Source organism: Grampus griseus (assembly GCF_964374135.1).
Source record: "Grampus griseus genome assembly, chromosome: 6".
NCBI lineage: Eukaryota > Metazoa > Chordata > Mammalia > Artiodactyla > Delphinidae > Grampus > Grampus griseus.
This window is the reverse complement of record NC_139000.1, coordinates 113,408,858-113,697,215: the sequence shown is the minus strand read 5'-3', so window position 1 is coordinate 113,697,215 and position 288,358 is coordinate 113,408,858. Positions and strand designations below refer to the sequence as shown.

The 288,358-nt window shown below is 39.7% G+C and overlaps 1 protein-coding gene across 1 annotated transcript; it reads left to right on the top strand.

Annotated features, from left to right (window-relative positions):
- Positions 1-119,987: 119,987 nt before the first annotated feature.
- On the top strand, positions 119,988-253,866 carry ANXA10 (annexin A10; the record flags this gene model as incomplete). Its single annotated transcript, XM_082656941.1, has 12 exons — positions 119,988-120,251; positions 215,083-215,164; positions 221,417-221,511; positions 237,437-237,550; positions 239,192-239,282; positions 240,514-240,593; positions 247,421-247,474; positions 247,562-247,655; positions 248,533-248,628; positions 249,142-249,200; positions 251,706-251,828; positions 253,798-253,866. 12 exons carry the CDS (start codon positions 119,988-119,990, stop codon positions 253,864-253,866), a joined length of 1,221 nt encoding a protein of 406 aa, XP_082513067.1.
- Between the last annotated feature and the right edge of the window lie 34,492 nt (positions 253,867-288,358).

Sequence of the window (288,358 nt, the reverse complement as noted above, 5' to 3'; positions counted from 1 at the left end):
TACACCTACCTAAGGAGACAAAAGACCTGTATGCAGAAAATTATAAGACACTGAGGAAAGAAATTAAAGATGATACAAATAGATGAAGAGATATACCATGTTCTTGATTGGAAGAATCAACATTGTGAAAATGACTATACTACCCAAAGCAGTCTACAGATTCAATGCAATCCCTATAAAACTACCACTGGCATTTTTCACAGAACTAGAACAAAAAATTTCACAATTTCTATGGAAACACAAAAGACCCTGAATAGCCAAAGCAATCTTGAGAAAGAAAAATGGAGCTGGAAGAATCAGGCTCCTGAACTTCAGACTATACTACAAAGCTACAGTTATCAAGACAATATGGTACTGGCACAAAAACAGAAATATAGATCAATGGAACAGGATAGAAAGCCCAGAGATAAACCCACGCACATATGGTCACCTTATCTTTGATAAAGGAGGCAAGAATATACAGTGGAGAAAAGAAAGCCTCTTTAATAAGTGGTGCTGGGAAAACTGGACAGTTATATGTAAAAGTATGAAATTAGAACACTCCATAACACCATACACAAAAATAAACTCAAAATGGATTAAAGATCTAAATGTAAGGCCAGACACTATCAAACTCTGAGAGGAAAACATAGGCACAACACTCTATGATACACACCACAGCAAGATCCTTTTTGACCCACCTCCTAGAGAAATGGAAATAAAACCAAAAATAAACAAATGGGACCTAATGAAACTTAAAAGCTTTTGCACAGCAAAGGAAACCATAAACAAGACGAAAAGACAACCCTCAGAAGGGGAGAAAATATTTGCAAATGAAGCAACTGACAAAGGATTAATCTACAAAATTTACAAGCAGCTCATGCAGCTCAGTATCAAAAAAACAAACAACCCAGCCCCAAAATGGGCAGAAGATCTAAAGACATTTCTCCAAAGAAGATATACAGGTTGCCAACAAACACATGCTCAACATCACTAATCATTAGAGAAATGTAAATCAAAACTACAATGAGGTATCATCTCACACCAGTCAGACTGGCCATCATCAAAAAATCTACAACAATAAATGCTGGGGAGGGTGTGGAGAAAAGGGAACCCTCTTGCACTGCTGGTGGGAGTGTAAATTGATACAGCCACTATGGAGAACAGTATGGAGGTTCCTTAAAAATCTAAAAATAGAACTACCATACGACCCAGCAATCCCACTACTGGGCATATACCCTGAGAAATCCATAATTCAAAAACAGTCATGTACCAAAATGTTCACTGCAGCTCTATTTACAATAGCCAGGAGATGGAAGCAACCTAAGCGTCCATCATTGGATGAATAGATAAAGAAGATGTGGCACATATATACAATGGAATATTACTCAGCCATAAAAAGAAACGAAATTGAGTTATTTGTAGTGAGGTGGATAGACCTAGAGTCTGTCATACAGAATGAAATAAGTCAGAAAGAGAAAAACAAATACCGTACACTAACACATATATATGGAATCTAAGAAAAAACAAATGGTTATGAAGAACGTAGGGGCAAGACGGGAATAAAGACACAGACCAACTAGAGAATGGACTTGAGGATATGGGGTGGGGGAAGGGTAAGCTGTGACAAAGTGAGAGAGTGGCATGGGCATATATACATTACCAAATGTAAACTAGATAGGTATTGGGAAGCAGCCGCATAGCACAGTGAGATCAGCTCAGTGCTTTGTGACCACCTAGAGGGGTGGGATAAGAAGGGTGGGAGCGAGGGAGACGCAAGAGGGAAGAGATATGGGAACATATGTATATGTATAGCTGATTCACTTTGTTATAAAGCAGAAAGTAACACACCATTGTAAAGCAATTATACTCCAATAAAGATGTTAAAAAAAAAACAACTCACGCGTGATCTACCATATAGGCTAAATGGTGACATAAATTCCAGGACACATTTTCTGTGTTTCAGTCTGCAATTCATTTGGCCTATATTTGCAAGATTGGAAACAAGTGATTATCTGGACAAATTCAAGCTGCTAAACTCTGTTTGATCTTTCCCGAAAAGTCAATTGTTTTTTTTTCTAAGAGAGCTAATTACCTAATTATGTACCTGTCATGGGTAGAAACTACCAGAAAAGAGAGTACATAATTAATAAATTTCTCAGTATGATTTCATAAACTCACAAGTGTCACGGGTTCCGTCTGCGCGCGAGGCGGGGTGGTGGCACGTAGAGATAAATAAGGAAGATGGGGACTTGTGTGGTCTGTCAGGCTTTACACTTCTTGATAAATGAATCTACTTATACATTATGTTCCCATTTACACTGGAATTACCCTGAGACTGAATTATAGGCTAAAGCTATCCGCATTAACCCTCCAAAGAATAGCTTATAAAATAATGTGGCTCACCATAATATTACTAACAACATCAATTATAAGATGTGAATGTTTATTTTACAAATTTTCTAAATACAGATGGCACTGAATTATAAATACTCAACGTGCAGGCACACTCTAAGATATATATACATATACATGTGTGTATGTATATATGTGTGTGTGTATATATATGTATGTATTGGTCTAGATGTTGATACAACTAAAACCTTTACTTACAGAGATCTTCTATCCGATGGACCACTTGTTGGTACAAAAATTGAGTGAGACTGTAAATGCATTCTGATTTACAGAATTCATATCCTGCTACCCATGAACACTAAGTTTTTGAAGTCAAGTCACCAGGATACACAATCTCTTCTCCAGGATGTACCCGCGGACCAGTTACTTAACCTCTCCTTCCTTTATTTACCTCATGTAAAATAAAGGTCATCCTGGCATCAACCTCCCAGCATTGTTGCCAGTGGTAAATGAAGGAATATATGTCAGGAGCTGAGAGCAAAGCCTGGTATATAGCAAGCATTCAATTACAGATGCTTTCATTCTTATGTATCATGCATGGTTTTTTTTTTTATCACTTTGTCACATGTGCTTTACCGTTAACGTTTATTACTTCTGAACTATTTGAGAGTAGGTTGGACATATCATACGTTTCCCTAAATATTTCAGTGTGTGTTTCCTAAACACAAGGACAGTCTCTTCTATAACCACAGAACAATTATCAAATTCAGGAAATTGTATATTTAGTCTTTTTACGGACTCCTCTGCAGATCCATGTGTACTTGTGTGTGTACACAAGCAAAGTCCAGCACTGATTTTTGCTGCGCCTGTGACTATATAAGGACCTTGTGGATTGCTTTTGCAAATAAGATAGAAACCCAGAGACTGAGGCCGGGGAGGCCCTGAGGGTCGGTAGCAAATCTCCACTGAAGCTATAAATGGAAGCAGATTCTATCTTCCAGTCTAGAACTCAGACTAACAGGAGAGACTTTACTTCCTCTTACATAGGAGCGTTCGGGCTTTCTGGAAAGCGTATGTATTATTCACTAGGCTTAGGAACGCCTGGAATTATTCACCTGGGGACTCAGCAAAAACGTGATAAAGATTTCAGCTGTATGGCCTCATTTTAAGGGCCTAAAGCTACATACCTCTTCAGAAACAGAGCTGCCAAGGACTATTTCTCTTCCCGTATCCTTTGTAAAATTGCATTCCGCCTTCTTTTTGGTTACTCTCAAAAAATTATAAAATCTCATTAGTTTCTCTTTTGGAGAATGAAACTGCAGGAGCTGCTCTGAGAACACTTTGTTAATAGAAATAAGTTGCTCAGACGACACACGTGATGCCTAGCGATAATGCCAAACCCGTCCTGAGCCCTGTGCTCTGGGAAAACGTGATGGTGAGGAAATCCCTGCGACTGCCGAGAACCATCCTTCCCCTTGTAACTCAGGCGAGATTCAGGGACGCCCCTCTTGTCTACCTGGGACACCAGATCCTCCAGATTCCCCTACTTTGTACCCACTGACCAGGCTGGACGAAATGCCTGCCGACTTGCCCTGTTAACTCTAGCTCAGCTTCTTTCTCTCCTGAAGGCGCCTGGGCGTCACTGATTCTCAGCATTGCCCAGAATCAACATCTGAAAAGGAACTGGCCTGGCTTCCCAGACCCTCCCTCCCCCCACCAGAGAGCATCTTCTGCTCAAATCTCCCGTCAAGCCCCCCTCCTAACGTACTCCCCATACCCGGATCTTTCTCCGGCAGAGAAAAGAGGATGTTTCTTTCTGCCTGAACTTTGTGAAGCTTGCAGACTTTATGGTCAGGGCATCCTCCCCTTATTCCAGCAATCCTTTTGAATAAAGTCTCTCCTTACCTAAGTCCAGATTTCTTTTATTTGACCATGGGGCACATATGAAAATATGGACGTTAACATTATAATGAGTTTTTCCCACAACAAAGAAGTGAAAGCAGTGCCCTTCCAGCCTCAGTTCTCATAAGAGCATTAAGACTACAGAATCCATATTTATGTAAGTTACACTAATGTCCAGGACTTCCAAAGCAGAGAGCAAAAAGATTTGCAACCCGGAGACCCTCAGCTCCAGGTGGTAAAAAGGCTTGCATAAGTCAGGGACGGGGGAGTGAAGACTGGCAGACCTTTTTGGGGGGGAGGGGAATGGTTGATGTTCTGTGAGTCTCACTCACCCGCTCCCCATCCCGAGACACAGACAGACACAGACACACACACACTCAGTCTGGGAAGCAGGACGTAAATAGGAGTGTGTGATGACCTTCTCATGGGACCCTGCAGCGTGGACAGGTGCATGCCTGGGTCTCATTTGAGTAATATAAAGGGCGAAGAACTGGATGTCCAGCTACTTATACAGGCACTGAAAATAAAGGGGTTTCACTGGGAGGACGGCAGTCCCAGGGTTTCCTAAAGCAAGAGTCTTGTCTCCCATGAGTTAGACGTGAGCCTCAGGGAGAGAGAGGCCCGGAGTTGCTTCCATACCTGTTCAAGAGACATGGTGGGGACGAGTCCCAGCAAAGAGAAGTGGGTACCTCCCACGTGCTAGAGCGAGGAGAAGGTCACGATCCAGGGAGAAGTAGGTCATCCCACTGAAGGAGTCGCTCTGACACGTCTCAGCAATTAGGGGCTAGGGAGCGTTCGCAAAGGCGCTCCCACAGGGGTGTTGAACACGTCTCTGGATTATGGAACACACCCTCAACTAAGAACAGTGTCAGTCGGCTAATGAGTCCACACTTCCCCCCATGCCGCTCTCCTTTCCATACAAAGCACCTGAAGAGTGAGCTGGATGGGGAGGGCGGTGAAGATAAATTGCAATTCGGGGGGGTTCCTGGCTAGCTCATTCCTTCAGGCGATTCCCACTTTTTCTTCATCTTTGACTAGGCTATTTTCAACTCCATAGAGGTAAAAGCTGCACAAAAATGATAGTGATTCAAACAATTTTTGTCCACAGAAGCACGTCTTGTATCTCGTAGAATGTAACTGGTATGGATAATGGCCTTTGGCCAGGTTTGCCAGTTTTTCATTGCGTGGTACATTTATTTAAACATTTCTACAAGAATATAAGTAAGTATTTCTGTGGAGGCAGAGGTATTTCATATAGAAATCACTGAAATTTCAGTCATCTTGTGTCACGTCTCTTCATTTTTGAATGCTGCTGCTTGAATCCAACATCATAGGTAAAAATGAAGATAATGTATATTTCAGTGATGTGGAAGGATGCACAGTAACTTCACTCTGGATACTTTTTGTTCTCTAAACAGAATAGAGATGACTCACCTTTGCGGGGCGGGGGCGGGTTACCTCCCACTTAAAAAGAAAAGCGACTCTCATTCCTCACACTCACTGCACATACTCTTTGTATCCTTGTGAAATGATGGGAACAAGACACATTCAACATACATGTTATTCTCTAACAAGTTCCAGCTTGAATGAAACCTTAGCAAATATATTCACTAATAACCAACAGCTAAGAATTCAGACCCCACTCTCTTGAAAGAACCAACTCAGGCTGGATCCCACATGTAACATTTGATTGGAAATTTGAGGAGAGAAAAGAGAATAAAATAGCATCTATGTCTAAGGAAACTGAGAAGTCATTTAATATGCTGAACTGCTTTCCAATAAGAATTTTACTTTTTAATATACATTAAGGCTTCTTTCCTCACACACAATCTTTCTCTGCCCCTTTAATATTTTAGGGGGCAAAACTTAATTTGTGCCACGTCCTACACACAGAGAAACAGCACATTACAGAGAGCAGCTTGCTACAAGCTTTTGTGAAGAAGAGTTTGTCTTACTGTCATATTCAGGATGATAACGTTTGGTATAAGAACAAAGAAATCTTAAAAACCTAAATGAAGGACTCACTAGGAAAACGTTTTAAAATTTTAATAAATATCTAGTAGAGTATATGTGCTGTGAAATTTAAAATTACAGCACATTACACACTTTAGCAAAGTCTAGCCTGGTGAAGATAAACTGAGGGAGGAACTCACATATTTTTGTTCGTAAATAGGAGAAGTAACAAAAGTCCAAACGTAAATTAATATAATCAGAAGAAAGTAATCTTTTACATGTAACATGTTGATATCCTATATAACTTCAAGCAGAAAGAGAACAAAATAGAATATTTTTGACAATATTTTGCAACTTCAGACAGAAGATTCACAGAATAATAGCACAGAACAAAAAGTAAACACACAGATTAACTTGGTGTTTAGTGAAAACTTGACTTATTTCATCCTCACATATGTGTTGAATTCTCTGAAGGCACCAGGGAGCCGGCAGTGAATAAAATCGATTACAAATCCCATGGAGTTTACATTATATTGGGAAGGGGGACAGTCAATAGACAGATAAAACAGTGTGTGTGTATATATGTGTGTGTACACATACACACATATATATGATATAACACAGATGCAATTATATATATTACATATTGTATATTACAAATAGCGTTAAGTAAAATGAAAAGACATTACAGTGGGGGTGGGAGGTCAGCAGTCTGTTAGAAGAGTTGCTGTCTGAAATAGATTCAGGAAGAGACACCTCACTGGGAAGAAAAGATTTGTGTAGAAATCTGGAAGTTGAGAACTGTGCATGTGTGAAGGAGCACACTTGAGATAGGGGAGGACTTTAGGTGCAAAACCTAACACAGGAGCCTAAAGTAAGGGTGGGCAGAAAGTGAGAAGTGATGGACTTAGACAAAGTGGAGGAACTCGAGTATTTAAGTCTCTATCCGTTATTTAAGCGATTCTATCTTATTTGTATAAGGTGAGAGACATTGCACAGTTTTGTTGTTTTTTAATATTTTAGTGATCGTGTTTGTGCCTACAATTTTAAAACTTCTCTTATCATGGAACAATTCAACTATATAAGAAACAAGAAGGGATAATCTAATCAACTCCAGTACTCCTCACGTGGCTATAGCAATCAACTCAAGGCCATTCTTGTTTTATTCATAACCTTATTCAATTTCTAAATTAGTAATTTTGAAACAAATCCCAGATGTAATATAATTACATCCATAAATACTTCAATATGCATCTCTGAAATATAAGGGTTTCTTTTAAAAAAACCACAATATCATTATTGATAACTTTGGAATTCCTTAAAAATAATCACTTAAATATCTGACACGTATTAAAATGTTCTTTAAAAAAAACTTTGTCATCTATTTCTTGGATAAGGATCCCAACAAGTTCCACATATCTTCATTTGCTGACATGTAGTTTAGGTTTCTATGCACATGCGCGCGCGCACACACACACACACACACACACACACACACACACACATTCTACCTCCTTTATCCTTTTATAATTTCATTGTTGAATCCTGAATTCTGCATATAAGATGCGCAAATTCTTATGAGAGAGTAAGAATTCCAAAGTCCCTCTGCTCACCAAGTTGCTCCCTCCCACCCACAGTGGGTGAAAAAGCCGGAGCAGTAAGCAGTCAGATGCCTCACCTTTCTATTTCTGAATCTGGAAGTAAAGTATTGAGCAATGCAAGGAGGACTTTAGTAGCACCAAACAAAGTGTCTTATGCAGTTACCTCACAGGAAACTCTTTGAACTTGTGGCAAGTTAAAGTAATAATTAATGGAAGCCATGAAGTTCTGTACCATGATACAGCAGAATTCTGACAAAGTGTTCTAATGCTACATAAAGAAACAAAAATTGAGTGAAAAAAGCATGTTAGTATTTTACTAGCTTCCCTAAACTCACTCCACTGATTTGGAAGAGAAAGTCACAAATGAAGAAGAAAATTAAAGCCAAGGGGGAAAACCAAAGCTAGAGACTTCCCTTCTGTAGGCAGAGATTCCAGAGTTTAGGAGGAAGTAGAATCAGCATGCCCACTGCTGATTTCCAAAGACATTGTAAAGTAGGTGTAATTTTTAGAACTTTGATGTTAAAAAAAAAAAACCCTAACTTTCTTGTTTCAGAATACTGCATTCCTCAATCATTAAATGTCATCGAGTTTTTACAATGCAGTTTATACGGTGGATATTAAATTTTCCGCTGGAAAGTATCTCAAAGGCTGGCTACGTGTAAAGGGTGAAGAAGGGTCAGATAAAGTGATGAGTGAGGGGATGTTAATCAGGAAACAAAGGTGACAGAAAAACAGATGTACACTACCTGTAAGTGCCGTAATTGTGGAATTGCTGAGTAAAGATCCTTTACAGATACCAGTGCCTGAGAACCAGAAAATGAAATGAAATGAAATGAAATGAAATATGAAATACAACAGATACACGTGAAGAACTTAAGTGTAAGGTTTTAAAAAGTCAACCACATAAAAGGAGGAAGGAAAAGAGGGAGCTGATGGCAGCAAGCCCCCTCCCACCCCACTGCTCACCTGTGGCTTCACCTACAGGTGGGCTCAAAGGTTCAGTGGAGCCCAGTCAGGGGCCAGGGGTAGCCTCTCAGAGGCTGCAGGAGAGAGTCCCTGTCCTGTGTCTAGAACAGGACAGCCTATCATCACCTATCAGCATGTCCTCTTTCCTGTCTCTGTTCTGTCTTCCCTGCTCCCTGGATCGCACTCTAGATGAGCTACCTGCACCCACATGGCTGTGCCCTGCTCTACCTCCAGAGGAACACACGCTGAAGTACTGATTCACGTGAAAAATACCAGACTTCAGCTGAACAGAGACAGAATTAGCGCATGCTAACAACATTCCCTTAAGCCAAAGCCTAATCCAGAGCAAGGCTCTACTCTCTCCAATTCTATGAAGGCTGAGAGAGGTGAGGAAGCTGCAGAAGAGAAGTCTGAAGCAAGCAGAGGTTGATTCATGAGGTTTAAGAAAAAGAAGCTGTCTGTCTCCATAGCATAAGAGTACAAGGTGAAGCAGTGAGGTCTGATGTAGGAGCTGCAGCAAGTTACCCAGAAGATCTAGCTGAGATAATTAATGAAGGTGGCTACACTAAACAACAGATTTTCAATGTAGACGAAATAGCCTTCAATTGGAAGAAGATGCCATCTAGGACTTTCATAGCTAGAGAGGAGAAGTCAATGCCTGGCTTCAAAGCTTCAAAGCACTGGCCTCTTGTTAGGGGCTAACGCAGCTGGTGAGTTTATGTTGAAGCCAATGCTCACTCACCATTCCGAAAATCCCGTAATTAAGAATTATGCTAAATATACTCTGCCTACAAATGGGACAACAAAGCCTGGTTTACAGTTTACAACATGGTGTACTGAATATTTTAAGCCCACTGTTGAGACCTATTGCTCAGAAATTTAAAAAAAAAAAGATTTCTTTCAAAACGTTACTGTTCACTGACAGGCACCTGGTCACCCAAGAGTTCTGATGGAGATGTACAACGAGATCAATATTGTTTTCATGCCTGTTTCACACACAACATCCATTCTGCAGTCCATGGATCAAGGAGGGATTTCAAGTCTTACTATTTAAGAAATATATTTCATAAGATATAGCTTCCATAGATAGTGATTCTTCTGACGGATCAGGGCAAAGTCAATTGAAAACCTTTCGGAAAGGATTCATCATTCTAGATGCCTTTAAGAATATTCATAATTCATGGGAAGAGCTCAAAATATCCACATTAACAGGAGTTTGGAGAAGTTGATGCCAACCCTTGTGGATGACCCAGAGGGGTTCAAGGTTACAGTGGAGGAAGGAACTGCAGATGTGGTGGAAACAGCAGGAGAACTAGAGTTAGGAGTGGAGGCTGAGGATGTGCCTGAACTGTTACAGTCTCAGGATCAAACTTTAATGGATGAGGAGTTGCTTCTTATGGGAGAGCAAAGAAAGTGGTTTCTTGAGATGGAATCTACTCCTGCTGAAGCTTCTGTGAAGACTGCTGAAATGACAGCATTTAGACGGTTTAGAATATGACAAAAACTCAGTCGTAGAGCAGCAGGGTTTGAGAGGATTCCCTCCAATTGTGAAAGAAGTTCTTCTCGGGTAAAATGCTATCAAACAGCATCTCATGCTACAGATAAACCGTTGGTAAAAGGAAGAGCCAATTCGATGCTGCAAATCTCATGGCTGTCTTATTTTAAGAAACTGCCCCAACCGCCCCAACCTTCGCAGCCATCACCCTGGTCAGTCAGCAGCCACCAACATCAAGGCAAGACCTTCTGCCAGCAAGAAGATTACAACTTGCTGAAGGCTCAGATGATGGTTAGCATCTTTTAGCAATAAAGTATTTTAAATTAAGGTACGTTCATTGTTTTACTTAAGACATAATGCTATTGCGCAATTAATATAATACAGTACATTGTCAATATATGCACTGAGAAGCCAAAAAAATTCATGTGACATTTTTATTAAAATAGTCACTCTATGGCAGTGGTCTGGAACTAAACACACAGTGTCTTTGAGGTATGTTTGTTCCCAACTCCAGTCTAATCTAGCCATCCTATCTCACCTGAGGAGGGAGGGAAAAAAAAAACTCGGAAATACTCGTGAAGTTCACAGTCCAGAGGCATAAGCTCACTAAAGGCTGAGACCGAATCACAGGACTGCAGAACGCTTCCCTCCCCCACAGCTCCCACCACATCACTAAAGGCCTATTTCCACTTTTATCCAGTGCATTACGTCCAGCTATCAAGAAAAAAATTACAAGTTGCGCCAAAAGGCAAAAAATATAATTTGAAGAGACAGAGCATGCATCACATGACCAGAACAAGACGTGGCAGGGATGTTGGAATGATCAGACTGGGAATTTTAAAGAGTGATTAATATGCTAAGAGCTCTCATGGATAAAGTAGACAGCATGCAAGAACAGATGGGCAACCTAAGTAGAGAGATGGAAATCCTAAGAAAGAACAAAAAAAGGAGAAGTGCTAGATATATACATATTAAAAAAAACCACTGTAACAGAAATAATTTTAATGGGCTTATGAGTAGACTGGACACAGCTGAGAAAAAAAAAATCTCTGAGCTAGAAGATGGATCAAAAGAATACTTGAAAACTGAAAATCAAAGAGAACCAAGATTGAAAATACTTACCAGAATTTCCAAAGTCTGTGAGACAACTACAAAAGGTGTAATATATGTATAATTGGATACCAGAAGGAGAAGAAAGAGAGAAAGGAAGAGAAGAAATATTTGAAACCATAGTGACTGAGAATTTTCCCAAACTAATCTGTGACATCCAAACGAGTTCCAGGAAGCTCAGAAAACACCAAGCAAAATAAATGCCAAATACACCTACACTAGGCATAACATCTCAAGCTATAGAAAGTCAAAAATAAAGTAAAAAGTCCTCAAGAAGCCGAAGGAAAAAAATCTTACCTGCTCCACTAGGCCTCTTTTTAATGGTTGATTTTAACAGTATAATTGATTTGCCAATGACATGATATTATACATAGAAAATCCTTAACACCCTACCAGAAAACTACTAGAGCTCATCAATGAATTTGGTAAAGTTTCAGGATACAAAATAAATACACAGAAATCTGTTGCATTTCTATACACTGAAAATGAAAGATCAGAAAGACAAATTAAAGGAACAATCCCATTTACCATCACATCAAAAAGAATAAAATATCTAGAAATAAACCTACCTAAGGAGGTCAAAGACCTGTACTCAGAAGACTATAAGATGCTGATGAAAGAAATCAAATATGACACAAAGAGATGGAAAGATATACCATGTTCTTGGATTGGAAGCATCAATAGTGTGAAAATGACTATACTAACCAAGGCAATCTATGGATTCAATGAAATCCCTATCAAACTATCAATGGCATTTTTCACAGAACTAGAACAAAAAGTTTTTAAATGTATACGGAAAAACAAAAGACCCCAAACAGCCAAAGCAATCTTGAGAAAGAAAAACAGAGCTGGAGGAATCACACTCCCTGACTTCAGACTATACTACAAAGCTATAGTCATCAAAACAGTATGGTACTGGCACAAAAACAGGAACATAGATCAATGGAACAGGATAGAAAGCCCAGAAATAAACCCATGCACTTATGGCCAATTAAACTATGACAAAGAAGACTATACAATGGAGAAAGACAGTCTCTTCAATAAATGGTGCTGGGAAAACTGGACAGCTACACATAAAAAAATTAACTTAGAAAATTCTTTAACACCATATGCAAAAATAAGCTCAAAATGGATTAAAGACCTAAATGTAAGACTGGATACTACAAAACTCTCAGAGGAACACACAGGCAGAACACTCTTTGACAAAAATCGCAGCAATCTTTTTAGACATGTCTCCTAGAGTAATGGAAATAAAAACAAAGCAAATGGGACCTAATTAAACTCAAAAGCTTTTGCACAGCAAAGGAAACCATAAACAAAAAGACAACCCACAGAATGGGGAAAATATTTGCAAATGATGTGAGAAACAAGGGATTAAACTCCAAAATTTACAAATAGCTCATCCAGCTCAATAACAAAAAAGCAAACAACCCAATCAAAAAATGGGCAGAAGATCTAACCAAAGATTTCTCCAAAGAAGACATACAGATGGCCAAGTGGCACATGAAAAGATGCTCAACATCACTAATTATTAGAGAAATGCAGATTAAAAGTACAATGAGGTACCACCTCACACTGGTCCAAATGGCTATTATCAAAACATCTACAAACAATAAATGCTGGAGAGTGTGTGGAAAAAAGGGAACCCTCCTACCTTGTTGGTGGGAATGTAAATTGGTGCAGCCACTACGGTGAAGAGTGTGCAGGTTCCTCAAGAAACTAAAAATACAGGTACCATATAATCCAGTAATCCCACCACTGGGCATATATCCCGAGAAAAACATGATTCGAAAGGATATGTGCACCACAATGTTCACTGCGGCGCTGTTTACAATAGCCAGGACATGGAAGCCACCTAAGTGTCCATCGACAGATGAATGGATAAAGAAGATGTGGTACATATATAGAGTGGAATGTTATTCGGCCATAAAAATGAATGAAATAATGTTATTTGCAGCAGCACAGGTGGACCTGGAGATCATCTTACTAAGGGAAGTAAGTCAGACAGAGGAAGACAAATATCATATGATATCGCATATATGCTGAATCTAACAAAAAAATGATACAAATGCACTTCTTTACAAAACAGAAACACACAGACTTAGAGAAAGAACTTATGGTTACCACGGGGGAAAGGTGGGGGGTAGGGATAATTAGGGAGTTTGGGATTGACAGACACACACTGCTATATATACAATAGATAACCAACAAGGACCTACTGTACAGCAAAGGGAACTCTGCTCATTATTCTGTAATAAACTAAAAGGGAAAAGAATTTGAAAAAGAATAGATACTTATATATGTACATCTGAATCACTTTGCTGTACATGAGAAAGTAACACAATGATGTTAATCAATGATACTCCAATATAAAATTTTAAAATAGTATAATTGATATACAAAACCTGCACCTATTTAATGTATTCAATTTGATGAGTTTGGACATATGCAAACACCCATGACACCATCACCACAATCAAGATAACAGCTATATCCAACACCTCCCAGGGGTTCCTGTGTCCCTGTTTTTGCTTGTTTGATTTTTTGTGGTAAGAACACTTAACGTGAGATATTCCCTCTTAAAATATTTTGAAGTGTATAATACAGTATTGTTAACAATAGACCTAAGATATTACCTAAGATGGCTGTTATTAAAAATACAACAAGTGTTGGCAAGGACGTGGAGAAACTGGAATGCTTACACATCGTGGGAATGTAGAATGGTGCAGCCACTATGGAAAACAGTATGAAGAGTCGTCAAAAAATTAAAAATAGAACTACCATATGATCCAGCAATTCCACTTCTGGTTATATATCTAAAAAATTGAAATCAGGATCTTAAAAAGATATCTTCACCTCCATGTTCATTTCAGCACTATTCACAATAGCCAAGATATAGAAACAACTCCAGCGCCCATCAACAAATGTCAGACAAATGGATAAACAAAATGTGGTACAAACATGCCATGGAATATTGTTCAGCCTTAAAAAAGAAGGAAATCTTGCCATTTGCAACAACATGAATAAACCTGTAAGACATCATGCTAAGTGAAATAAGGCAGCCACTGAAGGACCAATGCTGCATGATTCCACTTACATGAGGCATCTAACATGCTCAGACTCACAGCAGCAGAGAATATAATCGTGGTTACCAGGGGCCAAAAGGTGGGGGAGATGGGGAGTTATTATTCAATAGTCATAAAGTTTCAGTTATACTGGATGAGTAAGTTGTAGAGATCTGCTCCACTGCACCTCTGCTGACACCACCTCAGGGGGTTGGGACAGAGGTACCTCACTCCTGCCAGGTGGAGGTCTGGGCTTCTGGGTGGTCTCCAAGGATACCACTGGGTTGTTGGTGGGAGTTCCCTTTCTACCTGGTGAGAATGAAGGCCTCAACTTTCGACATGGCTCTGACACTGTCCTGGAGGAGGGGCTGAAGCACCCCTATACACAGCCTGATGAGGATGAAGGTCTGGGTTCCCTACTTTGCCTTTACTGGAGTGGACAGAAGTGGGGCCATAGTTTTCTGTGCTGTTTAGCTGGAGGGGGGTGATAACTGTCTACAAGATTTCTGTTTTGCTAGGGTGCCCATTTCCTGGATATTTGGCTAAAGAAAGTGGGATTTTTGGAGGTAGAGGTGTGTGTGTGTGTGTGAGTGTGTGTGTGTGTGTGTGAGAGAGAGAGAAACCATTGGCATTTCTGGGCTGCCAGCTTCTTTAGCAATGAGTCTGGCATATATAAGGCAAAATGAAAACACAAAACTCACTGCCATGTCTTTCTTGGGTTCCAAGGACTCTGGCCAATTCTTCCTCTCTCTGCCTTTCGGAGTCTTCATGTTTCTTCTGTATATAATGTCCAAGATTTTCAGTGGTACTTCACGTGAAGAATGGGGAAAGTACACGTACTCCATCATCCCAGAACCAGGATTCCTTTTATTCACTTTTAAAAATCTATTACGAGGGCTTCCCTGGTGGCGCAGTGGTTGAGATTCTGCCTGCCGATGCAGACGACACGGGTTCGTGCCCTGGTCCGGGAAGATCCCACATGCCGCAGAGCATTAGAAATTAGACAAATACCATTCACTCATGTGGAATTTAAACAAAATAAGTAAATGAATTAAACAAAAACACCTAGATAGAGACAACAGAGTAGTGATTACTAGGCGAAGCAGGGGAGGGCAAAATGGGTAAAGGGGATCAACTCTATGGTGACAGTGGAAAAACTTTTGGTAATGAGCACACTGTAGAGTATATAGAACTAGAAATATGTTGCACGCAAGAAACATGTAATATAAACCAATGTCACTTCAATTAAAAATACTCGGGGGCTTCCCTGGTGGCTCAGTGATTGAGAGTCCGCCTGCCGATGCAGGGGACGTGGGTTCGTGCCCCGGTCCGGGAGGGTCCCAAGTGCCGCGGAGTGGCTGGGCTCGTGAGCCGTGGCCGCTGGGCCTGCGCGTCCAGAGCCTGTGCTCCGCAACGGGAGAAGCCGCGGCGGTGAGGGGCCCGCGTACCGCAAAAAAAAAAAAAAAAAAAAAAACTCGGAAAAAAAACAAGCTTATATGATTTATCCTTCCTTGTTAAAGAAATGATAGCTTATAATACACATATTTCTTCACTTTATTTAAAACATATATTGTAGAAATCCACCCTCTATCAATACTTGAAAAAGTAGCTTAATTTATTTTCATCTCTGTATGGAATTTAACTGTATGGATTTACCAAAATTTATTTAACATTTTATTATTATAAGAGGACCATGTATTTCTTCCACCCTATAACTGTACGCATACCCCTTGATTACGATTCTGCCACCTCCCATCGGGCGGTGGAGACCACTTCTCCAACCCATAATTTCAGTTCTCCCTGTGAATTTCTTTGCACTGGGGCCTTGAGAAGCCTTTCAGTTTCTGCTCTCACATTTGTGGAATTCTCAGACTGTCATGCGTAAAAGACCAAACTAGCCTCTCTCATTCTTTTTTTAATGGTTCTTTATACCTGTCTTCTGGTTCCCTAATTCTCTCTTCTCTGTCTAATCAGCTATTAAATCCATCCATTATCTCTCAATTTTAATTCTGTACATTTAGTTTTTATTATCTTTCTTTGATTTTTTTCTTATGTGCCAGTTTTATGCTAAAATTCTCAATTTCCTTTATAATATCTTTAAATATATTAGACACAGTTATACTTTGGTATGCATGTTACAGTTTATTTGTATCCTCTAGGAGTGCGTTTCTATAATCTGTTTCTTCTCTTGCTTTTTTGATCATTTTTGCTTTCTTGTCTCCTTGTGTGTTGGTTATTTTATTACTGAAAGTCAGAAATTGTGTAGAAACAAGTTAAAATTAATACAAAGAGAAGCTTTTTTCAGAGAGGATTTACTTTACATGTATTTGTATGTGCATGTCTGTGTGTGTATTTTTGTGTGTGTGTGTGTATGATGAGTGGATGTTTTGAATTTTTGTTTTAGGACACACATTTGTGATTATAAATTTATATATCAATCCACTGTTTCTTTAGACAATACTGATTTCCTACTTTACACAATGCTAAGTATAATATATTTACTTCCTCACCTCTCCCACTGCTTTCCAATATTTGATTTCTTTAAATTATAAATTTTCATTATTTTGTGGTTTTCATATATATATGTTTACTTAATTGAGCTTAAATGATAAATTTGCTCAAACGATACATTTTTACATGTGACCTTTAAAAATGAAAACAAGAGGGAGGGGATATGGGGATATATGTATAGGTATAGCTGATTCACTTTGTTATACAGCAGAAACTAACACACCATTGTAAAGCAATTACACTCCAATAAAGATGTTAAATAAATAAATAAAAATGAAAACGAACCCACAAAATTGTGTTCTATGTTGTGCTTATACGTTCTATGATTTTTTTCAACCTTCCCTCACAATTTTTTTTTTTCTTCCCCATTGCACAGCACGTTGGGACCTTAGTTCCCGGATCAGGGAACGAACCCACATCCCCTGCAGTGGAAGCACAGTCTTAACCACTGGACCGCCAGGGAAGTCCCCTCATAACTTTTCTTAGATAAAATTTCTGTATTATCAGAGCCTCTGATATCTAAGGTATAAACTGCCCACAATTCTGACAACAATTCCAAGTTCAGGGGTCCCAGACAACCACCCTTAGTATCAATCATTCACTAGAAAGATTCATGGGACTCTCTGAAAGCTGTCACACTCATTGTTGTAATTTATTACAAGTAAAGGATGCGGATTAAAACCAGCCAAGAGAGGGGTGTTAGCCACAGTGCAGAAAGTTCCCAAGAAGCCCCTGGCTGTCCCCTCCTCAGAGAGTCACTCTCACATGTATGTGCGACAACGTCCTTGGAGAATTACCTAACATGGAGCCTGCCCAGCCTTCAGTGTCCAGAGTCGGTACTAGTGCTCAGTCACAAAACCTATTTGGCCACCCAGGCGCTGCCTCAGCTTCCATCCCCTCTGGCCCAGCCCAATCACTGGTGTGGCCCAAAGCCCCCATTTTTGTCACACATGACATTCCAAGAGTTTAGGAATAAACTTCCCCCCAGGGAGAAAGCAAAAGGCAGACTCCTTTGGGGGCAGAGTTAAATTCTTTCACCACACAATTCTTCTCGAAGCATAATCTCAAGATGTCTTTTTGTTTTTGTACCAAAGTTCATTAATTTTTATCACCAGTCATTTCACTACAGATGTTCCACCCATAGCTTATCTGGCTCCATGTCATCATCTAAACATTTCTTTAAGAAAATATAATTTGCACTATTTTTCCTGAGTCTATACTATACCATTTTTCCTGCGACCTTACACTCAAATGACACTCTGGTTACATATATACTTATTGCTTCAGTTTCTTGTGGATGTCATAAAAAATACTTCTTGCCTTCTAGTGTTAAATGCTGCTGTGGAAAAAGTCTATTTCCCCTTTTAGATTACTTGATCTCTTTTCCTAATTTATAAATTGATTTCTTCTTTAAATTTTAAATCTAGTAAATTTTTACTAAGACATATAGGAGAGTTAGTAGTACTTTGTCAGTGTTCCCCTTGGATAGAATTTAACCTTTTAATTTGTAGATTCAAGTTTTCTTTTATTATTGGACTATTTTTCTTAATGATATCCAATATTTAAATTTCCTGATTGCAGATACCAACTATGCATATATTGACTTTATTTTGATCATCTTTGTCAATTATAATCTCAAAATCCCTTTTCACCTTTTGTTCATTTCTACTGTATTCTGTTCAATTACCTCATTCTTACTCTCACTGTGTCTTAATGAGTTCATAAACTTGACATTCATTTTTGTGATGCTTTTTTCGTTTTAGCATTTCTTATTTTGCAAGATCTTCAACTCAAGATTCTTCTCTTCCTAATTTTCTGATAAACCATCTCCCAGTTTGTGTTCTTGTTTGATAAAGAAAATTCCTATACTACATTTTGTAAGAATACATTTAAATAAATATATTTGATCACTCATCTGTTCCATAGAAATTTTTGTTGCCAATTTTTCTTCTACTGTCGCTCGTTTCTCGTATGCAGTTATACATTTGTCAGTATCTTTCTTGGAAATATTTGAATATTGTCTATTATTAAATAAAGTATTTTCTTGCTTGACCAGCTATCTTCAGGAGGTTCCTGTCAGTTCAGGATGGGGACCCTAGTCCAGACTAGTTAGAATTCTCTTCATATCATCATGTTTATGTGCACACACACACGTGTGCACAATAAATATTTTCGGTTTTTCTCTCTTCACAGAAATCCCAGACCAGCCCTGCAAGGATGCTGCTCACATGGAGCCCGCTTTCCACCTTCTGGCACCAACTCTTCATTTCAAATAAAGGATTTTCTGTCAATTTCACATTAAACCCTGCCTTCCAGCTTCCTTTTTGACTTTGTGTTAAACCAAATCCACAAAGGTTCCTGGTACCAGCCCCCCTTTCATGTTCTTGATGTTGTAAAAAACGGACTTTTGGTTTTATTTATCAGAAGTTCCACTGGCAGTTCTCTGCCATGTCTCCTCGTCAGTATTGCCTCAAATCTTCCCACTACTGTGGGATGTATGCCCATAACCCCAGTAGTAAATGGTTCTCATTTTAATTTTATACTTTGATGAGTTTTGAGAAACGTATACAGCCACTTAACCATCAAAATAAAGAACATGCCCAGAACTCCCACCAGTTTCCCCAAATCCTTTGTGGACCATCCAGCCATCTTCCCCCAAATCCTGATTCAGGGCAACTTCTAATTTCCTTTCTACTACTACAGGTTCATAGGGACCATTCTAGAATTTCACATAAATGGAATCCTACATTGTTCCCTTGTCTCTGGCTTCTTTCAGAAGAGCTTTGAAATACTTCCGTGTTATTATGTTTATCATTTGTTTATTACTTTTCATTACTGAGTAGCATTCATTGTGTGAACACATTACAATCAGTTTATTCATTCATCTTTTGACAGACACTTGCATTAATTACTATTTTCTGGACATTGTGAATAAAGTTACATTGTATAAACCTTTATGGCTATTTACTCTGATTTATCATAGATAAATATCTAGGAGTGCAATGTCTCTGTAAGAAGCTTTCAGATTTCCAAAAACATTGCTATTTTCAATTCTTGTCAGTTGCTCTGCATCTTTGTAAATATTCGGTATTATCTGTCTTCTTAATTAGAATCTTTCTGATACTACACGGTGGTGTCTCCTTTTGTTTTGCTTTATATTTCCTTGAAGACCAGAGGTGTTGAGCATCTTTTTGTGCTCACTGAACTATCATATACACTCTATTATGTGTGAATAAAAAGTTGTGTATTTTCCTTGTTAAATTGTATTCATTTTATTTATTTTCTTTGCCTCACTGTTCTACCTAAGACCTCCATGAAAATCAAAATAGCACTAAAGAGAATGGATATCATTGTTTTTCTCCAATTTTAGGGAAGACTTCTTTTAGCCTTTCACCCTTAAACATGAGAACATTAGGTTCTTATTAGACGACTTTTATCAGGATGAGGAAGGGGTATCCCTTTCCTTAAAAATGAATGAGTATTGAATTTAATCGAATGTGATTTCTGCAACTACTGAGATGGTCCTTTGTTAATGTGCTGAACTGTAGTTTTTGATTTTTGAATATTGTCAGCCCAGCATTTCTGGAATAAAACCTATTTTTGCATAATGTGTTATCTTTTTAATATATCATTGGATTCAATTTGCCAACATTTTAGTAAGTATTTTTTTCATCTATGTTCATAAGGGACATTATTCTTCAGTTTTCTTCTCTTGTAATATATTTGTATAACTTTTGGATCAGTAAAATCCTGTTCTCATAATTGCATTGTGAGTTGTTCTCCCTTCTACATTTTTCTACGTGAGTTTGTGTAGGATTAGCATTCATTTCTCCTTGAATATTTGAGGGAACTCACCAGTGAGGCCATCTGAGCCTAGAGATTCCATTGTTGGGTGATTTTTAATTATGAATCTATTATTTAAGTTGATATACGTCTATTCAAATTGTCTGCCAGAAAAATATTCTCTTACACTTGTTATACTGCAGTGTCAAAATTCTGTGGCTTTTGTTTGGCTGAAAAACTCTTCATGTCCAGTTTTCAAAGATATTTTTAAGAGATAAGGAACTCTAACTTCACATTTTTTTCCTGCCAGAATTATAAAGCATCACTCCTTTCCTTCTGGCTTGCATTGTTTCCAACTGGAAATGTTTGGTTATTCCTTGTTGCTGTTGTCCCCTTATACTGATGTGTCTTTTTCCATGGTTACCTTTAAAATTCTTCTCTTTAAAACTCACTTTCATGAATATGATTACAATGTGCCTTGAGGTAGTTCTCAGTTGGATTCTATTAAACTTCTTCAAGCTGTGGCTTTACAGTTTTCATCAAGTTAAAAAAAAAAATTCTCTTTTCAACTTTTTCAGCAGCTCTTTTTTTTTTTTCTATTTTTGAAACTGTGATGACACATATGTAAGATTAATATTGTTCCACAGGTCACTATAGCTTTATTTATTTTTGTCATTAAAAAAAATCATTTCGGGGCTTCCCTGGTGGCGCAGTGGTTGAGAGTCCGCCTGCCGATGCAGGGGACACGGGTTCGTGCCCCGGTCTGGGAGGATCCCACATGCCGCGGAGCGGCTGGGCCCGTGAGCCATGGCCGCTGAGCCTGCGCGTCTGGAGCCTGTGCTCCGCAACGGGAGAGGCCACAACAGTGAGAGGCCCGCGTACCAGAAAAAAAAAAAAATCATTTCTTCATGTGACTCAATTTGGGTAATTTATATTGCTATATCTTCAAGTTCATTTATCAATGATTAAGCCACTATTAAGTCAACTCAGCAGATTTCATGTCAGACACTATATTTTTCAGCTCTTAAAATTCCACTTGTTTTTTAAAATATCTTTAATTTTTCTCCATAATGTTCATGTTTTTCTTTATATCTATGAGTACATTTACATAGCTGTTTTAAAGTCCTTCTCTGCTAATTCCATCATCTTTCTCATTGATACATTTCTCTCTATTGGCTGATTTTTATTTTCTCTTGGTTTATGTTTCCTTGCTTTGATTGTCTAGCAATATTTGATTAGATACTGAACACATTTGGGGTATCATGATCTTAAGTAACTTGATTTTTGCTTACATTAAGGCGTGTTGAAATTTGATCTTGCAAATGGTTAGGTTACTGGGAAATTAGCTTTACATTCTGAGGCTTTTTTTCCCTAAGACTTCTTAGAATCTGTCAAGAGTGGACTCTATTCTAAGGTGTCCTAGCTGTACTAAGAAGGTGAAAACATGTGGAGTCCCTACCACATGCATTCTTGTTGGTCTGCTCGCAGAATGTCCCCACAGTGAACTGGCATTAGGATTATACAGGCTGCAGTCCCCTCGTCTTTGTTCTTTTCTCAGTCTATTGGATTTTCGCCCTGTGTTTGCAGTGTCCTCTTCTGTAGAGATTTTTTTTTTTAACATCTTTATTGGAGTATAGTTGCGTTACAGTGGTGTGTTAGTTTCTGCTGTATAACAAAGTGAATCAGCTATACATATACATACATCCCCATACCCCCTCCCTCTTAAGCCTCCCTCCCACCCTCCCTATCCCACCCCTCTAGGTGGTCACAAAGCACCGAGCTGATCTCCCTGTGCTATGCAGCTGCTTCCCACTAGCTAGCTATTTTACATTTGGTAGTGTGTATATGTCAGTGCTACTCTCTCACTTCGTCCCAGCTTATCCTCTTGCTCTCATTCACTAAGTACCTCCCTTATTCTCAGGTACACTGCTTAACTCCTCTGCTCAGCTTCCTTAAACCCTGATCTCTGCCTTTCAACTCAGAAAACTCTCATACTCTGCTTGGGTTTTCTCCCTGTTGGAGCCTAACAGATGTTCCCCTTGGGCAGAACGGGGTCAATGACAGAACTCAACCCATTTGTTTCTCTTCTCTCAGGGAGCACAGTTATACCCAATGGTTGTCAAAAGTCTGTCAACAGTTGTTTCACGTATTTCACACTCAGCTTTCTAGTTGTCTTTGCACTAAGGAAGTTATTTGACAAGTTATCCATGCCCCCCACATGCTTCAGCACTCTGCTCCTCTGGGGCAAAGGTCCTGGTGTGGGGAGAGCGAAAAGTACACATAACAGGAACAGAGTCAGCTCAGAGCATCTGCTCCAGCAAGTTGGCATCAGACCCACCCCCAATAGGGCAGTGACAGACACTAAGCAGAGGGGAATGGCTGCCTCATACCCTGCACTGGCTCCAGCCACTCCATCTCCAGCCCCACCTTCTACCAAAGTCATAGCTGCCAGCACACCCTGAGGAAAGATGCAACTGGTGTCCACATCAAACCCAGCCCTCCCACCTCAGGCATTAGGCACATGTAGTCTGCAGAGGGATGCTCCCACATAAGATCGCCACTTCAAGACCACAGTAGGTAACTATTTAATTAAATTCATAAAAGCAGAGAGAGTTAAGTAAAATGAAAAGGGGGAGGAACTACTCTCATTTGAAACAGCAAGAGAAAATCCCTGAAAAAATAAATAATAAAGCAAAAATATACAGTTCACCAGATTAAGAATTCAAAACATTGGTAACGAAAATGTTAACTGAATTCAGAAAAAGAATTTAACTAAACACTGAAGATTTGAACAAAGAATTAGAAAATATCCAAGCAAAAATAAATAATTCAATAGCTGAAATAAGACACACACTAGAAGGAGTAATAGCAGACTAAGTGATACAGTGATTTGGAAGATAGAATAATGGAAATCATGCAATCAGGACAGCAGAAAGTAAAACATTTTAAAAAATGAAAGTGATCTAAGAGATCTCTAGGATAACATTAAGCATTCCAACAATTGCATTATAGGGGCTCCAGGAGGAGAAGAGAGGGAGAGAGAAGGGAGTCAAAAATGTATTTGGGGCTTCCCTGGTGGCGCCGTGGTTGAGAGTCTGCCTGCCGATGCAGGGGACACGGGTTCGTGCCCCGGTCTGGGAAGATCCCACATGCCGCGGAGCGGCTGGGCCCGTGAGCCATGGCCGCTGAGCCTGCGCGTCCGGAGCCTGTGCTCCACAATGGGAGAGGCCACAGCAGTGAGAGGCCCGTGTACCACAAAAAAAAAAAAAAAAAAAAAAATTATTTGAAGAAATTACAGCTTAAAACTTCCCAAACATGATAAAAGAAACAGATATCCAGGTACAGAAAACAGAGAGGGTCCCAAACAAAGTGAACCCCAAAAGAGTCACACCAAGGCATATCATAATTAAAATGGCAAAAGTTAAAGATAAAGAGTTAATTCTAGGGGCTGCCCTGGTGGCGCAGTGGTTAAGAGTCTGCCTGCCGATGCAGGGGACATGGGTTCGTGCCCCGGTCCAGGAATACCCCACATGCTGCGGGGCGGCTGGGCCCGTGAGCCATGGCCGCTGAGCCTGCGTGTCCGGAGCCTGTGCTCCACAACGGGAGAGGCCACAACAGTGAGAGGCCCGTGTACCACACACACAAAAAAGAGTTAATTCTAAAGGCAGCAAGATAAAAACAGTCATATACAAAGGAATCTCCAACTATCAGCTGATTTCTCTGCAGAAACTTGCAGGCCAGAAGAGAGTGGCATGATATATTCAAAGTGCTAAAAGGGAGAAACCTACAGCCTAGGATACTCTACCCAGCAAGACCATCATTTAGAATAGAAGGAGAGAGAAAGAACTTTCCTGACAAGCAAAAATTAAAAGAATTCATAAACTAAACTGACTCTAAAAGAAATGTTGAAGGATCTCCTCTAAATGGAAAAGAAGAAAGAATCTATAGGACAGAGAAAATCCCACTAGAAAAGGCAAATATACAGTAAGGATTTAAGATCACTTAAATAAGCCAGTATGTAGATTAAAAAAACTAAAAAAAAATAAAAGTGTAAAAGCAACTGTAAGTACAATAGTTAAGGGATAAGCCTGAAGATGTAAAATATGACATTGAAAACATGAAATGCAGGTGAGGGGAGTAAAAAAATATAGGTCTTTTAGATTGTCTCTGAACTTAAATGACTATCAATTTAAAATAAATAGCTATAATTCTGGATCAACATATATGAACCTCATGGTAAACACAAGAAAAAAATCTACAACAGAAATACACACACACAAAAAGAAAGGAACACAATCATACTACTAAAGAAAACGGTTAAACCACAAGGGAAGAAACAAAAAATAAATAAATGATCAGAGAAGAATTACCAAAAAAACCCAAACAAACCAAAAACAAGTAATAATATATCACCAAGTACACACCTATCAATAATTACTTTAAATGCTCTAATTAAAAGTCAGGGTAGATGGTTGGATTAAAAAAACCCCACAAGACTCATCTATATGCTGCTTACAAGACACACCCCTTCAACCTAAAGACACACAGACTTAAAGTGAGGTGATGGAAAAAGATATTTCATGCAAATGGAAATGACAAGAAAGTGGAATTAGCAACACTCGTATCTGACAAATAGATTTTAAAACAAAGGCTATAACAAAAGACAAAGACGGGCATTATATAATAATAAAGGGATCAATACAAGAAGAGGATATTATACTTGTTGATTTGTATTCAATATAGGAGCAGCAAGATACACAAAGCAAATACTAAGAGACACAAAGGGAGAAACTGACCATATTACAATAATAATGGGGGACTTTAGCACCCCACTTATATCAATGGACAGATCATCCAGACAGAAAATCAGTAAGGTGACAATGGTCTTAAATGACAGAGTAAACCAGCTGGACTTAATAGATATCTACAGGACGTTGCATCCAAAAACAGCAGAATATGCACTATTTTTAAGTGCACATAAAATGTTCTCTGGGATAGATCACACACTAGGCCACAAAACAACTCTCAATAAATTTAAGAGGATAGAAACTGTATCAAGCATTTTTTCTGACCACAAGGGTATGAAAATAGAAGTCAATTACTGGACAAAATGGGAAAAACATAAACATGTGGAGACTAAAAAACATGCTATTAATAAATGAATGGGTCAATGAAGAAATCAAAAGGAAAATCAGAAAATACCTCAAGACAAATGAAAATGGAAACACAACACTCCAAAATCTATGAGATGCAGCAAAGGCAGTTCTAAGACGAAACTGTATTGTGATATAGGCCTTCCTCAAGAAACAGGAAGAATAAACAGCCTAACCTACAGCCTAAAAGAACTAGAAAAAGAACAAACAAAGCCCAAAATAGGCAGAAGAAAGGAAATAATAAAGATCAGAAAGGAAATAAATTAAAAAAGAGACCAAAAAATAAGCAAGATCTATGAAACCAAAGATGTCTTTTTTTCTTAAAGATAAACAAAATTGATAAACCTCTAGCCAGGCTCTCCATGAAGAAGAGAAAGAAGACTCAAATTCTAAAAAATAAGAAATAGATTGCATTCAATCTGTAGAGTGACTTGGGGAGTATGGTCATTTTAACAATACTGATTCTTCCAATCCAAGAACATGGTATACCTTTCCATCTGTTTGTGTCATCTTCAATTTCTTTCATCAGCATCTTACAGTTTTCATACCTATCAAATTACCAGTGGCAAAGAAGAAATACAGGTGGCCAAGAGACACATGAAAAGATGCTCAATATCGCTAATTATTAGAGAGAAATGCAAATCAAAACTACAAATGAAGTATTACCTCACATCAGTCAGAATGGCCCTCATTAAAAAGTCTACAAATGATAAATGCTGGAGTGGATGTGGAGAAAAAGGAACCCTCCTACACTGTTGGTGGGAATGTAAATTGGTGCAGTCACTATGGAGAACAGCATGGAGGTTCTTTAAAAATCTAAAAATAGAGTTACCATATGATCCTGCAATCTGCCTCTTGAGCTTACAACTGGAGAAAACTATAATTTGAAAAGATACATGCACCCTAATATTCATAGCAGCACTATTTACAATAGCCAAGACATGGAAGCAACTTATATGTCCATCGACAGATGAATGGATAAAGAAGATGTGGTATATGTATATATACACAATGGAATATTACTCAGACATAAAAAGGAATGAAATAATGCCATTTGCAGTGACATGAATGGACCTAGAGATTATCATATTAAAGAAAAATTAATACCTATTCCTCTTTTCAAAATATTCCTGAAAACTGAGGAGGATGGAACACTCATAACTTCATTCTATGGGGCCACTCTTACCCTGATGCCTAGAAGACACAAAGACCCTACCAAAAGAGAAAATTATAGGCCAATATCTTTGATGAACATAAGCATGAAAATCCTCAAGAAAATTTTAGCAAACAGAATCTAACAACATATAAAAAGGATTATACACCATGATCAAGTTGGACTTATTCCAGGGTCACAAACATGGTTCAACATTCACAAATCAATCAAATGTGATCCACCACATTAACAAAAGGAAGGATAAAAATCACATGATCATCTCAATAGATGTAGAAAAAGCATTTGACAAAATTCAACATCCATTTAAAAACAAAAACTCTCATCAAAGCTGGTATAAGGGGACCATAACTCAAAATAATAAAGGCCATTTATGACACACAGCCAACATTACGGTCAATGGTGAAAAGCTGAAAGCCTTTCCTCTAAATTCAGGAATAAGACAAGGATGCCCACTCTCACCACTTCTATTTAACACAGTATTGGAAACCCTAGCCACAGCAATCAGACAAGAAAAATAAATAAGTAAAAGGATTCCAAATCGGAAGGGAAGAGGTAAAACTGTCACAATTTGCAGGTGACATGATACTTTACAGAAAACCCTGAAGTCTCCACCCAAAAACTATTAGAACTAATAAATGAATTCAATTAAATTTTAGGGTACAGATTAATATACAGAAATCTGTTGCATCTCTATACACTAATAATGAACTATCAGAAAGAGAAAGTAAAAAATACCCCATTTAAAATTGCATCAAAAAGAATAAAATAACTAGGAATAAAACTAGGGAAGTGAAAGGTCTATATTCTTAAAACTATAAAACACTGATGAAGGAAATTGGAGATGATACAAAGAAATGGAAAGGTATCCCAATGGCCATACTAGCCAAAGCAATCTACAGATTTAATGTGATCCCTATCAAAATATCCACGACATTTTTCACAAAACTAGAATAATCCTAAAATTCATATGGAACCACAAAAGACCCTGAATTGCCAAAGCAATCTTCAGAAAAAAGAACAGAGCTGGAAGTATAATGCTCCCAGACTTCAGACTATACTACAAAGCTAGAGTGATCAAAATAATGTGATACTGGCACAAAAAGAAAGACATATATCAATAGGACATAATAGAGAGCCCAGAAATAAACTCATGCACCTATGGGCAATTTAAGACAAAGGAGACAAGAATATACAATGAAGAAAACACAGTTTTGTCAATAAGTGCTGCTGGGAAAACTGGACAACTACATGTAAAAGAATGAAATTAAAACACTACCTTGCACCATATACAAAAATAAATTCAAAATGGATTAAAGACCTAAATGTAAGATCAGAAACCATAAAACTCCTAGAGGAAAACTCAGGCAGAACACTCTTTAACATAAATCATAGCAGTATTTTTTTTTTAGGAACTGTCTCCTAAGGCAAAAGAAATAAAAGAAAAAGTAAACAAATGTGGCCTAATTAAACTTAAAATTTTTTTCACAGCAAAGTAAACCGTTGACAAAAAGACAATCTGTGGAATGGGAGAAAATATTTGCAAATGATATGACTGATAAGAGGTTAATATCCAAGATACATAAATAGCTCATATAGCTCAGTATCAAAACACAAACAACCCAATAAAAAATGGACCAAGGGGCCACAAAAACATTTTTCCAAAGAAGATATACAGATGTCCAACAGGCACATGAAAAGATGCTTAGCATTGTTAATCATCAGAGAAATGCAAACTCAAACCACAAGGAGATATCACCTCACCTGTCAGAATGGCCATCATCAAAAAGCACACAAATAGCAAATGTTGGTGAGAATGTGGAGAAAAGGGAACCCTTGTACATTACTGGTGGGAGTATAAATTGGTGCAGCCACTGTGGAAAACAGTATGGAGGTTCCCTCAAAAAATAAAAATAGAACTACCATACGATCTAGCAATTTCACTCCTGAGTATGTATGTGGAAAAAAACAAAAACACTAATTTGAAAAGATACGTGCACCCCAATATTCGTAACAGCATTATTTTCAATAGCCAAGATATGGAAGCAACCTAAGTGTCCATCAACAGACAAACGGATGAAGAAGATGTGGTATATATATACAACGGAATACTACTCAGCTATTAAAAGAATGAAATAATGCCATTCACAGCAATGTGGATGGACCTAGAGAATATCACACTTAGTGAAATACGTCAGACAGGGAACAAGAAATACTGTATGATTACACTTACATTTGGAATCTTAAAAATAATATAAATGAATGTATATGTAAAACATACTCATAAAAATAAGAAACAAACTAGTCGTTACCAAAGTGGAGAGAGAAGAGGGGAGGGGCAAATTATGGGTATAGGATTAAGACGTAAAAACTACTATGTATTAAATATAAAAGGAACAAGGATATATGGTGTAGCACAGGGACTTATAGCCATTATCGTGTAATAACTTTTAAAAGAGTATAATCTGTAAAAATACTGAATCACTATGCCATAACCTGAAACTAATTTAATATCATTAATCAACTATAGTTCAATAAAAAGGCAAAAATATCCACAATTATAAAATTAAAATTAAATGAGAAAAAAGTTAAATATGAATATTCAATTACTTCTTAACTCCCTGACAAATCTCTTTTACTGTTTACTCTCTTATGAAATGTTTTATATGGAGAATTGTCAATAAATACTTATTGAAAGACTATAAAACATACTAGGCATTTGAGTACAACATAAGCCAAATGGATTTTTATATTTCTCTTACCAACGTGAAAGTGCACTGAATCTTGGTGTGCTGAAATTAGTGTCTTTTGTTTCCCAAATTAATTACATCTTTAAAGATTTCTTTTTAATTTTCTGGAAATAATTAGGATACTTTTGCACAGCTTTGCTGCTACACAAACAAAAGTTTCACTAATATTTTACCTCAAATTCCCTCGTTTCCACATACTCTTTTCTGATATCAATATTTTAAACGTAGATTACTTACTTCATTCACTGTGTTTTATAATAGATAGTGTTTGCTGCAACTCCTATAGGTGATTCTATGACATTAACTCAGTGGAAACAGTATTACTGTGGTTCAATTTAGTTCATAGCTGTTGATCAGAAGTCATTGCAACTGAGTTGTATTGGGGAAAAAACTTTACAAAGAACTAATAGGCCTTAAAAGAAAAAGCATTACCTTTTGATTTTGAGGTAGTCAAAAGCAAACATTAGATTGGGTATTTTTGTTGTGAAGTTAATTTTATGCAAAAAGCCATCATGAAACAAAAGATGTACTTAAATAGAACATTTTTAAAACCCAAACGCTGATACAACACTCTGAGATGTCTTTTTTCCGCGGTGTAAACACTAATTTATCCGAACTGATAAAATGAATTAAATGGAACTTTACATGATAAATGAATAAATGAAATGCTAAATTGATAGAAATGCCAAATTGCTTAAATGTGAACAGCTGTTGTTGAATTCAATATCCTTATGCTGCTTTGTATCTCACTCTAATAGAATTGTGTTTGCTGGGATAATACTCAGATTTATGGAAAGCTTCAAAATGTCAAATTATCAAAAAAAATGCATTCGAATCCCCAGAATACTGTCCTGCCAATGCAAATATTTCAGCTCAGAGCTACGCACTGAAACTTCTCATATAATGAAAGGTCTTAGTCTTAGAAATTCAGTTCACAGATGTCAATTTTTACTTAACTGAGATTTTTATTTATGTAGTTAACTAAGAAGTAACACAGGGTCTGTCATACAGAGTGAAGTAAGTCAGAAGGAGAAAAACAAATACCGTATGCTAACACATATATATAGAATCTAAGAAAAAAAATGTCATGAAGAACCTAGGGGTAAGACAGGAATAAAGACACAGACCTACTAGAGCACGGACTTGAGGATATGGGGAGGGGGAAGGGTAAGCTGGGACAAAGTGAGACAGCGGCATGGACATATATACACTACAAACGTAAAATAGATAGCTAGTGGGAAGCAGCAGCATAGCACAGGGAGATCAGCTCGGTGCTGTGTGACCACCTAGATGGGTGGGATAGGGAGGGTAGGAGGGAGGGAGACACAAGAGGGAGGAGATATGGGAACATATGTATATGTATAACTGATTCACTTTGTTATAAGGCAGAAAATAACACACTATTGTAAAGCAATTACATTCCAATAAAGATGTTAAAAAAAAAAAAAGAAGTAACACACGGGAGTCAATCTTTGCCCCCTAGCTCCAAAGCTCACCCAATTACATCAGTGCTACTAAGAACTGGCTTACAATTCTTTAATTAAAATAGCTACTTATTAGTCTAGGCACATTAACATTACATTTTAACAATCCTGTAATAGACATAAAATATGCAGGTCCTGCATATTAGGTTCTATAACCCAAGTCACTCAGAGAGAGGACATAAACCATAAGTCTTACAAGAATCAAGATTTATTCCCAAAAGTAAAAATTTGTGGAACAAAAAAGTTATAAAAGGATTTGAGATTCTATTTCTACAAAATAGCAGTTTTATAAGGAAAAAATGTTTCAGAGTTAAGAATAATAATTTATACAAAAGAAAATTACTGAGCTAATAGCTTATGCTTTAAAGCACATGGTTATTTTATAGTCAGAAATTTGAAGATTTGACAAAAACAAAATAAAATATAGCTTTTGTAAAGAGGTAATCTGAGAATTTGGCACATAAAAGTATAAAATATCTCTACTTCCAGTCTCACATTTCTATATCCTCAGCCACTTGGATTCTTCTGTTACTGGTGTTATGGGAAAGGAGAGGTGCCCTATGGCTCGTTTCATGTGACTGGGCATCCTGTGGTACCGCCCTCATCCTCCTTTCTCCTCACTGCCTCCTCCCTGAAGATGAGGCCAGTGTCCCAGTCTGAGGATGTTCAGAGGAGCTGAGCAGGTGGGACCCATTGTCCCCTTTCACCTGCTCCTGCATCCCTCCACCATCTCCCCTCTGGGACCTGCCCGTCTACAGAGGCCACAGGCTCTGGGGTCTTCTTGGCCAGGCAAGGAAACATGCTGATGAAGGCCTTGCCCCGCAAAACTGATCTAACTCTGGTGCTGCGGCCAGTGTGTGTGTGAATCCCTGGGTGGTTTGAAATGGGGCACGTCAGAGGCTGAACTCAACTCATGAAATACATTTTTACTGCACAAGAATGTCAACACTTCCCAGCATCTGGAACTCTTCAAACTGAGATGCAGTGATACACAAAACCGAGTGGAGTGCATTTGGATTTTAATTTCTTTGAATATTATATTAAAAGAGCAAAAGAACTAAAATTTGAACTTAATGCCTGTGAATTCGGAATTGCAACATGATCTAGAATTTGGATGTCCTCTCCCCCCAGGAAGCTGGTAGTGGGAGAAGACAGGTAAATCAAATGTGGAGCATCTTATGATGGTGACTTATTATAAAGGTAGCTTGATCCCACTTAACCTTACTTCAGAACCTCAAACACGCCATGTTGTACACTGAGACTGCTGATAATGTGAGATAAGGACTCTATCCCTTGGGGAGGGATAGATTGGGAGCTCGGGATTGACATGTACACACTGCTGGATTTAAAATAGAGAAACAACAAGGACCTACTGTACAGCACAGGGAACTCTGCTCAATATTTTGTGACAAGCTAAATGGGAAAAGAATTTGAAAAATAGTAGATACATGTGTGTGTATAACTGTATCACTCTGCTGTACACCTGAAACTAACAGAACATTGTTAACTATACTGCAATATAAAGTAAAAATCAAAAACTAAAATAAATTTAAGGAAAAAAATTATAATTTAGATATATAAGGAGAACCACCTATGTTCACTTGCAGAAGCGTTCATCTAACAAAATTAAAAGATACTAGAAATTTTTAAAAAGGAAGTTCCTCTTTTATAAAGGAATCCATCCTCCCCTTTACAACTCCCATGTCTGCTTTCAAAAGGAGAAACCTAGCATTCAAACTTCCAATGCCATAACCTTAATATATAATAATAATGCAATTATATGATGGCATTTATAGATATAGTAGCTTTAGGTACAGTATGTTCTAACTAGTTAGCTATTTACAACAGTGGGTATTCAGAACACAACTTTTGTTTCAAATTTTAGATTAAAAGGAGTGGATAAAAAGTAAAACTACAATTCCCTCAAGGGAGAAAAATTAACCCTTACTATTCATTTGGCTCTCTGTGGGAAGAAAATCAACATTTTCCAATCTATCAAGAAGTAAAAAGCACAGCAATAACTTCAATGTGCATGCTTAAAATTAAGAAAAGTCATGCTCACACAAATCCTCTGAGAGACTCCCATACTTCTACAAACAGCTATAATAATTCAGATTGCCAACAAACACAAGAATGCTCAACATCATTAACCATTAGAGAAATGCAAATCAAAACTACAATGAGATATCATCCCACACCGGTCAGAATGGCCGTCATCAAAAAATCTACAAACAATAAATGCTGGAGAGGGTGTGGAGAAAAGGGAACATTCTTGCACGGCTGGTGGGAATGTAAATTGATACAGCCACTATGGAGAACAGTGTGGAGGTTCCATAAAAAACTAAAAATAGAACTACCATACGACCCAGCAATCCCACTACTGGGCATATACCCTGAGAAAACCATAATTCAAAAAGAGTCATGTACCAATATGTTCATTGCAGCTCTATTTACAATAGCCAGGACATGGAAGCAACCTAAGTGTCCATCAACAGATGAACGGTTAAAGAAGATGTGGCGCATATATACAATGGAATATTACTCAGCCATAAAAAGGAACGAAACTGAGTTATTTGTAGTGAGGTGGACGGAGCTAGAGACTGTCATAGACTGTCATAGAGTGAAGTAAGTCAGAAAGAGAAAAACAAATGCCATATGCTAACACATATATATGGAATCTAAAAAAAAAAAAGATCAGAAGAACCTAGGGGCAAGACAGGAATAAAGACACAGACCTACTAGAGAATGGACTTGAGGATATGGGCAGGGGGAAGGGTAAGCTGGGACAAAGTGAGAGAGTGGCATGGACATATATACACTACCAAATGTAAAATAGATAGCTAGTGGGAAGCAGCAGCATAGCACAGGGAGATCAGCTCGGTGCTTTGTGACCACCTAGATGGGTGGGATAGGGAGGGTGGGAGGGAGGGACATGCAAGAGGGAAGAGACATGGGAACATATGTATATGTATAACTGATTCACTTTGTTATAAAGCAGAAACTAACACACCTTTGTAAAGCAATTATACTCCAATACAAATGTTAAAAAAAAAAGGAAAAAGAAAAAAAATAGTTACAATAATCCTTATTGTTACATTTCTATGAAACAAATATTATAGTTATTGCCCTTTGCAATGTAATCAGAAAAATGTTTGTACATACATTAATATTTTTAAAAATTATAAACACAACTAGTTTGAGTGGAAGAAAAACTGCCAAACATAAACCTATAGTCTAACAATGGATTGATTTAATTAGAAGGATCTTGATTTAAACCTGTTTTTTAGGTTTAAATCAAAGACAAGTTAGAAATCTACAGTAAAGAATATATCAATATACCATATTTTAGTTAAAGAGAACTAAAGAGAAACATTTCAGAATAATTGGGAAAAACTAACTGCTTTCAACTTCATGTCATATATAAATGTAAACAAAATAGATAATATTGATAAATAAAAAAATATATACATACAATTACAATTTTACCATGGTTATCTCTGTGCAGTAATACTAAGCTAGAATTTTATTTGGAATTTTCTGTCATTTAAAAATATTCTAGAATTAATGTCTTATTTAATAATCTAAAAAGTATAATAGAGGCAAATTAATTTTTCTTGATATCTCTGGCAACACCCTCACACTATTCAAGAAGAAAAGCATCCCCCCAAAAAAGTGTAACAGGATGGCAACTCCTAAGTGAAAGGCTTTGTCATCGCTGTGATATTTATTCCCTCTTCTGTGTGGGTCTCTGTCGGGTCCTCCACCATCTCCCCCCACCCCTCCCCACCCAGAGGCAGTAACTCCCTGGACAGAGCATTTGGGGAAGACTCAGAGCACAGGGTTCAGCCCATTCCTTCCTGGCACTCTGTGATGACACTGCTTCCAGGACTGTGTGACACGCAACACAAGCATCATCCCCACTTCCAGGACCATCACAGTGATGACCGTGCACATCTGTCCAATCCTGGGGTTCCCTATGGGGAAACTCACTGACTCTGTGTCATTAAGCTACCACCACACTCAGTCAAGAGTTTGTCGGTAAAAAAACTGATATCTCCACCTCTGCCTAATTTGCCTTAGTTAGTTTTGACTAAGAAAAAAGAAAAACACTGCACCCCTAAAGCACCAGTAAATAATAGTATCACTAGGCGCCAGAAGAGACATTATATAATTTAAATTTCACACAAATGTACACAACAGTCAGAGCGGCCTCTATCTGCAAATGAGAAAATAAGGTTCCAAAAAAGTGAGTGATTAGTCTAAGGTTTTGCATCTGCTAAGTTCTTTTCTGAATCCAAAGACCACGATCTTTTCAAAGTCTTTGTTATTTTAACCATCTTTCAAGGAATGTTTCATTAATTACTTCCTAATATCTCTTCAACAGGTTGGATTCTCTTTCTTTCTCTTTAGAAAACGTATGGTTCTTAGTTTACCTTTTAATGCTATTGTCAAAGAGAACAAGAGCCAGACACTAGTTAAAACAATAAAGATAGATTTTATTCAGAAACTATTGCAATGAGAGAAGAGAGACTTCGGTGTAGGACTGAGATCAATTCCAAATACAGCAAGGACAGTGGAAATTTATAGCCAAGGAGAGTGAGGGGATCTGTTGATGGACAACCACCCTAGAGGAAACATCAAGCATCGGGAGATTCCTGCTGTACTGACTTCGCAGGTGCCGGGCACTAATATTTGTGTTCCCCAAATTCTTATGTTGAAACCTAATCCCCAATGTGATGGTCTTAGGAGGTAGGGTCTTCAGAAGGTGATTAGGCCATGAGGATGGTGCCCTCAGGGATGGATTAGTGCCCTCTTACAAGAGACCCTGGAAGGTCCCTCCATTATTCCACTGTATGAGGATGCAGTGAGAATGACCATCTGTGAACCAGGAGGGGTTCTCACAAGACACCAAATCTACCAGCACCTTGATCTTGTACCTCCCTGCCTCTAGAACTGTGAGATATAATTTTCTGTTGTTTAGTAGCTACCCAGTCAAGGGCACTTTCTTATAGCATCCTGAATGGACCAAGACAGAAAGATTCTTGCTAGAACTGGGTCACACAGACTTGAAGACAAGGCCCAAGAATGAGGCCTGATAGAAAAGAGGGCTCCCAGAAACCTGTCTAAAATTCAGGCAAGGTCACTCTCCACATCATTCTCTTACTTAAGTAACTTATTCAACTACCAGTTATTCCAAATCCCTTCCTGCAATCCCAATAGCAGAAAATAATCATCACTTGCACAATGCTGTATCCATGGTTGATAGTCAAAGGATGATCACAAAATTAAATTGTCCAAAGCCAACACTAAGCCAGAGAGAATGCACAGAACATGGCTATCAGCCTAGGGTTGGACAAGCTTCCTTAAAAGGCATCAAATTGCTTGAAGCAAAACCTCCCCCAGGGTGACCTACAGCCGGCCTATCTAGTAAGACACTTAACAGTGCCACACACACACAGCTTATCAATTTGAAACTATTTATTCCAACAAGTCACATATGGAAGCACATGCTGAGATCTGAAATGTTGTCAGCAAATCACGTATGATCTAAAATGTTATCACTGGATGAAAATCGTTTGATAGAAATAAAATAGATAATCAGTGAAACTGAGAGAATTAGTAAGATTTCTGAAATATTACCTGGAACAAAAAAACAGCACTCCCTTCCCCTGGGGACCACTGACCATCTGAACAGTTCTGATACAATGGAAGCCGGCATATTCACTGGAAAGAAAAGGGAAAATCACTCTCGTGCATCTATTTCATCCCAAACATCATGGTGGGCTTTTAACATATTTAGTTACCTCAACAGATTTCAGAGATAAATGCTATCTCATTTACAGCTGAGGAAACTAAAAGACAAAGAAATGTAGTACAGTTTCAAATGCTATATTCTATTGAATAGCAGAGCCCAAATTAAATTCAGGTCTGATTAAATCCTAATTGTTTTTCACCGGAGATAATATCAAAGGAATTGTATTCATTTATTCATCCTGTGAATAAGACAGGCTTGGGCATTTTCTCATGGAGCTCACAGTCTAGATATGTTTAAAATAAATATATAATTAAAAATAGTTTCACAAGCAACCGTACACTTGGAATTATTATAAGTGCTTAAAAATCGGTAATTATGAGAGCACACAACCCACTGCATTAAGGAAGATCTCACTTACGCTGATACTGGGAAGAAGATAGAGTTAATGAGGTGAGGTTGCATGGTCAGGAAGGAAATGGGGAGTGCATTACTGTCAGAGGGAAAACATGTGATTGTCCAGATAGAGAAAGGGGTTTGGTGTGTCCTTTGAATGGAGGATTGGTCACACTAGAGAGACGAGCGAGCAAGCCCTGGATCTCTGTGTAACGGTGAATACTTATTTCCCACACTCCCTACCTGCATGCATCCTCCATCAGCGAGATCATTAGTGATGCGATAATGATAAAGTCCATGCTGTCTTCAAAGACTGTTGCCTGAAAGTCACAACTATCACTCATGATCACATGTCATAGTCCAGAGCAGGTCACGTGACCATATCTACCTTGATAGGGATGAGGACGTGTGATCTTCAGGTGAGGATCTCCAGCAGGAGAAGGGGCACCAGTTGATTAACAGACTGAAGGCTACGATGGAGGGAAAGGAGACATGGGGTGAGGCTGGACCATCAGCCGGGGAGCAGACTGCTCTGTGCGCTGCAGGTACCACTTCAGGGACACAGTGTAACAAAGTTTCATCTTAGAAGATGAATCTGGTTGTTGTGGTGCCGATAGACTGGAAGGGAGCAGAAATAGAGCCAGAAAGACCAGTGAGGAAGGTACAGGAGTAACAACCTGGAGAGGTGATCTTGGTGAACAGTGGAAATGAGAAAGGCGGCCGATTAGTGATCTTTTCAGAAATCCAGCAGTGTACCATGACGTAGCGAGCGTGCGTGGGAAATGATCAAGTGATGTCAGAGCTCATCTAAGTCTCCATCGTGGGCTATGGATTGAGTGGCCGCGAAAACTACTTAGGTGGACAGTGTGAAAGTCTGCAGGGAGTCATCAAGGTTTGAGAACCAGACGTGTTTAATGTGCTCTCCTAGGAGACACCCAAGTTGAGTGTCAAGTGGGCAGGCAGATCTGTGTGTCCAAAATAGAGCTTGGGAGAGAGATCGAGGTTGAGTATATGGACTGGGGAGCCGTTTGCATAGAGATGGTATTTCAAGCCATAAATAAATGACCATTTAGATAATACATATAGGGAAGGGAAAATGCTGAAAGCAAACACCTTAGGAAATCTAACACAGAATGTTCAGTCTGAGAAGCATGACCCAGCAAAGCATTCTAAGCGGCAACAATCAGAGAAGGAGGGGCTGAAGCTGAAGAAAACTGTTCCCCAATTCTCCACCCGGGTCACCAGACTTGAGAAGTCTCATGTTAACCCATAAAATGATACCTGTGCATTTATCTAAGGAAGAATGAGACTGTAACCATCTCGTGTATGCTCTCCTTTGTGGTACTTTAAAAATAGTCCTGGAGGGGTGGAGACAGCCAGGCAGAGGGGAAGCTAAGAAGCCTGGATACTCTTTCTTCTCCTGGTCTCTTGTCCACCACATCACATGTTCACACACCTACACACATATTCAAATTATGTCTATGAATCTTCTGCAGGCAGTCACTGAAATGGACGAGTTAAACATATTCTATGTCCTGCATGCTGCTCTCAGGGCTTAGAAACAGCACTGTTTACAACTTTAACTGAAAGACAGAGAGGTAGGCAAATGTGAAATGCTCTAACAGTTGTCTTCCCAAGGCTTTGACGGTGAGTTGACAAGACAACACAGGATGAATGGCGGGTAAGGGTGATATGTGAAATTCTGTACAAATGTCCAGGGTGTGGTATTAAAAACTGCTTCAGTGATCACTGGAGTTATTTCGATGTAGAACTAAAACTACACCAAGAAGTGGACTTGATGTTATTTATTATTCTCTTTCCCAGACGTAGAATGACGAGGGCTGGCATTGAGTTTAGTCTCCCCAGTGGACAGCTGGCCGTGGGTCCATATCTGGTGGCAGCCCTGTGCCCCCGGACTTCATGGGCTTCTTCATCTCCTGCATAAAAACCACAGCAATGCACCGTGCACTCAAAGAGTAACACCAACAGCACTGAGTTAGAAACCCATAACCCAGAGCGCGGATGCACATGGACTGAGGAAGGGTCGTCTTCTGTGTTATCGGTCACCTCGTGTCCCAAACTATTCCCAGCATGTACAGAAAAGGAAGGTTGTACTGTTAGTTCCGAAACACTGGCCAGGAAGAAGCAGTACCTAAGATTCCACCTTTGTCATGTGCCAAATATCTTGAAAATGTTTAGGACGAGTAGAACAGCTTGCTGAATTTTTTCTTGCTTTAAGTTATCAGAAATTAAATGGTTCCTTGGTCCACAGTATTACACACTGTGTAATCACTTCTGCTAAATATCTAGGTTCATTACTCGCAGAGAAACTAGAACACAATTTGGGCAAGTTCTTTGCCACTTTATAACAAGGGTCACCTTCCCTCTGGTTTCCAGGCCCCTCAATTTCACCCGAAGCCTTATCAGAATCACCTTTAAATTTTAGACTCCTACCAACCATCTCTGGAACACGATCTAAGCTCTTTCTAACACGTACTTTAAAACTCTCCCAGCCTCTGCCCATCACAGCTCTCACATCTTAGGTCTGGCGACAATCCAGCAGAAAAATGGGCGAAGGTCATGAACAAACATTTCACACAAGATTTATAACATATGGAAAGATGCTTAACCTAACTCAGGATAAGGTAAACGAAAAAGCAACTACACTAAAATGCCATGTTTCATCCAGGATATTGGGAGACACCCAAAAATGTGATAAAGTCCTTACTTCATGAGCCTATGGGGAAGCAGTCTTTCTCACACACTGCTGGTGAGGGTTCAAAATGGCACAAGTCCACATGGAGGGCACTCTTGCAAGATCTAACAAAATTACAAAAGCATTTACACATTTGCTCAGCAACCCCGCCTCTGGCAATCTAGTCCGCAGATATAGCTGCGCACCTGCAAAATAATGTCTGTAAAAGCTAATTGATGTACCACTTTTTAAAATAGCCCCAAATGAAAACAACTGGAGTGTTCTTCAATTAAAGACGGTTAAATAATAGCACATCCTCTTACTTCTAGCCAGTCACTCATCTTGACTTTCCTTTTCCCGAAACAGTTTCTCAAGTCCAGACCTGCATGTCCAATTACCAATTTGGCGTCTTCACTTAATTAAAAGTGGCAGCGCAAGCTCATGTGTCCCAGACTGACCTCACTGTCACCCTAAACCCCATACCCTATTCAGACACCTGTTCTTTCCCCTCTGCCCCAGTCTCTTCAATCCACAGGGATCCTCCTTAACTCCTGTCTTTCCCCCCATCTCTACTAATGCAATTATGAAATTGTACTCATCCAATACCCTCATCATCTCTAAACTGATTTTCTTTCCAAACTACCATCATCCTAGGCTTAGATACCATCATTTTTCACTTGGATGACTTCAAATGCTCATAACTGTTACCTTTGTATCCTCTCTTGGTCACTTATGAGTGTTTTTTTTTGACTGCAACACACAGCATGTGGGACCTTAGTTCCCCGACCAGGGATCAAACCCGTACCACCTGCACTGGGAGCACGTTTTCTTAACCACAGGACTGCCAGGGAAGTGCCATGAAACCTTTATTTTTTTAACGTAATTGTCAAAATATTACTGAGTAATATATAATCTATATACTCGATAATCTATTTATACAATAACGTACATGATATATGCAATACACATCATTTACAATAATATATGCCACATAAATAATATATAATAATATCCAAATCTATGGTTAAAATTTTCCTGATTGAAAGCCTTCTATCACTCCCTATTATTATTATTATTATTATTGCAGTACGCGGGCCTCTCACTGTTGTGGCCTCTCCTGTTGCGGAGCACAGGCTCCGGACGCGCAGGCTCAGCGGCCATGGCTCACGTGCCCAGCCGCTCCGCGGCATCTGGGATCTTCCCGGACCGGGGCACGAACCCGCGTCCCCTGCATCAGCAGGCGGACTCTCAACCACTGCGCCACCAGGGAAGCCCACTCCCTATTCTTAAAGCCCCCCATAGTGCTTCGCTATGCATGATTTGAGCTTATTATTACTATAGCATCATCTCAGACTTTTTTTTTTACATCTTTATTGGAGTATAATTGCTTTACAATGGTGTGTTAGTTTCTGCTTTATAACAAAGTGAATCAGCTATACATATACATATGTTCCCATATCTCTTCCCTCTTGCATCTCCCTCCCTCCCACCCTCCCTATCCCACCCCTCTAGGTGGTCACAAAGCACCGCGCTGATCTCCCTGTGCTATGCGGCTGCTTCCCACTAGCTATCTATTTTACATTTGGTAGTGTATATATGTCCATGCCTCTCTCCCACTTTGTCACAGTTTACCCTTCCCCCTCCCCATATCCTCAAGTCCATTCTCTAGTAGGTCTGTGTCTTTATTCCTGTCTTACCCCTAGGTTCTTCATGACATTTTTTTTTCTTTAATTTAAATCAGACTTGTTTTTTCTATATCAGTCTTTCCTACTTTTTATCTTTGTCTCAAATATACTGGTCTCTTTCTCATTTTAGGTCCTTATACATGTAGTTGCCTCTACCTAGAATACCCCTTTTTGTAAAACTTTCCCCTTTTTGTAAAACTACTTTTATTTCGTGGCTATACCAGGTGATCCAGGTTTCCTGTATCTTCACCATCATTTAGTACTATAGTTATTTTCCATTTTGGCCGTTCTGATAGTGGTATTTCATTCTGGTTTTAATTTGCATTTCCTTAAGGGCTAAAGATGTTGAACTTCTCTTTGGGCAATGGTTATGAACCTGATATATTTGAAAAGTTATAAGAAATGGATCAATTCTTCAAAACCCACAAACTACCAGTCACCAAACTCAACCAAGATAAAATACGTTATCTGAATATTTCTAAAACCATCAAAGAAATTAGATTTATAATTGAAAAGTTCCCACAAAAGAAATCTCCAAGCCCTGATGGTTTGACTGAAGAATTCTGCCAAATACTTAAAGAATAATCAACACCAATTTCACATACTGTCTTGGAAATGGAAGAGGCTGGAATACTACCTAAATCTTTTTTATGAAGCTAATATTACCTTAGTACCAAAATCAGACAAAGAGTAGAGAAAAAAAGAAAACTACAGATCAATATCTTTCATTAACTGAGATGCAAAAATTCTCAAAATATTAGTTGATATCTTTTTATTGCTGAGTAATATTTCTTAGTATGAATGTACTGCAACTGAATTATCCCTTCCTCTGTTAGTGGATGTCTGGGTTGTTTCTGGATTTTAACTATTATAAATAAGGCAATTATGTTTATTCACATACATGTCTTTCTACTGGCATAGTTTTCATTTCTCTTGGGTAAATGTTGAGGAGTGGAGGGGTTCAGGTACCTGTTGGGGGGTATATTTAACTTTTAAAGAGAAAGTCAAGCAGTTTCTCTAAGTATTTGTACCATTTCAAACATCCACCAGTGCGTTTTCCTGTTCCTTCACATTGTTACCAACACATGATACAGCCAACTTTTTAAATTTTAGACATCCCAATAAGTGTGTAGCAGAATCTTATTGAGGTTTTAAATTGTATTTCCATAACGACTAATGAGTTTGATCATCTTTTCAAGTTCTTGTTATCTTAAGATTTAGATTGTAAGACTTAGTTCTTGCTTTTTGTCCAATCTACCTCTACCTTTAAGTAGGGGTGTTGCGATCACGTTTTCTAAGTCTTCCAACAGTACTTTGTTCCTTTTGTCTTTGTTTCTGACTCTTTTTGGATTAAGAATTTCTTACTGTTCCATTTTAGCCTCAGTATTGGTCTATTAGCCTTTATTTGTTTGCTTGTTTATGTTTTATCTGTTGTTGTTGGGTTTGTAGTCTATGTCTTTACCTTAGCAGTCTTCCTTAAAGTGACCTGATAGCACTTCATGGAGATAAGTGCTTTACAATAATACACCCAATATTTTTACCTCCAGTTTTATGCTCTGGTTGTCATACCTTTGACTTATGCATGTCACAAATTCCACAGTTTATTATTAATGTTTTGTCAATGGTCAGATATCTCTTGCAGAAATTTATATAATAAGAAAAAATCCACATTCAGTCTTTACTCTTATTTTTAGATTCACATTTCTATTTGGTATCATTTTTCTTTCAACATTTCAATATTCCACACACTGTAGGCCTGCTCATTATGAATTATTTCAATTTCTATATGTCCAAAGTATTGAAAATTACCTTTGTTTATAAAAGGTATTTATTCCACATATATAAATTCTACATTGTGTTTCTGGTTTGTTTGTATGTTGTGTTTTAAAGATTTTACTCCATTGTCCTCTCATTTCAATTATTTTTGGAGCAATCTCTGCTGACTTCCTCATCTTCCTTTCCATGTACCAGTTGTGTCTTTTTTCTCTTGCTGAGAAAAAAGTTTTTCTCTTTATTACTATTTCTGAGCAACTTTATGATGATATTCCTTGCTGCAGTTGTCTTTATTTTTGTGTGTGTTTGACATTTTTTGAGATTCTTGGGTCTCTAGGTTCATAGTTTTTATCTAATTTGAAAAATAAAAAAGGACCAATATTTCTTCAAATGTTTCTTGTGCTTTGCTTCTCCCCAAGAGAGACTTCAATTACCCCACAGTTCACCAATGCCCTTTCAAATTTTCAGAAGTCTTTATCTTCATCTGTGTTTCATTTTGGATAGACTTCCTTGCTTCAACTTCACTAATGTGTTCTTTTGCAATATCTAATCTACCGATATCTAATTCCACCCAGTGTACTTTTCATGTAACAAATACATTATAGGTTTCATCTCCAGAAGTTCAACTTGGAATTTTGACATATTCAACGTCTCTACTTAACTTTTTGAACCTATGAAGTACAGTGATAACAACAGTTTTAATATAACTGTCAGATAATTCTGACATATATTTCAGTTCTGTGTTGGTTTTGCCTGATCGACTCTTCTCATAATTTTGGGTGATATTTATTGTGTTTGTCCATGCCTGGTAAACTTTGACTTTATGCCACATATCATGTACTTACCTTGTTGAAGTACTAAATATTTTTATTCTCCTGTAAAACTGCTGCTATGTTTTGGGACCCAGTTTAGTTACTTGAGAATAGTTTGATCCTTTTGTGTCATTTTAAAGATATGTTAGACAAAACCAAAACTAAAAACTGTCCATTTTTAATAGCTAAAATAGAACATGACACCAAGTTGATATTAGAAACTTCTGAAAATTTTTCTTCATCAAGTTATACTTTAAACCAGAAAATATTTGGTTAATCTAACTCCTACATGGAAAAAGAGACACTAAGGAGTAATAATTACAAATTAATTAATAAATATAATTGCATTTAATAGATTTGTATTATATTATTCATTCTACAAAAGGAATAATTGGTTGGATTTTAATACAAAATCTGTGTGAGAAAATAAAATGCTAAGCTGATATTTATTGCTAAGAAAATAAATGTATGTGTTGTGTATATTAGGCTTTGTTCCATTAAGAGAAAAATCCTACTATACCTGAAAATTGTAGATAAGACCTTTCTTATACCTTTTCACCCGAGTTCCGCACTTTTCTCCTTCTTGGAGTCAAAAAAGAGATGCAGATTCCTTCACTGCCATCTCTACACAAACTTTCATCTCTCTAGTCATCTACGTTTTCCCTGGATGTTACAATATTTTGTATCTCAATGTAAGAGTAAAAATAATTTTATATATTTATTTCCTGACTGTTGTGACTTCCAATGCATACATTATATCTTTCAAGGGATAATATATACAACAGAACAAAACAAAATGAAAAATAGACTTGAGATTAAAAATAAGGCAACAGAAGCCTCGTAAATGATAAAGAACAACTACATATTTAAAGATTTCAGGCACATTGAGATTTTGATTTTGTTTACAAATTTGGGGATATAGTTCTATAAACCCGGGAAATCTACCTAGTGAAGAATCCTGCTTTTAAGCACATGGTCAGCATGGCATCTGGAGGCTCCTAACTCACTCCCAGCCAGGTTGGTACTGAATTACTCAGACAAAAGCAAGAGTTTTATTTATCCCTCAGTGGCCATGCTTATGTTTCTATTTCCAAACCCAAAGAGCAAAGTAAGATATTACAAAGCACAGGAATTCCCAAGTCCCTAGCACCTCTGCTGAATGCAACAGGAAACCAAGTTTCTCACTAGTTCTTAGTTTTCTACTAGATCCTAGCTGACATTTCTTGTGATTTGTGGGGTTCCGAATCTACTGAGATAATCTATGACACCCACTTATCTTAGTGAAGCTAAATCTGTGTACTGCCATAGATAAATCCTGATATTTCACTGGTGTAATACAGTGGTTCGTCTCTTACTTCCATAGAGTATAATGTGTAATAACCCTTTCATCCACATTCCACTAACCAGAACTCAATCAGAGGACCACACCTCATGTAGACTAGTCTGTGCTCAGGAGATGCAAGCAGCTTGCTGAACAGCTAGCAGTACCGGCTGCTACATTTAAGTGAGATGAGGTGTCACGGTACCCGAGGCCCAGAACTTAAATATCCCCACAGGATGAAGCACCATCTAGATGCTTTGGCGTAGAGATGGTAAGAAAGCACTTAAGCTTCGAAAACAGAGGCACCAGATTTGAATGCCGGTTCTTCAGTTCACTTGCCAAGTGATTCTGAGAAATGATACCGTCTCTGTGAGTAATGTTCTCATTCATAAAATGGAAATTACAGCATCTATTAGAGGCTAAGCTGTGTCCTCCCCAAATCCATACGTTGAAGTCCCACCTCAGAATGGCACTGTATTTGCAGGGAAGGCCTTTAAAGAGGTGATTAAAGTAAAATGTGGTCATGTGGGTGGGCCTTCATCTAAGCAACTAGTGTTCTTATAAGAAGAGATTAGGACACAGACACACACAGAGGAAAACCATGCAAAGACACGGAGAAGACGGTCCTCTAAAGCCAGGGAGAGAGTCTACAGAAGAAACCAAACCTGCCAACACCTTGAACTTTGGACTTCCAGCCTCTAGACCCCTGAGAAAATAAATTTCTGTTGTTTAAGCCACCAGTCTGTGGTGCTTTGTTATGGCAGCCCCAGCGAACTAACACAGTACCCAACTCCAAATACAGTTTTGATGACAAAGTTGAATATTTAGGCTGCCAACTAAACTGCTTCCTATATAGAAATCCCTCAATAAATGACAAGTGTTTCTACTTCGATTGAGACATGAATGTTTAATTGAAGTTTAGTAATTTGCTTTAAAAATCTCTGACTGTGAAAACCATTTTAAAAACGGATTAGAATCTCGGAACGAAAGACCAAAATCTCTGATGGCGTTTGATTTGAAAGAAAGATAATAATAATCATTGTTTTAATTATAGTATCAACAGTAAAACTTACTGACTGTCTATAAATGCCAGGGCCTCATTCATGTTGACTCTCTAAGTGCCTGGTTACTAGTCAGAGCTCAGACCAAGTCCAACCACGGCCCAGAATCCCAGAATCAAAGAGTTTTGTTACATTCAGGCTCTAAAAATACAAAGGATCCTAAGAGACTACTACAAGCAACTCTATGCCAATAAAATGGACAACCTGGAAGAAATGGACAAATTTTTAGAAAAGTACAACCTTCCAAGACTAAACCAGAAGAAATAGAAAATAGGAACAGACCAATCTCTAGTACTGAAATTGAAACCATGATTTAAAAACTCCTAACAAACAAAAGTCCAGGACCAGATAGTTTCACAGGCAAATTCTATTAAATATTTAGAGGGGATTTAACACCTTCCTTCTGAAACTGTTCCAAAAAATTGCAGAGGATGGAACACTTCCAAACTCATGCCATGAGGCCACCATCATCCTGATACCAAAACCAGACAAAGATACCACAATAAAAGAAAATAACAGGCCAAGATCACTGATGAACATAGATGCAAAAATCCTCAACAAAACAGTAGCAATCTGAATCCAACAATACAATTAAAGGATCACACCATGATCAAGTGGAATTTATCCCAGTGATGCAAGGATTTTTCAGTATCCATAAGTCAATCAGTGTGATACACCACATCAACAGATTGAAGAATAAAAATCATCACAATAGATGCAGAAAAAGCTTCTGACAAAATTCAACACCCATTTATGATAAAAACAAACAACAAAAAAGAACTCTCAGAATGGGCATAGAGGGAACATACCTCAACATAATAAAGGCCATATACAATAAACCTACAGCCAACATCATTCTCAATGTTGAAAAGGTGAAAGCATTTCCTCTAAGATCAGGAACAAGACAAGGATGTCTACTCTTGCCAATTTTATTCAATGCAGCTTTGGAAGTCCTAGCCATGGAAATCAGAGAAGAAAAAGAAATAAAAGGAATTGGAAAAGAAGAAGTACAACTGTCACTGTTTTCAGGTGACATGATACTATTTATAGAAAATCCTAAAGACACTACCAAAAAACTACTAGAGCTCATCAATGAATTTGGTAAAGTTGCAGGATACGAAATTAATACACAGAAATCTGTTGCACTTCTATACACTAACAATGAAAGAGCAGAAAGAGAAATTAAAGACACAATGCCATTTACCATCGCATCAAAAAGAATAAAATACCTAGGAATAAACCCACCTAAGGAGAAAAAGACCTGTACTCTGAAAACTATAAGACCCTGATGAAAGAAATCAAAGATGACACAAACAGATGGAAAGATATGCCATGTTCTTGGATTGGAAGAAGCAATACCATCAAAATGACTATACTAATCAAGGCAATCTACAGATTCAATGCAGTCCCTACCAAATTACCAATGGCATTTTTCACAGAACTGGAACAAAGAATTTTCAAAATTTAGTGGGTCATAAAAGATCCCAAATAGACAAAGCAATACTGAGAAGGAAAAACAGAGCTGGATTAATCAGGCTCCCTGACTTCAGACTGTACTACAGTCATCAAAACAGTATGGTGCTGACACAAAAACAGAAATATAGATCAACAGAACAGGATAGAAAGCCCAGAAATAAACCCTAGGACCTATGGTCAATTAATCTATGACAAAGGTGGCAAGACTATACACTAGAGGAAAGACAGTGTCTTCAATAAGTGGTGCTCAAAAAACTGGACAGCTACATGGAAAAGAATGAAATTGGAACATTCTTTAACACCATACACAAAAATAAACTCAAAATGGATTAAAGAGCTAAGCGTTAAGACCAGATACTATAAAACTCTTAGAGGAAAACATAGAACACTCTTTGACATAAATCACAGCAAGATCTCTTTCAAACTGTCTTCTAGAGAAATGGAAATAAAAACAAAAATAAACAAATGGGACCTAATTAAACTCAAACGCTTTTACACAGCACAGGAAACCATAGACAAAAAGACAACCCACAGAATAGGAGAAAATACTTGCAAACAATGTGACCGACAAGAGATTACTCTCCAAAATTTACAAACAGCTCATGTGGCTCAATATCAAAAAAACAAACAATCCAATCCAAAAATGGCAGAAGACCTAAATAGACATTCTTCCCAAGAAAACATGCAGATGGCCAACAGGCACATGGAAGATGCTCGATATCGCTAATTATTAGAGAAATGCAAATGAAAACTGCAATGATGTACCACCTCACACTGGTCAGAATGGCCATCAGTAAAAAGTGTACAAATAACAAATGCAGGGAAGGGTGTGGAGAAAAGGGAGCCCTCCTACACTGTTGGTGGGAATGTAAATTGGTGAAGCCACTATGGAGAACAGTATGGAGGTTCCTTAAAAAACTAAAAATAGAGTTACCATATGATCCAGCAATCCCACTGCTGGGCATGTATCTGGAGAAAACAATAATCTGAAAAGATACATGCACCCTAATGTTCACTGCAGCACTATTTACAATGGAAGCAACCTAAATGTCCATCAACAGATGAATGGATAAAGAAGATGTGGTATGTATATACAATGGAATGTTACTCAACCATAAAAGAATGAAATAGTGCCATTTGCACCAACATGGATGGACCTGGAGAGTATCACAGTAAGTGAAGTAAGCCAGACAAAAACATATGTTATCACTTATACATGGAATCTAAAAAAAAAAGATACAAATAAACTTATTTACAAAACAGAAACAGACTCACAGGGTTACCAGGGGACAAGGGTGTGGAGGGAGGGATAGATTGGGACTTTGGGACTGACATACACACACTGCTATATATAAAACAGATAACCAACAAGGACCTACTGTACAGCACAGGGAACTGTACTCAATATTCTGCAGTAAGCTAAATGGGAAAAAGATTTGAATTCTTTTCAAAAGAACAGAAACATGTATCACTGAATCACTTTGCTGTACACCTGAAACTAACACAACATTGTTAATCAACTATATTCCAATATAAAATAAAAATTTTTAAAAAGTATAAGGACAGCACTGATGTTTTATACCAGTTACGTGCAAATGGCGAGAAGACAGGCACAAGTCCAGTAAATAAAGCAATTAAGAGTGGCCAGGACTATGTAAATCTTCCTGGAGAACAAGAGTGAGATGTCTGAAACATCTAACACGATCCAGACCACGTCAGGCTTTATCACAGAAGCCGCTACTGCCTTTGTGCCGTGAGAGCCAGGGAACCTGGTCCTCTCAATGAGACATGCTATTTGATGTCCTCTGCTTTATTCAGCTGTCTGTGAACAGGCATTTTCTTGAATTATTTAATTACCATAAAAGAAAATGTATCATCTGCCAGTAACTCTTTTTTTTTTTTTTTTTTTTTTTTTGCAGTACGCGGGCCTCTCACTGCTGTGGCCTCTCCTGCCATTGTGGAGCACAGGCTCCGGACGCGCAGGCTCAGCGGCCATGGCTCACGGGCCCAGCTGCTCCGCGGCATGTGGGATCTTCCCGGACCGGGGCACGAACCCGTGTCCCCTGCATCGGCAGGTGGACTCTCAACCACTGCGCCACCAGGGAAGCCCAGTAACTCTTGCTTTCTGTCAACCATTGTCACACTTATGACACCTACACAATCCTTACCTTCATTTTACAAATGAGACAACAGTCAGACAAGGCTTAAATGGCTTGGCCAGGGTCACACAGATGGTAGGTGGTGTAGTCAAGGCTTGAATTCAAACAGTCAAGACTGTGTTTCTTTAACTACTGTGCAATGCTGGTGTTCAAGGCAGGCGGTGGTATAACAACAGAGCCAGAGCGAGTGTGAAAATGTCAGAGAGAGAGAGAAATATCATATGTCTATCATACATACATAAAAATACATGTAAGTATTTGAAAAGACTATTAGAAGGCTATAATGGTCTAAGATTATCACTAGTTATGAAGCACAATTAAGGAAGAAAACCTAAGGGATCAAATTGAAGAACAGTCCTTGGGAAATTTATGAAAAATTAATGATTCCTGACCTAGCACTATACATTTTGTATCTAAATTGTATAAGCAAACTGTTTAGCTTGATTCTCACAGAAATGGTGACTTTGGACCTAAGTAGGATGCTCAGCACAAGGTAATTTGGGGAAAGGCAATTCCTTCTCCTTTCAGGTCTTCCCTGTGATATAAATCAAGGCCTCCAATACACCTACAGAAACATTTGGGAAACACGCCTATTTACACAGAATGCTAATTTTTGCTCATACCTCTTTTTTTTTTTTTTTTTTTGCAGTACGCGGGCCTCTCACTGTTGTGGCCTCTCCCGTTGCGGAGCACAGGCTCCGGATGCGCAGGCTCAGCAGCCATGGCTCACGGGCCCAGCCGCTCCACGGCACGTGGGATCCTCCCAGACCGGGGCACGAACCCGTGTCCCCTGCATTGGCAGGCGGACTCTCAACCACTGCGCCACCAGGGAAGCCCTGCTCATACCTTTTTTGTGAGTCTATATGCAGTACCCGATTCCTTATATTTAGAACATCTTTCGTTTGTTCATTTCTTTTCATTTATCAGCTGCTGGGGATCTGAAAACATGATAAAGCTGATGTTTATAGGACGCACTGAATGTCATCAGATATAAGTATTTCTATTTAGAGAATATGAGAGTTATAGAGAAAAATATATTTGCTGCTACCACTGAAATCCTAGTCCCTATGTTTCCTATACTTTCAAGAGTATTTGAGATTCATAGATTTAAGTACTTTAGAAAGTCTCTTTTATGTGTTCATCAATAGTTCAGCCCATTTTTCCTGAGGCTTTAGGTTAGTCAACAACAATATTAGTACCCACTTACTTAGCCAGATCATGCTATAATATTTTAGCCAGATAGTTTTCATTCTTATAAGTAAAAATCCCATTACGAACGTGGGCTGGAAAAAGATTTCAAAAAGGAAAACATTTGAGAGAAAATTTGCTGCACAGATATAACAAAGGCAGCGTGTTTTAAATACCTTTATTTTCTGTCCTGCGTATAAAAATGTTTTCCTCTAACATAAATGCAGAACTGGCTCATGTCCTTTGTAAACTGGGTGTGTATATGTGCACATTCGTAAGCCTGCATGCATGAGTGCGGTGTGTTTGTGGGTTTTCTGATGCTATCTCATAAGCTGGAGTCGCTGGGGTTCTCCCCACGCTCAGGATAATGTGTTTAAGCAGCCGCTGCCTCTTTAACATCTTCACATACAGGCTGTGTGATTTCCTTCCCCTGACGCACTGACAAAACAGCAAGAGTTGGAGAGCAGCAGCATATTTCTCAATCTTTCAAATAAGATTAAGTAAAAAGAAAACATCTAAAGCTACGGAAAGCCATCGACCTAACCAGGGACTTACCAGATGTGCGCTTGAATACCTTTCATCCTTTTTAAAAAAATTATCAGCTTAAAAGTTTTTTGCTTACAATTTAAAGTCTCAGTCAAGTCGATCCCCACTTAATACAAATCATCTTTTGGCGTTTTAGTATAACACTGCCCCTATTGCTGAGTCATCAAAAAATCCTACTGAATAGTTTTTACGTTTATTTTTTTATTTTATATTGAAGCATAGTTGATTTACAATGTTGTGTAAGTTTCCGGTGTACAGCAGAATGACTCAGTTACACTGAGTATCTTCAGTAGTAACGTTAATTGTCCCTTTGACTCATCAAGACTCTTTCACCTTCCATTGGTTTTCTCCATCTGGTTCTCATACTATTACGACCAGATTTTTATTAGTGACTTTTTATTTTCACTGGTGCTGGGGAATTGAAATTCAGCTGCAGCCTATCCTAGCAAACTTTTAAAAAATATTAACTAAAGTTAATCTTTTGTTCAGGTTTCATGAGCTTTGCCTACTGTCCTTTTTCTGTCCCAGGATCCAATCCAGGGCATCACGTTATATTCAATTGTCATGTCTCTGTAGGTTCCTCTTGGTTGTAACAGTTTCTCAGACATTCCTAGCTTCTGATGAGCTCAAAATATTTAAGAAGTACCAACTGAGTATTTTTAGCATGCCTTTCAATTAAGATTTTTCTGATTTTTTTCATGATTATACTGGGATTATCGAGTTGGGGGAAAGACCACAGAGGTGAAGTGTCATTCTCACTACATTATACTGATATCAAGGCTACGTAATCCCAACATCACATCACTGTTGGTTTGACTGATCCTCTCACTGAAGTTCAGTTTATCAGGTTTCTCCACGGTAAATTTACTCTTTCCCCTCCTTTCCACATTAGACTCTGTGGAGAGAAGTTGCTGTGTGCAGCCAGAGAGGAGTCTTTCTTCTTCCTGTTGGGCTGGGCTATGTCACAGGGCGTGAGGGCTCCCCCTGCTGGTCTCCTGACCCTATTTACTGGTTTCTGCTTATTATTATTTTTTACAATATATTTATATCAGTGTAGATTCATGGATATTTATTTTACACTTTAGCTATAATCCAATACTCATTTTTTAAAATTTTGTTACTCAAATCACTGTTCCAACTTTGTCCTTTGGGAGCTCTTTCTATTGGCTTCTGTGTCCCTTTAACTCAGCCACTTAAATGTGTTTTTTTTTTTTTATTGCTTTGCTTTTTTGATTTTTGGAGTACTTTCTCTTTGGCACTACAGATGCTCCGAGGAAGGTTATATATTCTCTGCCCAATCCCAGAATCAGCTCGTGCTCCAAGCAGCCTGGTCTCTTGCTAATGAAGAACAGTTTGAGAAGCCAAGATGTAGCTGCTAGATTTGCTTGTTGCTACTGGATGTCATTGCTTCTAGACGCTCTTAGAATCGGCATGGTTTTAAAATAGTGAATCCCTGGAGTCACCAAAAGGCACTCCCAACCCGAAGAAATCTTGCCGATGAGGTGTACTTGTTGTGGTATTTTTTCTCCAGGCAGAAGTTCACTTGGTCAAACGGCACCAACTATAAGTGGCATTCCCCCGTTTGCAAATAATTACTGGTGAAAATTTGTTTAGCCCTGATGATGAAGGCTTACCATGTCCTTAATGAAAAAATGCTATGTTCGGCAGTTTTCCCTTAACAATTTAAAACTTGGAAAGTATAAGGTGACCTATAAACACAATGTGCTTTATCCTGAGAATCCAAAAGAGAGAGTACTATTATGTCATTTCTATAATTGAATTCAGCAAGACTCAGGAAGGTGAATGGATTTCTCCAAGTTCTGACACGTAGGCAGAATCTAGTATTTTAACGTATTTTTCATTACAGCACGCTGCTTTATAAAAAGTAGATTTTATTCATGACTACATTATTTTCAATAAAACAAGATAAAATTTTGCACCTCTGATTATAAAAATGTAAAAAAACAATGTGAACTATATACTCCTCCTTTATACATCCCAGATAAAATATGGTTTAAAAACAATGTGTCTAAAGTTTAGTCTTAGCTAAAGCGTTAAAATCAGGTGTTCTGCCGAATTCGACAAACTGTAATGTAAATCACTCAGAAAAAAAGAAGCACCTGCTCTCACGCTTCTACACCTCCCCCCCTCCCCGCCTTAACTAGCTTCCTTGCAAGAGATATTTAATGGCTATTTTTGCCAGTGCCTTCAAGCTAGAAAACATTGCCCACTGGAATCATGGAGTTTTGTGAAATTCAGCTGCAGCTTATTAAGGCACTTTTTTTTTTTACATTCTTATTAACCATCCTCGTGACTAACTGCCATTACTCGGCAAATATTCTTTGTACTGTTTAAATACGCATGCTGGTGAGGCATCTTTTATCTGTTAACCTAATGAGTTTGCTGGCATGCTATGTTCCACACTTGTCATTTTTCCTGTAGACCATTTGTTTTCTTTCTAGCTGCTTTCCAAAACAAAAATGTTCACATTTCTTCTACATGCACAAAATTTTCCCTTTGCATCCCTAAATTTTGTAACAAGATAATAAGGAATAATTTTTTTTTTCCCTGCGGTACACGGGCCTCTCACCGTTGTGGCCTCTCCCGTTGTGGAGCACAGGCTCCGGACGCGCAGGCTCAGCGGCCATGGCTCATGGGCCCAGCCGCTCCGTGGCATGCGGTATCTTCCCGGACCGGGGCACGAACCCGTGTCCCCCGCATCGGCAGGCGGACTCTCAACCACTGCACCACCAGGGAAGCCCCAATAAGGAATAATTTTAAATTATTACTGATAAATATCCCCACCTCCTTCCTAAAGTATCTTCATCTTTGTTTTGCAATCTCAAATTTTCTATTACTTTTACTCGACTCTCCCCTCCATGAAGGCATGAGGGTTATTAAGGCATAAAGGTCACCTTTCCTGTCATATGTGTTCTCCATAGTAATGCAGGATTTAGAGACATCCAATTAAAACTGTATTATCTGCTAATACAATTTAGTGAAAAATTGACACAGGGACTCTTTTCCACATACATCACCCACCATTTTGCACACTTAAAAAAAATCTGTGAGCATTTTAATGCATGTTTTTTCATCCAGGTAACACATGAATTTTGAAAACCTGGCTTGCCATGTACCTGTGTTACCACGTGCAAGCTTCCTCATGAAAATCCATTATTTCATCCTTTGCTTATCATGTTCTCTGCCTGATGGGTGTTTTTCTGACCTCTAACTTTCTAGTCAACAAGAACTTCTTCCAGTAATGTCTCAGAATATTTGGCTTCTCTAGTATGTTGTCATTTATTTTAGGTTAGTTTGTATTTTTACTAGTGTAGTTTACGTAAGTCTAAACTTTTTTGCTATCTTAGTCAGCACCAAAACTTACACACAGAAGGTGTCCAGACAAAGTTAACACATGATGTTCGCACACTTCATTAGCAAACCCACTATAACCCCACTTTTTAAAAATATAATGTAAAATGTTCATTCACAATGGAAGTTGTCTTGATTTCGGCAAAAGCAGTTAGGATTTTTTTAAGTTGTTTTTCCTCCCTAAATTTTAGATTTCTCAAGAAATCAACTTGGATATTGCATGCCCACCTTAAAAACAGTTTCAACCTATTTTTAAAATAAAAATGTATCTTCTATGTTTATTCTTTAGCTCATATATTTATTCAAGGAAATTTACCATAAACTAGCTGATGCCTTCTCTGCCGGATGTAATTCACTCTTTTATAAAATGTATATTTCAATAGTGCGATGCAGCTTAGACTGACATTTTAATGGCACATTCTTAGTTGCTGGATTCATTTGCATTTACATCCAATATAATATCTACAGTCATCATCTGTTTAGGCTTTATTATGCTTGCCTCTCGCATCTTCGCCTCTGAACTACGCTTTTTCTGTCATTAGCAGTAGCCACCAGGGAGTGGTTCCAATTGCAGAGTAACCCTAGGTTACTTAAAGTGATGGAGTGGTCTCCTGATGAGGGTCCCAAGTGTAAGACGTAAGAAGATAGAAAGTTGAGAAGTTTAAGTGTCAGGCAAAATGCAGGGAGCCTATCTTTGTCATGGAAGCAGAAGACTAACATAGACTCCAACCAAGTCCCACTCAGCCAGTACTAAGATTCACCATGGTTCGCAATGATATTATGAGGGAATTTCTTGTTTTTATGAAGGATAATATTCTATTAGAAAACAACGCAATAGGCTTTATTATTAATATAAAGATGTCGAACAATTCATGGCTGGTTGGATCACTGGTGAAAGCCATTGGTAAAGAGTGAATCTCAGTTTCATACCAAACTACTATATTCTCTGTTCTCTAGAGCTAAGAGCGTAAATTAGAAATATTTATTATTCATATAATATTTTAGAAATATTGCTTGGTCTGTATGTATGACTCCCAAAGCTATAAGGACATATTTCTTACTGTTGCAAAATGGTAGCTTTAGATTAAAAAAGCATATTTTTAGTTCACAAAATTGATAAGCAACTCATACCATGTATGAAATAGATAAATGACGTCACAAACATGAGAAAATAAATGCAAAATTAACAATACCAGAAAGTGTGGGTTTCTATTAATATATATGCTCATTTAATGAGATAATCAATATTTAAACAGTGTCAAATTCATGAGAGTAGAAGAGTACTTAGAAGTATAAATAAATATTGCTTCTTTAATAGACACCTTTTTAATAAATCACTGTCATAGAGCAAGATAAACTATTAACTAATGATAAATATGTTGACGGAGAACTGGATGGTCCTGATGGTAAAATAATCAGACAGTCTCAACTCTAAGGTCCCACAGAGATTCTTTCTATAATTTCTAAAGGTCGCAATACATTATTTCTATTCTACGTTAATCAAGGAGCAAAGCCTCATAAATAGCAACTGAAGTATAAGGAAGACACCAAATATTAATACATTAAATGGTGAACTAAAATAAACCACTTATATTCAGATTCTCTAAGACCTGCATACTTTAATGTAAGGGTGAAGCAGGATTGATTATGTAGCTTCATTTATTTTGTGGACCTTATGGCAGACAATTCTGTTTCAGAGAGGGAAGACATCATCTACTAAGGATATGATAACTGTGCATTAGCTTTGTGATTCTAACCTATGGAATTCTTTATTTGCAATAAACCACTTAATGAAGGCAATAAACCACTGTTGTCCAAAGGCAGAGCGGCCAGTATACTTCCGTTGAGATTCATTTATCTCCTACTATGGACGTCATCCAAACCATCTAAAAATGGTGCTTTGTGAAACGTTTTTTAAAAATTGAGTAGAAAGAAGCAAACTATCAAAGGTTTCAACAAGCTTTTTTCAATATGCTGATTGGACAGGTACTCAGCTATGAACACGGTTACCTAACTCAGCAGTCTGGTTTTATGGTACTCTTTTATGATTCACATATCTCCAAATTACGCTCACATTAAAAGCAAACATCTGGTATACATCATTTTATGAAATATGCAAATAAATCTACTTACTGCAATATGGTAAAATATATTGATCTATAAACCACAACACTGAACAACAAATCAGCCATAAACTAAACCCCAAGCATCCCTTCAACACTAAAACTCTGTTCCAGGCTTCCTCCCGGGAAGTGTGAGCTGTCACTGGGTCCCAGCCCCGAGGTGTGACAATGACCACAAGTGAGTCCTCCCTGACAGTACAGCCAACTTCACAGCTTAGACAGCCTTTTGGGAGGACACATACAGGATATATACACATACTGAGCTCATACAGGCTATGTGACCCTATGTGTTGAATATTCTATTTCCTAGAGTTACAGCTGAATGTTTTCCAAAATTTGCTTTGAGGAAAAAATTACAGTTTGGGGAAATCACTGTTAGCTGAGTAATTAGATTTCTTTGTGTCATGTAGCCCCTTCCAAATTTTATGTAAAAAAGTCACTTAGCTTAGCAGATGGATAATTCAAAGACATGCGATATTAATTCTACCTCTAGTTTCAATACATTTTGAGAATTTATACAATTATAATGAATTTTTTAAATATTGGTAAGTAAAAAGAAGCAAATTAAAATCTCCCATAAAACTGTCAGCAATTTAAAAATTCTTGTATATGTTGGTACATGGTCAGCTAGATAACTAAATGCATATTATATGAAGGCATTATAAACTATGATCTCATCTAGAGCATCTTCCCTTTCACCTCCCTTTATTCCATGGCTCTCTGTTTGGCGTAATATAAGGTTGTGTTTTTACATATATGAAATTTACCTGTACACATTTTCATGACTACAGACACGTTTGGACTTATGTTACATATTATTACATATTACTGAACATATTATATGTTCAAGTTATAGTGACTTCTAGATATATTTTTATTAGCTTTAATTGTCTATTAGTCAGGGTTCTTAGTGTCAATATGATTGATCCATCCATCCACCCTCTTTAAGGAACTGGCTCACAAAATTATGGTGACTGACAGTCCCCAAGATCTGCAGTGTGTAAGCTGGAGACCAGGGAGAGCCAATAATATAGACCTAGTCCCAAAGCTGGCAGGCTCAAGAAGCAAATACCATACGACATTCCTTACATATGGAATCTAAGACTACAAGGAGGCACCAGCTCACACCTCTTGAGTCTGAAGGCAGGAAAAAGCCCATGTCCAGCTCAAAGGCAGCCAGGGAGGAGGAATACCCTCTTACAAGGGGAGGTCCAGTCATCTTTTTCTATGCAGAAGCTCAGCTGATTGGATGAGGCCCACCCATAAGAGAGTGCGATCTGCTTTACTTAGGCTATCAGTTTAAATGTTATACACGCATCCAAAAATGCCCTGACACAGACAGCCGGGATAATATCTGACCAAATATCTGGGGACAGCATGTCCTAGTCAAGTTGACAAAATCATAACCATCATAACTTGGATTGGTTGAGATTTCTGTTAAAGTTTTGTTTTCCAGTTCATACGACTCAACAACAAAAAACCAAACAACCCTATAGAAAAATGTGCAGAAGACCTAAACAGCCATTTTTTTCAAAGAAGACATACAGATGGCCAAAAGGCACATGAAAAGATGCTCAACATTGCTATTAGAGAAATGCAAATCAAAATTACAATGAGGTACCAACTCACACCAGTCAGAATGGCCATCATCAAAAACTCCACAAACAATAAATGCTGGAGAGGGTGTAGAGAAAAGGGAACCCTCCTATACTGTTTGTGAGAATGTAAACTGGTGCAGCCACTACGGAGAACAGTATGGTGGTTCCTCAGAAAACTAAAAATAGAAATACCATATGATCCAACAATCCCACTCCTGGGCATATATCCAGACAAGACTATAATTCAAAAGATACATGCATCCTTATGTTTACAGCAGCACTACTCACAATAGACAAGAATGGAAGCAACCTAAATGTCCACTGACAGACGAATGGATGAAGAAGATGCAGTACATATATATAATGGAATATTACTTGGCCATAGAAAAGAATGAAATAATGCCATTTGCAGCAACATGGATGGTTCTAGAGATTATCATACTAAGTGAAGTTAGTCAGAAAGAGAAAGACAAATACCATATGATATCGCTTATAAGTGGAATCGAAAATATGACACAAATGAACTTATCTGTGAAACAGAAACAGACTCACAGACATAGAGAACAGACTTGTGGTTGCTAAGGGGGAAAGAGAGTGGGGGAGGGATGGACTGGCAGAGTGACATTAGCAGATGCAAACTATTATATATAGGATGGATAAACAATAAGTTCCTATTGTATAGCACAGGAAACTATATTCAAAATCCTGTGACAAACCATAATTGAAAATATAAAAAAGAATATGTATAAGTGAATCACTTTGCTGTACACAGAAATTAACATTTTAAATCAACAATACTTCAACTAAAAAATAAAATTTGGGGGCTTCCCTGGGGGCACAGTGGTTGAGAATCTGCCTGCCAATGCAGGGGACACGGGTTCAAGCCCTGGTCTGGGAAGATCCCACATGCCACGGAGCAACTAGGCCCGTGAGCCACAACTACTGAGCCTGCGCATCTGGAGCCTGTGCTCCGCAACAAGAGAGGCCCCGACAGTGAGAGGCCCACACACCACAATGAAGAGTGGTCCCAGCTCGCCGCAACTAGAGAAAGCCCACGCACAGAAACGAAGACCCAACACAGCCAAAAATAAATAATAAATAAAAATTAAAAAATAATAAAAATAAAATAAAATTTTGTTTTCCCCCGAAATAGATTGGAAATTATTAATATTACTTTCTTTTCTTCTATTTCTGGGACTTTATTCATTTTATTCATCTTGATTTTTTGCTTGTTTGTTCTTACCTACCATACCTTGAATTTTGTGTTCCTCCAAATAATCATTTTAGTAATATTATAGAAGTCTCTTATTCTAAGAAGCCTTATTTTATTATTCTCCCCTCCACTGAAGGCCAAGTTAAGTGTTTCTCCTGTGCTTCCACCACCATCTTGAAAAAAGATGCATTTACTATTTATCACAAAATAATACAATTGCTGGAAGACATATCTGCACATGACTACAAATGCTTCAGAGGCAGGCAGGATGTCTCTTATAGCATTTTGTGTCCAGTATAACACAGTGTCTGGCAAATAGTAGTCTTCATTACATGAAGGAAGGCATGAATGATGCTAGCCATGTCTGTCTTCTGGAAATCAAGAATAACCCTGTAGAAAATAGATACTGAGCCCAACAAATTATGCTATGTTCCTTCAGTTCTCTGCATTTGCAGTTGTTTTCAGATAATTTCAGGCTCATTTTTCTTAGTGTTATTGATAGTGGTAACTTCTGAATATGACATTTTCACACAGCTTTTTAAAAATTTCCCCATGTCTTATTTTGCTTCTTTGTGGTGAATAGAAGCAAGACCTGAAATAAAGTGCATCAGCAGATAATAATTTCTTAGAAATTTCAGCTTAGCTTTATAAGCTCTAAATTACATGCTTTCTCTTTATTATAATAAAATACTTATAGTTTCTTTTGCCTACTCAAAAACATGACTTTAAAATTTGACTCTCTACTGCAGAATTCCCCAAGTCACTGAAAATATAAAGCAGTGAGACAATTTATTCCACTTTCCAGGATACGATTTCCACGAGTGGCATCTCTTATGACCTCAACACGTGAGCATGAAAACTGCCACATTCTCAACTCCCTCAGGCTTCACACAGCTGTTTATGTTTTTGGGTTTTTTTAGAGGTTCCTTTTTATTATTGGGGTGTAGTTGATTTACAATGTTGTGTTAGTTTCAGGTGTACAGCAAAGTGAATCAGTTATACATATACACGTATCCACTCTTTTTTAGATTCTTTTCCCATATAGGCCATTACAGAGTATTGAGTAGAGTTCCCTGTGCTAGACAGTAGGTCCTTATTAGTCATCTATTTTATATATAGTAGCGTGTATCATATGGCTGTTTAAAGTGAACATATCCCCTGGAAAACCCTGTGGTGTCTGTTGTTGCTGTACTTCAAGGGAAGTCTGCAGTTGAAATTTCATCATAACTATTTCTTTGCATTTTCAAGACGCTTTTCTAAAAAGTGAAGCCCCCTCCCCCCTTTATTTAACCACTAAGCACAGGCCACAGTGTTTCTCTGGGAATTCATCCACAAAGCCATCCAGCATATGTGTTGCAGAGCAACATGAATCGTTCCTAAATGGGCTATAACCACCATTCCCACATAGAGTAGAAGGTGACGCTTCCTAATATCCAAAGAGACACACGGTCCAGACTCCCTGATGGGCTAAGATTCACTACAGCAAGAGAGAGATGTGCGCTGTCACTAGACTTAGCCTGGCCTGGCCTGAAGCCACATATGCCCGTGATTAGGGGCTGAAGCAGAGAAAACTGGTTAAGACTGAAACCAGAGAATTGTCCTGGAAGGAAAAAAGCCATAATTGAAAAAAAAAGAAAAAAAAAGAGTTACTTGGAAGTAGGAAAGGAAACAGAGGTGCAGGTTCCCAGGAATCATGCACATTCATACTCCGGTTTAGGGCACCTAGGTTCACGCTTCAACAACACAGAAATGTATGTGTCACAGCCTATTAAGCCGAACTAACTTCAGGCAAAGTTGTGCAAAGATAATTTTATCTTTTTTCTTCTAATCTTTCAGGATCTGCCCTCCTCAGACAGGATTTTGCTCTCCTCGCGTCTCTTTCTGACTCCATGTGTTCCTATGGTGCCACTTCGTCTCTTGACAGGGACCCTGTTTCAACATCTGTCTGATTATTACCATTTATCCTTCGAAAGGCTTAGACTGCAGGAAGCTCTGTCAGCGTGCTCTCACACAGGTGGTCAGAAACTACTACGAAATAAGATGTTGCATATTTGCACAAGGTCATTTCTAAGTAGCACTGGAGAGATAACTGCCTATTTAACGTTTCTGACATTTTAAAACAGTTATCATCTACTGTAACAGTCTAATCACTGAATTGCACTGAAATACAACTTCACCTATAATACAGTAGCTTTTACAGAATGTATAGATATTACCGACGTTTAGAACTGCAGCAGTGTTTTTGAGGTCACTAGGTAAGGAACAGGGTTTATAGAGGTGGAAAGGCTGGAGAGAACTGCTCAGTAAAACAAAGTCATCAGGTAGCAACATTTTAACTTGAACCAAGAAATAAACCTAGAGAATAAAGCAGGTCACAAAGTCAGAAGCAGCTATGAATTAGATCAGCTCAGCTGTTTAACCTTGTCATTAAAAAGTGGGCTGCCGCTAATATAAAATCATGGTCAGACTGGCTACAAATTATCTTCAGCTGGCATGACTGCCTCCTAGAAAAGGTGGAGTTGGGAAGCACTAAGGTTATGTGTCTTCAAGATGAAAGGGAAGAGAGGAAAAACCATGGAGAATGGAGAATCTGACACTCCAGTTAGAGTTAGGTTGTGAGAAAGGGGTTGCCAGTGTTAGAGTCGAGATAGGAGGGTATGACACTGGTGAAGCTGACCCCTCACTGGGTCTTGTTCCCAGAAACGGGGTAGCATTTCACAGGGATGGCGTGTGCACAGAGAGAGTGTCCATTAATAAAGGGAGATTCATGGGGAGAGGGTGGGGGAGGGAAGAGAATCAGACGACTGTCTTGGATTCATTATGATATACAAGCAAATCTATTTTAGATCCCACATCAAACCTTTGACTCCATTTATTATGGGTTATAGCACCACATCGTTGAATGTTATACACACAAATTTTCTCTTAAAACTGTTTTGCTCTGGACTATCAGTTTCTGCTTGAAGATATAGAGAACTAAAAGGAGAATCACTCCTACCCCTACGGTAAGAATAAATGCTCTCTTTAGTCCATCTGATAAATAAGTTCATTCACCAAGCAAGTAACGCAAAATTTGGAGACAGGCACGTGCAGAGAGAAAAGACCTAAGCACTTGCTCACCTGGGGCAGATGTCACCAAATGCCATGTAAGCTGGTAAGGAGAGTTCTACAATATTTACAACAAATTGTCCAAGCAAAGTGTAGGATAGCTTAAGAGTGTGAATCCTGGGTCCACAGAAAGAGGAGACTATTCCACAGTCTTGTAGGCCTTTCCCCCAGGAACCCACCAAGCAATCCCCTGACAAGCCCACAGGGAAGTCGGGTTGAAAAAGCTTCCCGAGTGGAGCCACCTGGGGAAGGAGAGAGCAGCCACTGTTTAGAAAAACAGCATTTTGGCTGAATACTCCAAGGCTAAAGACACACACACACACAAAACTATGCACAAACTGTATGTTCTCATTAGGAAAAGTATTTTTCATAAAGGGGTGGGTCAGGAATTCTGAGACTAAGTTGTAAGACTGTATGTGTACTGTAGGATTGAGCAAATAAATACATTGGACACTAAGAGCAGGGTTTTCATGTTTGTAGAAAGATGCTACAAAAAAGGAAGGGGGAGGATAGAGTTAACCCATCGTGTTGGGACTTTAAGGTATCAGGACAATGCATGGTTTTCATTATGCAAATATACAAGTAGATGGGTACCGACAGACACAGACGCATGTACTCATACACCAAATTCTCCCACCTCTTCCACTGGAGGATCTAGAAGCAATAATAACAAATTAGCAATTAACACACCTGGTACTGTATCTTGGTTCCTAAATACCATTCTCCAATAAAAGGTCCAAGACTTATAAAAATGGCAGAGTTCAGGACAGGAGAACAGAAAGACCAAGATGTTCTTGGCACATCTCGTGGTACCAGAAAGTAAAGCGCTAAAAAGGTGGGGTGGAGGGTCTTATCAAAGATACTGGAGCCAGCTTGAAGGAGCTCCATATTGGGACAACTTGAACATCTATATAAATAATATTATTGAACTGTAACCCATAGAAAAAATATATACCAATGAGCAATAGCAGGAAAACATACAAACAAATAAATAGGGACAAAGGTATATCACTCTTCCTTACTGTAAGATTCTAAATAGTAAGTGTGGAATGCCTGAGGAATGTAGAAAGTCACCATTTGCCAGATATCAGAGTAATCATTATCACGCACAAGAATCATCGATACTAAAATCTGATGCTGAGTTAGATAAGAAACAGGATAATGTGCAGACTTGAAGTTTTATTTTAAAGGCAAAAATTAGTAACTTCACGGATGAAATATCTGTCAAGCATCACCTTCACCAAGTGATCAAAGGTAACATCGCTCGTACTGAGACACATCAACATCACATACTTCCTGATGTGACGCACTGAGAAGGATGCATCACATTTGTGGAATTCTTGCTAAAAATTAATAACATGAATTTAATACAGAAGAAATATCAGATGAACCCCAAACAAGAAACATTCTATAAAGCAACTCTTTGAAAATATCAAGTCATGACACTTAAAAAGATTGAGGAACTGTCCTGGATTGGAGGACACTAAGGAGATATGACAAATAAATGCAATGTGGGTTAGTGGACCAGTAAAAGGACATTGATGGGACAATTGGTAAAATTTGAATAAGATATGTGGATCAGTTAACGGTATTTTTCAAGTTATTTTCTTGTTTTTGATAACTGTGCTTTGGTTATTTAAAATATTAACATTCAGAGAAACTGGGTGAAGGGTATGTAAGAACTAGTTGCAGCACTTTGGGAACTTTTTTCTATGTCAGGAAGTATTTCAAAATAAAAATTTATAGGAGATTGAAACAAGATAGCCGAGTAGGAAGATCCTGAGCTCACCTCCTCCCGTGGACACACTAGAACTACAACTACACATAGAGCAACTATCTCTGAAGACCAGCAGAACAGATTTTCTACAACTAAGAATATAAAGAAAAGGTCACATCATGAGGAGGAGGGTGGGCAGAGATGTGGTCTAGTCAGAACCCACACCCCAAGGTAGGCAACCCACAAGCAGGAGAGATAACACAACTGTGAGTGATATCACCCCAGACTCCCCAGCTCAGGGGACTTCACTGGGAAGGTGAGCCCCCATAATATGTGGCTTTGGAAATTGGAGGGGTTTACATCCAGGAGAGCTGGGGGGCTGTGGGAAACCAAGACTCTACTCTTAATGGGCATGTACACAAACTCACTCACCCCCAAGTCCCATCACAGAGGCAGCAGCTTGAAAAGCACCTGGGTCATACGGGAATGAGATTCACTGAAAATTTTAGGGTGTGTGTTGGAGGGTCAAATATCTAGCGGGACTTTCTCCAGGGATGGAAGTGATGGTGGGCACCACTTTTTGGTTAACTCTCCTTCCACCTACCTGACTCAGCGCTGGTGGATACCACTCCTTTCACTCTCCATCAACTTACCTAACACCATGTGCCTCACCCTGGCTTTCCCTGAGCACAAGCTCCACGCAACCCACCCACCCCTTGCTGGCCCCTCCAATGCAGTTCCCACTCCAGGAGTCCAGCCCTGCACACCAGCACACCTGCAGTGCTCATGGCCCAACCACAACAGGAGGGTGCATGCAGCCCACACATGAGACACCCCTGGAGCACCTGGCTCTGGTGACCGGGGGGATTACACCACTGGACCTCAAAGGATACCTTCTACATAAGGAGGCCACTCTTTCGAGACTGGGAGATGTAGTTTATATACCTACTAGAGAACTAAACATGGTAAGTTAGGCAAAATGAGAAGACAAAAAAAAAAAAAAAACCTTCCAAATGAAAGAACAAGAAGAAACCTCAGGAAAAGAACTCAACAAAACAGAGATAAGCATTTTCCAGATAAAAATGTCAAGGTAATAGTCACAAAGTTGCTCACTGAACTCAGGAGAAGAATGAATGAACTCAGTGAGAACTTCAACAAAGATAGAAAATATAAAAAAGAACCAGTCAGAACTGAAGAATACAATAACTTAAATGAAAAACTACATTAGTAGAAATCAATAGCAGATTAGAGGAAGGAGAACAGTTCAGTGACTTGGAAGGCAGGGTAGTGGAAATCACCCAACCAGAAACGCCAAAGGAAAAAATAATTTAAAAAATGAGAATAGCATGAAGGACCTCTGTGACAACGTCAAGCATACTAACGTGCATTACAGGGGTCCCAGAACAACAGAGAAAGGGACAGAAAACCTACTGGAAGAAACAGTGACTGAAAACTTCCCTAACCTGGGGAAGGAAATGGACATCCAGACCCATGAGGCCCAAAGGACTTCCAATCAACTGAACCCAAATAGGGCTACACTGAGATCAGTTATAATTAAAATATCAAAAGTTAAGGATAAAGAGAGAATCTTAAAAGTAGCAAGAGAAGCGCATCTAGTTATACAAGGGCCCTTCCCCATAAGACTACTAGTTGATTTTTTTTTAGCATAAAGTTTACAGGTCAGAAGGGACTGGCACAATATACTCAACATACTAAAATGAAATAAATAACTTACAACCAAGAATACTCTATCTAGCAAGGTCGTCATTCAGAATTATATGAGATAAAAAGAATTTCCCAGACAAGCAAAAGCTAAAGGACTTCATAACCACTATACAAACCTTACTAGACATGTTAATGGAACGTCTTAAATGGAAAAGAAAATAATGACAATTAGAAACAAGAAAATTATGAAAGACAAAATCTCACTGGTAAAGGCAAACATATGAAAGGTAGTTCAACCACCAATGATAAAGCCAGTAAGAAGGTTAAAAAGACCAAAGGTGTAAAATCGCCTATATATAAAATAATTAGTTAAGTGGCACACAAAACTAAAAACATAAAATATGACACCAAAAATGTAAAATGGCCGGGGAAACTGTAGCGCTTTCAGAATGAACAGAAACGTAAGTGACCACCAATGTAAAACAGACATCTGTATGGTACACACAGGTGGTTATATGTGAACTTCATAGTAACCACAAACCAAAAACCTAGAAAAGGCACACACAAAATATATAAAGAATACAAACCTAACACTAAAGAAAATCAGCAAATCACAAGGAAAGAGACAGAACCAAAAACAAAAACAACCATAAAACAATTAACAAAATGGTAATACGTACATGCCTATAATAATTACTTTAAATGCTAATGGACTAAATCCTCCAATCAAAAGACCCAGGGTGGCTGAATAGATAAAAGAAACAAGACTCAGGTTTCCCTGGTGGCACAGTGGTTGGGAGTCTGCCTGCCGATGCAGGGGACACGGGTTCGTGCCCCAGTCTGGCAAGATCCCCCATGCCGCGGAGTGGCTGGGCCCATAAGCCATGGCTGCTGGGTCTGCGCATCCAGAGCCTGTGCTCCGCAACGGGAGAGGCCACAACAGTGAGAGGCACACGTACCACAAAAAAAAAAAAAAAAAAAAAGAAACAAGACTCATTTAAATACTTCCTACAACCGGCTCACCTCAGAGCCAAAGATGCACAGACTGAAGCTGACGGGATTGAAAAAGATATTCTGTACAAATGGGAACATAAAGAAAGCTGGGGTAGTAATACTCATAGTAGACAAAATAGACTTTAAAACAAAGACTATAACAAGTGACAAAGGACACTACATAATGATAAAGGGATCAATCCAACAAGAAGATATAATAATTATAAATATATATGCGCCCAACATAGGAGCATGTCAATATATAAAGCAAATATTAACAGACACAAAGGGAAAACTTAACAGTAATGCAATAATAGTAGGGGATTTTAACAACCCACTATATCAATGGATGACAGATCATCCAGACAGAAAATCAATAAGGAAACACTGGCCTTAAATGATGCATTAGACCAGACAAACTTAATATATCTGCAGGACATTTCTTCTAATAACAGCAGAATACACATTATTTTCAAGTGCACATGGAAAATTCTCCATAGTAGGTCACATGTTAGGCCACAAAACAAGTCTCAATAAATTTAAGGAGGTTGAAATCATATAAAGCATGTTTTCCAACCACAAGTTATGAGACTTAATTACAATGACAAGAAGAAAACTGTAAAAAAATATACAAACACATGGAGGCTAAACAACATGCTACTAAAGAACCAGTGAATCACTGAAGAAATCAAAGAGGAGACAAAAAATAATACCTGGCTACACATGAAAACAGAAACACAATGATCCAAAATCTATGGGACACAGTAAAAGCAGTTCCACGAGGGAAGTTCACAGCAATACAGGCCTACTTCTGGAAACGAGAATCTCAAACAACATAAACTTACACGTAAAGGAACTAGATAAAGAAGAACAAACAAAGCCCAAAGAAAGGAAATAATAAAGATCACAGTAGAATAAATGAAATAGAGAACTAAAAGACAGTAGAAAAGATCACTGAAACTAAGAGTTCATTCTTCGAAAAGATAAACAAAACTGATAAATTTTCAGCCAGATTCATCAACAAAAAAAAGAAATAGGGCCCAAATAAATAAAGTCAGAAATGAAAGAGAAGTTACAAGCAACACCACAGAAGTACAAAGATTTATAAGAGATTACCATGAACAATTATACACCAACTAATTGAGCCACCTAGAAGAAATGGGTAAGTTCCTAGGAACATACGTGCTCCCAACACTGAGCCAGAAAGAAATAGAAAGTCTGAACAGACTGATCACTAGTAATGAAATTGAATCAGTAATCAAAATACTCTCAAGGAAAACGTTCAGGACCAGATGGCTTCATTGGTGAATTACACAAAACACATAAAGAAAAATTAACACCTATTGTTCAAGTGATTCCAAAAAACTGAGGAGGAAGGAATGCTTCCAAACCCATTCTACAAGGCCAACATTACCCTGATACCAAATCCAGATAAAGGCACTACAAAGAAAAGAAAATTACAGGCCAATACCCTTAATGAACATAGATGCAAAGATACTCAAAAAATATTAGCAAATTCAATTCAACATTACATTAAAAGAATCATACACAGTGATCAATTGGGATTTATCTCAGGGACGCAAGGAAGGTCAATATCCACACAATCAATGTGGTACACCATATTAACAAAATGAAGGATAAAAATCCCATCAATAGAAGCAGAAAATGCATTTGACAAATCTGATATCCATTTACAATAAAAACTCTCAACAAAGTGGATATAGAGGGAACATGCCTCAACACAATATGTCATATTATTATGATAAACCCACAGCTAACATTATACACTTTAACCAAAAAGAATGAAATACCTAGGAATAACTTTAATAAGGAGGTGAAAAGCCTATACTCTAAAAACTATAAGACGTTAAGAAAATAAACTGAAAATGACACAAAGAAATGGAAAGATATCTTGAGTTAATGGATTGGAAGAATTAATATTGTTAAAATGTGTATACTACCAAAGCAATCTACAGGTTCAATCCAAGCCCTATTAAAACACCAATGGTATTTTTCACACAACTGAAACAAATTATCCTAAAATTTGTTTGGAACCACGAAAGACCCCACACAGTCAAAGCAATCTTCAGAAAGAAGAACAAAGAGGGAGGTATCATGCTCCATATCTTCAAACTATACTACAAAGTTACAGCAATCAAAACAGCATGGTACTGGAACAAAAACAGAAACACAGGTCAATGCAACAGAACAGAGAGCACAGAAATAAACCCATACTTATATGGTCAATTAATTTAGAACAAGTGAACCAAGAATACACAGCAGGGAAAAGACAGTCTCTTCAATAAATTGTGTTGGGAAAACTGGACAGCTACATGTAAAAGAATGAAACTGTAACATTTTTTTACACCATATACAAAAACAAATTTAAAATGGAGTAAAGACTTAAATGTAAAAGCTGAAACCATAAAAGTCCCAAAAGAAAGCATAGGCAATACACTCTTTGACATCAGCCTTAGCAATATTTTTTGAAGCAATCTCCTCAGGCAAGGGAAACAAAAACAAAAATAAACAAATGGGACTACATCAAACTAACAAGCTTTTGCACAGCTAAGGAAACTATCAATAAAACAAAAATGCCACATACTGAATGGGAGAAGATATTTGCAAACAATGTATCAGATAAATGGTTAACATCCACAATACACGAAGAACCCATACAATTCAGTATCCAAAAGAAAAAAAATCAATCTGATAAAAGATATCAACAGAGGACCTGAAGAGACATTTTTCCAAGGAAGACATACAGATGGCCAACCGACACATGAAAAGATGCTCAATATCCCTAATCATCCATGGAAATGCAAATCAAAGCCACAATGAGATGTCACCTCACACCAGTCAGAATGTCTACTAACAAAAAGACAACAAAAAGCTAATGTTGTGGAAGCAGCCTAAGTGTCCATCGGCAGATGAATGGATAAAGAAGATGTGGCACATATATACAATGGAATATTACTCAGCCATAAAAAGAAACGAAATTGAGTTATTTGCAGTGAGGTGGATGGACCTAGAGTCTGTCATACAGAGTGAAGTAAGTCAGAAAGAGAAAAACAAATACCGTATGCTAACGCATACATATGGAATCTAAGAAAAAAAAAAAGGTTCTGAAAAACCTAGGGGCAGGACAGATATAAAGATGCAGACGTAGAGAATGGACTTGAGGACATGGGGAGGGGGAAGGGTAAGCTGGGAAGAAGTGAGAGAGTGGCATGGACATATATACACTACCAAATGTAAAATAGATAGCTAGTGGGAAGCAGCCACATAGCACAGGGAGATCAGCTCGGTGTTTTGTGACCACTAGAGGGGTGGGATAGGGAGGGTGCGAGGGAGATGAAAGAGGGAGGGGATATGGGGATATATGTATATGTATAGCTGATTCACCTTGTTATAAAGCAGAAACTAACACACCATTGTAAAGCAATTATACTCCAACAACAACGTTAAAAAAAAGCTAATGTTGGCAAGGATGAAGAGAAAAAGGAACCTTCATGCACTATTGGTAGGAATGTAAATCGGTACAGCCACTATGGAAACTGGTGTGGTGGTAACTCTAAAAATTAAATATAACTACCAGATGATCCAGCAATTCCACTTTTGCGTATTCACCTGAAGAAAACAAAAACACTAATTCAAAAAGATATATGCACCCTATGTTTACTGCAGCACTATTTACAATAGCCAAGACATGGAAGCAACCTAAGTGTCCACTGACAGATGAATGGATAATCAAGAGTGGTGTGTGTGTGTATGTATATGTGTATATATATATATATATATATATATATATAAAATTACAATGGAATATTACTCAGCCATAAAGAGAATGAAATCTTGCCATTTCTGACAACATGTATGGATCTAGAGGGTATTACACTAAGCAAATTAAGTCAGACAGAAGACAAATACTGTTTGACTTCACTTATATGTGGAATATAAAAAACAAAATGCAAAGAGACTCACAGACAGGAAACACAGGCGGTTGCCAGAAGGGAGGGGGTTGGGCGATTGGGTGAAAAAGGTGAAGGGGATTAAGAGATACTTATTTTATAACTGAAAGTTTGCAAGTCACAAGGATGCAATGTACAACATAGAGAATAGAGTCAATAACATTACAATAATTTGGTGTTATAGTTACTAGACTTATCCTGACAATTCATAATGTATACAAGTATCGAATCACTATGTTGTATATCTGCCACTAACATTGTATGTCAACTATTCTTCAATAAAAAAAGAAAAAAATCAATATATTGCCAAATAAGTAACAGTTAAAATTATGATAAAAAATAAAGGTATATTCTTTATATAAAAACAAAATGTAATGTGAAAATCTGCATACATTATTAAATGGCTATTTCTACCTAGGATTAAGCAGAAGACATTAATGGCACAGCTAGAAAGGTAAAATACATTTTCTACTCATTTGCTTTCTACTACACAAGCAAAGCAGAATCTCAAATAATTCTGGAAGAGCTGGCCAGGTCAGTTATGCAGACATCAAAGGCATTGTGTCGAGCGCTATACTTTTCCTTGTCCCTTTTTGTGAACACATACAATGAAGGTGTTTCATTCAGGCCACTCATTTTAAATAAATTAAATATGTGGACTTTTGATTTATTTCACCTTTAATGCTAAACATCCAAGATTATGTTAGAATGGTAGAGACGAGATCTCAGATCTCTTTCCACACGCATTCCCCCTCTTCATTGCCAGTGGAGGATAAATAGTTAATTAACTGAGCTAGCATTTAGAACAGTGCCAGTATTCGCTATTTTTGTTGTCACTGCTGTTACTATTATCATTAATGTCAGTGCCCTGACCTTTAATAAAAATACCTCAGCAGTCTAGTATTAGCTTTCCTTTAAGCTCTTCAACACTGAAACACTTATATTTTGAGGTGTTAAGTGATTTAACACAAGCAAGTAGAAGGAGCACCACTGAATTATTCAGAAGTTAAATTGTACAGCCCCCAAGCATCAAGGTGGACCGGCTGAAACTGGCAGGTCTCAGTCTCCCCAGCTCTCCTGCTTGGTGACCTTTGCGAAGGCAACGATCTTTACGTCATCTTCTTCTGCTTCGCGTTCTGCTCTGCGTCTGGCACGTAAAATCATCTAAAATTATCACCACCCATGAATGTCAGTGGAATATGCTCTTTTATTGACTTGGTCTGCGTCACGGAATACAAAAAATGTGCAGAGAGGGGGTATGAACACTTCCCTCAAGTGTGAGAGATGCTCATATTAAAAGCAGATTAGGCTGGTCTTCAGCTATATCAGGGTAAACCGTGGAGGAGGCCTTGTGAGAGCTCTGGAGGCAGAGCTGAGAAACGTACACTGGCATGCTTAGAAAGGAGCACGGTTTCCCTAGACGTAATGCATAACATTTGTTTGCAATCCTGGGCATGAATTAGTTTGGACTTATTCCTGCGTAGAAATAACACAGAAGTTGGAGGGAGGGAGGGGTCAGTTATGAAAGGCCTTTGGGAAGATTCCTTCAGACACAGTCTCAACAAGACAGTAATTCCTTAACAAAAAGTATAATAATAAACATAACATACAGGGCCTTAGTGCAATCCAGTTCATTGAATAAGTGTATTTTTAAATCTCTCTGTTTTAGGGTTATATTTCAAATACTTAACATTTATAATCAGTGATCAGGTTTTGAATTTATTTTGTGTTTTTTCCCCAGCACATTCTTTTGTGTTATAAAAAATGTAAAGGGAGAAACTAAGTTATGAAAGTGTCATCTCAAAGAAGAGCTTTGGGAACAATGCAATAAATGTAAGAACTATTTCAATATTCTGATCTGCTTTTTCTCATTTTGAGTCATGAAATGTTCTCAGTCTGAACTGAACAGGACCTCTAGGGAGAGCTGATCACATACCTTTGTTCTGGTGAAGAGAAAGTCTAGTAAGTAGGACTCGTGCGTTTAGCTTACTGATAAGACAGGAAAACGGGGCTTTAATTCACCCATTATTTAAGCAAGCATTTATTATCATCCTGTACTGTGGAAGTGGTGGGGAAAATATGAAAAGGGAATAAAATCCGTCTTCACAAAGTTTACTACATGAAAGTCACGGAATACTTATACGTGCAACTACAACGCAGCACAATTACCACAAACTTCGTGCCTTACAACAACGCGACACACGTGTTACCTGGAGGTCAGAAGTCAGATGCGGGTGTCCCTGGACTAAAGGCGCGGTGATATCAGTGCTGTGCTCCTTCTGGCGGCTCTAGGGTGGGATCTGTAGAATCCTGGTCTTCCCCAGTTCTGAGAGGCTGCTTGCGGGTTCTTGGAGACGTGACCCCTCCCCGCCTCTTCTGTCTGGTTCTTCCCTCCCTCCCTCCTCGGCTTATAAAGGCCCTGGTGGTTATTGGGCCCACCTGACAACGCAGGGTCATCACCCCACCCCAAAGCCAGCTGATTAACAGACTTCATCCCATCAACAGCCTGGCTCCCTCGTTGCCGGGTAATGGAGCACGGGCACAGGTGTTGACGAGGAGGGCGTGGCTCCACCTCAGGGGCGGCAGGATGCTGCCCATCACCTCTGTGAAATCCGTGTTTTCTACAACAGGGAGAGCTGTCTTCTAACTTGCGCCGCACAGTTTGTGTTAGTTTTCTTAGCAAGTCCTTTTAACTTGAGTGAAAAAGGCAGTATTCGTTAAGGACATTTTACTTTTTTGATTCTGCGGCCCCTCTCCTGGACTCAGTAAAAACATAATGACGTTGGATGATTTTGTTTCCCTCCCAGGAAGCAGCGTCCTTAGTCTTACAGCAAAGACATTCCATGGGCAGTTTGAATTTAGCCCTTTTCTCCTCTCCTCCTAAGTGTTAACCTTTCTGCTTTTCCTCTCTGAGTTTCTCCCAGACACGCTCTTATAACTGTTTTTCTCTTATATTTCAGCTCTACTCCAGCTGCCCACTCTCATCTTCTTTATCTGTTCTACTGCATTACTTCCACGCTAGGGCAGTAAGATGTGTTCCCTTTGTTTTGTAGATTTTAAGATGTGATGATGACTCCCCAGCTGAATCTCCCTTTTCCGGTAAAAATCATCATCTGGAAGTCTCCCTGAAGAACAGAAAAGCTCAGAAGGACCTATATAAACTAAAGCAAAAATATTCACCCTCAAAGTATATTTTGGGGAAACCACTTGTTGGTTCAAATGTTTAGAATCTTTGTTTTTTAATTAAAAACCACCAATAAGTACCAAAAAATGATAACGAACAAGTTCATACAACATGTGGATTCCAGAAGACACTTCATGATGATCAGTCATTTTTTTCTTTACTTGAAACTGTCTTGGGAGCTTATATACAGAATCTATATTTAATTATTCCAAGTTTTTAAGGACATTTTCTTTTAAAAATAATCTCCGCAAGGGTTCAATGTCCTTGTCAAAATGTCATCAGCTTGATTATTTTATTGTCAGATTTTTTGCAGGGATGGATTCAGGATTTGGGATATTTCCATAATTTTTGGAGAACATTTTAAGAAAAAGAATGCAAACATTAGAAATACTATGTATATATAATATTTGTTCAATGTTTTTAGAATGAGAAATCACACTTAGAGTTATTTTAAAAAGCTGAAAACATCAGAAATGTAACAAAATTCTGAACTAATTAAATATATTTAATAAGTAACTCACACCTCAACAATCCTTTCTTTTCCAGTTGCATTCAACATGAAAATTCTGAAAATTTTTCATTTCTCCCCTTTCAAAATAAATGTGCATTTACGAGAAATTAATGGTAACCTTACAATTATCCAACTGATGAACAGAATAGGTTTGAGTGGCTTCCGGGTCTATAGGTTTCCTCTAATGTTTCCCTCCACCACCCGAGACCATAGGACACATGTAAACCACAAGGTGACCTTTGGCTTAAGACCTTCAACTCATGACCCAAGGGGGTCAGCAAGGGGGACTCAGGAGGGGGACATCGGACAGGAACTGTGTGCACACAGGGCTGTGTCATTTTCCTCTCAGCTCCAAAATCACCGTTCATTGCTGTTCTGTCAAAATTGATCTGAACCTTTTTTTAATTAGTTGCTGTACAATATTACATAAGTTACAGGTGTACAATATAGTGGTTCACAATTTTCAAAGTTTATGCTCCAGTTATAGTTTAAAAATATTGGCTATATTCCCTGTGTTGTAGAATGTATCCTTGTAGCTTATTTTAGACATAATATTTTGCATCTAAACCTTTTAAATATGATTTTTGCCAGCTGGCACAATGTTAAGCTATCTAAGTAGAGGGTCCAAGCAAGACATTAAAAAGGGGAAGGTGTTTCATTTTCTGATTTCAGCTGCTATGCTTTTGCCTTTTCCCCCTTTCTTTCCTGCATGCTTGGGCCTGGTGGCTAACGGTCCACAGCCCTTCCAGCAAGAGCACAACAAGCTCCAGGCCTTTGACACATTCCTGCGCCCTGAACACACACCCACCAGCTGACACCTGAAGGGATCCCTCCCTGCCTGCCTGGTGCTGCAAACTGACTCTGCATGAGACACGCAGAGAAATTCTCCACATTCTGTGAGCTGCAACCACACTTCCTCCAGATATATCCAAACTCAACTCGAGAACTCTCCCTCAGCCCTGGGACACTGCTGGGTTTCCATTAACATTTTCATGTTTACTCTCCTATTTTATAACTTAAAATGTCTTTACAATAAATTTCCCCCTTTAAACTGCAGGGTGGAATCTGTCTCCTGACTCCACTCAGACTGAGACAGAGGAATTACTGAAAACCATATAAACATATCCCATTAAGTCCATACTCATTTCTCCTTAGCTTGGACCCCAAAATGTCATAGCCTTTGTCATAGGTGGCCATTGAAACACCAGCCAATGTTATGAGATGGTGACGTCAACTCATAGTTGAAAAAGATACTTTTAATTAGTACATTTAATTCTCTCTTATCTATATGGGGGGGAGGGAGAGGAGGAGGGGAAGAGAGACAGAGATATACACACACACACACACACACACACACACACACACACCACACGGCCATGAGAATTAACTAAATGAAAAATTCTCCTCAGCCCTGGGAAGTCTAGTTTCTGTCTGGACAGTCATTTCCCAATGAAAACTCTATCCCAGGATTGGCAAACTACTGCAAGCAGGACAAATCCAGTTTGCATGTGCTTTTGTAAATAAAGTTTTATTAAAACACAATAGGTCTTTATTAAAACACAATTTAAGTATTGCCTATACTATGCTATAATTTCATGCTCTACTAGCGCCGTTGAGTAGTTGCAACAGAGATACTATGGCTCACAAAACCTCAAGTATTTGCTACTTGGTCCTTTACAGATAAATCAGCTGATGGCTGCTCTGTACTACTGACACTGGAAGTTTTAGGAGGCTGCTCGCCATTTAGGTCACATACACACAAGGAGACGTGAGTCCTTTGAAGTCAGCCGTGAGTTTCTGATCTAAGAACCAAGAACAGCTCTATGTGTTTCTACGCCAAGTCAACAGGTTGATGGCCACTATTTCCTTACCACTCAGAAACCTTTACGTTTTACATTCGGTTCCTCTACTATGCTATGAAATAGTGTTAATGTCAGAAGTGTGAGCAGTAGATTATATGTTACCTGTTAAAAGTGCTTATAAAAGACCAATATATTTAGAGAATTCTGTAGTGGAAGCAAAGAGAAATGGACTTGAGAACCACTACAGATAAAAAAAGAAAGCTATTATCAAAGGACAAAGGGCAGGATTTGGGGAAGCATATTGGACAAGTGGAGTAGAAATTTAAGATGAGACTGGAAAAGTGGATTAATCAGGCACTTTTAAGACTTCAGTCTACAGTGTCTCTCCTTTTAAACGATTAGCATATATAAATGACAGTATTAAGGAAGGTTTACATAAGAATTGGAACATAATAGAAAGGTCACTTATTTAGTGAGATCTGGGAGAATATCTTCCCTTCGAAGACCATAACATCCAGATGGTTCCGAAAATAAATGAGAAGCTTAGTAAGATGGAAATGAATGCAGGGGCTAGAATCAAATTTAGTCTTACTTTGTTTCTAGAACAATATGGGAGAAATAAATCTGAGATGCCAGATGCTTCCTAAATAGAGAAGAAGAAAAATGTGAAAAAGACACGTCTTTCTCAAATAATGGAAATTAGAATAAAAGATGCTAATTATTTGGCATCCTTCTTTCTGTTCCTAAATATGTCTTGGAGAAATATTTAAATACATAATATATATAAATATTTAGGCTCAATCCTTTCTTTATCCATTAATTTGAATATAATCAGATTTAAAAGCAAATGTCCTTACTGTGGCCGCCTAGAGGAAAACAGATGTACTTAATTTAACAGCGAAATGTCTTTAACTGTGGGGTGTGATCACAGAGGCAGCTAGTTTTCATGCTGCATTATTTTATCCACACACTGATTTACACACTGAATCTGTTTGCCATAAAGCATGACTCACTACATCAGGAAAGAAGAGTGGCCTAAGCTGATGAGTGTTTGAAATGTCACGGGAGGATAACAAATGCCTGATACTTAGAATAAAAAAGTTAGCTCACATATAGTGTAGCAGGCACTGCATCTGGTGTGAATAACCTTTCTTCTGAGCTTGTATTTAGATGCAAAACAGATGGTGAAAGTCTGTTTTAAGTCATCTGTCCATTAAAGTACTTAATCCAAGCAGTTCTGTTACTCCTCAGTACACAGAAGTTTTGTTCATCACAGATTTCACTACTAATATATAAGTAACCATGATAACATTAGTATCTCAGAATTATCATAGGTCTCACAATAAGACATACTGGGAATCAACTTATTCATATGGGCATTTATCATAACCCCTATTACTACGGTGTCAGTCTACTGCTTTTCTAAAGGAGGAAACAGCTCAAGGAAGAAAGTTAGTGATAGACTCCAAGAGACGCATTTTCCTGGTGAGGTTCTCTAAAGCCAGGATATAACTTGACTCTATAGGTTAAGAAACTTATTTTTGTCAGTTTAGGCCCACCATAAGATATAGGGAAAAAAAAGAGAGAGAGAGAGAGAGAGAGAATGCTAACTAATTAATGGTAAACTGAAGCTCTATCATTTGTTGGCGAACAAACTCAAGTCTCTCTTTTACGACCCCTCTTCCTAGTGTCAAGGCACCCAAAAAAACACAAAAGAATCACACGACATTTACTTAGCATGTGAGATGCACAAAGAAAACAATATCTATTCCTTACAGGTTCTCCGTCTCATAAGAGAATATACTCTTTTAAGGACTGGGGTTCTCTTTCTCACTATCCTTCAGACAGTGCTAAACGCTGACCAATTCTAATGTTTTCTTTTTCTTTTTCTCCACATTTAGCCCACCACTCTCCTGCTAAGACACACTACCTTCACATGGCTTCAAGGAAGAGAACGTTTTTCATCCTTCTTTGGTTCTATTTCATACATGAGTCCTTTCCATTTCAAATAACCACCATGATTTAGCATCGATTTTGGTCATAGCCATTCATCTCATTCACGGGGCTTTAGTTTATGGTCTTTTGCCTCAGAGAAGGTAAATTCAGTGTCTGCTCCAGCAGGAGGAAGAAGAGAATCCCCTGGAGGCATGCGAAAGCATCCCTGTGGAGAAATTGTTCGCAAAACCCAACAACTAAGAGTCCCAAGTCAGCACAGTCAGGGCACGGCCCGAGTTGGAAAGTTAGAGAACGTTTTCTTAGTATAGTGGTATACAGACTTTCTATGAAAATACTTTTCAGTAATATCGCCCTTTTGCTTGTTAGTTTATCAATAAACTTGCAGTGCAGGCCTGCTCTGTGCAAGGATGGTTCGAGGCACTGAGAACACGTAGTTGGACGAGAAAGTAAGGAGGCTACTCTTAGGGAATTTGCCTCATTGTCAGGGGAAATGAGAGGAAGGGGTCAACTGTAAGTCATTCTTATCCACTTCAAGTTCTTCCAGCTGAAGAAAAACAACCTTGCAGAGTGCTAGGATCTGTGGGTAACTCTGTTTATATTCTCCTTTACCAATAACGTTAGAAGCACGTGACACTATAGAAAAATGAGTCCCCTGCTTTGGAGGTAGGACCATTAAGAGTCAGTCAGTCAGTAGAAACGTCTATTTCGATTACATATTTAGGAGAACTTTGTAATTTCTTTAAGGTTGCTAGGACTTAAACAACAACAACAACAAAACCTACCTGAAATGTTCCACCGGTTGAGATCAGTCACACCTTTTCACATCGTTTTGGGAACTGTTAGCATCCTGCCTTCAAGTACGGGCCTCAGCAAGCTTGCTCTGTAAAGGAGCAGACAGTAAATATTTTGGGCTTTGGAGGCCCAGAGACAAAACTGAAGATATTATGTAGGTAATCATATCGCTGAAGAAAAATAACTCTTCAAATTTGAATTGAGGAAATGAAAAATATAATAATGGAGCATATATTTTGTAATACAGGTCTACTTAGGAGAAGAGAATTTTGGAGGGAGGGTGATATTTCACTTAGTTGGGGTTCCTTCCCTTTCATCAAAATACGTTGCCAATGATCGTTGGTGAATGCTAATTTGTAACGATATTTACATACAACGTCTTTGAAAATGCCTTCTCCCGTAGATCCTCCCAAATACTGCCAGACCACAGGCAAACGCTCTTCATGGAGCGAACCCAGGTCTCAGAAGGTGCTTATACGATTCTGTTAGGCTCTGTTCCTCACATTCTCCTTCAGCCCATCATCACACTGCAGACCACCACTTCCAGCTGAAAGCCAGGTGGACCTCCTCAATTACATAATTATATGGAGCTTGAAGTATGAAAATTTCCTTTGCGCTTCCTTGGGCTTTGAAATACACTGCTGGAGGTGTCGCCTGAGTTTGGAAAATCTATGAGGTGCAACTTTGTGAGTGAATAAGGATCCTGCTTCGTGTTTTAACTTTTGATACAACACGAAACATATAAAGTAGCTTGACTGTACTTGTGATTCCAATGACGGTCGTTATCACCAAAATGGCTTCACCAAAGAGTAAATTTAACATTTGTACTACTTCGCCTTCTAATTTTAGGCTGAACTCATCAGGAAACATTATCAAATGCAGCAGAAGCTAATTCAATGCTATTTCGCGTCTGACAACAGTGGTTGAAGGCAATTCTTCTGTTCTGGAAAATTTCAGTATCAACTCTGAGTTCAAAATATCCTAACGACAGGTTACCGATGCTCAGTTATGGAGGTGCTGCGAGGCAGGGCAAATCAGGATATTCAGCCTCTATTTCAGACAAAAATTCATGGAACTGAGCATGCTGGGTCCACGAAAGGGAGTGGGGTTCACAGTTGACCCTACTGATTCAGTAAAACGTGAGAGAGTCAAGTATTTTCCTCAAAGTACCTGCTGGTGAATTTATGGAAAATCATAGTCTTTAAACAACTCACACTTTCATAAGCCCTGCAAATTTGCCCACATAAGCATTTTCCTGCTCGATACACACATTTATCACTATCATTGCACACACAGATCCCGCACCAAACTGTGCTGAATTAGGGCTTTCTCCACGTCTTTAAAGACACCCTTACCTCTCCGTCCCAGGCACCTTTTCATAGACGTTCACTCTTCATCGCTTAGAACTCCGTGTCGACACCTCAAATCAACTGAGGCGTGTCAGCAACACCCATCGACTCACCAAGCGCAAAGAGAAACAGCTGGGAGGCGTTTGCCATGCAAATAAGAAGCCACTTTGTTTCCTGAGGCTGCTTCCAAGGGCCTTGCTCTTCACGCAGCCGCTCCTGCTGAAGGAGATCAGCTAAACAAGCTCCTTTCCTGAAAGTGCCCCTCTTCAGCTGCTGCAATCGAGTATGATTGAACGAACCCAGCACTGGTGAATGGCTTTTCCTGCTGGGCTAATAAATGAGACAACTGGAAATTTATTTCGGTGGGAGCCTCATTTCAATTTGTATTTTTGTGAAGAAATTCTGCTGTGATGAGGTACGCTGTTTTAAAGTTTCTAGTGTTTCCGAACATGGCTGGCTGTGAGCAGGGCCACGCGATGAGTGCTTACTCATGTCAACACGTATTCTTCAGCACAGGTCGTTGCATGATAAACGATGATTTGCTGTCTAATCTGGGACGCAATAATGCACACTCCACTATGCCTGAAGAATGCAACATTTGAGCCTCAGTAAGTTTAAGAAAATTGAAATCATACCAAGCATCTTTTCCAACCGCAACTCTATGAGGCTAGAAATCAACTACAAGAAAAATGCTGTAAAAAAACACAAACACGTGGAGGCTAAACAATATGCTACTAAACAACCAATGGTTCACTGAAGAAATCAAAACTTACCTAGAGACAAATGACAACGAAAACACGACGACCCAAAACCTATGGGATTCAGCAAAAGCGCTTCTAACAGGGAAGTTTATAGCAATACAATCCTACCTCAGGAAACAAGAAAAATCTCAAATAAACCACCTAGCCTCACACTTAAAGCAACTAGAGAAAGGAGAGCAAACAAAACCCAAAGTTAGTAGAAGGAAAGAAATCATAAAGATCAGAGCAGAAATAAGTGAAACAGAAACAAAGAAAAGAGTAGCAAAGATCAATGAGACTAAAAGCTGGTTCTTTCAAAAGATAAACAAAATTGATAGACCTCTAGCCAGACTCCTCAAGGAAAAAAGGGAAGGGGCTCAAATCAATAAAATTAGAAATGAAAAAGGAGAAGTTACAACAGAAATGCAAAGGACCATAAGAGACTGCTACATGCAACTCTATGCCAGTAAGATGGACAACCTGGAAGAAATGGACAAATTCTTAGGAAGGTGCAACGTTCCAAGACTGAACCAGGAATAGAAAATATGAACAGACCAATCACAGCATTTGATGTCCACTCTGCTTTTTTTAACATTATGAGTGTGCCCTGGTATAAAAAAATAAATAAAATGTGTTAAGGTGACACGTGGTATTTGGAACGCTGCCCACCTATAGCTGTGTCCCCACAATGTGTAAGTGCCGAGAAGCAGGATGGAAAACAGAGAGTCACAGGCACATGCTCTCCACACCTACAGGAGGTTCCTGTACTTCTGCTGCAAAGCAGCGGGATGGCCCAAGATGACCGAGTGTGGCTGCCTTCCAACAACCCGTATTCGTGGTTTCATATAATTTTCATGTGTCATAAAATGTTATTCTTTTGATACTTTCAACCATTAAAATATGTAAAGCCATCCAAGGCTCACAGGCCACAAGAAATAGGTGATGGGCCATGGGTGGTCCACAGGCTGTAATGGTGATTTGCCGAAGTATTGCTTGTGATTTAGAAAACAAAGTACAGGTGTTTGATGTTTATAAGACAATTAAAACCCAATAGCGAAAGGTGTATAGTAAAGTATAAAATAAGTCAATCACCAATCTATTACAAAAGAAAGCTGGTAGCAGTATGTTGTTAGTTTTCCACTATTTGATGTGTCGTTTTTAGTTTATCCTCAATGGGATTTCTGAAGCTTCTAGAGTCAGTAGTTTGATATCTTTCTTCGGTTTTGGAAAAGTCTCAGGCATCAGCTCTTTTTTCTTTCTTTCCTTTTGTGACCACAATAAGAGGTATTGTGTAATATCATTATATGTATTATGACTTGATGTCAAATAATCACACCCAATGTATTTTTATTTATATTTCATTTTTCATTTCTAACATTTCCATTTCGTCACTTTTATCATGTTCATATCTGTGTTGAAATTCCCCCACGTGTTCATGCATACTTTCATGTTTTATTTAATAGGATATTGTAGTTATTTTAAAGTCCTTGTCTGATTATTCCACTATCTGGGAAATATCTGGACTTGATTCCCTTATTGAATATGGGTCTCATGGTTTCCTCATGTGTCTTTTAATTTTTGGTTTTATGTTGGACCAGTATAAAGAAAAATAGAGACTGAATAAAATAATATTTATGTTGGACCAATATAAAGAAAAATAGAGACTGAATAAAATAATATTTAAACCCAGGAAAAAGCATAGTAATTCTATTGCTGCATTACTAGTGTAGGGGATTGAGTCAATCTAATCTGCAATTTAGCTGAGCAGGGATTTGTGGAAGTATTAGACACAATTCATCACTTGTTTCTAGTATTTGGAGCGTAGAGTCAGAATCAACTTTTCATTGAGTCTTAGGCTCTGAGCTCTGGTGAGAAGGAAGTGTGCTCACTGCATTTAAAGCCAAGTCAACAGCTTTTTTTTTTTTTTTTACATCTTTATTGGAGTATAATTCCTTTACAATGGTGTGTTAGTTTCTGCTTTATAACAAAGTGAATCAGTTATACATATACATATGTTCCCATATCTCTTCCCTCTTGTGTCTCACAAATCAACAGCTTTTTAAATCTTGGGATCTCTGTCTCTAGCTCTCTGTCTCTATCTCTGTGTCTGTCTCTCTCCCTTTCCCCTCCATCCCCTTCCTCCTCCCCCTTCTCACTCTTTAAAGCACATCTGTCAGTTTTTCAGGTTTCACAGAGCTCTGTTCATCACCTTGGGCCCAGATTTCTGAGCACCTCTGCATTGTTACCCAACTTCTAGCCTTTGCCCCTGATCAAAGTTTGCGGTACCTAGAAAAGATTTCTCTCAGCCCTTCTGCCCTCCTTAATTTTCTAATAGCCTGCTATGCACTCCACTCATAATCTCAGAAGAAGTTCTCTGAATTCTCTCGCCCTGGCCCCAGACTTTGGAACACTACCGCGGACACTCAGCAGAAGGCTGCTAGGAGGTGCAGGTGTGTTTTATTGCTGGGACTTCTTTCCATTCTAATCAGTCCTGCCAGCCTGCACGTGGCAGCTGGTTTGTCCTTACTTCTGTCTATAATAAAGCGATCCTTGTCCTATTGTTCTATTCAACATAAGAGCAACTATGGACCTCTCTTCGGATATTTCAATCTTTGGATCTCCTCTCTTTGGATCTCTTCAGGAAAGGCTTGTTACTTTCTGGAATTTAGTTCATTTTGATTTCCTCCTGACGCCAGCTCTCTGATGGATTTTTAAGAGGAAACCACAATTTTTTGTTTATCCAGCTTGTCCTCACTGTTAAGGTATATTAGTTGAAATAAGTGAATGTTGCAAAAGGTCTTCTTTCACCATAGTTCCTACCTTCACTAAGTTCGTGCCTTCCTTAATCACTTACGTATCTATGTGTATTTTATAAGCTCTCATAGAATGCCACTATATTTATTGACTACTTATGCTGCAAACATTGATGTTATCTGTGTATTGTTTCTTTTTCTCATCACAATAACCTCAAGAGCAAAGTACTCTTACTGTTCTCATTTTGCAGATGAGGAAATAGAGCCACCGGGATGTCAAGTCATACAAACAAGGTTATTATGTTAATAGTTGCTGGAGATCATATTTGAACCACAAACTGTGATTATAGAACCCATTTTATTAAGCACTACACCACACCACTAAACAAATATTTGTAAAGCAAATGGTAAATATAATCCAAATGCATCAGAAGTTTTTAAAAACTCCTCCTTTGGTCTAACACATTGTACTGAATTCTGCCGTTATCCGTAATTAATTGTATGACTCCATTGGCATCATTATTGAAAGAATTCCTCACTTCGGCTTGATCTCTGGAACTGTGAGACGAATTGATGCTGAACTAATACAGTATTGTTTGTACAGCTTCACATCTTTGTCTTGTTTCTTTTTTGCCTTACGAATTCTGTTGCAAATTTATTTCTGTTCCCATTCATATTTTTAAATTCTTACTATCAAAATCTAGTCATACAAAAAATCTGAAAATTGTTTTGTATTATTCTGTTGACTGCCCATATATAGTCTTTCTTTTCTTTCCACTTCATGAATTTTCAGAATAGAAACTTCTCAAATTTTTCTTTTACTATAAGATGAAATAGTAGTGAATATTAATGGGATGTGTTTTATGGTGACTCATGTATTAACTATATATGAGTGAGGTGATTCTCGAGTCTAGAAATTATAGTATGTGAGTGAGACATTTATTTATATTTAACCTAACAGTACTCATTAGGAAACAATTATTTTACCACTGTAAAATCATTCCCTATATACCAGGTTGTGAAGCAAATTCTAACTTTTATCCAAATTCATTCCATCTCAGGCATCTGTAGCTAGAATCACAAACTAGAAGCCAGAGAGTTAGTGTTCTAATATTTATACTTCCAGGGAAATTCTTCCAAGTCAACACAGTGTGAGAAGCCCGGAAGATAAACTTACATAAAAAGATCATGGATCATTTTACCAAGAGACTCCTAGATTAAATACTAACCAAAAAAAACTCGTAAAAAGTGAGATGTTTTACCTAATTATACAAAGGATATGCTACAGAGTATTAAGTATATTTATTAAAGATCTGAAGATAAAAACGTAAAAAATTCTGCTAATTTCTTACTTTTATACTAAATTCCTACCTTAAATTGACTCGTGATACAAATTTACATGTATCTGGCATGCAGAGGTGGCTTATATAGTGAATTCTCTAACCATTGTTAAACACAGAAATCTTAGCATCACTATTAACTTCAATATTTTATAACACGAATGTTTAAAAGAATCACCTTGAATTTCACATGTACTTTTCTTTTTCCTAGTTGACGTCAATAAATTTTATGTTAACATCGTTATTGGAGTATAATTGCTTTACAATGGTGTGTTAGTTTCTGCTTTGTAACAAAGTGAATCAGCTATACATATACATATATCCCCATATCTCCTCCCTCTTGCGTCTCCCTCCCACCCTCCCTATCCCACCCCTCTAGTGGTCACAAAGCACGGAGCAGATCTCCCTGTGCTATGCGGCTGCTTCCCACTAGCTATCTATTTTACATTTGGTAGTATATATAAGTCCGTACCACTCTCTCACTTCGTCCCAGCTTACCCTTCTCCCTCCCCATGTCCTCAAGTCCATTCTCTACGTCTGCATCTTTATATCTGTCCTGCCCCTAGGTTCCTCAGAACCATTTTTTATTTTATTAGATTCTATATATATGTGTTAGCATACGGTATTTGTTTTTCTCTTTCTGACTTACTTCACTCTGTATGACAGTCTCTAGGTCCATCCACCTCACTACAAATAACTCAATTTCGCTTCCTTTTATGGCTGAGTAATATTCCATTATATATATGCGCCACATCTTCTTTATCCATTCATCGGTCGATGGACACTTAGGTTGCTTCCATGTCCTGGCTATTGTAAAGAGAGTTTCAATGAACATTGTGGTACGTGACTCTTCTTCGATTATGATTTTCTCAGGGTATATGCCCAGTAGTGGGATTGCTGGGTCATATGGTAGTTCTATTTTTAGTTTTTAAGGAACCTCCATACTGTTCTCCATAGTGGCTGTAACAAATCACATTCCCACCAACAGTGCAAGAGGGTTCCCTTTTCTCCACACCCTCTCCAACATTTATTGTTTATAGAGTTTTTGATGACGGCCATTCTGACTGGTGTGAGATGATACCTCATTGTAGTTTTGATTTGCATTTCTCTAATGATGAGTGATGTTGAGCATCCTTTCACGTGTTTGTTGGCCATCTGTATATCTTCTTTGGAGAAATGTCTATTTAGGTCTTCTGCCCATTTTTGGATTGGGTTGTTTGTTTTTTTGATATTGAGCTGCATGAGCTGCTTGCAAATTTTGGAGACTAATCCTTTGTCAGTTGCTTCATTTGCAAATATTTTCTCCCTTTTTGAGGGTTGTCTATTCATCTTGTTTATGGTCTCCTTTGCGGTGGAAAAACTTTTAAGTTTCATTAGGTCTCATTTGTTTATTTTTATTTCCATTTCTCTAGGAGGTGGGTCAAAAAGGATCTTGCTGTGATTTATGTCAAAGAGTGTTCTGCCTATGTTTTCCTCTAAGAGTTTTATAGTGTCTGGCCTTGCATTTAGGTCTTTAATCCATTTTGAGTTTATTTTTGTGTATGGTCTTAGGGAGTGTTCTAATTTCATTCTTTTGTGTGTAGTTGTCCAGTTTTCCCAGCACCAGTTATTGAAGAAGCTGTCTTTTCTCCATTGTATATTTTTGCCTCTTTATCAAAAATAAGGTGACCAAAAATAAAGCCTCGGTAAATTTAAGAAAACTGAAATCATATCAAGTATCTTTTCTAACCGCAACACTATGAGAGTAGATATCAATTACAGGAAAAAATCTGTAAAAATTACAAGCACATGGAAGTTAAACAATACACCACTAATAAACAAGAGATCACTGAAGAAATCAAAGAGGAAATCAAAAAATACCTAGAAACAAATGACAATGAAAACACGATGACCCAAAACTTATGGGATGCAGCAAAAGCAGTTCTAAGAGGGAAGTTTATACCAATACAAGCCTACCTCAAGAAACAGGAAACATCTCAAATAAACAACCTAACCTTACACCTAAAGCAATTAGAGAAAGAATAACAACAACAACAAAACCCAACACAAAGTTAGCAGAAGGAAAGAAATCATAAAGATCAAATCAGAAATAAATGAAAAAGATATGAAAGAAACAATAGCAAAGATCAATAAAACCAAAAGCTAGTTCTTTGAGAAGATAAACAAAATTGATAAACCATTAGCCAGACTCATCAAGGAAATAAGGGAGAAGACTCAAATCAATAGAATTAGAAAAGAGAAAGGAAAAGTAACAACTGACACTGTAGAAATACAAAGGATCATGAGAGATTACAACAAGCAACTCTATACCAATATAATGGACAACCTGGAAGAAATGGACAAATCGTAGAAAAGCACAACCTTCCAAGACTGAACGAGGAAGAAACAGAAAATATAAACAGACCAATCACAAGCACTGAAATTGAGACTGTGATTAAAAGTCTTCCAACAAACAAAAGCCATGACCAGATGGTTTCACAGGCGAATTCTATAAAACGTTTAGAGAAGAGCTAATACCTGTCTTTCTCAAACCCTTCCAAATACAGCAGAGGGAGGAACACTCCCAAACTCATTCTATGAGACTACCATCACCCTGATACCAAAACCAGATAAAGATGTCACAAAGAAAGAAAACTATTGGTCAATATCACTGATGAACATTGATGCAAAAATCCTCAACAAAATACTAGCAAACAGAATCCAACAGCACATTAAAAGGATCATACACCATGATCAACTGGGATTTATCCCAGGAATGCAAGGATTCTTCAATATACGCAAATCAATCAATGTGATAGACCATATTAACAAACTGAAGGAAAAAAACCATATGATCATCTCAATAGATGCAGAAAAAGCTTTTGACAAAATTCAACACCCATTTATGATAAAAACCCTCCAGAAAGTAGGCATAGAGGGAACTTACCTCAACATAATAAAGGCCATATATGACAAACTGACAGCCACCATCGTTCTCAATGGTGAAAAACTGAAACCATTTCCACTAAGATCAGGAATAAGACAAGGTTGCCCACTCTCACCACTCTTATTCAACATAGTTTTGGAACTTCTAGCCACAACATTCAGAGAAGAAAAAGAAAGAAAAGGAATCCAAATCGGAAAGAAGAAGTAAAGCTGTCGCTGTTTGCAGATGACATGATACTATACATAGAGAATCCTACAGATGCTACCAGAAAACTACTAGAGATAATCAATGAATTTGGTAAAGTTGCAGGATACAAAATTAATGCACAGAAATCACTTGCATTCCTATACACTAATGATAAAAAATCTGAAAGAGAAATTAAGGAAACACTCCCATTTACCACTGCAACAAAAAGAATAAAATACCTAGGATTAAACCTAGCTAAGGAGACAAAAGACCTGTGTGCAGAAAACTATAAGACATTGATGAAAGAAATTAAAGATGATACAAACAGATGGAGAGATATACCATGTTCTTGGATTGGAAGAATGAACATTGTGAAAATGACTATACTACCCAAAATAATCTACAGATTCAATGTGATCCCTATCAAACTACCAATGACATTTTTCACAGAACTAGAACAAAAAATTTCACAATTTGCATGGAAACAAAAAAGACCCGAATAGCCAAAGCAATCTTGAGAAAGAAAACGGAGCTGGAGGAATCAGGCTCCTGGACTGCAGACTATACTACAAAGCTACACTGATCAAGACAGTATGGTACTGGCACAGAAACAGAAATATAGATCAATGGAACAGGATAGAAAGCTCAGCAATAAACCCATGCAAATATGGTCACCTTATTTTTGATAAAGGAGGCAAGAATATACAATGGAGAAAAGACAGCCTCTTCAATAAGTGGTACTAGGAAAACTAGACAGCTACATGGAAAACAATGAAATTAGAACACTTGCTAAAACCATACACAGAAATAAACTCAAAATGGATTAAAGACCTAAATGTAAGGCCAGACACTATAAAACTCTTAGAGGAAAACATAGTCAGAACACTCTTTGACATAAATCACAGCACGATCTTTTTTGACCCACCTCTGAGAGAAATGGAAATAAAAACAAAAATAAACAAATGGGATGTAATGAAACTTAAAAGCTTTTTGCACAGCTAAGGAAACCATAAACAAGACGAAAAGACAACTCTCAAAATGGGAGAAAATATTTGCAAATGAAACAACTGACAAAGAATTAATATCCAAAATATACAAGCAACTCATGCAGCTCAATATCAAAAAAACAAACTACTCAATCCAAAAATGGGCAGAAGACCTAATAAGACATTTCTCCAAAGAAGATATACAGAGTGCCAACAAATATGTGAAAGGATGCTCAACATCACTCATCATTAGAGAAATGCAAATCAAAACTACAATGAGGTATCACCTCACACCAGTCAGAATGGCCATCGTGAAAAAATCTACAAACAATAAATGCTGGAGAGGGTGTGGAGAAAAGGCAACCCTCTTGCACGGCTGGTGGGAATGTAAATTGATACAGCCACTATGGAGAACAGTATGGAGCTTCTTTAAAAAACTAAAAATAGAACTACCATATGACCCAGCAATCCCACTACTGGGCATATACCCTGAGAAAATCATAATTCAAAAAGAGTCATGTACCAAAATGTTCACTGAAGCTCTATTTACAATAGCCAGGACATGGAAGCAACCTACATGTCCATCAACACATGAATGGATAAAGAAGATGTGGCACATATATACAATGGAATATTACTCAGCCATAAAAAGAAATGAAATTGAGTTATTTGTAGTGAGGTGGATGGACCTAGAGACTGTCATACAGAGTGAAGTAAGTCAGAAAGAGAAAAACAAATACCATATACGAACACATATATATGGAATCTAAGAAAAAAGGTTATGAAGAACCTAGGGGCAGGACAGGAATAAAGACACAGACGTAGAGAATGGGCTTGAGGATACCAGGGGGTGGGGAGGGGAAGCTGGGATGAAGTGAGAGAGTGGCATGGACTTATATATATGCTACCAAATGTAAAATAGATAGCTAGTGGGAAGCAGCCGCATAGCACAGGGAGATCAGCTCAGTGCTTTGTGACCACCTAGAGTGGCGGGATAGGGAGGGTGGGAGGGAGATGCAAGAGGGAGGAGATATGGGGATATATGTATATGTATAGCTGATTCACTTTGTTATAAAGCACAGAGTAACACACCATTGTAAAGCAATTATACTCCAATAACGATGTTTAAAAAAAAAATAAGGTGACCATATATGCGTGGGTTTATCTCTGGGCTTTGTACCCTGTTCCCTTGATCTATATTTCTGTTTTTGTGCCAGTACCACACTGTCTTGATTACTATAGCTTTGTAGTATCGTCTGAGGTCTGGGAGCCTGACTCCTCCAGCTCCGTTTTTCTTTCTCAAGATTGCTTTGGCTATTCATGTTCTTCTGTTTCCATACAAATTCACATGTACTTTTAAAATTGTTATTTCTTATATTATCATCCAGTAAAATTGTTTTTTCTTCCATTGTTGGATAGTTCTATGAAGTTTAATACATGTATTGATTTATTTTACCCCCATATCAATCAGAATACAGGGCAGTTTAGTTACCAAAAAACTCCCTCTTTGCCACCTCTGTCCCACCTCCCTGCAACCATGGTATTTTTCTCCATCACTTTGTCTCCATTTTGTCTTTTTGAGAATGTCGTATAAATGGGATCATCTTGTATGTAACTTTTTGAGGCCAGCTTCTTTCACTCACAAAATGTCTTTGAAATTCATCCATGTTATAAGTGTATCAATATTCCTTTAATTTCTTTTCATTTCTGAATAGTATTTTATTGTGTGGCTATACCAGTGTATAATATTTGCCTATAGAATTTTAGTGAAGATACATTTGTATTCCTCTAAAGTAAATACCCAGGAGTGGGACTGCTGAGTCCTAAGACAAGTGTGTTTTTAACTTGATGATGCACTACCACTTTGCATTCTCTACCACTGTGCATTCTCTCCACCCACTTGTGAGCATTCCAGGTGCTCCACATCCTCATCAGCACTTGGTATCATCGATATTTCTTATGTCAACCATTTTAATAAGTGTGCATTGGTAGCTCATCATGGCTTTCATATTAATTTCCCCAATGGATAATGATGTTGAGCAGATTTTCATGTGCTTCTTTGCCATTCTTTTGGTGAAATATCCATTGACATTCTTTGCTCAATATTTCCTTTTATTCTCTATTGAAAGTTCTTAATATATTCTGGATACAAGCCAGTACAACATGTGTTTTGCAAATATCCCCCACCCCTTTCATCCTGATACCGTGTCTTCAGAACAATTTTGAAATTTTCAATTTATCTTTTGTTTCTTTTATGAATATTTTTTCCAGTATCATGACTAAGAACACTTCACTTATCCTTAGGTCACAATTGTTTTTCTATGTTTACTACTAGAAGGTGTATAACTTTACAATAGGTGACTCATTTGAAGTTAATTTTTGTATGAGGTTTATGTCAAGGTTCATTTTTTCGTATATGGACAATAACAAATACTGAGGTATGAAAGAATCTGAATGAATCTCAAACACATTATGCGAACTGAAGGACTATATACTGTAAAATCTATGATTCCATGTATAAGAAATTCTAAAAAGAGGCAAAACTATAAAAGCGGAAGTCTTCTCAGTGTTGCCACAGGCCAGGATAGCAGGAGGGGGTTGACTGAGAATGTTTTACATTATGATTATGGGGCATGGAGTGGGGAGTACATAACTGTGCAGACTTATTAAAACCCATTGAATTGTACACTTATAATTAGTGAATTTCATTTTATGTAAATGAACACAGCTGTTAACAAAGATAAAAGACATACAAGTTTTTGACTCTGTCCTAGATAAAAATATATAATCTGTTTAGAAAAGCAATATACAATTTTTAAAATATCATAATGTAAACCAGTAGGGATATGTGATGTTTCCAATATAGGTTCATAGTATGGGGTGACTCCTTTAAGGTGACCAGGAGAGTTGGGTGAACGTGAATGCGCCTTGCAAAGGATATTTTAAAATACATGGAATTCAAAACAGCAGATAACGTCTCTGCAGTGGAAACATAACTGGCACACACCTGAAGCCATGCTTGCTCACTGTGTCTGGTGCCTCAGTGAATTTAACTGCAATAAATGTTTTCATACTATGAGTAAAAAAAAAAGCAAAGGGCTCTGTTTCCAAGCTGTTGGGTTTATCCTGAGCAGTGGACGATGGAAGAATATTGCTAAAAAACTGGTTATTATAAAATGAATTCCATGACTCATCCTCTGTAATCCTAAAAATCACAACTTTTAAGGAACACGCTCATTGGGTATACGCTTTATTGTTACTACTTACGACAACCTTACGGTACTTTGTTTTTTTTTTGTGAATGTGACTTTTCTTAGTTACTACAGAATTAAAGAGAACCCATCTTTGTTCACAGAATAAAGCGTTCCAACACCTGTAGTAACAGCCTGGGCTCCTTTACAGTTGGAACGGTCTATAGTCTATAAAGTTGACTACAGTTTCTTTTTGAATTCCTCGTTCAACAGGAAGAGTTTCAAGACACCCAGACAAGTATCTGAATGTTAGCCCACACCTCTTCCTATTTTTCATTTAATCCCATTACTAGGTCTGTCACCTTAATCTTTTTCCTTATAACTCAAGTTCAAGTACCTGGGAACCTACGTGCCAGAGGCTTTGCCTCGATACGCTGGCTGTTCCTCCCAGATGCTGGGGTTTTCTTGAACCTCGGTTCCCTGTGACTGAGATCTGAAAGCTCACTGCCAGATCTCTTTGACGTCTTCCCAGATCTGGCGTTTGCTTGACCCCTTGTGTACTTCTGCCAGCCCAGAAGCCCACTTGCCTTCCTCCCTTGAATTTATTTCATGTACCTCCTACTTCTGTCTATCCTTGCTTCTTTACCAACCTGGCCCATCATAGCTCTCCATTTCTGCTCAGGGATGAAGGTCTTCTATCCAAGTAGAAATACTCTTATGGCCACTGAGTGAAGCCTTCCGGATCCAGCAGTACTCTCTGATGAACAATAGCCCATGTGCACATACAAGGCTACCAATCAAATTGCTCCACGATACATTTTCAACCTGTCTTTCCAACATCACCTCTTCCTAAATCTTAAATCTTATTCTACACTGGACAGTCTATTTACCAAACACACCCTGTTCTTTCCTGCGTGATCACCTTGAAGGGATGTGCTTCTCACCCCTTAACATAGTTTAGTAAGTTCCCTCTTACCCTTGGAGTCCTGTCTCATCTGCCAAATCTCCACGAAACTATTCTCATCTCCCCACGTGGAGACGACCTCCCCTTACACTGAACTTACCTAACACTTTGTTTGAAATTTTGTGATAGCACATTTATTCTCCATGGTGTTAAAATTACATGTCCCCGGGGCTTCCCTGGTGGCACAGTGGTTGAGAGTCCGCCTGCCGATACAGGGGACACGGGTTCGTGCCCCCGTCTGGGAAGATCCCACATGCCGCAGAGCGGCTGGGCCCGTGAGCCATGGCTGCTGAGCCTGCGCGTCCGGAGCCTGTGCTCCGCAATGGGAGAGGCCACAACAGTGAGAGGCCCGCATACCGCAAAAAAAAAAAAAAAAAAAAAAAAAAAAAAAATTACATGTCCCTACTTTCCCCAACCTTCAATAGATCAGATACTTCTTGAAGACAGGGAGTTTCACGGTACTCATCTCTCTAACACTTGAAGGATCTAGCATAATATAACGCTTATTTTTTAACATATTTTACTCTAAATAACAGAGAAATAAACATTAAATGCCCATTTTGTGATGCACTAAATACTGGATTAGGCAGCAGATGTGAAGACATAAAAGATAACTAAAGGTAAGATGTTTGAAAGAATTTGCGCTCTGATTGGAAATATAAACAAATAAGCACAGTTATTATGCAGGGTTAGAGGAATACCAGTGGTGTTTAAGAGCAGAGAAGAAGCTGGGTGATAATAGTGATATTCGGGAAAGATTCCAAGAGAAAGTGTATCTGACCAAAGTTTTGAATGGCACTTATTCCAAAAAACAGGATGGGGAGAGGTGAGGAAGGTTTTCTAAGAAGAGTGAGCAGGGTATGCAAAGTGACTGGTATGTGGGAAACATTTCATTGTTGCTGAAGCACAGTGGGGAGAGAATCACGGCAGGAAAAGGTCTGTACACATTAAAGGGCATTAGTTCCACTGGCACGGATCTGAATTCCAGATCAAAGAGTTTTGAGTAGGGCATTAGCGTGACCAGATGGACCTCCTAGAAATGAACTGAGAGCAGAACACCTGGAGGAAAGAACACCAACTTCAACGTCATTTCATATGAATATATAAAACGATAAGGCCATGAACTAATGTGAAACAGTTGCATATTGTGAAAGAAAGGTGATATTCCAGATTTAGGAATATATAACTTTTCTTTTGGAAAATAATTGGAAAATAGGAATAAAGAGCAGGGAATAATATGATGTGACCCTCAGATTTCTGTACTTGGTGAGTAGAATAGGAAATACAAATTTTTTTTTAAATGTGGGGAGAAGATGAGTTCTGCTTTGAACGCATAGAATTTGCAGAGAAAAACTAGTCCATACTTTCCTGCAGACAGCTGAATTTATTACACTGGATCTTGGGCGGGGCATCACAAGTGTCCAGATAGTTGCTCAGCCTTGATCCCAGGTTGTCATTTTCCCCGGCAAATGAAGCAGAAAAATAGGACAAAGAATTTAGAGGGTCTTGGCCAAATGGTAGTTGAATGCATAAAATATACGGTCCAGGTTACTGTCTCTCAAACTTGTATCACATCTCCACAGATACGGTAAAATGCCCCATTATCTCTATACTCCATCTACTCTCATATTCCGGTGGGAAAATACCTTTAGTAATAAAGAGAGTAATACAAAGTACTTAATCATTTTGTAAGAGAAGATACATGATATATTTAATTACAAACTAATAAAAAACCTAATAGGTACCCAATTTTTTTATTAAACTAAATGTTATCATATGCTACAAAAAAGATCACAGAACTCTTAGGCAGCATAATGCTTATAAAATGTCACTTTGATGATAAGTTGGGGGGGGATTCTTGAGACGTGAGTCCATATCTTAAAGTGAGTTTTCATAGAAATATGAAAATGTGCATATACTTACGGCACGAATTTCATGGTTAGAAACAACGAAGAACAAAATAAATTTATCAGTGAGTGCCAAACCAACAGTGTATTTTTTCATCAAAAGTGAGTATGGCTTACAAAATACAATATAGTTCCTTTCACATTGTGTTTTTAAAATACACAATGCAGGCGAGAGAGAAATTCTGGATGTTGGAGTCATTTGAGGGCATGAGGAAGAACTAAGCCCCACATGAAAGTCCAACGCGCCTGCCGGCTTCTACCCGCCCTTCTCCTCGCCCTCCTGTTGGCACAGCGGGTGCCGCTGCCTCTAGCCCTCTAGGGAGACTCCGCGGGGCATGCATCTGACCCACACTCGTTATCACTGTGTAAAATCAAACACAGACCTTCGGTGCCCAGATTTGCGTCAGCACAAGGGGAGCAGAAAACCAGGGCCATAGAAAACTCAAGGAAGGAGGAAATCAGAGCAAGAGATGGTTAGTAGAAGTATAAACCCTTGAGGGCGTTCACACAGGCAGTGGGGGAAATGACTCGAAAGAAATTTGGGGGACACGCAGACAGATGGCCACTTGACTACATTAATATAAGAAGATATCATTCTCAGACATGAATGTTCCACCGATGTTGTGGTGGCGATTTTGCTCCATTTGCTAGTCTTATGTTAGTAAATTCTAGAAAACTGTTGTAGGCAAAATTAGTTATATTTCGCTGTTATCTACTCTGATTACTCTAACTTGCTTTTTTTTTAGTCCTATTTCAAAGCCCAGTGGTGTTTCAGAATCCCCCTAAGTTCCTCGTTGAAGTGAGCACATATATGCGTGTGGAGGATGGGCTCAGCTGGAATCAGGTTGATGTTTTCCTTGAAGTCTCACAACGTATCCTTTTTTTTAATATATAATTGACAAAAACTATATATTTAAAGTGTTACTGTGTGATGACTCGATACACATTTACATTATTAATGATTACCACAATCAAGAGTATTAACACATCTGTCACCTCATATAGCTACCTTTATTTGTGTGTATGTGGTAAGAACACAATCACAATATCTTAGCAAATTTCAAGTATTCAATACAGCATTATTAACTATAGTCACCATACTGTACATTAGGTCTCCAGAACTTATTTATCTTATAACTGAAAGTTTCTACCCTGTGACCAACATCTCCCCATTTTCTCCTAGCCCCTGGCAACCATCATTCTACTCTCTGCTTTTGTGAGTTCAACTTTTTTTGGATTCCACATCTAAGTGAGATCACACAGTATTTACATTTCTGTGTTTGGCTTATTTCGCATAGTATAATATCCTCCAGGTTCATTCATGTTGTTGTAAGTACCAAAACTTCCTCCTTTTTTATGGCTAAATAATATTCCATTGGGTGTATATATATATATATATATATATATATATATATATAAATGTGTGTATACATATGTATATAAAATCTCCCACGTTTTCTTTATTCATTCATCAGTTAATGGATGCTTAGATTGTTTCCATGTCTTGACTATTATGAATAATGCTGCAATGAACACAGGAGTGCAGATATCTTTTTGACATACTGATTTCACTTCCTTTGGATACATGTCCAAAAGTAGTGCAAACACGTCGCTGGTGTCCACGGCCTAAGAGCAGCAGTAACTCTAAGTAACTCTAAGTAACACGCGGCTGGTGCAGAAATCATCAGTATGGATCTCTCATTGTGCTCTTTGGTTTGTGCGGGGCTGATCTACCTGTCAGTGGTAGGGTTTTGTGGATAAACACTAGTTCCAACAAAACAGTCCTGAGAGTCAGCAAAGCCCAGTAATCTGCACACCTGCAGTGGGGCTGTGCAGAGGAGCAGATTGGCCTGCTGACTGTTTGCAGATGTGATCGCCGGCGTGGAACCATGGCCGCTTTCTCAAAAGAGTAATAAGCCTCACTGTGATCTATACTGAATGGATGTGACTTTACGTTATTCCGCTTATACAATGCAGGCCAATTTCAGCAACACAAGACCCACTTTAAAAAAGAAAGAAAGAAACGCCAGCATGCCACTCTCCTGCAGGCTCCCTGTTCAATGAAACCCTGGTTTACACTGATTCTGAAGAGAGACCGCAAGGGGTAGAGAATGTTAAAATGCACACCGTCTTAGTGTAGGTGAGCCCGTTTGGCGTCTCAGCATGCTACAGCTGAGTTATTTATTTGATGGACAGCACAGCGCAGGAAACCGAGGTGTGAAAGAGCACATGCGGACTTTACCCTTTCGATTATTTCAAAAGGGCTGAATACGTCACCTAGCTTTTGTCTTCCTGGGGTTGCTTTAGCCGTTTTATCTTTTGCTGTCCCCACCACACACACGCGCACACACACGCGCATGCACACATATTCTGAGAGGCAGTAACAGAGAACTAAGATGAAAAGCACTGAATTTGGAAGCAAGCAAATACCAATTTGGGCCCTTTTTGCTCTTTGGCCTGTGCTCATAACCTCTGTATACTAATTTTCTTAAGTACAAAAAAAGCACCTTAAAGCACCTTATCGTCTTCATTTATGTAGTCAATGTTTCTTAAGAAACATTGAGCAATGTGTCCCAGGCATTGGAAATATCTAGAGAAGTAAGCAGACTGAAAGTCATGGGGTGTGTGTCGCCAATGTCCAAATATTTGGACCACACTCCCAGGCAACTGGGGACGAATGACCACTCATCAGGGCTGTCTTCCTGACCCTCTTCCGACAATAAGACGTGGTGGGCATTAAAAGCACCTTTCTCACAGGTTCTTAAGAGACAACATAGGTGAAAGTAACCTTCAAGTTCTAAAACATAAACACAAGACACAGAAAACTGCACACAAATTACCAGAATCTCTGTGCCTGTAATAAAGTTTACTAAAGAAAAAGGAATTGAGCTTTGAGTTTTCATCCAGAAATTATTTACCAGCTGATCTTTCAACACCTCTAAGTCCTTAATTTTGTTATTTCAGTAAATAACACCATTTTTCCTTTATCAGGAACTCTTGGTTTGAATTCAAATGAAATTTGTTGTTTCTATTCCTCTTTTTTCTTTCTTTAAATTGAAGTATAGTTGATTTACAATGCTGTGTTAGTTTCAGGTGTGCAGCACAGTGATTCAGTTATACATACATATATAAGTATGTGTATACACACACACACACACACACACACACACACACATTTTTCTATTTTACTGTATTTTGCAATTCACATGTGTGTTGGAATAAAACTCCAGTCTTCCTGAACAGGAAAAACCCAGTTTTCCGCCACCTGTAGTTTTCCTCTGCTGTGTGTCTCCCGTCACAAAATGCTTACACAGAACACTTCTGGTCACCAAATGTATGGGGATTTCTCCCACATGAAAGAATTCTCCAGAACACCAGCCAGGTGCCCTACAATTTACCTCAACTGTAACACCATCTACCTGGAGACAGGGTCAGACCCCACAGGTTACGGGCTCAGTCCCACAAGACTGCTCCCACCCCACTTCAGATGCCAGTGGGAATAGCAGGTCCCCAGGTGACCCCCAACTCTGTCCCACTGGGCTACAAATGGGAGGGTCCCATACCTTCTCCTTGGATTCAGTTATTTGCTGCAGTAGCTCACGGAACTCAGGGAAACACGTTCACCAGGTTATGAAAGGATATAATAAAGGGTACAGATGAAGACCCACATGAGGTGGATCCTGAGTGCGAAAGCCTCTGTCCCCGGGTAGTTGGGGGGCACGACCCTCCCTGTGTGGATGTGTTCATTCATCTGGAAACTCTGCAAAGCCCGTGCTTTGGGGATTTTTGGAGGCTTCCTCTCGTCGGCATGACCGGTTCTTAACTCCACTGCCAGCCTCTCCCACGTCTGTGGCTGAAAACGCCTAAGGTTCCAATCGTGGCTTGGCCTTCCTGGACCACCACCATTCACGAGCCCCCAGAGTCACCGCATTAGGACAGAAGATGCTCCTAAAGCTCTTATCCCTAAGGAATCTATGAGAGTTTCAGGAGGCCTGTGCCTGGAACCAGGGGCAGAGATCAATATATTGATATATTTTCTAGAATCTCACGCAGGGGCTCCAGAAAATTAATATTTTTGAGGAAATTAAGCTCAATGAAGGTAATGCTGTTTTATATTTCCCTTTTTATATTTTAAGTAAAAAGTAGGGACCACTGTATGAATATTTTCCCTGATTATAAATTAATTCATACAGGGAAGGAGTTGTCAGCAGTAACTCTATTTTTTTACTTTAGGACTCCGTCTTCTGTACTGGGAACTGTGCCGACCCTGATGACAAAAAAAGAAAAAAAGAAAAAAGAAAGCAAGCCGTTTTCTCAGGAAGGAATCCCTGATAACCTTGCAGAAATGTGCCTTTACTGAGAACATGCAGGACATCCTTGACCAGCCAATACATTGTAACCAAAAACACCACCCTCCAATCACAGCTCTTGGCAAACAACTTATGTAAACTATATGTACTTCTCCATTTTCATTTAAAAATCGCTGCCTTTTGTTCCCCAGACAGGACACTGTTGTGGTTGCTGAAAATTATAAAAAAGAAAATGAAAATCTAGATTTTTAAGATTTTTGTGTTTTAAAAATTCATCAGAGTCTGATTACTCAATTACTATATAATTTGCCATTAATCACTATAATTATAATGAAATGATTTCAAAAACCAATTTATAATTTCTAAAAAAAATTCCCCAATATTTACATATCATAATTTCTTTAATGCTTCCTTCAAGGCATTTTATTTTTGCCCATTTATTTTTGCAATGAACTTGTACCTAAAGAGTGTATAAATATATTTAGAGATTATCATATTAAGTGAAGCAAGTCAGAGAAAGACACATATCATATGATATCACTTATATGTGGAATCTAAAAAACAAAAGAAATGAACTTATTTACAAAAAAAGAAATAGACTTACAAACATAGAAAATGAACTTATGGTTACCAAAGGGAGATAGCGGGGGTGGAAGGGGAGAGATAAATTAAGAGTTTGGAATTAACAGATACACACTACCATACATAAAATAGATAAACAACAAAGACCTACTGTATAGCACAGGGAACTATACTCAATATCTTCTAGTAACCTGTAATGGAAAAGAATCTGAAAAAGACTATATATACTTATATATATATAATATATATAAAACGGAATCTGTAGATTGCCTTGGATAGCTTGGACATTTTAACCACATTCATTCTCCAATCCATGAGCATGGTATATCTTCCCATCTGTTTGTGTTACCTTCAGTTTCTTTCATAAAAGTCTTATAGGTTTCCAAATCAGGTCTTTTGCCTCCTTAGGTAGGTTTATTCCTGAGTATTTTTTTCTTTTTGATGTGATAATAAATGGGATTGTTTCCTTAACTTCTCTTGCTGAGCTTTTGTTGTTAGTGTATAGAAATGAAACACATTTCTGTATATTAATTCTGTATCCTAAAACTTTACTGAATTCATTGATGAGCTCTAGTAGTTTTCCAGTAGCATCTTTAGGATTTTTCTATGTATAGTATCATGTCCCGAAGCTTGTGTTGCACTGCTAGTGGGCAGGGCAAGAGGCCAGCTGGTCCCAGGGTAAGGTCTGGCCTGCTGTAGGTGGGCTGGGTCCGCAGGCTGTGGGATTGTGGTTTTCTTGTCTGGTTTCTGCCCACTGGTGGGTGAGGCTGTTACAGAGGATAGTGCAGGCTTCCTGGAGGGCAGGGCCTGTGCCTGCCCACTGGTGGGTGGAGCTGGGTCTTGGCCCTCTGGTGCGCAGGGCTGTGTGTAGAAGCATGTCTAGAGATGGCCATGGGCTGAGGAAGTCTTTAGGCAGCCTGTCTGCTGAGGGTGGGGCTGTGTCCCCACCCAGTTAGTTGCTGGACCTAAGGCATCCCAGCACCAGTGCCTACAGGCTCTTGGTGGTGCCAGGTCCTCGTACTAATGAGCTAGAGGAAGGAAACCATGATGGGGCCTGCCCACACCAGTGTCCATGTGGTAAAAAGCTCACAGATATGGCTGTTGCCAGTGTCTGTGTACCCAGGATGAGCTGTAGCCACCCCCCACTTTCTAGGAGACTCTTCATGACCAGCAGATGGGTCTGGCCCACACTCCTATCAAATTAGTGCTTTTGCCCTAGGTCCTGATGTGCATGAGATTTTGTGTGCACCCTTTAAAACTGAAGTCTCTACTACTCACAGCACTCTGGCTCTCCTGAAATTAAGCCACACTGCCTTCAAAGCCACATGCTCTGAGGCTCATCTTCCCGATGCAGGACCCCCGGGCTGGGGAGCCCAAACGGGGCTCAGAACTTTCGCTCCTGGGGGAGAACCTCGGCAATATAACTATCCTCTCGTTTGTGGGTCGCCCACTCAGGGATATGGGACTTGATTACATCTTGAATCCACTCCTCCTACCCGTCTCGTTGTGGTCCCTTCTTTGTGTCTTCAGTTGCAGAAGGTCTTTTCTGGTAGGTTCTGCTCTTTTCCACTGATGGTTGTTCTGCAGATAGTGATTTTGGTGTGCCTATGAGAAGAGGTGAGCTCAGGGTCTTACTATGCCATCTTGGCCAATCCTTAAAATAGAAATTGAAGGTAAAACTTCTTTATCAAAAATAAAATGTAGAGGTTTAGGGAGAAGATGGCGTTAGAGTAAGACGCGGAGATCAACTTCCTTCCCACAAATACATCAGAAACACATCTACATGTGGAACAACTCCTACAGAACACCACTGATCGCTGGCAGAAGTCCTTAGACCTTCCAAAAGGCATAGATCCCCCCCCACACACATACCTGGGTAGGACAAAAGAAAAAGAAAAAAGAGACAAAAGAATAGGGACGGGACCTGCACCAGTGGGAGGGAGCTGTGAAGGAGGAAAGGTTTCCACACACTAGGAGCCCCTTCGCGGGCGGAGACTGCAGGTGGCGGAGGGGGGAGCTTCGGTGCCGCGGAGGAGAGCGCAGCAACGGGGGTGCGGGGGGCAAAGCGGAGAGATTCCCGCACAGAGGGTCGGTGCCGAGCGGCACTCACCAGCCCGAGACGCTTGTCTGCTCACCCGCTGGGATAAGCTGGGGCTGAGAGCTGAGTCTCGGGCTTCAGTCAGATCCCAGGGAAAGGACTGGGGTTGGCGGCGTGAACATAGCCTGCAGGGGGTTAGTGCGCCACGGCTAGCCTGGAGGGAGTCCGGGGAAAAGTCTGGACCTGCCGAAGAGGCAACAGACTTTTTCTTCCCTCTTTGTTTCCTGGTGCGCGAGGAGAGGGGATTAAGAGCACCATTTACAGGAGCTCCAGAGATGGCGCGGCCCGTGGCTATCAGCGTGGACCTCAGAGACGGGCATGAGACGCTAAGGCTGCTGCTGCCGCCACCAAGAAGCCTGTGTGCGAGCACAGGTCACTGTCCACACCTCCACTCCCAGGAGCCTCTGCAGCCTGCCACTGCCAGGGTCCCGGGATCCAGGGACAACTTCCACGGGAGAACGCACGGCATGCCTCAGGCTGGTGCAACGTCATGGCGGCCTTTGCCGCCGCAGGCCCGCCCTGCATGCCGTGCCCCTCCCTCCCCCCGGCCTGAGTGAACCAGAGCCCCCGAATCAGCGGCTCCTTTAACCCCGTCCTGTCTGAGCGAAGAACACGCAGAGGCGGGGCCAAATCCAAAGCTGAGCCCCTGGGAGCTGTGAGAACAAAGAAGAGAAAGGGAAACTTCTCCCAGCAGCCTCAGGAGCAGCGGATTAAATATCCACAGTCAACTTGATGTACCTGCATCTGTGGAACACCTGAAGAGACAACTAATCATCCCAAATTGAGGAGGTGGACTTTGGGAGCAAGATAGATTATTTTTTCCCCTTTTCCTCTTTTTGTGAGGGTGTATGTTTATGCTTCTGTGTGAGATTTTGTCTGTATAGCTTTGCTTTCACCATTTGTCCTAGGGTTCTATCCGTCCGTTTTTTTTTGCTTGTTTGCTTTTTTTTTCTTACTTAAATTTTTTTTAAATAATTATTATTTTATTTTAATAACTTTATTTTACCTTACTTTATTTTATTTTATCCTCTTTCTTTCTTTCAATTTTTTTCTCTCTTTTATTCTGAGCCGTGTGGATGAAAGGCTCTTGGTGCTGCAGCCAGGCGTCAGGGCTGTGCCTCTGAGGTGGGAGAGCCAACTTCAGGACACTGGTCCACAAGAGACCTCCCAGCTCCACATAATATCAAACGGTGAAAATCTCCCAGAGATCTCCATCTCAACACCAGCACCAAGCTTCACTCAACGACCAGCAAGCTACAGTGCTGCACACCCTATGCCAAACAACTAGCAAGACAGGAACACAGCCCCATCCATTAGCAGAGAGGCTGCCTAAAATTATAATAAGGCCACAGACACCCCAAAACACACCACCAGATGTGGACCTGCCCACCAGAAAGACAAGATCCAGCCTCATTCACCAGAACACAGGCACTGGTCCCCTCCACCAGGAAGCCTACACAAACCACTGAACCAACTTTAGCCACTGGGGACAGACACCAAAAACAATGGGAACTATGAACCTGCAGCCTGCAAAAAGGAGACCCCAAACACAGTAAGATAAGCAACATGAGAAGACAGAGAAACACACAGCAGATGAAGGAGCAAGGTAAACACCCACCAGACCTAACAAATGAAGAGGAAATAGGCAGTCTACCTGAAAAAGAATTCAGAATAATGATAGTAAAGATGATCCAAAATCTTGGAAATAGAATAGAGAAAATGCAAGAAACATTTAACAAGGACCTAAAAGAACTAAAGAAGAAAAAGCAATGATGAACAACACAGTAAATGAAATTAAAAATACTCTAGATGGGATCAATAGCAGAATAACTGAGGCAGAAGAATGGATAAGTGACCTGGAAGATAAAATAGTGGAAATGACTACTGCAGAGCAGAATAAAGAAAAAAGAATGAAAAGAACTGAGGAGAGTCTCAGAGACCTCTGGGACAACATTAAACGCACCAACATTCGAATTATAGGGGTTCCAGAAGAGGAAGAGAAAAAGAAAGGGACTGAGAAAATATTTGAAGAGATTATAGTTGAAAACTTCCCTAATATGGGAAAGGAAATAGTTAATCAAGTCCAGGAAGCACAGAGAGTCCCATACAGGATAAATCCAAGGAGAAATACGCCAAGACACATATTAATCAAACTGTCAAAAATTAAATACAAAGAAAACATATTAAAAGCAGCAAGGGAAAAACAACACACAAGGGAATCCCCATAAGGTTAATAGCTGATCTCTCAGCAGAAACTCTGCAAGCCAGAAGGGAGTGGCAGGACACACTGAAAGTGATGAAGGAGAAAAACCTGCAACCAAGATTACTCTACCCAGCAAGGATCTCATTCAGATTTAATGGAGAAATTAAAACCTTTACAGACAAGCAAAAGCTGAGAGAGTTCAGCACCACCAAAGCAGCTTTACAACAAATGCTAAAGGATCTTCTCTAGGCAAGAAACACAAGAGAAGGAAAAGACCTACCATAATGAACCCAAAACAATTAAGAAAATGGGAAGAGGAACATACATCTCGATAATTACCTTAACTGTAAATGGACTAAATGCTCCCACCAAAAGACACAGATTGGCTGAATGGATACAAAAACAAGACCCTTATATATGCTGAGGGACCTGCAAAGAGTCATCTTCCCCTGGGTTTAAGAATGGTTATCCTACCAGGACATCTACCCCCTTTCACACACCTTTTGAGAAGAGACTTGGCATCCTACCTGATTCGTATATGCTGTACCTGTCCATATGAATGTCATGCACACATATATATGCCCTATCTACTGTACCTGTCCACACAGATGCCATCCATACATGTACATGTCCTATATTCCATGTCTGTCCATACAGATGCCATCCGTGCATACACTGGGTTGGCCAAAATGTTTGCTCGGGTTTTTGCATAAAATGTTACAGAAAAACCCACGCGAACTTTTTGGCCCATCCTATATATGCCCCATATGCTCTGTCTGTCTATATGCCATCTGTCTATCTAGAGATGATGTCTTCAGTGTTCTGTGGCTGCAGTCTGGGAAGTCCCAAGCAAGGCTCACAGAGGGACCAGTCAAGTACCTGCTGAGCTCATAGTCTGCAGGATTAGAGATGCACAGATGCATTGAGCTCTCCAGTTTCCGGCAGTAAAACACTCTGCCGCCATCAGCCTCCCTGACCAGAGCAGGACATGCACGAGAAATAGCTGAGTCTTGGCACCTGGAGCACCTGGGCTGCCTTCCCGAACTGATGTACACATAGAATATCAAAGAGGCCGGGACAGGACAAATTATAACAATTACCCAGCCTCCCGCCCCAAAGGAATCTGTGTTCTGACAACACACACACACACACACACACACACACACACACACACACTGAACCTCACCCCGTAACCTCCCCTCTTGAGCTGCTCTCGGTGCCACCGGGCTGGACCATCTCCAGGTTCCCACCTGAGCCAGGCTCTCTGTCCCTGCTCCTTCCTCTGCCTGAACTTCCCCTTCGCCCCACTGTTCCCAGCTAATCCCCGCTGCTCCTCCATTTTTAGATCTTAATTCCTCCAGAATCTTTTCATGACCCCTTTAGTCAAGATAAGATGTGCATCTCCCTCACCTCCAGCCACCCATATGCTCACCTGTGTCCTGCCACTGCAATGATGCCTCTGATACTTCCACCTCCACGAGTACACCTGGTGGCCACGGGGGCCAAGGGAATCTTATTCAGGATATATCTTAGGACACAGGTTTGTACCCAGCACATAACGGGAATTCAGTCAACAATCTGCCTAAATGGATTACACAGCTGTAAGGAACCAAAAGTGGCTTAAATAGAATGTTTTTTCTAATTTGAGTAAATGGAATCAGGGGACCATTTTCCAAAGTCTAGAAAAGTCTGAGGAGTCTCCCCAGTTATCACAAGCGAGGGAGGGGCTATGACAACAACAAACTGAAACAGGGGCTTGCGGGCCCCTCCTGGTCTCCTTCCAGGACTCCTGCACCACCAGCCAATTGTTCCTGCTCATCTGCTCTGATGCCCCACCTCTCGCACCCACACACCTGACCTCCACTCTGTAGACAGAGCATCTTCCTCAGACGGACACCTGGACACACCACCCTATGCCCAAGAGCCTTCCCTGGCCACCCACTCACGTCTATGTCCCACGTCCATGGGACATTTCCAGCTGCTACACACAGCACGCGGCCTGCGTCACTGTCCCCTGCTCACCTCATGTCACCAATCCTGCCTCAAAATGCACACTCCCGCGAGACCAAACCACCTGTTTCCATCACTGTCACCTTCTTATAAATTAATAAATATGTAATAAAATAACAGAGGTGATGTTGAGCCACTCACATATCTACCTGACTATAAATTCCACCAGCAAAGCAAGAGTATCCCAAAATCAGATGCTTCCTTCCACATCTTCTCAGTGTTTGGGCATTTGTACATGGACCTCTTTCTCCTTTTTAAGGCTGTTTGATGTTCACTTTACACTGATCTCATGCATGTAGCACCTTTAAAAACATTTAATCTGTGCAGAATGATTAGTAAGGAAGGAGATCAGTGTTTAAGTGCTTTGGTCTCCAACACACTGGAGTTGCCCTAATTAAAGAGATGACAAACCCACAATATGGTCTACACATGACGCGCTGAGTTAGTCGCATGGCCAGAATGTGGCAGGAGTTTCTCCTTCTGATGCCCCTGACACTCGCAGCCCCCAGGTGTGCTAGAGTCCAGATCCTCTTTCTACCACGATAACCCTACCTTCAGTTGTGAACACAAGGAAGAGCATCATTTTAGAGCAGTTGCTACGTAATCAAAACTACGTTGAAATATCATATCTGTCTGACTGACTTCACTCAGTATGATGATCTCTAGGTCCATCCATGTTGCTGCAAATGGCATTATTTCATTCTTTTTTATGGCTGAGTAATATTCCATTGTATGTATGTGCCACATCTTCTTTATCCATTCATCTGTCGATGGACACTTAGGTTGCTTCCATGTCTTGGCAATTGTGAATAGTGCTGCTGTGAACATTGTGGTACATGACTCTTTCTGAATTATACTTTTCTGCGGATATATGCCCAGGAGTGAAATTGCTGGATTATATGGTAACTCTACTTTTAGTTTTTTAAGGAACCTCCATACTGTTCTCCATAGTGGCTGGAGACCACTACATTCACAGACCCACAGATCTCGAAAGCAAACTTATGGTTACCAAAGGGGAAATGCAGGGTGGAAGGATAAATTAGGAGCTTGGGACTGACATATACACACTATTATGTATAAAATAGATAACCAACAGGGACCTACTATAGAGCACAGGGAACTCTAGTCAATATTTCGTAATAACCTATAAGGGAAAAGAATCTGAAAAAGAATACATACATACATAAGCATGTTTGTATATATGTATGTGTATCTGAGTCACTCTGCTGTACACCAGAAACTAACACAACAGTGTAAAGCAGTTATACTCCAGTAAAATTTTTTAAAAAGAAAAAGAAGAAAACCTACATTGAACGAAAAACCTACCCAGAATCGACACCTCTCAATGCACATTTTGGGAATCGCACACATTCTGTGGAATGACGCGCCATGGAAGGACTGGCCCATGGAGGGGCAGGTGTGAAGCGGAGACCGGCACTATACATAAGCACATAAATCTCAGCCACTGAGCATCACTGGAGCAGCACAGACGAGCCCCAGCTGTGCTGCTGGAGGGCTCCATCCCCTTCCACACAAAAGCTATTTATTTAAGCATGTCTTACTTAGGCTGCAGTTATGGTGACAATACCAAATGCATCTTTTTTTTTTTTTTTTTTTTTTTTTTTTGCAGTACGTGGGCCTCTCACTGTTGCGGCCTCTCCCATTGCGGAGCACAGGCTCCGGATGCACAGGCTCAGCGGCCATGGCTCACGGGCCCAGCCGCTCCGCGGCATGTGGGATCTTCCCGGACCGGGGCACGAACCTGTGTCCCCTGCATCAGCAGGCGGACTCTCAACCGCTGCGCCACCAGGGAAGCCCCATATGTATCTTATTAACCGAGATCTTTATGTTATTTTAGTTTGAAATTGGCCATCACATTTTAAAGCATTCTAGCTTATTAACAATTCTAAGAAAAGAATTCATTTCCCCCTTGGCGTTCTGTCTTCCACTTAACATACTCAAATATCCCTTTTTAAGACAGTGCGGAGTATGTTAGAACTTGTCTCAGACCCTTGTCAACAAATGAATATAAAATGCAGATCCCTATGCAACATCACAAAGGGCAACGATTTCCACGAGTTCATAGTTCAAGATTGTTTTTCTATCATTTTCATAAGACAAGCTCACGTGTCAGCACTTCAGCATACCATGTGCTTTCCACTGAGCTGCTTGCCCTGTGTTCACAAAATCAGTTACTTTTCAGTAAGATTCTTACTTGATCTGATTCTGCAGCTCTGAGTTTCCTTCCTGCTGCTTTTTGCTTTGCTTGCTTAAAAAGAAATCTGCCATTTTTTTTTGGTGATGTATCAGCGGGTTTTATCCTCACCATGGGTGAAACAAACATTTATCTGAGAAATGAATAGCAGCCTTGCTTCACACTTTGATTCTAGGGAATATGAGATGTTCTTGCGTAGTTATTTTCATGCCAAGGATAAGCTTTAGTTTATGACAGATGTGAAACCCAATTACGCAATTTACAGTTTATTTTCATCAAGTACCTGATTCTGGACTTTCTAAAAAATTAAGACTTCATAACCTTCAAACTCACCCCTTCTCCCCACTTGACATCCTATGTGTGTACCTATTATAGTCACAGAATGCTTACATATAAAAATCATCCTTTCTTCTATTTTCCAAGAAAGTGTATGGAGATCACTGCTTCAATTCAAAAGTGACTTTTGCCTGTGTGGTTTGCCACTGGTCACAAGCGAATGTGAGAGACAAGAAGACAGGAATAGAAGAACTGAAGGCACATCTACAGCAACAACTCACCAGTGCCTGAGCTGCCCCACAGTTACGTCCACGTATCAGCCAGCCTTCCCCAGAGAAGCAGAACTAAATTCCTTCTCGAGAGCAGATTTAGTATAGGATTTGGCCCAGGTGATTATGAAGGCTGAGATGTCACCCGGTCTGCCATCTGCAAGCTGCATGCCCTGGAAAGTGATGGGGGGGGGGTTGTAATTCAGTCTGAGTCTGAAATTCTGAGAACCAGGAACCCCAGTGTCCGAGGGCAAGAGGAGATGCACGTCCCAGCCCAAGCAGATTTACCCGTCCTCTGCCTTTGTGCTGTTCAGGCCCTGGATGGGCTGACGCTCACCTGCGTGGTAAGAGGGATCTTCTTGACTCACCTACCTACACAAAAGCTCACCCCTTCCAGAAACGCCACACAAACATCCTCAGAGGTAATGTTTTCCCAGCTAGCTGGGCGTCCCTTCGCCCAGACAAGTTGACACCTCAGATTAAGCATCACTGTCTAACTCTTTAGGTCTCTCCTAGAGTAGAGGCTCTTACTATTTCAGAAAATGCCAAAGAAGATCTTCAAACAAATGAATGCCCTTGAGAGATGAAGAGACAGGAGAGCATCCACTCTAACCCACCTCCTTATCTTCCTGGAACAAGAGCCACGTGTGTTGGGCCACCCTTTGGCCTCAGCAATGCATTCTGCGGTCAAGAAATAAAGACAGAACTAGGAGTGAAGCTCTTCTTGCTTTTAGATGAAGGTCAGGTCTGTAGTGCCCTCTGGAGCAGTCTGTGTTCAAGCCCAGCGTGCTTTCACCTTGTATTGCTCTTTCTGCGAAGTAATGAACAGGATTTCGGAGCCACGATATCCGCCTGTCGGCCTAGAACAGCAACCAATATCACGCTTAATCATTCACACTCAGTGTAACCCTTTCAGAAAATCACTTCAATTGATTTTCTTAACAGCCTCGTAAGAGATTACAATTTCACAATAGATCACAATTTCACAATTACAATAGTAATTACAATCACTATTTCACAACTGTGGAAATGGGATCACAAAGGTTAAAAAAACCACAAGTTTATAACAGTCACATGATAAGCTGGTGGCATCATGACAGAAACTCGGGCCACCTGATTCCAGCCGCACCAGTGTCCTCTCTCCACCGCTGTCCCCACTGCAAGTGATGATGCCACTTCCTCTGAGAGGCAGTCCTGCCCTTTCCTTGTCTGGTTCTTCTAAGACACCTGGTACTTGTCATCATATCCATTACAAAAGCAGTGGATTCTTTTTTTTTTTTTTAGACTTTAACTGGCTTTAATTATTGTAGCAAACCTATCAGGTAATTTATTTATTTATTTATTTCTGATCCAGGAGTTCTTACATTTCAGAGCCTCAGTGATTACTTATTTCTATGCCTGAGGCCACCAGGCCACCCGGACGTTCTGAATCCAGAGCTCTCCCTCCCATTTAATAAGGGCGGTGAGGGCTTCCCTGGTGGCTCAGTGGTTGAGAGTCCGCCTGCCCATGCAGGGGACACGGGTTCGTTCCCCGGTCCGGGAGGATTCCACATGCCGTGAAGCGGCTGGGCCCGTGAGCCATGGCCACTGAGCCTGCGCGTCCGGAGCCTGTGCTCCGCAACGGGAGAGGCCACAACAGTGAGAGACCCGCGTACCGCAAAAAAATAAATAAATAAATAAAAATAAGGGCGGTGACAGCAGGTGGGACATTGTAAGGATGGGAGGATCCTTATTTTCTTGGTAACTTCAAGGGGTTAGCCCTTGGGAAAATGTTACGTAATTAAGCTCCCTTCTGCTTTAGGAAACACATTTTCTGAGATGTCTGAGATACCTGGCTGATTATTTGCCTGTGGGTCCTAGAGTTGTATTTATAGAGGTAGAAGCAGGGTCCTGGTTGTGGAGTTCCGCACACTTTTAGTAGAAGAACAGGGCGGTCCCGCTAGCAGACGCGGGTGATGCTCACAGCCAGTGCGGCTGCTTGACGCCCGACTCCACAGTCTAAGCTAGGACGCACCGTCCTTCCCAGCGTCCCCAGTGGTACAAGGCAGGGCCCCGCGGCTGAGGCTGCAGACAGAGCCGGCAGGGTGGGGCTACGACCCGACGGGGCCCCTGGTTCTCCCCACAATCTCGCGCTGGTTTGTGGGCCTCGCACCAAACCTCACCTGGTGACTTCTCTTCTTTATCTAATATCTTTTGTTATTAAAAACGTCTCTCTTGCCCTCGTTCAATTCGATGATAAACAATGTGAAACGGGTGGTCCTGGTAAATTGCATTAATGACTCAATTTAGGAAGCCCTTTCACTGCCCAGCCCTACTCCCCGACAGGCGCACGTTTCCCCACGCTGTGCTTTAGCCCTGGGACCTGTTTCAGCCAAGAGGATGTGAGCAGATGTAACGTGAGCAGAAATTTGAAAAACTCTGGCTCGATCTGGCTGACATCTCTGGCACCACTGCCATCCCCACGAGAACGTGTTCACTCACCACGGGAGATGAGAGACAGGTAGGGGACCCCTGCATCTCCCCCTGAGCCCAAACTAGACCAGCCAGACTCCAGACAACCCTCAGATTGATGACTAAAAGATGATTTTTGTCTTAAGCCACTGAGTTTGGGGTTGGTTTTCTTTTCTTTTTTGTAATAAATTTATTTATTTTCTTGGCTGCATTGGGTCTTCGTTACTGCGTGTGGGCTTTCTGTAGTTGCGGCAAGCAGGGGCTACTCTTCGTTGCAGTGCGTGGGCCTCTCATTGCAGTGGCTTCTCTTGTTGCGGAGCACAGGCTCTAGGTGCATGGGATTCAGTAACTGGCTCGTGGGCTCTAGAGTGCAGGCTTCAGTAGTTGTGGCTCGCGGGCTCAGCAGTTGTGGCTCGTGGGCTCTAGAGCGCAGGCTCAGTAGTTGTGGCACACGGGCTCAGTAGTTGTGGCTCGTGGGCTCTAGAGCGCAGGCTCAGTAGTTGTGGCTCACGGGCTCTAGAGCACAGGCTCAGTAGTTGTGGCGCATGGGTTTAGTTGCTCTGCGGCATGTGGGATCTTCCTGGACGAGGGCTCGAACCCGGGTCCCCTGCACTGGCAGGCGGGTTCTCAACCACTGTGCCACCAGGGAAGCCCTAGGGCTGGTTTTCTATGAAACATTTTTCTTGTGGTGTTGGCTAAATGGCACACAAGGTATTTAATTTCCTACTATTTTGTCACAGTTAAAAAGATGAATTAACCACCATTACCAAGAAAAATGTTGGATACGTTAGTTTTATACTAAGGTCTAATATAGCACATGATGTAGCGTCCACTCTGGTGCTGAGTTAATTATCTCGATTTTACTGATGAAGAAACCGAGACTCAGGAGGCTGCCACTCTTTCCAAAGCTAGAACGAGGATGAGATGGAATCACGACCAAGGCCTTTGGCAACATGTTGTTTGTCTCTGGTACTGAAGGTGATTTGCCAGCATTCAGGATTCTTGCCAGCCAAATGGTCCATCATAAACAAAGCCAAATCGTCCATCATAAACAACATCATAAAACGTGTAACTGTAATAAATCGGTTTGAGCGTTAGTCACACCCCTTAGGGCTCACGCGCCTAAATGGGCTCATACCTGGGATTATGACATAACCAGTCATTAAGTGCGCGTGGTTTCCACTGTGATGATGGACATGGGGCTTTAGAAGAGTCACCAGGGTGTCCTGTCAACACTCCACACACACCCCCTCCCGGCTGGGCCACCTTCGAGTGAAGCACTTGGGAGAAGAGGATGCTCACTGCCGATGCTCTCAGCAGGCTACCTGCACCAGGCCCGTCCTCCGGACCAGGGCCTTTGAGTTCAGGGATCCAGGGGCCCGTGGAGACTTTACAGTGGGGGGTCTCTGCCTGTGACCCCCTCACCTTGTATGTGGCATTATATTTGGGATAAATTACATATTTAGATGGAGAATGCAGACAGGGAAGTGGACCATGCTTTGCCTGATACAAAATAGACAAGAACCCCCAAAATAATTTCCCAGGTACTATAATATGAAGATAAAAAACCTCTCTTGTGCTTCCAAGGAATCTATCCTTATAGACAAAGTTTTATTTCAAACTCCTGTGAATTTAAGAGAGTCAAAAATCGCTCAAATACCACAGTGGATCTTTGAACTACACCTGTTCTACCAGCTCCGAACATCAAACAGAAGCGTATCTCCACAGGAGGCCTGCAATGGAATCTACAATTAACCTACTTACAAGATCATTAATATCATGCTAGGGTGAAATATTTGAGCACAGTATAGCTATCTTTTTTTAAGTTTCTAAAATCTTGCTGTTGATACAGAAAGAGAAGTAACTGAAATTCAATTAGCCTCTACTTTTAGAAGTCTTTTAATTATCAGGTTGAAAACATGCACTGATTGAATCCTGTTCATTAGGGGCATGAATTTTCAGGACTCTCCTAAATTTAACAGGCACATAAAAAACCTTCAGGAAGTACCATTCACAAATGGAAAATAACTGGGCAATATAAGTAGGCAACGTATAACTGCAGCAATTTTAACACCGACACTGTGCCCACTCACCCTTCAGTTCTGGGATATCACTTGGTCCCATCACCTACACTGTCACAGGTTCTGGCTCTCAGGATCGGCTGTCTAGTCTGACAGAAATGGGTGACCAGTCACTGCAGGCAACGCTGCTTCACACGTGGCCTGAGCCTTCGTGGATACAGACCACGAAGCGAAACATTTTCCATCTGACTCACAGCTTCTTTCCTTCACCAAGTTTCTCTTTCAAACAGAATCTCATAAAATACTATTTCCAAAATATCTAAGGAAACCCTAGGAATCAATTTTTAAAAGACAAGCAACCCAGTTGAAGAAGGTGAGCAAAAGATTGGACCAGGTGCTTCACAGAAGAGTTTATCAAAACTCTGCAGTAAGAAAATATAGAAAAGAAAGTCATCACTAGTCATCAGGAGATGCAGATGAAAACCACAAGTGCATTCCACTGCCCTCTCACCCAAAAAGAAATATCTGGAAAGGATGGGAGCAACTAAACTTCTCATGCAATATAGGTTAGTGCAATCATGTGAAAAACCTCCTTAATAGCTTGTAATAAAGCTGGGTATAACGTGTACCCCCTACCACCCAGCGATGGGTTTATATGACCGGATTAGGCCTGATCTCCCTATTTCAAGATCAGATGATTAGAATGCTAATTAAATCTGCAAAGCCCCCTTTACCCTGGGACATCATCATCTCATGGGGACAACACCAGGGTTCGATGGTATGGGGGCCGATGGGCTGCCTATTACAGGGTTTTAGAAATAAAGAACTGAACGACTGGACAGTGACGCGCGTAGGCTGGAGAGTTTACAAGACTTAAAACTCTAGGTGCTATGCAGTTGTGGCAGTGGTCAGTTATCAGTTAACTTTAAACTTGATTACCTGCAGTGTTAAATAAACGGAATGCGATTTCAAAGTTAAACAATAAAAGCAGTAAAAAAGAGGGAAAAGAAAACCAAACAAAAATCAAGTCTACCTTTTAAAAAGTAAAAAGAGAGCAAAATAATGAGGGCATTTGTAAAGCACAAAATAAGATTTTAGAAATAGGTCACAATCGCCGACTCACCAATTAAAAGAAACTGTCGGGTGAATAAAAAGGACAATGCAGATATATATTATTTTCAAGAACAATGCAGATATATATTATTTTCAAGAGATAAGCCTAAGACCTAAGGATACAGAAAATTTGAAAGTAAAAGACAGAAAAAGAAATTTCAGGCCAAAGTAAAATCCTCTTTTGGGATAATGCTAAAAGCCTTCATTCACCAGGACCAGGCAGCTATTATAAATGTATATATACTAACAACATAACTTCATAGTTTACAAAGGAAGAAAAGTGTTAAATCAAGGGAGAAACTGACAGATCTAACAGTAAAAGACTTCAAGACAACTTTCTTAGTAAGTGATAGTTAGAACACATAAAAAGTAATAAATATAAGGCTTGAAGTGAGAAGCAGATCCCTGAATCAAATAATGTTGAAACTATACACTGTTCTCGAGAACACATTTATACACATTGCACAAGTACAGGGTCATAAAGCAAGGTGAAATGAATATCAAAAAGTCAAAGTAAAATATATTTTATGCAATTAAGATATCAAATAATTATTTAAAATGTCATTAATCTGCAAAGTTGAAAACATACCTTTGAATAAATCAAAAGTTGAATATATGACAGTAGAAATGAATATGAATATCAATCTCAAATATTCTCAGAAATTTCTGCAAATTTCAGAAAATTACAGACTGTGGGGTATCATTTTTATGAAACTCAGACCCAAGAACACGAAATGACATACTGTGTAAAAAGCATAAAGCTGTAAAACCAGAGGAAAGATAACCACAATGTACAGAAGAGTGGTTTCCTCTGTGGAGGAAGCAGGGTCAGTGGTGTGGGGAGTTTTACAGTTGGCCGTAACCTCAAGAATGTTTTATTATGATGTTTCTTTCACAACTTAAACATTCATGTTAAATATTTCTGTATTAAATAATAAAGTTAAAATGACCAAAAATAGGGCTTCCCTGGTGGCACTGTGGTGAAGAATCCACCTGCCAATGCAGGGGACACGGGTTCGAGCCCTGGTCCGGGAAGATCCCACATGCCGCGGAGCAACTAAGCCCGTGCGCCACAACTATTGAGCCCACGTGCCACAGCTACTGAATCCCGCGCACCTAGAGCCCGTGCTCCGCAACAAGAGAAGCCACCGCAACGAGAAGCCCGCGCACCACAACGAAGAGTAGCCCCCGCTGGCCACACCTACAGAAAGCCTGCACGCAGCAGCGAAGACCCAATGCAGCCAAAAATGAATAAATTTAAAAAATAAATAAAACTTTTTTAAAAATGACCAAAAATATAAGAATTACTATTATTACCCAACAGAAATCATGAAGTTAAATAGATATTGCCACATGTGCTTTTAACAGAATTTGAAAAGCAAAAACGCGCCACAGAAACAGATGATGACATGAGCTGCTTCAGAGCACTGTGCTCTGAGGGGTTCCCCTCCTGCGGAAACAGACCCCAGTCCTTCCGTGGCCCGTGTGAACAAGTGACAGGGAGTTTTCCATCTCATGACCTTGCTGCTCAGAAGAAAATGGACAGTGCCACACCCCCTGGTTATTCCAGGTCCTGGGGTTCCCATCCATACCTCCCAGTGGGGCGTGGGCTCTGTCAGGGAATCTAATGCATTTCCCCTGGGATTCCTGGTCTTTTCCTGGCCCCTGAAAGCTTCCTGCTTGCACCGCACCTCAGAGCAACGTCAGGGCACACGGGATCTTTCATGCTCAGGTGACTAAGCTCCATTTGTTGTTTGGCTTGTGTTTGCTTCCTGGAATGATGCCAGGTGTTGTCTTCTTCCCGTCTGTGGCTTTCTTGGGAGCGCCGTGTGGCTTGTATCAGAGCAGCTGACCCGACCCCCTGCGTCCTGGGGGTCCTTTCTCCGCCCGCCCCCGGTTCTGGCAGAGTCATCAGCATGGAGGTGGGGGACACTCACAAGTGGTCCCCCGAGATCAAAGTCACCCCAGCACGAAGCAGGGTTCCCTCCTACACGGGGATCTGTCGGGCACTTGATTAAAATGCTCTCTTGAAAGGAGGAGAAAGGAAAACGGGTTTGGGTGAAGCACAGACACACACACACGTAGGCTCACAGTCACACAGAAAAGTTTCCTAAGACACACACGTATTCGTTTCCTATTTTTGTGCGACAAATCACCACAATTTTAGTGGTTTAAGACGACGTGCATTTACTGCCTCACAGTTTCTGTCCGAGTCCAGGCCAGGGCCTCGCAAGGCTGTGTTTCCATCTGGAGGCCCAGCTGGGGGACCCAGTTCCGTGCTCGCTTACACGGTCGCTGTAATTCACATCCTCACAGCTGACAGGCGAGGGCCTCCGCCTTCAGGTCTTAGGGGTCACCCTCAGGCACCTGCCTCGTGGCCTCCCTGTGGGCACTCCCCAGCGCGGCCTTGCAGCTTCAAGGCCAGCAGCAGTCTCTTGGGTGAGATGGAATTTCACGTTATCACAGGAGTGACCTCCCCAGATCTCTGTCCTGTAACATAACTAATCACCAAGTGACTTCTCATCCCCTTGCTGAACTCCACTGGTAAGAGGAAGTCTCAGGTTTCACTGCACTCAAGGTATGGATTACACACCGGGGTGGGGGGGCGGTGCGGGGGGGGATTATACACCAGGAGGATGGATCCTGTGGGGAGACTTGCCCTAGGATCTGTCTGCCCCTCCACAGATATTCAGTAAAATACTGCCTAACACCTAGGACGTATGCTATGTGTTTAAAAAAAATTAAAAAAAAAAAAAGGATGACCCATTCTAAGTCGTCTAAGTGCAAATCAGAAAAGTGCTATTCTACTGAAATCACAATACGTGACATTATTGCGCTTCCTTAAATTGCTGATTTCTCCCTTTCTCCTTTGGAAGAATGTGACTATGATTTTTGTTATTTTCTTCACCCCACAAAAGGTTAATTATAGCAAATGCTTTATGTATCTTATTTAAAACACAGCCTTCACAAACTCATATGCTTGAAGGTATATACCGAATTTTAAGTATCCCACTTTTATAAAATATTGAAAGAGCATTTCCAATAAATAAAATCTAATGAATAGACAATAATACTCCAGATGCTTTGGCCCTCTTCTGACTCTTTCAACATCCCTGGAGGTGTTCCATTGTGCGTCTGCTAAGATCTCATTTCCAAAAAGGTGGCCCCAGGGCTCACCCAGACGTGAATCTGCCGCGTGCATCACGGGTCCAGGGGACCTTTACATCTTCCTCGTCCTTCTTACGTGGTCCAGGTCTCCATAACAGTCCTGATCCGAGTGTGATTCTATTGTCGACACAAAGACCACTGGACGATGCTGAATGTGCCTCTATTTTCTATATGAGTCTCGGAGGGAGCGTGTTTGCCTCCGGGTAAGTTGTGTCAATGCCAAGGTCAAGACTGACCCCTGCCCGTAAATGAGCGTTTCAGAAACGATACGTGTACTCGGTAGATGTGATTTGTGGCTCAGACGCTAATTCCAGGGGTTTCACAGATAAACGGTTTGTTAAAGCAGACTTTCTGGGGATAAGAGTCGCTCTGTTGAAGCACCTCATTTCACCGTGAGGTCACTCCGCTGTCTCGTTTCCTCCGTTGAAGCCTGTTTCTTCACCCTGCTCAAATCCCGGAAAAGAAGGCTGTGAGCGGATATTAGAGCACCAGTGTAGGCAGAGGGGTAACTGTTGCAGTTGTTGCTGGTTTCGAGTATGTCCCCTGGGAATAATAGTCAGGCTTCTTTGTGGGGTAGCTGCGAGGATTAAAGAAGTGTCGCTACATAGAAAGAGGCGAGAAGCCTGTTATAAAGTAAGCACTCAATAAATAGTAGCTCATATTGTGAATCATGAAGTTTGGAGGGCAAGTATTTTAAATATCACAACGTTCCAATTACAGAATCGTAAGGAGAAGAACTCAAGTGAAAAATACATTTAAGCTGGTAGACGTGTTCCGGCAACATGAAAGGCTTCCGTTCTACCCCCACGGCTCGATTTTATTTTACTAGTGTCTCCATGTGGATGACTAGTGGCAAAAACAACCCAGGATCATTTCAAGGAGGAAAATATGCCCCAGGCTGTGCTCACAAATGGTTGCAACAGGGTTTTGGTCAATACAGTTGTCAGTGGAAAGTGAGCTTCCCTCAACGCCTGGTGTGCTGTCGGATGAAAGCTCCCCCGTCCCGGACAGATGAAGTTCCTCTGTCTTTCCCGGGGCTGCTCAAGGTGACAAGGAAAGTGACTTCCAGCAGGTGCACTCAGATGCCCAGACAATGAGGGTCAGATTCAAGATCGAAGCAGTAAAAGAACGTTGTAGGAAAGTGAGGGCGGGCCTGGTACATGGACACAGCCTCTGAGGGATGGAGGAGAGAATAAAGCCACCCAAGTCCTATTCAATTGCCAGGGGTCTGGATTCTATTGTCCGTGGCAGAGCCCTGGAGCGCTGGCTCTCGCATCAAGGCGGTAAATGATTTTGATGCCGGGCCACCGTGGGTCTCCAACTGCCAGCCTACGGAGCAAACATTCAAAGGAGTTAAACTGCTGGGAGTAAAATCCTTCACTGCATCTGCCCACCATTTGTGTGTGTGTGTGTCTATCCATGCAAACTTTGACTCCTGAGAGGCAGCTTCCAATGAGAAGACAAATGCTTTCACTTGAAAGGGAGTTCATTTCCTGTGTAGATTTTTATTACTATTATTATTTAAGCAGTACAAATTAAACTGAGGAGAAAAACACATATCTTTTATTGTGGGAATTACTGTGATTTTATGTATATGTGTGTATTTCCAAGCTTATTTGGTCCTTTAGTATCTCTTCTCTTCACCACTAAAGGTCTTTTTTTGGAGGCAGGGGGCGGGGGGAATCCAAACTGTGTACAGGAGGGAACATATTCATTTCTAACAGCTGACTTTCTGAAAAATTCCATAAACCATTTCTACAGATGGTATCACGTGGAGGTCAATGACAGTGCCTCTCTCGTGTCATAATGCCTGATATCACATTGCTCCAGAGGAGAAACCGTAGTTCCAGGTTGATGGGAGACTGCACTCCAGCCCAGCTTTACTACACAGATCTGCTTCTACAGTGACTGAAAGTCCCCAATGAGCCGCAGAGAGGAGCAAACTATACAAGTAAAGGTGAACATCTCGTTAGTCCCTTGTTCAACCGCATCGACCTTGATCATGGATCTACTGTAAACATCTCCCTGTAGTGAAAACTCAGCTTGCAGCTGCTCTCGTGTCTGTTTCAAGGAAGTGCTTCAGAACAGATACAGCGCATCCTAGAAACAGTGTGCATTGCCATCGTTTTCCTGACACACTGGCATTTCTTTCATCAATTACAGCTTCCGTGTTTGTATGCTCGCTTTATACAATAAGGTACCCAAGCAGAATTTTCCTGCATGTGTTTAAGCACAAATGGAATGATCAAAGGAAATGATGCCTTACGACAGGACACGTTTAAATAATTAGAAAACACCGTAATAAAGCATATTATCACCAAATGCTTGACATATTTGCTCTTTGAATTCATTTTTTCACACATGTATTTTGTTAATTGAAAATAACAATGCAACTTGTACATTGTCCTAAACAGTCTGCCCCTAGACTGTTTTCCCCTAGACTTTTTATTGCCTGGCTCTGTTCATATACTTAGAAGCTGAACAGGCTTTAAGACAATATTGATAATAAAACCACCTCAATGAATTCACTTTCTATGGTGTTCATGAGTCTCCTTTTTACATTTTAAACACCTTCCTGCCGTTCCTTCCTTCTCCAGTGTCCTGTCTATCACAATTCCGTTTGTCATGCTTAAGGCTTCACGTCATGTCTTTCATTTGAAACCTGTCATTGACAAAGCATAGCTCGGGTGCCATCTGCCTTATGTGACCAAACAGCTTCACTAAGGTATCACCTACCCCTGAACATTTATTATTTTCACCAGGTGACCTTGAAAATGTCCCAGGTGGCGTCTACATATTTCCACTAGCTATCCAAGTTGCGTAAATGAGTCTCCTCTTACGCTAAACCATCTCACACTAAACACAGGCGATAAATTGAATGAAAACACGCTGCACCCCAAATAGCTTCATTTTCCATCATATTCCCTAACCCTTCTGTGTGGGTAGGGTCTTGGGATGAGTCTGTCCAAAGGGCTGTCAGTAAAGCAGACAGGTGAAGCTTTGGGGCAGAGATATAAAGGCATCTCCCCGGCTATGTTGGCCCCGAAGTGGTTTCACTTTGAGATGGTGAAATCTCCACCATCCTGGAGCCCTGAGTGTCTGCTTGGAGTCAGGCCCCACCTGCCATATGGGCGTGAGTGAGAAAGAAATGGCTATTCTTTCAAACAAAATCAAAAAGGGTTATTAAGATTAACAAATACACTTTCCGTTAGTAATTGTCTGTTTCTTTGCATATATCTTTGGTAGGCATGTGGAGTGTGTATATATATGTAGGTGTATGTGTTTGTGTGTGTGTGTGATCTGGTAAGTAGGAGCTATTACTTCTTGTACGGAAGAAGTTTAGGTATTTTAGCTTTATCATTTTATTCCTGAACTGAAGCAAAGGTCCTTTACTGCCATAAACAATATCAATAAAGAAAAAATAATAGAAGATTATTGCATTTAAATTCCAACTTTTTTCATTCAATAAACATTTATCAAGTGACCATCAGCAATGCACTGTCTAGAATACAGAGAGATACAGAAAGAACGAGAGAGAGGATAGTCTCCAGCTATAAGAACATATATCAAATACAAAATATATAAGCTACCACATAGAAATAAACGTCTCTCATAATCACGGTGAAACTGTAACTATAGAAGCCACACTTCTTAATAGCTTTCTTCTCTAGACTAATTTAATAAGAATATTTTCCACTAATTCTGTCTACACATGGAAATGGAGATGGAAGCAGTAAGAAGCAACAGAAGTAATCATGTTATATTAGAGAATTATTTTCTAGTTCTGACATGAGGCCCCAAATTCACTCCTATTTCCAACTGTACCAAAAGTTATAATCGTGAAAAACCCCTATTAAATGGCACATAAAAGTGGGATAAAGTTATAATTTGTTGGAGGAAAAAGCACCACTGCGAAGATAACCATGTGTGTGAAATTTTCCATTTTGACCAGCCATCATTTGTACAGAGGACACACTGAATCATTTCTCCCTTAATTGTGAACCCCAAAACATTAACTTTGGGAAGCTGGGTACAGATAGACATAGACATCTACAGTAAATGTTGGTAATATTGCAAACTGGACAGTTTCTTAAACAGTCACAGGAATACACTACAAGGGACTATATTTAGTTGTCTTTTTCAGTAATTATGTAATCACAGTATTTTAAAAATAGTCTCCTAGATGAATGTGATATTAAGCATACGGATAAATGTAGAGGCTTATAATTTATTCCTCCATATTTAATATTAACTAAAGGTCTATATCCCCCTTCCTCTTCCTGTAAAAGTATTATAATGCCAAATACTTCACAGGGACTTTTAAAAGGTTTCTTGGAATAAATAAAAAATAATAGTAAATCAAAGGATTTAGAGTTTGATATTTTAGAGGAAATATGTCTCCAAAGGACTGAAGTATTCTTGAGTGGGCATTATGCTTCTAAAAAATATGAAATGGGACTTTCTGATTTATGTAAATATTTGGGAAATACATAATTTGGAATAAATATAAATCATAATTTGTCTAAATCATAATTTAGACAAATCTGGAAAAATCAATATATTTACAATTTATATTTCTACTTTTTAAAGCTAAAATATGAGATTCCCGTTCTACGTTGTTTTTTTTTTTTTTTTTTTGCAGTACGCGGACCTCTCACTGTTGCGGCCTCTCCCATGGCGGAGAACAGGCTCCGGATGCGCAAGCTCAGCGGCCATGGCTCACGGGCCCAGCCGCTTCGCAGCATGTGGGATTTTCCCGCACCGGGGCACGAACCCGCGTCCCCTGCGTCGGCAGGCGGACCCCCAACCACTGCGCCACCAGGGAAGACCCTGTTCCACCTTTAAGAAAACTAACTTGACCACGTAAACTGGGACGTATCGGAAAACGAAAGCTATGGGTGGAGGATTAAACTATTCTAGGAAACAGACTCAGGGTGTGAGAAGACTCGATGGAGGGAGCACGACAGGCGCAAAGAAGAGGAGTGAGTATCGACTGGGCCCGGGAATGGATCCAGAAGAGGAAGCGAAGGAAATGATACAGCTGAGGTTGCTGATAATTGAGGGAGTAGAGGAAAACGGAAGTATTGAGTTTTTTAAAAGGAGATACAAAGGAAAAACTCGCTTATGGTAAAGATTTAAAAAAATGATTTTTTAAATGAAAAATGACAAGTAAATTCCTCAGGTTGAAATAGTCAGCAGGCCTTGAGAAATGTGGGACTAGAAGTTAGGATTCACTGCTAGAGGTGTGATATCCAGAGAGGGGAGGGTTAATGACCAGAGATGGTGAGATTTTCCCAAAGATACTGGGGGGGGGGAGGGGAGAGGAAGGGGGAGGATGGGGGAGGGGAGAGGGGAGGGTATGGCGGTGCTTACATTATGCCCTGCAAACAGGGTGAGAGAAGGGACCCAAAACAGAAAAGGGTCCAGGAAGGATCCTTAGAAGTAGGGCGCAAATATGGGGCCATTTTGACAAGGCAGAGGAAGACCTGTCAATACAGGGGGTGAAGCTGAATGAAGAAGGTCAAAATAAGACTGACAAAAGGATCTAAAAACTAGGAAAATATTTACAGCTTTTAAAAATGCAGTTTGGGGAGAAGGGCTAAGATTAAAAACGAAAAGGCAAGGTGTCAGGAGTGAATAAAAGACAAGTGATATAGAGTATAGAGAATCTTTTTGAGAAATTTCATAATAAAGAGAAGGAAATAATTAGAAAAGTATCTATACAACTCAGTAGAATTATAGGAAAACTTCATTTTTGGAAGAAGTTTTACATATTTTTACAGACAGAAATAAAAGATTAAAAGTATCAGTAATTGATGGCATAAGATCCAGGGGAACCCCCAAATTAACCTTCCCCTGGAGGACAGGCTAGAATGGTTTGCTGTGTATTGCCTGACTCTCCATCGTGAAACACTGGAATAACTGAGAGAGTAACTGGTAGAAAGCAAGGACTAAAGACTTTGCATTTAGTCCTATCATTGAGAATTTAAATATACAAACAAGCTGTGACTCCAGATAATTAATACCCTCCATTAAACATTTCTCTTCAAACAAAGAATAAATTATATCAGCATTTCTACTCAACTTTCATATAGGAACCTTCTAGGAAAACCAGGGCTGAAGAAAATACAATTTCGCTGATGTCGCACGTTGTTATCTTTAAAGACAATGGTTGAGAAACAACTGTGTCCCTCCTGTCACAGCCACCTCCACACTGAAAGGAGCTTTCAAACACGACACTGAAATCCCTAGATTGAGTTTTTACTAAATTGGTAAGAAGTGATGATTGTCTGAGGTTAACTGGCGATTACCACGGGCTGTAAACTTACTCAGCAAATCATCAAAAGCATGCAATTGCCTTGAGGATCGATCATTATTGTCTGGACATTGAAAATTCGTTTCTAGGTTAATGATCTTCGATATTTTTTAAAGCCTGAGAAGAAAAGGCAGTGACGGTTAGGGAAAATACTTAGCAGATGGGCAACATCTACCCCTGACCCAGAAGCGGAGATGCCAACCACACACAATGCCTGCAGCGGACACAGCAGCTCACTGGCCCTGGTTTTACCTCGCAGAGGAAAGCTGAGGGACAGGAAACGAGGGGACCACTGGCTTGAGGGGCTGACCCCATGGGAAATAAGAACAGCGAGAGGAGAAAACGCAGCAGAGACCCAGAGGGACTTCATACTTCGGTTCTGATTTCCTACTGGTGGAAGCATCTACTAGGTCATTTTTTTCCAATGCAGTTAAAGCGCTGATAAATTAATTCTGCATTTGCGCACCAGTAAAGTACATGTGAAAAGGACAAACTTTATCCTGGAGCACGCTTGGTACCAGAAAATAGAAACTTATCTTTCCTAGATAGTAAAAAGAGCAAGATAAAGGAGGTTCTGTATCACCTAAGGTGCTGCAAAGCACGTTTAAAATAAGTTTCTCAACTGAACTGTTTTCCCTAAAAGAAATCCATGTCTTGAGCTTCAACTAACCATCACTGAGTGATGATAACCTAGTACGAAAGTATTTTTTTAATTTTTATTACCGCCTGAGTAATTAGTTGTTACTTTTTAAGGTAATAATAAGGTAATATCTTACAATGTATATTGAGGAGGGGGTTCCAGTGCATTATAAGTTAGTGGCAAGCAAATTATGTTTACTATTGCACGATCCAAAATATTCTGAAGTATCTCATAAGTACAAATATTTCTTTATCCAAGGCAACCAAATTATCAGATATATTTCTAGAGGCTGAGTTCATGTAACTGAACAGAAGAAACTAATTATAATTTTCTGCTTACATGAAATATGTAAAATAATCAGCTAGAAATTTGAGATTAGATATCCACTTTAGTACTGGAATTATTTAATGTAATAAACTGAATGGAGGACAAAAGAGAAAATCCCTCTCCAGTTCAATTAGACGTTTCAGGTTGCTTTCTATGACCAAAATATCATTACGCACCATGTGAAGTGTATAGAAATAAGTCAACTGCTGTAACCTGCCGAACAAGGACTCACTTCTGTGCTAGAGAGACATGGGTACATCAAGAAAGGCAGTGAAAAATATGATTAAGAGAACGAGCTCTGACCCATGCTTCCTGGGTTCAAACACGGGCACAAAGCAGGTTCTAATGAATGTTCCTTGAATGAATGAATTACCTGAACTGTTGGAACAGAAAGGAGCGTATGTAACAGTTACTGGCTAGTACGTAGACATCAGTAAATATATATAATTTTGACATAAAGTTTGATTCACTGTTTTACCTGAGACATCTTGAGTCTGCCCCCTTTAACCAGTAGGTCCTTTTTTCCAACATCTTATACAACACCAAAGAGTTCAATTTCCTCTTATTTGCTTCTCACTGACCTTTCTTTTACACTTTTCATCCTTGAGAGATGAGGAAAGATAATGAAAGCGAGACCAATGACCTTGTATTTAAGCATATGCTACAGAGTGGTATGAGGAATAGAAGAAAAAGAAATGAGCTTAACCTTAAAAAGATGAAATCATCCCAGAATCTAGGGAGGACACTTTTGCGTGGACCCATCGATCAATCCTGGAAGTAATAAAAGTCTGCAGGCTGTGGGGTCAGAGCGAGACTGGGAAGATTTGAGCAAATAAACTGTTACTCATGAGAGTTATTTGCAGAGCAGATTTCCACTTCGGTCTGTAAACTACATTTTAGAAGTACCGGATGGTGTCCTATTTCGTGTTATCAAGTCTTTCTCGTTCCATTGATGCCGTTATTTTGTTGATTATTTTTTAGTTACTTCTATGTGATGTTCACCAAAATAGATATGGAAACTGCTAGAGTGTTGTCTTCTCAATTTACACCGATGGCATGCAAACATTTTACTATTAATGTTTATTTTTTACCCAAGATTTACCCTGGCTCCTGGGGATAATTAACAAATACGTTTTACCTCATCAGGATAAGGATCATTTACCAGCATGAAATGTCAAAAAAATCTATAATGTTCCAGAAAGAGGGAAAAGAGAAGAGAACTCTTCAGCACCAGTAATCAGACCATCACACATCTGGCAGCCAGGTAAACACCCTTCCACGGGGAGGGGCAGCATTGATGAACTACCTTCACTGAGCAGAGACTTTGTGTCTGTCATTCCACCGAGTAATTTCATGGATTATCCATTTTAAACACGACAACAGCCCTGTGAGGAAATTTGTATCAAATTTCCCATTTAAAGGAGAAAATATTTGCAAATGACACAAGGGATTAATCTCGAAAATATACAAACAGCTCATACAACTCAACAACAACAAAAATAAACAAACAACCCAGTTGAAAAATGGGCAGAAGACCTTAATAGACATTTCTGCAAAGAAGAGACACAGATGGCCAGCAGGCACATGAAAAGATGCTCAACATCGGTAATTATTAGAGAAATGTAAGTCAAAACCACAATGAGGTGTCACCTCACACCAGTCAAAATGGCCATTATCAAAAAATCCACAAACAATAAGTGCTAGAGAGGGTGTGGAGAAAAGGGAACCCTCCTACACTGTTGGTGGGAATGTAAGTTGGTGAAGCCACTATGGAAAACAGTATGGAGGTTCCTTAAAAAGTAAAAATAGAATTACCAGATGATCCAGCAATCCCACTCCTGGGCAAATACCCGGACAAAACTATAATTCAAAAAGACACACGCACCCCAATGTTCACTGCAGCACTATTTACAATAGCCAAAACATGGAAACAACCTAAGTGTCTATCAACAGAAGAATGGATAAAGAAGATGTGGACATATATATAATGGAATACTACTCAGCCATAAAATAGAATGAAATAATGCCATTTGCAGCAACAAGGATGCAGCTAGAGAATATCATACTAAGTGAAGTCAGAAAGAGAAAGACAAATACCATATGATATCACTTATATGTGGAGTCTAAAATATGACACAAATGAACCTATCTACAAGACAGAAACAGACATAGAGATCAGACTTATCGTTCCGGGGGTGGGGGTGGAGAGAGGGATGGAGTGGGAGTTTGGGGTTGGTAGATGCAAACTATTATACTTAGAACAGATATAAACAACAAGGTCCTACTGTAGAGCATAGGGAACTATATTGATTATCCTGGGATAAACCGTAATGGAAAAGAATATTAAAAAAAAGAATGTACATATATGTATAACTGAGTCACTTTGTTGTACAGCAGAAATTAACACATTGTAAATCAACTATACCCCAATAAAGAAAAATTTCCCATTTTACATCTGAAGAATCAGAGGTTCTGACATGGTAATTGATTTGCTGAAGGTCTCACATTCTGCAAGTAACAAAGACTAATATGTTATTAAAAATAAAAATAAAAGCAATAACAATGGCAATGCTGTTAGTAGTTGCAGGAATGTCCCCAATTTAGAGTTTTCTATGAGACCAGGATGTGCCACGTCTTCACACACATCGTCTATTTAATCCTAAAATGATGGTGGGAAACAGTGATTTAAATAAATAAACAAAGCATTAGATACATAAGCAGGGACTTACTGTGATCCCTGGAGCTGATAACTAATGGCAAATACTTCCATATATGGGCCACCTGGATTGATCTTCCCCTCAAAAATGGTTCTCAAATGAATATTGGGAGAAACTAGTCTGCATCATCCAGTATAGTTAGAAAAACATGGTCAGTAAAGCCAGGCAGAGTGGTCGAAAATCCCAGATATACCAATTACCAATTTTTAAATTCTGGGGAAATAAGTTAAATTTTCAGAACCAATTTCACACCTTTTTGAAACATAGACATTATCTCTTAAATTCTCAGTCATTTATTTAGGTTAAATAACTAAATTTGTAATATATCCTGATATAGCACCTGTGATACACAATAGTAAATGGTAGCCTTTAATGTCACCAAGCTGCCTGAAACAGCAAAGGCATTCATCTCTCTGGGTTCCCATATGGAGGGGAGGGGAAAGAGTGAGTACAAAACACTAAATATACTTCATTTGAAAGCAAGGTCAGAATCGTTCACTGAAGCCAAATGTATATGAGTATATAGATTATGCCCAGTTAAAGAAATTAAGTAAATGCAGGGTATTAAAAGCTTTTAATTATATTTAATTATTTAAAACCTCACGCACCTCACACCAGTCAGAATGGCCATCATCAAAAAATCTACAAACAATAAATCCTGGAAGAGGGTATGGAGAAAAGGGAACCCTCCTACAGTGTTGGTGGGAATGTAAACTGGTGCAGCCACTATGGAGAACACTATGAAGGTGCCTTAAAAAACTAACAATAGAGCTACCATGTGATCCAGCAATCCCACTGCTGGGCAAATATCCAGAGAAAGCAATAATTTGAAAATATACATGCACCCCAGTGTTCATTGCAGCACTATTCACAATAGCCAGGACATGGAAGCAACCTAAATGTCCACCAACAGAGGAATGGATAAAGAAGATGTGGTACGTATATACAATGGAATATTACTCAGCCATAAGAAATGAAATAATGCCACTTGCAGCAACATGGATGGACCTAGAGATTATCATCCTGAGTGAAGTAAGTCAGACACAGAAAGACAAATATATGAAATCGCTTATATGTAGAATCTAAAAAGAAAGGATACAAATGAACTTATTACAAAGCAGAAGTAGAGTCATGGATGTAGAAAACAAACTTATGGTTACCACGGGATAAGGGTGGGAGGGAGAAACTGGGAGATTGGGACTGACATATACACACTACTACATATAAAATAGATAGCTAATAAGGACCTACTGTATAACACAGGGAACTCTACTCAATACGCTGTAATGACCTATACGGGAAAAGAATCTAAAATAGAGTGGATATATGTATATGTATAACTGATTCACTTTGCTGTACACCTGAAACTAACATGACATTGTAAATCAACTATACTCCAATAAAAAAAATTTTTATTTTTTTAATTAAAAAAATAAATGGCTGTAAAATTATAAACCCATTTAAAAATCATTCTATTTTCATTGTTCCTTCCCTATTGCTATTCCAATGATAAGTGTCATGCCCAGAAGGTTGAAAATAAATAACTTGGTTTTTATTAATAAAGGAAAAAAACTCACAGATTAAGACAATGACAAAACAAGTCACATACTTGCAGAAAATACTGGCAAAGCACATAGCTGATAAAGGACTTGTATCCAATATATTAAAAAAAAAACACTTAAAACTTAACAATAATAAAACAAACACAATTAAAAAGTGGGCAATGACTATGGAGAACAATATGGAAGTTCTTTAAAAAACTAAAAATAGAGCTCCCATATGATCCAGCGATCCCACTCCTGGGCATATATCTGAAAAAAACCTTAATTCAAAAAGATACATACATGCCCAAGGTTCACTGCAGCACTATTTACAATAGCCCAGACATGGAAGCAACCGAGTGTCCATCAAAAGAGGAATGGATAAAGAAGATGTGGTACATATATACCATGGAATACTACTCAGCCATAAAAAAGAATGAAATAATGCCATTTGCAGCAACAAGGATGCAGCTAGAGATTAGCATACTAAGTGAAGTCAGAAAGAGAAAGACAAACACCATATGATGTCACTTATATGTGGAATCTAAAATATGACACAAATGAACTCATTTACAAAACAGGAACAGACTTACAGATGTAGAAGACAAACTTATGGTTACCTAAGGGGAAAGAGAGGGGGAGAGATAAATTAGGAGGTTGAGATTAACATATACACACTACTATATATAAAATAAATCATAATTTCCTACTGTATAGCACAGTAAACTATATTCACTCTCTGGTAATAACCTACAATAGAAAAGAATCTGATATATATATATATATATATATATATATATATATATATATATATATATATATATATCTGAATCACTGTGCTGTACACCTGAAACTAACACAACATTGTACATCAACTATACTTCAATTTTTAAAAACTGGGCAGTGATATGAACAGACACCTCACTAAAGAAGACATACAGATAGAAATAAGCACTTGAAAAGATGCTTCACATTGTATGTTATTAGATAATTGCAAATTAAAATGAGATACCACTGCACACCTATTAGAATGGCTAAAATCCAAAACACTGACAACACGAAATGCTGGAGAGGATGTGGAGCAACAGGAACTCTCATTCAGTGCTGGTGGGAACGCACAATGGTCCACTCACTTCGGAAGACAGTTTGGCAGTATCTCACAAAGTTAAACATAGTCTTACATGCAATCTAGCCATTGTTGTCCTAAGTATTTACCCAAATGAGCTGAAAACTTATTTTCATACAAAACCTACACACCAATGTTTATAGCAGCTATATTGATAATTTATCCATGATTCAGGCAGAAACTGGAAGCAACCGAGGTGTCCTTCAATAGGTGAAAAGAGAAACAAATTGTGTTCAGACAATGGAATAGTACTCAGAGATAAAAAGGAATGAGCTGTCAACCCCCACCCCTCCAAAACAGGGGCTACTCTTCATTGCGGTACACGGGCTTCTCGTTGCGGTGGCTTCTCTTGTTGTGGAGCACGGGCTCTAGGCACGCGGGCTCAGTAGTTGTGGCTCATGAGCTCTAGAGCACAGGCTCAGTAGCTGTGGCACACGGGCTTAGTTGCTCTGTGGCATGTGGGATCTTCCCGGACCAGGGCTCGAACCCATGTCCCCTGCATTGGCAGGCAGATTCTTAACCACTGCGCCACCAGGGAAGTCCCTACAATATAAATGGTATTTTAAATCTCGGGGAAAGGACCTGGGAGGGCCCCGGTGCCATGGTCCCCTCTGAGAGATCAAAGGTGCATCAGTATATTAAACACTGGGAAGACCTGAAGGGAAGAAACATGTTTGAGTCCCACGTTCCCTAGCTTTTTATTATTGAACTCCACTTTCTACCAATAATATCTATCGCCAAGCTGCACGGTACACTTTAGGAGCGGCTGGACTGGACGTTTTAAGGTCCCCTTAAACTGCCTTCCAAAGAGTGTCTCCCCTGTGTGCATCTAAACCCACTCAAGCGAAGGAAAATTATCACCCGGGCTCTCCGCTTCCCAGACTACGCTCACGACACAACCTGCAGCGGTCTTCCTCACCACCCCTCCTTTGAAAGAAGGACTGAAATCAGCATCGACCCTCATGTGCTGAATGAGAACGTCACCTTCTAGCTTCATTGACCGGTTTCTCCTCCAAGGCTCTATCCCTTTGTTTCCCCTGATTTTCCTCCCAACTCTGGGGCAGCTCCTTCTCCGCATGCTTCACCAACACTCCTGTATTTAGCCTTTGACGGTTGAAAATACTCAGAGCTTTGTGAAAATCTCCCTTATCTTCATCATCTCACTGTATCCTTTCACGTAAGTAATCTTGCACACGTTCATAGCTTTTCTTACAATAGCTCTGCCCACGGCATCCAAATACCCCCTCCAGGCACCTCAAACCCAATACGTGCAAAGAAATTCAAATGAACTTCACCTCCCTCTAAACACGGTTCTTCTCCAGGAACTCCTCCTTCAGCAAATGCTCCCGCCGTTTCTCGAGTTGCGTAAGTGAAATCCAGCACACTGGGTCATGCCCCATACCTCCCCCCGTGGCCCTGTCCAGTGCTCTGTGCTTCTTACTCACCCTCCCACCCACTGCTCCTGTGAAGCCCCTCCCCTGTCACCCTAATCCCAGGGAACACCCCCATTTTTCTCTGGCTTTTACGTGGTAGCTTCCTAACAAGTCTTTAGGAATTCTAACCCCAACCTTCACACTTCACAGAGTAGTCTTTTAAAAACATACACTTGAACAAATAAACTCTCTCTTTAAAACATGCATCCTGTACTTTTTCTCAGACTTGCCAGTGACTCATTTATGATTATCTGATTAATGTTTCTTTTCACCATTACATTAGAATCCGTCCAAAAAGGGTACATATAGCATTTTATGTGTTTACCTCGCTTAAAGCAGAGTTGCCTGGCTCCCAGTATGGTTGCAGTTAATATCCAATGAATTAATTAATAAAAAATATACTCTTTAAATTCAGTACATATGTGTGTACCGATTAAGTTGAGAAATAAGACTGGTGTCAAAAGGGCCCACCAAAGTGTAGGCAAAGGGCAGAAGCTAAACTAGTAACCAGCCTCTCGATAAAGCTGGAAAGAGCTGGCCAACCACACAAGCATTAGAAAAAACGAAGAATCTAAGTAGGAAAATCGCAGGTATTTAAGTGCTAGAAGGTCAAACAGGCCTTCTTCCTTTTTTGCAAATATCTCTGGTAGCATAAGATATTTATAATAGCTGATAACGATTGAAGACTACAGTATTACTACAGGGGTGGTAATAATAGCATCGAACATGGAAGGCTGTTGCAAAGATTAAATCATCACAAGTAAAGCACTTAGAACACTGCCTGTCAAACAAAAAGCCTACGCTACAGAGGAGCGGCATTAGAAGGGTCCGCACGTAGCAGGGAGGCCACTACACTGCTTTCACTGCAACCTAAGGAAGCTAACTTTACTTACAAAACAAAAGGAGGGAGACGTTTGCATGAAGAAACATATTTGGCATGAATAAGGAAGTGCTTTTTAGATGTTTTCCTTTAACCAACCCATAATCCTGTGAGGTAGTCTAGCCATCCTCATTTTTCAGGTGAGGAAACTGAGAGTGAATCCAAAGATTAATTATTTTCCCCCAATTCAGGAAAGCAGTGAGCAGAGGAGCTCCACAAAATAGAAAATATATGTTTCTGCTCCAGAGCCCAGGTTTCCACCTTGGGAATGAGACCTCCGGTCTGAGTGGCCCCCTTCCCACTGGTGAGTTTCTTTGGCCACGTGACTGCAACCCATAGAGCGAACGCTCGGAGGATTTGCAGATCTGAGAAGAGTTTATTTTCTCCAGGATTTCTGTTTCCTGATGAAGAAAATGGATGTTATGTTATCAGTACTTAAGCCAAAGGCATTCTCTTCTCATTATTAATGAGGCAACAAACTAGTCTTGGAGAGAGAAGAGGCCAGAATTGTTATCTCTCTTAGCATTTAACCTAAAGTCACGTTTTGCTCCTAGATTAAAAACAAAGACTCTAGGACCGGTCTACCTGCGCTCACGCCCCAGTTCTGTCATATCAGGCTGTGCGATACTGGATGTTTAAGATATAAATAGCAAGTTCTCATAAGTATTAGCAGGTATCAATGTTATATTTAGCATATGTCACGCTTTCCTGACAGCATGACCTTCTTAAAAGGGGCAGAATCTGGACGCTGGGGCAAAGCCAGTGGCTACCATCCAGGTTGCTTTGTAAAAGGTAAAAATAACTGGTTAAAAGCAGAAATCCATGTAAAAGGACATTTTCCTTTGGCAGATGTAACCCTTTTCATTCTCCCAGTCCCACCACATACTCCCCCCAAAGTGACACAAACTCCCCCCAAAAATGACACTTTATTGCTTAGCGCACATGCATCAGCTTATCTTTTTAAAATGCTTTGACCAAGTGAGTATCCATGCTTCCCTAAGATGTAACTCAATTTACATTTGGGAAAAAGTGAGAATTGTGGGATTGAATTCTGAAAACGATGCTCACCCTTCTGCTGATCAACTCACGTAACATTTAATTATATGCTAGTTAATATTTCAATGAACTGAAAAATACTTCCTCCTCTGAAATCTGAAAATACAATAAAAATTAGATATACTCTAATAAAAAAAAACCGTTGTGTTAAACAGTTAAAAACCTCGATATTTATTATTAATTTTCTGCTTTACCCAACAAGTATTATCCTAATGAAATAAATTGGTACAAGACTGTCAGGTGTTCTTCAAAGATTTTTTTGATTAATGATAATTAGTGCATCATTAAAACCTGTAATATCAATTTGAGATAAATTGTCAGATATTATTAATTAATCTAGTATTCATTACACTTGCATTAGTCATGTTATTTTGGATGTAAAATGTTCTTTTGGAGATAATCACTGGTAAATCTGAATTACCTGAAACACTTTAAAATCTCCATTCTATAAAGGTTCATAATTAACAGTTTTTCTTCTTTGGATACATGTGCACATCAATGAATGAGTATGTGTCTTTTATTATACTGTATCTCTCTAAGTAGTCTTAGGACAGTAGAGCTGATGTCATTAACATTCATTAACACGCAGTCATTCTTTGTAATGGTCCTGCTGAGAATGAAACTTTCCTTCATACATTTTAGATGGAATTTGCTATTCTTTCTTTGGAAGATGTGAGCGCTCCCTAAACGTGTTTTCAGCACTTCATCGTCATTGGCAATAAGCATAAAGCCATGCTTAAAATGTGTTACATGTGGCTTAACTATGCTTCTATGTATGCGTTTTTGTACTTCATGGTGCTTTTAATCATTATAATAGGAGATGATTTTTTTGTGTCCACAAATTTGAAGGTTAAACCACAACATGATTTCACCCCTGTAGCTTTGTGAATTTTTTATTTCAAATTTATTTTTTACGTCAGAAACTCAGCATCAACTTACATTGTATAATTATTATTGAAAGAAACTATGTGAATGTATTTTTATTATAACTTATTAAATTTATTTAAACTAAAAAAATTTAAAAACGTTCGCCTGTTTCTCCCACCCTCATTCCCTGCTTTTGGCAATCACCAAACTGTTCTCTGTGTCTGTGAGCTTGGGTTTTTTTGTTTCTTGGTTTTTTTGATACACATATAAGAGATACCGTACGGTACTTGTTTTTCTCGGTCTGACTTACTTATTTAGCTTAATACCCTCTAGCAATATTTCATTTTTTATGACTAATATTTCATTTTATATATATATATATATATATATATATATATATATACACACACACACACCACATCTTCTTTATCCATTCATGTATGGATGGACACTTAGGTGGCTTCCACATCTTGGCTACTATAAGTAATGCTGCTATGAACAATGGGGGTGTATGTATCTCTTCTAGTTAGTGTTTTCATTTGCCTTGGATAAACACCCAAAGTAAGATTGCTGGATCATATGGTAGTCCTATTTTTAATTTCTTGAGGAACCTCCATACTGTTCTCCATAGTGGCCCCACCAATTTACATTCCCACCAGCAGTGTAGAAGGGTTCCCTTTGCTCCACATCCTGGCCAACACTTGTTATTTCTTCTCTTTTTGATAATAGCCATTCTAACATGGCTGTGCAATTGTAAATGGGATTCTTTTCTTAAATTCTCTTCCTGATAGCTCTTTAGTAGTATGTAGAAATGCAACAGATTTTTGTTTGACTTTGTATCCTGCAACTTCACTGAATTCATTTATTAGTTCTAATGGTTTTTTGATGAAGTATTTAAAGTTTTCTTTATATACTACCATGTTATCTGCAAGTAGTGACAGCTTTACTTCTTTTCCGATCTGGATGCCTTTTATTTATTTTTCTTGACTAATTTCTCTGGCTAGAACTTCAAATACTATGTTCAATAAAGGTGGGGAGAGTGGGCATCCTTGCCTCCTTCCTGATCTTAGCTCTTCACCATTGAGTAAGATGTTAGCTGTGGGCTTGTCATTATTTGCTTTATTATGTTGAGGTACGTTCCCTCTATTCCAGCTTTGTTGAGAGTTTTTATCATAAAGAAATGTTGAATTTTGTCAAATGCTTTTTCTGCATCAATTGAGATGATCATATTAAGGTCAAGAGTTCGTAATTTTGATGAAGCTTCCGTCATCATTTTCCCACTTTTTGTTTATGGTTTTAGTGTCCGATCTTCGAACTCGGGTTTTAAAGATTTTCTCTTACATTTTTCCTAAAATTTAATAATTTTACCTCTTACCTTTAGGCCAGGAATCCACTGTGAATTACTTTTAGATGAGTGTGTATTTTATGGAATTAGGTCTAAATTCAACTTTGTGCGTGTGGATACCTAATTGTTCCAGCACTATTTGTGGAAAGCACTATCTTTTGTATTGAATTCTGTTGGTTCCTTGGTTGGCAATCAATTGGCCATAAGGATAAAAATTTTTCTATACAATTCTATTCCATAGATCTAAATGTTTATGTTGACGGTAGTACCACACTGTTTCCGTTACTGTAGCTTTATAATAAATTTTGAAACCACAATTTTGTTGTGGCTTTCTGAATATTTTTCATTTACACATAAATTTTAGGATTAGCACATCAATTTCTGCAAAATGCCTGTTGGGATTTTTATGGAGATGGACATTCTTAACAATACTGAATCTTCCAATTCATGAACATGGACTATGTCTCAATTTACTTAGATCTCCAATTTCTCTTAACAATGTTTTATAGTTTTCAGTGTACAAGTCTTGCACCTTTTTCTGAAATTTATTCCTATGCAATTTACTCTTTTTGATGCTAATGTGAATGGAATTCTTGGTGTTATTTCAGTATTGTTCACTGATAGCCTGGAAACGTAACTGATATTTGTACATACTGGGACCTTGCAGAATATGTTTATTAGCTCTACAAGTGCTTTTGTGGATTCCTTAGGACTTTCTACATATACAGTCATGTCATCTGCAAGTAAAGACAATTTTATTATTTCCTTTCCAGTCTAGATGCCTTTGGTCTCTTTTTCTCCCATTGTTGTTCAAGGAGAACCCCAATTTCAATGCTGAATAGGAGTGATAAGAGTGAGTATCTCTCCCTTATTCCCAGTCTTAAGGGGAAACATTCATTCTTTCACCATTGAATATTATTTTAATTGTAGTTTTTCCACAGATGCCTATTATCAGGTTGAGAAGGGTCCTCTGTATCCCCAGTTTGTTAACAGTTCTTTATCATGAACAGATGTTGAATATTGTCAAATTATTTTTTCATTTCTACTGACGTGATCCTGTAGTTTTGTACTTTATTCTACTAATATGATATATTACATTAAGTGATGTTCTGATGATAAACCAATCTTGAATTTCCAAAATAAATCCTGCTTGGTCATGGTATATAATCTTTTTTATATGTTGCTGAATTTGGTTTGCTAATACTTGGTTAAGAAATTTTTCATCTATATTCATGAATGATGTTGGTCCATAGTTCTCTTATGATACCTTTGTCTGGCTTTGGAATTACTGGCCTCATAAAATAAGTTGAGAGTGATTTCTCCCTCTGTTTTGTGCTTCTTTTTTAATTCTTCTCAAATATTGCTGTTCCCCAGGGATTTGCTCCAGTTCTGTTCTCCAACTGTTTTATATGCCCTCCTTCAATAATCTTACCCACACCCATATTATCAGCTTGCAATTTGTAGGCTGAGGACTTCCAAATCTGTTTCTCCAATTCAAATTTTGCTCTCAGGTTCTCTACTTCTCTTTCCAACTGCCTACAGGTTATTTGCATCTAAATGTTCACTGGCAATTCAAATACCCAACTGCCCTTTGTTAATGGAATAAAAGCCACCTATTTGTACACAGAGCCACAGACTTACGCACCACCACATAGTCAGTGAGCACACCACTGAGACACACTACTTCCAAAATATCTCTTGAACTTTTCTTCTATTTCTCTCCTCTGGCACAGTCATTATTTCTCATTTGGATTAAACTATTCCCTCAACTGCTTTCTTTGTTCCTGTTTCTGGACCACTTTCAATACGTGTTTTAGCCAGGAGGCATCATTTGGAATATTAGAGGATGTAACTAGAATTTCCCTTAATTTCTAGAAGAAATCTTGAATCAACAGAAAGGCATTGTCCTCCAAAGCAACCTGACTTTTACAGCCCCCAATGTCATACTCATAAAGAGTAATAGCAAGAGATCTAGGGGAAGATGGCGGAAGAGTAAGACGCGGAGATCACCTTCCTCCCCACAGATACATCAGATACATCAGAAATACATCTACACGTGAAACAACTCCTACAGAACACGTACTGGACGCTGGCAGAAGACCTCATACCTCCCAAAAGGCAAGAAACTCCCCACGTACCTGGGTAGGGCAAAAGAAAAAATAAACAGAGACAAAAGAATAGGGACGGGACCTGCACCAGTGGGAGGGAGCCGTGAAGGAGGAAAGGTTTCCACACACTAGAAACCCCTTCGCAGGCGGAGACTGTGGGTGGCGGAGGGGGGAGCTTCGAAGCTGCGAAGGAGAGCACAGAAACAGGGGTGCAGAGGGCAAAGCGGGGAGATTCCCGCACAGAGGATTGGTGCCGACTGGCACTCACCAGCCCGAGAGGCTTGTCTGCTCACCCACCGGGGTGGGCGGGGCTGGGAGCTGAGGCTCGGGTTTCGGTCAAAGCGCAGGGAGAGGACTGGGGTTGGCGGCGTGAACACAGCCTGAAGGGGCTAGTGCGCCACGGCTGGCCAGGAGGAAGTCTGGGGAAAAGTCTGGACCTGCCGAAGAGGTAAGAGACTTTTTCTTCCCTCTTTGTTTCCTGGTGCGCGAGGAGAGGGGATTAAGAGCGCTGCTTAAAGGAGCTCCAGAGACGGGCGCGAGCCACAGCTAAAAGCGCGGACCCCAGAGACGGGCGTGAGACGCTAAGGCTGCTGCTGCCGCCACCAAGAAGCCTGTGTGCGAGCACAGGTCACTATCCACACCCCCCTTCCGGGGAGCCTGTGCAGCCCGCCACTGCCAGGGTCCCGGGATACAGGGACAACTTCCCTGGGAGAATGCACGGCACGCCTCAGGCTGGTGCAACATCATGCTGGCCTCTGCGGCCGCAGGCTCGCCCCACACTCTGTGCCCCTCCCTCCCCCTGGCCTGAGTGAGCCAGAGCCCCCGAATCAGCGGCTCCTTTAACCCCGTCCTGTCTGAGCGAAGAACAGACGCCCTCAGGCGACCTACATGCAGAGGCGGGGCCACATCCAAAGCTGAGCCCCGGGAGCTGTGCGAACAATGAAGAGAAAGGGAAATCTCTCCCAGCAGCCTCAGGAGCAGCGGATTAAACCTCCACAATCAACTTGATGTACCCTGCATGTATGGAATACCTGAATAGACAACCAATCATCCCAAATTGAGGAGATGGACTTTGAGAGCAAGATTTATTACTTTTTCCCCGTTTCCTGTTTTTGTGAGTCTGTATGTGTATGCTTCTGTGTGAGATTTTGTCTGTATAGCTTTGCTTTCACTATTTGTCCTAGGGTTCTTTCCGTCCGTTTTTTTTCTTGTTTGTTTTACTTAAAAAAATTTTTTTTCTTCATAATTATTATTTTATTTTAATAACTTTATTTTATTTTACCTTACTTTATTTTCTTTTATCCTCTTTATTTCTTTCTTTCTACTTTTTCTCCCTTTTATTCTGAGCTGTGTAGATGAAAGGCTCTTGGTGCTGCAGCCAGGAGTCAGTGCTGGGCCTCTGAGGTGAGAGAGCCAACTTCAGGACACTGGTCCACAAGAGACCTCCCAGCTCCATGTAAAATCAAACAGCGAAAATCTCCCAGAGATCTCCATCTCAACACCAACACCCAGCTTCACTCAATGACGAGCAAGCTACAATGCTTGACACGCTATGCCAAACAACTAGCAACACAGGAACACAGCCCCATCCATTAGCAGAGAGGCTGCCTAAAATCATAATAAGTCCACAGACACCCCAAAACACACCACCAGATGTGGACCTGCCCACCAGAAAGACAAGATCCAGCCTCATCCACCAGAACACAGGCACTGGCCCCCTCCACCAGGAAGCCTACACAAACCACTGAACCAACTTTAGCCACTGGGGACAGACACCAAAAACAATGGGAACTACGAACCTGCAGCCTGCAAAAAGGAGACCCCAAACACAGTAAGATAAGCAAAATGAGAAGACAGAAAAAGACACAGCAGATGAAGGAGCAAGATAAAAACCCACCAAACCTAACAAATGAAGAGGAAATAGGCAGTCTATCTGAAAAAGAATTCAGCATAATGATAGTAAAGATGATCCAAAATCTTGGAAATAGAATGGAGAAAATGCAAGAAACATTTAACAAGGACCTAGAAGAACTAAAGATGAAACAAGCAACGAGGAACAACACAATAAATGAAATTAAAAATACTCTAGATGGGATCAATAGCAGAATAACTGAGGCAGAAGAATGGATAAGTGACATGGAAGATAAAATAGTGGAAATGACTACTGCAGAGCAGAATAAAGAAAAAAGAATGAAAAGAACTGAGGACAGTCTCAGAGACTTCTGGGACAACATTAAATGCACCAACATTCGAATTATAGGGGTTCCAGAAGAAGAAGAGAAAAAGAAAGGGACTGAGAAAATATTTGAAGAGATTATAGTTGAAAACTTCCCTAATATGGGAAAGGAAATAGTTAATCAAGTCCAGGAAGCACAGAGAGTCCCAAACAGGATAAATCCAAGGAAAAACACACCAAGACACATATTAATCAAACTGACAAAAATTAAATACAAAGAAAACATATTAAAAACAGCAAAGGAAAAACAACAAATAACACATAAGGGAATCCCCATAAGGCTAACAGCTGATCTTTCAGCAGAAACTCTGCAAGCCAGAAGGGACTGGCAGGACATATTTAAAGTGATGAAGGAGAAAAACCTACAACCAAGATTACTCTACCCAGCAAGGATCTCATTCAGATTTGATGGAGAAATTAAAACCTTTACAGACAAGCAAAAGCTGAGAGAGTTCAGCACCACCAAATCAGCTTTACAACAAATGCTAAAGGATCTTCTCTAGGCAAGAAACGCAAGAGAAGGAAAAGACCTACCATAACAAACCCAAAACATTTAAGAAAATGGGAATAGGAACATAATAATTACCTTAAATGTAAATGGACTAAATGCTCCCACCAAAAGACACAGACTGGCTGAATGGATACAAAAACAAGACCCATATATATGCTGTCTACAAGAGACACACTTCAGACCTAGATACACATACAGACTGAAAGTGAGGGGATGGAAAAAGATATTCCATGCAAATGGAAATCAAAAGAAAGCTGGAGTAGCAATTCTCATATCAGACAAAATAAAGACTATTACAAGAGACAAAGAAGGACACTACATAATGATCAAGGGATCGATCCAAGAAGAAGATATAACAATTGTAAATATTTATGCACCCAACATAGGAGCACCTCAATACATAAGGCAAATACTAACAGCCATAAAAGGGGAAATCGACAGTAACACATTCATAGTAGGGGACTTTAACACCGCACTTTCACCAATGGACAGATCATCCAAAATGAAAATAAATAAGGAATCACAAGCTTTAAATGATACATTAAATAAGATGGACTTAAATGATATTTATAGGACATTCCATCCAAAAACAACAGAATACACATTTTACTCAAGTGCTCATGGAACATTGTCCAGGATAGATCATATCTTGGGTCACAAATCAAGCCTTGGTAAATTTAAGAAAATTGAAATTGTATCAAGTATCTTTTCCGACCACAATGTTATGAGACTAGATATCAATTACAGGAAAAGATCTGTAAAAAATACAAACACATGGAGGCTAAACAATACACCACTTAATAACGAAGTGATCACTGAAGAAATGAAAGAGGAAATCAAAAAATACCTAGAAACAAATGATAATGGAGACACGATGACCCAAAACCTGTGGGATGCAGCAAAAGCAGTTCTAAGAGGGAAGTTTATAGTAATACAATCCTACCTTAAGAAACAGGAAACATCTCGAATAAACAACCTAACCTTGCACCTCAAGCAATTAGAGAAAGAAGAACAAAAAAACCCCAAAGGTAGCAGTAGGAAAGAAATCATAAAGATCAGATCAGAAATAAATGAAAAAGAAATGAAGGAAATGATAGCAAAGATCAATAAAACTAAAAGCTGGTTCTTTGGGAAGATAAACAAAATTGATAAACCATTAGCCAGACTCATCAAGAAAAATGGGAGAAGACTCAAATCAATAGAATTAGAAATGAAAAAGGAGAAGTAACAACTGACACTGAAGAAATACAAAAGATCATAAGAGATTACTACAAGCAACTCCATGCCAATAAAATGGACAAGCTGGAAGAAATGGACAAATTCTTAGAAAAGCACAACCTGCCAAGACTGAGTCAGGAAGAAATAGAAAATATGAACAGACCAATCACAAGCACTGAAATTGAAACTGTGATTCAGAATCTTCCAACAAACAAAAGCCCAAGACCAGATGGCTTCACAGGCGAATTCTATCAAACATTTAGAGATAGCTAACACCTATCCTTCTCAAACTCTTCCAAAATATAGCAGAGGGAGGAACACTCCCAAACTCATTCTACGAGGCCACCATCACCCTGATACCAAAACCAGACAAGGATGTCACAAAAAAAGAAAACTACAGGCCAATATCACTGATGAACATTGATGCAAAAATTCTCAACAAAATACTAGCAAACAGAATCCAACAGCACATTAAAAGGATCATACACCATGAGATCAAGTGGGGTTTATTCCAGGAATGCAAGGATTCTTCAATATATGCAAATCAATCAACGTGATACACCATATTAACAAAGTGAAGGAGAAAAACCATGTGATCATCTCAATAGATGCAGAGAAAGCTTTCGACAAAATTCAACACCGATTTATTCAACAGCCTCCAGAAAGTAGGCATAGAGGGAACTTTCCTCAACATAATAAAGGCCATATATGACAAATCCACAGCCAACATCATCCTCAATGGTGAAAAACTGAAAGCATTTCCACTAACATCAGGAACAAGACAAAGTTGCCCACTCTCACCACTCTTATTCAACATAGTTTTGGAAGTTTTAGCCACAGCAATCAGAGAAGAAAAGGAAATAAAAGGAATCCAAATCGGAAAAGAAGAAGTAAAGCTGTCACTGTTTGCAGATGACATGATACTATACATAGAGAATCCTAAGGATGCTACCAGAAAACTACTAGAGCTAATCAATGAATTTGGTAAAGTAGCAGAATACAAAATTAATGCACAGAAATCTCTGGCATTCCTAGACACTAATGATGAAAAATCTAAAAGTGAAATCAAGAAAACACTCCCATTTACCATTGCAACCAAAAGAATAAAATATCTAGGAATAAACCTACCTAAGGAGACAAAAGACCTGTATGCAGAAAATTATGAGACACTGATGAAAGAAATTAAAGATGATACAAATAGTTGGAGAGATATACCATGTTTTTGGATTGGAAGAATCAACATTGTGAAAATGACTCTACTACCCAAAGCAATCTACAGATTCAATGCAATCCCTATCTAACTACCACTGGTATTTTTCACAGAACTAGAATAAAAAATTTCACAATTTGTATGGAAACACAAAAGACCCCGAATAGCCAAAGCAATCTTGAGAACGAAAAACGGAGCTGGAGGAATCAGGCTCCCTGACTTCAAACTACTACAAAGCTACAGTAATCAAGACAGTATGGTACTGGCACAAAAACAGAAACATAGATCAGTGGAACAGGATAGAAAGCCCAGAGATAAACCCACGCACATACGGTCACCTTATCTTTGATAAAGGAGGCAGGAATGTACAGTGGAGAAAGGACAGCCTCTTCGTTAAGTGGTGCTGGGAAAACTGGACAGCTACATGTAGAAGTATGAGATTAGATCACTCCCTAACAACATACACAAAAATAAGCTCAAAATGGATTAAATACCTAAATATAAGGCCAGAAACTATCAAACCCTTAGAGGAAGACATAGGCAGAACACTCTATGACGTAAATCACAGCAAGATCCTTTTTGACCCACCTCCTAGAGAAATGGAAATAAAAACAAAAATAAACAAATGGGCCCTAATGAAACTTCAAAGCTTTTGCACAGTAAAGGAAACCATAAACAAGACCAAAAGACAATTCTCAGAATGGGAGAAAATATTTGCAAATGAAGCAACTGACAAAGGATTAATCTCCAAAATTTACAAGCAGCTCATGCAGCTCAATAACAAAAAAACAAACAACCCAATCCATAAATGGGCAGAAAACCTAAATAGACATTTCTCCAAAGAAGATATACAGACTGCCAACAAACACATGAAAGAATGCTCAACATCATTAATCATTAAGGAAATGCAAGTCAAAACTACAATGAGATATCATCTCACACCAGTCAGAATGGCCATCATCAAAAAATCTAGGAACAATAAATGCTGGAGAGGGTGTGGAGAAAAGGGAACACTTTTGCACTGCTGGTGGGAATGTCAATTGGTACAGCCACTATGGAGAACAGTATGGAGGTTCCTTAAAAAACTACAAATAGAACTACCATATGACCCAGCAATCCCACTACTGGGCATATACCCCGAGAAAAGAGTGATTCAAAAAGAGTCATGTACCAAAATGTTCATTGCAGCTCTATTTACAATAGCCCAGAGATGGAAACAACCTAAGTGTCCATCATCGGATTAATGGATAAAGAAGATGTGGCAGATATATACAATGGAATATTACTCAGCCATAAAAAGAAACGAAATTGAGCTATTTGTAATGAGGTGGATAGACCTAGAGTCTGTCATACAGAGTGAAGTAAATCAGAAAGAGAAAGACAAATACCGTATGCTAACACATATATATGGAATTTAAGAAAAAAAATGTCATGAAGAATTTAGGGGTAAGACAGGAATAAAGACACAGACCTACCTGAGAATGCACGTGAGGATATGGGGAAGGGGAAGGGTGTGCTGGGACAAAGTGAGAGAGTGGCATGGACATATATACACTACCAAACATAAGGTAAATAGCTAGTGGGAAGCAGCTGCATAGCACAGGGAGATCAGCTTGGTGCTTTGTGACCACCTAAAGGGGTGGGATAGGAGGGTGGGAGGGAGGGAGACACAAGAGGGAAGAGATATGGGAACATATGTATATGTATAACTGATTCACTTTGTTATAAAGCAGAAACTAACACACCATTGTAAAGCAATTATACTCCAATAAAGATGTAAAAAAAAAGAGTAATAGCAGGTACCCTATTGGTATTTACCCTTTTTCACCTTATCGCTTGATAATGTAAAAGCTGTGCCTAAGGTTAATATTGACCTTTTTTCCATTAAGAACTTATCCTCTCTTTAGTTACTTCCTGCAACTGTGGCACAAAATTTAAGGATTTTCATCCGAACTCTTAGATCCACAGGAAAGTTATCAGGTATATATTAATGTCAGATTCATAACTGTAAATAACCTTATTGCAAGATAAGTTTCTTTAATTTGTCCATTTGAATGTGTGCTCATACCATTTTCCTAAAATCTAATATAATCTGTAGAAACAAATAGTTTTAAAAGAAAAATTGAAGTGCCAAATACAAATATATATATAATTATATATATATATTATAGATATATATATTATATATATATGGAGGGAAAAGAGAAACATGGCTAATAAGGTAATTATTTTCTCACCCATAACCCTCAGAAAGCCAAGTGTAATACATTTGCTTGATAAATGGATATTGTAGTTAAAATCATAAAAGGCAATTACGGTGACATTTTCAGCCATCTGCATGTACAATGCCAACAGCACTGAGCGATATATTTAAACTAACTGCTGTTAATAAAAGTGCCTGTTAAAAAAAAATCAGCTCACTTTACAAATGAAAACAACAGTTAATACCGATTACCAGTTGTCAAGGTAACAGCTGAATACTAAATGGAGGGTATTTTGTTCCTTTGGCTTCTACAATCTGCTTCCTGGATTGGGGCACAGGGTACAAAGTCAAACATCTTTGAGGTTACAAGGCTGAGGTCAGTTATGCTTCCTTTGGCATTTACACACCACCACTACAGTTATACTGCAACACTGTTAATTATGCTCGATTGCCTCCTTGTCTAGTTTTTAAAGCAAATAATTACATAGCATTTATATCTTGAAACATTCCTATACTGGTAGTTAGAAAAGTATGCTTTCCAATATCGCAAGACTTCTCCTTTCAAAAGAAGTCACTTTGTTTAAAAATTTGCGAAGTTTTCTACATCCATTTCACTTCCCTATAAATCACATATAAAATTTTAAAAGTCAACACTAATGTTATATATAAGACATAAAAAGAACCACTTTATGGTGCGTTTTCTGATTTATGATTTTCTAAACTTTAAAAATACATTTACAAAAGAATTTTTGTGTAACCTACTTTTCTTTGGTGTTATTTCATCTGTAGAATCTTAAATTTTATTTTTATTTATTTTCTTTTTCTTAAAGGGAAGGAGAAAATATTTACTGTGCACCTACTGTGCGCCAGACACTAGGCTTGGTACTTCACAGGTATTATCCTGATACTCATAACAAAACTACAAGGCTTGAGTTATTATCTCCATTTTTCAATTGGAAAAACTGAGACTCAGATAAAGTAATATGACCCCAGTCGTGCAGTTGGGAAGATGTGGAACTAAAATTTAAATGTGAGCCTCATCAACTCCAATTCTGCATACTAGAGCTGATAGCTTCTTTCTCAACTAACTGACATTCTCGATTCCTGTCTGTCCAGCCTTAGCTCTCATTATCACTAACTGGTAATTATTAGATGTCCACCTGTACATAGCGCTTCCTGAACATACAGGTAAAGAGTTACACTGATGAAGATGGAGACATTTTGTGTAAACTTAAAGTCTGGAATACGCTGACATTTTCATGCTATGAAAAAAGTACTTCTGGTTCTTTTTTTTTTTTTTTGACTTGAATAATTTTTTTCTTTTTTTTTTTTATACAGCAGGTTCTTATTAGTCATCCATTTTCTACACATCACTGTATACATGTCAATCCCAATCACCTAATTCATCACACCACCACCACCACCGCCGCCGCTTTCCCCGCTTGGTGTCCATACGTTTGTTCTCTACATCTGTGTCTCTATTTCTGCCCTGTAAACCAGTTATCTGTACCGTTAGAATCTTAAATTTTAATTGTGTAAATACGGCACACTTTGTAGCACTTGTTTACCAACGAGTAACATTTAGGCTCAGATTTTCTTATATTAACTATACAAGTTGAATACATTATATAAATTGGCTTTTAAAATCTTGATGTTTGAAAATCTTTAGTAGGTAGAAAATGTATCATATTTATTCATAACAATGTTGGCTATATCTCTATGATGTGCTCAGGATTAGTTATCAAAGAATCAGGACAATATACAAGTTTGTAGAGTATGGATATTAGAAATTATGTAGGGTGGTTGTCTAAGAGTGGTCCCTGGGCAAGTCGCATCACCAGGTAACATGTCAGAAATGCAAACATCAGGCCCCCATCCAGAACTTTGGCATCAGACCTTCTGTTGGTGGGACCCAGCAAAGCCTTTGAACTAGTCCTCTGGTCATGCTGAGGCATGTTTAAGTGTAAGAACTAGTGAACTAGACTAGTGCTTCCAGACACCTGTCCACCGAGTAACATTGATTCGTGGACAAGTCATACCAGCTAGCATCACAGAAAAGAATTACAGCCAGGAGGAATTCCTTAGAAAATATTAAACTTTAAGATGATATCTGATTGGAATTTTCTGGTTATAAGAGTGCATTCTCGGGCTTCCCTGGTGGCGCAGTGGTTGAGAGTCTGCCTGCCGATGCAGGGGACACGGGTTCGTGCCCCGGTCCGGGAAGATCCCACATGCCGTGGAGCGGCTGGGCCCATGAGCCATGGCCGCTGAGCCTGCGTGTCCGAAGCCTGTGCTCCACAATGGGAGAGGCCACGGTCGTGAGAGGCCCGCATACCGCAAAAAAAAAAAAAAAAAAAAAAAAAATGCATTCTCTTTATTAAAACAATGGTGACAGCAAGTCTCTTTTTAAGGTCCCTTTGTAGCAAAATTAAAAATCAGGAACTCTGTATTCATTCTTAACATTTCTTTTCTGTTGGAGGGAGGGGCAGCTAGTGGGTTTGTGGTGAATAAAGTACAGTCACTGTCAAGTGTTTTTATTCACAGATGCAGAACTGAACCAGTGTGATGAAGGGGCTGCTCTACATCACACAGTAATTCCATGCAAAGCTAGACAGAACCCCCGACCTCTGCACCCTGAACCCAGCGCCACTGTATCACTGGGCTCTCTAGGACCACAAATGGCAGGACCAAATTTACAGGCATATCATTTGACGGGTTCTAGAAACCCAAAGAAGTAGAAGTGATGAATAATGTATACAGTGAGCAACAGAAGGAAGGGTGACGGGTTAGCAAGTCCTCACGGACCAGGCAGGGCCGTGCCGGAAAATGAGCCTGGTGGACTGGTGGGGGGATGCAGTACCACTGCGTGGACACCCCGCATACCCCGGCTCCCACCTTCCCTTCACACCGCAGTGAGCCCTCCTTCACACGCGGCCCCCTCTCCTCCCACTGTGGTATAAAGACCATACCGTTCACAGGAAGTGCCTTTTTTTCACCCTTAGCAGCGAGCGTACAAGGGGAGGCGGGGGGGGGGGGCAGCGTCTGCCCCCTGCCCCCCCACCTCCACCCTACATCTCCCTGCATCACACATGCCAGCCCTCATGTTGTCAAACACACCTGCAACGCTTTACATTCGGAGGCTGCGGCCTCAGCCCGCCCCGCGCCTGGAACACATTTCTCCCGAATACCTTCAAGTCACGCTTCCTCACCTCGTGTAAGGCTTTGCCCAGAAGTCAGTTTCTGCCACTTTCTCAAAATTCCACCCTATTTATTTATTTATTTATCTATCTATCTATCTTAACATCTTTTTTTTTTCTTTTTCTTTTTTGCGGTACGCGGGCCTCTCACTGTTGGGGCCCCTCCCGTTGCGGAGCACAGGCTCCGGACGCGCAGGCTCAGCGGCCATGGCTCACGGGCCCAGCCGCTCCGCGGCATGTGGGACCTTCCCGGACCGGGGCACGAACCCGTGTCCCCTGCAATCGGCAGGCGGACCCTCAACCACTGCGCCACCAGGGAAGCCCTATCTTAACATCTTTATTGGAGTATACTTGCTTTACAACGATGTGTTAGTTTCTGCTCTATGGAAACTTCCTCAACCATGCACTCCCTATTCCTCTTTCCTGCTGTGTTTCTCTCTATGGCACGTACACCATCTAACATTCTTTACATTTTAGATTTTAACTTTTGTCAGTCTTCCTCTTCCAGAATTTAACCTTGTGACAGTGGTGATTTCTGTCTGCTTTGTTCGTTCACAGCTGTTAAGTTGAGCACCCAAAACAGTGCGTGGCACCTAGGAAGTAGAGAACACTCGAATTCACTATTGAATAAATTATCAAGATGTTTCTGTAAAAGAAAATTCTGCAACGATTTGCCTTAGAAAGAGCGAGGAAGGGGACGTCTTTGTGCAGCTGGACTCAAAGGCTTAGAGTCCTCTGACTTCCTACTGTGGCAGCAATAGGAATATTTTTAGTAACACTATCAGAATTCCTCATCCTATGCAAAATTCATTTAAAACCCTTTCAAGGCATTAACCTCTTATACATGAACATCATGTTAGTTTGTTTCCAGTAAGGGTTGGTCAATGACAATGTGTCTACTGCTTGCTTTGAATACGCTACATACAATATACGCTACATACAATAAACACTCACCATTTCTCCTGCCTCTGTCTCTCTTGCTCCCTCTTTTTCTCTTTCTCTCACCTCCTTCCTTCCTTCCTTCCTCAGGAGTACCTGGAACATTGCACTAAGTCTAGACACACAGAAAAATGTATCTTTTCAATGATCCTTCCCATACGCACCAGGGCATCACTCATCCCTAACTGCTCTTAATCACCACTACGTTGCTATGGGGCTTCCTGTTTTACTCTAACGTAAAGAGGTTGACCTCTGAGACGGAAGTATACCCCCATGTGTAATCCTCCACAAAGTCTCAAAGGGCATCAGCTGGGCAGGTATCTGTGAGTGAGAACCCTTGAAGGCTCGCCCGCACGGACCACCACCGCTTTAATCTATGAGGAGTGTCAGGTATACAGGATGAACACTTCCAGCAGATGTCAGGATTTAGAGCTTTAAGATGTACTCATTTTTCAACTGATTCTTCATGGACTGGTCTTGGAAGCATAAAGAAGAGATCCCTGTGGAGTCTGCAGAAGGATCCTGGTATTAGTTTGCTCGGGCCGCCATAACCAAAGCCCTCGGACGGGGTAACTTAAACAGCAGGAATGAATTCTCTCAGCCTGGAAGCTAGGAGCTCAAGACCGAGGCGCGGGCAGGCGTCACTCCTAATGAAGCCTCAGGCGGCCACCTCCTCACTGTGTCCTCACCGGGTCTTCCCCTGCGCACATGCCCACGGTGCCTCTGGGGGTCCTAACCTCCTCTCCCTCTAAGGGCACCATGCTGTCAGGTTGGGGCCCACCTACCGGCCTCAATTTAATTCAACCATCTGTGTAAAGACCGTGTCTCCAAATACAGTCACATTCTGAGGTACTGGGGGTCAGGACTTCCACATGGGAACGTGAGGAAGACACAATTCAGCCCATCACAATCCTGAGGAAGATTTGCCTGTAACTTTCACACGTGTCTCCTGAAAACAACAGACATGCATTCACAGCAGCCAGAGAGAGACCCTTAGCCTTCGTGAAGAAAGTGCACGAATTATATGAGAAGCAGCCTGAATCCTCTCTTGTTTGCAGGTCATTATAGATGCTGGTTAGGACCCCTTAGACATTCCACTACCTTCCTCAGAATGGGCATAAGCCAGAATTTAGTCATGCAAATACGGATTTTTAAAGGGCCTTCAGACTCCGCGCCCTTGGCCTAAACTCATCTCTCAGCCCCGCTCCCTCAGCTCCATCCTGGACTTTCTCTCTCATCCATCACGAGGAACGAGCTTTGCTCCAGATGAGCATTATGTCGATTCTCGGACATGCACACATAATTCAGACATGAATTCACTACTTAGACTTTGATTTATCACTCTTGCTCTTTTACCCTAAAATAGTAACACGTGCTGAGAAAAGAGCTCACACGCTGAAAATTAAATTAACATACATCACGTTAAAATATTCACTCATTTGAAAATATGTATTCATTCCTATGAAGATATCCATGGAACGCCAACAGGAAGGATAAAACAGGTGAAAATGTAGTCAGCAAAAAGACATAAACTCACCGAAAGATGGGTCTGGACTTTGCGCAGCTGCTGGTAGGGACTCTGCCCTCGGAGGGTCCTGCCCAGTGCGGGTGTCCTTGTTCACCTGCAGCAGCCATGGGACGGTCTGCCAGGATGATCGGTGGCTGGAGCTTCACATCCCATGGTACCTGCTCAACCTCTGGACGGGCTGAGACCACAGATCGGTGATGCAGTCAACAGACTCTAGCGAAGCCTCCTGACAGCAAGGCGCAGTGAGTGTCTCTGCTGGCGACACTCCGTGTATGCTGTCACAGCCAGCAGGAGAAGAGTGAGGCCGTCCTGACGCCACGGAGACGCGACAGGTGGACGCTCCCGGTGTGGCCCTCGCTGCACTCCGCCCTGTGCGGCTTTTCCCTCGGCTGGTTTCAGTTTGTGCCTTTAGGTCTAATCAACCTTAACTGGGAGTAGAACAGCTTTCCAGGAACTCTGGTCCCGGCAGATTATCCAGGCAGAGTGGTCTCCTGGCCGATGTTCTCTCTGACTTCACTAGGATGTAAAAGGAATAAAGTAATTTAAGTGGCATTTACAAAAGAGGAAGAATAGAGTTGGTAGGCACAGGGTGAGGATGTGCTAGTTACCTAAGAGAGTTAGAGTTTCCCAGAAGAGAGCGGGGCTAATGGGGAAGCTGTATGGGGAACAATGGAAGGAAGGTCCTTTCTAGCATACGGGATGGGATGCACACAGGCAGTGGCAAAAAGGGGAGAGCCTGTGTGTGCTTCGAGATCGGACAGCACTGTGACACATGTGGTAGGAACCTGCCCAATTTAGATGGATGTAATATAACTACCCGGGGGTGTGACCTCAGTCCAGTGGTACTGATTTTTTCTTTCTTTTTTTTCTTTCTTTTTCTTTCTTTTCCTCCTTCCTTTCTTTTCTTTTCTTTCTTTTTTCTTTCTTTCTTCTTTCTCTTCCTTCCTTAGTTCCTTCCTCCCTATCTCCCTTCCTTCCTTCCTTTCTTTCCATATAGTTCATTTACAAAGTTGTGTTAGTTTCAGGTATACAGCAAAGTGATTCAGTTATACATACATATATATATATATACACACACACACACACACACACATATATATGTATTCTTATCCAGATTCCTTTCCCATACAAGTTATTACAAAATATTGAGTATAGTTGCCTGTGCTGATTTTAGACGCCTGGCCTCCAGAACTGTGAGAGAATACATTTCTATTGTCTACAGCCATTAAGTGTGTAGTGATTTGTTACAGCCGTAGGAAACTAAACAGAGTCCAAGAAATGTACCTAGGATCCTCCCAAAGTCCTTGTCTGAAGACTGATCTGCACAAGCACAGGATGAAAATGCCCAAGGGTGGGCAAAGGAGAACTGCCAGCAGGTTGTAAGCTGAGAAATTCCTAGAGGTCAGAGAGGGATGGCAGGGGACGGATGTCCATCCAACCCGCCAAAGCAGAGAGCTCTGGGTGAATACCTGGGCCATTTGGTAGAGACTCCAAAATGACAACTACTAGGACTGACAAATCAGGCAAATAAAAATACAGGATAGTCTACTTGAATTTTAGATAAATTTTAGATAAATAACATTTTTTATAAGTATGTCTCAAATATTGCGACTGAAGCTTCACTTTAATGTCCCATTTTCTATTTTTAGTGTTGCACAGGACATACTTTTCCTGAAATAAATGCTTTGTTGTTTATCCGGATTACAAATGTAATTGGACTTTCTAAATTTTAATATGCCATCTCTTCAAACCCATCCTACAAAAGCTTAAGAACAAGCCAGAAACAGGTAATTTAACTACCTGCCAAATCAAAGCCCAAAATTCTATAGAGAAAGACAAGAAAATACAGATATTCAACAATATAATAAATGCAATACCAGCATCTGGTGAAAAATAGGCCTGTAAACCCCCATCCAAAAAAAAATACAAACAAAATCTGATCTGTAAACTGGATAAAAATTAGTTAATAAAAACAGACAAAAAATGGTAGAAATTTTGAAAGGAGCAGCAAGTTCCTTAAAACAGGTATTGCAAAAATACTCAGGAAATTGAAAGCAATAATGAAAATAAAGAGGAAAAAGATAGGAAATAAAGAGGAAAAATATACAGACATATAGACATTACTAGGCAGACAAATGAACTTGAAAAGTATAATATGAAATGAAAAAATGTGCTGGTTGAGATTAAAAGCAAATTAAACAGTATAGGAAGAAAGACCAGTGCACTTGAGGACAAAATAATATCAACTATACAAACTGAAACACAGGAAGAAAAAACGGCAGCTAACAAATAGAGTCTGAGTCATTTATGGGATTATATCACCCTGTTTAACAGATATATAGTTGGAGTTCCAGAAAAGAGAAGAGAGAAGCCAAGAACTAGAAAACATATTGGAAGCAAAGTGGCCAAGTTTTTCCAAATAAACAAAAACTATACACCCACAGATTCGAAAAGCTCAACAAACTCCAAGCAAAATAAATCCGCAGAAAACATTAAGGCATCATAATCAAATTGTTGTGTCAGTGATATGTGTATTATATAAAAACATATTGCCATGTGTAACATTTACTACATATATTTAAATATTTCAGACCTACAGCAGTTTAGGAAAAAAGTGAAAAAAATCTAGCAGTCTATATATCTGTAAGAAAAAATTAAGTACAAATTAGGTATGAAGAAAATTTCTCCCTTCATTAGTTGTCCATTTTCTATTTATTTTAGAATAGTCAGTGATCAACAGAACAGCAAGAATCTCGCTTTCAGTTTGCAAAGTATAGAAACTGCATATCATTAACTTGTCATCACAAATATTTTATTGTCACTAAAGAATAAGAGTTACAACCACAAACGTAAGATACTAAAGCTCACTAGTACACCTGTAATAATTCAATAGTCGTATAGAACGATTCAATGTTATCAATATTATTTTTAATAACTTTGTTCCATGCATTATAATAGATAATAATAATTCCATTAGAGAAGGTCAGTGTAGTGGTTTAGTGAACAGACTGAAATCAGTTGCCCAGACATATTCCAGTACCATCATTAATAAACCTCTTGACTTTGATCAATTCGTTGGTCCCTTAGTTTCCTCCTCTGTGAAATGGAAGAAATAATCATACCCATCTTATTGGGTTGCATGAAGATTAGCAGAATCGTTAAATCTCGAAAACACTGTGACTGACTCAGTGGGAGCCAAGAACTCCTCCCCTCCCCTCCCTCCCCCTCTCCCCTCCCCTCCCCCATTCCTTCTCCTCCCCCTCCCCCCTTTCTGCCCCTCCCCTCCCCCCTCCCCTTCTCTTCCCTCACCTTCCCTCCTCTCCCCACAGCCTGGTTAGGATAATTGGTCTTTAACCTCCTCCAGTCAGTGTCATCATATTTTAATCATGATTTAATACACCTTTTCATGATCTCAAATCCATGTGTGGATCAATGGAAAATACCACCAAGGTGTTGCCTTTGTTGTCATAAATGGAAAAGAGAGGCTTTCCTTGCCATCTAATAGAGTTAAATAAGATGATTACAAATATTCTAAACAGGACTCTCCTGCCCGCAATCCCAAACCCACCTCTGCAGAATGGAAGGAGAAGAGCTCAAACGCGTGCTGGGTGACCTCATGGCAAAAATGAGCACCTTATTCACTAGCAACTCTCTTACAACAGATTTATTTGGTGCAGTGGCATAAATTACACTATTGGTGTGTATTACATAAAGAACTCCTTCAGATTTGCAAGAAATATGTGAAGAAAAATGGGCTAAGCATATGAACTACTCATACAAGGGTAAAAATCAATTAATGTGAAAGTGGAAAATTGACATGCACAATATAATTTCAAAATGCAAATTAAAAGTGTAATGAGATACAGTTCAATGCATATTTAATTAGAAAGAAACTAATCCATGCTAGCAAGAGTGTCTTGAAAGAATATAGATTCAAAAGTTTATTAGTCATAAGATGGCAAAAACTTCAAAAATAAAATAAAAATGTTTTTTCTTATACAAATAAAAAGTGTACTCTTTGACTTAATATCATACTTCTAAGAATTTAACCCAAGGAACTAATATAAAAGGAAATAAAGTTTATTAAAAGTAATATAAAAGGAAATAAGTTTAGTTTATTAAAATAATATTTATAATAGAAAGCAAACTGGGAAAAAGACAATAGTCTAGGCATTAAATTAAGGTACAGTCATTTGATAGAATATTATTCAGCCATTAAAATAATAAATATAAAACTTCCTTTGGAGCATGAAAAGTGTGTGTCATATGTTAAGTAAAAATATAAACTTTTCACTAATTACCACTATACATACAGCATAATATATATCTAACAAGAACAAAACAGGGGTCAAATATATTATGATTTGATTAGGAAGAAAGATAATGAATAAACGTTATTTTATTCCTTTAAAATCTACAAGTAAACAAAATATTTGTTCATGGGGACCTTCCATGACCGTTTAATCCTCTGAGGTCTGCCTGTACTGTGGCCAGACCGCCCATGCTCAGGCTGCCTGTGTAAATAGAGTTATTTTAGGCTTACCCCCCTCTATGCTTATCTCGGGGTCACCTGCAAGTCTGGAACTGACTGTTGATCAAGGTAAGGGGAGGCGGTGTTATAACTAATACTTTGTAATGTGCTATTTAAAGGTGAAAACTTCCCTGGTGGCGACAAACTGTTCAAGCTGTTTCTGGCTTACGCCTGGTATTTCCTGTTACACAGCCTTGTTGATTATGTGATCAGGGTGTAAAACATCCCCCTGGAGACTTTAGGGACGTCTTCCCAAACTAAAGTTCATCACACAATCGTGAGGGTTCAACCTGCCGATGAAGTGTGTCCTGGGCAAACGAGAAGGCTTTGCGAGGCTGCACCTGAACCAGGACCTCACACCTCCCCGTACGCTCTCCACTGCGCTGCTCGTGCCTTGAATAAAACCTTTTCTTTCTGTTTCATAGATGGTTTCACAAACAGAAACAGACTCACAGACAGAACAGACTGGTGGTTGCCAAGGGGGAGGGGGTGGGGGAGGGATGAACTGGGAGCTTAGGGTCAGCAGATGGAAGCTTTTACATATGGAATGGATAAACAACAAGGTCCTACTGTATAGCACAGGGAACTATATTCAAAATCCTCTGATAAACTATAATGAAAAAGAATATAATGAAAAAGATTATATATATATATATATATGTATAACTGAATCACTTTGCTGTACAGCAGTAATTAACACAGCATTGTGAATCGGCTGTACTTCAATTAAAAAATAAAATAAATAAAATAAAATAACCTTTTGGGTGTGTGTTCCAGGCACTCTTGTGAGTCCTTTCAATTACATAACTTGTTGCAATCTGTGCAGGTGGCAGACTGTATAATTTAAATAATGGCGACGCCTCTGTTTGGGAGAATAAGCAACGAAGAAGGATTGGGGGGTTCAGGAACCCAACGCCTCCCCCCATCCCTGGCAGGAACTCGCACAAATGCTGCGCCCATCGTGGGAGGGTGCATGCCTGTCAGCGATGTGCGAGAGGAAGATCCCAACCCCGGGGGCAAACAGCTAAACGAACTTGGGAGTCGACCCAGCTCTGCACCTTGGCTGCCTCTGTCTCTTGGGGAGAAAATGACAGCGAAGAGAAGCAGCGGGTGGGTTCCAAGGCCACAGGCCGTGGCACGTGGCTCAGCCTGTAACGCCCAAGGGGACTGGGGAGATAACTGTTTTGTCAAAATATGTCCCCTGTATGAACAAAAGTCACGAACTGTTTACAACGGGGGAGGGGATCAAGAGACTACAGAAACACTAGGATATTCAGCTGCACAGGTTAAGCCACACTGGAGATAGTCACAAACTCACTTCTGAACCTCTACTGAGATCAAATGTTTTGCGTGGAAATCAAAGAGCCGCTTCCCCTGCATGGGGTACTGTCAAACGGGCAAGCATGTTCGTTTGTACTCAGGACCCTCACTTCCGGCAGGTTTGGCCATAACGTAGATACAGGGGCCAACCCCCAATCTGTTAACCTCTGCAAGGGGAGAGGTAAATAACACAAACCAGAAAGGAGAATTGTCCAAACCCACCCTCAGATATTCAGTGGAATACTTCTTTCTGAGGCCACTGAAGTGTGCTGAATACAAGTCACTTTGATTAGTTTTAATAGTCCTAAACTTTCTCCTAACTCCGTACTTTTGATCAAGATATGGGCAGTGTTGTGCTGTAAGAGGCCCCTGCTGCTCCGGCTCCGTGCAAGGCTTTACTGCTGCAGGGACGAGCTCGGGTGTGGGAAACTGGGAGGCTCTTGGCCCAGTTACTGCAAGGGGGGTGGGGGGCTAATGATGAGAGAAGATTAGGGTTATTCTAAAGAAAGGAAATAAGGAGAAAAGGGGTAAAAAGTACCTCAGAACATTTAAACTGAATCTTAAGTATTCAGTAGGTTGATCACAGGCACAGAAAACAAATTTATGGTTAGGGGCAAGTGGGGGAGGGATAAATTAGAAGTTTGGGATTAGCAGATACAAACTACTATATGTAAAACAGATAACCAACAAGGACCTACTGTAGAGCACAGGGAACTCTACTCAGTATCTTGTAATAACCTATATGCGTAAAGAATCTAAAAAAGAAAAGATATATATACATAAATAAATATATATGTGTATATATATATATATATATATATACTGGAAACTAACACAACATTGTAAATCAACTATATATATATATATATATATATATATATATATATTTTTTTTTTTTGCGCTACACGGGCCTCTCACTGCTGTGGCCTCTCCTATTGCGGAGCACAGGCTCCGGACGTGCAGGCTCAGCAGCCATGGCTCACGGGCCCAGCCGCTCCACGGCATGTGGGATCTTCCCGGACCGGGGCACGAACCCGCGGCCCCTGCATCAGCAGGCGGACTCTCAACCACTGCGCCACCAGGGAAGCCCCAACTATATTTTAATTAAAAACTAATTTTAATTAATTTCAAAATTTTAAAATAGCATTAAAAGGACACAATACATGGTGTAAGTACTAAATTTTTAATGAGTCACTATACATCTCATTTTAATGATGAGATGATCTTATTGCATCACCAACTCTTCAAGCTCTGAGAAAACTGGGACAGATTTGCTCACATTACCCTAGCCTTAATGAATTTTCTAAAATCTGATTATAATACAAAAAGGAATTTATAATTCCTGGAGTAAAGGCCAATTACAATTGTGTGGAAAAAAGGTAAAGAAAGAATCTGAATGACAGAAGGGCCAAGGTCGCTATGCTCAGCCACCAGTGAGGGGCCCGAGGCTGTGGACAGTGATGTGGGTAGAGCAGCCTGAGGACACAAAGAGGCTTTGGTTAGATGGCCAGACACGGGTGCCTGACACGATGTCACACTGGAAACTGATGAAAAGTTCGCAGGCACTATAATTACATCAGGAAAGATGGTGAGCCAGTGCAAAGAATTTGATGCTGAAAACTCGGCCTCTGTGCACCAGTGCCAAATCAAATCTCAGAGACAGAGTTCTGGGTGAAGTAGAAAAGAAGAGCTTTCTTGCTTTGCGAGGCAAAGGGGGCCACAGCGGTCTCCTGCCCTGAAACACTGTGTGCCCCAATCTGGGGGGATTTGAGGAGGAGTTTTCTAGCCATGTCAAGGGCAGGGTTCCCAGTAAAGGATCAGGGTGTGGGCAGGGCCTGCGTTCTTGTAATCTGGCCTCAGGTGGTCTCCTGATGAGCTTCTCAAGGTTATCAAACTGTGACCCTCTCTGGAATGAAGAATTCTAGCATCTTCCATTTGATGGGGGCTTTAGTTCTGCAGAAGAGCCCAAAGATATGGTTCTGTGTATCCCTGGAGGGGGAACCAGGACCTGCCCCAAGGCTGCACTATTGCTTCTTGACTGCTTCTCCCTTGTCTCTGCATCCCCTCCCTTCCCTGATCAGCAACTGTTTGAACCTGCCCTTTGGAACTCGGGGAAGGTCATGGAAGCTGGGGTCTGTTCCCTACAAACAAGAAACAGGGGACAGAGAGGCTTCCATGCACAGGAGCCCCACAGGGTCCTGCTTGGTTTCAGATACAGGTAAAAGTGTGGCTTAAAATATAGGGATTTATGAACAAAAGGTGTGTGTGTGTCTGTGTGCTGTCTCACCCCACCAGACTGTATTATTGGGATGGACTTGATGTTCGAATGGAAGGTCTTATCTCACCCCAAACATGGGGGAAGAGGCTGTCCTGCAAATCTGTTCTTTGTTCTCTTTTAATGGAGCATGGTAATGAGAACTTTGACAATTATCTAAGCCCACTCAAGTGGCTAATTTAAAACAATTAGGAGAGACCAGGGTTGGACACCTGAGGTGCAAAAAGAAATTTTGATTAAAGTTCTTTTAGAGGCAGGGACATCAATACCCACAAATTCCTTGTTTAATGGCCTGTGAGAAAAGCTGAAGGATCCTGGAGACTCGCTGTAGATGATAAAAATCTTAAAAAACAATGGCCCCCAGGCCACAAGCAGTGCGTCAATACCCACAAATTCCTGTTTAATGGTCTGTGAGAAAAGCTGAAGAATCCTGGAGACTCGCTGGAGATGAGGAAAATCTTAAAAAACAAGGGCCTCCAGGCCACAAGCAGTGCATGGTGTGACATTAAATATTCAGACAGGGGGACAAGCTAAGGGAGACCGCAGGTCTGGGATCAATGTGTCTAATGCTTTCCCTCCATTTCTACTTAAGAAGAAATTCAAAGCCAATTTGCATTCATGTGAGATGGATGGAAAAATACACTTTTACTGTGTTTTCATGAAGATATTTAAATTTTCCTGCTCTTGCCAGAAATTATTCACCTTACAGCTGGAAGTCTGAAGTCTGTATCTTTGACCAACATCTCCCCATCTCCCCACCCGCAGCCCTGGTAATCCCCATCCTACTCTCTGTTTCAATAAGCTCAGCTTTTTTAGATTCCACACATGAGATCATGCAGCATTTGACTTTCTCTGTCATACTTCACTTAGCATAATGCCCTCAAGGTCCATCCACGTTGCCAAAAATGACAGGGTTTCCTTCTTTCTTGTGGCTGAATAGTAATATTCTGTATCACATCTTCTCTAGCCATTCATCCACTGACAGACACTCAGGTTGTTTCCACACTCTGACTATTGTGAATAATGCTGCAGTGAACATGGGGGAGAAGATACCTCTTCAATATCCCATTTTTATTTCCTTTCTATATACACCCAGGAGGGGAATTGCTGGGTCATATGGTAGTTCTATTTTTAGTTTTTTAAGGAACCTCCATACTGTTCTCCATAGTGGCTGCACCAATTTACATTCCCACCAACAGTGTAGGAGGGCTCCCTTTTCTCCACACCCTCTGCAGCATTTATTGTTTATAGACTTTTTGATGATGGCCATTCTGACAAGTGTGAGGTGATATCTCACTGTGATTTTGATGTGCATTTCCCTGATGATTAGTGACGCTGAACACTTTTTCATGTACCTCTTGGCCATCTGTATGATTAAGTCTTTGGTGAAATGTCTATTCAGTTCCTCTTTCCATTGTTTAATCATCTTGTTTGCTTTTTTGTTCTACTGAGTTGTATGAGTTCTTTACATATTTTTGCCATTAGAGATAAAGATTCAGTTGGAAAGCACAGTTATTTATTACATTATTGATAAGTGTATTTCTCAGTCTGGTCCCTAAGCTAAAACTGAATTAGAAGGATTGATATACCTGTTAGCCATATGACACCAGAAGACACTTTTTAAAGCAACTAAATTTCAGGGTTCAGCAAAAACCGTGAAATGCCCTGACATCTCTTGGACAGGGGTGACTAGGGCATCCCTCAGACAACCAAAACTGAGTTATTGGTCCTGCCATTTCCAAAATCAAAGCAAGGAGAACTAAAATTGATTAGGTAGGTTGGTTGGTTTGTAGAGAAACCACATGTAACATCTGAGAAATTTATTAGCCCCTATTCATAAAATTACCAAGAAAAAAATTCTAAATTTGAGTAGAGCTTTGAGAAACAGCAGTTTTGTCCTTTTTCAGGCCCTCAAAGAACCATAGCACAGGGACTTCCCTGGTGGCGCAGTGGTTGATAATCTGCCTGCCAATGCAGGGGACAAGGGTTCGAGTCCTGGTCCGGGAAGATCCCACATGCCGCAGAGCAGCTAAGCCCGTGAGCCACAACTACTGAACCTGCGCTCTAAAGCCTGAGAGCCACAACTACTGAAGCCCGGGCACCTAGAGCCCGTGCTCCACAATAAGAGAAGCCACCGCAATGAGAAGCCCGCGCACCGCAACAAAGAGTAGCCCCCGCTCGCCGCAACTAGAGAAAGCCCGCGCGCAGCAACGAAGACCCAACGCAGCCAAAAATAAATAAATAAATAAGAAAGAACCATAGCACAGTCAAGCCTTTGTACCCCCCTCTCCCACTGTCCCTTAGAAGCTGGCTGCAGCATTTGGCAAAAGCCTGTTGCTGCCACCCAGTGGCACCCGCTGGTATTCAGACTGGAAAGTAAACTGATGCAAGTTCCCGGACACCATGTGAAAACGACTGGGCTTGTTACTGTTACTGGGGACTTAATTGAAACTGTTCCCATTATAAAGGACATAAATTTGAGACTTGAGATACCTATCATTGTGGGTTATGTCATATCATCAAACTACACGGAGGGAAATGAAGGGAAGAATATAATGAAATTCGTTATCTTTAAAAGAAATAGTGCATTCAAGAACATCCAATGGGGGGACCACTGGGGTCCTCAGCACGTGTATGAACAGGAGGCTGGCATCCCTTTGGGTCCTACATCTCCCTGTGGACTTATGGAAGGATGTGACAGAGTGATGCCCCCCCGTAACACATTATCAAAGGGTCCAAGCAGCATGGATTGTAGATGCTCATCAACGATCTAGATGACCAACCTACATTCCATCTAGAGAACAGGGGCTCTGTTGACGCACTGATGATGTTACATTAACTCAAGAGGTAAAAGAAAAACCTTCCCAGTGAGCAGAATTAAGTGGTGTTCCTCACAACATCAGGGGACGCAGACAACAGCAAAAGTGACTTTTGCCAGTTCTTGGGTACTAGTCAACAAGGTTGCGATACAGTCCAGAAAACAGGCTTGACGTGCCTGGAAGGTAAAGAACCCCAACGCAAAGCGCTGTATTCCTTTCAGAATTGTGGGTGGGTATCAAAATGCAGCGTGTCCAAAATAACCCTCAAATAATTCCCACAATAACCCCAGAACTGCTGGTACTGGTTAGTCAGCCTGGCTTGGCTACATAACCGGAGAGACATACAGATCTCACAAGGAACTTTTAGCAAAATCTCTCAAAGCAAGATACATTGCACGAACGATGGTTCCACCTGGAGATGCCACATCCTCGCAAAGGAGGAGGCCCTTGATGAGCAGGCCTGTTGCTTCCCTGAACCCTCTCCCCTGCCACTCTAGGCCCTTCTCTTCACTGAAAGCCTTACACGAGGATGCTCTCTGCACTCCTGTGAGTCAATTATCTGAATCTAGTTTTCAGTCTATTCAACCCCGACTATATTATGGACTAATAATAATGCCTACTTCATAGCATTGTTTTTAGGAGTAAATTGAACTATCTGAAGAGTTTAGGAGAGAGCTGGCACATCAGGTGCTCAAAAATATTCTTTTATCACTGAAACAATGGCATCACTGCCATCGTATACATATAAACTCCCAAGAAATAAGCTCAAAATGGATTAAAGACCTAAATGTAAGGCCAGACACTATCAAACCCTTAGAGGAAAACAGAGGCAGAACACTGTATGACATCAATCACAGCAAGATCCTTTTTGACTTACCTCCTAGACAAATGGAAATACAAACAAAAATAAACAAATGGGACCTAATGAAACTTCAAAGCTTTTGCACAGCAAAGGAGACCATAAACAAGACCAAAAGACAGCCCTCAGAATGGGAGAAAATATTTGTAAATGAAGCAACTGACAAAGGATTAATCTCCAAAATTTACAAGCAGCTCATGCAGCTCAATAACATAAAAACAAAAAACCCAATCCAAAAATGGGCAGAAGACCTGAATAGACATTTCTCCAAAGAAGATATACAGATTGCCAACAAACACACGAAAGGATGCTCAACATCACTAATCATTAGAGAAATGCAAATCAAACCTACAATGAGGTATCACCTCACACCAGTCAGAATGGCCATCATCAAAAAGTCTACAAACAATAAATGCTGGAGAGGGTGTGGAGAAAAGGGAACACTCTTGCACTGCTGGTGGGAATGTGAACTGGTACAGCCACTATGGAGAGCAGTATGGAGGTTCCTTAAAAAACTACAAATAGAAAGAACTACCATATGACCCAGCAATCTCACTACTGGGCATATACCCTGAGAAAACCATAATTCAAAAAGAGTCATGTACCAAAATGTTCATTGCAGCTCTATTTACAATAGCCCGGAGATGGAAACAACCTAAGTGTCCATCATTGGATGAACGGATAAAGAAGATGTGGCAGATATATGCAATGGAATATTACTCAGCCATAAAAAGAAACGAAATTGAGCTATTTGTAATGAGGTGGATAGACCTAGAGTCTGTCATGCAGAGTGAAGTAAGTCAGAAAGAGAAAGACAAATACTGTATGCTAACACATATATGGAGTTTAAGAAAAAAAAACATCATGAAGAACCTAGCGGTAAGACAGGAATAAAGACACAGACCTACTAGAGAACGGACTTGAGGATATGGGGAGGGGGAAGGGTAAGCCGTGACAAAGTGAGAGAGAGGCATGGACATATATACACTACCAAACGTAAGGTAGATAGCTAGTGGGAAGCAGCCGCATAGCACAGGGAGATCAGCTCGGTGCTTTGTGACCACCTGGAGGGGTGGGATAGGGAGGGTGGGAGGGAGGGAGACGCAAGAGGGAAGAGATATGGGAACATATGTATATGTATAACTGATTCACTTTGTTATAAAGCAGAAACTGACACGCCACTGCAAAGCAATTATAAAAAATAAAAAAATAAAAATAAAAAAAGAAACCTACCATCTAAAAAAAAAAAAAAAAACTCCCAAGGTCAAGGACCATACACACTTGGATATATACATTCTAGCATGTCTATTTTTTAAATACTTCATAGTCACACATCAAAATGAAATCTCTTATTTTACCAAAAATATATTTCTTACTTCAATGGATAAGATTAGCATATGTATGTTAAAAACAGAGTATTTTCATCCGACAGTATGAGCTTTATTTACTGATTTCAAGAAAAGTTAAATCAAGTTTATGGCTCTACTTTGGCCACATTTGCTCTACGAGAGCTCACGCTCCTCCGTAGGACCAGGTTAAACATGTCATACAGGAATAAGGAGCATCATGTGTTTTCATTTCAAAACAAAAGAAGAGGTACTGATAAACTAAAAGGTAAATATGATCCAGAAACATGTGATACCACCTTTTAATATGCCTTGCTTTCAGTATTAATTTCAGATGAGGCCAATTTAGCATCATAAATATTTCTCCTTCTTTAATGATAATGATTCTCTGACTCCTAAGCTCTGTGAAATATATGAAAATTATTATACCAGAAATGTGAACTTTGTTTCAAATTAATATACATAACTAATGTGCTAGAAACTAATTTTCAAAGTGATGAAAATAATTTTATAGTATGTTACTTTTTTCTTTGACTTTTAATTAAATTTCTTCCTATAAGGATTTGAAGATCTGATCTGAAAAATAATTTTAAATGGGTTATTGTTATTCGTGAATTCTATTGCTACGAAATGGAAAGGGTCAGTGCAAATTTCCAATTAGAGTGAGCCTTAAATGGGCTTTCAAATATCAGCCCATGTCCAAAGTGCAGAGATAAAGAGAATTTTTACAATCACGTTTTTGTTCATTTATACATGACATGGATACCTATTGCGTATTCTATGTGAATTTACAGGAAAAATTGCTTTCGATTTCAACAGCAATTCTCTTCGTCAGTGTATGAAATTGACAATGGCATTTTGAGCAGGACGAGTGTGGTATATGCAATAAAAATTTATTGTTGTAATTGATAAGCCACACATTTCAGGAAAGGTTACCTTTCCTATTTAGCTTTGGAAAGAATCTTGAGATCTACAAAGAGAGAGGTTACGGAGATTGCTAGCTAGGATGACCAATAATAACTTTTCTAAGGTCGTGGAAAAGAGTATTTGTGAAAAGTAGATGAATTCGGATGACGTGTAACTTTGGTCTTTAAATTAGCAGATAATCTGTATGTATGTTTCAGGGTGAGAGCACTGCCACGGCCCCACCAACATGACTGACAGCCTTGCTCTCAGCTCCAAATTCTTAGAAAAGCAAATGCATTCATTCAAAAATGATTTGGGATGCTGTATATATTTTATACACTATGTTACGTTCTGTGAGTATGGTGTGAACAAGACCAAGAAATGTTCTAGTCTCACAGAGTTTATTTTAGTGGTAGAGACACATTTTACAAAATAAAGGAAAAACTATCATTCCCGCTACAGAAGATGTGAAGAAGAAAACAGAATAAAGGTAGACATAGTGAAGCAAGAGGAAGGGTCTATTAAAAACAGGTTGGCCTAAAGGGGAGAGGGTGGGGGAGGGATGGAGTGGGAGTTTGGGGTTAGCAGATGCAAACTATTATATATAGAATGCATAAACAAGAAGGTCCTACTGTAGAGCATAGGGAACTATATCCAATATCCTGTGATAAACCATAATGGAAAAGAATATTTTAAAAAAGAATGTGTATATATATATATATGTACACCTGAATAACTTTGCTGTACAGCAGTATTTAACACAACACTGTAAATCAACTATACTTCAATAAAAAGAAAATTTTTTTTAAAAGACAGGTTGGCCAGGTAAGATATTTCTAAGGAAGCAATATTTAAGCAGAGTTCTAGATAAGAAGAAAGAGCCACCCTGGTCAAAACATGCAGACAGGGAAGGGTCTACATAAATGAAGAGGAAGTTTAAATGTCCTGTGTGAAGGTTTTGAGTAAGTGGTGAGCTTGGTGTCTGCAAGACCTCAGGGAGATGGCCTTTAGTCTAGGAAGAATGAACTGTGGGAGAAGAGGTGGACAAAAGGGCAGGAAGGCAGTCAGGGCCAGGCCACGTAGAGCCTTGCACGACTGGGGAAGAAGTCCGGGTTTTATTTGAAATGTCAGAATTCAGTGAAGGATTTGGAAGGGATGAGCGATGGATCTGACTCACTCTGGGTCCTGTGTGGAGAAGGGACCCTGTACAGTAAAGCACATCATCAAAGCAGCTCTGGGAGGCGGTGTGTGCAGAAGTCTAGCTGGGATTAGGTGGCCATGGTGGATGAGGATACAGTGACCCTATTCAGGATGCATCGTAAAGGCAGAGCCACCAGGACCTGCGGGTGACTCGAGGTAGACAAAGGCTCTGAAGGGTGAGACGGAGATTCTCGGCTTGAGCAGCTCTGTGGGTTGTGGGTGGATCGTGGTGGCCCTGACTCACGTGGAAGGGCGGGTCTGCAGTGGTGTGAAGAAAAGGTACGGTCCTATCTGGTACATTTTAGACGGTCAAATGAGGGTGCTGCATAAACATTTTGGAGCTCAGGGACAAGATGTAAAATTGGGATTCCTAAGTGGAGGGATGGCTTTCAAGCTCAGGGATTAAATGTGATCATTTAGAACAAGTGTTTACATAGAAACAGAAGAGGAACAAAGACTAATCCTGGGAACATTTCTAAATACAGAAGTTGGGAAGAGGAGGAAGTTCCAGAACAGGAGACTGAGAAAGTGCAACCAGTGCAGAGTCAGAGTAAAACCAGGAGACGGTGGCCCTCCAAGTGCAAGAGAAGAACAGGCATCCAAAAGGGGGTAAGGCAACCATTCCCAATAGATGCGAACAGAGACCAGGCCACTAGGTTTGCAAAGAGGACCACTGTTCACGACAAGAGCAGCTTCAGTGTTGGGGGGAGGGGCTGACTGAAATGAGAGGCAAGAGGAAAGAGGGGGATGGAGGACCCTGTGAAGGAGCTTCCCAACTTTGGGGGAAGGAAAACGGAGATGTGGCTGGAGGGGAACGGGGAGTCAAGGGAAGCTGTTTTCTATTTGGTTGGTCGCTTGCTTTCTAAAATGAGAGTTGCTATCACGTGTTTTGGAGTTGATGGAAATATTAAGAGAATAAAATGATGATGATGAGCAGAAACGGGATAATTTCCAGATGAAAGACCTCGTGTAAGTGAGAAAGAAGGTACACGTCCAGTGCTTGGATACAGATGTGGAAAGGTCCTAGGTTAGGAGCGGTGAGCATCGCTAAGGGGATGAGGAAGACACAGGGCAGGGTGGCACATGGCGAATGGGTGAAAAAGTTCTTATCTATTTGCATTAATGGGTGTTTCCTCAATGAAACAACAAGAGCAGTTTCAGCTAAAACTGGAAGAAGGATGGAGAGTGTAGGGCAGGGGCTGGATGGAATGAAGATATGAAATACGCCTTAAAAAGAGTGGCTTTTCAGAGCTGGTCCCCACACTCCTGAGGTTCCCTGTCACATGTTTGTGATGTACCCCATCAATACAGTGCTTCTATTCTGTGTATGTCTCCTTATTCATTGTGACTCCTCACATACAAGTTTCAACCACATACTTATTAGGTTTAGATCAACATAACAGAAACATGTGAATTTTATAGGAAACAAATGCACTTAGCAATAATTATTACCATGACTTGTAAGCCCTGAGCCTTTTAATGACCCAATAGTTACTCACATCCTTATTATCAATGTCTGCAAAGCATAGAGACCTTCATTTTAAGAATATCAACTTATGTACAGATATAGGGCAAAATATTCCTCACTGCAGCCTGGGACTAAGGCCTAGGAATTTGGAAAACCAGCTTCATCAGATTAAGATGAATTACTTTCTTGCAGATGTTCACTGCTGTTCTAATTCTGTGAAAGTCTAAACTATAAACTGAATTATTTTCAAACATGATATCTAGCGACTAATACATCTAATACTTCTACAGTGTCTGACTTCTGTCAATTTGTCCAGTCTTTTCAAGGGACTTAAAGATAACCAATAAAATTGAACATTGGTATAAAAATATAGGTCTTTGATACCAGGTGACAGAAACAATTTGACTAAAAATTTTCCTGTTTATAGAGTTGCCTTTCCCCAGTTATGTTTAATTTTAACTCTGACAACAAGATATATCTAAGAAAGTACTAACAGCAAAATTAATAGTCATTAGAGAGGTCTTGCTTTTTGGTGTATTTACTAGAAATTGAGATGAATGATTATAATGATTGAAGAGCAAATCCTTCTGAACCAAATTTGTCAACTAATAAACTGATAAATATTTTGGTGATATATCACAATGTTCAGATTAATCAGAGCTTCACAGAATTGAATTATATTCTTGTAAAAAAATCTTCTCCCATTCCTACCAAAATACTTATCTGAATATGCTTTGCAAAGCTTACACCTATTTTTTAAAAAACAGAATGTATGCTATTACTCTCTCATTCCAGCCACCAGTAACATTCACCTATGGGGACTTGAGAAGATAATTTATCTCATTACATTACAATGTACCTGAAAATATTTATGTTTTTGACAAATTGTGCACTATTACTCTAAGGAAATCTCCTTAAAGGAGAAACAGTTTTAATACTTAGAGGATTATAGTCATAGGATTTTTAATAATTAAATTTCAATGCATAAAGAGAGAACTTCCAGGAATGGTGGCCCAGTAAAAGGGCTGTGTAAACTCAAGCACGTTAGATAAAAATTGTAATAGATAACAATTATAGAACCGGCTGAAATAAAAATTCAACTATGTAAAGGCAGTAGAAATTATCCAAAATCAGACAGAGGCTGCAGGAAATTTTACTCTGGAAAAACAGCTCTTCAAATAGTAAGAAATGTGTGAGTTTGATGCTTTCAGTCCTGAATTTGTGGCTTTTGGATTACCGATCTTCTCAAACCCCCTTCAATGATGCAAATCAGCAGAAGAAAATTATGATATCACTTATATGTGGAATCTAAAATATGATACAAATGAACTTATTTACAAACTAGAAATAGACTCACAGACATAGAAAACAAATTTATGGTTACCAAAGGGGAAAGGGGGTGGGAAAGGGGTAAATTAAGAGTTTGAGATTAACAGATACACCCAACTACATATAAAATAGATTAACAACAAGGACCTACTGTATAGCACAGGGAACTATTTCAGTATCCTGTAATAAACCATAATGGAAAAGAATATGAAAAAGAATACACACACACACACACACACAACCAAATCACTGTACTGCATATGTGAAACTAACACAACATTGTAAGTCAACTATAGCTCAAAAAAACCAAAAACACACAAACAAAATATAGTTTTACATGGGCAAAGTACCAGAAATGAGAGTTTAGGATTGTAATAGCAGCTGGAAATTTTAAAAAAATTTTTAGCCATTCCAAGAAACAGCAAAGTATGACACAAATCCAAGAAGAGAGTCGATAGAAACTGATTCTAAGTGGGCCCACACATGAATTTAGGGAAAAAGACTCTAAATCCCCTATTATAAATATTTGAACATAAGAAGAAATAGAAATTTGAATAGCTATTAACATTGTATCTATAAAAATATAAACTTTACCAAGAATTCCAGACAAGTTGGGCTTCACAGATGAAATCAATCAAATATTAAAGAAATATTGTTAATATTACACAAACGGTATTAAAATTCTGTTGAAAAAAGATGAACAAGAAATCCTTCCCATCACATTTTATGAGGCCACTATTACCCTGATAACAAAGCTAGACAAACCATTATAAAAAAAAGATACAAATATCATACCCTTTATGAATATTAGATGTAATTTTTTAAAGAAAATATTAGCAAATTAAATTCAACAGTATATTAAAAATATAATGTATAATGGCCAAGCAGAGGTTTTTCCAGGAATACATGTTAACTTAGCATTCAAAATAAATTAATATAACTCACCAAACTAATAAGATAAAAGAAACAATCCATAAAACTCCTAAAAGAGAGGGTAGGCAACACATTCTCTGACATAAATCGTACCAATGTTTTCATAGGTCAGTCTGCCAAGGCAACAGAAATAAACAAATGGGACCTAATCAAACTTACAAGCTTTTGTACAGCAAAGAAAACCATAAAACAAACAAATAAACAGAAAACCTAAAAGACAACCTACGGAATGGGAGAAAGCACTTGGAAATGATGTGACCGAAAAGGGCTTATCTCCAAAATATACAAACAGCTCATATAACTCAACAACAAAAAAACAACCCAATTGAAAACTGGGCAGAAGACCTAAATAGACATTTCTCCTAAGAAGACATACACGTGGCCAGTAGGCACATGAAAAGATGCTCAACATCACTAACTATTAGAGAAATGCAAATCAAAACTACAATAAGGTACCACCCACCAGTCAGAATGGGCATCATTAAAAAGTCTACAAATAACAAATGTTATGTTCTCAATGGTGAAACACTGAAACCATTTCCTCTAAGATCGGGAACAAAACAAGGCTGTCCACTCTCATCACTATTATTCAACATAGTATTGGAAGTTTTAGCCATAGCAATCAGAGAAGAAAAAGAAATAAAAGGAATCCAAATCGGAAAAGATGAAGTAAAGCTGTCACTGTTTGCAGATGACATGATACTATACATAGAGAATCCTAAAGACATTACCAGAAAACTACTAGAGCTAATCAATGAATTTGGTAAAGTAGCAGGATACAAAATTAATGCACAGAAATCTCTTGCATTCCTATACACTAATGATGAAAAATCTGAAAGAGAAATTAAGGAAACACTTCCATTTAAAATATCTAGGAATAAACCTACCTAAGGAGACAAAAGACCTGTATGCAGAAAACTACAAGACACTGAGGAAAGAAATTAAAGATGATACTAACAGATGGAGAGATACACCATGTTCTTGGATTGGAAGAATCAACATTGTGAAAATGACTATACTACCCAAAGCAATCTACATATTCAATGCAATCCCTATCAAACTACCAAAGGAAGTTTTCACAGAACTTGAACAAAAAATTTCACAATTTGTATGGAAACACAAAAGACCCTGAACACCCAAAGCAATCTTGAGAAAGAAAAATGGAGCTGGAGGAATCAGGCTCTGTGACTTCAGACTCTATTACAAAGCTACAGTAATCAAGACAGTATGGTACTGGCACAAAAACAGAAATACAGATCAATGGAACAGGATAGAAAGCCCAGAGACAAACCAATGCACATATGGTCACTTTATTTTTGATAAAGGAGGAAAGAATATACAATGGAGAAAAGACAGCCTCTTCAATAAGTGGTGCTGGGAAAACTGGACAGCTACATGGAAAAGAATGAAATTAGAACACCCCTTAACACCATACACAAAAATAAACTCAAAATGGATTCAAGACCTAAATGTAAGCCCAGACACTATCAAACTCTTAGAGGAAAACATAGGCAGAAAACTCTATGACAAAAGTCACAGCAAGATCCTTTCTGACCCATCTTCTAGAGAAATGGAAATAAAACAAAAATAAACAAATGGGACCTAGTGAAACTTAAAAGCTTTTGCACCACAAAGGAAAACATAAAGAAGATGAAAAGACAACCCTCAGAATGGGAAAAAATATTTGCAAATGAAGCAACGGACAAAGGATTAATCTTCAAAATTTACAAGCAGCTCATGCAGCTCAATATCAAAAAAACAAACAACCCAATCCAAAAATAGGCAGAAAACCTAAACAGACATTTCTCCAAAGAAGATATACAGATTGCCAATAAACACATGAAAGGATGCTCAACATCACTCATCATTAGAGAAATGCAAATCAAAACTACAATGAGGTATCACCTCACACACCAGTCAGAATGGCCATCATCAAAACATCTACAAACAATAAATGCTGGAGAGGGTGTGGAGAAAAGGGAACACTCTTGCACTGTTGGTGGGAATGTAAATTGATACAGCCACTATGGAGAACAGTATGGAGGTTCCTTAAAAAACTAAAAATAGAACTACCATATGACCCAGCAATCCCACTACTGGGCATATATCCTGAGAAAACCATAATTCAAAAAGAGTCATGTACCACAGTGTTCACTGCAGCACTATTTACAATAGCCAGGACATGGAAGCAACCTACGTGTCCATCAACAGATGAAAGGATAAAGAAGACGTGGCACATATATACAATGGAATATTAGCCATAAAAAGAAATGAAATTGAGTTATTTGTAGTGAGGTGGATGGACCCAGAGTCTGTCATACAGAGTGAAGTAAGTCAGAGAAAAACAAATACCGTATGTTAACACATATATATGGAATCTAAAAAAATAGGTTCTGAAGAACATACGGGCAGGACAGGAATAAAGACACAGATTTAGAGAATGGACTTGAGGACACGGGGAGAGGGAAGGGTAAGATGGGATGAAGTGAGAGAGTGGCACAGACTTATATATACTACCAAATGTAAAATAGATAGCTACTGGGAAGCAGCTGCATAGCACAGGGAGATCAGCTCAGTGCTTTGTGATCACCTAGAGGGGTGGGATAGGGAGGGTGGCAGAGAGACGCAAGAGGGAGGAGATATGGGGATATATGTATATGTATAGCTGATTCACTTTGTTATAAAGCAGAAACTAACACACCATTGTAAAGCAATTATACTCCAATAAAGATGTTAAAAAAAAAAGAAAGGGAACCTGCCTACACTGTTGGTGGGTATGTAAGTTGGTGCAGCCACTATGGAGAATAGTATGGAGGCTCCTCAGAAAACTAAAAACAGAGCTACCATATGGTCCATCTATCCCACTCCTGGGCATATATCTGGACAAAACTGTAATTCAAAAATATACATGCACCCCAATGTTCATAACAGCACTATTCACAATAGCCAAAACATGGAAACAACATAAATGTCCATCAACAGATGAATGGGTAAAGAAGATGTGGTACGTATATACAATGGAATACTACTCAACCATAAATAAAAGAATGAAATAATGCCATTTTCAGCAACATGAGTGCAACTAGAGATTATCATGCTAAGTGAAGTAGGTCAGACAGAGAAAGACAAACACTGTATGATATCACTTATATGTGGAATCTAAAATATGACAAAAATGAACCTATCTACGAAACAGAAACAGACTCACAGACATAGAGATCAGACTTGTGGTTGCCAAGGGGGAGGGGAGAAATGGACTGGGAGTTTGGGATTAGCAGATGCAAACTATTACATACAGAATGGATAAACAACAAAGTCCTATTGAATAGCACAGGGAACTGTACCCAATCTCCTGCGATAAACCATAATGGAAAAGAATATTTTAAAAAGAATGTATATATGTGTATAACTTAATCACTTTGCTGTACAGCAGATAGGCACAACATTGTAAATCAACTATACTGCGATTTAAAAAAAAAGAAACAATCCATTTCATTATCTTAATAGTTTCAGAAAAAGAAATTTTAAAAATCCACTAATCATTCATGTTGAAAAAAAGAATCTGCTACTAAACTATGACTAGAAAGAGACTTCCTCAAATTAAAAAGAAATCTATTGAAGACAAATAAGCTAATAATGTATTTAATGAAGAAAAACGGAGTGCTTCCCTCTAAGATTCATGAACAGTTAGGATGTCAGCTCTCTCATTTATTCCACATTATACTAAATTCCTAGCCAATAAAATAACAAAAACAAATTTTTAAAAAGACACACACAGATTGGAGAGGAAGGGGTGAAACTATTTTTTCTTTCAAATTGGCCTGATTGTATTTGTAGAATACCATAAAAAATGTACAAAAGAGCTGCAAAAACTAACAAGTCAGCTTAGCAAAGTCACAGAGTTAAACGTAAATATCACAAATAAGTAGTACACCCAATTATTATTAATAAATAACTGTAAATTTAAATAAATACAATATGATTTTCATGGAATTAGAAAATGTGTTATTTCAGATAAATTTAAAATAAATGCACAGAAAAAAAAACATTCATGAAAGAAAGTAGAGTTTAATAAACTGAGAAATACACTATATTCATGAATCAGAAGATTACATATTTTTAGAGAAATTATTTTTCCTCCAAATGAATCTACTGTGTTGGCCAAAAAGTGCCTTCAGTCTTTAAGTAAAAATAAAAGACACATTTTTCATTTTCACCAAGAACTTTACTGAACATCATATTCACCCTTCTGTTCCACTACTTTCTGTCATTTTTCAGGAAACTTCATAATTCCATATTCCCCAAACGTTTTATTCTTTTGAGCAAAGAACTGTTCCAGATGCCTTTTACAGTCTTCCAGGGAATTGAAATTTTTTCCATTAAGAAAATTTTGTACAGAGGGCAGACAGCAGAAGCAAGAAGAGCTACAGTTCTGCAGCCTGTGGAACAAAAACCATTCACAGAAAGATAGACAAGATGAAAAGGCAGAAGGCTATGTACCAGATGAAGGAACAAGATAAAACCCCAGAAAAACAACAAAATGAAGTGGAGATAGACAACTTTCCAGAAAAAGAATTCAGCATAATGATAGTGAAGATGATCCAGGACCTCGGAAAAAGAATGGAAGCAAAGATCGAGAAGATGCAAGAAATGTTTAGCAAAGACCTAGAAGAAATAAAGAACAAACAAATAGAGATGAACAATACAATAACTGAAATGAAAACTACACTAGAAGGAACCAATAGCAGAATAACTGAGGCAGAAGAACGGATAAGTGACCTGGAAGACAGGATGGTGGAATTCACTGCTGCAGAACAGAAGAAAGAAAAAAGAATGAAAAGAAATGAAGGCAGCCTAAGAGACCTCTGGGACAACATTAAACACAACAACATTCACATTATAGGGGTCCCAGAAGGAGAAGAGAGAGAGAAAGGACCCAAGAAAATATTTGAAGAGATTATAGTTGAAAACTTCCTTAACATGGGAAAGGAAATAGTCACCCAAGTCCAGGAAGCGCAGCAAGTGCCATACAGGATAAACCCAAGGAGAAACACGCCGAGACACACAGTAATCAAACTGGCAAAAAATAAAGACAAAGAAAAATTATTGAAAGCAGCAAGGGAAAAGCGACAAATAACATACAAGGGAACTCCCATAAGGTTAACAGCTGATTTCTCAGCAGAAACTCTACAAGCCAGAAGGGAGTGGCATAATATACTTAAAGTGATGAAAAGGAAGAACCTACAACCAAGATTACTCTACCTGGCAAGGATCTCATTCAGATTCGATGGAGAAATCAAAAGCTTTACAGATAAGCAAAAGCTAAGAGAATTCAGCACCACCAAAGCAGCTCTACAATAAACGCTAAAGGAACTTCTCTAAGTGGGAAACACAAGAGAAGAAAAGGACCTACAAAAACAAACCCAAGGGCTTCCCTGGTGGCGCAGTGGTTGAGAGTCCGCCTGCTGATGCAGGGGACACGGGTTCGTGTCCCGGTCCGGGAAGATCCCACGTGCTGCGGAGCGGCTGGGCCCATGAGCCATGGCCGCTGAGCCTGTGCGTCCGGAGCCTGTGCTCTGCAACGGGAGAGGCCACAACAGTGAGAGGCCCGCATACCGCAAAAAAAAAACAAAAAAAAACAAACCCAAAACAATTAGAAAATGGTCATAGGAACATACATATCGATAATTACCTTAAACGTGAATGGATTAAGTGCTCCAACCAAAAGACACAGACTTGCTGAATGGATACAAAAACAAGACCCATCTATATGCTGTCTACAAGAGACCCACTTCAGACCTAGGGACACATACAGACTGAAAGTGAGGGGATGGAAAAAGATATTCCATGCAAATAGAAATCAAAAGAAAGCTGGAGTAGCAATACTCACATCAGATAAAATAGACACAGCAGAAATACAAAGCATCCTAAGAGACTACTACAAGCAACTCTATGCCAATAAAATGGATAACCAGGAAGAAATGGACAAATGCTTAGAAAGGTATAACCTTCCAAGTCTGAACCAGGAAGAAATAGAAAATATGAACAGACCAATCACAAGTAATGAAATTGATTAAAAATCTTCCAACAAACAAAAGTCCAGGACCAGATGGCTTCACAGGTGAATTCTATCAAACATTTAGAGAAGAGCTAACACCCATGCTGCTCAAACTATTACAAAATATTGCAGAGGAAGGAACACTCCCAAACTCATTCTACAAGGCTACCATCACCCTGATACCAAAACCAGACAAAGATACTGCAAAAAAAGAAAACTATAGACCAGTATCACTGACGAATATAGATGCAAAAATCCTCAACAAAATACTAGCAAACAGAATCCAACAACACATTAAAAGTATCATACACCATGATCAAGTGGGATTTATCCCAGGGATGCAAGCATTCGTCAACATATGCAAATCAATCAATGTGATATACTATATTAACAAATTGAACAATAAAAACCATACTATCATCTCAATAGATGCAGAAAAAGCTTTTGACAAAATTCAACACCCATTTATGATAAAAACTCTCCAGAAAGTGGGCACTGAGGGAACCTGCCTCAACATAATAAAGGCCATATACGACAACCCACAGCAAACATCATTCTCAATGGTGAAAAACTGAAAGCATTTCCTCTACGATCAGGAACAACACAAGGATGTCCACTCTCACCACTATTATTCAACATAGTTTTGGAAGTGCTAGCCATGGCAATCAGAGAAGAAAAAGAAATAAAAGGAATACAAATTGGAAAAGAAGAAATAAAACTGTCACTGTTTGCAGATGACATGATACCATACACAGAGAATCCTAAACATGCCACCAGAAAACTACTAGAGCTAATCAATGAATTTGGTAAAGTTGCAGGATACAAAATCAATGCACAGAAATCTCTTGCATTCCTATACACTAATGATGAAAATTCTGAAAGAGAAATTAAGGAAACACTCCCATTTACCATTGCAACAAGAAGAATAAAATACCTAGGAGTAAACCTACCTAGGGAGACAAAAGACCTGTATGCAGAAAAATATAAGACACTGATGAAAGAAATTAAAGAAGATACCAACAGATGGAGAGATATACCATGTTCTTGGATTAGAAGAATCTATATTGTTAAAATGACTATACTACCCAAAGCATTCTACAGATTCAAAGCAATTCCTATCAAATTACCAATGGCATTTTATGGAACTAGAACGAAAAATCTTAAAATTTCTATGGAGATACAAAAGACCCTGAATAGCCAAAGCAGTCTTGAGGGAAAAAAATGGAGCTGGAGGAATCAGACTCCCAGACTTCAGACTATACTACAAAGCTACAGTGATCAAGACAATATGGTACTGGCACAAAAACAGACACATAGATCAATGGAATGAGATAGAAAGCCCGGAGATAAACCCACGCACCTATGGTCACCTAATCTATGACAAATGAGGCAAGGATATACAATGGAGAAAAGACAGCCTCTTCAATAAGTGGTGCTGGGAAAACTGGACAGCTAAAAGACTGAAAAAGACTGAAATTAGAACACTCCCTAACACCATACACAAAAATAAACTCAAAATGGATTAAAGACCTAAATGTAAGCCCAGACACTATAAAACTCTTAGAGGAAAACATAGGAAGAACACTCTTTGACATAAATCACAGCAAGATCTTTTTTGATCCACCTCCTAGAGTAATGGAAATAAAAATAAACAAATGGGACCTAATGAAACTTCAAAGCTTTTGCACAGCAACGGAAACCATAAACAAGACAAAAAGACAACCCTCAGAATGGGAGAAACTATTTGCAAACGAATCAACGGACAAAGGATTCATCTCCAAAATATATAAACAGCTCATGCAGCTCAATATTAAAGAAACAAACAACGCAATCCAAAACTGGGCAGAAGACCTAAATAGACATTTCTCCAAAGAAGACATACAGATGGCCAAGAAGCACATGAAAAGCTGCTCAACATCACTAATTATTAGAGAAATACAAATCAAAGCTACAATGAGGTATCACCTCACACCAGTTAGCATGGGCATCATCAGAAAATCTACAAACAACAAATGCTGGAGAGGGTGTGGAGAAAAGGGAACCCTCTTGCGCTGTTGGTGGGAATGTAAATTGATACAGCCACTATGGAGAACAGTATGGAGGTTCCTTAAAAAACTAAAAGTAGAATTACCATATGACCCAGCAATCCCACTACTGGGCATATACCCAGAGAAAACCGTAATTCAAAAAGACACATGCACCCCAATGTTCATTGCAGCACTATTTACAATAGCCAGGTCATGGAAGCAACCTAAATGCCCATCGACATACAAATGGATAAAGAAATTGTGGTACATATATACAATGCAATATTACTCAGCCATGAAAAGGAATGAGATTGAGTCATTTTTGAGACGTGGATGGATCTAGAGACTGTCATACAGAGTGAAGGAAGTCAGAAAGCGAAAAACAAATATTGTATATTAACGCATGTATGTGAAACCTAGAAAAATGGTACTGATAAACCGGTTTGCAGGGCAGAAGTTAATACACAGATGTAGAGAACAAACGTATGGACGCCAAGGGGGAAAGCCGCAGGGGGGTGGGGATAGTGGTGTGCTGAATTGGGCGATTGGGATTGACATGTATACACTGATGTGCATAAAACTGATGACTAATAAGAACCTGCTGTATAAAAAAGTAAATAAAATAAAATTCAAAAATTAAATAAATAAATAAAAATAAACTAAAAACAAAAAGAGAATTTTGTAAAGACCAAAATAAACGAAAATCTGAAGGTGCAATGTCTGGTGAATACTGCAGATGAATCAGAACTTCCCAGCCAAGCTGTAACAGCTTTTGCCTGGTCATCAAAGAACCATGGGGTCTTGCGTTAACCTGATGGAAGATTATGCATTTTCTCTTGACTAATTCTGGACGTTTTTCATCTAGTGCTGCTTTCAGTTGGTCTAACTGGGAGCAGTACTTTTTGGAATTAATCGTTTGGTTTTCCAGAAGGAGCTCATAATAGAGGACTCCCTTCCAATCCCACCATATACACAACATCACCTTCTTTGGATGAAGACCAGCCTTTGGTGTGGTTGGTGGTGATTCATTTCGCTTGCCCCACGATCTCTTCCATTCCACATCGCTGTACAGTATCCACTTTTCATTGCCCGTCACAATTTTTTTTTACATCAGAATGTTTTCATTACATTTAAGTAGAGAATATCATGCGGAAATACTGTCAAGATTTTTTTCACTGAACTTATGTGGAACCCAGACATCAAAGCGATTCACATAACCAAGCTGGTGCACATGATTTTCAACGGTTGATTTGGATATTTTGAGTATGTCAGCTCTCTCCCTCATGGTATAACATTGACTGTTCTCAGTTAATGTCTTGATTTGATCTCTATCAACTTCAGCTGGTCTACCCAACCGTGGAGCATTGTCCAGAGAGAAATCTCCAGCACGAAACTTCACAAACCACTTCTGACATGTTCGATCCGTCACAGCACCTTCTCCATACACTGCATAAATCTTTTTTGTGTGTGTTTCAGTTGCGTTTTCACCTTTCTTGAAATAATCAAGCACAATATGCCGAAAATGTTACTTTTCTTCCATCTTCAATATTAAAATGGCTACACAAAAATTCACCAATTTTGATAAGTCTTTTTTTTTAATGCACGCTGATGTGACAGCTGTCACATACAATCTAATGAAATTGTTTCAAATGAAGTTAAAGACAACTAACTGCTACTAGAGCCATTCTACTGGAAAAAACCTTTTGGCCCACCCAATATAAGTTCAATGAAATCTCAATCAAGCTTCCAGCAGGCTTTTTTGAAGAAACTGACAAGCTGTTTTAGAACTCATAAAACAATGGAAATAACTTACAGAAGCCAAAGCAATTAAAGGAGGATGAAGAGGACGAGGAAGGGGTGGCGGAGGGGGACACCAGTAAAGTTGGAGAACTTGCATTACTTGATTTCCACACTTATTATAGAGTACAGTTATTCATTAAGACGGTGTGGTACTGGTGAAAGATCACTGATTTAGAGCAATGGAGCATAATATAGAGTCCGTACTAGACCCACACATATGTGGTAAAATAATGTTTGACCAAAGTGCCAGGATAAATCAATGGAGAAAAGAAAATCTTTTAAACAAATGGTGCTGTAACAACTGAGTTTCCCTATGGGGAGAAAGATGAGACATGACTTTTACTTTATACCATACAAATTTGAGTACTGATCATGTATATCGTACAAGATATAACTATAAACTTCTAAAAGAAACATTGGGACATTGGAGTAGGCAAAAATCTTTTAGAGTAAAAGAAATATGAGTTAAAAATTATTAATTGGACTTTTTACAATTATTAAAAATAAACAAAGAAGTCTTTCCTATCGTAAGACACCATTTCACAAATGAAAAGACAAGGCATACACTGAGAGCAAGAATTTGTAAATCACAGCTGATAAGGAACGTGTATTTAGAATGTACAAAGATCTCTTGAAACTCAACACTAAAACCATCAACTCAGTTGGAAAATGGATACAAGATCTGAGCAATTTATATAAGAAGATGTAAAAATGGCCATTTAGCATATGAAAAGATATTCTTAGTCAAAAAGAATTTGCACATTAGAATCACAACGTGATACGACTACACAATTAGATGACGAAAATTTTAAAAGATGATAATGTCAACTGTTGGCATGAAGGCATTTTTATTTATAGCAGCAGATAACTGTCAGGTGAGTGGGTAGATAATATGTAGTATATCCATACAATGGAATATTACTCAGCAATAAATAAATAGAAAGCAGCTCTTGATATATACACAGTATAAATGAATCTCAAAAATATTATGCTGGAAAAATGAGTACATATCATATGATTCGATTTATATGAAATTCTAGGTAAAGCAAACTGATCTATAGCGGCAGAAGACAGACCAGCGGTTTCCTGGGGCAAGAGGTTTCCTGGATGGGGGGAGAAACTACAGGAGGGAGGTGGGAAAACATCATGGCTGGTGGAAATGACCTGAACCTTGATTGTGGATTTAGCTTCACAGATGCGTACACCTTCAAAACCCACCAAATTATACACTTTAAACGGATACAGTTACTTGCAGATAATTTATATTAAAGTTACTTATGAAAATTAGCAAAGATTCGTGGAAAAGAGCCAGTGGCTTCCAGATGTAAATAAAAATAGAAATCATTACAGGCAAGAGCAGAGAAAAAAATGTATATACATAATTTGTAAATAAATGATAAGGTGACCTCAAAAGATATTCAAACATAAATCACCTCAAGATAAACATAAGGGAAACAAAATGGAAATAGGGGTTCAGAGAGAGAGAGGGGAGATGCTAAATATTCAACTGTTAAACACGGCCTTGTCGCACATTTTCATGTGAATGATTGCGGGCGTTGAGTGGCTCTGGGTTTTGGATCTCACTGAATGCTTCTGGAAGACTAAAAACCAAACTGCAACTATCTCATCTGGAATTAAAGTGTTTATATGCCACATTTTTTAAAGGATAAAGAGGTACATAGTGTTTCCAAATTCACCGACGCCAAATGGTTTGAAGACCACTGCCTCACGGGAAGGAAATCTGTGCTATTCAGAGCTGCCTTCTTATGATGTTGCAGGCAGTGAGGACTGCTCAAGGGGGAGTCTCATTACACATGAGTATGCATAAGCCTGCACTGAACAACATACATTAATTACACTTTTTTGAATCAGATATAAAATTAAAATTCCAAATTATTCATTAATAAATAAAAGCACCACAAGGCAGGGATCTTTGTCTTGTTCAGTGAAGTACCCCAAGCACGCAGTGCATCTCCAGGCACATGCTAGCTGCCTAATGAATATGTGCTAATAAACTGAATGAATAATATGAAATTACACACTCAGGAGGATGAAATGCTTGTTGGGTATGGCGCACTACACAGGCATTCACATTTTAGCTAGAAGATCGTTGCTGAATAGTTATCAGAAGATAAAAATCGTAAAGTTAATGTTGAGACTAGGACGACTATCGCCCAAACTGAGACTGCGTTAGTTAGCTAAGGCAGACCTAAGAGGCTGCTCCCCTGGCCTCTCATTTAAGCTGCTTCTACTCTGGTGCACACTGTTTTTGCAAAGAGGGACAGAAAGTTACAATGTGTCTAAAAGTCCGTGCTCAGATGTCTATAAAATTGCCCACTCATATTCCACTGGCTGAAGCAGGGCACATGACCAAACCCCAAATCGAAGGGGTGTAAAAGTAATACACACCGTATAACAGAAGTGAAGAGAGTGAATCGCTGTGAACAATAATACAATCTACCACAAGCATAAGTGCATTTGCACTTAGCAAAGGACCCCACATGCCTGGTACTTGGGCCGATGTGCCATCTAAGTATGTAATTCTTACGTGGGTGCTACCAATCCTTGCCCCACTTGTCCATGCTTTACTAACTGACCCACCTGCCTTTGAATTCATCCACATTTTTTTTTTTTTTTTCAGTATGCGGGCCTCTCACCGCTGTGGCCTCTCCCGTTGCGGAGCACAGGCTCCGGACGCGCAGGCTTAGCGGCCATGGCTCACGGGCCCAGCCGCTCCGCGGCATGTGGGATCTTCCCAGACCGGGGCACGAACCCGTGTCCCCTGCATCGGCAGGCGGACTCTCAACCACTGCGCCAACAGGGAAGCCCCATCCACATTATTTTTTTAAAGAAATTATTAACTTTGATAGGTTAGGATCATGTCTTCTTGGCCTACAAGTCATTTTGTATTTTTAGATTGATTTGGCTAAGATGATGTGATCCTCTCTGATCCAGGATGTATTGATTTATGACCAGGGGACATATTCACTCGAAGATATTGGATGCTGCTAATACTTCTCCTTTGAGTCTATCACATTGAATTTTAACTCCAAAAAATGAAGCAGAAAAAAATGCATTTTATTGTTGGCCATATATAACTAACTTACTCAGGGTCAGATTTAGAACTGATACAATTACAGTACACATTTCATGACCTCCACCTCCCTACCCTATCCATGTGAGCGCTAGTTTCTGGGTTTCCCTACCTGGAAGGCTCTTCTTCCATCTCTAAGCTACATTTCAAATGCTACTTCATCTGGGAAGGCTTCTGGATTTACTTGCAGCCTAAAAGAACCTGCCTGTCATGGAATTGTCCATAACGTTTTCTGTAACTTGCTCACGGCACCTACTGCTTCTCATCTTGTATTCTATTAATTTTATCCACCCATCAAAATATAAATCCTTTGAATCAAGAAATGTGCTTTTTAAATTTTTTTCTTTTCAACAGTTGTCTTGCTTTATTCACAGAGTACCTCCACAGCACAGAGACTGAGGCTCACAGAGTACCCGAACAGCATAGAGACTGAGGTTATAAGTCCTGACACTGGACTGTCAAGGCTGAAATTTCTACTGTTTTTTTAGAGTGTGATCTTTGGCACATTTTCTGACTACACAGGACCTCAGTGTTCTCCCCACTAAAATATGGGTGATAATAGTACCCAGCCCGTAGAGTTGTTGTGAGAATTAAATTTATTTGTACAGGTAAATTCAAGTGAAACAGTGTCTCATAGAGAATGAAAGCTCAAATATTGTTAGCATGTATTACTTTTCATACAGCAGATACTCAAAGCATAGTTAAATATGAGTAAATAAGTTAAATGCAAAATGTTTAAAATTTTACTATGAAAATGTTCAAATGCATAAAAAATATAATTATCTAATGGACTTCTATCTTCTGAACAGTTTTCAAGATTTTTCCATACTGGATTAATATCTCCCAAACCTTTATTTGCAGGAACGATTATAAAACAAATCCCAGACATTATAAACTGCGTATATGTTTTTTTTTAAAAAAAAGCTAAATCATAAAATAAGGATGAATAAAAATAAACAGTAAGTAATAATTGTTTGGCAGGAAATTAGGGAATATTATCAAATCTCTTTTCTCTCAATTATCTGATATTTGAAGAACATATGTTTGCTTCAAATTTTTTGACAATTTTTATTTCACATTGTCACACTGAGTCTATATAATTAAAGCCATAAATCACACAACCTTTGAAAATAATCATAAAAAGAAAATAATCGTAAATTTGTTTTAAAATTCTGAATCCTATACATACAACTATTATTTAGTAATTACCATATGCTCTCTAAATCTACACAGAAAAAACACAAGAACCAAATCCAGACACAAATACAGATGTGCATACACACACATACATGTACGTAGTATGACTTACTAGATTCTAACTTCCTTGAAAGCAGGCATGTTTCTTTACATGTTTCTTTACACATTCTATTATAAATTGAACTCTGCAGAAATCAGAGATTTTTCTGTTCATAATATATATATTAAATTAAAACATCCTGCTTAATGATTTTTTCATATTTTAACATCAGATTTATTTGGGGGAAAGTGGTCCTAGAGTTATGCATGATCAGTTAATACTTAAAATTCTCTGTTCTTTCAACCAAGAATTATTTATCCCTAATTTGTCTTCAAAATCTTTAAAAAATTTTATAGACTAAATGAACACTGTATTGTTCCCTAAATGGCAAGTAGCAGTAAAATGATATAATACACATTTATTGTGTGATTTTTTGGAATAATGTATGAAGCTTATGATTATAGATATTTCCTAACAATATATTGTGTGTTGAAGGTATTTTTAAATTTTGTTTCCTTAAAAAGTAATAAAGTTAGGGCTTCCCTGGTGGCACAGTGGTTGAGAGTCCGCCTGCCGATGCAGGGGACACGGGTTCGTGCCCCGGTCCGGGAAGATCCCACATGCCGTGGAGCGGCTGGGCCTGTGAGCCATGGCCACTGGGCCTGCGTGTCCAGAGCCTGTGCTCCGCAACGGGAGGGGCCGCAACAGTGAGAGGCCCGCATACAGTAAAAAAAAAAAAAAAAAAAAAGTAATAAAGTTAAATATTAAAATAATATATATATGAAAGTGTGAAAATCATGGTGCATATATGACTTCTCCAAAGACTTTTCCTGCTGGGTAATCAATTCTGTCCTAAATCAATTATTTTTTAACATATGATGGGATACATAATAGTTCAAAACATTTAGAGAACGGTATAAATGCACATAAAATCTACCAACTTCAAGCATGAAGCTAGGGGCTTGAGTACCTCAGAGAGTCTGGGTGTTAAAAAACGACAAAGCAGAAAATAAATCATTAACTTCGTGGTTAATCAACCTACTTTCCATAAGTCACCAGCCTTCTCAAAAGATTACACTTCTTTCATTGGTTCGCTAATTTATGTTTCTTATATCAACATGGGGCCAGGGGCTAGGCTACTGGTTCTATTTGTTTTGTACACAAATTCTGCCTTCTCACCTGTGACTGGTAGCTAAGTATAAATGCTGTGTCTTGAGACCTGCTGTGTCCAGAACTGACCCTTCACTTTCTTGCCTGAGAAACTGAGGTGGACGGTGGACATATTTAAATTGGATTGAACAGTGAACTTCACTTTGTTCTAGCGACACAGTGAAACAAGTCTATTCATCTGACCACACACCAAAGACCTTCTGAACTGCTCTGAACTTAATCACTAACAGCAAAATGTTCTGTGGAGATTATGTAAGTATAATGGCTATTTCTGTAAAACTTTCCAGTCCTCTGAGATTTGAACCTTGTCTATAAAATTTCATTTGCAGGACTTGACATTTTCAACAGGAAATATTGGTGTTCTAATTTATCTTCATTAAAGTTTTAATTAGTAGATGCTCAGTGTAACCATTAAACAAAGTTAATACTATTAAATGTCAAATTCGTGCTAATTTTGAAGTAAGGTATTGTTCTCTAGAGGCAATTTAGTGACGCCTACTTTCTTAAGTAACCTGACTCAGAATTCTAACTGAAGTTATAACAAGATGTTTTTGTCTCCATATTTATTTTCTATAAGGAACTAAAAATAAACTTGTTAATTTTTATTTTAAATCCATGATATCTTCAGAAAGTACAGTTCATTTTTGACTAATTATCTGCTGAATTTAAGCAAATGCAAAACTCAGTTTAGTCATTTTATTTTTCTTCCTTGTCCGAATCATTTTGACCCAATTGCTCTAATGGTCCACGAACTGTGGAAGAGCCTACATAGACACTGAGTTATCTAAATATACACTGTCTGAAAAGGTATCTGTTTCACGTGCTCTTGGAAATTACACATAAATGTGTTGTGTGTTGATGATGATGCTTTAGAAATCTGTATTATGAAATATGCTTTCAGGAAGCCTTTCATTTTTAATGCAAAAATTTTATGCAAAAAATACAGCATAACTATTTGGTTAAACTTTGGCACAAAAATAATGTTATTTACTCACTTACGAACTATTAATTCCTAGAAAATTTTATTTACTTATATTGTTTTTCAAATATTGAAGGAGGACCTAAAGTGTGGCCACTTTCCATCACTGTTGGCTCAAGAATCTTAATTTTATCTTGAGATTTCAGGATCTCATTTGCAGTTGAAACTTACTTTTTTGTCTTATTAATTGTGAGGCAGTTACATTTCACCACAGAAATAAAAGTCATTAGGTAATTTAGGCCAGTACAGTAAATGATTTAGTTTGTAAAAATCAGGTTGCTTTCTCCCAATTATTACTTCCAAATAATTGTACTTGAATGAATAGAAATTTTCTCCCTTTCTATTCATTCTAGTACAATTATTTGGAAGTAATTAATACTATATTCTGTGTGCCATGTATGGTTTTTATATTAACATTTATATGCCAATGTATCAAAATAAACATTTATAGAATAGTTAAATTATATTTCAGGGATTATTAAAAGTTACCAATGATAACAAGCTTTTAAAGAAATGCAATAATTTGGGGCTTCCCTGGTGGCGCAGTGGTTGAGAGTCCACCTGCCGATGCAGGGAACACGGGTTTGTGCCCCGGTCCGGGAAGATCCCACATGCCACGGAGCGGCTGGGCCCGTGAGCCATGGCCGCTGAGCCTGCGCGTCCGGAGCCTGTGCTCCGCAATGGGAGAGGCTACAACAGTGAGAGGCCCGCGTAACGAAAACAAAACAAAACAAAACAAAAAAACAAAGAAATGCAATAATTTGCCATGCTTCTGGAACAGATAAAGAATACCGGAGATTAAAAAAGAAAAAAATCAGAGATTAAAAAGCTGGATTGGAACAAACCTGAAAATTCCCTTTAAGTATTTTTTTTTTTTTTTTTTTTGCGGTACGTGGGCCTCTCGCAGTTATGGCCTCTCCCCTTGCGGAGCACAGGCTCCAGACGCGCAGGCTCAGCGGCCATGGCTCACGGGCCTAGCCACTCCACGGCATGTGGGATCCCGTGTCCCCTGCATCGGCAGGCAGACTTTCAACCACTGCGCCACCAGGGAAGCCCTCACCTTAAGTATTTTGATCAGCTATTTCAGGGCCAGATGTTAGGTTTTATGTATTATCTCAGCAAGTTTTGATGATAAAATGGTTTTACATCATCAATATTATTATATTTTAGAGCAATCATTTATATTCTTAAGATATATGGTCCAATTTGTAAAAATTTGGTATTAAAGAGACCAATATTTGAGGTTAAGTTCGTCTGTTTAATCTCCATTCTGGGTCTGGCATCCTTAAGCAAAAGATAAGCTCTTCCATGGGCAGGAGAGCAGAAGTCCTCATATCACAGTGCAGATAATTATTGACTGGGTGGCTTCTTAAAAACAGACTCCCAGCCCCTCTGCTCAGCAGTTCTAATTCAATATACATGACGTCTGAATTTACCCCCTTCGGATAAATGCATGACTATTTTTGAGAACACCAAAGTAATGTGTTATGTCAGTTACAAAATATAGAAAATTTAAATATAAATCAAGCAAGAGGCAAGAATTATAGAAAGGTAGTTATATTTCTATAAGAAATAAGCATATGCACTCCTTTAAAATTACTTTCTAGAATTATGGAGTCAGATGATCCTTGATGATTAAGGTAATTTAAGTGAGCTAGTTACACTGGGATGGTAAATTTACCCTGGACGCACACAAGTATTTTACTATGTGCTTAGCTGTAAAACTGTCTATTGAAAGCAAGACTTAATTAAAGGATTTTGGCAAGCCTGGAATTGTTTTTTTTGTGTTTTTTATTTTTAAGAAGATGTTGGGGGTAGGAGTTTATTAATTCATTCATTTATTTTTGCTGTGTTGGGTCTTCGTTTCCATGCGAGGGCTTTCTCTAGTTGTGGCAAGCGGGGGCCACTCTTCATCGCGGTGCACGGGCCTCTCACTATCGCGGCCTCTCTTGTTGAGGAGCACAGGCTCCAGACGCGCAGGCTCAGTAGTTGTGGCTCACGGGCCTAGTTGCTCCGCAGCATGTGGGATCCTCCCAGACCAGGGCTCGAACCCGTGTCCCCTCCATTAGCAGGCAGATTCTCAACCACTGCGCCACCAGGGAAGCCCTGGAATTGTTTTGATTTATTTATTAGCCAGATATAAATCCCCCTTCAGGAAGATGTTATTATAATTTACTTCTTGGAGCGGAGGAAATTTCACTGCAGTGTTAAAAAAAAACTTGCCCAAGCCAGGATCTAAACCAGGTATCTCTCTGTCATTGTAACTCAAGCTCTTCTTGTCCACTAAAATATACTGCCTCTTCCAAATATATTGCCCTGATTCTTCTAGTGAAATTGCTGGCTGCCGTTGTCCTGTTTTGTCATCAACTGAGGTTTTTTTGTACAGAAGCATTATATTTACTATAGATTTCTTTATTGGGTTACACCCTTCCTTTATGCCTCTAAGGAGACTTTAGTCCTATTCCTTTTCCTTTCCTTTTGACAGCTTTCCTATTTCTACCGTATTTATTGACTAACAGAAAAAAGTTACGCAGAGGCGTATCACAAGCAATATAACATATGGAATGCATATTCAGAACGTGAATTAACATTCTCTATTACGTAGAGAGAAACTATTAAAATTTCCTGAGTCTCTACTAAACTTCAGGAGCTTTGTGTGCCTTGTCTAATTTAATAGTCACAGAAAATCTTTTTATAAAAATACCATTGCACATGCAAGGGTTTTGCCATCCTTCTTGGAGGCTCCAGATACTCTGCTCAGTGGTTTTACGTGTATTATTTTTAGGCTTCACAATCTTCAAGGAAAGTATTGTCATCCCCATTTTCCATATGAATATACTGAGGCTTAGAGAAGTTAAATAATTTTCCCAGCAGAAAGAGGTCAAACACACCTAAGCGTGATTATCCTACATAATAGACTTTACGCTATGAAGGAAAGAGCAGATCCTTTGTGAGCCCAATTAAGAGAGAAAATGAGCACCAGTATCTTCACAAAGATGCTCTTACTCATAAATGTGCTCGCAGAATGACTCAACAACAGTCGAACATCAGCAACTGAGGCAACGTCTAGCATGGGCAGCGAGACATCCTGCATGTTAGCCCAACTAACATGAAGTAACTGTGCTGCGGCTCAGGTGTGAATGGCAGGTGGTGAAGGCAGACACTCAGTAAATCAGAAGCAAATTCCGGGCTTTCAGTCCAGGAGGGGCCGCAGGCCGAGCAGGCCTCCCGTGGGGGCAGAAGCTGCTGAGGGGCAAGATCTTTACTTTTTTAATTTTTATTGGCATGTAGCTGATTTAAAAGCAAGATCATTGTTAAAGCAGGTTTCTCCTATAGAAAGGGATTCCTGGGAGAAACATTCCAACCAAGAAATCTGATTTTGATGGCTTATCTGCAATACGACTCACTGAACAAATATTAATAAAAGGTTATTCATACTGTAGATTGCTTTTTACTATCACAAGACTGCACTGTCTGAACTTTACACACTAGCATTCAACAAAAGTTATGAATCATACTGGTTAGGGCCTCCACTTTAACTGAAGCTTCTGTTGAACTAATACGTATTAGATTGGAAAATTAAATGCAGTCACTTTTTCCTAGTTGTGATATGTAAGCATGTCGGTTAAAATTTTAAAACTCCCTTTTAACAGCTATAGATTGCTTTTGTGGGAAGGGCTGGGCAAACATGACTGTAGAATAATAATTGAACAAGCACTCAGGCCAGCTTTACCCTGAGGATCCAAGACTGAGGATAATGTACTTAATCTTTCTGCATCTCAACTTTCCTACCTGTAAAACGGGTGTTATCATAGCACCTGTATTAGAAGAGTCTCTTGAGAATTAAGTGGCAGGTAAAACACCAAGAAGACCAGGAGCATAAATAGCACCTGGAAAGGTGAACTTTATTAACAGCTTTAATTAAGTAGTTGTGCCAAAGCCTGAACCCAACTAATGCAAAAGCCCTGGCTTTCAACAGCCCGGTACACTGCTTCTGGAAGGGAGGTTGAGTTTGCACTCGTTACACATATTCATAGATACATATATATGTATATTCATATATGTGTGTGTGATTGTTCCTACACATAGTCATACATATATATGTATATTCATATATGTGTGTGATTATTCATAACATTTATGCATAAATTTTAATAACATCAAAAGTTTCATGGGTGGAAATTATATTCTCTTAAACTCAGCGTAACGTTTACTTCTAAATAGTTTCTACCATGCTAAAAAATTTCACAATCCTACTTCCCGCATCAGTTATTGCCAAATTCTATTTTTTATGGCAAAAGGCCTCATTGTAGGAATTGTATCCAATTCCTTTCCTCCAAATCTCTGACTCCATCCTAACTGGGCTTTCACCCAAAGCCCCTCCGCCTGAAGGGTCCGACAGAGGCAAGCAGCGACCTCCACGTTCCTGACCCCATACCCGACTCTCATGCCTTTTCTTGCTAGATGTGAGCGTGGTCTGACACAGTCTCCTTTTGCCAGCAAAGCCCCGGGGCTAAATTCTGGAAACTTTTCTCTTTCCAACTTATAGCCACTCTTTTGGTCATTGTGCCCAATCTGACGGTTTTAATTACAACATACACACAGAGTCTTCTTTGAATATGTACCTCAATCCAGCATCTATGCCCAAACCCCAGATTCGTAAAACCAGGTGTCTACACAGGAAGCGAAAACTCTATCCTCCTTTTAGGTCAAAGGGGGGGGAAAAAAGTAAAAACTTAAAAATTGGAGTTATCCCTGATTCCTCTGTCTCTCTCATACCTTACAAATAATCCATCAGCAAAACCTTTTGGCTCTGCACATTCACAGTATTCATGATATGACCACCTCTCACCACTCCCTCTCCCACTGCCCTGGTCCACGCCAGCAACATCATCATTTGCCGACTCCATGCAGTAGCCTCCTACCTGGTCCCCTGCTTCTATCTTTGCTCTAGCTTCTACGTCTTGGGGACACAACAGTGAGAATGATTGTCAAAAACATGCATTCTATTGACACATTGATGATCGTGTAGGAACCATCATCATCCTGGAGTGAGTTACAGAGTAGGAGGTAAAAACATCAAAGAGGAGCTTGTGAACAAGCTTTTGGTCCTGGTTTACCCGTTCTTAGAGTATTTACCATGATAGGAAGAAGAAGAATGAGGCTTCAATGTGTAGGGTCATTTGCATTTTCCGAAGTGCTTACAGTATACGGACCACAGGGTCTATGGGAGATAAGACACCTTTCTAACATACCTCTCTGGATATGCTGACTTCTTTTAAATGCTAGAGGCTTCCAGATTTTGACGTTATACAATGTATTAACGTCCCATTAATACATTGTGCTCATTTCAATAAGCATTATGGCAAAGCCAGAACCCGCTGCAAATGTCAACAGCACTGGGGGCTGTAAAACCCAAGGAACAGGAAAAATATGGTTGATGATATTTTAACTTTTTCGAATTAATCAACCCACTTCAACAGTACAAGAAGAATGTCATTGGAGTATCACAAATCACTTTCAAAAACTGTACTTCTTTTGTTAAGTTACGAGGTTAAAGACTGAAGAAATGACGTTGGAGCAATGAGGCTCAGAGTGATTTTAATGAGTCACGTCCTCCTGGGACGAAGGGAACTGGGGAAAGCAGATAGAGAGACACCATTTAGAGGGCGTTACTTGCTGATTTTTCATTGCTGAAGCACCACCTCTAGACCAACACCCAGCCCTCTATCTACCACAGATTTCTGCTATCAGCACAAATTCCTTGTAATCATTCACCAAAAACGAAAGGATTATGGGAATATTTTTAAGTCTTCCAGAGTTCACGCTGTCAATCTCCCTGCCTCAGCCTCTTTCGAATTGCCTCCAGGAATTCCTAAAACTCTGCTTACAGTTTGCGGACATGCCTTTCTCATCCAGGGAGTAGAAAAGACTGCTTCTTAAGACCCATCTTCTTCTCCAGCATCCCATCTTATCACAACACGTAGTTGTGACTATATTCCTTCTCAATTATACTTTGATGTATATCCTTCAGACATTCTGGTAATTATGCTCAAAGGAACCAGGAAAATAAAATGTTAACAGACCGTGACATGTATCATGTACGAAACACAAATGTAAGTCTAGGCTATCTGTGCACAAGATACCGTGTTTTACATTGTCCTGTTATGGAGAAAGTGGGAATCAATTTCACTCACAGGCTACTCTGGACTGTCTTTTCATCTTTATTTTGTGGCAGTCTGTAGTAAAGCAACTGAATATCAATGTATTTTATCATCCTGTCTCTCAATTGCAATGTTTGTACTATTTTATTTTTAAATGAGTGAGAATTGATACCAGGGCAGAAATATTTTTTCAAGTTACTAACAAAAAGCACTTTAACCCCAGCAGACACATTGTTCTTAGAAATGTGTATTAGTAATGGTTTAAAAAATATATGAATCCTACTGTATTTTATAGGTGGATGACTCTTGTGTTCTTGTCATCACTACAATATTAATCTGCTTGAATTATTGTTCAGTTCTTTAGAGATACTGAATATATGTACACATTCTGCTAAGTTTTCATTTAGTTGCCAGTCTCAAAATGTTGTTTTAAAGGGTAAATTAAAAAAAAGACAAGGGTGCTGAAAGATAGAGACACTGGTACCTGGGGCCACACACCTTCTGTGTACCTTTCATCACCTGTTTACCGACTACTGTGTGTTTAATCAAGCATGTAACTCATAAAAAAAAAGCAAATATTCATAGTGAGTACAGTAGTCCTTTCAAAGCAAACAAGGGTCAGATTGGTGAACTCTCAATGACATGTCAGTTACTGGTTTTGAAATGGGAATTTTTGGTGCACCCGTGGTCACAACTGAACATACAGCAACTTAATTGCCAGTAGACGCTCCTGGAGATCTCAGGCCCCTACAGCCCTTATTCTGTGTTATTCCAGACACTGCCTGATAGGGTGACCATGTACAGATGTGCCAAGTCTTCCTTCAAGGAGCTGATTTCTTGATTTAGTGGACTTGGTCTTTTTTTTTTTTGCGGTACGCAGGCCTCTCACTGTTGTGGTCTCTCCCCTTGCGGAGCACAGGCTCCAGACGCGCAGGCTCAGCAGCCATGGCTCACAGGCCCAGCCGCTCCGCAGCATGTGGGATCTTCCCGGTCCGGGGCACGAACCCGTGTCCCCTGCATCGGGAGGCGGACTCTCAACCACTGCGCCACCAGGGAAGCCTGGTCTTTTTCTTCTGTATAATAATACTGATTTGGAGTAATTTGAATGCTTCAAAGATGTAAATGGTTTTGGAAAATGTTACTTTAGTTATTTAGCAGAGGGAAATAAGTACAAATAGTAAGCCTGTCAGGGAGGAAGAAATTTTCCTCTATCCATCTAGGTTCTTCTGGCTGGTCTAAGAATTAAACGGACATGAGACAGATGAACAGGAGAAAATCACACAAAAGTTGAAAAGCATGTATACATGGGAGAGACCCAGGAAAACTGAGTCACTTGCCAAAATGGCTGAAACCCTCAGCTTATACAACATCTTCAAAGATAAAAGAGAATGTTGGGGGGTAGGGGTTGGGACCTCAAAGGGGAGGAAGGCAATTCACATGGAGACGGAAAAGCACACGTTTGATAAACACGTGTCTGCTGGGCCAGCAGAGACAAGGGGCACAGAAGGGATCTTAACAGACTTTGCAGGTCCCTCCCTGTCGACACACCTGGTTCATATTAAAGTTACCTACGGTGTTGGTTCTCTGTCTCTCCCTCTCTCTCTAGCTACCTGTCATCTACCTTCATAGTGATACATCCAATCTAATTCAGCCCCACATTTTAACCATCACCATTAGTTATAAATTCTTTCTCACACAATAAAAACGGTAACTATCAATGTCTAAAATACATGTGCTCATTTGTTTAACTCCATCATACATGTACATGTAGTTTAGAGTGTGCTAAGCCATAGCCCTGTCAGAAAGGAGAGGACGTTGTTTGGGTTCTTTCCATCCTTAGCTTTACAGTCTCCCAACAAACACTATTTTGTGAAGTTACTCAGGGCACGTCCCTTCTCCCAGCCCACTTCACTGTGGCTACAAGGTTCGTGTGTAATTTAGACAGATTTGTTTGCTACCATCTGCATTCCCTGTCGGGTTCCCTTACTTCATAGCTGATTTTGTTACATTTAAATTTATGTGTGGTAAAATGTGTTCTTTGTGGTATATGCACTAGTAAGAGTTTTGAGTCATGTATCCGATCCATTTCCTTACAGAGGCTTCCATCACCCCAAACATCCTCCACACTCCCGGTTTGTAGTCAACCAACACCCCAGTCCTCAAACCTGGCAAACACTGATCTGTTTACCTTTTCTCTAGTTCTACCTTTTCCAGATTGCCATATAAATGGAATCACAGACTATAAACCCATCTGGAAATGGCTTCTTTCACTTGGTGGGGTGCATTTAACAGTTATCCAAGTTGCTACATGAATCACTAGCTGTCTTTATGGCTGAAAAGCAGTCTTGAATGAGTATACCGCCGTCTGTTTATCCATTCAGCTTGAAGGACAAATGGCTTGTTTCCAACTTTTGATAATTACAAGCAAATCTTCTAAGAACACTCAAGTTAAGGATTTTGAGTAAAGTTCCCATTGCTTTAGATAAATATCTAGGGGTCGGATTGCCAGGTTATATGCTAAGACTGTGTTTAAACTTTATAAGAAATTGTCCAATTGTTATTCCAAAGTGACCCACAATTTTGCATTCCAACCAGCAGTGTATGTAGCAGTATCTCACTGTAGTCTTACTTTGCATTTTTTAATGTAAATGATATCCGTAGTTTTTCATACGCTTATTTATTATACCTTCATTGGAAATGTGTCTGTTTATAATGCTTACTTATTTTCTAAGTTGGTTTTTTGTTTGTTTATTTTTTATTGGCCTTTATATATTTTAGATAAAAGGGCTTCATAAAAAATGCAATTTACAAATATTTTCTCCCATTCTGTGACTTGTCTTTTCATTTTTTTTTTTTTTTTTTGCGGTACGCAGGCCTCTCACTGTTGTGGCCTCTCCCGTTGCGGAGCAACAGGCTCTGGACGCGCAGGCTCAGCAGCCATGGCTCACGGGCCTAGCCGGCTCCGCGGCATGTGGGATCTTCCCAGACCGGGGCACGAACCCATGTCCCCTGCATCAGCAGGCGGACTCTCAACCACTGCGCCACCAGGGAAGCCCTCTTTTCATTTTTTAACAACATATTTCATAGAGCCAAAGTTTTCAATTGTGGTGAAGTTCAATTTATCTTTTTTTCTTTATAGATTGTATTTTTGTTGTCATGTCTAAAAATTTTTGACTAACCCAAAGTCATGCAGATTTTCTCCTATATTTTCTTCCAGATATTTCACATAGTTAACATTTCTATTTAGGTCTATGATCAATTTGGGGTTAATTTTTGTATAAGGTGTGAGGTATAGGTCAAGCTTAATTGTTTTTTTCATATGGATGTTCAGTTTTTATAGCACCGTTTCTTGGAAAAACTTTCTTTCTCCATTGAATTGCTTTTACAACTTTGTCAAAAATTATGTATTGGGCTTCCCTGGCGGCGCAGTGGTTGAGTCGGCCTGCCGACGCAGGGGACACGGGTTCGTGCCCCGGTCCGGGAAGATCCCACATGCCGCGGAGCGGCTGGGCCCGTGAGCCATGGCCTCTGAGCCTGCGCATCCGGAGCCTGTGCTCCGCAACGGGAGAGGCCACAACAGTGAGAGGCCCGCGTACCGCAAAAAAAAAAAAAAAAAATTATGTATTTATATGGATCCATTGCTAGATTCTCTATTCTGTTCCACTGATCTTATTTTCTATAACATTAGCCAATACCACAATCTCATTATTACTGTGGCTTCATAATAATTCTTAAAATCAATTAGCATTATTCCTTTAATTTTGGTTTTCTTTTTCAAATCTGTTTCAGCTGTTCTAATTCCTTTGACTTTCAGTATGATGAAATAAATTGATTGATTTTTGAATGTCAAATCAGCCTTGCATTCTGGGAATAAACCTCACTTGGTCATGCTACTTATTCTTTTTATATGTTGCTGCATTGGAATTTCTTATATTAGATTGGACTTTTTTTTTAATAAAAAAAATTATAAAGACAAACCCTTATAATTTGTAGTCAAAATGGCTCATAGTTCATTGCAGTTTCCATGGTTAGGTAGTTCTTTGGGAATGAAATAAGTACGGATTGAGAAAATCGACAAAGCGGGTAACAGAGCAAAGCAGAATGAAGACTTTCAGTGAAAGGTGGGGAGCAAGTCCTAAGAGGTATTTTAAGTGAATCTCTGACACATTGTTAATTTAACTTATCTGATTAGATAAATGAATGCACTATTATTTATACTTTATTTAACAGGTACTTTGGGAAAAAAACACAATTTTTTTCAGGTAGTTAAATTAAACTTGGACTACTTATCAGAGAGAAAACAATATATACCTTTACTTGATTCCTACTTTGTCCGTTTAAACTCTACAGGGCTAGTTTCCCCTGGGTCCTGTCTTAGTCAGCTCCGGCTGCTGTAAGAAAATTTCATAGGCTGGGGTAGCTAAACCAACATTTGTTTCTCAGAGTTCGAAGGCCTACAATTCCAAGATCAAGGTGCCAGCAGATTCTGGGTCTGCTGAGGACCATCTTCCCAGCTCACAGGCCTCTTTCCCACTGTGTCCTCAGGCGACAGAGACACTCAGCTCTGGCCTCCTCTTCTTATCAGGATATGAATCCCATCATGGGGCCCCCCACTCTCATGACCTCATCCAGCCTCCCAAAGGCTCCTTCAAGCACCTTCACACTGGGGACTAGGGCTTCATCGTATGAGTTTGGGGGACACAAACATTCTGCACATAAGAGATCTCATGACTTGGCTTTTGCTCTTTGGTACTTAAATATTCATAAATCACTTTCACTATATATTTAATGTATAGAAATTAAAAATATCTAGATCTGTGCAAGGTGAAAATTTTGAACATTTCTTTTTTAAATTTATTTACTTTTTTATTGAAGTATAGTTGATTTACAATGTTGTGTTAATTACTGCTGTACAGCAAAGTGATTCAGTTATACATATATATACAAATTCTTTGTTTTATATTCTTTTCCATTATGGTTTATCATAGGGTATTGAATATAGTTCCCTGTGCTCCACAGTAGGACCTTGTTTATCCATTCTATATATAAAAGCAACATTTCTTCTTAATTAAAGCATCTCTCCCTCACCTACTCCTGCCAGCTTCAGGTCAAAACCCTGCATTAGTAAAGAGGGTGAGACTGAGTTTTTTATCCTTCCGTGGGTGGCCCCCTCCACCTGTGAGTCCCCTGACTGAGGCACCCAACACCCCCAGGATTGGGGAAGAGTGTGTACGTGGGGGAAAAGTTCAGGACCGTCTTGGGTCTTACTTAACAGGTATTTTAGTCACTGATGCTCTGTGGCCGTAGAAGATGTCTCTTTGGGACCACTGTGGGTTTACAGGACACCTCTCACTGGCAGGAATCTTCTCCTGAAGTTTATTTATCCGTCTGTTCTCAGAGTTCCTATTAGTCCCCCGAAGAAAGATCTGGAGCCAGATCCCTTCAAAATGACTTGTGACGAACGTGTCCTACTCTGGGGCTCTCACTGGGTCCCCAGTAAACACGCACATGCCCTACATTCCCACTAGCTCTGGGATGGAATAAACACTTGGGGTTGAGGCATCCCCAGTAAAGCCGCCCTCCTCACACTGGGCAACTGCTTAGCCAGAGTCTCGGCTTTAGCCCCATTTGCAGTGTGTGTCACTGGGTCCCCAGAACTCTGTGGACATATTCAAGTTCTCCAGGCAGCCCCCTTGTTGAAGACACCCCCGCCCTGTACCCTTCACCCCGGTTCCCATGGCAGCACAGGAAGGTCTCAGAACACCATCACCTCGACCCCAATACTCCCAGCTATAATTTCAGAGCCACTGCACCTCCTCCAGGTTGCTGAGTGGCTAAGATTTACAAAACTGGTTTCTAGAACCTTCTTTGCGACCTCCGCCCAGGTGGTCCACCCTTCACTTTGGAGTGTGGATGCCGTTGGCAGCCACTGTTTTGCCAGAAAATGAGAGCCTCAGGGAAATGGAACTATGAAGGGACCAAAGTTAAAATCCTACTACAGTGTTACGTACACATCTTGACTGTTTGCCACGTTTTCCCTGTTGTTCATCTATCAAATGAACCTCTCTACCAATCTTCACTTTCCAGAAAGAAGATTAATATATGTCTCATGTGGTGCAACCCATAACTGATTCGCATCTAACACACCCATATTTTATTTGGTAGAAATTTTCCCTTTAATATAAGGCACCATATGAATGTTGACGGATTTTGGCCTCCTCAGCACGTGTTCTCAGGTTTTGTAAAGTATCTGAATACTAGTACTGCTTTACCTCTTACGCTTACATTTCTGTAGCTATTACATTTTTTAAATGAAGAAAAGTAACATAAAAGCATGTCAGATGCAATGTAGAGCAGACTATGGCACTGTACTTAAGTGCATACTAGGAAAATTACAGGTGCATTACCAATGCTTCAAAGTGTAAAAGTAACCAATTGAGTATTACTTTAAAAAATAAAAGGACTGGATTCCCCCCTTGAGTAGGTGACGATCATTTCCTGAATGTATCCTGGTATCACTGTGGGGTTTGACAAATAGCTGACAGATTACTTTGAAGATTCAAAAAAGGGGGACACCTTTACCATATAATCAGATGGCCATCAATATTTTCTGAATTTTTCCCTTCCTAAACATTAGATGACTTCTGAGATCTAGTCTTCACAATCAGGTCACTTCTTAATTGCTATTTATCATAACCTTCACCAACTTTTACAAGTAAAAGCATAACAAAATGTAAATCCAAGAACCCAGGTACTCTTGAGAAATCAAAAATTACCTTTAAATACTTTAAACAATTTAAAACCGTTTTATCTATTAGTAAAGTTAATTAATGTCTCCCTGATCTTGGATTCCTTACTATGATGCCATCAATGTATTTCATTAAGGAAGTAGAAAGCTGTGAACCAACTGATGTAAAACCAGTCAAGGTACAAGGTGGTCCTCTGCCTCCTTCATCCCCAGAGCAAATGATGGCCTGAGGCACAACTAATGTCTATAAAGAAATCTTCTAGTAACGAATGTGATTCCATATTTCCACCTTTATTATGATTCCATATTTTGCCCATGTTTATTGTGATGCCATATTTTTTCTTCAGTATAATTCTTTGTTTTTGTTTTTTGTGTGTGTTTTTGGGTTTGGGTGTTTGGTTTTGCTTAGTTTTAGATTTATACATCTTCACTCACTGAATGAAATAGAAATGCTTTGCAGGATACTTATTTAAAACAGTTCAAAGCAAAAATTGCCCTAAACAAACTGGCCATTAGCCTAACTCTGTAAAATATATTAGTCATATATCTATCAAAATTAATTGCAAAATTCTAAAACTTTTGTTTGGGTTAAATTTCCCTCAATAGAGAAATATAAACTTTCTTCGTTTTACAGCTAAACAACTTAGTTTACGGATTATCCAGCCAAAACTTTATTTAGCTGAGAATTGTTTTTTTAAAAAAACCATATTCTCTGTGCTATGCGGCTGCTTCCCACTAGCTAGCTATTTTACATTTGGTAGTATTTATAAGTTCATGCCTAGCACAGGGAGATCAGCTCGGTGCCTTGTGACCACCAAGAGGTGTGCGATAGGGAGGGTGAGAGGGAGATGCAAGAGGGAAAAGATATGAGGATATATGTATATGTATAGCTGATTCACTTTGTTATAAGGCAGAAACTAACACAACATTGTAAAGCAATTATACTCCAATAAAGATGTTAAAAAAAATAAAAATAAAAACATAGGCCCTTCCTGAGACTATACAGATAATTCCAGAACAAAATTTACGATATCTAGAAAACAGGCCACACTGCTTAACACGGATGCTTAATTTGTATTTTCAACATATATTTACAGGTAAAGCTTTACTGTGAACAGTATGTTCATCAGATCAAATGCATGGATGTAATTAAATTTCTGCTTGTTGATACTTGTTTTATAGCTCTTATTAAAAGTAAATGTAAATAAAGCTTGTTTGGAGATTAAAAAAAAGAAAAACATATTCTCTTGCTTTAGTTTATATTAACTCAGAGAAAAGAAAAAATGTCACACCAGCTAGAACCAAGCATTATTATAAAGGTAAAATCTGTTGGGAAAAGAACATCATGATTTTTTTCACAGTAGCCTTTCAGCATTTTAAAAGGAAGTAAATGGTAGGCCAAAGAAGCCATTCTTTTTCTCGTTAACATCTCAAGAACATGCAGTTCACTAGATAACATTATCACTGATTTCTGTTAAGGAAAGCTGAAGAATTCTTATCACCAGGAGGCTGTTTCTATCTGTGAAACAGATTATTGGGCTTTGAGAGTGCTGGTTACTAACCTCTAACAATATCAAATTAGAGGAGAGTGGCTGAAATCACCATTCATCTAAGAGCTGCAACCTCATTTTGTAGAAATTGTTCTAATAAACCCATGAGATGCAATTCTTCACACATTAAATGTCAACATAATCTCTATCTTAAAAGTGAAATTCAGGACTACATGTGTTCCTTGAGTTTGAGCTATAGATCCTATATTGAATGTGCTTCCTAGTTAACCTTTAAAAAGTTGAAGTTACGATATGCTCTATTCCTCTAGACTATGTTATGGGCATTAAGATATTTTAATCTTTTTATAAGGGACATAAACAAATATGAAAGTAGCATTAGGTTTTTGAAATATAAGAATAATAATCAACGAATAGTAAAAAAGAAGAAGAATGAGAGGTAGGATATACAGGGAAAGCACTGGGTCTAAAGTCAGAACACTATTATTCTGGTCTGCCAATCATTAAGCCAATGGTGTTATATAAATACTGAGTCATCAGTTTTTATATGTAATGTAGAAATAAGAACACTTGCCTTGCCTGATACAGCCTTGTTGATAACTTCAAATTAAACAAAGAACGCAAAGGCGCTGTTGAAACTGCAAAGTAGCTATACAGCAAGCAAGAAGTATAGAGCCTCCCTCCCCTCAGAAAACCGGGTTTGCAAAATACCCTTACACATTGTCTTATTGGGCACGTGGATATGTTTACTAGATTTAAATGTGATTTCAGGTCTCTTAAATAGTATATTATGGATGAAAATTAACAGAGTGTTAGGACACAGTATTCATTAGACTATTCATACGTAAGGTTGAGCAGTATTTTTAGATCTGCTGCACGATCTTTTTATCTTCAAAGATAAGAAAAGAGCAGAAGAGACTTTAAGATATCTCCTATAGAGTGGTACACCAGGAAAAGACAGACTACCAAATATGTAACACGTGATTCCATTTGGAAAAATACAGTTATATGTAAAGATAGGAAAAGCACAAGAAGAGGATGTGGGAGATATCTCCTTCTGTTATAGACATTAAATATTTAACAATAATTTGTAGACAATGAGATCATAAATGATGTTTTAACTTTTTGTCAGAGATGTTCTTATTGGCTAACTCGATTATATTGAGTGTAGGTTTATTATTTAATGATAAAAAATTCCCACTTGAATTCCTTCAATGTTCAAGAAGGGAGTCTAGCAGTTAGGAACACAGGGGTTGGTTTTTGAAGCCTGTGAGTCTGTTTCTGTTTTATAAATAAGTTCATTTGTAACTTTTTTTTTTTTAGATTCAGCATGTAAGTGATGTCATGTGATATTTGTCTCTCTCTCTGTCTGGCTTACTTCACTTCGTATGATAATCTCTAGGACTGTCCATGTTGCTGCAAATGGCATTATTTCATTCTTTTTTGGGCTGAGTAATATTCCACTGTATATATGTACCACATCTTCAAAAACAAACTTATGGCTACCAAAAGGGAAACATTGGGGGGAGGGATAAATTAGGAGTTTGGGATTAACAGATACACACTACTATATATAAAATAGATAATCAGGGCTTCCCTGGTGGCGCAGTGGTTGAGGGTCCGCCTGCCGATGCAGGGGACATGGGTTCGTGCCCCGGTCCGGGAGGATCCCACATGCCGCGGAGTGGCTGGACCCGTGAGCCATGGCCGCTGAGCCTGCGCTCTGCAACAGGAGAGGCCACAACAGTGAGAGGCCCGCATATCGCAAAAAAAAAAAAAAAAAGATAATCAACAAGCATGTACTGTATAGCACACGGAACTATACTCAATATTCTGTAATAATCTATATGGGGAAAGAATCTAAAAAAGAATGGATACATGTATATGTATAACTGAATCACTTTGCTGTACACCTGAAAGTAACACAACATTGTATATCAACTATACTCCAATATAAACTAAAAAATTAAATTAAAAAAAAGAACACGGGGACTGGAACCAGACCAGGCTGGGTCTGAATCTGGGCACCGTCGCTCACTAAGTATGTGATCTACGAACAGAAATTGACCTCTCTAAACCTCGCAGCAATAGTACCAACCTGGCTTGTGTGTATTTTTGATTGTTCAATTCCTTGGAGTCCAGTAGTGTAAATTAACACGATTTGGGGGACATACTGGAAACTCAGTAGGTGCTGACTAGTGGATTGAGGTACTAATAGTATTGAACTACTTCTGTTCTTTACTTGACTTCCTTGCGCTGATTCAGCTTCACTGGGCTGAATCATTCTTACCATGATCTGAAAAGGGTATGTAGGTGGTATCTTTTGCTTTTGCCCTTTCTTTTAAATTACAGTTTGCTGGGTTTAAAACTTCTGAATCCTAAATTGTTTCCTCTGAATTCTGGAAAGACTGATCAAATGCCTTCTAACATTGAATTTTGTGGAAGAGGATTCGGATCCCAGTTTGATCATTTCCCTTGTAAGCAAACTTGAATACGTTGTCTCTTAAGCGTTGATTTTTTCATTAACATTCCCCAATACGGATGGTCCCTTTTCATCACATCACAAGAATGTGATTCTTTCACTGCCTGAAGTTTTTCTACTTTTTCTTTAATTATTGTTTTTCTTCTATTGTTCTGCTCTCTCCCAGCTGTATACACATTAAGTATAATGTCCTAAATCATGTCTCCATATTTTATTGTTTCTTCCATAATTTATAACCTCATCGCCAAGTCTTTTTTCCGTTTATTCTGAAAGACCCCGGACAGAATCATCAAGTAGCAATAATCTCCTTACAATCCTCCTTAGGGGGCATCAGTCACATGAAACTCTTCTATGATCTTTTACACTTGAAACATATTCTTTCTGGTAACCTCAGTGACTTTCTTGACTTACTTATAGAACAGTAATAACCCATTGCCTTTTATTTATCCAGACAGAATGGTACTTCAAATTTCCTCATTATATCTTATCAAATCCTAACTTCCCCAAAACAGCACCAAAAACCCTCCGAGGATGAAGCCCATCTAAGGGGAAGGTCTACCTTCATGATCTTAATAGCATCTCAGAGTAGAGGGGGAACAGCAGGATATTTATGAGAATTGGGGGGTTTGGTTTAAGTGTATCCTTTGATGAGGGGGTGTGGGCCTGACTGGGAATGACCAAGTTTGTGATGTAAGCGTTTAGGATGGGAGGACGCGTGGAAACAAGGATTCCATGGTGACTGTTAATTTTCTGTTGCTGCTGTAACAAATTACCACAAGGTAGTGGCTTAAAACAAATGTACTCTCTTACAGTTCTGGAGGTCAGGAATCTGAAAACAGTTTTACCAGGCAAAAGTGGGGCTGTCAGCAGGGCTGGCTCCCCCTGGAGGCTCTGGGAAGGATGGCCTCTTCAGCTTTTCGAGCTGCCAGCAGTCGCCCACGTCCCTGGACCATGTGTCCTTCCTTCATCTTCACAGCCAGTATTGTGGCATCTTGCTTTCGGCTTCCTGTCACCTTCTTGTCCTGTAGTCAAATCTCCCTCTGCCCACCTCTCATAAGGGCAGGTGGGATTATATTTACAGCCTCCCAGGTTAATCCAGGATAATCTCTCCCTCTCAAAATCCTTCACTTAATCACACCTGCAAAGTCCCCTTTGGCAGGTGAGGTAACATTCGCAGATTCCAGGGTTTAGGAATCGAATATCTTGAGCCTTCAAGAGTAAGCAGTCATTTGATGCCATCGATTTTACTCTAATGAGGTTAAGTTTTGTAGTCTTCTACTACATATTACTAAGATAAAGTTTACAGTACCTTCCTACACAACTGTTTCCTCAAAACATACAGTCACGTGAGTGAAGACGCTCTTGGATGGTAATCCTAAGAGGCTGTGTGGGTGAATCCAGGTTCCTCCATGCTTTTCTCAAACTCCTTGACATCCATCTACTAAGCTGTAAAGATTTTACAGCAACTAATTTAGTAATTGGTTCGTAGTCATAAACACTTCTGCATCAATCTGAAAATATAACCCAGCCTATCTTTTTTTTTAATTAATTAATTTATTTATTTATTCATTTATTTATTTATGGCTGTGTTGGGTCTTTGTTTCTGTGAGTGGGCTTTCTCCAGTTGTGGCGAGCCGGGGCCACTCTTCATCGCGGTGCGCGGGCCTCTCACTATCGCGGCCTCTCTTGTTGTGGAGCACAAGCTCCAGACACATAGGCTCAGTAGTTGTGGCACACAGGCCTAGTTGCTCCACGGCATGTGGGATCTTCCCAGACCAGGGCTCGAACCCGTGTCCCCTGCATTGGCAGGCAGACTCTCAACCACTGCGCCACCAGGGAAGCCCAACCCAGCCTATCTTAATATCAGTAGCTGTGGCAGACATCAGATCATTAAGCTTTATTTTGATTATATGATAGATACATATTTCCTTTGCAAGTGTAACCCAGATGTAAGCTGCAGTCATCCTGTCCTTTACGACTCAAATTAAGTTCACAAAAATTCTTCTCCCGGTTACTCTTCCTCCCTAAAGATTCTTATCTGAGGCCAGGGGAACACAGGGAATAAAGATCAATCATTCTCTCACTCACTGTAAGCGATGTTTCCATTTCTTTTTGTTCATGTATGCTGTCCCTTCTCAGTGGCTGGTGACCCATCATGGGACAACCCTAATTCCTTCCCTCCTGCAAAATACCATCAAGAGAAAGCCATCCCCACCAACACTGTGCCTGGCCCCCTGCCACGTCCCATGCCAGCCCCACTCCCTGTGGCCGGCAGCAGGCTGGCAGAACCCCGGGGGCTGCCACTCTGTGTGCCCAAAAGCCCCACCACGAGGGAGGGGTGGGGACGTGCAGGCAGCAGCTCAGACACTCAGAGGGACTGGCCAGGGACATACGAGCTGGACAGCCGGCCTCCTGCCCGCTCGAGGACATGGTCTGGGTGTCCTGGAGCTGGGGCTGGAGCTGGACGTGCCAACTGCCCTGCCAGGTGCCGGGCCAGGGTGTCTACTCTGCCTGGCGCCGTTCTCGTCCATAGCGGTCACCAAAAGTGACAGAAAACAACGGGGGTTCATGATAACAGGGGGATCTATACTGGGGTTCTACTGAAGTTAAATATTAGACATTCTGTTCTTAAATGCACTTTGGTGACCCAGCTAATGGGAATCTATTTTTGGCTGTCTTTCTCTAATTTCCTCAATCCCTCCTTCACACACACACACACACACACACACACACGCCCCTTTCTTTTTCTCTTAGAATTGGTATAAGAAGAAGAACTTATGCTTTTAGAGTTTTGGTTTTACCCACAAGATCCTTTGCAAATAGAGGTATTTTTCAGTTGCAAAGATGAATAAAGGGCCTCAATCGTACATGTTATTTTACGTCAGTTTCAGCTCTAAGGGAAAAGGCTCCAGCCAGGGAGTTAGATCTGGATTTGAGTGTCAGCTTCACCACACATGACCCGCATGGCTTCAGACAACTTAGCCTCAGAATCTCCTCATCTGTGAAATAAGCTTAGTATCACCAGCTTCACAAGACCGCTGAGGTGATTACCCAGGAAATGCCCAGAGTACAGCCTGCATGTGTGAATAATGAATTTTTAAGCTGCTGGATGAAAGCAGATGTCTCTGAGTCCGTGTATTTTTCTATGTAGTACTTTATAAACATTCTTAGAGCCCACTTTCTACCTAAGGTACTGCCCTAAATGCTTTGGAAAGCAAGAGAAGAAGTGTCCCTGCCCTTCAGAAATTGAAAATTTAGAGGAAAAGGCAAATGCAAAAAAGGCAAGGCCGTGGTCAACAGAGGTGCAAAGTAAACCATAGGTAATACTCGATGAAACCTGGAAAGACCCCACATAACAGGTGGAATTTGAGTTGAGTCCAGAGTTTGGCTGGAATGAGAGTAATTCTGCATCACTACCCATTCGTGTTACTTGTCATACCATACCTCTTCCCACACTGTTTCCTGGAAATCCAAATATTCTTCCTTCATTCACGAGAACAGTCCAATCTCTCAATTTGCACAACCACTCACATTCAGGTTCGTTTTCCACAAAACAAAGGACGCCCAGTTAATGAGACTTACTACTCTTGGAAACCTGGTAGAACTAGGAATGGATATTTTCTGCTGTGCTCCTGGCACTTGAGCAGGATGTCCTGAAGCTCTGGCACCAGGAAGAGGGTAGACAATTCCTGGGGCGGCAGGTGGGGGGGGGGGGGTGTCAGGAAGGACTCCCTGCACAGAGGGCCCTGGAGCCATCAGTTAAATCCTGAACAGATGTTCACGGTGGAGTCAGAGGATGCGAGTGTGTGTGGAGATGGGCACGGGTGAAGAAGAATCCAAACAGAAGGGACAGAAAGGACAAGGCCACAGAGTCACTCAGGGCTGGGGTGTGGGTTGTGTGTCGTGTATAGGAGCCAAGAGGTTCAGGGCGAGAAAGTAAGACACGAACTCATGCAGACGGTCAGGGACCAGTCCTGAAGAGCACTGTTCACACTGTTAAAACATCCGATTGAGTCCCACAGTCATCTATTCTCAGTCATGGGAACGAGTTGCCGCAAACACTGAAAATGCTCCCCTCAAGACCAACGAGCCAAAGCTCGAACGTCTTTTTCTATTCTATACACTCACGTTTTGCCCAATATATGATATTCTCACCCCGACCTATGACTATATACTCTGTTGAGTGGACGACACTGCAGTGTCCTCAAGGCTAGCACACTGGGATGTGTTTGTAAACCTAGGTGCTCCTAGGGGATGTTTCTTTCATGTGAAAATCAACCACCCCGTGGGCCAGAGCAGAAAACAGAGAAGCACTGCTCTGGGCAGGAAGGACTTAGGCAGAGAAGGACACAGGACGTGTCTGATCTTGGGAAGGACCATTCTGGCTGAGGGAACAGCTCGTTGGGTGCGACCCGGGGGAAGGGGTAAAGGGGGCAGTAGCAGAGGTTAAGACACGGGGACCCCATGGAAGGTATTGTGGGGAGAGGATGGACGGGACTGGACTGAAGGACACACTCGTGGAAGATGAGAGAGGGTGGGTTAACACACTGGTTACTCAACCCCTAGGGCTGGTCGTGCTGAAGCCACTGAAACCATTCAGGAAGCTCTTGTCAGACAGAAGTCAAAGGAGAGTGGGGTTCAGGGCGTTTGGAGATCCAGGGGCCAGTGCCCCAAAGGTGCGTATGTGCCCTATGGTAACGGAGGCCCAGGACTTCTGTAGGATTTCCTCAGAGGGCTCCAAAAACCCTCAGTTCACTAGAAATCTAAGAATCTCCGTTACACCGAAACAAAGCTGAATTATTCGCTGAAACCCACATGCTGGCAGTTGCCCAGTCAGTCCAGCTGACATTTCAAAGTCCAAACTCTTTAGGTTCTCAGGTGGTCGGGATGAGGGTGACTTAAAAGCCAGATGAGAGAAAGGACTACAATGTGGGTGTTGAATAAGAAGCAACATGGGTTTATGGACGCCGGGCCCCTGGGTCACTATGAATGAGTGAAATACGCATTATCCATGCACTTATTGATATGAGATGATGAACATGTGTTTATCAACTTCATGAGCCGTCCATATGGGACTTTTCCAGTCTGTATTCAGTTCCAGACAATAATTGTGAAATTCTTCTGTCAGTTAAAGAACTCCGTTCATTATTTGCTCAGGGGGTAGATTCTGGAACGAATTTTAAATCTTCAAATCACTCGTGATCTCCTGCACAGTGAGTTCATGACACAGTTTATTCTGTCATTTAAAAAGGGAGTGTTTTTTATTCCTCTGTCAAAACCTAAATTCGCAAATGACTAGAAGCAAAGATTATATTTTGACCACCTTGTGGTGAGAGTTCAAATGGAAATGACAGACACTGGGACTTACTTTGCCTGCGACAAGTGATACCATTTCTAAATCTGACCATTTTCAAGGTAAAAAAAACAATTTTACCATATACACATTATTTTCATGTCACATTGGAAAGTGTCCACTTTTTCAAAATTTCCATTCTGCTCTAAGATGTGAACAAATTAGGAACACGTACATTAAAAAGGACTTTGCTTTAAAAGGTATACACGCTGAGAAATACCTGACACGACAGCCTCTTACTCTTTCAGAAGGTTAAACTAACGTGACTGGGTTAACTTAAAATACACCTCAAAAATTAGTAAGTTAAATTACTCTCGGTCAACAAGCAAAACTGCATTCATCAAGAACACACAGTCTGCTTCAGTTCAGGTGTGCATTATACCTGCTAGAGGTTCTGAATTAGCCATGCCTACAACCTCTATCACTTCTTTTGGTTTCTTTCTTTACGTGGCTGTAGAGTGGAACTCCAATCAGATTATTTCACTCTCTTGCTTAAAAAAACACTCCATGTCCCTTGGTAATCACGTGACAGCTCACCTCTATCTTTGCTTCCCACCCGAGTCACTGTCAAGCCAGACGTGCCCTGTTAACTAGGCCCGTCTCCCACCCCACACCCTCTTCTCCAGGACAATTCTCATTTGTCTGATCTGTTTGTCTCTCTTCAGTTTTCCTGATACAAACAATAAATATGATCAGTATAATGACTTCAAGAATCTGATTAATTCATGTACACTCTGTATTTGTAAAAAAAAACAAACAAAAAGAAAGTTTATCATATTCATTATATATAAAGCCAGGTCATTTGGCCAAAAATCTCATTAATGAATTTTTTTAAAGCAATCATTTAACTTAAGTGACATCACCAGTGAATGAGAACATTTTAAAAAGATGTCTCACTGCATAGAAAATCACACATAGCTTTGAGGTACCCTCTGCAGACAAGGGACATAAAATATAACTAGAAGGATAAGGAATGAAGCCACAGAACAACTACTTGTACGGCAGCAAATTATAAAACAATACTGTACTTGACATAGGCAAAGCCCCAACTTTAAGAACTGTATCAACAAATGAAATTATCTACGAAATAAAACCCGACTCACAGACACAGAGAACAGACTTGTGGTTGCCAAGGGGGAGGCGAGGTGGGGGAGGGATGGACTCGGGGTTTGGGATTAGCAGACGCAAACTAGTACATACAGGATGGATAAACAACAAGGTCCTACTGTAGAGCACAGGGAACTCTATTCAATATCCTGAGATGAACCATAATGGAAAAGGATATAAAAAAGAATGTATATATATGTATAACTGAGTCACTGCTGTACAGCAGAAATCAACACAACATTGTAAATCAATGGTACTTCAATAATAAAAAAAAAGAGGGGCTTCCCTGGTGGCGCAGTGGTTGGGGGTCCGCCTGCCAATGCGGGGGACACGGGTTCGTGTCCCGGTCCGGGAGGATCCCATATGCCGCGGAGCGGCTGGGCCCGTGAGCCATGGCCGCTGGGCCTGCGCGTCTGGAACCTGCACTCCACCGCGGGAGAGTCCACAACAGTGAGAGGCCCGCGTACCGCGAAAAAAAAAAAAAAAAACTGTATCAAATAGAAAAATGTAAGATACTAATGAAAAATAAAAGGTCAGTGAGTGGTAGGGAAGTTTAAGAAGCTCTCAGTGTAGACTGACGTCATCAGGGAGCCTGGTGTTGGGTGTGAGGATGCACAGAATGCGGCCGAGCACAAATATTGGAAAACAGTCCAAAGAAAATAGAGGAACACATACCTACATGTACACTGTAATCACTTGAAAAAAGTTTTAAGGCCCAAAGCAATTAATCAATCAATTAATTTTTCAAATAATTGTTTAATTCAAGGGACAAAGTTAAAACTGGTAACTGAACTGTTTCCATAGCTTAACTGGTCAGTTCAGTCAAAATGGCCCCTGACGGATGGTGATTGTCAGGGACGATGTTGGTCAGAGGTACAAACTCCCGGTTTTGAGGTGAACAAGTCCTGGGATGCCATGTACAGCACGGTGACTCCAGTTTTCTTTTTTTTTTAATTTAATTTTATTTATTTTTTTATATAGCACGTTCTCATTAGGTATCCATTTTATACATATTAGTGTATATATGTCAATCCCAATCTCCCAGTTCATCACATCCAGTCTTCAACACTGTCTCGTATACAGGAAAGCTGCTAGGAGCGCAGGTCTCAAATGTCCTCATCAGAAAAAAGGGACGTGCAAGGTGAGGGGTGCGTTAACCCACCTTACCGTGGGGATCACTTCACAGTGTACACGTGGATCAGGTCACACTGTGCACCTTAAACTTGCACAATGTTCCATGTCAATTATACCCCAATGAAACTGGAAAAATATGACCATTAAAAGACAAAGTCAGCATCCCAATGAGAAAATAAGTAAAAGGAACACTAAGTACGTGTCTTACATGGAATAGTGCTGCTCACTTGAGCTTAACTGAAGTATAATTGACATAAAATGAATACAGTGATTTAATACGCTATATAAATGGGCATGAATGACAAGTACTATAAAACTATTTCCTGAATTACTAAACATTCACAATGTTTTCTTAAAAAAAACATTTTTAGTGTATTCGTTTAAGGCCAATTGATAAGGAGATAATTTTAAGTGACAAAGGATATTGGAACTGTAATAAATAAATAATAATAATTTTTGCACTACACTGTAAAAATACATTGTACTAGTCGTCTATATAAGGACTAAAAAAACTGTGAAGAAAAAAACTGTGGACTCTTATTTCACATACAAATCGTGTCTGATAAATCACTATAGGCAGTTCCAACTTTATGTATAACTTTCAGAGCTTTTTTCTTTCTTTTTCCTATCTTTCATTTGGTTTTTTTGTGCAAAAGATAAACAGTTTCATTTTGTAGCACATACTCCGGTAGAAAACTGGGGGATCCTAGCCCGGCCAGGAATGAAATGTTCTGTTTTGTGATGGACATTTCCACATTCAGTGCTGAAATTGCCTAGGTAACTTATACTTATTTAACAATATGTCCCATTGTTTTCAAATACATTTTCTCTTTTATACTTTAAAACAGTTCTTTGGTTGAGAGCACACAGCAAGACTAAGGTCACCAGGCATGAATGGTACTGCCCCTCCAGACTTGTCCAAACAAGCCTTCTAACTCCTGAAACAGGGAACTAAAGTTACCTCTTTCCCATGCCTCAAAAAACCTTTAATATTTCCAATGAAAAAAAAAAACAGAAAAAGCTACACAGACAAAAAGGATTTAGTAAAAGGCAGTGACAAATAGCAGAAAAGAAATTTTACATTTAAAGGCATGGCTCTTCTTTCAAAAGTTTAAATCTTAAATTTCTCTAGGGTTATAAGATTCAAAACAAAATGACTGAGGTGAGGAGAACTCAATCAGGAAATTAATTTTAGAATCTGATCTCTGAACTTAATTTAGTAAATATAAGAAGAATCATAGTCTGTTTTCCTGATAGAATCTCAGCCAATGGGACTGGCTAGTGAATAAGGCAGATAAAATTCATGATGTCTCCTAATAAATAGCTTCTAGAATCATGGGTTGACTCAAGAGAACTTAGTTTCTGGATCATTGCCAAGAAGCTTGAACTATTAGAAGCAAATTGGACATTGGTTTGTAAACTCAGGCACGGGCATCATAAGATGCAAACTGTGTTCATATTTTAATTACATATGTCTGTCCGTCTAGGATTTAAGAAGAATGTTTCACTAACTTGGTTGTACTTCTACGTACGAAAATATGTCCATATTACAACTACTCTATGGTTTCCAGTCTACTTCAAACAGGCAGCTTCCTGTTTATCAACATCAGTCAAGCGGAATACAAATGGAATTGAATTCTTAGTTTTAACTCAAGTGAACAGTTTTCTTAATCCCCCAAAAATCTTTTCATAAATATTTTGGCATCGGTATATGCATATTTCTTGGACTAGAAGTTCGGTCCAGTCTTTTGCTCATCAATTAATTAATTTTCTGCTGTTAGATGATGGGCCCTGGAAAACTTCACCTGCTGCAAAAGAGCTCGGTGAACCTGCCCGCTGAAGGCCTGGAGACCTGTTTTCTACAGGAAGACATTTTTCCCAATGTTTCTGGGCAAACTCACGACAAACAGGGGAGAGCTCCCCTTCTTAATACACTTTGGTGGTCTGAGTGTCATCCTACAGAGCCCAGTCCTGCTGGCTCTGTCTCAAATAAGCGACTCAAAGCCTCACCTATGTCTTCTGCCATTTTATTATTAGCATGAATGAGAACTGAAACAGAGAATTATCAGGAGTTCACGTCTTCCTCTGTAGCTGCAGAGGCTTTGCCAAAAATCTCTGCCCCGTCTTCATCATGAATCCCTAATCCAAATTCAAATGTTTCAATTTCCTCTAATATGATTTCAGGGCCCCTGAATTGTTAAAAAAAAAAAAAAAAAAAAAAAAGCTGTGGTGGTTAACTGCCACTTATAACTCATTTAAATGGGATGAATCCCCACAATTCATCTCTTTTCAGTTTCTATAAAATAGTCTCCAATTCCTAAGAAAATGCTTACTGTTTACTAAGAAGACATGTATTTATTTGATTCTTACACTCTTCTACTATTAGTTCTAGTTTCTCCATTTCCTAGATGAACAATAGATGCCAGTGCAGGAGAAGCCAATAGACTAGAAAGAACACAATTAAGTCTCTGCAATTGACATACAATTAACACATTTGTTTAATAGACCTGTGTGTATGTCTTAGAGTAATTCAAACATACAGAATGTACTTTTGTTTTTATTTATCTAAAAAAATGTTGAAACCTTTGGTGTGCATTACTGCAATCCCTTTCTCTCTGACTCTCCCCACCAGGTGCAGGGAACCATCTTCCCAGCTCCCAATTTCAACCCCATGATGGACGCCCAAATGCTGGGGGAAGCACTCCAGGGATTTGGTAAGCCTGGTGATTTCTAGCACCTTTCTTGATCATTTTTTTCCTGTGCTTTACCTTGTCTTAAGACTATAATATGGGTGTAAACAGCTGATGTTTAACAGAAAGCAAACACTGATTCAAACAAAAAGCTGGGCAAAAAGGTAGAACAAGAAAAATAATAGAAAAGATCAACAGAATTGCCTCTCGCAATTGCAGATCTGACCTTGACATGTTTTTGCCTTAGATGCTTAAATGCCTAACAACTAAATGAAATTCCAAACCAAAAAACTTAATCTGGGATAAACATCCTTTTTTCGCCCTTGTTTGTTTTCTAGCCTGTTACCTTTGAGACTCCCACATCCAGCCAAATCAGACTTCCTGCTGCTCCTCCGGGGGATCTGCTTTTCCACATCCCTGCAAATTGGCGCAGTAATCCCCCTGCCTGGAAGGCTATATTCTTCTCCCATCTACTTGGAATTCAAATTCTCTTCCTTCAGGAATCCCTTCAATTGAGCCTTCCTCTTTGAACCCTTCTTTGCCCTCCAAACTCATCAGTCGTCCCAAGCCCAGCACCTGCTTCTGCAAGGTCCTGCCTCTGACCTCACCTCCACCAGGCCTGTCCCCTCCCCCCACCCCTGTCACCTGCTGACTGGCCTCTGAGCTCCCAGGGCGGGAGGCTGGGTCAGGTGCTTGTAAGTGCATGTCCAGTGAATGAACTAGAGTTTAGGAAAGAAATGTAGAGAGAAGTGGGAAATTGTTGAGTTCTTTTAAAAAAGATTTAATCTTTAAGATACGATATGGAGCTGTTAAACATCCAACCTGTCCTAAGGAGACTTCTGGTGAGCACGAAGATGAACACTGACAACAGAAAGGAAACGTTTGCATGAAACATAAAAAGCCTTTCATGAGAAAGCAAGCTCTCAGCTTTGAAGACAAGGTCATCTTTACACAAGCTATACTGTGTGTGTGTGTGTGTGTCCACTAGCAGGACCCTGGAGGAAAACAATAAAGGACTTTGAATGTGCTCTAAAGTCAACATTAAGAGTCCGCAATGCTTATGCCTTTAAAAATATTAATCATCGCTAGAAAAATCTGGAGACAGGGCAATGAACAGTTATGGATTAACTTTTTCTTCAGGAGAATAATTTTTGCTTTAAAACTATAAATCAGAGCAATCTATTCACTGAAAATTCTTCTTTGTGCCAGTTTCAATTTTCCTGTCATCGCAATTTTAGGGTCAGAATTTGGATTCATTTTGACCCTTGTAGGTTTTTGCTGGTCAGTGTTTTAGCTGAAGAATTTCAGGAGGTTTGGGGTTTGACGGCACACCTCTGCTCTAGTACGACAAACCAAGAACACAGCTCAAGATGCTGTGAAAGTCTATCCATCCTGATACCCCTGGCAAAGGACAATCGAAAACGACAATTGCAAATGTTTTCCTCGGCTACTGTGGGTTTTTTCCAGCTTTGCTGAGACACAAATGACCTATAACATTGTGTAAGTTTAAAGTGTACCATGTGATGATTTCAAAGACGTATATTTTGCTAAATGGTCAACACAATAAGGTTAGTTTACACATCCTTCTTCTCACAGAATTACCATTTTTTGTCATTACTGTTATGGTGAGAACATTTACCCTCTACTCTCTTAGCCACTTTCAAGTATGCAATACAGTATTGTTAACTGTAGTCACCATGACGGATGTTAGATCCCCAGAACTCACTCCTCTTATAACTGGAAGTCTGTACACTTTGACTGTCACCTCCCCCTTTCTTCCATCCCCCAGCCCCTGGTTGTTTCCATGAATTCAGCTATTGTGGATTCCATGTATGTGAGATCATACAGTATCTGCATTTCTCTGTCTTATTTCACTTAGCGTAACGGCTTCAAGATTCATCCATGTTGTCACAAATGGCAGGATTTCCTTCTTTTCGTGGCTGAGTAATATTCCATTGTGTGTGTATCATATTTTCTTTATTCATTCCTTTGTCGATGGGACACCTAAGTGGTCTCCATGTCTCAGCAATTGTGAATAATGCTGTAATGAGCATGGGGGTGGAGATAACTCTGCAAGATAGCAATTTCATTTCCTGTGGATAAATACCCAGGAGTGGAAGTACTGGATCACATGGTAGCTCTATTTTTAATTTTTTGAGGAACCTCTGTAACGTTTTCCATAGTGGTTGCACCAATTTACATGCCCACCAACAGTGCAGGAGGGTTCCCCTTTCTCCACATCCTTGCCAACACTTTTTATCTCTTGTCTTTCAGATGATGGCCATTCTGACAGGTGAGAGGTGATATCTCACTGTGGTTTTCATTTGCATTTCCCTGATGATTAGTGATGTTGAGCAGCTTTTCGTGTACTTCTTGGCCATTTGTACACCTTCCTGGGAAAAATGTCTATTCAGGTGCTTTGCCCATTTTTTTCAATCAGATTATTAATTATTCTTTTTTACTATTGAGTTGTATGAGCTCCTGATACATTGCAGCTATCAACTCCTTATCAGGTATATGATTTGCAAGTATTTTCTCCCATTCTATAGGTTGCCTTTTCACTTTGTTGATTGTTTCTCTTGCTCTGCAGAAGCTTTTGAGTTTAATGTAGTCTCACTTGTTGGTTTTTGACTGTGTCTTACATAGAAAAATCAGAAAGCAAAAATATTCTCTGACGCAAACGGAAATGCGTAGTTTTAACAAAAATTGTCTTAAGTTGTATAACAATTCACCAAGGAAAAGGAGTACCTCTCAGGTAACAATGTCTAACAGTGCAGTCCACTTGCCAAGTCCTAACTGCGACAAGCTACTTCCCTACCCACGCACTCTTACAACAACTGTGTTTCTTTTGTCTCAGTTAACATATATAATTTCCAGATCATGCCTATGAGATCCTGGGCAAGGGGAACTATTTTTAACCTATATGCCTAACTCATGGTAAAGCTGCGTACAGGACAAAATGAATCTTTGTGAAACACTGGGTGCTACTTAGACTAGGCGTCCTCACCTGCCCCAGGCCTCACTGACCACCAATATGATGTGAGCTGTAGGGTGTGTGTAGACCTTCTTTACAGAAGTGGAGGGAGTTTCCCTCTAGTCCTAGCGGCTGAGTTTTCCTATATTTCCCCTAGAAGCAGTCGTTCAGCATTTACTAATTCATGCTCACGGTGACTTTGTAGAAACCTTTCACTAAGAACAAGAATCAACTGTACATCATAAAAACCTATAAGACTGCTATGGTTCATCATGTCAGATTTTTCTGTTAAACTATCGGATAGGAATTATCTAGATATTCCTGCCCCTAATATAATAGGACAAGAAAGAGAAATAGATACGATGATTCTAAAAAACAAATCAAAATTCTCTGAAATTGCAGAGGACATTATTAATATATCTCAAAATCCAAGGTAATCAAGCAAAAGCATTATTAAAAACTGTGAGAGTTCAATAATTTTTCTGGATACAAAGTCAACATAAAATTTGACATCATTTACTTCATTAAGCAATTATGTGTTAAGAAACAAAGCAAAAATAATATAGCTTGAAATATCAATAGAAATGCAAATATGAATAATTTCAACAAAATCAAGTTTCTTGTTATTTGTAAAAACTCTACAAATCTTTACTAAGTCTTTTAGAAAAGAAAAACACATAATTAATTCAACAGATTCATCATGTTAGTGACAGAAATATAATTTCTCTAAATCGATTCCTAAGTTTACAGTTATTTTAATTGAAATTTTAATAATATTTTTGAGATCCATATGATATTACTCTGAAATATCTCTAGAAGGATAAATGAGCCAGAGTTGCTATGAACTTTGAAAAATGGAGAGTAATTCAGAGAGGTAGGTTGTGGATAATCCCAACAGAACAACAACGAAAACCAGAAGGCTACAAAAATTACAAAAGTGTGACGATAGCAAAATCAACAATGGATCCAATTGAAAAACCTTCTATTTATTATTAAAAATACGTTCCTCTGGACCGCCCATCACGCAGTCAGCAGATCCCTTCAGAACCACCTAATGTCCCTTGGCTCCAGCGCTGAACCTGGGGCCCCGTGCACCTGATGCTCTGTGCCTTTCTCTACAGGCTGCCTTTGCTCCCAAACCCGAAATCCCAGGCTCTGGAGCTGATCCTCTGCCTCCCTCCCTCCATTCTGCAGCTGCCGGACCATTTCTCTCACCTGCATAAATACCTCGCTCCCCCTTTGGGTTCTTCCAGGCATGGTCATCTGTGTATATCTAGTCCCATGCCCTCATTCACTGGACGTTTTCACATGCAGCTCATCACTCTCCCATGATCCGAACACATCCAGGATGGCTTTAACTTCCAAAAAGATGATCTGCTTAACATCCTAGCACTTCAACTCATTCTTCTCCTCATCTCCATCATTTGTCAAAGGGAAAGTATACCACACAGAATTCAACAGGCAGGGAAGCCTTTATGAAAGAGGAGAGAGACTGAACTCAGCTCCTCTGAAACAAAAGGCAGGCGAGGTCTGAGCCCTGGGATGTTCTAGAGGTCACAGGGGCGGGGGCCTTGGTCAACACAATGAGGACTTCTGAGGCTGCTCATTGGTACTCAGGGTCCTGCCTGCCACAGAGGTTGGGAGACAGTGGCTCTATCTTTCCTGGCGATTGTATTTCAAAGGGATGCATCCCAAGTCCTTGAGAAAGGCATTTCTGGGCATTAAAACTGGCAGGTGGTTGGGACAAGATTTATGTCTTGGGGGAAAAGAAAGAATTTACAACTGCAAGTTTTCTGAAGTAAATGCTCTCAGAAAAAAAGAAGGAAGGCAGGCAGGAAGGAAGGAAGGAAGGAAGGAAAGAAGAAAGAAAGAAAAGAAAGAAGGAAGGAAGGAAAGAAAGAAAGAGAAAGAAAGAAAGAAAGAAAGAAAGAAAGAAAGAAAGAAAGAAAGAAAGAAAGAAAGAAAGAAAGAAAGAAAGAAAGGAGGAAGGAAAGAGGTCAAAGGCTTCTAATCAGGAGAAGTTTGTCTGAATTTTGGTCAAGCTGAGGGGATGCTAACACCTTCTTGGTTACTCTACCACCACTAACGTTGCAGCTAAATTTCCCTGAAGCAGCTGTGCATTCAGGCGTTTTTTCAGGTTCATGGGTTGGTGCAGGAGGAAGCGGGGCCTCAGAGCCCAGGAGCAGAGCCTCTGTTATGGGGAGGGGCCGCCCACCCCTGGGCAGGGGCATGGTCCCCCCCTCACAGCCCCTTCCCCAGGACTCTTCCTTCTGTTGGGGTCTGGACTGAGGCATGAGGCAGATGCACCCCTGGGCTGAGCAGCTGGGGTTTGTCAAGTGGACTCAACTGGAGCTCTGTTTTCCCCTGACACTCCAAGGACAAAGTTAATGGCAGGAGCTGAGCTCTGCTGAAGAGGTGAGATGACCATGACTATCACATCTCCTGAGGTCAGGGAAACCTCTCCAAGCGCACATGCACAGAGAGGCTCCTCAGGGGGTCAAAAAGGGAGGGGGCACTACCCCATAATACGTGTTGTCACACCTCCCGTCAGCCTCAGCGCTGGAATCCATCTTGGCAAAAAGATGTGCACACATACCGGGAGGGCCCTGAGACAGGTCAGATGTGGGAGAAGAAGGGAGATAATTGGCCAGAGGAGAACAGAGACCTGGAAGAACTGTCCCGTATAAGTGATTTCAATCCACTTTCCTCGTTCAGGACTCCTGCACTCTTCTCTGGGTGTGTATCTGTGCTTTGCTTCTGCTCTAAATAAATCGCTTCTTTTTTCTCATACTGTGCTTCCAATAAACTCTGTGCCTGCTTTACAATGTCTCTTTGTGGGATTCTTTCTCCAAAGGAGACAATGGCCAGGATCCTCTCACCTGCTGACATCAGCACCACAGCAGTTACTTTTGTCTTAATGTACATTTGTTGTAAGTCATATCAAACCGTACAGTAAGAAAGACACGTGGCCAATTCAAACAGGAATCAGCTTGGCGTCCAGGAAAGCCTTTTGTTGGTGGGGTAGGAGGGTGGTAGAAGAAAGACCACATTCTTCACTCCTCTGTATTTTTATTGAATCCTTTTGAAGGAAAATCTGTAGTTGTAGCATCAAGAGGAGAGACGGGAGGTCCCTCGCCATGTCAGGGGCTGCCCTGTGACTTCCATTTGAGTTGGAATCGTTCCCTGCCTGCTGGAAGCAACACGGGGACAAGCTTGCATGCTGCCTTTGATCCCTGGACACTGAGTTCTTCCTACCTGCAGGGTAGCAGTCTCACGACTCTCCAAATATGCCCCTTTTCCAGGCTGCGACAAGGACCTGCTGATCGACATCCTGACCCAGCGCTGCAACGCGCAGAGGCTGGTGATCGCGGAGGCCTACCTGAGCACCTTCGGCCGGGTGAGTCACTCCCTCCCCACCCCTTTCCAAGGAAATTCCTGAGAAGCCTCAGAACTGGTACCGTTAGCCTTTTCAGCCTCTGATTACAAAGGCTCCCGACTTCACCAAACATCAGAAACGGTTCTTCTGCCTCAAATGTGTTGCACAGGATGTCGGAAAGAGACACATCAATGTGCCTGTGATCCCACCAGCCCTTTCTCAGAAACTGTTCAGCTTCACGAAGTGAAAGTTCTGGTAGCCCGACACCACCATTGGTCCAGTTAGGCTGAAAACACCCCTGCGTCAGGCTCTAGGGAAGGTGCACAAGGGGCTGACAATCCAAGGCCCCCAAATAAGACCTTTTCCTGCATTTCTCCAGAGGTCCTCACCCACCTCTCAACCCAAGCAAATTCCCCACTAGCTTTCCTTCCCACAGCTGCCCTTGCGCTTAAAAATAGTTTCGGGCAATCAAACTACCCACAGGGCTTTAAAGTCACCGCCCCCAATTTCAAAGCAAGCGGCATTAAAGCTTTCTTTTGTTATGCATTTACACCACAGATTCAGAACAGAAACTCTTCAGGCCAAAAGGACCTGCAATAGCAATTTCTTTGTCAACTGAGCCTTATCCATGAAACGCCATCATAAATCTTTTTCTGTAACGTTAGTCCTTAAAAACGTACTCCATCTCCAAACCTCAGTCTCAACACCTACGGTATGCAAAACAAGGGTATACCTCTGCTTTAGAATGAATGACGAGTCCAAAAAGCCACCGCTGCTCATGAAATTGGCTGAATTAAGCCGTAGCTGGAAACCAGTTTTGCTTTTTCTCAGGTAAAACTGTTACTTTTCTTATGTTCCAATGACACCAGTGCTAGTTCTCTTTTGAAAGAGAATGTAAAAGCTATACAAGTTGCGGCATTAGTAATCCAATATTGTTTTGATATGCATACTGCCATAAGAGAGGTCATTTTGCAGTAAATTTTTAACCCAAAACTTTGCATACATCTGTGCTTTTCATAGATCAGGTTAACTTAGGTAACAGCATTACTTTATCACTCTCTACAAAATTACCCTAAAACAGGTTCAAATAATTCAGAAATGAGGTGCTTACAACTCATCAAACAACGGATCCTCCAGGGTAGAGCACTTACCACACGCCCAAGGTCTCAGAGTGGTCAGATCCCCTGTGCTGAGGTCCCTGGGCACCGGGGAACTTAGGAACCCTTAGGCGAGCTGATAGGGGCCTCTCTGCTCTGAAATGCCCCGTCAGACATCAGTTACCAGGTCTCAGAGTCACTTTTCCTGTCCCGTGTCCCTGGCTCACACTGTCCTGATTTGGGCCCTCACCATGTGTTACCCAGATGGATGTGGAAATGCCCCTCGCCCCCAGAGCTGCTGCCCCCCAGCCCTTCCCCTGCGTACCCCCCAAATTGAAGTCAGAAAGAGTCCAAATCTAAAACTCCACTTTCTTGCTTTAATCCCTGAGCATTAATCTCAATTCCCCTCACAAATACCCATCTGGGCATCGAATTCAACCCACCTGCCCACAGGCTCACCGAGTCCCCCAGCCCCTCTCTGCTCCGCACCTCAAGCCGGCTCACCACCTCCTGCTTCATCCACCACATCAAAGGCAGGCCCTGCGGTCTGCAAACTGACAGCAGGCTGCCTGGCCCGCCTGGTCCTCCGTGTATTCCAGGGCCCAGACCTGCACAGCCAGGCCACCCTAGACACGCATCCCTGACACCTGACACCGTTGCACCACATCCTCTCCAGCTGCTGCCCCACCCTCTCCTGCAGGCGCCCAGGTCAGGGGGTCATGCTGTCCTCCTCCCCGCCAGGGGTTCAGGTTTACTTACCTCCTGACCCCTCAACCATCACCTCCTGGAAATCAGGGACCGGGTTACTGGCCGCCATCCTTCCCTCCAGAGTCCTGCCTGGGTCTGACACAGAACAGGCACTGCATTTATAGAATTCCACTCTGCCTCTAAAAACAAAGAAGAAAAAGAAAAACATCACTTTAGAATCCAATAGTTAAAAAGAACATTCACAAACTGCCTACATTTCCCTTCTCCCTCATTCCCTGCTCTGGCTGCCCCGGGTCACCCTGCCTGACCTTGGTGAGGGCCCCTTGACCTCCCCCATTGCTCACGTTCAGAATGATTTCTTCCACCTGGACAAGGTGTGCCTTCTGCTGGCTTTCCCTTTCTGCGGGAGAGTTTATAGATTTCTTGTATGTTAATCATTGATATTCCTATATTTTTATTAATGTGAATAATCAAGATTAGAGGGAATTATTTTCTTAGCTACTGAGTAAGGTACAATTCTAGGCATGTTCCATAAATACGTATTATTATATATTTGACTCCTGTCTAACAGCTCCCAAGTTCAAAAAGGAGGTAATACAAATGCTAAAGGAATTAAGAAAAATTTCGATAGAAACGCAGATCACTGTAACAAGCAACTAGAAACTATACAAAGGAGCCAGTCAAAATTAGACAGCTCAATTGCTGAGACAAAAACTGAGCTAAAAGCAATGAATAGCGGACTAAATAATGCAGAAGAACAAATAAGTGATCTGGAAGACAGAATAATGGAAATCACCCAATCAGAACAGCAGACAAAAAGACAAATAAAAAAAGCAACATACGAGACCTATGGGATAATATAAAGTGTACCAACCTATGCTAAATAGGGATCCCAGAAGGAGAAAAAAGAAGAAAGGGGATTGAAAATGTATTTGAAGAAATTATGGCTAAAAACTTCCCAAACCTAAAGAAGGAAACAGCTATCCAGGAACATGAAGCACAGAGGGTCCCAAACAAGATGAATGCAAAAAGACTCACACCAAGGAATATCATAATTGAAATGGCAAAAGTGAAAGACAAAGAGAGGATTCTAAAGGCAGCAAAAGAAACACAAAGGGAACTCCCATAAGGCTATCAGCTGATCTCTCTGCAGAAACTTTGCAGGCCAGAGGGAGTGGCAATATATATTCAAAGTCCTGAAAGGGAAAAATCTGCAAACTTGGATACTCTACCCAGCATGATTATCATTTAGAACAGAAAGAAAAAGAATCTCAGACAAGAAAAAGCTAAAAGAATATAGCAATGTTAAATCTATCCTAAAAGAAATATTGCAAGGTTTTCTCAAAAGAGAAAAGAAACAACAATCTATAAGAAAAGGAAAAACGTAACAGGAAAGGCAAATATATAAAAGGACTGAAAATCACTTAAATTGGCCAATACATAGATTAAAAACAATCAAAAATTTTTGTAAAAGTGATTGTAACTACAATTAACAGCAAAAGAATAAACATGAAGATAAAAATAGGATGTCAAAATTACAACATGTGGGAAGGCGAGTAAGAAAATGTAGAACTTTTAGAATGTGTTTGAGCTTATATGACTATCGGTCTAAAGCAATTAGATATGGTTAAGGGTTAACATACTTGAAAATCAGGGTAATTACAAATAAAACACATACAAGAGATTCACAAAAACCAAAAAGAAAGGAGCTCAAGCATAATACAAAAGAAAATCATCAAATCGCAAAAGAAAAAACAAAAAGAAGAAAGGAACAAAAGAGAAACACAAAATCAACTGGAAAACAAGGTTTGAAATGGCAATAAATACATACTTATCAAAAATTACTTTAAATGTCTATAGGCCAAACGCTCTGTTAAAAAGACACAGAGTAGCAGATTGGATAAAAACAAGAACCTACAATATGCTGCCTACAAGGACTCACTTTAGGGCACAAGTCACACAGATTACAAGTGAGGGGTCGGAAAAGATATTTCATGCAAATGGAAATGACAAGAAAGCAGCGGTAGCTATACTCATGTCAGACAAAATACACTTTAAAACAAAGGCCATAAAGAAAGACAACGCAGGACGCTATATAACGATAAGAGGATCAATACAAAAGGATATTCCACTCATTGACACATATGCACCCAATATAGGAGCACCTAAATACATAAAACAAATGCTAACAGATATGAAGGGAGAAACTGACAAAAATACAATATAGTAGGAGACTTTAACACCCCACTGACATCAATGGACAGATCTTCCAGACAGAAAATCAGTAAAGCAACAGAGACCCTAAATGACACAATGGAACAGTTTAACTTAATTGACATCTACAGGACACTACATCCAAAAAAATGCCAGAATACACATTCTCTAGTATACATCACATACTAGGAACAAAACAAGCCTCAAGAAATTTAAGAGGAGAGAAATTATTTCAAGCCTCTTTTCTGACCACAACGGCATAAAACTAGAAATCAACCACAGAAAGAATGGGGAAATTATCACATGGAGACTGAACAACATGCTACTGAAAAACAAATGGGGCAATGATGAAATCAAAGAGGAAATCAGAAAATAGCTCGAGACAAATGGCAATGAAAACACAGCCTTACAAAACCTATGGGATGCAGCAAAGGCAGTTACAGGAGAGAAGTTCACAGTGATATAGGCCTTCCTCAAGAAACAAGAAAAATCTTAAATTAACAACTTAACCTACCACCTAAAAGAACTAGAAAAAGAAGAAAAAACAAAACCCGAAGTTAGCAAAAGGAATGAAATATTAAAGATCAGAGAGGAAATAAATAGAGATAATCAATAGAAAAAAAATCAGTAAAACCAAGAACTGGTTTTTTGAAAGGATAACCAAAACATCAACAAACCTCTAGTCAGGCTCACCAAGAAGAAAAGAGAGAGAACCCAAATAAACAAAATAAGAAATGAAAGAGGAGAGGGCTTCCCTGGTGGCGCAGTTGTTGAGAGTCCACCTGCCGACGCAGGGGACACAGGTTCGTGCCCCGGTCTGGGAAGATCCCACATGCTGCGGAGCGGCTGGGCCTGGGAGCCATGGCCACCGAGCCTGTGCGTCCGAAGCCTGTGGTCTGCAATGGGAGAGGCCACAACAGTGAGAGGCCTGCGTACCGCCAAAAAAAAAAAAGAAAGAAATGAAAGAGGAAAAATATCAACTGATACCACAGAAATACCAAAAAAAATTGTAAGAAAATACTTTGAACAGTTATATACCAGCACATTGGACAATCTAGAAGAAATAGGCAAGTTTCTAAAAACATACAATCTGCCAAAATTGAGCCAATAAAAAACAGATAATTTGAACAGACTGATACTAGAAGTGAAATAGAATCTGCAATTAAAAAAAAAAAAAAAAAAACTCCCTGCAAACAAAAGTTCAGGACTGGATGGCTTCTCTGGGGAATGCTACCAAACATACAAAGAACTTATACCTATCCTTCTCAAACTCTTCCAAAAGACTGAAGAGGAGGGAACACTCCCAAAGTCATTCTATGAAGCCACCATCACCCTGATACCAAAACCAGACAAAGTCACTACAAAAAAATAGAATTACAGGCCAATATCTTTGATGAATATAGATGAAAAATTCCTCAAAAATATTAGCAAACTGGATCCAACAGCATATTACAAGTAGGACTTATTCCAAGGTCACAACAATGGTTCAACACATACAAATCTAACAATGTGATGCACTACATTAAGAAAAGAAAGGACAAAGTCTCAATAGACACAGAAAAAGCATTTGATAAAATTTAACATCCATTTGTGATAAAAACTCTCACCAAAATGGGTATAGAGGGAACATGTCTCAAGATGATAAAAGCCATTTATGACAAACCCACAACCAACATAATAATCAGTGGTGAAAAGCTGAAAACCTTCCCACTAAATTCTGAAGCAAGACAAAGATGCCCACTCTCACCACTTCTATTCAACATAATATTGGAAGTCCTAGCCACAGCAATCAGACAAGAAAAAGAAATAAAAATTACCCAAATTCAAAGGGAAGAGGTAAAATTGTCATTATATGCACATGACATGATACTATACATAGAAAACTGTAAAGACCCCGCACAAAAACTATTCAGCAAAGTAGCAGGATACAAAATTAATGTACAGAAATCTGCTGCATTTCTTTACGCTAACAATGAAATATCAGAAAGAGAAAATTAAAAAATCAATCCCATTTAAAACTGCTTCAAAATAAAGAAGATACCTAGGCATAAACCTAACCAAGGAGGTGAAAGACCTATATGTTGAGAACTATAAAATGTTGATAAAGAAAACTGAAGATGATTCAAAGAAATGGAAAGATAACCCATGCTCTTGGAAGAATTTATATTGTTAAAATGGCCATACTCGGGCTTCCCTGGTGGCACAGTGGTTGGGGGTCTGCCTGCCAATGCAGGGGACGCGGGTTCGTGCCCCGGTCTGGGAGGATCCCACATGCCGCGGAGCAGCTGGGCCTGTGAGCCATGGCCGCTGAGCCTGCACGTCTGGAGCCTGTGCTCCGCAACGGGAGAGGCTGCAGCAGTGAGAGGCTCGACTACCGCAAAAAAAAAAAAAAAAAAAAAAAATGGCCATACTCCCCTATCATTTAATGTGATCCCTATCAAATTACCCATGACATTTTTCACAGAATTAGAACAAATAATGTTAAAATTTATATGGAACCACGGAAGACCCAGAATTGCCAAAGCAATCCTGAGAAAAAAGAAAAACACTGGAGGCATAAGCCTCCCAGACTTTGGACAATACTACAAAGCTACAGTAATCAAGACAGTGTGATACTGGCACATAAACAGATATATGAATCAATGGAACAGAAGAGAGAGCCCAAAAATAAATCCACACACATACAGTCAATTAATCTTCAACAAAGGAGGCAAGAATACACAGTGGAGAAAAGACAGTCTCTTTAACAAGTGGTGTTGGGAAAGCTGGACAACCACATGTAAATCAATGAAGTTAGAACACTCCCTCACACCATACATAAAAATAAACTCCAAATGGCATAAAGCTTATATATAAGACATGGTACCATAACACTCCTAGAAGAGAACATAGGCAAAATATTCTCTGACATAAATCCTAGCAATATTTTCTTAGATCAATCTCCCAAGGCAAAGAAATAAAAGCAAAAATAAACAAATGGGACCTAATCAAACTTAAAAGCTTTTGTGCAGCAAAGGAAATCACAAACAAACCAAAAAGACAACCTATGGACTGGGAGAAAATATTTGCAAAGGATGCAACAGACAAGGGTTTAATTTCCAAAATATACAAACAGCTCATAGAGCTCAATATCAAAAAAACAAAAAAACAAAAAAACCAACCCAATCAAAAAATAGGCAGAATACCTAAATAAACATTTCTCAAAAGAAGACATACAAATGGCCGATATGTATATGAAAAGATGTTCAACATCACTAATTATTAGAGAAATGCAAATAAAAATCACAATGAGGTATCACCACACACCAGTCAGAATAGCCATCAATAAAAATTTACAAATAACAAATGCTGGAGAGAGTGTGGAGAAAAGGGAATGTAAATTGTTGCAGCCACTATGGAAAACAGTATGGAGGTTCCTCAAAAAACTAAAAATAGAGTTACCATATAATCCTGCAATCCCATTCCTGGGCATATATCTGGAAAACATGAAAACTTTAATTTGAAAAGATACATGCACCCCAATGTTCACTGCAGCAGTTCACAATAGCCAGGACATGGAAATAACCTGAATTTCCAATAACAGGGGAATGGATAAAGAAGATGTGGTACATATATACAATGGAATATTACTCAGCCATAAAAAAGAATGAAATAATGTCATTTGCAGCAACATGGATGGACCTAGAGGTGACCATACTAAGTGAAGTTAAGTCAGACAGAGAAGGACAAATGTCACATGATATCACTTACATGTGGAATCTAAAAAATAATACAAATGAATCTATATAAAAAACAGAAACAGACTCACAGAATAGAAACAAACTTATGGTTACCAAAGGGGAAAGGGAGTGGGGGAAAGGGATAAATTAGGAGTTTGGGATTAACAGATACACGCTGAATATATAAAATAAACAACAAGGGTTTACTGTATAGCACAGGGAACTATATTCAACATCCGGTAGTACCCTATATCTGAATCACTTTGCTGTATACTTGAAACTAACACAATATAATAAATCAACTATACTTCAATATAAATAAATTTTTAAAAAATTTACTTATCACTGCACAGTGACAAAGCAGCTTGCACAAGTGTTTTTATAATATAAAATTGCCCAAGTATTTACACAATGAATACCAGTGGGGGTAGAATGAAGACAACTTCTAAGTTACACTTTGTACAGGCCTACATCACAGAGTGTTTCAACAGCAAGTATTTTTTTTATGATAACAGAAAAGGCATACAAGTTAAAAGCATATAAAACTATTCCCCTGAGCATATTCAGACAGAGTGCTAGTCATCCTTCTATGTCTTGCCCCTGAGTGCACACAATTAGATAAAGGTAAAAAGAAGAAAGGAAAAGGAACCGCCATGTTACTTTGTTTAAATGGAGCTGTCGGAATTGCTGTGGGTGGCCCACCTGCAGCCCCCAGGAGCTCAGAGCAGCCCAGCTTGAACAGCATGTACTCATTAGCCTAATGCAGGGCCAAGCTGTGAGGTCCATAGCGTCCCTGTAGGGCAAACAAGAAAGCAGAGGCAGTCGGCCTGGGGAAAGGCACACTCCAAAGGTTGCATTGGCAAAGCTATTTCTATCCCTCCCAGAGAGAATTTAAGACTCTAACTAGAGAATGTGTTTGAAGGCTCCTCTTTGAACTTGCAAAGTTTAGCTACTTAAACATATTATTCAATATGTATCTTCGCAAATGAAAGTGATATGTTCTTGTGATGCCCTGAAAAACCACTGTAGCACTCTTTGCCCATTTGCAGTGCAAGGGCACTGTAATTCCTGAGTTCCAGCCCCTCCATGAAATCAAAGTGCGTGCAGATGGGGAACGTTTCTTGTTTTTCCTTGAGCAGCCAATGCCTCCAAACAAACAACTGAGGAAATACGAGTGGACCCATTCGTTCATTATTTTATACCAATGCTGTGTAGCTGGCACCGTGCTACGGCTGGAGAAACTGCCATGAATAAAACAGACCAAAAGCCCTGCCAGGGTCTTTACCCGGTGAGACAGAGAAAAATTAGTGAAACGTGTCCTGTTAGAAGGGACTAGTGCTCTGGAGAAAAGATGAAGCCTGGTGAGAAGGACAGGGAGTGCTGGCGGACCAAGTGGCCAGTAAGTCCCCCCACGTGCGAACGAGTTCCGTTCCCAGAGCGCGTTCGCAAGTCCGATTTGTTCGTAAGTCCAGCAAAGTTAGCCTAGGAACCCCACTGACACAGTCGGCTGTATAGTATGTACTGTCATAGGTTTATAATACTCTTCACACAAAGAATACATAAAAAACAAAGAAACACAAAAAATAGAGAAAAGCTTTTTAATCTTACAGTACAGTCCCTTGTAAAGTACAGTAGTCCAGTACAACAGCTGGCATCCAGGGGCTGGCATCGAGGGAACAGGCAAGAAGAGTTACTGACTGGAGGAGGGAGAGGCGGTGGGCGATGGCAGAGCTGAAGGATCGTCAGCAATTGGGGACGGAGGGCGAGCTGCAATTTCACTCACGCCTGACGCTGATGGCACAGGTTCTGGGGTCCTTGCTGGATTCACTTCTATCTACTCTCTTGAAAGAACGATCCAGTGATATCTGGGTAGTAGCTCTTTTTTTCTCGTCATAGATGACACGGTAGCACTGGATTGCATTCTGAACGGCTGCTGCAACCTTCGTGTACCGTTCTATGTTCGGGTTCTGTGCCTCAGAAACTAACAGTGCCTCCTCAGATAGAGAAAATCCCCTTGCCGTTTCCTGCGTTGTGAACCTCTTCGGTTCTTCAGTTACTTCTTCTTCTCTCTCTTTGTCCTTTCTCTGGGCACATTCACATCTCTGAAAGTTCACACCGTGAACGTTTGTATGTAGAGGACCTACTGTAATTGTAAATAGCCTGACGATGGCAGGCTCTGTGAAGAAGTCCAAGGGGCGAGCCACGTGCTGGGCTAGAGAAGGAACATTCAAGCTACAGGGAGGAGAAAGCAATGGCCCTGAGGGGGCAGGTCTGCTGTGCCAGGAGCCACCGGAAGCCCAGGGGGTGGAGGGGGGTCGTGAGCAGGGAGAGGAGGGGCAGGAGGTGAGGGCACAGATTGGCCAAGGGGACATCGTGTGCCTTGGTGACCATCGCATAAAACACCTGCATGTTTGTTTATCCCGAGCTCAGCTGCACAAAAGTAGCTGTAACTCATCCTGGAGTTGGGAGTGGCAAAGGGTGTTTCTGCAGAGGAGTGACTAACTGATCGGCATTTTTCCAGGAGCACCTGTCAGGTGTGTGTGGGGAGGACAGGTGTAAGGGCAGAAGGGGACTCACTCGGAGGCTGCTGCATTGTCGTAAGGAGCCACAACGGTGCCGAAGCCAGGGTCATGGCGGTAAAAGTGGGACAAAATCGTCAGTTTCTGGATGTAAGTTAGAGACCATAGAATTTACTGACAATGGATATTGGTAACGTGTGAGAAATGCAGTGTAACACGCAAACTTCTGGGGTGCAGAGAGACAGAAAGAGGGGAGAGAGGAAACAGCTAGTATCAGCCATTTTTAATCTGCAGCAAATTACCTAATATTTGGCGGGGGGAAGATATTTTGAGTGCCTCATACCTCCCAGAAAATACTTTAAGAATTCCACCTGAGTTAAATATATTCTGTTAAGGCCAATGCTATGAGGTGGGTGCTGTTAGAATTCTCACTGTACATACGGGAAGCAGACACAGAAGTAAGGGCACCTACCTGTCACCTCACAGCTGATGCTCGGCCAGGACCGGAACCACACGCCACCCCCAGGCCTGGGCGCGACGGGTTGGGAAGACGCCTGGCACTGCCTGTTCCACCCCAATTCTCTGACTTCCTCGAGCTACCTTATGAAATCAGTTTGCTAGAGCCATGTACACACGCACGCACGCACACGCATACGCGCACGCACAGACGCACGCACGCCTGCGCTCCAAAGCAAAGCTCCCCCGCGCCATCTAGCGGCCGCGCTGATCCCTATCAGCAGTGGAAACCGCACAGGTGTTCAGGGTCAGCGCCCAAGGCGATCACAGGTGAAGTAAGGGAAGATGCTGTTATGAATGTTTGGGAGGGATACGGACCCAAAAAGTGACTGAAGATCAAATGGAAGATTTTGCAGTGCCCAGGCCATTGCCTTTATCTTTTACATTTAATCAGTAAATTCAGGGCTTTCTCCTCCCACATTTATTCCTTTATTCTCGCACTTGTTCACATGTTCATTTATACATTATATACCACGTACTCTGCACATTTGAGTACTCAGCACTGTGCCAGAGCGAGATGATGGATTTGGGGACATTTGTGAGAAAGTCCGTGTCTGATAGACGTTGGGGGGACATAAATGCATATAATATGGTCATTTAAATCTAGTGTAATAAGTGCGAGGGTGGAGCAGCGGTGGCAAAGAAATGATCAGCTTCCCCGAGGGTCAGAGGAAGTCTCGCAAAAGTGATGATAATTCTAACATTTCTATCTTTCCATCAGCTGCCAGGACCCTTTACTCTCTACATAAAAGTCTATTCCATTGGTCTGTTTGCATTTAAACCTTTAAGGCACTGCGCTGGATTTAATTTTTTGTTTGTTTTGGGTTGTTTTTTTTTTGGTATTAGGACAGCACTAGTCACATAAAATAAATTGAGAAGTATTCTTTCATCTGCTGCTTTCTACAAGATTTTGTGTAGAGTGGATTTTACTTCCACCTTAAATGTTTCATAGATTGTATCAAGTGATTTCACCTGGGTCTAGAGATTAAGAGTGTGGGTTAATTGTGAATCCAGTTTTTCAAAATAAATATAAGGAAATTTCGACTGAGTTTCAAACTCTCCTTGAGTTTATTCTGGTAATTTGTGTCTGTCAAGGAATCGAACCATTTCAACTAAATTTTAAAATATAGTGGTGTATCTTTGAATTATGGTTTTCTGCAGATATATGCTGAGGAATTGGTTTGCTGGGTCATACGGTAACTCTATTTTTGTTTTTTAAGGAACCTCCATACTGTTCTCCATAGTGGCTGCACCAGTTTACATTCCCACCGACAGTGCAGGAGGGTTCCCTTTTCTCCACACCCTCTCCAGCAAGTCAAGCCTTAGCTTCTGCTTGGCTGTTTCTGTGATGCAGCCACAGGCAGCTTCTAGGGATGCACCAGCAAGGCAATAAACATAACCTATAGGTGGTGAGCAGCCTCTCCAGCAGTTATTATTTGTAGACTTTTTGATGATGGCATAATTCAAAAGGATACATGCACCCCAATGTTCACTGCAGCACTATTAACAATAGCCAAAACATGGAAGTAACCTAAATGTCCATCAACAGATGAATGGATAAAGAAGATTTGCTACATATATATAATGGAATATTACTCAGCCATGAAAACGAATGAAATAATGCCATTTCCAGTGACATGGATGGACCTAGAAATAATTACACTAAGTGAAGTAAAACAGAAAGACAAATATCATATGATATCACTTATATGTGGAATCTAAAATATGACACAAATGAACTTATTTACTAAACAGAAACAGACTGACAGCCCAGAGAATAGACTTGTGATTGCCAAGGTTGGAGAGGGAGGGATAAATTAGTAGTATGGGATTAACAGACACACACTACTATATATAGAATAGATAAACAACAAGGACCTACTGTATAGCAGAGGGAACGCTACTCAATATTTTGTAATAACCTATAAGGGAAAAGAATTTGGAAAAAAATAAAATATATATATATGTATAACTGAATCACTTTGCTCTACACTTGAAACTAACACAACATTGTAAATCAGCTGTATTTCACTTACATATATAGTGTTATAAATATGTTCATAATATTCTTTTTTCCTTTAATGTCTGTAGTATTTGTATATATCACTCTTACTTTGCCAATATTTTTGTATTTTTTTTCTTGTCAGTCTAATTCGAATTTTATTAACATTACTCATCTTTTCAGAAAATTACATTTTGATTTCATTCACAGTTTCTAGTATTCATTAATTTTCAGTTTCATTGATTTCTGATCTTATTCTTATTTCCTTCCTTCTTATCCTGGACTTAATTTACTCTTCCTTTTGCTAGATTTTTTGAGGTGGAAGATTAGGTCATTGACTGTATGTTTCTCTTCTAACATAAATATTTAAAGCTAAAAGTGTATCTTCAATTACTATCTTCACCACATCTCACAAATTTTGACATGTTGCATTTTCACCTTCATTAAATTAAAAGTATTTTCTAACTCCCTTGTGATATATTCTTTGAGATTTGGATCATACAAAAGTACATTTTAAAATTTCCAAACATTTGGGATTCTCCAGCTATATTTTTATTGTTAGTTTGAAGTTAATTTTGTTGTAGTGGGAGAATAAACACCTGTGAGAGGCACATTATGAGCCATATTGAAGGAAACATCTCAACCACATGCTGTTCCAACTATGCAAGGTCCTCACTGTTGGGAACGATGTCAACAGATGTGTAGAGAGAGAGAGATTCTGAGGAATTAGCTCACGTGATTACAGAGGACTGCAAGCCCAAATACACACAGCAGGCCAGCAGAGACTACGGTAGGCTAGAGCCTCAGAGAGGGTAGCCGCTCAGTTCCAAAGGCCGTCTGCTGGTAGAATTCTTGAAGGAAAATCAATCTTTTCTTATAAAGTCTTCAACTGACTGAATGAGACCCACCCACATGGTGGAGAGTAATCTGCTTTACTCAAAGTCCACTGATGTAAATGTTAATCATCTAAAAAATACCTTCACAGGATGTGGTCCATATATACAATGGAATACTGCTCAGCCATAAAAAAAGAATGAAATCACGCCATTTGCAGCAACATGATATGATAGAGATTGTCATACTAAGTGAAGTAAGTCAGAAAGAGAAAGACAAACACCATATGATATCATTTATATGTGGAATCTAAAATACAACACAAATGACATTATCTATTAAACAGAAACAGACTCACAGACATAGAGAACAGACTTGTGGTTGCCAAGTGGGAGGGGGGTGGGGGAGGCATGGGTTGATAGTTTGGGGTTAGCAAACGCAAACTATTATATATATGATGGATAAACAACAAGGTCCTACTGTAGAGCACAGGGAACTACATTCAATATCCTGGGATGAACCATAATGGAAAAAAATAGGAAAAAAGAATGCATATACATGTATAACTGAGTCACTTTGCTGTACCGCAGTAACAAACACAACATTGTAAATCAGCTATACTTCAATTAAAAAAAAATTTTTTTTAAATACCTTCACAGAAACATCTAGAAGAACGTTTGACCAAATGTCCGGGTGCTGTGGCCCATCCAAGCTGACATAAAATTAACCATCACAAATGGCATCTGAACTCCTATCTCCATGCCACTTGTCCTTCCTTGTGTAACTGTGTCTTGTGTCCTCTGATCCTGTAAGGCCATTCTGATATCTTATCTGAATTCTTAGAACTCTCTTGAACTACTGCTTTAGGATCTTATAAAGTGAAAAATGAAGATCAGAGCCTTCGAAAGCATTAGCTCACATTTTTACTTACGTTACGTCTGGGCTTACGGGATGTTGGTCCTCTTGAAAACAGAGACCCTGTGTTATTTTTCTACAGCTCCTACCACCATGTCTGGGAAAGAGTAGAAATAAACACTCATTGAATACACTGCCATCTTTCCTTCAAAAAAGATGTATTGAGCTCATGGAAGCATGAGAACAAAGCCTTCACGAGCTCAGATGTTCACGTCAGCTTTATCCATTGCTATCACCTGTCTCCTAATAGCACCGTCAGGACTATTTGGTAAAGGGATTAGAAACAGTCGATGGTGAACGAGGGAATTAACTAGACTACCAGCTCCATGAGGAAGCGATCTTATAAGTCTTATATCTATCTACTCCAAGCACCTGCCACAACTCCAGACACCTATTAACTGCTCATTAAACAAATTGCACTGACCTGGGCGCAAATTCAATAGATTCTCCCTGTTACCAATTATCACCTTGTGGATGATGCTTTTATTTGTTAAAAAAGAAAACCCACAGTATAGGAAACGTGCTTCCAGATTATACTAAATAAAATGAAAATTATGACTATTTCGTTTTTATTGTAACAAAGCTTATTTATTATGCCTTATTGAATTATATTATTGAACCGAGTCAGAACTAAAATATTGTGTATTTCAACATAAAACTGAATATACACTATACATTTTAGCAAGAAATGGTAAATTTTAAGTATCTTTCAGATATCTTTGTAACCCTACAAAAAATAAATTGAACATATGTTTTTAAACAATCCATTCTACATGAGTAAAAGGAAAGTCACATTAAAACGATCAATTTCATGCTCTTGTACCTGTATTTCAAGGCCAAAAATCCAGCACACTTATTTTTCCTTTTAAGCATTTAATTTTCAATATTTTCAGTAAGTATATTCATGTGACTATTTGAAGAAAGTTCTAAGACTACTTAATTCATTTATATAAGCTTTTTGGCAATAGTATAACCAGAAACTCTTTGCTAAAAGACATTGCTATAATGATAAAATAAAATGCATATATTCTTTAAGGACTTTCTTTCATTAATTCCACACAAGAAAACTAAGCACTCCCAAGTAATATGCTTTCAGGTTTCAAATTTTATTTATTTTCATAATGAGATGAGAAGAGGGGTCGGGTTGGGATTAGGGAAGGAGTATCCCTCTGTGTTTACTTGACTAGAATATCCATACAGATGATGTTTCATGCAGAGATGTCATCACATCAGTCATTTTCAAACCCTCAAGTCCACGATCTCGTGTAATCCACGTACACACGTGTGAACTAAAACCAGACTAGTTATTATGTGAAGTGACGTGGAAAAGGAAATCGTGCTAGAAGACTTTCTGCAATTATCCCATTTCTCTCATAAAATTGGTAAGCGATATAATGAAGGTATTTGTTTTTCCCTCCACAGGACCTGGTTAGTGACCTGAAGGAGAAGCTTTCCAATCACTTCAAGGAAGTCATGGTGGGCCTCATGTACCCACCGCCCTCCTACGATGCCCATGAGCTCTGGCACGCCATGAAGGTAGAGGTCGGATGAGAAAATATTTCCATAGTGCGGGCCCTGCCCTATGATGCTGCTGTGTGTGATCAGGGAGGGGAGGGAACTTCTGCACAAAGAAGAAACAAAAGAAATGCTGGGGGGGGGGGTGTCAGGAAAAGGGGGACCTCCAGAGTCCAGCGGCGGGATCAGTGGATTCTCCTGTTGTGCAAACTCAGACCCACCAACCCCGCTCTGTGCAATCTGCCAAAAGGAAAGCTTCCGGGGCTGTTTGGATTTGTCTCTCCCAAGTGTATCTTCATACATTAAGAGGAAATATGATAATTCATGTGAATCTCTTTACACTGTGGTATAAATTGGGCTCATAAAGTAATGAGTCAGCAGTAATGCTGAGTCAGAGACAAACTATAGATGACATCTTTATTTCTGTGACCCTAAAATAATCCTTTACAAACACTATTGCTCAAATGTAGCAAAATGTTACTTCTGAAGGATTAGAGCAATTCTTTCTTACAGGAAAGAAATTAACTACAGATTTGTTAGAGGGTTGTTGGCTAGGGATGGAGGCCAAACGGCTTTTCACATCTTTCCAAATGCTGATGTGAAACACCTGCAGAGCTGCTGCAATCATTCCAATACAATGCCTGCCAATGACCTGATTACCCTGGTCTGGGAACAATGTGTGACTCGAAAAGGGAAACGGAAAAAATAGTAAGGAATCTGGATCTGGGCCATCATATTTGTAGATCAGAATAAGCCTTATGTAAAATATGAATTTCAACTAACTCTTTTTTACAATTCCATATGTGGAATTTACTCAATTAAAATTCAGCGAGTAGATATGGATCTCAAAAGTATTGATTTTTGTTTTTACTATTTAAAAAAAATTTTATTGGAGTATAGTTGATTTAAACTGTTGTGTTAGTTTCAGGTGTACAGCAAAGTGACTCAGTTATACGTGTGCATACATCCACTCCACTTTTATTTGTTTTTTTAGATTCGTTTCCCATATAGCCTATTACAGAGTATTGAGTGTTGCATAATGTCAATCCCTACCTCTTGCAAAATGATGTGAAGTAAGTCCTATGTTACTGTTTAGATGACACTGTTACATTGTATCGATGTCTCATAGGATGGAAAGGATTTCTGAAGCTTTCTGAAAAAGATGTGTTGTCTTTAAAATCACCATCAGAGAAGAGTTTATGCCTATGGCTGAAAGAGACTACAGAAAGTAGCCAGTCCAAATGTTTAGGCAAATGGTGCAGAAGTCCACATCCTGGGAGAGGCAGGGAGACATCTCTAAAACATCTGTGCAAAATTAGAGACCCAGGATCAAATTCGAGCTTGCCCAAGAATTGATATTCTAGCAGGAAAAAAATCAGTGTCATGAGCATTGTTTAAACATCTTTTCCCACATTATTTAGAAATGCCCATGCTGTTTTACTCTATGAAGGAACAGAGTTTCAGATAATATTATCTTCTTGGGACCAAAGAGCTAGTAAGTAGCAGAGGCAGACTGAACTGGGCCTGTCTTTAACCCAAACATACTTCCTTGCCCTCTGCCACCTCTCAGAACACCAGGGAGGCTGTATCCCTTTACTGCACAGAGTGCACTGTTATTTCCAGCACAGATGCCTTTATATTTCTCTCACTCTGTCCTTCTAGGGAGCAGGCACTGATGAGAATTGCCTCATTGATATATTAGCTTCAAGAACAAACGGAGAAATTTTCCAGATGCGAGAAGCCTACTATTTGCGTAAGGAAATACACATTTGTACATATGTTTTACACTCATATAAACTTTATATTTTTCAAATAACATGTAAAATATTCCAGTTTATGTATTTTAAAGAATTTTCTAAGACACTCATGTGTGAAATACCACTCACTCAAGACTAATTAATTCACTAGGTAGAATCGATGATTAGGGTACTAAAAATGAAACAATTCCCTAGACAATCAAGTTGAGCGGACTTTCCAGGAAAATAATTACTAGTTTCTATGAGGTGGGTGTTTACATTAGGACAGCAAGTACTTGGCACAGTGGCTCAGGGAGCATCGTATCTCTTACCTAGGAGGGACCAGGTATAAAGACAGAACAAAGCAAAGCGCGATGATCGCTCAGCAAATTCTACAAATATGGGCAACTACTTCAATTTACATAAACCTCATAACCACTGCGATCCACCTCAGAATCAGGTTTTTACACATTTTAAAAGTAGAAAGGTTAACTCTTTTCATTTTTAAAAAGGCTTAATGTCGTAAGTTCCATTGCATCGTGTATTATGTGACATTGAACTGTCAAGAAAATGTTACAGACAATCAGCTCTATTGCATTCAAACAAAAACAAGACTTTCCCAAGGGGAGTGAAGTAAAACCCTTCACTGAAAATATTAAGACAGGACAAAGACTTGGGGAGAGCTGGGCTGGGCAGTGCGCTAAGGAAAGAGAAGGCAGGATTCTGAATTTTAAAGATTGTAGAATGCGGGCTTCCCTGGTGGCTCAGTGGTTGAGAGTCCGCCTGCCGATGCAGGGGACATGGGTTCGTGCCCCGGTCCGGGAAGATCCCACATGCCACGGAGCGGCTGGGCCCGTGAGCCATGGCCGCTGAGCCTGCGCGTCCGGAGCCTGTGCTCCGCAACGGGAGGGGCCCAGGCAATGAGAGGCCCGCGTACGGCAAAAAAAAAAAGATTGCAGAATGTAAAATGATTCTCAATGTTGTTTCTCAGTTTTGGAATAGACATAGTACTTTTTTTTTTTAAGAAAACCGACCTGGGCCTATGTTACCATTGCTGTCAAATTACTTGGGTGGACTGTTTATTGGCTTCATGTGAGTAGAATGTGGTAAAAGACAAAGAAATGTCAGCAGATTAGATGTCTCCTCACTTTCCACTCATACGGGGGAAGTAGCGCTGACCTAGGCAAGCACAGCGATACGTGGTTCTATCATAAACCAACCCTCCAACATGTGCGTTCTCGTACCCAGAATACAGCTGGGACCTGCAGGAGGACATTTACTCAGAGACCTCGGGACACTTCAGAGATACGCTGGTGAACTTGGTCCAGGTATGAAACTCCAAAATTCACACCATTTTGCACTATTAAAAAAATAGGTATGTTTCGTTTTCAAAAAATAGGACAGAAAACTCCAGTTTACCCCAGTTTAACAGTGAATTCTGTACAATAACAAGTACTGAATGCCAGCTAAATTGAAGGCACTATGATAGAAACTTGGGTTGGATATAGAAACAAACAAATATGAATAAGACACCATCTGTGTTCTCAAAACAATCTGCTATAAGTAAAATGATTATAATTATCAATAAATGCATAAATGATTATATATTACAAGGATGTTAGCAGATTTAAAATACTACGGTTACAATTAGAATGAGAACATCGCCTAAGGCCCCAGGGACCCAGGACCGCACCAACAGGTGAACAGTTAGAATCACCAGATGAGAGTACAATACACATAGGGATCCAGGAGCCTCACGCATGACTTTAAATGAGGAGAATCTGGATTACTAAAAATAAAAACTAGTTTTCCCTTCTTACCATCTCTTTATTTCTGTAATTCCGTCTTCTCCTTCAGCTTGTGTTGACCAAATCAATCAGACACACCCTCAGTACCCGATGAAGTGATGCAGGAAACGGGAGAGGATTCAGCAGGAAACAAGGGGCTTGGATTTAGGCAAGACAAGCTATTTCGGTTCCTCTGTGTTATCACTCAGATTGTTGACTAGCCATCTTCTAGCAGGGAGAGCAGTGGATGGAACTCGATGTTCCAGGGCAGGTTATAGAACTTATAGAATGAAAGGAAACAAGGGAACATCAGTTCAGGAAAAAAATACAGAAAATCTCCCAACCACTCCAGAAAACAGACCCACAGCCATATGCTAATTTTTCTTTCTGAAATTGCAGGTTCCAACTTTTACCTAGAGAGAGTTCTTTTTTTTTAATTCTACAAAGTTTTTTTTACAAAAATGAACAACTTTATTTCTCAAGTTAAAGTATTGTATTACTTTACACAAGAAAGATAAAAATTAAGAATTCTTTCTACCCTGTCTAGAACTACTCTATATACAGAAAATAGTTAAAATGAGAAAATAACTATTGATAATGATTTTTTTTCTTTTAAAATATCAATGGCAGTGTGCAAATTTAAGTGACTACTTCATTTTCCTTCTTTTCTGATTGGGCAATTTTGCTATCTTCCTCCTTCGGGGTGGATTAACACATCCAATAAAACACAGGAGGTGTGGTTTCTTTAATGTGTGTTTATTGTGATTAAAAACTTTATACTGTACTTCACAACAGTCTCTATAATTTAAGAATGAATAAATATATCAGCCAGATTAGAACACAAACTAACAATTCCATTCATTGCCAGGCAACAAGGATTTAAAATTTTTTTTACTCTTTTTTTGAGCCCAAGTTATTGTCAGTTCTGAATTAGGAATAAAGAAATCCAAAAGGAAAGATTCCAGAGGAAGCAAGTATTAGCTGCCCCAGACAGAGGAGAGATTGGTGACTAGGGCTGGTTGGATTTCTTCAAAATTGTTCAACCGAAACAAATGGCATAGTACTGAGCAAATCTATTGACCTTTCAATTAAAGTAAAAATTCTATTTGTAAAAACAAAATCAAGAATTTGCTTTCTTGTTTAATTTGGTTTGCTGTGGTTTAATTTGCATGTGCATGGCATGGCCGCATAGTTCATAAAGCTGCCTGTATCAATTCCTCAAGTCCTATTCTGAAGATCTTAATCTCTGGGATGAGAACATCAATAGAGAATAGATATCGTCCAACTTGAGACTTCTGTGTAAGGTGTTGTAGAAATAAGCTTATTTAAATTTGTGACAGAAGTTGAGTCATTATAGGAAAAAAGGTTTTAATAATCATTATTAATATTAAAAATAATCTCACTTGGCAACGTCAGTTGAATATTTTCTAACTTTTCAACGTTGTAAGATTAATTAAAACATTCTCTCAATTTAGAAGGGTCTTCATCTTTTGGTTTTCTAGGACTGATGCTCTGTAATGTAAATTAAAACAACAGTTTCCAGTCAGAAATTCGTGTTGGCATTAGGACTGCCCCTAATAAAACCAAAAGCCCTATTATAAATCCATGAGTTGCATCTTAATAGCAAACACGTTTTTATTTTCTTAGTATCCGAAAAGAAATTTATGTCAATTTATTAAAGAAATATATAAGCTTTCTAGGAAGACAAAAAATATATTTCATTAGGACTATGTCGCATTCCACTAGGCCTATATCACAGTCCAGCCTCTCCTTCCAAATTTGGCTTCTTTTCTCTCCCATCCATGGTTGATCCCCAGCACATTCCATAATAACAAGAATCTGTCTTGTAAATAAGATCATTTGTATCATGTTTTAGATTCTACATATAAGCGCTATATGGTATTTGTCTTTCTCTGTCTGACTTCCTTCACTCAGTAGGATCATCTCTAGGTCCATCCATGTTGCTGCAAATGGCATTATTTCATTCTTTTTTATGGCTGAGGAGTATTCCATTGTATATATGGACCACATCTTTATCCATTCATCTGCTGATGGACATTTAGGTTGCTTCCATGTCCTGGCTATTGTAAACAGTGCTGCTATGAACATAGGGGTGCAGGTATCTTTTCAATATGTGTACGTGTATAACTGAATCACTTTGCTATACACCTGAAACTAACCTAACATTGTAAATCAACTATACTTCAATAATTGTTTTTTTAAAAAGGCAAAAAAATATAACAAGGTACCTGCTGGTCTCCATCTCAGAGTCAGCTCCCCAGGGGAGCCGAATGGCTGCACCCCGTCCCTGGGAACTCAGATGGGCTCCGTGGCTGGCCTGACGTTTCACGTCTGCTGAGTGAGAGACTAACATGAAAACAGCCCCAAGACACCATACCTCCACCTCCACTGTTAAATGTGATTGCTCCCACCTCCAACCCCATCTATTTGTACTCCAGTTCTATTTCCATCTGGTAAAATTCCAATGATCAGGTATTCAAATAACCTCTCAGAATCTCTGCACCTCATCAAAGGTTATGCTACAAACCCCCTAAAAGTAACTGACAGCCAAGAATCAGGATCGCAGTGTGTTTTTATAAAGCAAAGCTCTTATATTTCAGGGAAAAACACACAGTTCTGAAAACTAAACTTGAGAGAAAATAAATCACAAGGGGAAAAAAATCAGCGAACGATATTTTCCCTTGATGTAATAGAGCTATCTATCTTATGCACAATTGCAGGTCCTTTTTCCTGAAATTAAACAATAATGCTTTATTTTTGATAGAGTATAAATGTGAGGAGGTGTATTTGTATATATAATATTATTTGTATAGACACACATATTTTAAAATAATACACAATTTATTTTATCACTGGGTTTCACCTAATTTGGATTATGACTTTACAGGATAAAGTATTACTTCTTAAGTTCAATTTCTAGAGTTGGAACTTAAGTGTGTGTGTGTGTTTAACCTTGAAATAGCTCTTCAGAGCAGTAAAATTGTCCTTTCAACATAGAATATAAAAATTGATGGTGAAGCAAGACCCAGATTTTATAAGAAGCCAAGGGGAATTAATGAGGTTTACTTAAATATTATGTATTTGTAAGGTTTCATAGTATATTCCCCTTAAAATGTAAAACACAATTTACGAGTATAAGATAATACATATTTCAAAGAAAGCACTTAACTCAAAATTGAAAATGGAAGTGAAAAACTTATATTTCAAGATCAGGAGTGCCATGTAATGCTTAGTAAAATGTATAATTTCTCATAGATGTTTAAATATTTTGAAGTCTGACCACTGACTTCTCACTTCTACATTAATGGCTCTTCATTTTGGACCTCCTGGTTTAGGCTTTGGATCAGTAAACTTCCAAGACTGAAAATGATGTAACGTTAACTAGAGAATTGAAGAAGTCCATCACTTCTGACCACTGTCTGTGGTGTACACCATTTCAGAGACTCTGTCTAGACATCTTACAAAAAGAGGTGATGAGTTCCAGCCAAATAACTGGCACTGTCACATGACCAAGTTCCTTCTACCCTCTAGTTGGGATCCTTATTCTCTCTGCCCCATCTCTCTCTCTAGATAGATGTTTGATAGATGGTAGATGATAGATACATACATACATATATACATAGAGAGATGATAGATACATAGATAGATAGACAGATAGAGATATAGATAGGTAGACAGGTAGATAGATGACGGATAGATAACAGACAGATAGATAGATACTCTGTGTAAAACAACCAGGTATATATCTATGTATCTTTTGCTCTTGGCTCTAAGTCAGCTGTGTGTCCTTGGGTTTATCATTCTGCTTTCTTGAGATTCCAGATATTTACCCTGTAAATTAAAGGAAGTGAACCCATTCTGCTCCATTCCCTCCCAGTACCCATATTCTAAAATTCTTCAGCAATTAAAATCACTTCCTCCTCCCTCCCTCTGCAGCTTCACTTCCAGAATCAAGGGAAACACCGCCCATGGCTTTCATCTTTTTGACATCATGAACATTCAGATACACCTCTTTTTTGTGAATTAATAGAGATTGAGGGAATTGGAAGCTTTAAGGTATTCATGAAACGTGAAGTGTTTAAATTACTGTCATATTTTCTGGGAAAAAAAAAGAGCTTTTAATCTATAAAGAATTTTCCAACAGGGCTATTTCTAATAAGAAAACCACTCAACCAGAACACGTTCTTCTTGAAAACTAATGCCAATCACTGAACTGGCTCACAGCACTTCCTGTGCTTTTATTAAACCAGATTTACAGGAGATCTAATTATCTGTCAAATAATGAAAAGTTAGTCACTTAGAGATCAATTAATCCATATGTGCAAATCACGCTGCAGATGATAAATGTTTCCACAGACAAAAGAAATGGAAACTGTCCTCATCTTGGCTGCCGGGAGTCTCCGGCGATGCTGCCTCAGACTCATGCCCTGAGGCCTCTGGGGATCACCTGTAGCCACTTTGCTCCAAATACTTCCAGCCAGATTTCAATTCCTTTCATTGCTTCCTTTCACATTTTGATTTTGCCCTTAACCCCAATTCTCATTTATGCCATTTCTCTGGCAATTACATCACCTGCCAGTCTACTGTCTTAGGCTTTTTAATACAACAAAATCCACTTGCTGGGAAAAGCTAAATCACACATTAAACTGATACACATTTTTTTAATCTACCAGTCTGCTTAAAGTGCTTTTGGCAATTAACTGCACAAAGAAGTAGACAGATGGGCACCATTTCAAGTTAAATGTCCAAAAATCAAATCTCACAAAAATTTCAGAACTGCAGAAATTTCTTAAATATTTCTCACAAACTTTGCATGCGTAGGTGTTTAGTTAGCTACATCGTTTGATTGGCAATCACAAAAAACACTTCAATGATCCAGAAAATCTTCCCGTTTCTACTAACTGGTGTTTAAATTCTGCCATCTAAAAGGTATTTCTTTAACTTCCCTTCCTTCGTTTAGTATTGACTCCGTGAATATTTCTCAAAAGCCTACAACGTGCCAAGGACAATTGGGAATTATCCAAAGAGACAAAGACCCCAGTCTTAAGAAGCTTGCATTCTAGTCGGGGGATGCAGACAGCTAAGGAGAAATCTAATAAATTGGTGCCTTTCACAGCATGTTAGGCGATGAAGGATACGGCAGGGCAGGGGAGGGGATGGCGGGTAGGTTATGATGTTGCACAGCTTGGTCAGGGCAAATCCCACTGAGAATACGAGACTTGACCAGTTAAGCTGGTTAACTTATATCGCTTTTTCTGTCTCAGTTTGATCAGAACCAAGTAACCTTCATGATGGTTTGGCCTCACCCTTGCTCCCTCTGGAGCCTAAGACTCCCACTAGTGCCCGGGTGTGTTCCCCACAGGGCTCCAGCCAGCGCGGTCTGTCTCACAGCCCTGGCCTGCTGGAAGGGTCTGCCCTGCTGCGGCCATAAACCACTCCACCTGTCAGGCTCCGCTGCCAAGCTCCTCCATCAGGAGCAGATGAGAGATTTGGGGCCCATTCGTGCTGCTTCGGGACTGAGATGAATTCAGGAAGGTGTCCTCAGGGCCTCGGCTGCCCTATCTTGCTCTGTCACCGAGTTCATTTCCAGAGTCCGAAAAGACAACAGGAGCAGAAGACAGTGACCTCTGTGTTCTTCCAGCAAAGTCAAAAAAGAAAAAAAAAGCATTTCCTCCAGATCTGGACCCAAAGGAAAGGAAAGGTTAAATAAACTGTCTCATCACACGTCTCTACCTCTTTCTGCCCTCTGGTCCTCATAACCCTCAGGGACCAGAGGGTCCTGCATTAGTGAGCTCTCCTTCCCTCCTGTTGAAAGGACTTCTCTTAGGGCAGCTTGGCCGTGTCTGTTCTTTCTTCATATGATAAAGAGGCTGGAGTGAAACAAATTTACAAAATACTCTCACTGCACACATTCTGGATTTCATGGTTATTTTACTGTTGCCAATATGAGATGTTACAAGTCAGAGACTGAGCATTAACTCACGCTTTCTCTCTGCCTTTTCCTTCTGACGATGTTAAAATCCCGTCTCTACCAGCCGGCCAGGCGGTGGGTGCTGATTGAAGGGGTGGGCGGCAGAGATACCGCTCAGGGAATTGGAAAAGCGAAAAACTTGTCAACTCCTTTGAAAGATTACCTCGGCTACAAAGAAAAAATGAAAAGTGCCCACATTTTTAAAAAGACCTGCATTGCATAAAGTACCCAAGAAATGTAGACTAACTCCGACTAATGATAGAACTTTCTTAGGAGTCTCCAGTGTATTTGGTGGCTCAAAGATTTGCGTCCCGGTAACCCTACTAAGTTGTCAATTCAGAGCACTTACAGAGGGAAACCTGTGCTTACTTCACAGGGAACCAGGGAAGAAGGGTACACGGACCCTGCCACGGCTGCCCAGGACGCCATGGTAACGGGCCAGCCCTGGGGCAACCGCGGGACCTTGGGCACACCAGCCTGCGGCCGCGGTGCTACCTGGCGGCCTGTGATGTTTCAGGTGCTGTGGGAGAGCTGCCAGAAGAGGACAGGGGAGCACAAAACGCTTTTGCAAATGATCCTGTGTAACAAGAGCTACCAGCAGCTATGGCTGGGTAACTGCCCTCTGTTCTTTACAGCTATCCCCTGATTAGAGAATAAAAAGCAAGTAGGTAATTGGGAAAGGGGGGTGTTACATATAAAGAGAGGAAAGCCAGTTATCTCAAAGGTACCTCTTTTGGGTTATGTTTATACAGACGTGCCTCATCTAATAACATTGCTAAGGATGAAGTTCCCCTAGAATTTTATTTTGCCAATAATTGAATCACATAACCTTTCAATACTAAACTTTTTAAAATCACCTCTATTTCTGATGGAGAACTTACCTATATTACCTATCTCCTGTTAGGTGCATCATATGTTGTCTTAAAAAGAATATGGTGAGGGCTTCCCTGGTGGCGCAGTGGTTGAGAGTCCGCCTGCCGATGCAGGGGACACGGGTTCATGCCCCGGTCCGGGAAGATCCCACATGCCACGGAGCGGCTGGGCCCGTGAGCCATGGCCGCTGAGCCTGCGCGTCCGGAGCCTGTGCTCCACAACGGGAGAGGCCACAGCAGTGAGAGGCCCGCGTACTGCAAAAAAAAAAAAAAAAAAAAAAAGAATATGGTGAACACAGTCCGTAATGAACCAAGGCCATTATTACTGAAGTCGTGATTTATGTGAAGCTGCCTTACTGGTCCTACTTTGTTCAACTTTCCCCAAACTGCTGTACCTTCCTGTCTCCCTTATTTTTTAAAATACTTTTTTGTTTTTTTTCTACTATATATAACACACAAAAGTCGATTAAAAAATTTTAAAAGATGGCCTACTGCAACCCAACACCCACCCCATACTTTATTTACCTGCACTGTGTATAAGCAATCAAATCCACGTTTGCATTTTAAATTTATAATATTCATAAAATCTCCTTTGAATTATATCGATTTGTTGAAGTTTTCCAGGAATTTCAAACTATTTCTGGGCAAGACATAGTAGATGCCATTAATGAATGTTACGATGGATCCTTTCAAGAGCTGCTAGTTGCAATTGGTGAGTAATAATGTGTTTGGCACAATGAAGGCTGATTAGCTCTGACTGAATTAAAGATGCATGAGCAAGCTCTTGATTGAGTCACTTTCCCCTGAATTTAATTATTTAGACAGAATGTTAACTCTGTAGAGGAAACATGCATCGGCTACTGATACAATGCACTAAACTGGCAAGTTAATAACTTTCATGAACCCGTACCCTTCCTAACAGCTGGCAACTTTCACACTAGGAAACCTTGAATTCTCAGGTAATGGGGATCTCACACCTTTAAATTCATCTTGCACATACTAACTTCCTTTCCCTTGTAAAGAAGGTTATGGTTTTACCGCTATTCTAAATGTTGACATTTTAATACCATGTACAATGAGGGATCCCACAGAGAACTCACAAAGTATCAGTCTTCCAGGACTGTAACTGGAAAAAAAAAAAAGCATTCTCATTGTTTCCCAAATTTTGAAGAAAACATGTACTGTCACTCCCAAACTTTCTTCTTTTCTCTCTGATTTTTCCTAGTTCTCTGTGTTCGAGACAAACCCGGCTATTTTGCTTACAGATTATACAGTGCAATCCATGTAAGTATGAGCCACGAATTTTTAAAATTTCTCCAGAAATCATGTCTACTTTCTCAAAGGACTAGTTTTACTTCAATTATTTAAATATTGATTCCCATATTTGAATTTGTATGCAAATATATTAATTTCAGAGAAAATATGCTCCAGTGAAGAAATATATTATACACCAAAATGAGACCCATCAAATAAAGATAATGCTCTGCTTTCTGTATCAAACAGAGGTACCTAAGAAGTATTCCTTGGGGCCTCTCCCCCCAGGGAGATGTGCTTTCGCATTTCTTAGCATCTGGAGAAACTGGTAGGTCCAAATACTTTTACCGCATATGAAGACCACCCCCTCATACTCAGGCAATTACACAACATACGGCATCAATCAGAAAATGTCAAAGCATTACAAACTCTCAGAAAGACATGGCTGCATTCCTGAGCTTTAAAAACACAAAAGGTGAGTGGTTATTTTTAAACATAAAGTATTATTTTAAAAAACACTTAAAATGAGACATCTAGACAACAATAAACTCTAAAGCTATTTTTGTAATTAAGTGAGAATGTTTTTTAGTTTCGGGTGATAGTCAACTGCACATCTTTGGTGCATTCATTTTCAAAGAAACAAACACTTATGTGCATGAGACAATGCATATTTCATCCACAATGTGCACGAAAATATTGAGAAAATGAAAAGGTCTCATACAAATCACTATACATGTCATAGCCCTGAAAACTCAAAGAAAATCATTAAAAACAATTCAGTGGTACAATAATTTCACGGGAGTGTTTTATCCTCAAAGTAATTGTCATACACCAGCTTCTTAGAGGTAGCCAGCAAGCTTGGATAATATGTGAATCATCAAGAATATTTTATTTATTTATTTTTATTGATGTGCAAGTATTTTTTATTAGGTACAAGAACCCATGTGTCCTCAGAACACAGGATCAAGATCAGAGCTCAGTCCTCTGCTTCTTTTTGATTCTATTTCCAAGAATAAAGGTGGATTTGATTAACTATATATTTAAAAGTGTATTGGGCAAGGATGTTGGATGACATCAACCATCTCCTTCTCCAACAAAAAGAGTAAAGCTTCACTTGTGAATGACCTTGGGAAAATAATCACATTACTCCGATTCCAATTATGCCCAAAGTGACGGCCAATTATCCTAATAATAAAAACTCTACCCTTGCTGTGTGTGTCAATGCAAAAAGGAAGGTATGTGTACTCACGAACAGTTTGCAGGTACAGCAGAGGAGTGTATATTCCAGTAATCAGAGTGTTCATATACAAGGGCCATCTGCCAATGTCAAGTATTGTTCAAAAGCTGTTTTCACCAGCTCTCACCAAAGAAAATCTCTGTTTTTCTCCTGTGTATTCTAAGCGAATGATACACAACTTAAATTTGGGAAGTTGGTTGGATCATTCATTTTTATCACTTCAAATTATGGAAAAGTTTGTTAGTAGGTCTATACCGAAAACATTCAGACATCAAAAATTAGCTGCTGCTTCCCAGCCACTGGATGTCACCAGTACTCCATTTGAACAGACAAGTTGAAATTGCTTTGTGAAGCGGTATTCGTTCCGGACCTAGTACACAGAAAGGGATGGCTGTGTATTGTTCAGTATTGGAGGTTAAATCAGCAAATATTTTGAGTACCTGGAATTCTTACTTTTACAGTTTTCCACAATAAGCAGACGATAAAATAAAAATATAATTGCCGTCTTAGAAACGCTGACGTTCATCTAACAGAGTTGGGACCCACCTCCCAACCCAGGAAGAATTTTTACCTAGAAGGAGCACATGATCAGATTTGCATCTTAAGATGCAGTGTTCAGGCGACAGAGGGGAGGTTGACCAGGTTTAAAAGGGAGAATTATAGAGTCTCAGATGTAGAAAACAAACTTATGGTCGCCAGGGGGAAAGGGGAGAGGGATAAATTAGGAGATTGGGACTGACATATACACACTACTATGTATAAAATGGATAACTAATAAGGCCCTACTATATAGCTCAGGGGACTCTACTCAACGCTCTGTAATGGGCTATATGGGAAAAGAATCTAAAAAAGAGTGGATATATATATATATATATATATGTACACGTATAACTGAATCACTTCGCTGTACAGCAGAAGCTAACACAACATTGTAAATCAACTACACTCCAATAAAAAAATGTTTTTTTAAATAAAAGGGAGGATTATTGCAGAATCAGGTGAAGTGATGAGGGCCAGTATCAAGGCTGTGACCCTGGAAATAGAGATTAGAGGGCATTTAAGAAGCAGAGTAGATGGACCACTTGACTGTGTGTGTACAGTGCGGGGGGGCTGGGGGGGGGCGGGTCACAGAGGGGAGGCGGAGTCTGAGTCGATGCCCGTGGGTGGGGATGCCAGGGCTTGAGGGATACAGGACCAGGAGCCTGCGGCCACAGAAAAGAGGATGAGTCGATTTTAGAGAGACTGACTTTAAGGTGCTGTTTCCTTATTGTTTTTCTCCCCTTGGCTGTGTCTTTTAGGACTTTGGTTTCCATAATAAAACCGTGATCAGGATTCTCATTGCCAGAAGTGAAATAGACCTGATGACCATAAGGAAACGATACAAAGAGAGATACGGGAAGTCCCTCTTCCATGACATCAAAGTAAGTCTCCTCCTCGTGACTTGTTTGCAGCCATATTTGATCCTTTTCGAAACTGAAACAAGAGCTGTAATTTAAGTAACCTCACGGTGGAATCTAAAAAGTTAACTATTCTGGCTGGGATCATCTACATGAGTAGGTTAGGCAGCCTTAGTGCACCAACAGGTGAGAAAAATCCCTTCACCTCGGTGACAAAACTTATTCCTCTTTGATGTGTTTTAAGCAAAAGTCATTGGTTGGTCATGCAAACTCTTCATCCCACGATCATGTGATGAGGCTCTACAAGCTAACTGGCCAAGCATGATTAGCGCCAGCAAGAAAGCGTTTCGCAAGAAGAGCCCATTAATGGTGAAGAGCTTTCTGAGATCAGCTCTCCTGTGTTGTCATAGGAGGGGGCAGCCAGTCAGATCCCATCACACGGGTGCAAAATTCTGCACACTGCCATCCCATGAGCCCTTGAAGCTCATGCCTAGAAGCGATGACTCAGAAGTCAACAGGCCGGTGGTTTCTTCATTCTGATACACCTAAGCTTGAGCCTGGATTTTGATCAAACCTAGCAAAGAATTATCAGAGTACGTAGGACCATCTATGTAATTTGGGGAAACCCATGGAAAATGAAAACGTTTGACCCCTCGTTCAAAAAAGTATCAAGAACTTCAAGACGGCACCCTCAGAGCATTAACCCAAGCACAGGGCCCTAGAATGTATCTTAATGTATGTTTTGCACATAGCTAAGTCCTGTTACCTTGTCCACATTGTTCCCATTGAAATTTTCAATTGCATAAAATAGCTTTTTAGTTTATTGAAAGATACGGAAGAAACTTGACAACCCAAGGAGGAAGAGATCACACAACCCAGAAGACCTTGTAGGCCCTCAGGGAGCTGAAGTGGTTTCCAAGAGGAAGGGTTAAGGGAGCATTTAAGAGACATCTTCCTCCTTCGTCTTTGATAAAACTCTCCTTACAGCCACCTTCAAAACCTTAAACTTTTAGTGGTGCTAAACATTTCTCATTGAGAAATGCGTGTCATAACTCATTTTCTAAATGAATAAACTAGTTCTAATACCTATACGGCAATTAACGACAGCCACCTCAAAATCTACTAATATTCACATATGATTAATGCAACTTTACTATGTGCATTTAAGGCAGTGAATTATAATGACACAACTTTGTGTAAGAGAACATGGATGTGAGAGTTGACTTTTAACAAAGATAAGTTTTATAATTCCTTTTATTTATTACTATCTTTTTTTTGAAAACTTAGAAACTACGGAAGCATGATAAAAGGATTAAAATGGCCCTAATTCTCCACCACAGATAACCAATAACAAAAATTTTTTGTACACGTTTTCTTTTAAAAACTGTTTTACTACTTAAAGTAATATTTTTATTAAATCATGGATCCCACTGTAAAAGTTCTAAAGTACATAAACTGCCCCACATTATTATTTATTGCTTTTTACTTTTTCACTATTATACATAATATTATGGTGTATATTTTGGAGCATAAATCTTGGGCTCATCAATAATTGATCATTATTTCCTTAGGACAGATTTCTTGAAGTAGAATTTCTGCATTAATGAGTATAAACATTTTTAAGCCCTCTGAGGCATACTGCCCAATCTGCCCTCCAGACTCCACACTGATTTACAACAATAAATGAGGACACCTCTTTCAAGTTGAGGAGAAGATTTGATTCTACTGGCAGTTATTCTTCTTATAAAAACACATTAGGGTTCCACCAACTTTATATAAACTTCGTTCTATTGACTGTAACCATGGTATTATTTTTCAGTAACTTCCAGGGAATAGTTCTCAGGGCATATTAAATACTTAGATGAAAAAAATAAATAATTCTTGTGATGCTAACGGCCCATGGTCTTTCATTCTACAGTTCAGAGGAATTATGCTTCTTTTTAGAAATACTATGACATTGTATTTCAAATACATTACATTTTCTTCCTTTCAGCATTTCGCTTCAGGGCATTACGAGAAGGCTCTGCTTGCCATCTGTGCCGGTGATGCTGACGATTACTAAATAAAAAGGATTTGGAGGATGCACTCATCTTCAGAGACACGTCAAAATATAGATTCTGTGATTAATATGCATTGTTAGTAGCATTATTACAAAACTATAGAATCATATTTTCTTTTCTCTCTTTAAAATTATTCCAAGAATAATGATTATCAATAGATTATTCAAGAAAAACCTATTGACGAAAGTGTATGAGATTGGATTTGCACATATCTAAATCAGGAATTCGTTAGATTGCGTGTAACAGAATAATAAAAGACATTATTGCATTGACATATGTTATTTAATGTGAACCGTCAATTTCCTCCAAGGAGTGGGTCTGCTTACAGCTGTCCCAGCATGCTGTGACAGATGAGGGAAACGGGGTGCATGGCCATCCCTTTCCCAACTCGAGACTCTGGACAAACGCAGTAAAGCCAAAGTGAACATCTCAGTCCCCTTTAAACGAAAATAAAGGTATAAAACAGCAGAATACCGCCAGATATATACTTGTCAAGCTTAGCTGTGTAAGAGACTTAGATGGAAAAATAGGCATGTGTGTGCACACGCGTGTGCGTGAGTGCTGTGTATTTGACAGCCACTCAGGTAAAGGCAACATCTCTAGCTATTGCTGTTCTTGGCGTTAGTGCCTAGACAGCCACTTGCCCAGGCAACGTCAGCAGAGTCCTTGCTGCTTGTCTGTCTTCACTCCTTAACATCAGCATCAAAGCCTATCTGGGAAGTAACTCTACGATTTGTGCCATTAGTCAAGGCTGTTCCCTTCTGTGTCTGAAGATGTGCTAAATTAGGAGCAGCAAAAAAAGTACTCACTGAGTCAGATTTGGAGGAGAATCTAGTTTGACGCCACAGTCTAGCCAAGAGCAAAAGCAGGGACAGAGATGGGTGAGCCCAAGGGATAAGCTCCCAGGATACGCAGGGGGGACACACAAATGAGGTCACAGAAAGCAGCGGTTAAGGAAGGCGAGCAAGGCTAATGTGGACACGCAGGCAATAAATCTAGACGTACTGGTGATGCTGGCGGATGTGCTTTATTCCACGTGGAGAGCTCTCAGTGGCTCACAGCCTAGTCTCTGTAGATGTGTCCCCACTGGTCTCAGGGACATGGAAAATGTGCTCAGAACCTGGGGTCTGCCTGGGGGAAGAATGCAGGACATTTAGAAACATGTAATAATTAGACATCTGAAACGACTTTCAAGAGTTCAGCTCACTGCTACAGTGTATGATGTTGTATAATTTTAACTTGGGTTTTATTTCTGCCTTTAAAAAGAATCATTAGCATTTCAAGCCAAAGTAGTAACTGCTTGAGACATTTAGCATAGCTATTACACAAGCTAAAACTCTTAGAAGAAAAATGTTAGAATTCCTGATGAGAACTTAGATATCTAACGAAAAACTTTCCACCCTAAGATATCTTTATATACGCTGTTCAATAAATTGTGAAATCTATACTTTAGTTAAGTAATATCTTTTAAGTCTTTAGCGCAGCGAGAAAATCGAATCAAAAACAAATCTGGACTTAGGTAAGAAGAGATTTATTGGAAAAGACCATTGCAGTAAGTGGAAAAGCCTACTGCAAAGGGAAAACACTCTGACCGTGGGATGTGCGGGGGTCTCAAAGGTCAGCAGAAAAAGGTCTTCAATTTATAGGGATTAGTAAACAAGGCTGGAAATGATCAGGTGAGAGGGAATGGGGGTGTGTGTGGTGTGATTGCACAGTTGACCTTACAGTGACCTGGCGTTGGGGCAGGGACAGGTGATCTGGGGACCCCTCCGGGCAGCTTTCAGGAGGAGCCTAAGGGTGGATTAAAGTTCAGGGACTTGTGGGGCAGATGGGAGAAGCCTGACTAATATTTCGTCAAGTTAGCAGGTATTTTGTCCAGTTGGTCAGCAGGAGAAAGCAGTTCAGCTAATCCTTTATGAGACAAAGCATGAGAATTTGGAGGGTGTGTTGAGGATGGTCACAGGGAACAAGGGGTTGTTTGCAAGCCTCCTCTTAGTCATGCAGGAAGGGGCAGTGACCCATGTCCTGAAACACAAAGGGTGGCATTCTGGCTATCTCTGTCTCCTAGGCCCACAGGACTCAGGAAAATTGGACACGGTCAGGTTCGTTCTTTTCCCCCAAGTTTTCTGTCGAATGCTTCACTTAGTTGTTTAAATGCCAACACAACGTTGTCATCTTTGTCATCGCATAATTCACTTAGTGAGATCCTGTATGAGATGAAGTGTTTCAATTATTATCATGGTTTTTCGTACTTAAAGGTGTTCAGCTGCTTACAGGAACTTCACATGCAGGGGCGTTTACTCTACCTGATGGTCTGAGTGACAGGCACAAAATCTGTGATTAACTTCAACGCACTGCCCATGTTTAACCTACAGAAAAATAGAGAGTAACATTACAGGAATACATTTTGTTTTGATGGGTTCTCAATCTACCGCCAAGGAAAAGATAAATTACCACTGAATTGCTGGCCCTTCCAGAGACAAAATAAAGCCAGACGTAGAGATACCTCAGGTCATACCCCTGTGCTTTGCATCCAGAGCCTTACTCTGTTCTGTGTAGCCCTAAAGCGACCAAACTAGTAAAGAGGCTAATCGTTTGGCTAAAAAAGCATGACTTTTAGTGCTCTTATACAGTAGCCCATTATTATGACCAAAGTTGTTATTTTACATGTTAAAATAGTGCCAAATGTGAGTGATGTTACCAAAGACGGCAGAGCAGGCAGAAGGAGGGCCCATCCCTGCACAGAAACATCAAAAACTCAAGCAAAAGCTGCCAGAAGGGTGGAAAATAAGCCAAGGTTTAACTCAGAGTCAAGAACAGGTTAGAAAAGTAGGAAAGCGCTGAGACATTTTTATTCACCCTTTCCCCACCCTCCTTCCAGCTTAGCATCAGCCTTGTTTCCCAGTCCCCGATTCCCCAGGGAACAGAGCCAGCCTTGTTCATCTGTCTGTTCTAACCTGTCTGGGAGCTGCAGGAAGGACTGAGGTGAGGGGCTTGTCCTTGGCCGAGCTCAGAGCTCAGTCAGGGAGGAAGATAGCGAGGCAGCTGCCGAGGGTGAAAGACGACAGTCGAGACTGTCGACTGAAAAAAATGCACAGCGTGCGAGTTGGGAGTTAAGTTTTATCTGGGGCAAAATGAGGACTAGAGCCCGGGAGACAGCGTTTCAGAGAGCTCTGAGAAACAGCTCTGAAGAGGCGGCGGCGAAGTCAGTATAGATGTGATTTTGGTGAAGGGGGAGTACATGCAATCAGGCACATATTTTTTGCAGAAGGTTTCCGCTAGTCTCACGAAGGTTACTGCTGGTCACGAGGAGCAGAGTTCACCATGAAGGATTTTAGTGCTTTGCTAGATACGAGGACATGCAAGAATTGGGCTCATAAAATCTCCTCAAAATACCTATCTGAAGACCTGTTCTGCCTGTTTTCCCCAGAGCCCAGAGTGCCTCATTTCTGCTCTCCACCCTGAACTCCTTTCAGGGGGTGCTGAAGGTCAGCAGCTGCAGCAGCACATAATTTGATCCTTGGAGAGGTAGATGGCGAGGGCCAATTTGTAGGTGACAAGACAAAACAACTGAGTAACGAAAACCTCTGAGGAAAATTTAGGCGAACCCACATACGTCAGGGAATTCAGACAGCCATGCAGATGCCTAGGGCAGGACACGTGCTTAGAAAAGACCTGAGAAGACCTCAAGCCTTCATTACTGCTGGTCTCCAGGATGAGGGCAAGCAGGATGTGGGGGAAGGGTGAGTCATAAACGGCTTCAGTGTTGAAGGAGATCCCAGCACAGAGCCAACCTGCAAAGAACGGAAGGAAGATTTTTCTTTCCTTTTCTTCTTCTCCTTCTTCTTCTTCTCCTTCTCCTACTTCTTCTCACTTTCTTCCCGTTTCTCCTTCTCCTGCTCTTCCTCCTTCTTCTTCTTCCTCTTCTTCCTCTCTCTGTCTCTCCCACTCCCCCTTGTGTTCAAAAAAATCTCTGTCCAAATACTAGCTGAATACAATCTAAGGAAACAAGGACTTCAGGGACTTCCCTGGTGGTCCAGTGGGTAAGACTCCTCGCTCCCAGTGAAGGGGGCCAGGGTTCGATCCCTGGTCGGGGAACTAGATCCCGCACGCATGCCACAACTAAGAAGTCTGCATGCCACAACTAAGAAATGTGCATGTCGCAACTAAGACCCAGCACAGCCAAAATAAATAAACAAATATTTTTTTAATTAAAAAAGTAAAGAAACAAGGACTTCACAGGCCATACATGGTGAAAAATATACACAGATTTTTATAAAAATAGTTTAGAAAAGTCACTAAACTAAACAACGCCACAGCGGACCCCTCGAAACATAAACCCTGAGAAGGGGGACAATTCCAGAATTACCACATTATTGTATTCAAAATGTATAGTGCTCAAAAAAAATGTATGAAGCGTAAAAAGAAACTAGAAAGTATACCCATTGACAGATAAAATTGCCAGAAACTATCCCTGAGAAACAAAAAAGAGCATAAGACTTATTAAAAAAAATATCAAAATGGCAAAAGTAAGTCCTTCCTTATCAGTAATTACGTTAAATGTAAGTGGAGTAAATTCTCCAATCAAAAGATTGGCAGAATGAATTAAAAAATACATAATCAGGGCTTCCCTGGTGGCGCAGTGGTTGAGAGTCCGCCTGCCGATGTGGGGGACACGGGTTCGTGCCCCGGTCTGGGAAGATCCCACATGCCGCGGAGCGGCTGGGCCCATGAGCCATGGCTGCTGAGCCTGCGCATCCGGAGCCTGTGCTCTACAACAGGAGAGGCCGCAGCAGTGAGAGGCCCACGTACCGAAAAAGAAAAAACATAATCCAACAATTTACTGTCTATAAGAGACTAATTTTGGATACAAGCATACAAAGATGTTGAAAAGTGAAAGAACAGAGAAAGATACTCCATGCAAATAGTAAATAGAAGAGAGCTGAGGTGCCTGTACTAATATCAGAAAAAAATAGACTTTAAGTACAAACTGTTACAAGAGACCAAAAAAACATTATATGTGGATAAAAGGGTTGATTCATGTAGAAGATATAACACTTATCTAGAAGATACAATAAACATATAGACCCCAAATAACAGATTCCCCCAAATGTATGAGGCAAAACACTGACAGAATTTAAGAGAGAAAGTGACAGCTCTAAAATAGTAGTTAAAGGGGACTCTGGGAGGGCTCACGCCAAGGAGTACTTCCCAGAACCTCTGCTGTCACTGTCCTTGTCCCCACAGTGAGCCACAGCCACCCCTGCCTCGCAGGAGACCCTCCAACACTAGCAGGGAATCCTACTAAACAAGTCCAGTGGCTCCAGCAGTCACATAGAAGATGCCTGCTCATCATTCACTTGTCTGAGAAAATTTCACCTCATGTATTGTCTCCCTCACTGGAACGCCAGCTCCCTGACAGCAAAGGCTCTTTTCTCCTCTGTGCCTCTAGACTAGTCCTTAGAGGAGTGGCTGGTATATAGGAGGTATGCTTGGCACATGGAAAACTCAGTGCTCACTGAATCGCTGCATTCTGAAGAGAGAGATTTTCCAAAAATAACTAGAGTCTAAATGGCAGCTATTCGATACTGAAACTGGGTCATCAGTAGTCATCTACAGTTTGGCAGAAAATATGCTTAAAAATTAATCTAAGATATCAGGAAACTTGCTCAATCCTCTTAGATAGCCTCATCCACCAGAGGGCAGACAGCAGAAGCAAGAAGAACTACAATCCTGCAGCCTGTGGAACAAAAACCACATTCACAGAAAGTGAGACAAGATGAAAAGGCAGAGGGCTATGTACCAGATGAAGGAACCAGATAAAACCCCAGAAAAACAACTAAATGAAGTGGAGAAAAAGAACGCAGAATAATGATAGTGAAGATGATCCAGCACTTCAGAAAAAGAATGGAGGCAAAGATCGAGAAGATGCAAGAAATGTTTAACAAAGACCTAGAAGAATTAAAGAACAAACAGAGATGAACAATACAATAACTGAAATAAAACGACGCTAGAAGGAATCAATAGCAGAATAACTGAGGCAGAAGAACGGATAAGTGACCTGGAAGACAGGATGGTGGAATTCACTGCTGTGGAACAGAATACAGAAAAAAGAATGAAAAGAAATGAAGACAGCCTAAGAGACCTCTGGGACAACATTAAACGCAACAACATTCATATTATAGGGGTCCAGAAGGAGAAGAGAGAGAGAAAGGACCTGAGAAAATATTTGAAGAGATTATAGTTGAAAACTTCCCTAACATGGGAAAGGAAATAGCCACCCAAGTCCAGGAAGTGCAGTGAGTCCCATACAGGATAAACCCAAGGAGAAACATGCCAAGACACATAGTAATCAAATTGGCAGATATTAAAGACAAAGAAAAATTATTGAAAGCAGCTAGGGAAAAATGACAAATAACATACAAGGGAACTCCCATAAGGTTAACCACTGATTTCTCAGCAGAAACTCTACAAACCAGAAGGGAGTGGAATGATATACTTAAAGTGATGAAAGGGAAGAACCTACAACCAAGATTACTCTACCTGGCAAGGATCTCATTCAGATTCGATGGAGAAATCAAAAGCTTTACAGACAAGCAAAAGCTAAGAGAATTCAGCACCACCAAATCAGCTCTACCACAAATGCTAAAGGAACTTCAATAAGTGGGAAACACAAGAGAAGAAAAGGACCTACAGAAAGAAACCTAAAACAGTGAAGAAAATGGTCATAGGAACATACATATCGATAATTACCTTAAACGTGAATGGATTAAATGCTCCAATCAAAAGACAAAGGCTCGATGAATGGATACAAAAACAAGACCCATCTATATGCTGTCTACAAGACACCCATTTCAGACCTAGGGACACATACAGACTGAAAGTGAGGGGATGGAAAAAGATATTCCATGCAAATGGAAATCAAAAGAAAGCTGGAGTAGCAATACTCATAACAGATAAAATAGACTTTAAAAGAAAGAATGTTACAAGAGACAAGGAAGGACACTACATAATGATCAAGGGATCAATCCAAGAAGAAGATATAACAATTATAAATATATAGGCACCCAACATAGGAGCACCGCAATACATAAGGCAACTGCTAACAGCTATAAAAGAGGAAATCGACAGTAACACAATAATAGTGGGGGACTTTTAACACCTCACTTACACCAATGGACAGATAATCCTAAATGAAAATAAATAAGGAAACAGAAGCTTTCAATGACACAATAGACCAGATAGATTTATTTGATATTTATAGGACATTCCATCCAAAAACAGCAGATTACACTTTCTTCTCAAGTGCGCACGGAACATTCTCCAGGATAGATCACATCTTGGGTCACAAATCAAGCCTCAGTAAATTTAAGAAAACTGAAATCATATCAAGTATCTTTTTTGACCACAGCACTATGAGATTAGAAATGAATTACAGGGAAAAAAAAAACAGACGTATTTCAAAGCCCACACCCAATAACAGCAGAAGATTACACCCTTCATAAGCATATCAAACGTTCTCCAGAAGAGACCATATGTTAGGTTACAAAACAAGTTTCAACACATTTAAAATTACAGAAGTCACACAAAGTCTTTTCAGACACATTTCAGAGTACAGTGGAATGAAGCTAGAAATCATTAACAGAAGGAAAATAGGAAAATTGACAACTCTATGGAAATTAAACAGCACACAGACAATGAGTCAAAGAAGAAATCACAGGTAAATCAGAAAACAAAGACAAATGACAGCAAAAGCAAAGCATACCAAAACTTATGGGATACATGAAGCTGCTCAGAAGGAAATTTATACCAGTTAATGCCCAAATTAAAAAAGATGGAAGATCTCACATCAGCAACCTAATTTTACACTTAAGGAACTAGAGAAACAAGTGTGATCTAAAACCTAAGCTAGCAGAAGAAAGGAAATAATAAAGATTAGTGTGGTGGAAAATGAAATAAATAATAGAAAAATAGAATCAGTGAAACAAAAGTTGGATCTCAGAAAAGATCAACAAAATTGACCAAATCTTTAGCTAGACTGACAAAGAAGAAAGGAGATGCAAATAAAATCAGAAATAAACATAGGGAAAGATGCTACAGAAATAAATAACATTACAACAAAAAATTAGATAATCTACGTTAAATGGATAAATTTCTAGAAATATACATATTACCAATACTGATTCAAAAAAATAGAAAATCTAATAAAGCCTATAGTAATTAAATAAACTGAGTCAGTTATCAAAACCCTCCTAACAAAAGTCCAGATCAGCTGGTAGTGAATTCTACCAAACACTTAAAGAAGAATTAACACCAATTTTTTTCAAACTGTTGCAAAAAAACAGAAGAGCAAGGAATGCTTCCTAACTCATTCTATGAGGCCCATTTTACCCTAATACCAAACCAGACTAAGACATCACAGGAAAAGACCAACTTCTCTTATGAACATAGATGCAAAAATCCTCAGCAAAGTACCAACAAACTGAGTCCAAAAGTATATTTAAAAGATTACACACTATGACTCAGTGAGATTTACCCCAGGAATGCATGGATGATTCAACATGAGAAAACTAATCAATGTAACACACCACATTAATAGAATAAAAGAAAAAAGCCACCAGATCACCTCAGTTAGTGCACAATAAGCATTTGAAAAAAAAGTCCTTTCATAAAAATACTCAGCAAACTAAGAATATAAGGGAACTCTCTCATCATGATAAAGAACATTTATGAAAAGCTCACAGCTAAGGTCAGATTCAATGAGAGAAGACTGAAGATCAGGAACAAAACAAGGATGTTTGCTTTCACCATTGCTAATCAACATTTTACTGGAAGTACTAGGCAGAGCCCTTAGGTAAGAGGAAGAAAAAGAAGGCGTTCAAATTGGAAAGGAACAAGTAAAACTCCTTTTTTCACAGATGGCATGATCCCATATGTAGAAAATGCTGAAGAATCCACAAAATAACTATCAGAGCTAATAAACAAATTTGGCAAAGTCATAGAGTACAAGATCAATACTCAAAAACCATTTGTGTTTCTACGTGAAAACGAGGTACTTTCTGAAAATAATATTAAGGAAAAAGTTCCAACTGCAATAGCATGCATAAGAATAAAATACCTAGGAATAAATTTAACAAAGGAGGTCAACAACTTGTACACTGAAAGCTACAACATTGCAGAAAGAAATTAAGGACGACCTAAAAATGGAAAGATACCCTGTGTTTATGGATTGAAAGACTTAATATTGTTAAGATGCCAATAGTACTCAAAGTGATCTACAGATCATTGCAATCCTTATCCAAATTCCTACAGCCTTGTTTGCAGAAGTGGAAAAGACAATCCTCAAATTCATATGGAATTACAAAGGACCTTGAATAGCCAAAACAGTACTGAACACAAAGAGAGTTGGAAGACCCACACATTTCACAAGCTATAGTTATCAAAACAGGGTGGTACTGGCATGAAAATAGACAGACAGACTAACGGAATAGGACTGAGAATTCAAAAATAAACCCACATATCTGTCAGCTGAGGTTTGACAAGTTACCAACCCCATTCGGTGGAGAAAGAATTCAACAAATGGTTCTGGGGCAACTGTAAATCCACATGCAGATGAATGAAGTTGTCAACTTATCTCATACCATACACCAAATCTATTCAAAATGGATCAACAATCTAAATATAAGAGCTCTTAGAAGAAAACATAGGGAGAAATCTTCATGACCTTGGATTTGGGAATGAATTCTTGGATATGACACCAAAAGGATGAGTAACAAAAGAAGAATTAGCTAGGTTGGATTTCCTCAAAATTAAAAATTTTGTGCATCAAAGGGCATTATCAAGAAAATAAAAGATAACTTACAGAGTCGGAGAAAATATTTGCAAATCATATATCTGACAAGAGTCTAGTATTAGAATATCTAAAGGACTTCTACAAGTCAACAACAAAAGATACACAACATAATTGTAGAGTTATGGAGGGCAATGACTTGTAGAGTTACGGGCAAAGGACTTGAATAGACATTTTTCCAAAGACTATATACATCTCTTTCATAACATAAAATTAAGCTCAAAATGTTTAGTGTTTAGGGAAATGTAAAGTAAAACCACAGTGAGATATGGATCACTTCACACACACACTAGAATGGCTATAACTTTTTATAAAAAAGGAAAATAACAAGTGTGGTGAGGTTGTGGAGAAAGTAGAACCCTTGTACAGTGCAGTTGGTTGTGTAAAACTGTTGCTGTGGAAAACATTTCAGCGGTTCTACAGAAGTTGAACAAGGAGTTACTACATAACCCAACAGTTCTACTCCTAGGTTTATACACAAAGGAAATGAAAACAGGCACTGAAACAAATACATGTGCATGCTTCTTCACTGCAGCACTATTCACAGGAGCCAAAAGTTGAAGCAACCAAATGTTCATTCATTGGATAAACAAATTGTATATATACAAACAATGGAATAATAACCAGCTATAAAAAGGAGTCAAGTACTGCTATCACTCCAACATGGGTGAACCTCAAAATACCCTAGTGAAAGAAGTCAGACACAGAAAGTCACATAATTGTATGATTCCATTCATTAATCACCCAGACTAGTTAAATCCACAAGATGGAGAACAGATAGACACAGAACAGTAGGTGCCAGAGTTGAGGGAGGGGAGGGGAGTCACTGCTTCAGGGGTCCAGACTTTCCCCTTGGGTCAATGACAATGTTTAATACCTGGATAGAGGCGGTGGTTGTTCATTATGAACGCATCAAAAGTCCCCGAACTCTTCACTTTCAAATGGTCAATTTTATGATACGTGAGCTTTGCCACAATCATAATTTGAAAAGGTGTTTTTTAAACTGTTTGAAATAAATTGCACCTTAATCACCCAAATTATTGCATCTTGAAATTATTCTCATAAGTCATAATGCAACAGCATTCATTACACAAACACACACGCCTGTCTATAAAGAATGTTAAAACAGAAAAGGTCATACCAGTTATCCTTGGTCAGTGCCGACTGGGAGCTGTTTGTTGAAGTTCAATACGTAACTGTTCAAAGGGCATCCCCTTCCACTCCTATCATATTTATTCAAGCAAAGGAGAGGAATATTTTTTGCATCCACATGAATCGTTTGTAACATAGCCTGAGGGTATGCAGAGATTTTAGATCGTTAGTGCCTTTCTTCTGCGATATGCCTTAGTCTGCTATAAAATGTGATCATTCTGGTTCTTTACATCTAGCTCACTAAAACAATAACTCATTATATTTTAATGAAGTACTGTCAAACATGCAAACAGTGTATTAAGGTTTTCTCCACTTTAATATAAATGACCAAATAAAATCAGTTTAAAAAAATCAATACTCAAAATATTGACTCTTTGAAATCATAGAAATAATGTCTCTAATTTACTAGAAATGTGAAGTCACAGTCACTTTTATCGTCCCGGAATTATACTACAAAAATTTTTCGAATCTATTTTTCCTGGAAAAGTATTCATGGCTTTACAAACTTACATTGTATCAGCTACATATAACAGGAATAGCATTCCCCTTTCCATATACATCTATTTTTTCTTAAACTGCCATTCAGAATATAATTAACTGACTTTGGCCAATGATGTCCTCACAGTCATTTAGAACGTACTGCCCATCAAACCCTCCTACACTGTTGGTGGGAAGATGGTGCAGCCACTATGGAGAGGAGTATGGAGGTTCCTCAGAAAACTAAAAATAGAGCTACCATATGATCCCACAATCCCATTCTAGACAAAACTCTAATTTGAAAAGGTACATGCACCCTTACGTTCATAGCAGCACTAGTCACAATAGCCAAGACATGGAAGCAACCTAAGTGTCCATGACCGATGAATGGATAAAGAAGAAGTGCTACATATAGACAGTGGAATATTACTCAGCCATACAAAATAATGAAATAATGCCATTTGCAGCAACATGGATGGACTTGGAGATTATCACACTAAGTAAGTCAGACAGAGAAAGACAAATACCATATGATATCACTTATGTGTGGAATCTAAAGTACGACAAAAATGAACCTATCTATGAAACAGAAACAGAAGCACGGACATAGAGAACAGACTTATGGTTGCCAAGGGGGAGGGGGGTGGAGGAGGGATAGATTGGGAGTTTGGGGTTGTAGATATAAGTTTTTATATATAGAATGGATAAACAACAAGGTCCTACTATATAGCCCAGAGAACTCTATTCAGTAGCCTATGATAAACCATAATGGAAAAGAATATATAAAAAAAGGATGCATATCTATGTATAACTGAATCACTTTGCTGTACAGTAGTAATTAACACAACATTGTAAATCAACTATACTTCAATTAAAAGAAAAAGATCGAGGAAATATTTCCTAGAACCTTCCATCCAAAATTAAAATAGGAATGTATTGCCCCTCCACACGCTGTGGATAAGTCACCAGGGCCCCAGGCAGGACTGGCCGGCAGACTCATTACCCCCAATCACACGTGACAGGAAACAGTGGCTCATGTATTCATCTTAAGAATTAAAGTGTGCATTATAGATTTGTTGTTTCTACTCTGTATATCACACACCTTCTTCTTTAGGTGCAAGGATCACAAAAATAAGGACAAACACAAACTGCCTATCACAGGGGTGCCCGATGTTGACGTGCGTTGGAACTCAGTGGTTATAGGATGGCATCTCCAGCAGGTAATGCTAATGATGCTAGTGGTGCTGGTCTCTGGTCCACAGGTGAGCAGCCAGGGCCTCTGGCGTAATGATCCCCACAGTAAGGCATAATCCGTACATGATGATTAACTGAGAATGTAACATTCTCTTCCTTACCTAATTTAATTTTCTATTTTAAAACCACTCAGGTATTTTTAAAAAAGACTTGTTCTTCCACTTCAGTGAAAAGCTGGAATTCTTATTCTGGAATACGAGTAACTTGGCTTTGGTAGAGTGGACACTTTCCTGCTACTATCATCGTGTAAAAATTATTTCTCTTAAATGAACAAACAAGATAAAAGAAAGCTGCACCCATACACTCATGTACATCTTTCACCACAATGATGTCAAACAGATCTTGATTGGTTACGTTGGACAGCCAGACAAACGGGGAGACTGCCATCCTGCCGTCTGCCCCGGGCATCAGACGACAGACCAGCTCCGAGTCCACACATTCTTGACCTGAAAAGTATAGTAAGAAACAAAGTGGAAAATCAAAGAAGTGAATTGAAAATTGTTCTCCTGTTCAACACGAATTATTTAAAACAAATCAGACTTGTTTATACCATTATTACTAAGCAAATGATTAAAGATTTTTAGAAAGGAAAATATTTAAGATGAAAATTTAAGAATTATACTGCCGGACCATCACTGGGAAGGCATTCTTCTTAAACTAAACTCATTCTGGCATCTGTTAGAGGTGCTGTTATTTGTCCTCATCGACTGGTCCAGTGGGGTAACTCTGTGTCTATCACCCAGAAAAGGGATGAACACCATTTACAAAACAGAAAACGCACTTCATTGGACCCTAGTGATCTGAGGATCTCAGGCACCATCCGCCTGTCCTTTAAAACGTATTTCATTATCAGTTAATTGCTTTTAAGGTGCTAACACAACATTGTAAATCACTGTATTTCAATAATTAAAAAAAAATGCTATGGAGCTACAAAAACTGCAAGATTTCCCATAACAGAGTTAAAATTGGCATCGCTGCCCACTTAGGCTATCTCTCCCCTTCATATCCCAGCAGAAGGGAGGAAACTCCTACCTCCCTCTCCACGGGCTCTGGTTGAACTTGGGAGGAGAAGCTACTGCCACGGCTCACGTGGTCTCCCTGTGTCTGTACCCCCCCTGCATCCCCTCCTTCCTCTCAACTTGTTCTCTAACAGCATCACAGAGACTATCTTTTGGCTACATCACATGCTCACAGGGTCCCAGGATCAGGACCCAGACCCCTTCGTGGGGAGGAGGCATTATTATGCCTACACACATTGGCCCAGAGAAAAACAAAAAAAGATAAATGTATTCACCCCTCTAAGTCCCAAATGTAGGCAATTTCCTGGATGCACATCAATTCTTTCCTATGAAGTTGACTCATTGCTAGCTAATTTCGTATTCCACGATTGAATGAACCGACCCTTTTCTCTCTCTTCCTCATAAGCCTTCCACATTCCAGTGTAATAATCTATCCAGAAATATGAATAAACCCAAGCAGCCCTTATTGCTCCATTTTTTCCTCCTTGCTTCTTCTGGAGGTGAGGGAGAGAATTCCACCCCTTCTCCCTTTCCTCTTAGGCGTCTCTCCTCTTCTTTTTTCATCCTGGGGCGGTGAGTGTATTCTCTGCTTCCAAAGCCTTTACTTCATCTGGCACAGATTAGTGCATTTTCTTTATATTTTTGTCATGTTCTTTTCCTTTACTCTGTCCTTTCCTCAAAGGCACGGGCAATGCCTCAACTTCCTTGTTGCCCCCCCCCCGTAGTACTCAAGAAAGTACTAACATACTGATGAACCCCATAAATACGCCAATAGTCCTTTTCTTATATTTCCAAAGTTATTCAGATTTGAAAGCTTAACTAGTGAAGAGCATCAATATTGACCAAAAGACAAATAGCATCAAGAGGAAAGGGGAGAGTCTGGACTAAATTTAGACAATTGCATGGTCTGTTAGCTTATAATGACACTAGAAAATGTAAAAATACTTTAAGCATTTAGTGTCAAATCAAATCCATGGTGGCTTAGCTAAATCCAAATAATATATTTCAGTATAACTTTTGCACAGCATAGATCTGAAGGATTATGTTCGCTTCCTAAGCGTTCTTTTTGCAAAGGTTTTCTCCTTATATTCTAAAGTTTAATTTTATTGAATATCTCAAAATATTGACATTTATTTTCCCCTATTGACTACACAGTCTGTTCGTGGACGTTCTCAACCTCACCAATTTCTGAGAGAGGCAGTTGGTATTCTTTTCTCATGTCAGCCAGCTTAGAAATTGTTGGGAGGAAGGAAGCAGAATTCTTTTGAATTCTGTCATTGTGCTCCTCTACCATAGCGGCAAAGTCCTTGGGAAGGTCCTTCAGAATTACCAGGGGAATGTGTAACTAGTTAAAGCCCAAGTACAGGATACCAAGTCTGGGAGACACAGGGCCACGATATTTTTAAAAGCTTGGATGGAAATATAGTTCTAAGTATAAATTTATAGTATAAATACTATAGTAAAGAATATTGGTAAAGGATCCATCTAAGTACGATCTTATCAACATAACCGTTTGTTGTAATCTTTGCCAGATTAACAAGTGAACTGCAGTACCTTGTTAATTCCCATTTTCTACTATTGGGGAGATTACATCACACTTTATTTTCTTCATCACTTTAGTGTATGGGAAAGCTATACATTTCATTAAATCTATTCTGCATCTGAATACTTATTTTTCTGCTGATCCTTTTGTCTTTTTCAGGGGCCAGTCATTTTGTCCGTAAATAATGACAATTATGAAAATAAGATCTAACACGTATTGTTTCCTATATGCCAAGCACTGCTCTAAGCCCGCTGCATATATTCATTAATTCAATCCTCACAGCAATCCTTTGAAGTAGGTACTGGTATGATGCCCAGTTGACAGATAAAGAAATGTGATTACGGCCACCTACGTGCTAAGTAGCAGGGCTGGGATGGAATCCAGGTTTACATCACTCTACCCTGCTCCCTGCTCGCTCTGCTCACTTATCCAATGCTACTATCATATTTTTATCTCTTGCAATGAGTAAAATTCCCAGAACAAAATTTTCAAATTACCGTTAAACTGAACATTCATGTTCTCGTTTCAAATATACAGTAAGTCCCTTACATACGAACCTTCAAGCTGCAAACTTTCAAAGATGCGAACGTGCGCTTGCATATCCAATCACGTAAGTTAGTACACGTGTCTGGCATACATTGTCACGTGCATGCATCCCGTACAAGTGGTTGTGCTTTCACATACTTCACTGTACAGGACTGTATAGAACACAGTAGTACAGTATCTTTGTTTCAAGCCCAGGATGTCCGGAAGCAAGCGTAAAAGCAGCAGTGATGTAGCTGGTACAGTACTACCCAGACATCACTGGATCATTTTTTTAAGAGGGTGGATAGAATTGAATCCAGCAAGGAACCAGAGCCTGTGCCATCAGTGTCAGGCGTTGAGTGAAATTGCAGCTTGCCCTCCGTCCCCTATTGCTGACGATCCTTCAGCTCTGCCATCTCCCACCTCCTCTCCCTCCTCCAGTCAGTAACTCTTCTTGCCTGTTCCCTCGATGTCAGCCCCTGGATGCCAGCTGTTGTACTAGACTACTGTACTTTTCAAGGTACTGTACTGTAAGATTTTAAATGTTTTCTTTATTTTTTGTTTGTTTTTTATGTATTATTTGTGTGAAAAGTATTATAAACCTATTACAGTACAGTACTATACAGCCGACTGTGTTAGTCGGGTACCTAGGCTAACTTTGTTGGACTTATCAACAAATTGGACTTACGAACGTGCTCTCGGAACGGAACTCGTTCATACGTAGGGGACTTATTGTACCTCAATCGTCGTCTAAAACCAGTCAGTCTGGAATTTCCTGGTCAGCAGTGGTGAGGCAAGCCATCTGATAGACCCCTTCCATCGCCCAAAGAAAGATAAGGTCATCTGCTCTTCTCTTATCTCGCCCCTTTACGTCTATAAAAACCTTCCATTTTGCACAGCTCCTTGGAGCTCCTTTCTACTTGCTGGATGGGATGGTACCTGACTCATGAGTCTTTGAATACAGCCAATTAGACCTTCAGATCTACTCAGTTGAATTTTGTTTTTTAACATCATCAAAATGCATCACTGTGATACTGCCAATGCAGTAAGTGGGCAATCATTTGCTCTCTCTGGGCTGCAGTTTCCTTTTCTTTAAAATAGCAGTAAAAATATATTTCCCCCACAAAGCATGAAAGCATAAATATACTGTGAGAAGAAGTAAAAGTGTTGACCACTCTGCCGCATTTCCAACCCTTCCTGTTTCTGGCTTTTTTCAGCAAATGCAATTGCCCATACATATAATTTCACTCTGACGAATGTTCATTCATTCATTCATTAATCCACTCAATCATCTTTTATTGGGCATTTAATATAATATTAGATATTATTCTAGGCAATATTCTCAAGGCCGCTAGCGTCTAGAAGAACCCAGTCTAGAGAAAGTGAGAGACAAGTTCGCAGACTAAGAAATGACATGATGAGGGCTGCACTGCAGCTGGTAAACGAAGTATTTAGAGCAGAACACCAGGGGGTAGTGCCCGGGAGAAGTGAATAAGGCTTCTCAGGGGAGAGGATGCTTCAGCTTGAGCTCGAAGGGGTTTGTCAGATAAAGACCGGGTAGGAGCATTCTGGAGAAACAGGGCAGCAGCAGTTCTGAGGAATGTAGCCCCACCCTGGACTCGCCCCAGGTGTGCTGCTCAGAGAGCATCAGGGTCTTCCCTGGTCCCCAGACAGAATACGTGTCAACGTTATTTGATTAAGCCCACCGGCCAACTGTACCAAGAAACAGCTGCAAGCACATCCTCCTAGACAATCATGCTTGTCTTAATGATGAGCACAAATGACATTTTTTTTCTCACATGCTTCCCCTGAAATACCCAACAGCACAGGATCTGGGGAAACCTCTAACTTTACCTTTTTTAGTAAAAATACATATAAATGTTACATTCTACCACACAATAGATCAGTATTTTTAATATAAAAGGAGTTTCTTTGAAAAGTCTTTTCCAGACATTCTCCCATAGCCCTCTGAATAATTTCATATTGTTGGAGTTATTGTCTCTCATTTTAGAGACGAGTCATCAGAGGATCGGAGAGGTTTTGTAAAAGCCTGGGAGTAAGCTGAAGCAGTGAGTCTGTCTGATGCCACGCCCCGTCTTTCCCAGGAGGCTAACAGCGCTGCTGAGGTCACAGGCAGCTACGCAGCTGCTCCAGGGAGCCGCACAGTTGGACTTGGAGAACAACTACAGACAAGAACTGACTTTGCCCTTGATTTCCAGTTTCACTGAAATGTTGCAAGTACACTTCGCTGTGCAGAGAACCCCAATTTAGCTGAGTCACAAATCACCCCCTACCCTAAAGTAAAAGGCAATTCTTAGCTATTAAACATAGAAATACAGTCAAGAAAACTATGCTGACAGTATTTTTAAATCCAAGTTTACAAACCACCATTTAAGGTAGATTTCTCACTTGTTAATGCCATTATTTCTCTATCAATCCTGCCAAGCTCCTCATTGATACAAACACACACACGTACAGATACACACACATATACACACATGTACACACACACTCACACAAACACGTGTGTCTTTCCCATGTCTGTCAGTTACATTAAGCTATAAACTTAATGCAAAATTGTGTATCACGTTTTTTAAAATAATCAAGCTGGTACCAAGTCTTACTATGTTTAAAAAATATGAATTCAATCCAAAGGGGACATTTGGACTTAATTTATTTTCAAATAAGTGACTTAGTCTTGGGACCGAAAGCAGCACCATTCTGCCACCCCGAGTCTAACCTTCAAGTTTATCTCAGCTATTAGCAGTCACTTCTTTCCTTAAACAATCCCCAAACACATGCGCTCACTTTTCTCACCGCCTCATCTGTAAACGAGGCACCAAACCCCCTCCTACCTGTGATCTGTGGTTCCCTCCTCACACCCAACAGCCGGCAGCTGCTGCAGGATGGGGTCAGGTGTCCAGGGAGGCCCTGGGAAGACCTGGAACAGAGCGCACTGCTGCTCCGACTGAGGCCCTGGCAGTGCCCTCTCTACACCAGCCAAGTCTCCTGCCTTAGGAAGAGCAAGCAGGGTATCACAGCTTCTCTGCTTCTTCCCATTTCCTCGGCCACACCCTCTGTGAAAGTGCATTTATAGGACACTGAAGGCAAAGGTCAAGTGTGTGCACACACCTGCCTCGGGCCAGCTGCAGTCTGCACACGCCCCTACCAGCCTCTCCCAGGACTCTCCCAGCCACCCCGCACACTACACGTACCTTCCTCCACCTCCTTCTGCTCTCCACCTTGTAAAGTCTACAAGAATTACAGCAAGGACACCTGACATCTTGGGACAATTAATTGGAGCCTTGAGATCCACTGAGAATTCTTCTTCGTCAACTCAAAAGTCCTGATCAGTGTGGACTAGAACCGAAAACGTCGTATGTGCTCAAAAATAACCTGCCGGTCCGATGGAGCATAAAACCTCACAGTGGAGAGTTTCTGTTCAGTAACAAAATGCAGAGAACAAGTCCAACGAACCTCCCTCAAGGTTTTAATGGGACAGAGAAATACTACACCACTGACCTAAGCATATTTCTTCCTATTTTTCATGTTACAGGTATCAAGGAGGTCAGGGAAAATTTGAACAATGAGGATATTAATTAAAAACCTTTCTCTTACTCTATATAAAATAGATAACTAATATGGACCTGCTGTACAGCACAGGGAACTCTACTCAATACTCTGTAATGACCGATATGGGAAAAGAATCTAAAAAAGAGTGGATATATGTATATGTATAACTCATTCACTTTGCTGTACACCTGACACTAACACGACATTGTAAATCAACTATATTCCAATAAAAATTTTTTAAAAAACCTTTCTCTGATTGCTATGACTCCTAATATAGAATACATTCTGCTCAAGTAAATAAGGAACATGTTTGAAATATCTTAAATACCAAAGTAAGTCTACAAAATTCATAGTGTCTTAGACACTATGTTCCCTAACCACATAATCAATAATGGAAGATAAATAAGAAAAATAAAACAAAATGTCTTACATGTGCAAGTTAATAAGAGCACTTCTAATTAATTTTGCAGGGCAAAAAGAATTAATGGGAAATTTTTTTAATACTTGAATTTAAATAACACCAAAAATATTCATAAAAATGTACTGAATGCCTCTAAAATTGTGAATAGACAGAAATTTATATCATTAAGTGCTTATATTAGAAAAGAAGTTAGAATAAAAGTTAGTGAGCTAAGCATGAAACTTAGCTAAAGAAGTTAAAAGGAGAACATTTTTAAAGAAAGTGATAGGGCTTCCCTGGTGGCACGGTGGTTGAGAGTCCGCCTGCCGATGCAGGGGACACGGGTTCGTGCCCCGGTCTGGGAGGATCCCACATGCCGCGGAGCGGCTGGGCCCGTGAGCCATGGCCGCTGAGCCTGCGCGTCCAGAGCCTGTGCTCCGCAATGGGAGAGTCCACAACAGTGAGAGGCCCCGCGTACCACAAAAAAAAAAAAAAAAAAAGTGACAGAAAGAAATTATCAAGATTAACATTTTAGTGACATGTAAAAAAGAAGGATTGATAAAGCCAAAACTAATTATTTGAAAATCAACACAGTTTGTCGTCATTTCTCAGGAAAAAAAAGAGATAACAAAAATAAATAATTTTAGGAATAAAAGGGGGATCAGAACTACAAAAATGGCAGCAATTTTACAAATTAGAAAAAGTACTATCAACAGTTATATCATAAGAAATTTGAATATTTAGATAAAGTGGAAATTTTCGTATGATATGCCAAGCTAAATAAGAAATAGAAAACTTTAGGGTAATTTTACAAATTAGAAAAAGTACTATCAACAGGTATATCATAAGAAATTTGAACATTTAGATAAAGTGGAAATTTTCGTATGATATGCCAAGCTAAATAAGAAATAGAAAACTTTAGGGCTTCCCTGGTGGTGCAGTGGTTAAGAATCCACCTGCCAATGCAGGGGACACGGGTTCAAGCCCTGGTCCAGGAAGATCCCACACGCCATGGAGCAACAAAGCCCGTGAGCCACAACTACTGAGCCTGCACTCTAGAGCCTGTGCGCCACAACTACTGAGCCCACGTGCCACATCTACTGAAGCCCGCGCATGTACAGCCCATGCTCCACAACAAGAGAAGCCACTGCAATGAGAAGCCCACGTACTGCAATGAAGAGTAGCCCCGACTCGCCACAGCTAGAGAAAGTCCACGCACAGCAACAAAGACCCAATGCAGCCAAAAATAAATAAAATAAATATATTTAGAAAAGAAAACTTTAACAGACCGATAAACGAACATTTAAAATTTACCCCAATCCTCTTCTCCAATTAAAAAAATAAAAAGTGGGGCTTCCCTGGTGGCGCAGTTGTTGGGAGTCCGCCTGCCGATGCAGGGGATGCGGGTTCGTGCCCCGGTCCGGGAAGATCCCACATGCCGCGGAGCGGCTGGGCCTGTGGGCCATGGCCGCTGAGCCTGCGCGTCCGGAGCCTGTGCTCCGCAACAGGAGAGGCCACAGCGGTGTAGAGGCCCACGTACCGCAAAAAAAATAAAATAAAAAAATAAAAAGCATCATTCAAGGAACATATTATTCCAATCCCATCAAACAGTTCATAAATAGAAGATAAATAAAAAAGAAAGAATGTTCCCCAACTTATTTTGAGTCTAAAATAAACTTTTCAATCAAAAAAAAAATCAAACATAGGAAAGGAAAATTTCAGGTCTGTGTCATTAGTTTATATAGAAATAAAAATCCTAAACAAAATATCTGAAAGAAAAATCCTAAACAAAATCCTAAATAAAATAATAGCAAACCTTATCCAGCAAGGTATAAAGAAATAAAACATAGTTTATAAAACCCTTCCAAAATAAGTTCACGTCTTTTCTTGGCAATTTCCTAACTCTGTGAAGACCTCAAATGTCTCCAACTTGCTTCTTCAGCCCCCAAATTGGAATAATGTCTTTCTCTTTGCAGGAATTCAATAACAAAATAATACCCTGTATGTGAGTCAGTGTTTTGTAATCAAAGGAAAAGGAGATTCGGAGCCAGACAGATCTAGGTTCACACCACGGCTTGTGAGTTCTTCTGAGCCTCAGTTTTCTCATCTTAAAACAAAGCTGGTAAGAATAACTACTTTTCAGGGCTTCCCTGGTGGCGCAGTGGTTGAGAATCCGCCTGCCAATGCAGGGGGTCACAGGTTCCATCCCTGCTCCGGGAAGATCCCACATGCCGCGGAGCAACTAAGCCTGTGCACCACAACTACTGAGCCTGTGCTCTACAGTCCTCAAGCCACAACTATTGAGCCTGTGCGCCTAGAGCCCGTGCTCTGCAACAAGAGAAGCCACCGCAATGAGAAGCCCGCGCACCGCAACGAAGAGTAGCCCCCGCTCGCTGCAACTAGAGAGCCCGCACACAGCAGCAAAGACCCAAAGCAGCCAAAAATAAATAAATTAAAAAAAAGAATAACTACTTTTCAAAGTTGTTTATAGAATTAAAAAATAACTTATTAGAGACTAGAGTCCAGATCAGGAGAGCAGAGTTGGAAGACCCACTCCCCCAATGGGCACACCAAAACCACAAGTACCCGTAGAACAACTCTCTGAGGACAACCTGAAAACCAGCAGGACAGGTTTTCTATGACTGAGGATATGAAGAAGGGCCACACGGAGGCAGGATGGAGGGGCAGAGATGCAGTCCAGTCAGAACCCACAGCCCCAAGTAAGTGACCCACAAGCAGGAGGGTATCACAACCGCAACGTTCCCCTGAGGAGCAACGGGTCTGACCAGCTCCAGGAGGACAAGCCCCCAGAGCGTCTGGCTTGGAAAATCAGTGGGGCTTCTATCTGGGAAGGCTGGGGGGCTGTGGAGAACTGAGACTCCACTCTTGAAGTAGATTCATTGACTAATATTAGGGTGGATGCGAGGCAGGCAAGGACCTGGGGAAACTTTCTCCAAGGACAGAAGTACTGGCTGGAGACCTTTTTTTTACTCTCCTTCTAACTAGCAGGCCCGGTGCTGGTGGGGCCGTTTCTATCACTCTCAATCAACCTACCTAACACCATGCGCCCTGCCCTGGTGTTCCCCTGAGGACCCGCCCCACCCAACCCACCTCTCCAAAGCAGCTCCTACCCCACTCAACTGACAGGCAGCCCTGGCCAGCACCAATGCCCCCCAAAGCAGATCCCACCAGAGAGGGCTGGCCCCGCACACCAGCACACCCACAGCAGTCATGGTCGGGACAACCAGCCAGATGAGCTAGGGGCCAGCCCTGCCCACTGGTGCATCCACAACCACAATGGGAGGGCACACACAGCCCACAAAGAAGGTACCTCAGGAGCACCTGGCTTTGGGGACCAGGGGGCATTGAGCCAAAGGACCCCATAGGACACCTTCTATACAAGGCAACTCTCTCAGGAGTGAGAGATGTAGCTGATATGCCTAATCACTGAAATTAACAGAGAGTTATGCAAAATGAGGAGACAGGGAATACCTTCCAAATGAGAGAACAAGACAAAACCCCAGGAAAATCACTAAATGAAATGGATATAAGCAATTTACCAGATGAAGAGTTCAAAGTAATAGTCACAAAAAATGCTCACTGAACTTGGGAGAAAAATAAATAAAATCAGTAAGAAATTAAACAAAGAGATAGAAAATATAAAAGAGAAAACAAGGAACTGAAGAATACAGTTACTGGAATGAAAAGTACACTAGAAGGAATCAACAGCAGATTAGAGGATGCAGAAGAATATATCAGCAATCTGGAAGATACGGTAGCAGACATCCAAGTCCAGGAAGCACAGAGTCCCAAACAAATAGAACCCAAAGAGATCTACACCAAGACATACTGTAATTAGAATATCAAAAGGTAAAGCAGAGGAGAGAATATTAAAAGCAGAAAGAGAGAGACAACTTGTTACAAGGGAACCCCCATAAGATTATCAGCAGATTTTTCAGCTGATAAAAATCAGAAACAAAAGAGAAGTTAGCAATACCCCAGAAATACAAAGGATCACAAGCGATTACTGTGAACAATTATATGCCAATAAAATGGATAACCTAGAAGAAAAGAATAAATTCCTAGAAACATACAATCTCCCAAGACTGAATCAGGAAGAAGTAGAAAACATGAACAGACTGATTATCAGTTATGAAATTGAACTGGTAATAAAAATACTCCCAACAAACAAAAGTTCAGGACCAGATAGCTTCACAGGTAAATGCTACCAAACACCCCAAAATGTATTAACACCTATCATTCTCAAACTTTTCCAAAACAACTGAAGAGGAAGGAACACCTGAACACATTCCACAAAGCCACCACCATCCAGTTACCAAAACCAGACAAAGAAACCACAAGAAAATTTCAGACCAATATCCTTGATGAACAGAGATAAAAAATCCTCAACAAAATGCTAGCAAACTAAATACAATTCAATAAAAGGACTGCACACCAAGATCAAGTGGAATTTATCCCACGGATGCAAGGATGGTTCAATATCCACACGTCAATCAATGTGATAAACCACATTAACAGAACAAGGACAGAAACCATATGATCATCTCAAGCAAAAGTAACTACATAACGCTCTGACTGAACAAATCACACTGCCTATTTTCAAAGTGCATTTTACTTTCAAATTAAAGGTAAAGAGTTCCTGGCTAACTCAGTCTTCAGAAGAGCACCAATGTGATGAAAGATGCCCATTTTTAGCCAAGCTGTCAGCTGTGGTCAATGCTTTATATTAGTGAATTTTAACGGCAGTTGTGAGAGCTTGAAGAATGCAAAGGATTAAATATCACTCTAGATTGGGTTGGGGGAGGTGGAGAAATCATACAAATGTTAAAAAATGTTTGAAGCTGCAATGATTAAATCAAGGAACACATCAATTTGGAGCCACTGGGGAAAAAATCATATGATCAGCTCAATAGATGAAGAAAAAGCATCTGGCAAAATTCAAAATCCATTGTGACATAAACTCCCACAAAGTGGGTAAAGAGGGGATATACCACAACATAATAAAGGCCATATATGACAAACCTACAGCTAACATCGTAAGAGTGACAAGCTAAAAGCTTTTCCTCTAAGATCAGGAACAAGACAAAGAGGCTCACGCTTGTCACTTTTATTTAACACAGTCTAGGAGATAAAAGTCATTCAAATTGGAAAGTAACAAGTACAACTCACTAATTGCAGATGACATAATACTATATAGAAAACCCTAAAGACCCCACCAAAAACCATTACAACTAGTAAATGAATTCAGTAAAGCTGCAGGGTACAAAATTAATATACAGAACCAAACCAAAGTCATTAGAACTAGTAAATGAATTCCCTGAAGTTGCACAGTACAAAGTTAATATACAGAAATCTGTTGATTTTTATATACCAATAATGAATTTCCAGAAAACGAAATGAAGAAAACAATCCCATTTATAATTGCAAAAAGAATAAAATACCTAGGAGTAAACTGAACCAAGGGGGTGAATGACTTGTATCCTGAAAACTATGACACTAATGAAAGAAACTGAAGACTACACAAATAAATAGAAAGATATACCATGCTCAAAGATTGGAAGAATTAATATTGTTAACATGTCCATGCTATTGAAAGTAATCTAGAGATTCAATCTACAAAACAAAACAAAAAAATGTCAAAGGCATTTTTCACAGAACTACAAAAGACAATTCTAAAATTTGTATGGAACCCCAGAAGACCCCAAATAGCCAAAACAATCTAAATAAAGGAAAGTTAAGCTTCGCTTGGTCATGATCCCTGATTTCAAACTATACTACAAAGTTATAGTAACCAAAACTGTATGCTACAGGTGCAAAAGTATACACATAGATCAATGGCACAGAATGGCGAGCCCAGAAATAAACCCGTACTCATATGGTCAATCTTTGACAAACGAACCAAGAATATGCAATGGGGCAAAGTCAATCTCTCCAATAAATGGCGTTGGGAAAACTGGACAGCTACATGCAAAAGAATGAAAATGGACTACTTTCTCACACCAAATACAAAAATACATTCAAAATGGATTAAAGACTTAAATGTAAGACTTGAAACCAGAAAACTCCTAGAAGAAAATACAGGCAGTACACTCTCTGACATCAGTCTTAGCAATATTTTCTTTGGGTCTCTCTCCTCAGGCAAGGGAAACAAAAGCAAAAGTAAACAAATGGGACTTCATCAAACTACAAGCTTTTGCACAGTGAAGGAAACCATCAACAAGACAGCAAACCCAGCCTACTGAATAGGAAAAGATACAGGTAGACCCTGTTTTATTGCACTTTGCTTTGTTGCACTTTGAAGATCTTGCATTTTTTACAAATTTGTGGCAACCAGCAAGTCTATAGCCATTTTTCCTGCATTTGCTCATTTTATGACTGTGTCACATTTTCTTAATTCTCAAAACATTTTAACTCTTCTACCAGCAGAAAGAGTATAACTCACTGAAGGCTCAGATCATGGCTAGAATTTTTTTAGCAATAAAGTATTTTTAACTGAGGTATTTACATTGCTATTTTAGACATAATGTTATTTCAAACTTAAGAGACTACAGCATAGTGTAAACATAACTTTTTACTCATTATGAAATCAAAAAAATATGTGACTTGCTTTACTTTGATATTCACTTTATTGCATTGGTCTGGAACTGAACCTTCAATAGCTCAGAGGTATGCCTGTATTTGCAAATGATATATCCCATAAGGGATACGTAAAATACGTACATCCCAAAACACATAAAAAAAAAAACTCATACAACACAGAATTAAAAGAACAAACAATCTGATTTAAAAAGGGGACAGAGGATCTGAATAGACATTTTTCCAAAGAAGACATACAGATGGCCAACAGACACATGAAAAGATGCTCAACATCACTAATCATCAGGGAAATGCAAATCAAAACCACAATGAGATATCACCTCACACCTGTCAGAATGGCTATCATAAAAAGACAAGAAATAACTTGGCAAAGATGTGGAGAAGAGGGAGGTGTTACACACTGTCTGTGGGAAAGTAAATCAGTGCAGACACTATGGAAAACAGTATTGCAAGACGTACTTTTGTTTCTTCCCCTTCCTAATAGGTCCATAAAAGGAAAAGATCATCTGGTGGGATGCTACACAGAGAAGTGCTATTTGACGTGGGCTTTAAAGCATGGCTAAGATATAGATAAAGAGGAGGGAAACTCAGAGCTAAATAATTGGTCTTAAAAAGAGGAAAATACAGACCGTATACTGGAGGACCTTCTGTGAACTCGTTTAGTTTGGCCAGATCATGGAAGATATAACGTGTTGACAAAGCGTAGACAATATGGCTCCAAAGAAAGTTTGATGCCAGATTGTAGAGGAAGGAGATAAAAGCAGAGCTCTGATTAGCTCCACCTCAGACTGCCTTGTTCATGCCCACTGATGCCAGGTTGGGGGAGGCTGGATGCCCTGATGACACAGTGGGGAAGCACAGCAGCGATGAGGCCCCCCTCACGCTGCTTGGACGTATGGGAGGCATGAGGAAACCCAGAGAATCCACTGCCGTGTCATCCCTCACGTCTCAACGTCCCTATTCTTGCTTTTGAGATACGGCCAGGGCTTGCTGTTGCCAAGAAGAAAGACCTAGGAGACACGGGGCTGCTCTGTCTTGAATTTTTATTAAAAGAATGAAATGTTTGGACGTGTTGGGAAAAGTTAGATTTTGTATTTTTCACGTGAATCCATAACTGGGACAAGAGAAAGCTTCACTTCTTCAACTGACTGCTATGATTTCATAATTTCTGCCCTGTTCAGGAAGTCTCCTGGCAGGTGGGCAAGGCTCCCATAGCCCGAGAGTTTTCTGAAAGCCAGCTTTTGCTTCTCTCAATAGCCTTTCTTGATCTTGTTTTATGTCTTCCTGTCGAATGAAGGCTCACTCTATCATCTCTATGGATATCACACATGGTAAAAGTCCCTAGTAGGTTGAGTGCTTATTAGGAAAAGTGCTGTCTAATCAACATAGTTGATGTAAAACCAAATTAGCTCTTGTTACTTACATGGGTATGCCAAGATGAACCCTACTCTAACTTCGTACTTGATCGATCGATCGATCGTGCTTGCACCACACATCCCTGTGAGGCTGAGTTGATAGCAAGCCTTTATCGTAGCTTAGAAACCTGGAAACCAAAGAATGCAGACCTGCCCTCTTGATACAGCTCTACATAGCTGCTTCGTACCCTAGGAAGGAATGCACGCTCACTCCCTGGCCCTGGCTGGTTTTGTGCAAGTCGGATGTGCATTTAGTGAACACTGACGTTGAAATAAAAGTCAGTTTAACAAACGATATATTTAGCTGGCATCGTTCTGTATTTTGCTAGATTCCTATAATAAATACTTCATATGTTTTCTCCTCGTAGCTTCTGAGTCACAAGTTGCCACCGTCATCAAGTCTGGCTTCTCTCCTTAGTCTTCACCGCTTCCAATATTTTTCCATCAAAGAAACTGCCACACTACGTTTAGGGCTTGTTGTGGAATGAAATGGAGACTATAAAGCTTAAGGAAAATAGAAGACCTGTGGGAGCTGCAAGGTACACTGCAAGGGAGTGTGTGTGTGTGTGTGTGTGTGTGTGTGTGAACCTGAGGACAGGTCAATAGCCTTCACCAATCTGAATAAGAGAAAGTGGACTGAAAAGAAAATGAAGAGTGTCAGGGACCTGTGAGACTACACAGAAAAGCTAACACTCACACCATTGGAGTCTCAGAAGGAGAGGGAAAAAGAGTGGGGCTGAAAAGATATTTAAAGAAATAACGGTGACATATGATCCAGCAATCCCACTCCTGGGCCTATATCCAGACAAAATTCTAATTCAAAAAGATACATGCACCCTTATGTTTACAGCAGCACTATTCACAACAGCCAAGACATGGAAAAAACCTAAATGTTCATCAACAGATAAATGCATAAAGATGTGGTACATATATACAATGGAATATTACTCAGCCATGAAAAAGAATGAAATAACGCCATTTGCAGCAACAGGGATGGACCTAGAGATTATCATACTAAGTGAAATAAGTCAGAAAGAGAAAGACGAATGATATCACATATGTGGAATCTAAAATACAACACAAATGAACTTCTCTATGAAACAGAAACGGACTCACAGACATAGAGAACAGACTTGTGGTTGCCAAGGGGGAGAGGGTGGGGGAGGGATGGAGTGGGAGTGTGGGATTAGCAGATGCAAATTATTACACATAGGATGGATAAGCAACAAGGTCCTACTGTAGAGCATAGGGAACGATATTCAGTATCCTGTGATAAAGCATAATAGAAAAGAATATGAAAAAGAATGTATGTACATGTATAACTGAATCACTTTGCTGTACAGCAGAAATTAACACAACATTGTAAATCAACTATGCTTCAATTAAAAAATTTTTTAAAGAAATAATGGCTGAAAACTTCCCAAATTTAGGAAAAGACATGAACCTACAGAGTAAAAAAGCTAAATAAACCCCAAATAAAGACCATACAACGAAAACATCTTAACTAAATTTGTGAAAACTAAAGACAAAGAAAAAATCCTGAAAGCAGACAGAGAGAAACACCACATAACCCACAGCGCACACCAACTCAAGTGCCCGTGGATTTCTCATCTGAAGCCGTGCTGGCCAGAAGTGGCCCAATGTTTTTCAAAACTGAAAATTTTTAAAACCTGTCAAATAAATTTTATAACCAGTGAAAATATTCTTTAGGATTGAAGAGGAAGTAAAAACTGTCCATTCAAGGAAAATGACCAGAATTCATCACTAGCAAACCTACCCTCCAAGAATGGGTAAAGGAAGTTTTCTTAACAGAAAGGAAAGGATTACAAAAGGAAGCTTGAGCCTTCAGAAAAGAAAAAAAATCAAAATGGGTAAAAGAGAGAAAATTATCATAGAATATTCTTCTCATGGGCTGCTTAACTCATATTTGATGGCTGAAGTAAAAATGTTAATGTCATCTGATGTGATGCTCAATGTACGTCGAAAGAATACTTATATACAATTATATTTTAAAAGCGGGAAGGGTAAAGGGACCTACGTAGCAGTAAGGTGGTAAGATCTCCGTACCAGCAGACTGTGACCAGTTACAGATGCACGTTGCCACCACTAAGAAAACTGTACAAAGTGACATACTCAAAAACACTGTAAATAAATCAACAGGGAATCCAAAAATTTTCAGGGAATTCACGGGAAGGCAAGAAAAGAGAAACAGAAGAACAAGAAACAGAGGAAGCATGAACATTAATAGCAGCTTTATTTCCAAGAGCCCAGACCTGGAACCAAGCCAGTGTCCTTTAATGGGTTGAATGGGGTTAACCAACTGTGGTACATCCAGACTGTAGAACCGTAGTCGGCAATAAGAAATAGCACAATACGGATAACATGCAGCAACTTGGATCTGTCTCAAGCGAATTACGCTGCATGAGAAAAGGCCAATCTCAAAGGTTCCATACTGTATGATTCTATTTATATGAGGCTTGAAATGACAACAGGACAGAAATAGAGAGTAATTAGTGGTTGGCAGAGGTTAGGGACGGGAAGGTGGGTAGCAGTGGGAGGGATGTGATGTCGGGTGGGAAGGGGAGAGGGGGAGGGGGGTTACAGTGGGGAGCTGGCTGTAGTTATAAAGGGGCAGGAGGAGGGTTCTTTGTGGGGATGGACTGTTCTGTATCCTGCCTGTGGTAGTGGATGCACAAACCTACACATGCAGTAACACTGCACAGAACCAGATGCTCACACACAAATGCATGCACGTAAAGCTGATGAAATAAGAATAATGGATTATATTTGTATCAATTTCCTGGTTCTGATACTGTACCAATCAGAACTGTACCTGGTTCTGATACTATACCGATGCAAGCATCTACCATTTAGGAAACTGGGTCAAGTCTATATGGGATCACCCTGTATTATTTTGTTTCATTATCATTTGTATTTGATACATAATTTACATATAACATTATGTTAGCTTCAGGTACACAACATAATGATTCAATACTTGTATATATTGTGAAATGATCACCACATTGTCTAGGTAACATCCATCACCAAACATCATTACACATTGTTTTGGTGATAGAAACTTTTCAGATTAACTCTCAGCAACTTTCAAATACAGTTGATCCTTGAACAACACGGGTTTGAAATGCACAGGTCCACTTATACTTAGATTTTTTTTCAATAAATACAGAGTCGGCCCTCTGAATTCTCATCGCTGTGTCCACAGGTTCAACCAACCATGGATCGTGCGCCATGATTACTATCCACACGTGGCTGAATCTGCTGACGCAGAGTCTGTGGATACAAAGGACCCACTATGGGACTTGAGCATCGAGGATTTTGGCACCTGCAGAGGGTCCTGGAACCAGTCCTCCACAGATGCCATGGGACAACGGTAGACAATACAGTATTATTACCTAGATTCACCATGCCATACATTACACCACATGACTTATTTTATAACTGCAAGTTTGTTCTTTGGACCCCCTTCACCTGTTTTGCTCACTCCTCACCTCCCACCTCTGACAACTACCAATCTCTTCTCTACATCTATGAGTTCAGTTTTTTCGTTTTATTAGATTCCACATAAGAGATCATATAGTCTTTGTCTTTCTCTGTCTGATTTAGGTCACCTAGCATAATGCCCTCAAGGTCCATCTATGTTGTCATAGATGGCAAGGTTTCACTCTTTTTTTTGGCTGATTTTATATATATACATATTTATACATATATATAATGTATATATATATATATAAAATTTTTAGTCTATTCGGCCATCAATGTACACTAGTTGTTTTATGTCTTGGCTATCGTCAATAATGCTTCATTGAAGATGGGGGTGCATACATCTTTGAGTTAGCATTTTCATGTCTTTCAGATAAACACTCACAAGTGGGATTGCTGGATCATATGGCAGCTGTAATTTTAATTTTTTGAGGAATCTTCGTACTGTTTTCCACAGTGGCAGCACCAATTTCCAATCCCACTAACAACAGTGCATAAGGGTTCCCTTTTCTCCACATTCTCACCAATACTTCTTATCTCTTGTCTTTTTGATGATGGCCATTCTGACAGGTGTGAGATGATATCTCATTGAGGTTTTGATTCAGATTTCCCTAATGATTAGGGATGTTAAGCATGCTTTCATGTGTTTTTTGGCTGTTTGTCTGTCTTCTTTGTGAAAATGTCTATTCAGACCCTCTGCCCATTTTTCAGTCAAGTACTTGGGGGTTTTTGTGTGAGTCCTTTACATATTTTTGATATTAACCTCTTATCAGATATATGATCTGCAAATATTTACTCCCATTCAGTAAGTTGCCTTTTAATTCTGTTGATGGCTGCCTTTGCTGTGCAGAAGCTTTTTAGTTTGACATAATCCCACTTGTTGATTTTCCTTTTGTTGCTTTTGCTTTTAATGTCAGATTCAACATATCATTACCAAAACCTGTGTCACGGAGCTTACCCCAATGTTTTCTTCAAGGGGTTTTATGGTTTCAGGATTTATGTTCAAGTCTTTAATCCATTTTAATTTTTATGTGTAGTGCAGGATAGTGGTCCAGTTTTCCAAGCACCATTTATTGAAGAGACTGTCCTTCCATGTTGCATATTCTTGCCTCCTCTGTTGTAAATTAGTTGACCATACGTGCATAGGTTTATTATTTCTTATAATACCATAAACATCTACAATTTTCTCAAAATAAAAATTTTTGATAAATGGCTCTTCCAGAAAACCCTTTATAGGCCCATTGCAAATATGATTTTCCCTCTCTTGGGAAGAAGATGGGAATAAATTATGGTGGGAATGATGATTTTCCAGTAATCTCACCAAGGTCTTTATACACATTTCTCAGAAAAATTTCACATCAATACAACAAATGGAACATAAAGCATTTTGTTTTCGGAGTTCCTATGTAAATTCATTCTTCGTAAGTTGTTCCAAGTTACTCTTTAAGGTTGTTGCTAAAAATCAAAAAGGAAGCTGCCCATTAGACCCACCTGGAAGAGGTTAGGTGTAACTCCTTCTTGCAAGAGAATACCACGTTACAAGAAATAATTTTATTCTCCTCCTAAAAATTAGGAAGTCAGATTGGCTCAGTCATATGGAAAAAATCTTCATGTCTCCATCAGACTTTCGAAACTACAAATAAGGGGTGGAAACCCATGTAACAATATATTAATATGGTGTACGATTGTTTTAGTTTTGTTTTGCTTTTTTATTGGAATATAATTGCTTTACAATGTTGTGTTACTTTCTGCTGTACAATGAAGTGAATCAGCTATATGTATACCTATATCCCCTCCCTCCTGGACTTCCCTCCCATCCTCACCTATGTCATCAGAGAACCGAGCTGAGCTCCCTGTGCTATACTGCAGGTTCCTACTGGCTACCTATTTTACACATGGTAGTGTATTTATGTCAAACCTAATCTCCCAATTCATCCCATCCTCCCCTTAACTCCGTGTCCACATGTCCATTCTCTACATATACGTCTCTATTCCTGCCCTACAAATAGGTTCATCTGTACCATTTTTCTAGGTTCCACATATATGCATTAATATACAATATTTGTTTTTCTCTTTCTGGCTTACTTCACTCTGCATGACAGACTAGGGTCCATCCACATCTCTACAAATAACCCTATTTCATTCCTTTTTATGGCTGAGTAATATTCCATTGTATATATGTACTACATCTTCTTTACCCATTCATCTATTGTTGGACATTTAGGTTGTTTCCATATGCTGGCTATTGTAAATAGTGCTGCAATGAACATTTACAATGTGCATGTGTCTTTTAGAATTATGATTTTCTCATGATATATGCCCAGTATGGGATTGCTGGGTCATATGGTAGTTCTATTTTTAGTTTTTTAAGGAATCTCCATACTGTTCTCCATAGTGGCTGCATCAATTTACATTCCCACCAACAGTATAAAAGGGTTCCCTTTTCTCCAGACCTTCTGTAGTATTTATTGTTTGTAGATTTTTTTGATGATGGCCATTCTGACGAATGTGAGGTGATACCTCCTTGTAGTTTTGATTTGCATTTCTCTAATTAGTGACGTTGAGCATCTTTTCATGTGCCTCTTGGCCATCTGTATGTCTTCTCTGGAGAAATGTCTACTTAGGTCTTTTGCCTATTTTTTAATTGGGTTGTATTTTTGATATTGAGCTCCATGAGCTGTTTGTATATTTTGCAGATTAACCCTTTGTCCGACGCTTCATTTGCAAATATTTTCTCCCATTCTGAGGATAGTCTTTTTGTCTTGTTTATGGTTTCCTTTGCTGTGTGAAAGCTTTTAAGTTTAACTTGGTCCCATTTGTTTATTTTTGTTTTTATTTTCATTATTCTAGGAGGTGGGTCAAAAAAGATCTTGCTGTGGTTTATGTCAAAGTGTGTTTTCCTCTAAGAGTTTTAGAGTGTCCAGTCTTAGGTTTTTAATCCATTTTGAGTTTAGTTTTGTGTATGGTATTAGGTAGTGTTATAATTTCATTCTTTTACATGTAGCTGTCCAATTTTCCCAGCACCACTTATTGAAGAGGCTGTCTTTTCTCCGTTGTATGTTTTTGCCTTTGTTGTCATAAATTAGGTGACCACAGGTGTGTGGGTTTATCTCTGGGCTTTCTACCTTGTACCATTGATCTATATTTGCTTTTGCGTCGGTACC